This window comes from Erpetoichthys calabaricus, chromosome 16, assembly GCF_900747795.2.
Source record: "Erpetoichthys calabaricus chromosome 16, fErpCal1.3, whole genome shotgun sequence".
Classification (NCBI taxonomy): Eukaryota; Metazoa; Chordata; class Cladistia; order Polypteriformes; family Polypteridae; genus Erpetoichthys; species Erpetoichthys calabaricus.
The window spans coordinates 95,705,770-95,969,081 of record NC_041409.2 but is presented as its reverse complement, the minus strand read 5'-3'; the positions used below and the strand labels follow the sequence as shown (position 1 = coordinate 95,969,081).

Sequence of the window (263,312 nt, the reverse complement as noted above, 5' to 3'; positions counted from 1 at the left end):
TTTTCGCATTCTGATATTATGGGTTAAGGGCTTTGTGATGACACTCAATACCCTGTCAGACATCTAATGGCACTCAGGGTTTGCTACAAATTAAAAGCTTCACGTTTTTAAAGTTGGACCATACTGCTTGTATATGTTCATCTCAGATGATAAAAAGTTATTAGAACCCCTGGTCTTTGTGAAGATCATGTCAGGTCAGGTTGGGAAGCATGCACTGGTACAGCGCGTTGTCACACCCACCACACGACAAGACAGCTCGGGATCCTGGTTGGCAACTTTCCCAAGTAAACACACAGTCAAGTCCCGCTCTCCAGTCTTGGGTATGACGTTAAGCTGCATCCAGCCCTGCAACCGGTCCTCCAACTTGCAGAGAAATCATGGAGGATAATGGCAGGATTGGCACTCCAGCCACTGTAAAAAACAACTTCATGCAGCTCTGAAATGACAGAAGGGATTCCTTTCTGCTCTCCGCGAGAGTAGCTCTGCTGCAGCTGCCCACAGGATGGCTGCTCACATTATGACGGGGATGGGGGAAAGCCCTCGGGAGCCTCAACCCTAGAAGAGTCAAAACCATCTGAGAGCCAAAGGGGTCAGGCCTGTTGGGGATCGGAACTGGTGTGGTGCTGAAGTGTCACCTGCTGTTCCAATTTGAGGCAGCCCATCTGGGTAGGTGCATGGAACGTCTTATCTCTCTTGCATGACGATCATCTTCCTCTCTGCAGCATCTTCCTTTGTGAAGATAATTACGAGAAATGGTAAAGTTTTTATTTATTCATCTTGTTTCAATGTTGTTTGTAGAACTAACTTCATTCTCATAATGGTGACACTTACTTAAGAAATGAAGATCAGAGTGCTAATCAAAGCACAAAGTTTAACTGTTAATATGAACTAACATCCATCCTTCGTCCACACCTGCTTATCCTGAGCAGGGTTGTAGGGAAGCTGGAGTCTATCCCAGCAAGCAAGAACAGTCCCTGGACAGGGCACTAGTCCATCACAGGGTGAACACACAGACACACAAACTAGGCTCGACTTTAGCAACACCAGTCCACCTACCCTGCATGTCTTTAAACTGTGGGAGAAAACTGGAGTATCAGGAGAAAACCCATGTGATACACAGGAAGAACTTCATGCAGGGAGGACCCAGGATGTAAACGTGGTCTCCGTACTCAGAGGCAGCAGAGTTTCTACTGTACCACCCATGGACCATCATGATATACTAAATTTAGACATAATGTGTCTAAATATCAGTGTTAACAATTCTCCACTGAAGACTTTACAGATGAAAACTACTGGATCACTAATATAATTCTAAAATAAACTAAATATGTCAGCATTTTTAAAAAAATGTGAGTAAGTATCTATGAATGTATTCATTGAAACAAATCTACAAAGGAATGAAAATTAGATTAGAATGAAAATTAGTCAGGGCACAACATACGGGTGGCTGCCCCAAATCTTTTTCAATGTCTTTTGACTATTATTGTGACAATGGATGCATCGTCTTAGCTGGTTGAGGAGCAGAGCTACAACAGGATCAGAGATTTATGTATGATGTCACAAGAAGAAGAAGCACCACTGCGCCACCGTGCCACCCACAATGAATTCCAGCTCTTGAAAAGAATGGTTCATTCGGTATTCTGTATGTTCTATCTCATTTTCATCACCTTAAACAAACATCAGCACACTTCACCCCACCAAAAATATGTTTTCCAAAACCGTATAGTATCAAGTATTTTTTTCATCAAGAAAACTTCTTCAGATATATGGATATCACTAGAAGCGGTTAACACTTTGGCTTAGGGCCTGAAAAAAAATGCACCTATCAATCATTTACTGTTACACAATAAAACCTTAACAAAGATGAGTTATGGCCTTAATAACTGTTAAGAAGTATCAGTAAAATGACTGTTCAACTCTGCATCTCTTCCCTTTGAAATGGTCAGTGGTGGTTTAAGTGAGACAGGTATCTCTTGATGTTGTATAGTTCAGTATATGACCTATGAATACTTCAAATTCTCAAGTCATTTTACCAGCATATCAAAGGATCTTAATATTCTGCACTGCACAGAGACGAAAAACCACTTTAATGATGCTTTGTTAGCATTATTATCACCAAGCAAAGCCTTTGTTATAGTCTTGTTGCATAACAGTATGACTAATGGATGCATTTTTCCACTATCTAAACTAAAGTGTTACTCGAGAAGGTTGCATTCAATAATAAAGTTGGGTAAGGACTTACAAAAACTAATACAATAATCAAGGTTTCACTCATTGCAACTAAATCTTAATAGCATCTCCAAAGCCACTGTATATATATATATATATATATATATATATATATATATATATATATATATATATATATATATATATATATATACTATATGTACTCAGGGTTGGTAGCGAGATCCTGCCCCAAGTGGAGGAGTTCAAGTATCTCGGGGTCTTGTTCACGAGTGAGGGAAGAATGGAGCGTGAGATCGACAGGCGGATCGGTGCGGCATTCGCAGTGATGCGGACTCTGCATCGGTCTGTCGTGGTGAAAAAGGAGTTGAGCCGCAAGGTGAAGCTCTCAATTTACCAGTCGATCTATGTTCCTACCCTCACCTATGGTCATGAGCTATGGGTAGTGACCGAAAGAACGAGATCGCGAATACAAGCGGCTGAAATGAGTTTCCTCCGCAGGGTGTCTGGGCTCTCCCTTAAAGATAGGGTGAGAAGCTCAGTCATCCGGGAGGGGCTCAGAGTAGAACCGCTGCTCCTACACATCGAGAGAAGTCAGATGAGGTGGCTCGGGCATCTGATCAGGATGCCTCTTGGACACCTCCCTGGTGAGGTGTTCTGGGCACGTCTAACCGGGAGGAGGCCCCGGGGAAGACCCAGGACACGCTGGAGGGACTATGTCTCTCGGCTGGCCTGGGAACGCCTTGGGATTTTCCCGGAAGAGCTAGAAGAAGTGGCCGGGGAGAGGGAAGTCTGGGCATCTCTGCTCAAGCTGCTGCCCCCGCGACCCGACCTCGGATAAGCGGAAGAGGATGGATGGATGGGTAGGTGGATGTAAGGTGGGGGGGGGGGTGGTATAATAAGGTGAGATTCAGAGGGTGTTGGTCATAAAGTCTTATTTAATTTGTTCTCCTTTTCAAGCCTGCATATGCTGGGCTCATGTCTAAGTGTGAGTTGATGGTGTTTTCCCTTGATAGCCACGATTCAGCCAGCTCCCTGGCACTTTTAGTATTAGCCTTGAATTTTACTTGTACTGTGTCCCAATTAAACATGTCTCCAGTTGAACTTGTGCGTGAGTATATCAGAGACCATTGGTCCTTCCTTCTGAGAGAATTGCAATGCTCTTGTAAGCATGTCGGGAGTGTTTTAAATGTTTGTCCCACGTATACAACTGGGCATACACTGCATATATTTATATATTTATAAATTATAGGCAGCTAGTAAAGCATTTACATTACATTTACTTTTATTTGCTCAGCAGACATGTTTATTCAAAGCAACTTACAAAAGAGGAAGACGTAATTGGGTAAAATCAGTCTGAGGACTGTTTGGGAACAAGCGTTAAAGGACAGGAGGGTCTTCAAACACTTCTTGAACACATTGAGTGAGTCAGAGTTTTGAATGGTGGTGGGCAGCTCGTTCCCCATAATAAATGAGAAAAGAGCTGTTCAAACATGTATCGATTTATTTAATTGACTAATGGACAAAAGAAATGTAAAGAAATCAGTTACAGATGAAGATTGGACTTGTTAGTGCAAACTGAAGTTTGTTACCTGCATATTCAGAGGATGTCACCGCCAGCAGCCCTAAAAGAAAAAGCCAAGCTTTAGATAGAAGTCAACTTTAAGCTCTGTGCATACATTTTCTGCTTCTTCCTGAATATTGTTGTTAAAGGCCAGAGTGACACCAAAGTACAAAATTAGAAGAGGGTGTGAAAATGATGAAAATGACTTCAGGAGGAGTCAGAAGTACTCAGATATTAATAAATGGCATCCTATAGCTGAGAGCTAATTTTCTGTAGATACAGTATGCAGATCTCAGACTGTTTGCCTAACTCTCATTCTGTCCTTTTTATTCACTTGTGAAAATAATCATGACTTCTTTGGATTGCTGTTTGTTCTTAAAGTTTAACATTCTATTTTTATTATATTCCTGTTGATCTTTCTCTCTCTTCTTTAACTTCAGTCTCTCCTGCAGCCGATCTCAGTCACCGTTCAGATCCCCCTTTCCAACCTCACTTTAATGTCAGTATGGAGAGCTCACGTCTGGTCAAGGCAGACCTCTGACAGCACACATGCCATCTAAACTTAAAACTCATCTGGATAAGACCGCTTTTTTTCTTTGAATAGAATTGCTCTGTCTGATTTTAATTTTTGTATTTTTATTTTTGTTTATAATGTATGTTTTATCTATTGTTCGGTGTCCTTGAGTGTTTAGAAAGGCACCTAGGAATAAATAAAATGTATTATTATTATTATTATTAAGGCTGCTCCACTATGGCATATATGTTCAAGTGGCTTGAAAAGATCAAATGTGAAAAAAACAACATAACTTGTGTGGGCTTCAGCTAAAAAAGGCAGACAAACAGGAGCTGAGTGGAGAGCCCAGGCCAAATTGTTTCCATCAAAAGTGTGAAAAAAATGCCAGCCACTTCAGTGCCCGATTGAGGACTTAGATGAGAATCTCTCTCCATTTCGTAGTGTGGCACCTGGCCGGGGTTCATGCCCGGCCGAGGACGCCCAGGAAGACAGGAGGAGGGTTCATTCCTCCTCCTCCACACCGCCAGGGGGCGTCCCTGTGCCTGATGGACCCTGGACCCCAGCACTTCCGCCACACCAGGAAATGCTGGGGGGAAGAAGAGAGGGAACACCCGGAGTGCAACTGGGGAGACAGCCGGCACTTCCGCCACACTGGGGCGTGTCGGGTGGAAGATTGCCGGTGCACAACTGGAGCACATCCAGGTATGAATAAAAGCGGCCGCCTCCCTTCATTCGAGGCTGGAGTCAGGTGGAAGAGGACGAGGGCTGGAAGGAGAGAGAAGGAGGCGGTCTGAAGGAAAGGCGTTGTGGTATTGGCCTAGACTTTGGGGGAGTCTGTGGGTTGTGTGGCACAAGACTTTGTAAATAGTTGTATAATAAACGTGTGTTGGGTGACAAAACGATGTCCGCCTGTCTGTGTCCGGGGTGTTCCCCACAGTACTTTGTGTTAATGTCTTGTAACAGTGGTTTATAATTTTGAGTTCCTCTTCCTTTTCATGCCCTGCGTCTCCCTCACAGCTCCCGTTGTGCTTCATTGCTCTCTACAGATTACGCTGTCAGAAAACGTTCTGTACTTTTTGACTAAGAACAACATTTTTGTTTATGATCTTATTAGGGCATTTGTGACTATTAATGTCCAATTATTCACTGCCAGGATTGTTTTTAAGCATTTTTAATTTAAAAGTTTCAAATAAATGCATGTTTGGTGTATCTTTACCTGATTAAGACTCATTGCAATTCACTTAAATATGGAACTCGGTACGATAGGTGAAATGTTCTAAAGAAAATGACGATTAATTGATGAATTCTCCTTCTTGTGCCATGGAGTTTCCACAGTTAATGTCTAGCAAAATCCACACCAGCCTCTAAAGCTTCTCACTGTGCTTATTTGTGCAGCACATATGTCGGCGCTGCATTGTCCTCACTCAAACTCCTTGCTCCCATATTTTGCTCTCACACACTGACTATTTTTTACATTGCTGCTGTTTCTTAATTTTGTACATAGTATTCATAGATTAACTTATTTTTCAATGAAATGAAAACTTAAAACTGTACTTACAGACAAATCCAGTAAATTTGATAAGTCAGCATCCTATTTTTTTTTTTTCACAAAGCAACATGAAGCACAGCAAAACAAAATAAATAAATAAATAAATAAGATAAGAAACAAAGGACTTTAGCTGCAATTTCCTGGTTTGCAGGAAATGGCCAACTTACAGGCCCCTCTCTGTGTTAAACCAGACTCTTCAGATGTGTCTCGCTTCACAGATGACGTGTGCGTCTCACTGAAGGTGTTAATAGGTGTGTTTTAACTCTCAGTTTCAAGAATGTTCAGATTAACAAATGTCCAAATATAACAGTTTTCCTTATGGACAGCACAGAGCTTGGTTCTGCTGCCACTTAGAGGGTTTGAATCCAGTTCCTGGTCATTATTGATGTGGAGTTTGCACGTTTATTCCCCATGTTATTTATTTATTTTTTCTGTTGATTCTTCTCTCACATTAATTTTGAATTGAATGGAAATGTTAAATTTGCCTAATGTGCAAATGTGCCTGAGTTCCTGCAGCTTTTACAGGTTTCATTCCCTGAGCCTGGCCACATTTGAGAATATTCCGTTATGTTATATTCTGTTAGAGGTCTGAAGGCACATGGTGATTGTTACAAAACAGCTTTGGGACTTTAAAGGTGACACCTGCTCTGTCACCTGTTCAGATGCAGCCATGCTAAACAACCTGTTGCTTGTGCACCTTTTTCTTCCACTCAACTTTCCATGAATATGCTTGGATACAGCACTCTGTGGACAGCCAGCATCTTTAGCAATGAACTTTTGTGGCCTCCCCTCATTGTGGAAGGTGTCAATGACTGTCTTCTGGACAGCTGTCAAGTCAGCAGTCTTCCCCATGATTTTGTGGCCTTCTGTTTCACCACTACCACAGTTCTTGGTCGCCAATGGTAAGGGGCCAGCATATGTGGAGGACTCTTTTCAGACAAGTGTTGAGAAAGGTCTGGATATTCTTAGCGGTGGTAACAATAGTCCTTCATGTCTCTGCTCCATAGAGCTGGATTGACTTAACGTTGGTATTACAGAGCCTAAATATAATTGCGATTGACTTGTCCCTGGGGCCCCAAAGGTTCTTTAATTGAAAGTAAGGGGCAGTACTTGCTTTGCCAGTCCTAAATCTGATCTCAATATCTGGCATCATTGCTTGTCAGTTAGAGTTAGCCAATTGGAGACAGAGGATGGTTCGGGAGCCAGAATGGATGTTGCCATAATGGGCAATTTAGTTGGGACATTGGCAGGGGGGCACTTTTTTTCAAAAGATGCCCAGGGATCTATACTAATAAAAGGCAAAGCCCTCACTCACTCACTCACTCACTCACTCACTCACTCACTCACTGACTGACTCACTCATCACTAAATGTCCAACTTCCTGTGTAGGTGGAAGGCTGAAATTTGGCAGGCTCATTCCTTACAGCTTACTTACAAAAGTTAGGCAGGTTTCATTTCGAAATTCTGCGCGTAACGGTCATAACTGGACCCTCTTTTTTGTCCTTATACTGTAATAGACTGCAGCTCGATGGCCGTGGGAGGCGGAGTTGCGTATCGCGTCATCACGCCTCCCACGTAATCACGTGAACTGACTGTGAATGCAGTACGTAGAAAACAAGGAAGAGCCCCAAAGAGCGCTGAAGAAAACATTCATTACACAATTGAGAAGGCAGCGAAACAATAAGAAGCGAGCGAGTAACGCATACAAGCATATTCATAAGTTCAGCTACTGCGGAAACAAAGCATGGTGTAAACCGTAAGTTTAAATTAAGTTTATAGAAACGCTCCCACTGCCGTTTGCAATACCATATTCGCGACATACAAGTTTAATGAGAAGACACGAGGTATAAACGAGATTTTGGATCACTTTGTAACGGAGTTAAAATTGCTGTAGCAAGAAACTTTTAAGTGCCGGGTCTTAGCTAACATTAAATAAAGCCGTGGACATCGCAACACCACACAAGAGAGCGGCTCACGTGAACTGACTGAATGCAACACGAGTGATCACTTCGATGGATCAAACCTGTTCAAAAAACACATTACACAATTTATAGAAACGCTCCCGCTGCCGTTTGCAATACCATATTCGCGACATACAAGTTTAATGAGAAGACACGAGGTATAAACGAGACTTTGGATCATCTTTTATAACCACAAAGAGAGAGGGCCCTGGTTTTTAGTCTCAGCATCATTTTTTCACCACAGTGTCACCATCACAATGCTGGGGCATCGGGATTCTCACACACACACACACACCTCAGGGTAAGCGCCCCCAGCTGGCTTCTCCAACAGCTTTTACAGCAGCAACCCGTCCTCTTCCTAGATGGTCTTCCATGTAAGTACTTACTGGCTGGGACCAAGCATGGTTAGCTTCAAGTGCATGACCTGTTCTCAAGTGCATCTGGTGTGGCTGCTTGTTGTTTTGTTCTTTTCAAGTCCATTACACAACGAAGCGAAGTCACAGCTTTCCCCTTCCTCTGTTGTCAGCTCTGTTTTAATGCCCATGATACTCATAAGTTTCAGGTTCTTGAAAATGATTGATTTTTGGCACAGCCATTTTGAATATCTGCATGAGGTTCTAAATGTGTGACTTATCAATTATTTTTGTTTATTGTGCCGTGTTTTACAAGGTAAAAAGATTGCATGCAATGCATACATTTATCAAAGAGCCTGAAAGCACCTCCACACCAGGCTCCCAATGTGGCAAGACCTTCTCTGACGCTGAGTCACATCCTTGTTCAACGGAGGTATGAAATGCTAAAAACTGTCAAACCACATTCTAAGTTTGGTGATTATAATATGTATTTACTACAGGGAGATATATTTGTACTTTTTAATTATATTTTGGCTGGTTAAGGTTTATGACTTATCTTACTTTCTATAAACTAACACTGAATTTCCATTTCATCATTTTAAAAATGGATAATTCTTCCATTTAACTTTTTTTTTGTTCCTTATTTTGCCTTATACAATTTCTTGGTCAGCCAGTGTACAGCACCCCTGGACCAATTGCAGGTTAATGGCCTTGCTCAAGGGCCCCAGCAGATGAAGATCTCTTTTAGCAGTAACAGGGATTTGTACCAGCAACCATCCAGATACCGGTGCAGATGGTAATAACAATAAAAGATGTGTGGGGAACAGCCCGGGCACAGACAGGTAGACATGTTGATTTCACCACACACAAGTTTATTATACATTATATACATTGTCCAAGTGCATAAACCAAGTGCCGCAGCACCAATCACCCCTTAAGTCTTTGGCCACACAACAAAATGCCTTCAGTCTCTGGTCCGCCTCCACTCCTCTCCTGTGAGCTTCCTCCTACTTCCACCCGACTCTTGCCAATGACTGGAGGGAGGCGGCCCCTTTAATACACCCCAGATGGACTCCAGGTGCATCCTGAGGGGCTTCTGTAGCCACAATTCTGTGTGGCGGAAGCTCTGGCGGTGTATCTGGAAGTCCTCTGGGTGTCCCCAATCCTCTTCCCCTCAGCACTTCCGGGTGTGGCGGAAGTGCTGAGGTCCAGGGCTCCCAAGGCATCGGGGCACCCCCTGGCGGTGACCAGGGCCCCTACAGGGTTGAGCTTCCAAGCTCTGTACCCGTGGCCCCCAAAGCAACCAGGGCGGGCGCGCCCTCGTGTTCTGGAGGAGGCACAAACCCTTCTCCGGTCCTCCTGGGCATCCCAGCCGGGCATAAACCCCAGCTGGGTACCACAGATGGAACTGGGAAACTTCAGATGATGGTGATAAAGCTGTGAAAATCCAGGTTGGCTCCATGGTCCTAAGCAGTTTAAACTTGTTAATCGAAAATCATAAACCGAGATGAGCTGGGAAAATGAGGACACTCACAGTCAGCAAGAGGTAGGTGCAAGTGCTCCAGTGCTTTAATTCAAAACAAATAGTGTCTACATAAATAAACAATTAAACTCCAGTTTAACTTGAGGACGATAAAAACAACAATATTAAAATTCAGATAAAATCTAGAGAAAAACATATCGGCATCAAGTTTTTCCTCAGCTAGTGAAGCGTGTCCTTCAATCTGCGTCTCCGCAGCTCACCCCAGCGGGTCTTCCAATAGGCAAAGACATTGACAGCTATGACCACCTCGCCTGACTCCTGTACCACCCGTCTCAATTGGCATCCTCTGAGACACTCATAGACAGACCCCCGTCATCCCATACACCAGCTTGGCACTACCTGGATCCCTGGGAGGTTTGTTTCTTTAGCTCCTCACCTCTACACTGTTCAACAGGGACACCGTTCAGGGTGTCATTCACTTTATTCTGTTCGAGGGGGACCTGGTAGCTCTATCTCCTCTCTCACGCTCTCATGCTGCTACTGTCTGGTTTCTTCACGACCGTCTGCCTCTCCAGCGATCCCCCACACTGTCTTTTTTTGGTCCCAGTTGTCCCTCCTGATTTTGCCATGCAGGCCCCCTTTATAACAGTAACTGGGTGCAATTGCTGTCCTCCACCTGCTCCGTGGTGTGAATAAAGCACTTGACAGTCCCGCTCACGCTTTTTCCCCTCATCCACCTGGAGCCTGCACCCTCTGGGACTCCTGTTGATTTAACGTCCATCATGCCAAGGATGTCACTCATCACAAATGCCAGTATAGAAAAAAGGAGAAGGACTACCCAAAAGGAGTAGTTAAACACTGAAGAAACACAAACATGCGAGAAGAGTAAGTAAGTATTAATGGCATATACACAGTAGATGTTTCTGAGGTGAGAAAACATGAAAGAATTCCTCTGGTGCAGATGTCTGTATGAGTCAGGTGTCTTATATTGGATTGTACCCTGTGGTACGCTGTGGCCTCTTCAGATAATGCATGAAGGAAATTTGAAATTGCCCTCCTCACATACTTTAAGAGAATGAAAACATAACTAGTGGTCATTAAACTATACTGCATTAATGCTGAATCTGTAATTTCCATCCTATCAAGATCACATTTGAGATTTTTAGAGATAATTACTAATTTTAGAACACAATTTTTTCACATAGCAAATGCTTGTATAGCAGGCATGTTTGTAAAGACGTGACTGCAAGTGGAAAAATACCAAACATCCTTTAAAATAGCATGTTCTACTTTGACCTTCCTCTTCATTTCTTTCCCCTCAATTTACCCTCCTGCAATATTTTCAACAACAATATTTATTTCTATAGCACATTTTCATACAAACGCTGTAGCTCAATGTGCTTTACAGGAAGAAGAAAGAGAAACAAGACAAAATATAAAAATAAAATTAGGCAATACTAATTAACAGAATAAAAGTAAGGTCCAATGGCCAGGGAGGAAGAAAAAACAAAAAAAGAATTCCAGACGGTTGGAGAAAAAAAACAAGAATCTGCAGGAGTTCTGAGGCCACGAGACCACCCAGCCCGCACTACCTAACATAAATGATCTCAATCAGTCCTCATGGTTTACAGACTTCACAAAGAAGCATTTGATGATGATGGTCATGTGGACCTCTGGCTTTCAATCCATCAATGTAGGGACATCACGGTGCTTTGATCAGGCGGTGGTGACACAGATCACAGAAAACCGGAAAAACAACAGCAGGGAAAGTAGGGGTTAGTATGGATTGTGGATCCATGATAAAAATGATAATTAAATGCATATACAGAATATCAAGATTACACTAAATTTATTTATAATAATTGAAGCTATGAGAAAGCCATGTTAAAATAATGAGTTTTTAGGAGTTGTAAAGTGCTCCACCAGCCTGACAAATTTCTATCGGTCAGCTAATCCAGATTCTAGGTTCATAACAGCAGAAAGCCACCTCACCACTTCTTTTAAGTTTTGCTCTTGGAACTCTAAACAGACACTCATTTGAAGATCTATGGTTACGATTTGGAGTGTAAGGTGACAGACATTCTGAAATATATGAGAGAGCATATTATTTAAGGCTTTTTAAACCATAAGCAGGATTTTAAAGTCACTTCTAAATGTCACAGGTAACCAGTGTGGTGACATCAGAACTAGAGAGATGTGCTGGGATTTTCTTTTCCTAATTAACATTCTAACAGCTGCATTCTGCACCAGTTGCAATCGATTGATATCTCTTTTTGGGTGGTCCTGAGAGGAGTGTGTTACAGTAATCTAGCTAACTAAAAACAAAAGCTTGAACTAATTTGTCAGCATCTTGAAAAGTTATAAGAGGTCTAACCTTTGTTATATTTCTTAAGTGAAAAAATGCTGTCCTAGTAATCTGATTAATATGTGATTTAAAATTTAGGTCCGAGTCAATAGTTACTCCTAAATTCTTGACTTTTAATCCTAATGGATCAAGTTTATTTCTAATACCCTCATTATATCCATTTTTGCCAATCACTAAAACATCTGTTTTCTCTTTATTTAGTTTGAGAAAATTACTACTCATCCATTGAGAAGCACAAGTAAGACATTGGGTCAGTGAATGAAGAGAGTTGGGGTCAGCGCTCCCTCTCCTCTTAGCGATTGTCTCATCCAGTTTTGTTGCCTTCTTCTCACTGTTTTAAGGATGCTCCTTTCTCCACCAATCATCTTTAGCACTTTCTCGTTAGATAATGTATCTAACGATTTTTTCCATTCCTTCACCATAGTCACAACTGAAATGCTTCCAGTCAATGTACAGTATATCCTCTTTCCTCATGATCCATATCTCTTGGCTGTATATAATGCAGCAGTCCAGATTACTGTTTTTATTATGCTTTTCATTAGTGTTCTATAAATTCTGGTAGTAATTTTTGTTTTGCACTAAAGGTAGCCTGGTTCTGGGGCTTTGGATTGTCTGGAGGTATTAGCAGAGAGAAGGATGTTGGTTAAATTGCTGATTATTAAGCATTATATCTTGTATTCTACATGACATCCTGGTCATCCTGTGACATGCCATTAGCGCAAGGCTAATTTTCCCAAAATTATCCAGAGGATGCTACAAGAAGCCTTATTTCAGATGCGGTCATCAGACGAAACAGATTAGATTAGATTAGATTAGAAAAATTTTATTAATCCCATAGGAAAATTCAGATACATATAGCAGCAGAAACATAAAAAAACAAGGATACATACTCATAGGATAGATAATACAGCCAGTCAATCAATCAAATTAATCAATTGAGCACTAAATAAAAATAAATAAAGAAATGTATATTGTGCAGATATTTCAAAATCAACTTAACAAGTACATTAGCAGGAAGCACTGAATTGCCTGACAGCCATTTGCAAAAAAGACCTCCAGTGGCGATGCATTAGCCTGTGGCTAAAGTACTCAAAGAGATCGCCTCCTGGAGGGGATGGAGGGGATTTTTCATGATGACATCCAATTTTGCCACCATCCTCTTTTTCCACAACAGCTTCCAGTGTGTCCAGGGTTTGCCCTGTGATGGAGCAGGCTTTCTTGATAAGTTTGCTCAGGCGTTGCGTATGTTTTGACTTAAATTGCTTCCCCAGAAACACCACCCTGGCTATTATGGCCTGGTAGAACATTTCCAGCAGCTTGCTGCATACATCAAAAGACCTGAGGCTTCTCAGCAGGTCCTTTCTGCTCTGGCCCTTCTTGTACAGCACCACTGTGTTGTTAGACCAGCCCAGTTTGTTGTTAATGCATCTTCCTTGTCTTAACCCTGAATAGTAACTGGTTTCAGAAGCTCATAAACAGGACGGAAATCCAGCACCAGCTCTTTTGTCTTACTGATATGCGAGGTCCCCAAAGTCTCCAGTGGAAACTCTGAAGGACAGTGACTTACTGCAGCTAAATAATCCAACAAAGACGACTGGGGCCAGAAGACATACCCAACTAGCCTCTGCACTACCTTGGCACTCTGATTCAAAGACAGAGGTACTGAAATACTGCTCATAACACTATAATGAAAATATTGTGTCATTCACTAGTCTAATTTCAACATGTTCAATGTGGTTTTGTAGCTGAGCGAGGTGTTTTTAATGGTCATTTCCTGAAAACAGATAGAGTGCAACTGAAATGCTTAAGTTCTAATATTTTGCAGTGTTCACTTCCATTTTATGACAACTGCAGGATGTGGACCTGTGAGTTTTATCTTTTTATTGGTGAGTACAGCTATTGCTTTAAATATTTTAACTGAAACCTTGGTGTACTGGCATCTAGTACTGGTCTTCTGTATTTAGTATTTCATCAAAGGCAAAAAGAAAAAGAATGATAATATGGTATGTATGGGGTATTCTAGCTAACTGGAGTTAGAGACTTGGAGTAAAATCTAAGGGCTGCAGTGGAGCAGAGCCATTTATTGGGCCAGTGGAGAGTCCACAAGAGCAGCTAAAATCTTTAATAAGTGGTAATGACGTCCTAAGACACCACACTTCTTACAGCTACACGACAACAACAGAAATCTAAGTGATAAAAAAGAACAAGGCCGAGAGACCAGACAGATGCTGTTAAAGTTCACTGTGAACAATAGGCAGTAACAGAGAAAATCAAACTCTGGGCAAGTAAGTTTTACTTACACTGTATAGAAACACTATGGAGTGCATTCATTGTTAAATGTATAAGTGATGCCACCATAAAGTGGCAGACTAAAAATCAGACTGTGTTTTCGAGCTTTGATTCAACAGAATATTTCAAATAATAGCACAAATAGAAACAGCATGGACCCAAATGATGGGACCCTAAACCTAATATTTTTCAACACAATCTTTAGAGGCAATCACTGAAAACAAATGATTCCTGGAGCTCTAATGAATGACCAAGTACGGCGGTTCAGAGTAGGAGTTTATGATCTTTCAAAGGTGGATGGGACGGGTGGGTTTTGTTGGTCCGAATGCCCAGTTTTCAACAAAATTGCTCTAATGTTCATGGAGGCGCAAGTTCTGAATATGGTCTGAGTCATTACTGCTGTCTCTTGTAACATAGTAAGAAAATCAGTGTTGGGTTGTTTCCTGCAAAGAGCTAGTGTGACAAATGAAGAGAGCAGTTCAAAAATATTTTACTTAAATTTTTAAATGAATAAAGTATCCTAACCTACCACTAAAAAATGTAGGTAATAATGGATATGCAACTTAATGAGGACGAGCACTCAAACACAAATGTATTGCTGATAAGGCAGGCATCCAGAGCTCTGTAGTAGTCTCATTGTACATAAGAAGCCACTTGGCTATCACTAAACCTCTCGTGGTTTCTCTTTCTTTTATTTATTAAATTCTGGTGCTTATTTTATTGCTTGCATTTTCCCATTTTACTCAAGAAGGAGATGAAAGCCCAACATTCATAATACGTGAAGCATGAAGCACACCTCCCTCTTTGTGCTTCTCTTTATTTTCTCATTCTTCTGTTTCAGATTATACTTTTTGTTTGTTTTTTAGGCCTGATTTTGGTGATGACCTCAGCCCTGGATAGCGGTAAGTGAAAGAGCTCCTCAGTCTTTAATGTCCCTTCCATCTGTCTTTAAATTTGTGGCTTTGTCCTTTTCAGACATTTTAGTCAGCTCTTCAAACTGAAACGTCACGTCGCTCTCCTTATATCCCCTTTCACTAGAGTGAGATCAACTATGAAACTAATAAAGTTTAAGCTTCAGGGACTCTAATCCCGGTGGGGCTCCAGAAGCAAAATTAGTGCACATTGCTTAAAAGTCTTGGTGGTCTACTGTATGAGAGGGGTTTTTTAAAAAATAGCAATATTAATTATATAAATGTAATTCAGTTCAGAAATTGTAATCAAAATCTGAGATGTTCTGGTTATATTTAAAAAAAAAACATTATGAAGGTCTGCCATGGAACAGCTGCAGTGAAGAAGATAACAGTGGTTACCCAGACCCCATTGCTGGTCTATGAAGGGCCCCCCCCCCTTAGAAGTTCAAGCTTCAGGGCCCCAAAATGTAGGTCTGCCAGTGCCTTTCACACTGTTATAATAGTTCGACTAACAATTCCCAAAGGCAGCGCCAGGGAAAGACTCGACCAGGCAGAACCATACAACAACAATACCAACATTTAGTTCTATTGCATAATTTCATATAAGGAATGTAGCTCAAAGTGCTTTGAACGTCAAAGAGAAAGTTACAAGAAAAGAAAAAAAATTAGGTAAGAATAGTAATGAATAAGTAACAGAAAAAAAATCCATATGATTTATAAAACATAGATACATAATTAGTAGGGTAGCATCATTATCTACAATATCATGATAAAAGTCTCTAAAGATGAGTCTGGTGATAAGATCAGACGGCCGGGAGGACAGAAAAAAAAATCAAAAAATAACAAACTCTCATTAAGCTGGAGAAAAAAAACAAAATCTGCAGGGGTCCAATGGGGGCCAAAAGACCACCAGCTCCCACTGGCATTCTGCGTAACATAAATGTGCTTAAGTCGTTCTTTATAGTTATTTTTTAGGCTTCATCTTAGCAGATTTGATGCAGTGGGTCTTGTGACAAGTTCCGGTATCTGCTTTCCTTCAGAAATCACAAGCAACTGATCAGGCGGTGCTGGCATAGAACAGCATATTACTAGGACAGCATTTTTCCATTTAAGGATCATTGAAAAAGTTAGACCTTTTGTAGGACAGCAAGATGCGAAGAAAGGAATTCATGCTTTTGCTTTTAGTCGGTTAGATTACTATAATGTGAATTTCCCCTTGGGATTAATAAAGTATCTATCTATCTATCTATCAGATAGATAGATAGATAGTGTAGTTGGCAGGATCTATCTATCTATCTATCTATCTATCTATCTATCTATCTATCTATCTATCTATCTATCTAATGCACTCCTGACTGGTTTCAGTTCGTTTAGAAGGCAGCATAAAAAATCTTAGCCAGAAAAAGATAATCTGAGCACATCACACCAGATGTAGCATCGTTACTTTGGTTACCCGTCAATTGACTTTAACCCTTAAACTGCCACATACTTGGAGGTTAATGCACCCCTGGACACCAAATACTTTTTTGCTGCACTTTTTAAGTAAACATCACAATTCACCAAGAAAAAGTGAAATTTTAATGGAACACAATATTTTTTCAGCAGCATCACAATTACTGCAACACTAATCATTTTACACACTGCTAATGAACTGTAAAAACTATAAAAAAAAACTACTGGAACAATATATACAAGGTGCAACTGACACCATTGATCAAATTCAGTAAATCATCGAGCCAACTGCGCTTGAACTGGCTGCACATAAGCATGTAAGCGGCTGAATCCCAGGGGCAGTGATGTTGCAGTGCTGCAGGGAGCACCAGTGGTCATGAGCTGGGTGCTCAGCAAATGTACGGCATTGACTGATCAGCTCCAGCGTGCTGGCAAATTGCACTGGGAACCGACTTTAGCCAGTTTTGGGGTTCAATGAATGTACGTCGCCCAATATACTTGGCTGCAGCGTGCTGGTGAATTGCATTGGGAACCAACTACAGCCAGTTCCGCTGGTTTAAAGGTTGGGTTGTGTCGGGGCCACTTTTGTGGAACACCGGAGCTCATCTCGATTGGGCTCTGTGGTCTCCGCTGGAGGAGCTGCATAGAGCTGCACGGCTTAACGAGCCCGTCTGGGCGGGAGTGAAGCCACATCCGGAAGTGCACCTGGAAGTAGGTCAACCAGCACCTGCAGCACTTCTGGGTGGGCTATAAGAGGAGCCTGCAGCCACTACTCAGGGAGCCAGAGTCGGGAGGAGAAGGACGAAGCTGCCTGGGAGGAGAAAGAGTGTGATTTGGGATGACTTTTCTTTGTGTGTTTTGGGGACTGTGTAGGGCCTGTGGGACACAGGGAAGTCGTGTCCCACGGCTGAAGAAAAAAAAAATAATAATAATAATTCATTACATTTATATAGTGCATTTCTCAGTACTCAAACCCACAATCTTCTACAGTCTCCTTACTGCAAAGCAGCAGCACTACCAAATAGTTTGTTTATTTTACCCGTACCTCTGGTGTCAGTCTGTGTCAGGTTGGCACCAATAAAGCACCTTTGCCACGATATATTGTTGAATATTTGTCTGTCCTCGTGTATATTTATATCTATCATTTACAATATATCCGTGTTTGATTTTACATATCTGTTTACTGTTTTCTGGTTATTTCGTCGTGTCGGGAAAAATAAGACAATCTGTGAGGAGTACGGCTTGTTACTAGGTCAAGGAGCCTCAGGTTATCTAAGGAATAGTCTTGGTAGAGTAGTGGTCGGTCTGGGTAAGTGGTCGGCCATTACAAAATGACACCTGGTGTTACAAGTTGCATCCTTTTATTCTGGATGGATGGAAGAGGCGGAGTTTGAGGTGAAGCTGTAGGTCGGGGTGGCAGAAGTGCCAGGCTTGTTCCCGTTACTGTTCCTCCATACTAGAGAGGAAAGTGAAGACCCGGAACAAACATTTCATCGCTTTAGTACCCCACCGGCTAAACAGTCCATGTAAAAGACTGACAAGTCCTGCTGCTTCGACAACACCTACTGGAATACTTGGTCCTAACAGACAGAAACTAATTATATTGGACACATAAATAGAAAACAAGGCCTAGTAAAGAGAAATATCTGTCTTGTTATTGTTGGGAATTATCCCCAGAAATGGAGTAACAATCTGACATCAAGGAACACTTCACAGATGTTCATTTCAGAAGGTCAAAACAGAACTGGTTGTAACAGTGAAACAAAGTCTCTGCAGATGAGATATAGTGCTTAGCACAACAGAAATGTTTAACAAAACTAAAAAAAAAAATTGTACAGTTATTAACTATTTTTTGTTAGCATCATTTCTGAGTGTAATTGTAGTCCCCAAACACATGTCACACTCAGTGACTGAACTTTGCTATCCCAGCAGCTGCAAAATTTTGGAAGGCTTGAAGAAATGCCGCTACAATGTGATGCTGCCGATGGAAACAAGACAAGCCATTCAACCAACAGAGACAGGGGTTCAACTCGCGTATGGTTAGGTCCAGAAAGGCGCAGGTTTATTGTTTTATCTTTATATGCTTGTATTTTTTTGAGTTCTATGCTTGATCTTCTCATCCTTGACTTTATTTTTGTGAGCAAAGATGTGCTTTTAGTTAATTTCACCTCCTTGGTGTTTGTCTGACTGTGAATGGCTGTCACTAACACCTCTTCCGCTCTGAATACTTAACAATTAGAGTCATTTTCTGAAAAGTGGTTGAAGAATTTACTTGACTGCGGTGGGTTGGCACCCTGCCCAGGATTGGTTCCTGCCTTGTGCCCTGTGTTGGCTGGGATTGGCTCCAGCAGACCCCGGTGACCCTGTGTTCGGATTCAGCGGGTTGGACAATGGATGGATGGATGAATTTACTTGATGTGAGAGAGCATGATTGGTTCTTGATTTTGTTTTTTTGTTTTTAGAACTTTTTAATAGTTCTTATTGAAATTGTATATGACTTTTGAATTTTTTGCAAAAGTACTGTGTGTCTGTTTGGCCGGTTGTTCAGTTTTTATCTTAAGACCAACCATTGTTTATGTTTCTGTGTACACTGGTGACACACTGACTCTGGAATGCAGTATTGATGGGAAATTTACTGACTGGACATATCGCTTTTACAGAGGAGATGACAGAAACTGGGGGAGTAAAATTAAAGCAACCAATGAGAACACTTTCACCATCAAATCTGTGACTCAGTCTGACAGTGGAGTGTACCGCTGTGATGTCTACAGAGGCAATCCTATTTATGTCTTACAGTCCAGGAACAATCCTGTCACACTGACTGTCCAGGGTAAGTGTGTGACTACAGGAAGATCAGTAGGCAGCAGTGACCACTTGGTGTGTAGCACAGAAAGGACAACACAGGGGCTTCTCTCTCTAACTAACCCCTTTTAGGCTTTAGAGGAGAGAAGCTAACTTTGATGACCGCTTGAAAGTTGTTTTATCAGTTCATCCAAGCTTTCAGAGTAGAGAACCTCTGCAAACTGACACACATCCTACTCTCCCCTGCATTCTGATCTTTAATTTTGTGTTAGCTGAGAGGATCACAGCAGGTCTAGGGAATCCAATCTTTCACAATCTGAGTTTGTCCCATCCATCCATCCATCCATCCATCTATTATCCAACCTGCTATATCCTAACTACAGGGTCACAGGGGTCTGCTGGAGCCAATCCCAGCCAACACAGGGTGCAAGGCAGGAAGTAAACCCTGGGCAGGGTGCCAGCCCACCGCAGGGCACACACACACACACACACACACACACACAAACCAAGCACACACTAGGGACAATCCACCTAACCTGCATGTCTTTGGACTGTGGGAGGAAACCGGAGTACCCGGAGGAAACCCATGCAGACATGGGGAGAACTTGCAAACTCCACGCAGGGAGGACCCGGAAAGCAAACCCAGGTCTCCTTACTGTGAGGCAGCAGCGCTACCACTGCACCACCGTGCCGCCCTCTTTATTTATTCTGCATTTATATGCTTTTTGTTTTTTTTTTCGCAATCTGTTCCTCTGTTTTGTGGTGTTATTTGGTCAACATCATTGAAAAATTGCAAATTCAAAGAAAACATGAAAATCATTCCCCATAGGAGAATTTTACTGTTCAAAGGTTGATATTAGATGGCTTATGAGACTTAAAGTTTCATTTAAGAATCAACATTGTCACAAATAGTCTTCATAAAATTCCTTAAGAGAAATAGCTTTAGACAAAAGGGACACGAGATACAACTGAGGCAAATTAGATATATTTTGTGAGCTCTCTTTCTAGTCTTACTTTAATCGCTTTCAAGGCTTCTTATTTTGTACTTATTATTGGAGTGATGTCTTTATCTTGGGCGTCTTACAACTTCTGAGATACAATCGAATACATTTATTGTGTTTTTCCAGTTGGAGCAGAGGTAAATAAAGTGACTTGCTTGTGGTCACACAGGTGTCAGTAGTGGGATTTCAGCCCACGACCTCAGGGAATGAAGTTCAAAGTCTTAACCAATGCATCACACTGCCTGCCTTTTCTTCTAAAATGAGTGAATCTAATAGGAGATCAACAATGTAAATTAAAGCAACTACTCACTTGGATGAACAGTCTGTAGGACAGACATCAAAAAAGCTTAGATGTAGTGCTGATCTTCATTGTTCCTATTCGATTCAGAATGATTATTTATGTATTTTGACTCTGCCTGGTGTGGTCAAAAATATTGGGATGCCAACCCAGTCTTCCCCATTTAATAAACTTTCATGAAACAAACAAAAAAAAATTTCCAAAATGCATGCATCTACAAAAGCAACAAAAATGCACAGCAAACAAGCTGGTTCTTTGTCTTTAATCATTTGAGTTCCTTTTGATCCAGTTGTTCTAATACTGACCACCTCCACCCAGTAGCGGGGGTTTTTAAAAGAATTGCCTAGAAGGGGTGGACAATTGCCTTTACTGGCCATTTTCTCAGTATTACTGAGGGAAAAAGAAGTGGAGAAGGATAGCAAGAGTGCCCCCTCTTGGCCCAGGGTGGCAATTCCTGCTTCAGATGCATTCTGAGAGTGATCCATGTAGTTCATTTGACTTCTTGTTGTAGCTGTATGAACATCATCATGTCCAAATGCATTCAAAACAACTGGTAATTGTGAGTCCAGATTATAACATTTTGAAAATTTTACTGATGTCAATGTAATGCTGAAATTATATTATGTCTAATTTATGTCAAAAATAAAAATCCACTACTGACTGTGATTGGCACATAGTCGTACACTGAAGCAATGTAATTCGGTAAGCACCATCATATTCTCAACACAAAACATTCAAAGCTTTTCATGTTTCAATATTAACAAGTTTACTGGAGGTGGGAACCAATATTAAAAATTATGTAATAATATTCATGCTTTTGACATAATTTTGTGTAGCTAATTTGCATTTCTTAAACACAAGTGCACTGAACTCTCGAGCCCAGATCTGTCCAGCAATTGATATGTAGCGTGACAGACACTGCTTTAGTAAACAGTAACAGCTTTAGCTCAAGTTTATCATCTGTCCCTTCTCTCTTTTTGTTTCTACAGAGTTGTTCAGTAAGCCCACCCTGACAGTTGAACCCAGTGCTTCAGTGTGGGAAATGGATAGTGTGAGCTTGAGCTGTCAGTCTGAGAGCAAAGTGACAGGGACACGGCTGACATACAGATTCTACCGAGAAAACAACACTGTGAGTCAAGAAACTTTGGAAAATGTGTTCAGAATTAATGTTGCTTTTAAAGACAATTCTGGGAGTTACTGGTGTGAGGTGGGGTCAGAGGAGAAAAGGACTGAGAAAAAAAGAAGTGACCCAGTGCAAGTGACTGTGAGAGGTGAGTACAGAAGTGTCTTGCATGCCTCTCTCTTTATCAATTTATTCCCTCTGCAATGGCACTGTACATTTGCAAGGAAAAAGTAGGTGAACAAGAACTTGTCTAGGGATGGCTCATAAACACGTAATGTCACCTTCATGTAACTCACCAGTAAGTACAGGACCAAAAGTAGCACTGAGTAAAATAAAAATGATGTCAAGTGAGACCGACAATCCGCTAAGTAAAGTACATCTGTTTACACTTGCATTAACATTCATCATGAACAGTTGGGGTAGCAGACAAGATCTCTGTTCAAGGAGGTCTACACCAGGAATCTTCTTTAATTCTTTACTTCTTTGGTCTGGTTATGGATGTGTTGAGTCAAAAGACCTGTCCCCTTGTGCAGGCTTTTTGTGTTGTGTAGCACCAAAAAAGAAGAAAAAATACTGGAAGTTGGAAGAATGGAGAAGGGCATTGGAAGATAGAAGACTGAAGATAAGTAAGAAGAAGACTAGAATATCTGAGGTGTAATGATGATCAGGATTCAGAACTTAGCTGGCAGGGAAAGATACTGAAAAGAGTGGATCAATTTAAACATCTAGGATCAGTGGTAGCCCAAGACAGAGAATTACATTTAGAGATAACCCAAAGAGTGCAGTGTGGAAGGAACAATTAAAAGAAAGTCCACGAGTATTGTGTAATTGAAGAATTAAGGTGAACGTTAAAGGTAAGCATTTTAATACAGCGATAAGACCAGCAATGATATATGGAGCTGAGATAGATAGATAGATAGATATGTGGGCAGTAAAGGGAGCACAGGAGAAGGAGTTAGATGTTGAAGAAATGAGAATGTTGAGATGGATGTGCTGAATAATCAAAAAGGACAGAAGAAGAAATGAGACAATTAGGGGCACAACAAAAGTGGAAGAGACAGCTGAGAATGTGGATTGAAGTAAAATGGACATAAGATGAGGAGAGACAATGAATTTTTGGACAAAAGAGTGATGGGATTGGAAGTCCAGGGGAAGTGAAAGTGAGGGAGGCCAGAATGGAGGTGGATGGATAAAGTCAAAGAAGATCTGAAGGAAAAGGGCTTGACTGGCGAGGAGGTGCAGGACTGAGCTGTTTGGAGAAGGTTGATCAAGCACAGCAAAACCACATAAAAGTGGAAAGAGATGAAAGGGAAGAAGAAAAACTTTTGGTTTTTTTTGAGTCTTTTGCCACATTTTTTTAGGATAAGATGATACAGAGGTGGCACCATCACGTTAGTCTTATAGGTTCTGTGGAGTATCTTATAGATACTAAGACATTGAACACTGAAATGTTTCTAATTTTGTGTTAGTGCTCATTTTAAAGGTGCTATATGGTATCATGATTAACTAATGGAATTAATGATGGAATGAAGCATGTACCTGAAAGGGAAATTATTCACATGATGAAACAAGTAGCAGAATTTGTGTTTATGTCTGCATGTCAGCCTGTCATTCTGATCTGTTCTTGCCTGCAGAAAACCCAAAGGCAACTCTGACAATAAGGAATGACAGTAAAAATGTGTACATTGGTGATACGGTGACCCTGGACTGCAGCATTGAGGGCAGCTTTACTGACTGGAAATATTTATGGTACAAAAGGAACCTGACAAACTGGGGAAATTGGATTAAAGATGGCACTGGAAACGCTTACACCTTCCAGTCTGCTACCCTCTCTAAAAGTGGAGAATACTGGTGTAGTGCCTACAGAGATGTTCCTCCTCCTCGTCCTCTTAAACTTGGTGGATATGATTCTCCTCGTCGCTCACAGGGCAGCAATGTTGTTACTCTGACTGTTAAAGGTGAGTGTATGACTACAAAAGGGTCAGTAGTGGTCAATCTCTGTCAGGACAGCAAAGGCGGCCCCCATCACTACACAGCTGCTCTTTGTTTTCAGAAGAGAGAACTGCATTTCTTCAAAGATATGGTGGTGTTTTGTATTAATCAGTTTAACACTAGAATCCCTGACGCCTGGGCCACCTTCAGTTCCTTCGTACATCTCCATGAGTATCTTTTGTTTTGCAAATATATGAATCAGCACAAGCAGCCTGCTATCCCACCACCCCCCCGCACCCCCCCCAATCCCCCATCCCCCCACAAGAAGGAGCTGAAGTCAGTTGCAAAATTCTCAGAGCTCAAGTGTGTTTATCTGGGTGTGAGGTGCCTGGAGTTCTATAGGTTAAATAATATATTGTTACTTGGAATACATGCATTTCATGTGTGTTCCGTGTCTAAAATGATCTGTGTAAGTTTAGAATGACAGGAAATGTGAGGCAAGAAATGCTGAACACATACCTAAAACAGAAACCTTTTCCATGTTATACTAATAATGACGTGAAGTGTATAATGTGTGAAGACTTAGTCCGAACATCAAATAAACACATTTATTCAAGAATACAACCAAAGAAAAAAGATCATTCAATTTACATGCATTTCTTCAAAGATATGGTGGTGTTTTTTTATTAATCAGTTTAATCAGATGTCCAAAAGATAGGCATGGGGTCATACCTAGGTTATGAATTGAATCTCCAAGCAAAATGCAAACATACAATAAAAAAATGGTTAAAACAACAATCAAGACACTAGAATCACAACGGGAACCCAGAATGGTGGCTGCTGCAGAGGTACACAAGTACATAATGTTATAGCAATGACACGATTTGAGGTCTCCCTTTTATTTCACATGTTTCTCCTATCATGTGGTTGCTGCTTATGTTGTGAAAACATCCAGATTGGAGAACTAATGGATAAAAAGAAGAGCCAGAAAGGGTCCTACATTGAAATCCTGTCATTTGTCTTCCATATTATCTTCTCCCTCCCCTTTTCCCTTTAGGGGTTGGATCATCTTGTTATTCTCCACAGCTCCATGTTTCTATCTTTTTGTTATTCTCCTTTTTGCAATCCACCCATCTCCTCTTTGGTTTTCCCAGTCGCTTTTTCTCCTTCCCATTTCTATGTTATGGTTATGTACGCTGGCATATAGTTGCATACTCGTTTAGGCCTTTTTTTATTAATGGTTAATTCCCATTATGCTTGTTTAAGGAACCAAATCTGATTTTTGCATTTATTATTACTATTATAAATATTGTTTTCACTTGTTCGAAAATATTTTGTATCATTTTTGTTGCCATTTTGTTTTTCCTGAGTACTGATGTTATTGTGTTACGAACATAATGATGTGACAGTGGTTACCACGGTATGCGATCCCATAGGTTATGTGGTTGACGTCATCAGTACAGTGCACTTCAAGAGTGGTGTTTGGGGGTAGCAAGTGGGGCGACCGGCCCAGGCACCGTGCCTAAGGGGACCCCGCTTTTGAGGTCCGCGTGTCCCGTTCGAGGAGATTTGTCAAGTTATATTCTCCAGTATATATATATATCTCAGATGCTTCTAAGAGGAACCCTTTTAAAATCCGTCTTCAAGGTCAAATTCCGTACATCAGAATCAGAATCAGAATCAGAATCAGAATCAGCTTTATTGGCCAAGTATATGTACACATACAAGGAATTGGACTCCGGTTTTACCTAGTATTGTCCCTGATGCTGTGAGATTGACTTAAGTGTTCATGAGAGTGATGGCCTGAGGAAAGAAACTGTTCACATGTCTGGTAGTTTTGGCGTACAGTGCTCTGTAGCGCCTACCAGAGGGAAGAAGTTGAAAAAGGTTGTAACCAGGGTGTGATGGGTCTGCAATGATGTTTTCTGCCCGTTTCCTGACTCGAGATCTGTATAAGTCTTGAATGGAGGGCAGATCAACACCAATGATTTTTTCTGCAATCCTGACTGTCCGTTGAAGTCTGTTCCTGTCCTGTTTTGTGGCTGAGCCAAACCAGACTGTGATAGATGAACAGAGAACAGACTGGATTACTGCAGAGTAAAATTGGATGAGCAGCTCCTGAGGCAGGTTGAACTTTCTGAGCTGGCGCATCTTTGCAAATATGCCATAGTCCACCTTCATCGCCCGAAAAGGGTCACCAGTATAATCCCTTCCTCCTAAAATAGGTATAGCTCATTAGTTGCTGGGTTCCTGCATATCGAGACTCAGAGTATCCTTGCATTTTGGGTACTTTTCTAGAAGAGGCCCTGCTAATTTCCACATGACACCGCATTGCATTTCGCACTGTCGTTGTATTGTCATGAATTATGAATTGTACTTTTTTATTAGATTATATTGCTATATTTCTGCAGTGGGCTGGCCCCCTGCCCGGGGTTTGTTTCCTGCCTTGCACCCTGCGTTGGCTGGGATTGGCTCCAGCAGACCCTGTGACCCTGTAGTTAGGATATAGCGGGTTGGATAATAGATGGATGGATGTTATATTTTGATAAAGTCCTCGTGTTACATTGCAAAAATTTAGCTAAATACTGTAATGAGAAAATCCAATGTATGTTAACATTATTTTTATTCAATTCACACACAAGTTTATAGAGTCCAGACGTATCGGTAACAGCGTTTGATGTAATCAGCCCCGTGCAGAGGCGTAGGTAGGGTTTTCAGCGCCCGGGGACAACTGAAGATTTTGTGCTCCCTCCTTTTGCATTTAAGAATGGAAAACATTTCATTCTAAAATTTCATAACATCAATTTGGTGCCCCCTGGATGCTGCGCCCGGGGACAGATGTCCCCCCTTGCCCCCCCTAGCTATGCCACTGGCCCCGCGTGGGGTTAGTCAGCCCTAGTTAAGGCCACCTCTGCTGCACTTCGAGCCAGCGAGTCAGATGTGTCACTATCCAAGTTAGCAGATGCTCAAATTAAAACAACCTTTTCACATGTTTTCGTATTATTTTTAAGACTTTCTGGTGCTTGACTTTTAATGTCTATTTCCTTACTTTCCTAACAATCTAATCACCACAGGAATTTGCCCATTTTCCTGAGCGACCTCTTTACTACAAAACATGGTAGAAGAAAAAGGGCAAAAAATTAAACTGAAGTGAATGTGAACTTGACGTATTACTGACTGAGGTAACTTTTTGCAACTTTCGGACCGTGAAGGAAAGAGATAATAAATTGTCCTCCTGGTATCTGCAGCAACCTTTTCCTGTGTTTCATTTCACTTTTTAACAATAAGCTCAACTGAATAGGCTCATTTATGAGAAACATGAAATCAGGGCAAAGACAAAATACTATCTGGCACCATTATGTCTTCTCCTGCTGAGTCACAGACACCCAGAGCCTATTCTGGCAGTACAAGGTGCCAAGCAGTTATCAACACAGGAGTGGCTACTGGTCCATTTGATGGCACACTCACTTTCCCACTAATGTCCACTCATATTCAGCTTGTCAGCTGTCACCAATGTTCCAGACTTGCATGTTTTTGGGATGTAGAAGGAAAACTGAAGCATCCATCGAGAAACGTAGTACTGACATGAGAACTGCATGCAAATTCCACAACAACAAGGTTGCAATTTGAATCGAGACTACTAGAGCTAAGAGGGAGCATCACTAACCACGGTGACAACATGCTGCTCCTTTCCTGGTTCATTTAGTTCAATAAAACTCAAATATACTCAAACGCAGGAAGACAAGCCTGCTGGATGCAACAATTAAATGCTTTTCTATTTTTGTTTAACTGCGATGCTCGCCTGTTGCTAAGCTTTATATTTTGCGGATATTATGAGCTTCAGGGGGAGTCGTGAGAAGCACCTCAGTCTAATATTCTTTTTATCCCCCTCCACCTTCCTGTGTCTTCTACAGACTGGGCAGCCAGACTAAAATGACTGACGATCAGGGTCACCTGCTTCTCCTTATTTTCCTTTCTGTTGTTACACTCACTAATTCTCTTCTTGCCTTCTTTTCAGCTATGAATGTAACTCTGGAACCGTCTCCTAGCAGATCTGTGAAGTTAGGAGACCCCCTTAACCTCACTTGTATATGGAGAAGGAACCAAAGCTCTGACTCAAGACTCACCTTCAGCTTCTTACAAAATAATATGACTGTGGAACACAGCAGGGAGTCTTCAGTGTTGAGCATCACAGGGGTTGAGAAGAGACATGGCGGGAGCTACATGTGTGCTGCAGAATCGCCAGGAGGAGGAAAATCTTACAGCGAAGCCATAGAGATCGAAGTGCAAGGTAGGTCAGAACGTTTATAGAGGGAGAATGTTTAAGCAGCCGCTGTTTCAATATGAAGTGGCACAGTAGCAAAGCTGCATCCCAAATCTAGTATTTTGGGCTTGAACTTGGAGTCAGCATGGTCTAACACTTGTTTTCACTCTACCTCCCCAAAGACATGACAGTTTGGTTAACTGTTGACTCTAAATTAGTCCCAGTCAGAGTGCAAGTATTGTTGAGTGTGCCCTATGATGGATTGATATCTGTCAAGGAGTGTATCCCACCTCACTCTGGCCTTCACAGCCTTGAATAGGATTAGGAGAGTTTAAGAATAACTAACTTACAGGGATAGATCTGCAAGTTATGGACTCACCTAACACTCAGCATGCTATAACTTTCCAAAAATGCTTAATCCGATGCAGGATCACTGGGCTGGGGTTGGCAAGACATCAGACAGATTAGCTACTTTTGGAGACTGCCTCCCCCAAGATGCTAGATGGCAGCTCCCCTGGAGTATAGCGGTACCCTGGGGTATACTATTGTTATCCCACAATTCCCACAGGGCATCCTGGGACTTGGAGTTGTCTATCTCAGCCCTGTTGGGTGCCACCAGGGGGTGCTATGGAAGGACCGGGGGAGTCATGCCTCCCTTATAGCAGCAGAACGAATGTCGAGTCATGAGGATGGAGATCCAGAAGTACTTCCGGGCTGATGAAAAACTTGATCCGGAAGTGCTGGAAAATCACGTAAGAGGAAGAACAGAAGCACTTCTGGGTCAAGGAATATTTACAGGACTGTTGTGAACCCAGCAAGCGAGCCAGAGTTGGGAGGAGTAGGACAGATCTATCTATCTATCTATAAACCATATGCAGTATTTGACAGGCCACAGGATGTTCTGTGGTGAAGAAAGATTCGTGCTTCAGCATTCTGAAGTTTTTTTTGTGATCTCAGATGGTGCATGAAGCTCTTGTAATAAGGAGACAGAAACGTCAACAAGGTTTGGGCTTTCCGGCCCCATATACTGAACAAATTACAAACAATTACATTATTAATTACAAACAAAAAAATACGGTCAAAGTTCTGATGTCTAATCATTACACTTAAATAAGGGGGGAACAGAAACTGGTGACAGGAATGCTGGGAGGAACCGAAGTGTAGTATGGGAGCCGTGACATCATCAAGGGGGGGACCAGAGGGAGGAATGGAATGCGGAAGTGGTAGCGCGTGTTTACGGAGTCCAGGGAGGGTTACGGTGGCGTTGTTTCTGTCTTTCTGTGGGAAGAAGAAAAAGAAAGGTAAGTACCCCGCCTTAATCCCCTGGCATGATGTGTTACGCTGCTCGTCGGGTCTTTCCGCAGCTCCCCATGCGCGCGTGTGTGACACTCTATTTACTTTATTTGAAAATAAAATTCAAGTTACCAAATGGTGTAAAACTTGTTGAGTCTCCTTACTTTTAATTGAAGAGTTGCATTTACTGTAAATAAAACCATACTTTAAATAGGTAAATGTACTTAACCAATGTAAAATATTTTTTTAAATAACATTCACACACCAGCAATTCTTCTCATTATTTCTTTTTTCCCTCTCTGTCTCCAGAGTTCCCTCTCACTATTGTCTTAGTCAGTGTCGGACTCGCTCTGTTTCTTTTACTACTCCTGCTGCTGCTGTTTGTATGTCATAGGACTCGAGGTAAGTGGACTACACAAATCCTCATCTCCCACAGAGGGGCGCTGTTTGGATTGTAGTTTTAATCTTTTTCAGCAATGGAGCATTTTACTGAAGTGCAGAAGTTAGCTTGCAGGGAGAGCAATTGAAAAGAGTGGATAAATTTAAATATCTTGGATCAGTGGCAGTGCAAGATGGAGAATTAGATGTAGAGATAACCCAGAGAGTGCAGTGTGAATGGAACAATTGGAAGAAGGTATCAGGAGTATTGTGTGGACAAAGAGTTAAGTTAAAGGTTAAAGGTAAAGTTTTTAAGACGGTGATAAGACCAGCAATGATGTATGGAGCTGAAACATGGACAGTAAAGGGGGCACAGGAGAAGAAGTTAAATGTGGCAGAAATGAGAATGTTGAGATGGATGTGTGGAGTTATAAAAAAGGGATGAATAAGAAATGAGACAATCAGAGGTACAACAGAAGTGGGAGAGATATCTAAGAAAGTACAGGAAAGTAGCTTGATGTGGTATGGACATGTGATGAGTAGCAACAATAAATATGTGGGCAAAAGAATGATGGGAATGGAAGTCCAAGGGAAGAGAAAGCGAGGGAGGCCAAAGCAGAGGTGGATGGATAAAGTAAAAGAAGATCTGAATGAAAAGGGTTTGACTGGCGAGGAGGTGAAGGACTGAGCTGTATGGAGAAAGTTGATCAAACACATCAACACCACATAGAAGTGGGAAAAGATGAAGATATGAAGAAAAAGAAAAGATATCTAAGAAATAAGGCGAAACAAACAAATGAAAAAGTATTTTGTGTGAGAATAATGTGTTCAGAGAAGTGGAAAGGATTTTTGATAAATACTTTACAAGTATTTCCCTTGCAGGACGAGATGATTACAGATGAACATGAAGGACAAGCAGATAGTAACTGCCTGTAACGTCTCTCACGCTGTATTTGTGACGAATTAGTGTCCATTTATTGTGTTCTTCAGCAGAAAATTGGAGCTCTACTAATGCAGACCTACCAGGAGGAGCCAGCATGTCCATATGGTCCTCCTTTGTTAATGAGTTTTACATTTCTAGAGAACTTGAAGAACCTCTGAAATAGTAGTTTTTTTCTTTTTTGCAATTTTTTAAAAATGGTTTGCATTTTTAACTGCAGATTCAACATTCACTGAGGGTAAGAAGGCCAGGTGAGTGTTGGTACTTACAAAAATTTATTTATGTTGCAATAGACCATCAAATTTGTTTTACCTAACTTAGTATATACAGATGTTTTGTTTTCTTTGAAATTACATCTGAGCAGCCTTACAGATATGAAGGTAATTGTATAGAATACGTACTGTTGTAATGGAAATCAAAATTTAAATAATCCATCAAACCATTCCTAACCCACTTACTAATTTCCACATCATGGTGGAAACCAACTATTGGAGGGGTGCCAGTGCATCACAGGACACACTCATGAGCACAGCCACCCTGGACACCTCACAGTTGCCTGTTAGTCTAACATGCACATCTTTGAATGTTGGAGGAAAACCCATAAAGACACGAGGGACTTGAGCCCAGAATTCTAGAAATGCAAGGTGCCAGTGCTAATCACGACAGTAGAAATAGTACTGAGCATGGGAAAGGTGCTATATAAATAGTCTATTATTATTATTATTATTATTATTATTATTAAAATAGTAAGTGTTACTCAAATGCTTTTCTTAATGTCTTTCTTGAATTTACATACATCGGTCATGGCAGAAATTTAAATTGATTCCTCTCTACATTTGTACTTCAGTATAAAAAAAATCACCTCAAATCAGTTCAGTAATTGTAACCTTCTTTGTGTTTCCATCTACATACATTTAAGTTCCGTATAAGACAACATTTTTATTTCAGTCAGTGGATAATTAGTAAGAGTGGCATGGTGGCACTGCCACCTCACATCACTGGGGTTATGGGTTCAATTTGCATCCTGGTCAGTGAATGTGAACTCAACTCCATATCCATGTCACTTTCTTTCTCAATTGTAAGATGTGGAGTGCAAACTGATTAGCCATGGAGTTTTATGTGAATGTGCCATGTTGTGACCTTATTAAATATGTTTAAGCATATTCAGCTCTTGTTGCTCTTTCTATCAGAAGCCAAGTCAGAAGTTTTCTTACTTTACAGTTTTCTTGCACTTTTTCATTATTCTGGTGTGTATTTAAAAGTGGTCTGTTTGTCATTATCTATCTATCTATCTATCTACTTCTTCTTTCGGCTGCTCCCGTTAGGGTTTGCCACAGCGGATCATCTTCTTCCACATCTTCCTCTCTTCTGCATCTTATTCTGTTACCCCCATCATTTGCATGTCCTCTCTCACCACATCTATAAATCTTCTCTTAGACCTTCCTCTTTTCCACTTACCTGGCAGCTCTATCTTTAGCATCCTTCTCCCAATATACTCAGCATCTCTCCTCTGCACATGTCCAAACCAACGCAATCTCGCCTCTCTGACTTTGTCTCCCAACTATCCAACTTGAGCTGACTCTCTAATGTCCTCATTTCTAAATCTGTCCATCCTCATCACACCCAATGCAAATCTTAGCATTCTGCCACCTCCAGCTCTGTCTCCTGTGCCACCGTCTCCAACCCATATAACATAGCTGGTCCCACTACCGTCCTGTAGACCTTCCCTGTCACTCTTGCTGATACCCGTCTGTCACAAATCACTCCTGACACTCTTCTTCACCCACTCCATCCTGCCTGCACTCTCTTTTTCACCTCTCTTCCTCAATCCCCATTACTCTGCAAATCACGTGGGAGGGAGCAAGCGAGCCAGAGTTGGGAGGAGTAGGACAGATCTATCTATCTATCTATCTATAAACCGTATGCAGTATTTGACAGGCCACAGGATGTTCTGTGTTTTAAAAAAGATTCGTGCTTCAGCATTCTGAAGTTTTTTTTGTGATCTCAGATGGTGCATGAAGCTCTTGTAATAAGGAGACAGAAATGTCAACAAGGTTTGGGGTTTCCGGCCCCGTATACTGTACAGAATTAATTACAAACAAAAAAATATGGTCAAAGTTCTGATGTCTAATCATTACAATCGACCTCCTCGTAGTGTCTGGAGGGAACTTAAATAAGGGGGGACCGGAAACTGGTGACAGGAATGCTGGGAGGAACCGAAGTGTAGTATACAACTCCTGGCAATGCTTGCTTCACTCTGATAATGGTGGAACCCTCTGGTTTTTGGTAGCACTCCACAGTCTATCTATACTGTACCTGTCTGTTCTGGTTTCTGTCTCAAAAACAGCATTAAGTCTCCTGGTCTGTTGCTAATAACATCTAACATTGTCAGCAGGCTGTTTGAAGAGAGTGGCTGTAAATTAAAAAGCAAGCATAGAGCATCTGTCCTGCAATGCTGTTGAGCCATTTTGAGTACTCGCATCTGGCACACCAGGCCCCATGTCTATTAAAGTCAATGTCAAGTCAAAGCAAACTTTATTGTCATCTCAACCATATACAAGTATACAGATAGACGAAATTGCGAAGCTAAGGGTCCACAGTGTAATAAGATGAAGTGCAAATAAAAATTAAATATTAAAATTAAAAATTGAAATTAAAACACAAACAAGACAAGACATTGTGCAAAGACAAGACAAAGAAGTAGCAGCAATATATCACTTCATGTTTAAACTGTATGGCTGGAAATGAAATTTCAAACATTTTTGTACTAAGATTTTAGGAAATGAAAAGTGTAAAATAATTTGTACAATATATTCCTATTCATTTCTGATATGTTTGTTTTTAAATTTTGGAAACTACTTTTAAGCTCTGTATAAATACAGCATTTGTTGTAAGCGGAAACCCCAAATAGGTGTCACTGATCGTTAATTTTTATGCTGTACCAAAAAACCGGAGAAACTCAAAAATAAGAAAAAAGTGAAGTCGTGTGGAGTGCAGCAGTGACCCCTGGTGGTCAGAGGTGCATTACAGCTAAAAGAGAAGACAAGGTGAACAAGCACTTCCTGGCCAGTGTGTATTATAGATGCAGTTTGTCTTCAATCATTATTCCATTTTGAAATTTGTGCTTCTTGTAGGAGAAAAGAAAAGAAAAAGACTGCGATTACCCCCAATCGGGGGGCTGTCCAGATTGATAAGGAAGGTGGGAGAATTCTGTTTAGTTTTTTCATATAATGCTCTCTCTTTGAGTGCGTACACAGATTTGCAAATATAATATACTGGAACAACAGGGAAATTCAAACCCATACTTTAAAAAATACAACTGCACGTATGCAGATAAATAAATTATTGAGTGTTCCACCTTTGTTGCATTTTTGTCCAGTTATTTTATTAAACTGTTAAATGGCATTTGCATGAATTGCTAATACTATTTTCATTGTTTTTTTTTTTATTTAAAGTAAATCAGAATGCTATATTACTTCAAGCTTCATTTTATTAATTATTGAACATGACTGCTTAAATTTTAAACAAGACAAAATGTAACATCTGCATCTATAATATCCTATAGAAGAAAACATGGAAATCACATACTCGGAGTTGGTAGACCTTCCAAAGGAAAAGAAAAAAGGTGAGAGTCCTCACTTGGTCATGTTCTACGTATTCTGCTCTTTTACACCCTCCTCATGACTCTCGTTGTTTTTAGGAGGACCTTCTGTGAACAGCATTGCTGCTACATTGTACTCAGAGGTTAAAATCCACAAAGGTTTGTATATTAATATGGTGTGGTTGCTGGAGGGAGCTGCAGGTACACAAGGAGAAAATGTTCAGGTGCCATCCCATTTAATTATGACAACAGGCCAAACAAAATATGCGCTCAGTTGCGCTAAACAAACAAACGTCAGGGTCCAAGCACGACAAATGTTTTCTCGGCTGGTAAAGCCTATGATAGTCATGGTGGGAAGGACCTCTGTCCTGTGTGGCGTGTTCTCATAGAGGGTAACACTTCTTTCCGGGATATGTAGCGGTGGGACAGGAAGGGGCGGAGTTAGTTGCCATCACTGGGCGTCGACTCACCACTGTGGTGGGAAAAACTGATGGTAAGGATAGCAGCAGCACCCCCTGTCAACCCAGGGTGGACATGCATATCTCAGAAGAGCCTGGAGGATGATCAATGGATGCGCATGTGTGACAACGGCTAATACATTTTTTAGATGTTCAGCAGGATTATAATAAGTGACAATGAAGGATCAGAAACCACAGGACTTTTTGTTAGCTAAGGTCAATTTCATAAAATCTTTTAAGAAACGTAGTGAGCAGCTTTGGGAACATGTCCACTAAACTAACATTGTGATACGACCTTTGCTTGTGGTTAATATGTAATGACATCTACATTTCTAAGGTGTATTTGGAATTGGTAGCAGTTAATCCTGGAAAAAATAATAATTAATGGGCATGGACCAGTTGAACTTAGCACAGTATTTTAGAAAATCATTAATACTATCTTAAGCCAGTATGGACTTCCACTCTCCCCAGCTTCTTGTTTGGGATGAATTTAATGCTTTCTGCATTTGATTGTGATAACGAAATTCCGTCAGAGTGAATGTCTCCAGCATCATGTGATTTATTGTTCAGTAATTTGGTGGATGATGCTAGGAAGATTCTTCATTGAGTCAACATCATTAGTGTGTCATGGAGTGCATCCAGCAGGGGGCTCATGCTCTTCGGGAATATGTTTGTTAGATATTACACATTTTATTTAACCAAAACCTATCTTTTTATATAATATGCTACCATGGCTGTCCGTTTGTCTGTCCAGGATTTTAAATCACCTGTCGCTCGCAAACCGTTTGAACTATTGACCTGAAATTTGGTACACATATACTACGTGACGTCTACTATCCGCTTTCGAGGTGATGATTGACCTCCAAGGTTATTCCTCTTTTTATTTTTATTTTATTTAATTGTAGAATCAACTCTCGGCAGCGGCCAGCAGGACGTATGGGCGCCGGTCTCATTCCTACCACCTTCTCCGTCTCTTCCCCTACCTCTTCATATCTTAAATCATTCTTGAGGCAGATTGACTTAAGTGCGAACTTAAGTGAAAAATTAAGGAAAACGTACTAAGTAATTGCGACACAAACACTGACTTAATCGGATTTAACACAAAAAATTACCGACGAAAGAAGAGAAGGACGGGCCACTAGGGTGGAGAAAAGAAGAGCTGCTCAGGAAGCAGCAAGCGCATCAACCTCTGAGCAAATGAATGATAAACGTACAGAGAAAGAGGATAAAAACTAGGAATGCTCAGGTCAAGTGTATTCACTGCATGTTATCGTGTAGTGCGCCGTTACTGGTGTAGAAATATAATAAAATGCTATATCCTTCTAAAGTGATATGGCACTAATTTCATGATAAAGAAAGGGAATAAAACTTGGATGGAATACACTTAGCTTCTGTTTAATGTCAGCTTACACTGCAGATTAAAGCCCGAAGGAAGCTCTTGACAAACCCCAATACTGTTATGGGGTCCTGAAAATCGGTCTCGTCAACTTCAAAAGTACGGGTTGCATATTCTAGGCACCGGTAGAAACGATGTTGTCCATCGGAAATTGTGAGAGCTTTTATACTTTCTTCAAAGTCAAAGGTTCCTAAAATAAGAGCATGCAATTTCCAAACATGGATGCAATCTTTTTGTTGGCATAGCTTAGATAAAAAATAGCACCCCGTCACTGCAGCAATATACACTGACCACTGAATGGAAGGGTACAACTGTTTACTTGTAATAGACTGTCAGAGTTGCCGCCACTTGTCTCTTCCTGTCTCCCTGTCAGGCTGCATGGTGGTACTGGTTTCTCTTTGTCAGCTGGTTTGTATACTTTGGATACTTCAGCTGTGTCAATTTATGGCCTTAGTTTTTGGTGAAAATTATGTACTGTGGGATAAACGTCTACAGTAACACACTTCAAACCTTTGGCTACAGGGAGTGATTTATAAACTTGCAGCAACCAATTACGCACATCCATTTTTAATGCTTCATATAAAGAATCTAAGGTTCTCACCTGCTTGAAGATGACAACAAGTATTGCTAACTTAGGTTTACCCTCATTGAGATAAAATACTTTGAGACACTGTTGCTGAGGCACATGAAACTTAAAGTGATGCCTTATTCCTTGCATTTCAAAACGTCCTGACACACCTGAATAATAAAAATCGTTATGCCAAAGTCTTGTTAATAGACCACAGTCCCAAATTTAACATTGTTGTATGATCACAGATGATCTTCAGGCTCCTAGACTTGTGTGTTAGTGTCATCTTCTAGCACAGATTTTTGGGCTTCCTAACTGGCAGATTCTAGCAAAACAGGCAGTTGAAAAGCCGAAGAGTGGACCACAAATTAAAAGAAGAGTGGACCAGAAGTTAAAAACAAAGAGGAGTCGATACTGTATTCAACAGGCAACTGTTGAGAGAACATGTTCCTTTAGAATTGCACCTCATGTTTTGAACTTTTACATATCGCTTCCCAGTAAATCATGGTGGAGATGTTAAGACAAGAGAAATTTGGTGCAAAAGGACAATTGGAAGAAGATTCATTCCTAACGGAGTGGTGGCTCTGAAGCTAGGGATCTGCGCCGGTAATCAAAAGGCTGCAGTTCTGAATCCCAGAAACCCCAGAAAAGACTCTACACTGTTGAGGCCTTGAGTAAGGTCTTTAACCTGCAATTGCTCCATCCCGGCATGATGTTAATCTGCATCCAGCTCTGCAAGCAGGTCTTTTGAGGTCCTACAACTTACAGGGAAAAACTGTCAGGATTGGCACTCCAGCCACTGTAAAAAAAACCTCACACTGTTCCAGTGTGGTGCTGAGGTGTCACCTGCTGCACTCGGGTCCCAATCCAGGTGGTGTGGTGGGTGTGACAATGCACTATCAGCGTATGCTCCCAATCTCTCTCTTGTAACATGCACTATAGTATATATAATATTGTAAGGTTTCTAAACTCGTTTGGGACTCCCCCAATGGGAAGACATGCTGAAGAGCATCCCAAAGCTTAATCACCACGTCTATGGAAGACAGTTTATCAGTTGCCGGGTCAATCGTGGTTTCCCAACGCGGAAGCTGCTCGCAGCTAAAGCAGATCTGAATTGATTGCGGTCACAGTATAAGCACTTGCCATCAATGGGTGATGCTAAGAACATTATAAGTGCAGGGAACAGGATGACATGGCCACTAACCTGGCCACAACCCTGCCTGATTGCTGTGTCTGTGTTTAGGAGAGTGGTAGATCCCACTACAATAAATCACCATGCTGTTCCTGTTTCAAGCGGAATAAAGTTGGTTTTACAAAGTACTGAGATTCAGCCTCGAGTTGTGGGGTGCAAGACAGAGACTCACACGTCACAATATAATTTGTACATACAGCCAAAGAGAAGCCATGGAACAATACAGATGTCTTACAGTCTTTCAGTAAGGTCTTTGACTATTGTAGGTCCCTTTTTCGAGTAGTTGGAGGCATTTCTGTTAACCATAGAGGACTTCCATCTGTCTACAGTGGCCCCCAGCTTTTCGAGGCTCCTGAGAGGCCTTAAAACTCCTCATGAAACTTCTTAGTCCTAAAAAATAGTCATCCGCACTTTCCACTGACCAGTGCTCTATATGTATTAGGCCTCCTTCCACCATTTTAGCATACAGTAATCCCTCCTCCATCGCGGGGGTTGCGTTCCAGAGCCACCCGCGAAATAAGAAAATCCGCGAAGTAGAAACCATATGTTTATATGGTTATTTTTATATTGTCATGCTTGGGTCACAGATTTGTGCAGAAACACAGGAGGTTGTAGAGAGACAGGAACGTTATTCAAACACTGCAAACAAACATTTGTCTCTTTTTCAAAAGTTTAAACTGTGCTCCATGACAAGACAGAGATGACAGTTCTGTCTCACAATTAAAAGAATGCAAACATATCTTCCTCTTCAAAGGAGCAAATAAATCAATAGGGCTGTTTGCTTTTAAGTATGCGAAGCACCGGGGCACAAAGCTGTTGAAGGCGGCAGCTCACACCCCCTCCGTCAAGAGCAGAGAGAGAGAGTTAGAGAAACAAAGTCAAAAATCAATACGTGCCCTTTGAGCTTTTAAGTATGCGAAGCACCATGCAGCATACTTAAAAGCTGCACACAGAAGGTAGCAACATGAAGATAATCTTTCAGCATTTTTAGACGAGCGTCCGTATAGTCTAGGTGTGCGAACAGCCCCCCTGCTCACACCCCCTACGTCAGGATCACAGATAGTCAGCGCAAGAGAGAGAGAAAGAAAAGTAAGTTGGGTAGCTTCTCAGCCATCTGCCAATAGCGTCCCTTGTATGAAATCAACTGGGCAAACCAACTGAGGAAGCATGTACCAGAAATTAAAAGACCCATTGTCCTCAGAAATCCGCGAACCAGCAAAAAATCAGCGATATATATTTAAATATGCTTACATATAAAATCCGCGATAGAGTGAAGCCGCGAAAGGTGAAGCGCGATATAGCGAGGGATCACTGTATTCTTCTTTAGCATGCTTCAGCTTCTGTCAAGCTAGAACATTGCACGTGATTAGTAAAGGTCATCTAATCACTAAATGTTCCTCACACAGCCTTCAGCAATCCTGCCAGAAAAATATATTTTCTTTTCAGCAAGTGTGTAGAAAGTGAAGGAATCTGACTACTCTCTGAACTCAGTGCACATATTATGATCAATGTCTTACACACGTCTCCTCAGAAGAGTCGACGATAATACAAAAACAGCAAAACACCCACAGGTTTAGTTTCTATTTCCTATCTTTGGTGTTTCTTATGTCTTGAATGTATTTTGACCACTTGAGTAAACTGAACTAAATAATAGTTCAAATACTCAAACAGAATGAATTCCGAATGTAAGCCATGTTGTTCACAAATGCATTTTCTTTCATACCAAAATAGACTTCAGTCAGTGGTGGCCGACCTTTTGCATTTCTTTTAGAATTTATGTTGCTAACCTGGGAGAGACTTCCATGTAATCTAAAACTGTGAAATCTGGTTCTCAGGGTAAATATCTATTTATGACCGAGGTGCACTCACTGGTGCCCATTAGTTGCTTTTAACTTCTTCCAGAATAATCTACTGCATCATCCGACAAAGATGTTCTTTACTCAAATCTTGCAAAAGAAAAATCAAAGAAGAAGCAAGGTGAGTCATCATCAATTGAACAGTAGATAAGGTTGGTTCAACTTCTCAGAAGAAACACTCACTAATTTCTACATTTGTCACATAGTGCTATAGTTCTAACATGATGGTCTTTTCTCCTGTGAGGATGTAGACATGTAATTCTATTTACATATGAACATAATTATTTTAATTTGTTTGCCTTGGCAGGGAGAATACCTACAGTGTCTGATGCCATGTACTCCAATGTCACATTAAACAGTTCTTCAGGTAAGGCAGCGTTGGCTGGGGTATTGATGGAGAAAATTGGGCAGATTTGAGGATGCAAAGAACAAAATGGTGCAAATGGTTAGCACTCTAACAAGGCATTACTTCAGTATAGTTTGATTATTTATTAATAATTTCACTGGTTTTAACCCATCGCTCAGGTATAGAAAATAGTTTTTTACCACAACTCTGCCATCATTTGACATCAGACTCTCTCTCAGATTTCAAGGACTTTAAACCTCGGTGTGATTCACAGCTACCATCTCTACAGCACATCTCATCTCTGGCACTCCGAACACTTGCTGCCTCTTTCACAGTTACATAAGAAATTTGACAAATGAGAGGAGACCATTTAGTCCATCAAGCTTGTTTATTCGGCCAATAGCTAAACTGTCCCAGTATCTCATCCAGATTCTTCTTGTTAAGGTTCCTGCTTTAACTCCATGTCTCGATAATTTGCTCCAGGATCCCACAACTCTTTGCATAAAGAAGTGCTTCAGTTTTAAATGCACTTCCCCTTAATTTCCACTGATATCCTCGAGAATGTGATTCACCCTTAAGCTGAAAGAATGTTGTTGGATCTACTTTATCGATGTCTTTGTGGATTCTGAAGCCATAGATTAGGTCTCCTCCAATTGTGACTAAAATAGGTTTAATTAATTGTGTCTGTCACACATGTTTTTACGTTTCAAGTGCTGCTATGTCTTTCTTGTACTGCGGTGAACAGAACTGCACACAATCCACCAGATGCGGTCTTCTAGTTCCTTACACTCCACTGCCTTGCAACAATGAGATTGAGTTCTGTGATGGAACACTCAGAATAAGGAAGTTCTTCATCGATGGAGGATGTGACCTTCTTATGTTTGTGGGCAGTACTCTCAGTCAAGCCAAGAACAGACACTGTTTTATTCACAGCAAGATAGAAACTAAGTAATGAAACACACCTCACACTGGATAACCATCCATCCATTATCCAACCCACTATATCCTAACTACAGGGTCACAGGGGTCTGCTGGAGCCAATCCCAGCCAACACAGGGTGCAAGGCAGGAAACAAACCCCAGGCAGGGCACCAGCCTACCGCAGTCACACTGGACACTGTAAACAAAATTTCCCCATTTTGCAGACTGCTCCTTCCACTGGATCCTTTTTTCCCTAACCCTTTCTTAATCTCCTCTGTCAATCACCTAACTTCTTAACCGTAATTCATTTCGAAGAGTGGAGCCACAGTCCCCATTAAATATGTCACCAACAATACCCTTGTGTCAGGTCCCTAATGTAAATTCAATATTTAATTATGTAGCTCATAACAGTGTAAATATCTTCCTTACTTCATTTATTGTAGGAAGGATCTAGGCAGAGGAGAAACTGGGAGACAGCTAGCAGATCATTTGTGGTAGAACTTTGAGCCTTTAAGATGAACGACCTTGCAAAGTCTTGTGTAGAACACTTCACATCCCTCGATCGTAGCCACACTTTTCTCTATTTTTGGTCTTTCACAAGGCTTCAAAGGAAAACAGAAGAAGCTCATCTCATTCTTATCCTGGAATCACATCTTTCTCATGGCATCAATGACAAACTAGCTTGTTAATCTTTTCTTTCATCTTTAATGTTTTTAATCTTTTTCTTCATCTTCTCTAATGGCAGCTTTTTCACATCTTCACTCTGCTTTCGCTCCTATTATCTATTTTGTTCCCTGCTATTTACGTGTGATACCTGCTCTTTCCTCTTCAGTTACACGCCTTATTAAGAGTGTACAGTCAAACTGTTGTGTCTCTTACCTTCTTTTCTTTCCAACACGAAAATAACATTTAACTGTTTCGATACATTCATCATTTATTTACTGTAATTAGCCAGATCACGCTTACATATGCCAGACATTTTCCTCGCTTTTATTTTTTCCTCAAGTTACTTTTGCTAATGAACATTTGTGATTTTGCAGATGCTTCTCAAGCAACGTCTCACACAGCTAACAAGAAATAAGGAGGTAACCGACTTTACTATTTTTTGGATAACATTAAAGAAAAAAACAGATTTCTATTATTAAAATTGGCTCTCAGAAACTGCTAGATAACAATTTTCAGTCCACTGGCACTTCCATCCATTTCCCTCTTTTGGCCACAACTACTGACTGATTTTATTTTCTCTTTTCTTTGTTTCACAGAATGAGCATATCGTGGTTTCTAATGTAACATCTGCGAAACAACAGCCACCACAAGGTCTTCACCTGGCATGCCTCTGCTTGGGCAGCCACACTTGTACTTCTAAATCGGCTTCTTCTGATTTGCACGGAGTAATAATCTGGATGTGTTCTGTGTCTATTCTGGTGAATAGAAATAGTTAATGAAAAGAAGAACACAATGAAAATGTTCAGTGATAATAGATCCATTGAATGCAATGGGGGTGACCAAGGCTTACTCTTTGACTGCAGTGGTTCTTAATTTTGACTGCAGTACATTACGGGGGCCCAGAAAAAGTCCACAGTATGATGGAAAATAATAATAAAATAGCAGCAAAATCACTAAAAATCAAGCTACAACAGGGGTGTCAAAGTTGAGGCCCACAGGCCAGACCCAGCCCTAGGACATTTTTAAAGTAACTTGCTTAATTAATATCCAAAACATGTTACATACGGCCCGCGATGACTGTTAGTTTTCTCAAAGATCCAGTGTGGGACGCGTGTGTATCAATGGCTTTTTGAAAGTCTAAGTAAATTGCTTTGTCAACTGTTGCAGGAGCCCACTCAAAGAAATCTGACAAATTAGTTTGGCAGCATCTTCCTCTCATAAACCCATGCTGGCTGTTGTTTAGTATATTGATTAAATATAGGGACTTATCAAATTTACTTTTTAAGTTAGCTTCCTTAAGTTTGCATGGCACAGAAGTAAGTCTTACTGCTCTGTAATTACCAGGATCCATTTTGTCTACCTTCTTGGAATCTGGAGTAACTTTCCAGTCCTCAGGTAGTTCTCTTTTCTCAAGTTGATGTTCAAATATGCCAAATTCATAGATGATGTCTTTCATTTTTTCAACTTTAACCTGAACCACCATTCTAGCTGTGCCACTGGTTACCACTTCATGCAGTGAACAAAATAGAGAAAATACGGAGTGGCTATCCTTGTATCCCTTTAAGAAAGGACATCAGAATGAGGAATATGGTAGCACTGAGCAATTCAAGGGTTTATAGGTTTATGGATATTACTATCAATATCTGAGGTCATTTAACAGTTTTTTCAATGTATCTTTCATTTTTTTATACTTATTTACTATTTTATTTTGGTCTGTCTGCTTTTCCCTGTATTATTCTTAGTGCTTGGGTCATTGCAGTAAGCATAAAATAGCAGTAAGGCATAATGCATGCAGCAGCAGCGTAGGACATCATAGACACCATTTGGCCCACAAGTCAACCACAATTCACATCATGTTATTCACCTCTCTCTGAATACTTGTGCTTTATCGCAGTAAAAACCATACATTTTTGAAACTAAAGGAAACATAAAATGCAGTCACAACTATAAAGGAATTAATGATAAACATCTAAATACAGTATGTACATATATAGTGCTGTTGTATTACTTTTTGTGTACCTTTTTGTTTGTAGATATTTGCATGAATTTTCCTTGTCACTTTCCCACTACAGCTATAAAAACCGAGTGGTTTGATGGTGTAGTAGCAACAGTGGGTGTCTCATATTCTGAAAGCTGGCTTTCCATAATAAATACTTTTTTTGGTATAACTGTAAATAACTAGTGATGGATGTTCTGATTCACTTTACTGATTTGAGCCTTTTAAACTACCCATTGATTAATTTGATTTGTGTGTGTCATTCACAGTCCTGGGTATATGAGAAGTCCAATGGGGAGGGGTTGTCCCCTCTGATTGTGTCACAAAAATTTTAAATTTAATAACTCATCCATTATTTTCATATATATTTATGTGTGTGTATATAAATACAGTCAAATCTGGATAACTCGATATTTTTGGTGCTCAAATTAATTATTGAATTAACCGGATTATCAATATAGCCGGATACGGCTTTTTAAGTAATTTCTTATCCTACACACTTGGCGCAGTGCTTTTATTAAACTTCTCTCATTACTCTTCAGTATGTTATTTAACATTTTCGCCAATGAGAAATGGTCTGAAAAAGCATGTTCATGAAGCTGAACGGCTGAGAGCAAATAACAGTCCAGTGTATCAGATAACAACCGGCACATCCTCTTGTCACAAATTTACAACACATTGAACTCTTCTTTCTTCCTCCCTTCCAATACTACTACACATACACAACCGATGGATTGCGGCATCATTAAGATTATCAAGCACTTCTACCGAAGGAGGAGGAGGTTAGGAGCACGCACTGATACAGCGTATTGCCGCACCCACCATGTGACAAACCAACTCAGGATCTCAGATTAGGACCCATGCAACGGGAGAAGGCTGGCACTAAAGTGGCTGACAGATCGTGATGAAAACATCTGCTGGATGCTGTGGAACTTCTCCGGGAATCATAGGATGCAGTGAAAGAAAGCACAATCGTCAACTGCTTTCTTGTAGCCAGCCGATTCAAGTTGCGCAGAAACTCCTTCTGAGATGATGGATGACTTCCACAACATCTTTTTGCTGACTTCAGGATCTCTTCAGTGTCCCCCCAGATGCAACACAAAATCACGTGAAGATGGCTCAAGACCTTTGGGGATTTGTTGAGGATTCCTCAGCTGCAAAAGTAAAGCAGTCATTTTTCACGCAATTTTTTGCACCCTGTGAGAGGCCACCCGAACACCATCAGACAAACATCAGTTCCTTGTTTTATTCTCCACAAAAGTTCCACACAACACACAGGGCTCCCACACCAAACACCCCTCACCATGGGCTTCTGAAATGTCCGTGGGCCACCTTTCTTCCACCTGTCACTGGAGCTTCGTCCTGCTCCAGCTCCCGACACTAGGTCCTTGACTGTAGGAAGGCGGCCCCTTTTATATTCACCCGGATGGGCTCTAGGTGCTCATTGATGACCTTCCGGCAGCACTTCCTGGTGTGGCGGAAGTGCTGCAAGAGCATCCGGAAGCACTCAGGGTGTCCCTGGAAGGTTCTTCCTCCACCTGCCCAGGTGTGGCGGAAGTGTAGGTTTCCCGGGCTCCACGACACTCAGAGCGCCCCTTGGCGGCTGCCACAGGCCCCAGTGGGTTTGAGCCTCCTGGCTCCGTCCCCGTGGTCCCCTCCTTATTCAAGGAGGTTGCCCCTTCATGGCCCGGGGGATGTATATACCGCCTCCTGGTCCTTCCAGGCATCCCGGCTTGGTCTGCACCCCAGCCTCCTGCCACAACCCGTAAAATGAATAAATGCAATGTGCCTTTGGGCAGTAGAATATCGAGTTGAGTGAATTTTTCCATTGGGGACGCCTAAATTTTATTTTTTATTAAATTAAGCAGATTATCGAGTTATCTGATATCGAGTAAAAGGAATATTTTTTAATGTGCCACTCTGAATATTTAGTAGGGGTCATGGCATTTTATCTAGTTAACCAGATTATCTGGAGTTGACTGTAATATATTTATTAATATATATACAATTAATTATATAGTTAATATGATAATTCATTTACCATTGTACACAAAGCATGGTACCACATTTAAGATGCATAGATATAATAAGATGTTTCATTACAAAATTAGAAGTAATTGAGAATTGTGCGATTTTTAATAATTTGTTCACATGTCAAATGAACAAGAATTGTTAGACTGGTTCTTGGATACTCGTTTGAGAACCAAATGAGTCGAGACTCATGATTCAAGCAGTTTTTGTGCATGCATTTTAAATATCTACTAGTGTCAGCAAAACTAAAGACGTTGAATTGTAATGTGCAGTTGTATGCACGGTACACACAAAACCGGAAGAGGAGGATGTGGTGGGATTTTTTCACTTTTCCATTTTTCAATTAATTTGATCATCAGCAGCACCCAAAACACCCGGAAGAGGATTTTGCACTGCTGTCAGATGCAGGGACAGTGGTGGGCATTTTTTTCCCATTCCTGTCTGTACTTGCTCTTTATGGAAGAGGTACACCTCAGACGATCATTCACCTTCTGGATTGCGGTGGTAACACTATCTTACATTATCCATTTCTTGGAGAAGCAGTTTACAACGGGGGATCATTCCAGCTTGTCTGCCCTTACATAAACCATTGTTGGCACTTGAGGATCCACACCCATCACATACAGTAAAGATTTTTCAGGACTGTATATATTGTTTTCTATATTTGTTATTACCCTTCTTTGCTGTGTTTGACAATAGTTACATATATATTTGGTGCTTAATATATTTAATGTATTTTGACATTTTTCTGGTGTGTGTTGTTAATATTTGGGTGTTGGGTAGGGGAATACTTTAAGGCCTAGTTGTTGGCCTGATTCCATCCGTCCCTTATTTTAAAAGAGTAGTGGCTTCATCGCTACAAAAATCTGTTTGAACCCCCCCCCCCAGGACTTGGGGTTCACTACATGCTGTCTTCTAGTTAAATTAAACTCAATCTTTGAGATCTCCTCAGAAGCAAAAACCATAATAATGTTTTGTTTTTTTATTAAGGGACAGAATGTAAAATAAAGAACACATAAGCAGAAGCAATGTTAATGTAAGCAAAAAGAATAAAAAATGAAAAAAGGACATAAAACAAAGATTTGAAGGACAGCCAGAAGAGGAACCCTGGCATGACATTTACACCCCCACTGAACAGACCTAGCCCCAAACTCAGATGGCAGGCTTTCAGCCTGTGAATGCCTGAAAATGAGCTGAGCTGGTGTTGCAAACCCAACTGGTCTTTCAGTGTTTCTACAGATCACTCACCGTACTGTAAATTTCAGTAGAAGTACACTATACATCAATGGACACATTCCATTTCACACATTTCCATTTTTTTATAACCCAGGATCACACCCAAACCTGATTACATTCCAAATGTTAATATATAACTCAATATTTTGCTTTGTCTCTTGGCATTCCTATTTTTTCTAAACAAACACCTTTTAGATGCTCACGCTAGAATAATAGACAATGCCTGATAACAAAGAATGGTACAAATTTACTATAGAAATTGATAGATACTTTAGAAACAAAATAGAATGTATCTGGTAGTTGAGTGATGGCAACTGGACTTCTTTCTTGTTAGGTAGATACGTTTCACTGCTCATCCAAGCAGCTTCGTCAGTCTGAGGAATGTTGCTAGAGACTACAATTTATCCTCCAGGTTAGTTTCACTTCACACCTGCTCTGATTAGGCTCGTTGAGTAAAACAAAGGAAGGGGGATGTGTGGGTAGACGTAACAGTCACACCTTTTAACAGCCCCTCCTACCCCCATAGAGTGGGTCGTTAAGAGTGGACCACCTGGTGGAGGTGTGAATTGGGCCTGATTTTCCTGGGGATGGATGAAAGGGCAGCATGATAAATTGAAAACAGGTTATGCCTAAGGCCTCCACCTCTGTTGATTGAGGGGTTGTTGATTTGCACATGCAAAGCTTCCCTCACTCCTCTCTCAAACCACTTGTCTTCTCCATCCAATATCTGGACGTTAATATCCTCAAATGAGTGTCTTTTGTCCTTCAAATGGAGGTACACAGCTGATTCCAGCCCCGAGGTGTTACTCCTTCTGTGCTGGGCCATCCTCCTGTGTAGCAGCTGTTTGGTCTCTCCAATGTACAGTTCAGGACACTCTTCGCTGCATTGAACGGCATATATTACATTGCTCTTCTTCTTTTTTGGTATCCGGTCTTTGGGGTGGACAAGTATTTGTCTCAGTGTGTTAGTGGGTTTGAAGTGGACAGGTATGTGGTGTTTTCCAAAAATCCTTATTAACTTTTCTGACACATCAGCCATGTATGGAATAACCAGGTTCTTCTGTTGGTCCTGGGACTGCGACAGTTCCGTTGTCCTTTTTCTGGAATCCCTTGTGGCCTCTAACAACATTCCTCAGACTGACGAAGCTGCTCGGATGAGCAGTGAAACGTATCTACCTAGCAAGAAAGAAGTCCAGTTGCCATGACTCAATTATCAGATAATTTCACCTGGATGACTGAGAATCTTCACAGACAAAATAGAATATACATACATCATGCCCAGGAACTGAACCCACAACTTCTCCTTTAAATAGAGACAAGAGTTTCTTAATCAGATAAGTGGATTGGTTACATCTCTTGGACTGACACAGACAACCTGACTACAGATCCACATTGTTGGTGAAACTTATCAGAAACTTCAAAAACCATTGTGAAACAGTTATCCTATCAAAAGATCTTGCCTATACATTATTCTCCTCTCTTGATAAATTAATCTTAGCCTGGAGAGGTCTATTCATTTTTTTCTTTGGTAATGACTTTGGCTTGATCTCTGGACTACATTGCTGACCTCCTTATACTTTTCATAAATATACACTCATTCTGAGTCAGTACTTTATCGTTTTAACCTCTTCCGCCCTGGATTTTCTATTTTTATGGTTAGGGTTACCCTAACCCTAACTCCTAAAGAAAGACTGTTGTGCTGAAAAAAAATCAAATTCAGTGCATTGTACCTTTTCACGTTAACTTTTGGGTTTCGTTTTGGACTTGACGACCAATTGGTTTACTCTCATTAATGAACTTTACACATAACTGCTGACACTTGTTTTATCCTGTGGTCCCTTCTGTTGCAATATGGTGACATAAACATGGCAAAAAGATGTGAAGCCTACAAAAAGCTCCACAAAGCAGGCCAGAAATGTAATTAGCCTTTCCAGAAATGAGTCAATCCAAGTTAGCCAGCCCCCAATGTTGTATCTCTGTTACATTGATAACATCTTCATAATCTGGACTGCCAGTGAGAAGGACTGTCTCTATTTTCATAATAAATTTAATTCTTTCCACCCCAACATAAAACTGAAGCTGAATTATTCAAAAACAGAAGTCAGCTTCCTTGACGCCACCCTTCAACTGAAAGATAACACTCTTGTAACTTCTGTTTTTCACAAACTGACAGACAGACGGACCTACCTGAGAAGTGATAGATTCCACCCCAAGCATATAATATTTTTTATCAGAATGCTGCTGCTGGAGTATGTGAATTTCCCCTTGGGATTAATAAAGTATCTATCTATCTATCTATCTATCTATCTATCTATCTATCTATCTATCTATCTATCTATAAGGTGCTCCATTATTTTCAGCCAAGCAACACGTTACAACCATATTTGCTCAGACCTGACAGACCAGGATAAACAACTGCAGGAACTTAGACAAGATTTCATCAGACAAGGTTATACCCCCAAAACAACAGACACTCAAATAAGAAGAGCTAATGCCATACCCAGAAACAACCTTATGGAATATAAAAACAAAGACAACAACAACTGAATTCCCCTTGTTGTCACCTATAACCCACATCTTGAAACACTTAGAAAAATTATAAAAGAACTTCAGCCAATGCTAAGCAATGACCAAACACTGAAAAAATCTCCCCTCCTGGCATACAGTCAACCACCAAACTTGCAGCAACTAATTGTCTGAAACTCCCTAAGTGAACCAACAGAAAATGGCACATCTCTCTGCCTACAGAAAAGATGTAAAACATGTGCTCACATTTATAATACAGACTGTATAGTTATACCACACTGCCGACTAGAACATCACACAAAGGGATCATTTTCCTGCAGATCATCTAATGTGGTCTACCTAATTCTCTGCATAAAATGTCCTGACACTGCACTCTATGTGGGAGAAACTGGACAAACACTCAGCCAGAGAATGACTTTACACAGGTGCCACATTAAACATGGCAACACAGACATTCCTGTAGCAGCCCACTTCCACAGCCATGGACACTGTGAGAGGGACTTTAAAGTCACAGGGCTTATGGACAACTTCAAAACACAGCAAGAGAGACAAAAATGGGATGTTAAACTCATGCTAAAAAGTTAATACATTACAACATAGTTTAAATAGAGACAAGAGTTTAATGGTCAGATATGAGGATTGTTTGCATCTCTCAGACTGACACAGACAACTTCAAAAGACTTTGTTGGACAGTATCTTATCCAAAGATCTTGACTAGACATTGTGCTTCTCTCTTGTTAAATGAATCTTAGCCTGAAGAGGTCTATTAATTTTTTACATTTAAGATGCCTCACTTAAAGATTTATCAATGTTGTTTCTTGTCCTAGTGTGTATATAAACACAGGGAACTCCAGTTTCTGTATTACATTTTTGCCTGAAGAAGGGGCCTGAGTTGCCTCGAAAGCTTGCATATTGTAATCTTTTTAGTTAGCCAATAAAAAGGGTCATTTTGCTTGACTTCTCACTACATTCATAATGGCTAACACAATACAACACCCTAGTACTATAAAAGTAATAGTAGTAGTAGTAGTAGTAGTAGTGGTAGCAGCAGTAGTAGTAGTAGTAGCATTTGTTTATTTCTTTATTTATTATTATTAGTAGTAGTTGCAGTGGTAGTAGTATTTATTATTATTATTATTATTAGTAGTAGTAGTAGTATTTATTATTGGTATTAGTAGTAGCAGTATTAGTAGTAGGAGTACTAGTAGTGGTGGTAGTAGTATTTATTTTTATTATTATTATTATTATTATTTTAATAGTAGTAGCAGTATTTATTAGTAGCAATAGTGGTGGTGGTGGTAATAGTACTGTAGGTTTATTGCTTTTATTATCACTAGTAGTAGTAGTTTCTATTATTGTTATTAGTAGTAGCAGTATTAGTAGTGGTATTATTTTTATTATTACAACAACAACAACTATAATAATAATAATAATAATTCTTCTTCTTATTATTATTATTACTAGTAGTAGTATTTATTATTAGTAGTAGTAGTACCAGGAGTAGCATTTATTGTTGTTCTTCTTCTTCTTTTTATTATTATTATTATTGGTAGTAGTATTAATAGAATTAGTATGTATTATTAGTAGTAGTGGTAGTCATATTATTAAAATTTTTTTTGTTGCAGTGTCACATGTCACTAGTGATACTCTTGGCTTTATCGAGTCACAAAGAGTAACAGCACATTGATATCCTGGACCATTATTATTATTATCATTATTATTATTATTATTACCAATTAGGCCTTCATTTATAAGGGAAACAAATTTAAAAATTATAGTTAAGTTTGTGACATGTGCTTCTTTTGTTGCTTATTATTTAGTAATATATTCAATGTTAAAATTAAAGCTGTTTTAAGAAATACTAATGTAGTGGATTTTGGAGGGTTCTGCGTTGCCCCCAGTTTAGCCCGGGGTGGCTCTACTTGGGGAGCCTTATTTAGTGGCTGCACTGCACTTTATTAAGGATGTGTCTATCGGAGGCATTTTTTGAGACTTGACAGAAATATGCAAAGATGTTCCCAACAGTGGGTTAAGTCAGTGACATTGTGGTTTGGGGTCAGAATTTTTCACGTTGTAGAATGTATTTATTGACCACACATGCAGCACTAATTACCTCTACTAGTCAGAAATTTATTTCCTGAGAGAAACCCCCACAGACATATGCAACTAACCACTGCACCACCATAACACCCTGATAAAGATATCAGAGGCCTGCTGAAAAGCAGTTTATGAAATTACAAACAAAAATAAAACTGGATGAGTCATTCATTTCACGTTCAATGTGGGTTTCTCACTGAGATCAGTGTGCTGTGGTTTGTGGTCATTTTCTGAAAGCTGAAGAACTTTAACTATAATTGATAAGCCTTTCTATTTTTTTTATCTGTAGTGTTCAGTTCTGTTCGAGGATATAAGCAGAACGAACACCTGTGACTTCTACCTTGGCATTTGTAAGTACAGTTATTGGTCTTAAATGTTGAAACTGTAAATTTTATTAACTAAAATTGTCTTCTGATTTTATTATAGGAACTGATTTCATAATAAACATGCAATGTTATCAGTAGAAAAGATAAAAATGAAAATCGATGATCTTTTGTGAGATGTAGGAGATTACAGCAAACAGACCTAAAGAAAAAGTTCAGGGCCTCACTGGCGCAGTGCCATTCTTTGGTCCGATGGAAATTCCTGAAGACCACTCAGACACTTTTAAAACTGGTGCTGATGCTCCAGGACACAGCAGTTCTTACAACAACGTGACAGCAATGGAAATTTAAGTGAGAGAACAATAGTAAAGTCAGACTTGTGCAGGGACAATTCATTGTGAGCAACTTGCAGGAATGCAGAAAATCAAACTTGTGGTTGCTGCTTTTTAGTTAGACTGCCAGCCCAATCACTGCCTGTGTGGAGATTGTATGTTCTCCCAGTTTTGAAGTTATCCCAAGTGGTCTGATTTCTTCCTTCATCACAGAGATGTGTGTTACCTTAGTTGATGACTCCAAATTGACGATTATATGGTCAATTATTTGCTTTACTGCTGTATGTCATAAGGATATACAGCTAGAAATGTCCAAGTGTGAGCTCAAGGATGGTTTGATGCCCATACCAGGGTTTTATTCTGTCCTTCAGTCCAGTGCTGTTGGGATGGCTCCACCATCCTATGAACATATAATGGAAGAAAGGGGTTTCAATAGTCAATGGATGAAATAGCAAAAGACAGGAAAGAAACAAGGTTGGGTTCAAAATGTTCTCTTATGTGCTCGCTCAGTCTTCATTAATTCTTATTACAGTGTCCCAGTTGTCACCTCGTGGACCACAGTAGTAGTTGTGCTTAGCGTCTTATAACTAACAGATGACATGCTTAAATGCTGGACAGACAACTTCATCGAGGGTAAAATGGTGGGAAATCATCTTGATAAACACCCACTATTGACATCAAGAGAGAACGGTGCCATCTTTCACCTTTACACTTGGTGTAGCCGCGTTGTTCTTATATGTGAGTGGATGTGCCTTCTGTTCTCTTTCTCCGATGTAGAACTGTCATCCTCATCTGGGTTCACCTGTGTTATAATACGTCTTTGTTTGAAAACAGCAATATCAGATTGGGGGGAGCGTGAACATGACTGAGAGAATAAAACTGAATAAATAGAAAAAAAACACTAAGCTTTACAAGTACCATAAATTTACGCCGGCTATTACAGACTCAAATCAAATGTATGTTTTTATTGTATAGTAGTAACAATAAGAGCAGCTCATTACTCAAAGTGTTAATTCTGGGAAGCAGCCAGGCTCAAACCTGTGACCTCCCGATTATGAATCAGCAGTTCTTACTGCTGCACCAACCCAAGCGGTCGTGTCAGCATTGTATCCTAACCCGATTTCTTTTTCTTTGGTTATATTCTTGAATAAAAGCGCACTTGTTTTGTTATAAGTATATCTTTTATGAAAGTGTTTATTTGATATGTGGACTTCAGTCTTCCCACATTATACATTTGATGTCAAAATTTTGTTGTTAGTTCTATAATATGAAAAAAGTTTCTGTTTTAGTTATGTGTTCAACATTTCTTGCCTCACATTTCTTGTCATCCTACATTTACATAGATCATTGTGACAAGGAACACACATGAAATGCACGTGTCCCAAATAACGATATATTATTTACCCTATACAACTCTAGACAACTCACACCCAGATTAACAAGACTTGAACTTTTTGCCCGAGTTGAGCTCCATTGGTCCTACTCCGATGGAATAGCAGGCTGCTTGCCGCTTGTGCAGATCAACACATTTACAAAACAAAAGTCATTGATGGAGAGGTGAGAAGGAATTTAAGGTGCCCTAGGATTACGAGTTTTTCTGTAGGTATCAGGGAATCTAGTGTTAACTATTCTTATCCTGCATTCTCAGCGGCTAACGGGGCATTTGTTTCTATGTTCAATTGTAAACCATTTTTTTTAACGAGTGTTTACTTTTTTGTCTAGTTAATTACCTGGTGCCACACTAGTAGCACTGCTGCCTTACAACAAGGAGACTGGCAGTCACATCACAAGTACTCCCTGCATGGAGTTTGCATGATCTCCTAGTGCCCACATGAGTTTCCTTGGGTGCAGTCAGATCAGTTTAATATATGAAAATGTTATTTTAACTAGAAGTCTTGAAGAGGGTGGGCAGGTGATAAAGAAAATAAACATTGTGGCAAATATTGGCATCAATAGCTAAACTTTTAATTGCAAGTGATGAAGAAAGGCAAGTTTAGTATAAGAATGCTAACCACTTTATAAACATCTGTGGCAGGAACTGCTATTTCTGTTACTTCTATGGTTTCACAGACTCAGCTAGTGAGCAGCATGTCACCCAGAACATACAAGCTGATCTCCATCACAAATGACTTTTTAAGTCAATCCAGACTTCAGAAACAGGCCAGTTTTTTCCGGCCATTAACTGGATGTGGCAGACTGAAGTTTAGATTAGCTCTCCCAATGCACAGTAGATTCTGCACAGATCAAAGTCAGAGCCGTGCTTTCTTGTATCCGATTCAGAGAATCAACACTGGATTGTTTTCTATTAAGAACTCCATGAGACAATTTCAAATTATTGGTTGTAAATGGAAAAAAGGATTACTAATACTCAAAACTAGGGGGCACTGCCCCCTGCTCGCTTTGCTCATCAATCCTCGGGTGGGCGCTACATGCTAGCCACTTTGCGGATTTGCCACTCGCGTATGGGGAAGTGGATGTCCAATTTAAACAGATTGTTATTTTCATGGGAATTGTTACATTTTCTTATTTTCATGGGAATTGTTACATATTCATAATAGAACTAACTATTTTACATTACAACGAGTAATTAACCATAGTAAAAAATAGTAAAAGGTAATAAATTGAAAGAAAATTATATTTCATGTTGTGTTAGAGGTATTCGTTGCATTGTATGTTTTCGTTCCGTTTGGCTTTGAAATTAACACACAAAAAATTTTTAAACTTACACTTTTACTGTAAAACTTCAGTAAAAACAATTTTTTGAATGAACTTTTGGTCAATATCGCATTGAATTTTGATTCCGTATTTGAACTTACATCATGACAACACAACATATAACTGCCCGTGAGTTAATATCGTTTCTTTCTCTCTAATAAATAAACCAACATTTTTGAATGTTTGTCCCTGTGATTTGTTAATCGTCATAGCAAAAGCTATTCTAACGGGAAGCTGTAAATGTTTTAATATGAATGGCATATCAAGATTTCTTTTGGTGTTTAATGTTATCCGCGGAAGATGTACTACATTACCTTTCTTGTCACCTGTTAAAATTTTACATGTCAGAATTGTTCGACAGCATAGGCTATTGATACGGATTTAACCAATTTGCCATGAATCCGATTGGCAATTTTCACGCTAATTCGTTTGACTTCATCGTTTCTCGGTGCTAGGATTGCCCATGTAGTCATTTCTTCTGTTGATAACCCTTCGGGATGAAATTCTTCAATAAGATTTGGGCATAATATTCTTCTTTTATTGGGAACTTAAAGTGAGGAAAACATAAAAATTTATAAGAGCTGAGAGCGCAGGAACTGTGTCTGACAAAAGCATTCACACGAATGAGAGGTGAGGGGACCGTGGCCATGGTTGAGAATGGTTAAGAGGAGGGCGGGACTTGAAAAAATCTCTTGGCAAAAGTCTCATCTCAAGATTTTCTTTTCTAATAGAGAGACATAAATGTTCATAACATATAAAGTTCAGTGGGCGTCTGTTGTGACTAAGAGCTTCATTAAACTTAAGAAGACACTTGGCTGTATTTGAACCACTCATGAATTCTTACATTTTTCTGCTACATTTTCTTTCTATTTTTATAGATAGATAGATAGATAGATAGATAGATAGATAGATAGATAGATAGATAGATAGTGTCCTCAGTGTTGGTGTGCCACAGAGGGTTTGTGCTGCATTGTTCATAATGGCACTCAGTTTTGTCTTCACTCTTATTCCACTACTACTTCCGGCGGGTCCAGAGGGCGTTCCATAACTGAGTCTGCCTTTTTAATTAGCTTCTTGATTTGGTGGACCTCTCTTGAAGTGACGTTACCAGCCAAGGACACCACAGCATCGGAGAACCCACTAGTAATCACAGAATTGTTGAACATGTAAAGGATGTCACTGTTGCTCATATAGATGTGAGCAACACTGGAACAGCACAAGGAATGGCCCTGTCTCCTTTTCTTTTCAGTGTGTACAGTGTGAGAATGACACAAATATTAATTTTCACAAATTTTGCTGACTCAGTTTTTATGATGGCAATTTGTATCTACTTCAGAATGTTATGAAGAGTGATTAGATGAATTGCAATTAATTGCAAAGTTCCTCTTTGCCATTAAAATGAACTTAATCCCAAAAAAACATTTCCACTGCATTTCAGCCCTGCCACAAAAGGACCATCATTGTTTTGCACAAAAAGGATTTCACAGACAAGGATACTGCTGCTAGTAAGATTGGATCATCAAGAACTTCAAAGAGAGAGGTTCAATTGTTGTGAAGAAGGCTTCAGGGTGCCCAAGAAAGTTCTGCAAGCACCAGGACCGTCTCCTAATGTTGATTCAGCTGTGGGCACTACCATTCTCAAAACTTTTGGCCACGACTGTACACCTCCTACTATACATATAACACTAGGTCATGTCACCCTCAGAAATTCTCAGATGACAAAGTATAGGAGTCAGGTGGAGAACTTTATTTCTTGGTATAGAAGGAATTGTCAGGAGCTTAACATGAGTCTGTCGAGGAAAAAAAATAAAGAAGGAAACCAAGGAACCATTTATAGACACATTGCAATACATTCTTCCCCTTTCAACTTTCTTTGAAACTGCAGGTTCATTATGCACTTAGCCACTTTGCTTATACAATGTGCGACAGATAGAGGGCCCTGTCGTCCTCTTGAACCCTCAGACTTGACTCCAGACACCAGGTAAAAGTCCAATAATTCGTTTTATTTGGACAATATAGTGCACAAAGCACCCTCCACTCCACAATACTCATACATCAATAATCACTACAATACTCAATAATCACAATCCTCCACTCCCAGACGCGTTGCCACCCTTCCACCCAGCTCAGCTCGCCGCTCTGGTCTCTCACAGTCCTTTATATAGTCCGTGACCCGGAAGTGTTTCTCGCTCTCTGTCCATGTGAATGTGAACACTTCCGGGTCAGATAAAAGCTTCTTTTCTTCAACCCGGAAGTGTGTCATTCGCTCTGTCGCCGTGACTAAGACGCACTTCCGGGTTATAGGTGAAACCAAAGTCTCTGGGCCTTCCTGCAGCATCCCCTGGAGGTTCCCATGGTATCCAGCATGTCGTATTCCTGTCGCTTTGGTCTCTGGTAAGAAAAGTTTCCATCTTTAAAGCTGTTTACTTGAAATCTGCCACATGCCAGGGGCCTCATGCATAACGCTGTGCGTAGAATTTACACTAAAGCATGGCGTACGGACAAAAGCGGAAATGTTCGTACGCACAAAAAAATGCAGATGCATAAATCTGTGCATATGCCAACTTCCACGTTCTTACGCTCCATAAATCCTGGTCAGCATGAAAAGTAACACGTGCACGTGCCTGCTGCCACTCTCAAACTCCTCCGAGAATTACGTCTCTTTGAAAATGTAAATCAATATAAATAGCCCTTAAGGCTCAGCTTTCTGTGAAAAGGCAATGGCAAAAGCAAGGGGGAAAATAGAAGAATTTCAGCGAATACCAAGTGGAGGCAAGGAAAAATGTACTATTTGTTGGCATAAACAGTGGTATAAACAACAAAAGGAAGTTGATCGAGTGACATAGAGTGTTGGACAGTGCCCAAAATAAAAAAGAAGTTGTCAGATATCAAAGTCGCCGTGAAAAGGCGAGTCGTAGCCCACTGTGTGAGTGTCATATGAAAGCTTATTAGGGTACAGAGGAAAGAAAAAAAAAATAGGGACACAGTGGGAAAAAAGCTGGAAGTCTCAACTTTAATATCGAAATTTCCACTTTAAATCACGTAGTTTATTTTGTCATTAAAGTGGAACATCATAAACTTCATCTTAAAATCGTTTAATTTTCTAGTTTCTCAAATCCCATCGTAACTAAAGTAGCACGTTAAATGCTTTGTTTTGTATTTGATCTTCTATGTGCTCTGTGTGTGTGAATCACTACGTGCTTCTTAAACGGGCTTTCTCTTCCTCCGACAGGACACAGAATCCATTACATTTGTTATATTACAGCTCTCTGAATAATTAAAATACTGAGATGTATACTTGATATCATTTTCATGATGACTGGAGTTAAAACATGTTATTAAACATGGGAACACGGTGGCACAGTGATAGTGACGAGCCGGCACCCTGTACAGAGATTGTTTCTGCCTCCCGCAAGATGCTTGCAGCGCCATACGTGACCTTCGATGAAATAATTTATTGCAACAGTACTGTCTCTATTAAACATACTAAACCTCAATTCCTGTCCTCCCTTTTCTTTCTCCAAATACCCAATCGCCACACAATCAGCTCTGTAATAGATGTTAAGCCATCTGTAAGCTTAGAGCGCTGATTCTTCAAAACTTTTAAGGAAAATTGAAATGGACATTCCTCCCGGACAGTCCATGGAACGTTCCCATGTCTGGGAAAATGAGGACGGTTGGGAGCCCTACTTTTTCATATATTTAGACTTTTAAATGTAGTTTTCAATTCTATTATTGTTTGTCTCTGTGGTGAACTGGCACCCAGCCCGGGGTTTGTTTCCTGCCTTGCGCCCTGTGTTGGCTGGGATTGGCTCCAGCTGACCCCCGTGACCCTGTAGTTAGGATATAGCGGGTTGGATAAGACACAAACAAGACTGCAGGTGTTGAAAGAACACAGAATGGCTTGCAATGTGAAATGCTGCTGAAAGATCGAGTTACCAAAAAGAACACATACTGTACCACCATCAGCAGCTATAAGAAGATCATTCACAACCTTCATCAAGGCAGTCTAAGTCCTTTGCTTAGTCCTAAAACCGGACTGATATGGTTCAAAGAGCTGGTGCCTTTCCATATAAGAAATTAACTGTGACACTCCAGTACACTTCCAAAAATGGAAGGCTGGAAAAGTGTCTATGATACGAGAATTCATCTTGATCAAGACCTTGCCTTTTTAACACTGGCGGGACTGCAGCCACATTGTAGTTGGTTGGTACAATCCCATGTTAACAATGTCTACTACATGAGTAAATAAAATCTGCATACAAAAAGATATTGATGGTATATTTTATGGTTGCAGAAGTTTATGATTGGTGGAAAATAAAACTTGTGGAGTCCATCACCATTATTAATAATGTTAGAGAAATATGAAGATTTAGCCTTGGAAATTGCATTTCCTCTGTGAATCCAAGCATTCTTCATAAATGTCTGCATGTACAGAAAGAGCTGTTAGTCTTTTTTTAGAGACATTGTAATTTCCTGCCGTGCACTTTCATGGCACATAGTTCAGGAGTGAACCAGGATGACGAGTGCGTAAAAGAAACAATGTGTGATTTTAAAAGAGAGATCTTGTCACGTTCTCTCTGTTTGCAGGTCTTATCTTTCTTAGCGTACCACTTATTATTTATAAGGCCCTAACTTATCTGAGGGCACAGTTTACAGGTGGGCCAAGTCCTCAGATGTTGATGGATCACTGAAGAAAAATCAGAAACAGCATCAAAAATTTCAACCAGTCATTAAAATGAAAAGAGAAGTATTTTTCTGCTTTCCTCTGCATATAAAAGTCAATTAAAACACTCAAATGATTTTTAAGCCTAATTCTTACACTCAACAAAAATCAGACTAAGTATCTGATTATTGAATATTACGTATCTTAGCACTGTAAATGTTCATTTTAAAGATGGCTGGTTATTGTTATTTAAAAGCTGAGCTAAAAAAATAAATGCAGACTCTCAGTGTGAAATTCTTATTTTAAAAACCATGCACACCTTGTCTGAGAGATTTAATTTTCCTTGTGATGACTTTGTGACTTTTCTGTCTCTTTCAGTCTCTCCAGGGTCTTCTCATTTGACAGTTTCATTCATTGTCAGAGCCGGTCTGTTTCTTTTGATGCTTCTGCCGGTACTTGTTGTATATCAGATGACTGAAGGTGAGTGGACAGCATAGCACATACCCTCACACCCCACTGAGGGGTGCTGTTTGTATAGTAATGTCCCCCATTCTCAGTGAAGCAGCGTTGGACTTGAGTGCAGGAGAGACTGAACACTGGAGCTTAGGGTCTCAATGACAAATATTTTGAGGGGAGAAACACAAGGGGGTCTGGAAAGGGTCTTTTAGTCAGCAGCTTGCACAAGAGGCCCTTGTAGAAAAAGGTAAAGAACAGATAAATATGGGAGATACCAAAGAATAAGATGACAGTAACTGGTTGTGAAGCACCCTACTCTGTATTTCTGTCAATTCAGCTTCAATATGTTCTTCTGCAGTAATTACACACTTCCTGTACGTGCCAATATGTCCATTTGGTTGCTCCTTTGGAAGTGGGTTTTAGTTTTCTTGGATGTCAAAGAACATCTGAAAATTCTGTGGGTTTTGAATTTTTGGTTTTTATTTTTTTAAACTACAGGTTTTCCGTGCTTTGACTGTAAGAAGGCCAGGTGAGTCTTTTATCATCAAATATAAATGTATGTCAATTTGAATAATCAAAGTAATTTTATCTGGCTATGAATGTTTTGTTTCCTTTATAGTGATATTTGGCCAGTTTTCCAAATATGAACACAAATGTATTGAACACGTAATGCTGGATTGGAAATTAAAATTTATTTTAATTTATTTATTTTTAATCTATTTTCTAACTATTTTGCCTATTTTGGAAATATTAAGCACACAATGGAAACCAACCCTGGACAGGATGCCAGGGCACCACAGGGCAAGGTCCTGCATAAACACACACATTCACACTCCCACTTCTACAATATAAATTAATTTAACACACATAATTTTAGAATGTAGTAGAAAAACTGGAGTATCCCAAAGAAAACCAACAAGACAAAAAAGGGCCATGCAAACTCCTTAGGCTCACTGCTTAGGATTTAGCCCAGGAATTTGGACCTGTGAGGCAGCAGCACTAATCACAAAACTATAAATTTCTTAATTACCAAAGCCTACAAAAAAACTTGTTGATCCGTTAACCTTAAATCCCTTCGCACCTCTCCGTCAGCGTCTTTTGTCTTGTAAATGTGTTGATAAGCAGCAAGCAGCCTGCTATCACATCCCCCCACCGCCGCACAGTTTTCTCAGCTCAAGTCTGTGTACCTGAGTGTCAGTTGCTTAGAGTTGTATAGAATGAGAAGTCAAGCAAAATGACACCTTTTATAAATACTATATCGTTATTTGGAACACATGCATTTCATGTGTGTTCTGTGTCTACAACAATCTATGTAAACACATCGTTTAAACAGAACCATGTTTTAGTAATAATTGACAAAAGTGTATAATGTGTGAAGCCTAAAGTCCAAATATCAAATAAACACTTTCACAAAAGGTACAATATAACAGAACAAGTACGCTTCTATTCAAGAATATAACTGCAGAAAGGGTGTGACATTAACACCCCTTTGATATGACCGCTTTGGTGGTGCAACGTTATCAACTGTTGACTGGTAATCAAAACTTCACGGGTTTGACCCCGGATGAGTCCGTTTTGAGAAGTGAGCTGCTCTTATTCTTACTATTTTAGAATAAAAACATACATTTGATTTCAGTCTGTAACAGCTGGTGTAAATTTATGATACTTGTAAAGGTTAGCTTTGTTTTTTATTATTCAGTTTTATTCTCTCAGTCGCGTTCACGATCCCACAACCCCACCCCCCATCTGACACTGCTGTTTTCACATAAAGACTCACTATAACAGAGTTGAACTCAGATGATGATGACGGTTCTACATCGGAGAAAGAATGCACGTCACATTTTTGCCATCGCTGTACTTTGTGTATGTACAAGGGAAACTCTACAGTCTACTTGTGACTTTACGCTGTAGGAAGTAAGTAAATAAAAAAAGGTAAATAAGTAAATAACATTCGATCTGGCAGCTTCCACCTGCAGCTATAGCCTCTTCAGTACATGAACAACTCTCCACGCTAGTGTTTAGATGTGGATGGTGTATTTAATGAAAGCACAGTAACATTTTTTATTGATGTGTCTGATGCATTGGTTTTGGACAATATTTTACTTTTGTGTTCTGGTGTTTGTTGTTATTTGTATATTTAGATTATTCTTGTGGTTTCCCCTTTTTGTGTTAACCCTGAGCTAGTTTATATTAGGCAGTTACTCGCATGTCACTCTACTAGAGTCATGTTGGCTTGTGGACGGTCAGTAAGACCTCAGTAAACACATTTTTAGGGTACTAAGGATCTAATAATGTTTCTGTCAAGTCTCTCTCTATGCCGACCATGGAGTTTACAGCAAATTATTTTTTTTTTTCAGATGGAGGTCTGACAATATTACGATCAGTTCTAGGAAAGAAGGTTAAGACAGAAAAAATCAAAACGTGTTTAATAATAAAATATAATTATTTATTACATAATTTAATTAACTAAAATACCTTCAAGAAATTATTTATTACTTTTTAATAAAAGCATGCAACATTCCATACAATCAAGTCAAACTTAACAAAACTAAATTCAAATCAACTCCCACCCACAAGATAGAGAAGAAGGCCAAAAGCCAGAGTAAAACTTTTGAGAGTAGTAAAGTAGTACTAGAGTGTTGTACCGTGTTAGCCATTATGAATGTAGTGAAAAGTCAAGCAAAATGACACCTTTTATTGGCTAACTAAAAAGATTACAATATGCAAGCTTTCGAGGCAACTCAGGCCCCTTCTTCAGGCAAGATGTAAGTTGCCTCGAAAGCTTGCATATTGTAATCTTTTTAGTTAGCCAATGAGAGTAGTAAAGAGGGAAAGGAGTCTTTTCCCCCAATATAAATGCTTATTCTAAAATATTATTGATGATATCCAGCCAGGTTTTTAAAAAGTTGTGAACAGATCATCTAAATGAGAATTTGATTTTTTCCAGTTTCAAATAGTATATAAAATTAGTTGCCCACTGACTTAATAAAGGTGAGTTAGGATTCTTTCAGTTGAGCAAGATAAGCCTACATGCTAATAGTGAAGTAAAGGCAATTACAGTTTATTTGTCCTTCTACACTTTGAGTCCACCAAACATAGCTATTAATAGATTAGGAGGGATTGTGACACCAAGGCTGTCTGAAAGGCATTTAAAACATTTTATCCAGAAAGATGTTAATTTGGTGCACGGCAAAAACATGTGGTCTAGTGAAGCTAAAGATCGATTGCAACGTTCACTGGTTGGCTTTTGCCCTGGGAACATTTTGGATAATTTTCAACAAGATAGATATTCTCAATAAAATATTTTAAGTTGAATAATTGAATGTTTTGCACATATGGAGCTTGAGTGAAATCTGTGCGTCACTGCCTTTCACTCCGTTTCTGAAATGTTGAGTAAGAGATCCTTTTCCCACAGTACTCTGGGATCTTTAAAAGGAAGGGATATTAAAATGGTTTTATATATTATAGAAATGCTGTCTGAGTCTTCAAGAGTGATCAAAATCTCTTCTGGAATAGAAATAGGTGGGAGGTGAAGAACATTGGACCGATTTTGTTTAGCAAAGTTTCTAATTTGGAGATAGTGGAAAAATTGTGTTGATGGTAAGCTAAATTTAAATTGTAATTGTTCATAGGATGCAAAGACATTATTTATATACAAATCTGTAAATGATTTAATCCCATACATTTTCCATATCTCTCTGGCCATTATAATTTTGTGAATTGTTCAAGTTAGGAATGGATGCAAATACATTTTGGATGAAGTCTCTATCATCCATATTGGGTGCGTAGATATTCATTAAAATCACAATTAAATAAATTACTCATAACCATCACATATCGCCCTTCAGGATCTGATACTCCATCTGATACTACAAATAAAATTTTTCCCAGGTTCAAGTAAAGGTGTGTTCACTATGCACGATACCTCCAAAAGTAGCAAAATACAAAACACAGGTTATCTCTCTTTCACAGTCATCTTCTCACAAGTCCCCTCCTCTTACCACCACACTGCCCACCTCCGGTTGAGTGTTGCTCTCCATCCTCTCAGCTCCTACTCGCCTGGATAAGGGTGTGAGATCCCTTTTATTGAAAACCAGGGAGTACTTCCGGTGCCAGGACTGCTTCCCATTGGAAGCACTTCCAGGTCATACAGAAGTCCAATATAGCAGGAAGTAGTTCTCCCTACAGCACCCTCTTGGGGTACCCCAACGAACCCCAGCAGGGCTGCTAGACTAGACTATACTACATCTCCCAGCATGCCCCGCTGGCTCCCTACTGGGCACCGATATCCAGGGCTGCTGCCATCTAGCATTCTGGAGGAGCAAAAAGGCCACAGTGACATCCTTCGCTTCAGGTAGGTTGTCCATCCACCGACTCTGACCATCTCTTCCAGATCTGATCATCTTCTCCTCCCAGGTCCGGGTGCCTGTCTGACTACTAGTAGCCTCCCGTCCGGATAAGGAACCATCCCCTCTTCTGGCCGGGATGCCCATCCAGCCAATGTGGCATCTACAACATCTTATTATTATGTAGCAACTTCCAATATGTAAATACTACAGCTGATAACAGTTTTATTGATTTCATCATCTCCTAGAGGTAAAGATGCTGACACGTTTTTTTCATCACAAAAAATTCCCTAATAATATCTCACTTTGCTCATTTACTTGCGGTCGGAACATTCTATCTGCTGGCTTCTGTTTGCCTACAGTTTGTCTTGTTTTACATCTATTTGTACTTTCAAGGTCCAGCCAAATACAACACTGCTTATGGTTTAAGTAGCAGCTCTAAATGGTGGTCAATGATTGGTCTATATAACATTCTATCAAAAAAAAGCTTAGATGGTAAAAATAAGATAAAAGTGTCATGTCCAATTTCAGCTTACAGAGCACATGGAGAGCTTAACCCTTCTCTGTCTTCCTCTGTGCTGTAAATGCAGTTTGACGCCAATACTTTTTAAAATTTATGATTTTTGTAGAAAACAACAGAAGGAAGTGTATGTGAATGCCCCCGGAGCTGGAACTGTCCAGATGGAAGCTGTCAATGAAGGAGGTAGAAAAAATGTAATATAATTTATTCTTAATGAGTATCAAATGTCGTCTGGTTTATAAGTTCATAGATCAAGTTCATCAAGTCAATTTAAGAAAGAATAAGTTGGAAACTGAATACTGCAGCACTTGTGCTGCACGTACAATATGGAACAACATAGATGCTTCCAAATTACAAATGAAACCCTAATCGTATTGCATTCACATTTCTTCTCCATGATGACATTAAGGCTTTTTCACTTGTTTTTTAGTAGTCGTTGGCCAAAGAATGTTTCAACTTCATTATCTTTACCTGGGAGGACATTTTCAAGTGTTAATGGTGTTAACCTGGGAAACTTCTGGTTCACTCTGGAGTGGGAGTCTGAGTAAATCTCAGCAGAGTCCTGGGGTTGATATCCCAGCAGTCTTCCAGGCCACAAATGTGAAAGAAACTACCAATTGAGCAGCAAAAAACATGGGGAAGGCACATCAACCCAATGAAACGGTCAGTCAGGCTCTGTGCGCTTCTGTTATATGCTGGGAAAACAAAACCTGGATTATCATAGCGGCCTTTTATCATACAGTGTGTGAAATATAAAAGTATGAGATATGGATTCTTAGCCTGCATGTGTATGTTCTTTGGTGCGTTTGCCTTTTTTTTTCCCCAGAAGATCGCACAACATCTAACAATAATGATCTCTACAAGAATATTGAAAATGAATAAGCAGGGTAAGTCTACTTCAGCCTTACAGCTCATCAGGCTGACTCCCTCAATTTCAAAAGTGTTTTAATCTTTTTTTCTTGTGATGGTTTAATCATTTATTACTTTTTTAAGCATTTTGCTAAAAAGGGAAAACCACTGTTTTCATTCCTTCAAAACAGCAGGACAGACCACCGTCTCCCAACAGTGTTTATGACTGAGACTCACATAAGTGACTTGAATCTCAGTTGGCACTCCTTGATAATATGCTGTGGTTGAGAGTGGAAATGACAGACAGCTTGATGAATATTTGGGGCGCCAACCAGTTCGTCCCGTTTAATACATAAGAAAAATCAAATAAAATTATGTCCGTCTTGGCATTGTTTCCCAGGCTAGTGTACCAAAAGAAAAAAGGAAATTCCGTAATAAGTTTGCAGGGTCAATACTTTCGGGAGTTCAGTATCACTGGTATTCAGTCAGCCAAATGATGCTGCTATCTGAGGACCTGGGGTCCTTATATTTGTCAAACAGGAAGGGCCGGAACTAGGTGCCTGCACTGGGTGGCTTCTCGTTGCTGTTGGGAGAAAAGGAGAGAAGACAGTGAGCGATAGTGCCCCCTCTTGTCTTGTCAGGATATTACATACCTCAATGGAGCCCTGAAGAAGATCTTTGGATGAACTTGCGTGACATATGCATTGCAATGTGAAGACCCCCAGCTTTTAAATGTATGGATAACCCAGAGCTCTACAATTCTAACCAACTTCCTCAGAAAATGTAACGGCGGACAGTTATGTTACAGTTTTCAGTCCACTGCCATCTCCCTTCCCCTACACTTACTTCTCTCGGTCACAACTACTGACTATGTTTTTCTTTTTGTTTCGTTTGACAGAAGTAACAACTGTGGACTGATGCCATCTCAGTGTCTTCTGCTTGTGAAGCCTTTATGTTTAAACTGGCCCTTCTGATTTACATGGAGGAGCAATTTGGATATCTCCATTGTGATGTATAGAAATGCTCATTAAATGAAAAGAAGAATTCAAAGAAAGAATTTTGTAAGATTAAAGCCATTGGGCGCCGTGCAAGTGATAAAGTCTTTCTGTCCAAGACTCTTCAAAATGGTAACAAGTCGAGATCTGGAAGTTCTCAGGCTGCTACTTTTAATCAAACTGCTAGAGGAGCCATTACACCACCACAATTGTCATAGTCAAAAGGGTTTCAGTTCCTTTTATGACTAAATAGGTTCAGTTCTGTTCACCTTATGTTAAATGCTTTTTGCATTATTACCCAATTTTGTTTGACATGAGACCCTCCTTTTCATTGATGTTTCTGCCCCACTTTATCTATGCAAAGCTAAACAATTCAGCTCAATGCAGCTGCCTAGTTTTCTCTTTTCTTTCTCTTATTGCTTTATAAGGCTGTTTATACAGTTCAGTTCCATATTCTCTATCACATTCATATACTCATCTACAAACCACCTTTGCTTTTGTATGACCAAAATAATCAATGAATGTTCTGATTTTTGTGTTTCCCACATTTCTTCTGTGAATACTAAATGTAAGAGCCAGTCTTAGAAAGTTAATGCTTAAAGTTAAATTCTTGTAGTGTTTGCTTGACTCCTATAAAAGAATAGCTATTAGAATATGGTATAGTCTTTTACACCCTATAAGTTAATAAGAGTTAGAACTTTCTTGCTATAATCTGCAATACAGAGTGTTAACTGATTCAGTTGTTGTTTTAGAACAGATCCCAGTGCTAGCAGGGATAAGCATACAATTTTCTGACCGTTTAGAAATGGTTCAGCTGTACAAGAGAACTTTAGGGTTAGGTTTAGGTTAGGTTAGGTTTCTTTATTTAGTCATGTTTACACAGGAAAACATGAAATTTGCCTTCTCAGTTGCATCTAATAACAGGTAACAGACAGAATGAAATAAAACAGACAAATAGAAATAAGAAAGGTTAAGGTAAGGCAGTTAGATAAAACATATTTTCACCAAAAAAAAAAAAAAAAAGGTAACAGGATATATATCAAAACCTTAAACATTATCTCCGATATTTCTTATTGAAAAGTCGTATGGCACTAGGAAGAAAGGAGTTTCTGGAGCGATTTGTGTGGGTTTTCAAAGCAACTATCCTTCCTGATTTACTGAAGTTTAGTTCTACATGTAATGGATGTCTGTCATGAGTTGAGATGATTTCCAGTTTCTTTAGCATTGCCCTCTGACACACACTATTCAAATCATCTACATCAGCCCCAATAACTTTAGCTGCATACTTCGTAATCTGCTGGAGATATAAGCCTTAAACAGAATGTCTTTTTCTTGCAATACCAATCTTTTCTCTATTTTTGTGTGAACTGTTTTACTTTGAATTTTTACTAAAGTTTTTAAAACAAAGGTATTTGTCTGTGGAATCATTTCAATGCATCAGGCTTTTGCCAGAATCCCATTTGCACACTGAAATTTTGGGTAAACACAACTACACAAAACATACTGTAAAAATTAAAAGGATTACTAAAGAAATAAATGAATGAACACAAAACTGGATGCTGCCCATGTCCCGTGTATTTGATATTTTTGAACAAATCTGTGGTCTGCTAGTCCAAGTCCGGCTCAACAAGCAGGCGGCAGTAGATGTGGAGGTTTGAGCTCTCATGTCCTCTCACCTTCTCTTTAAGGAGCCTGTGATTACTTTTTTGCAGGTAATCAGATGATGTGATTGGTTTGCTTCTTAGAGATGTGACTAGGGGCTGATGTGGGGGGGGGGGGGTCCTTCTTCACGTTTGAGAGAGTTTGGTGTGAGGAGCAGGACTGTGCGCCTCTCCTTCTGGTGCCCCCTTACTGTGTGTCAGTGGTATTACTACTGGTGCTTTCAGATTTTGGCAGTTGTGTGTGTTCTTTAGCTTTTTTTCCTATGGATAACTTTTATGTAGAATCACATTCTTGTTTTAAATCCATCCTTAAGTCAAAGAGTGACCTTGGCTAGTTTTAAAACTTTCATTTAATATGCCTATTTCATTTTAATACATTTAATAGTGGACATTATAACAGCAGAGAGACTAGAGTTGCTGCCTTAGACACTATTAACCTGGGTTAATTTTTAGCTTAGTCAATATTTACAAATTATGCTTCACCAAGAAAAAGAAAACCAGGAGCCAAAATTGGCTTATAGGAGGCAAAGTTCCTCCTACTGGCAGCCTACCACTGAGCCACAGAGCTACTCTAATACCCGAAGTCTCAGCCTCTTGCCAAACACTCGTCCACCAGTCCAGAGTGCGGTCAGTCGAGACCTTCCTCCTGTCATATATTGGATTAAATGGAGGAGAGTTTTCCAGCTCTCGCAGTCTACTAAATAGAGCAACACCAATAAGTGTTCTACAGGAGGAGTTAGAGACAGAAACGATAATATCAATAGGATTGTCTTCACTACTGCCTACCTTGGGGCAAAAATAAAGTGTAGCCTTGCTATTTTATTGGATTTTTGCACCCAAGTTTCTGTTTCAGTATTGGATTTATGTTAATTAGAGACATGGGTTTAGTGTTTTTGGAACTCTTTTCTTTAATTATTTTTTTTCACTGTATATATTTTCCACCTAAACCAAGAACTGCACAGGATTGTTGCAAATAAAATCATCTTCTTTATAACTCCTCAGCATCGCTGTCTGTCTTCTGTGTTCACCTATAGTCCTGGTCGGCCCAACTACTAGCAGCACAATTGCTTTCTTCAGGGTCCTGATCTTCGTTGCAAGAGTGTCAGTGTTTGTGATGAACGTTACTTATTTAGTAACATTAAATGTAATAAGAGCTGATTTCTTAAGTCAAGAAGATCGCATGTCTAGAGAGAGTGAGGTTGGGAGCTTGTGCTGATAGCGGGGTGTCACACGATGAACCATCACGATTGGGACCCGAGTGCAGCAGGTGACACCTTAGCACCACAGTAAGACAGTGTGAGGTCTTTTATGGTGTCTGGAGTTGCAATCCTGTCACCATCCCCCAAGTTCTCCCTGTTAGTTGGAGGACCTGCTCACTGGACTGGACGCAGATTAACGTCATGGCCAGGATGAAGAAATTGCAGGTTAAGGGCCTTCCCTTAAGGACCCAATGGAGTCGAGTCACTTCTGGGGTTTATGGGATTGAAACTGGCAACCTTTCGATTGCTGGCGCAGATCTCTAACCTCAGAGCCACCACTTGGTCCATATGTCTAGAAGCAAAAAAATGGGTTGGCTCAGTTGGTTCAGACAATTTGCTTATTTCTGATTCGGCTTCAGTTCCTGCAGGCCCCACTGTAGTACATGCAGGGACAAAATCAGCAGCACCAGTCCAGCCATTGGGTGAGTGGGTAACAGTGGCACCAGGGGTCTAAGAAGTCCTGAGTATTCCTTTTATACTGTTGCCTCTGGTGAGAGAAGTGTCCATCTTTAAAGCTGTTTAAATGTTACTTGAGATCTGTCACGTGCCAGGAGAGGGAACTTCAATAGCATGCAGTCACTGAAGGGCTTTTGACCTCAAGGACATCGTGGCTGCATTTGCTGTAGCCAAAGCCTGCAAAGATACAGTAATATCTTTAGAAGCCATTTTTATGTTTTTAAAAATTTCTATTATGTTCTCTTTTTATTTATTTTTAAATGTTACAATGTGCAGTTTGCATTTATTTTGTATTACCAAATACACCTTATATTTACTTGAATTCTGTTTACTCTACTATGCATTTAGATTTTAACAATTTGCTTTATTCTGTTGTAGCTTTTCCATTTTCTATACAAATGTATTGATTGCTGTGTTTTATTTAATCTATTTTTACCAAATTTAAAATGAAGGATGTATATTTATTAAATCCTCCCTTTTAATTTTCTTAATTTACCCTTAAACCGTGTTTACCATGGGGAGTTGGAGGACCGCATGGAGTTTTTTCACCTGGGGCCCCCAAAAAGTCCCTAGAGTTCCTATGGCACTTTGTCGGACAGTGGTATGCGGACACATTTTGTGATTTTGGGGCGTATGTCATTTTGAAAGATGCAGGAAGGAGGATGGAGTTTTGTCAGAGGGAGGAGGATGTCCTGAAATGGAGAAAACGATTTGAATTATTTTAAAACTAAAAGCTTCAACTATTTAATCATTTGATCAGATTTAGCCACTCTGCTGTTTTGTGTCGTCCAAAGACACAAGTTGATTTACCATAAATTTATGTTGTTTACATCTTAAGTTAACAAAACATTTCAGATTAGTATTATGAATAAGGCCAACAAAAAGTCAAATATAAAAATTTAGAAAAATGTATTTTCTTTATTTATACAAGAAACATGAAAAGTTGTTGTAATCAGAAGTCTGAGAAAAGAGCTGGCAGGAAGTGAGAAAAACTGTTGCAGCAAGCGTTGCTCCTGCTCCTAGCTGAGCTTTTATTTTATAAGTAATAAGTATATTTTTCACATGAGGCCAATTTTAGCACTTAATAAACATCCGCAGTAGAAACGTCTTCCTCTGTCACTTCTGTGGTCAGACATTCAGCGAGTGAGCAGCACGTCAGACAAAATGTAATGCAAGACTGATAATCCACCAAAACAAAGAGCTGACTCTCCTGATTGACTGGTCAGCAGTCCTCACTTCAGGATTGTGCAGATTTTCTCCAACCATTAATGTGATGCAGCAGAATGAATGTCAGATTGGCCGTCTCAGTCCACAGGAGAGCCACAGATTCTGAGAAGGTCTTTGCCAACGCCTTGCTTTCCTGTTGCTGTTGAGAGATTCAGCGCTGGGCTGATTACTTCTAACAAAATCTCTGATGGTCCACGGTGACATGGACAGCAGTTTAAAAAACAAATATCACTTATTTTGATTTAAATATCAAAGATATTCTCACCATTACCTACAGTTATACATAATTGTGTAAACCAGTTTATGAGGAATTCAGAAATCTAGAAAAATATTTGAAATGCCAGCCATGGACCAATGTCAATTTGTTGACTGTAAATTTAACAGAGGATTGGACTCAATAATACAGAAGCAGTTCAGCCACTCATCTCCATTTACATTATTGACTTTAATATATTTTACAACCTCTATACTGTTTGCTTTGTGTTAAAATGTCTTCTCTGGCTTCTCAGTGTGTTTGTACATGAGCTAATCAATTAGCACATTCTGTTCAGATATGTATTTTGTTTATGATGTCCCCCCTTACGTATTGTCATAGCCCTGGCTGTGGACTCTAACTGTCACCTTCACATGATGAATGCTCCAGACATGTTTTTCAGAGTCTTCAGACATCGACTGCCCACAGATTTCTGCTTTCTTGTCTGCTACTCCAGCTTTCTGCCACCATTCCTCCTACTAATATATTTCTAACACTTCAAGTATGTCTTATGTTAAACTCTCTTTCCTTTCTCTTACTGTTATCTAGCAAGTGTTATTGGGTGAGGTTTTTGGATATTTCCTTGTTCTAATTCTGCAACAAATGTATGAATGGTTCTGGTTAGCCCTGATGGAGGAGCAGCTCTATATACAAGTGCAGAGATCATGAAGTATCAGCCAGCATTACAGATCATGAAGAAGCTCTGGTGCACCTTCAACCAAAACTAAACTAACAAACTTTAACTGAAGTCTAAACACAATAGCACTGTATGGGGCTGAAACGTGGCTTGTAAATAAGAATAGCAACCTGAACATCCAAATCTACATTGAAAGGTTCATGATAGCACTATTAAAACTATGATAACTGAACAAAATTATTAATAAAGAAGTGCATACTAAAACAAAGTAGGAGAGTGTAAAAATAACTATAGAGAAAAGGAAAGGCCATGCCTAGTGGAAACCACACACTGATGTAAGAAGACAAGAATTAGATTGGAATCCTTCTTGGAGAAGATAAAGAGGAAGGTCAGAAAAAAACTTAGAAGAAGATGGTGAAGATTAGAGAGCAGAAAGAAATCAGAATATCACAGGAGAGAAGGAATAAATAATCAACAAACAAGAAGAGATGGAGGAAGATTGTAGAGGTCCTGTGTTCCATGAGGAGTGAAGAGGTCAATGAATACAAAGATGAATTCACTTAAATATCTGAAATATGTGAAGAAATCAGAGTCTCAAGATGAAACACCAATAAACAGTGACTTGAGCCAGAAGACATGTTAGACTAACTTCTGTTCCACCGTGGCACCCTGATACAAACATCAGAGGACTGAAATACAGTTCATTAATTACAAATAAAAATAAAAATGGCACATGAGTCACTCACTACACCTTCAATGTGGTTTTCTTACTGAGCGCAGTGCACTGTGGCTGGTCAGCATTTCCTGAAAACTCAAGGAGTGCAACTGAAATGCTGAAGATCTGAGACTTGAGATCAGTGGGGTGCAGTTTGGCTTGAAGATGAAGACCTTTGGCTTTTACCTCCTCATAAGTAAGTACACTTATTGGTTTGAAAAGTTGCATTTACTGATACTGACTCTGTATTTAACAAAAATATATATTTGCTGTAACACCCTGCCAAAATGAAGCATATAATATATTTTTAAGAATATCATCAACATTCATATAATTTAATATGCTACAATAGAATCCAGTGATAAATATATTACAGTATCTTGAACTATACTGACAAACTTTGAAAGTATGTAAATTGTTACCATTTCTGTATACTGCATTATGTTTTCCAAAATATAAAAATACATTTCTTATATTTTAAAATACAAGGAGCAATATCCAGTCTGGTATATTTTAGAGACATTTTACAGTATATTTCTAAGATACTGTATATACTAGTTACAATATTCCGTACAATATAATGTGTCATATACACTGTATGTTTAAATATATTTTGATAAATAGCTGTTTTTTTATATATTGCTAGATTGTTTATAAATATATTAACCTGGCATCAGAAAGATCATCCAGTAGATACGTATAAAGGTCTTCTTATACTGAGATCTGTCCTAAACTAAACTGCACTGTGACAGCACAAAGTCTAAACCCGTTATAAATCTTTAAAAGTCAGTAATAAACTTACAACCTACAATGTTCTGTTATCAGGACAGCACTTGGTTTATAAACTCAAATTAAAAGAAGTGGATTTCCAATAAATTGCATCTAAATTGTATCTTTGGAATTCTTTAACTTTCCTGCTTTTGATATCTTGAGTTATTGTTGTTGTTGAAGCTTTTGATCTTAATGTGCTACATGAGAATCTGCGACATTACACTAATATAAGATTTGCTGAAGAGCTGAGTCTTTAACATTCCAGACCTGTTTTTATCTAAAATTGTTAGCCTAGTAGTAGATTTATTAATCTTCAGTAAGTAATTTTGAAGCTCTTTCCATTGCTGCTACTTAACTAACTACTTAAACAAATGTGTTGATCTCAGAGAGGATATTCTGTAATCCACTGCGGCTCACCCTGCGTCACTTCACTGTGTTAATTGTTCTGATTTTCTGTCTAACTTGAGCACTTAAACTAATCAACAAGGAAGGTGCTTTTTTGAAAATTCAAGCTGACACAACTGGTTCAGCACGAAATCAATCAAAGTTTATACACAGACACAGCTGCCTACTTGGACTGAGTTAGTGAGTTACTGGGAGTTCACTGGCAGGACTGAGTTTAGTTTTTTTGTTTCATGTAAAAGTTCAGCAAAGTAAATTAGTGATGTGTCTGAAACACGGGGCTGGACACTCACTTTAGTGTAAGTCTTACACAATATATTACAAACTTTATATATATATATATATATATGTGTGTGTGTGTGTGCAGTATGTTTATTTATATTTCAGAAGTAATCACAATGATATATATTTGAACTGTATATATTTGACTTTATCTTGAAAGATATGTCCACACATTTTTTCCATACTGCAATATACATAGCAACATGTTATCAATAAAAAAGCAAAAGTAAATGCATGTGCTTATGTGTGAGATGCATTAAAGCAAACAGAGGAGAGACGCACAAAGTTAAAGTTTATGGCCACACTGGCACAGTGCCATTCCAGTTGGTCCAGTGGTGATTGTTAAAAACACTTCACATCTTTTAAACTGGTGCTGATGCCTTTGGAAACTGGAATCTGACAGTAATATGACAGCAGCAACAATCAAGATGACGTAACAGAATGATGCAGAAACAAAATGTTTTTAATTGTTAGATGTATTGGTTGGAGCAGAATGTTGTCACCCCAGAGAGCACTGCTGTGTCCCCTCGACTGGCCTGTCACCAGCTCTGTGGAGTTTGTGGTCACATGACGATTTCCCAGGTCACCTGATTCTTTTCCTCCGTCACAGAGATGTGTGTTAATTCAGTTGATGATCCAAACTCTTCCATTACTGGGAAGGTTAGTTGCTTAATGTGTTGTGTGTATCAAGTAGAACTGAACAAGTGTGAGTTTTGTGATGGCTTGTTGCCACACCATGCCATCATTCTTTCCATGACTCCTGTGCCGTTGACCTCCACCTTCCCAATATGCTATAATGGACTAAAGGGACTCCAGCAATTTCTGAATATAAAGAAAAAGTAGAAAAGAAACAAAATTGAGTATGAAGAGTTTACTTTGTGTGCACTTCAGTCTGTCCTTGCAGTCAACGCTCTGCTCAAAGTAATGGGGTGTTTAGAGGCTCAGAAATAAGAGACGGCCTGATGGCTGAATGGACGAGTTCATCAAGTGTAAAACAAGGAGCAGGTCACCTCACTGAATCCAAACACTGTGTTTTAGCATTTAGGGGAACCTCCTGATGAGCTACTCACCTTTGTAGGCTGCATACATCTTTAAGATAAGCACAAATATAAAAAATGTTTGTAAACTAAATAACAAATACACAGCAATGGCCAACCAGCTACGGACCCCCAAGTTTGTCTCCTCCTCTCCATTGTCAGTGATTAACAGGACATTAGATTGTCTTATCTGTTTATATATTTAAATGACATTCATTTTTAGTTTAGTTTGTGTGTTTCTGTATGTTGAGGTTTATTACAGTTTATTATGATATGAGCCTGTATTTAATGAAATTATTTAATGAAAAAAATAATTAATTTGAAATGCACTTATTATGGTGATCATAGTACTTGTAGTACAATAAAAATTATTATTGAAACAAGAGGCTCAAAATGGCTGGCATGAAAAATGTAAAAAATGACGTTAAATTTTCAGAGGCTTTACTTCTGTTATTATGTAAGATTTTATATTTTCCTTCATTAGTGAAAAGATATTAGTTTAAAAAAAAATCTATGTAATCATTTGTTCAGATTTACCTGTTCTGCTGTTTTATGTTTAATAAACAGAAACTCATTTCTTCTGTTTACAGATTATGATAATAAAACATACCACAAGAATATTTTGAATAAGGTCAACATAAAGTCAAATTTAAGAATTTATTAAAATTATTTTATTAATTTTTTCAGAATTTGATACATTTATACCCCTGTAGTCAGGGCAGTCTAAAACGTAAAAATTTGCTGTAATCAGAAATCTGACAGCGAGAGTTAAAGAGAGTCATAAATATCTCGTTTACATGAGGCTGGTTTTAGTTCTGAAGGAAAAACAGTTTTTTATAAACTGCTGTGGCAGGAACAGCTTCTTTTGTCACTTCTGTGGTCAGACATTCAGCAAGTGAGTAGCACATCAAAAACAACTTTAATGTAAAACTGATAATCCATCAGAACAGACGAGCTGACGTCCATCACAAGCAGCTCTCCTAATTTACTGGGTCAGGAGTGCAGACTTCAGAACTTTGTAGATTTTCTCCAACCATAACGTGATGCAGCAGGCAGAATATTAAACCAGCTGTCCCAGTTCACAGTAGAGTCACAGATTCTCTGTCGGCCTTAGCCGATGCCATGCTGTCCTGTTGCTGTTGAATGAATCAGCGCTGGGCTCATTTCTTCTAAAAGTGTCTCTGTTGGCCCATGAAGATGAGGAGAGCGGTAAAAATGGTGCCACTCATCCACACTTAAATATGTGAGTTATTCTCACCAGTACCTTGAATTGTAGGCAAGTGTGAAAGGCAGTTTAGGAGGAACTTGAAAATACAGAAAAATCTGTTATGTGTATTTTATTGTTCTGTGTATTGTATTGTTCTGTGTATTATACTGTGTTTACTCCTTTTTTGACACCCACTCTACCTGGAAAGGGGTCTCTCTTTGAATGGCTTTTCCTGAGGTTTCTTCCATTTTTCCACCACTAGGGTTTGTTTTTGAGAGTTTTCTTTGTCTTCTTAGAGAGTCAAGGCTGGGTGGCTGTCAAATGGCAGGGCCTGTTAAAGCCCATTGCAGCACTTCTTGTGTGATTTTGGGATATGCAAAAATAAATTGAAATTGAAAAATGATTGTAATGCCAGCCATTGAAGCAACGTGAAATTGTTGACTGGGAACTGAACAACAGATTAGGACTGACAATGTCAAAGTACATGAAATACACAGCTGAGTGGGGGTCTGCTGCACCACCGAGGCTTTATCAAACGTGAGAAGACACCTGCTGTATCTAAACATCTGTGGTTTCTCAGTTTTTTGAACTAAATTCTTTTACTGGTTTCATTCTTCAAATTGTTGAACTCCACCTGATGTGATACTTAGAGAAGAACACAAATCTCTTCTTGTGTCTCTTTATGTTTTCACACATGTCTTTCAGAATCTTTTTTTATTTTTTTCAGGCCTTCCTGTGTTGATGCCCTTAGCCCAGCATGAAGGTACGTGAGAGGAGATTTCTAGTCTATAATCACACTGACCCTCTTGATGTGGTTGTCACACTCATCATTCTTGCTTATTCCCCTCAGATTGGTGTCTTTGTTCTTAACTGACAATTTAATTTGCTCTTTCATTAGGATCAGAGACTTCATTGTGTTGTCTTTATGGCTCCTTTCACACACAGAACTGTAGAAACTCTTCACTTAAGCATCCAAGGAATTTAGTGAGATTTGTTTGTTTGCCATATCTGGTTATCTCCTGGGGTTGGTGCTAATGTTGTGCAGAAGATCTGCAACCACTGATGTTTTATTATTTATTTCACTCTTAAAATTATTTATCCAACATTTACTTTCTCTGGATCGCAAATCTTTAACATAATCTATTTTATTAAAGTGGAGTTTGAGGGCCTCGTCTCTTTAATAAAAGTGAACCTTTGTTGCCATCAGACTCTTCTGTTCATGACATTGATTTGTAGAATGGAATTAATAACAAATTATTGATTGTTGCAGTTAAAGGATGGTGTTCTGTCATGGAGTGGGTAAGCACAACCATCCAGACATTTGCACTGCGGTAACTGGCAGCTGCCAATCTGCGACGTCTGGAGACAGAGGCCCTCAGACGAGGCTCCTTTACACTTTGAGAAATAAGAGAAACTCCTGCACTTCAGTGGGTGGCAGCAGCTTTCTAGTGACATCAGCTGAGCCGTCACTCAGTGCCCACCCTGCCCAGTACTAAGGTGCTGCTGCAGTCCGACTGCCCATAAGTTCTGCCAAGTCAATACTGGTAGAGTCATTTTATTCCAAAGTCTTGATATCACCTTCTGATGATATTGTTAAATTTTATTTATTTTTTTTAAGATCAAATTACAAATCTACTCTTTTGGTGAGTTTTGACTTGATTTGTGTTTCTTTTCTTACACATGTACAGTACGTTATCACACAGTGAGAGGTCACATGTATGTTACTAATCTGCAAAATCCATTAATGATCTCTCCATTACCATTTCAAAAGACATTACAAATATATTTAAATTAAATTTCTGAACAAGAATCTCACATTTCTCATGTCTCTCATATCCAGTTACGAAGTTCTCCTGTGAGAAACCTGAATTTTCAGCTTTGTCTAAATTCACTAAAGCTGACCTGTTCTTGTGCTGATCATCAAAGAATCTTCAGTAGTGTGAAGAAATCGAAAAAAGAAAGTCAGAGCAAGCGTCCCACTGATAATGCTGAGTGACATCGGGGTCACAAAATGACAGTGACAGCGACTGAGGGTTGTTGTTAATTTGAAATGAAGTCAAGAATTGTTATTAAAATAGTTAGGTGACAGCAAAGACTCATTTCAGTCAGAATGGCTGGAAAACTCAATTTTTCAAATGTTTAATTATTAGATGATTATAATGCATATTTAATAATTTACATTTCTCTGTGTATATTGTTGTTTATTCTGATTTTGAATTCAAATGTGTTGTGGTGTTTTCTGTGTTGTGTTCAGCTCTGCAAGTAATTAAATGTAATTAGACATTTTATGATGGGGTGTTTCTGGCTGAGAAGGAGATACCATCACTATGGCGCAGAGCAGGACTGAGTGCTGAAGATCACCTTCAGTAGAGCAGAGATGGTTAGACAATAGAGAGGGTCTTTCCTATTTTTGTCCTCCAAATGTTAGCAGTGATGTGATTGGACTCCTTCACTGAACTTCACAGTACGTTTATTCAAATGGTGAATGTTTTCTAAAGTTGTTCATGACAGCACTCACAGTGAAGGAGTGATGGATTGTTCAGTTATCTCTGTGAGTGAAATAGTCGTCTGTGTTTCTGTCTCCTCCAATCCAGTTTGTCATTCTGATCTTTTTTTCCTCACAGGAAACACAAAGGTGACACTAACAGTGAGGAATGAGGGGACAACAGTGTACATCGGAGACAAAGTGACAATGGAGTGTGGCATTGAGGGCAGCGTGACTAACTGGCCATATCGCTTTTATAAAGTTGTTAACAGACCTGATTATCCAATTAAACAGACCACTAAACGCACTTACATCATCGAGTCTGTGAGTCAGTCTGACAGTGGAGAATACCAATGTGATGTCCACAGTGCTGATTACCGTCAAGTCTTAAGACCGAGCAATCCTGTTACACTGACTGTTCATGGTGAGTGTGTGACTAAGGTGGGTCAGCAGGGCATGGGGGTCTAACACTGTAGAGCACAGCAGAGGGGCTTTCTCTCCACTTGGCCACTCTGTGCCTTTGGATGAGGGGAGTTTGCTGTGCTGAATGTTTGATAGCTTTTATGAATTCATTCCATTTTTAAGAGTAGATATCCACAATACACCTCCTGTGTTCTCTTCATTCAAGAAAAGAAGAACTAGAGACCCTGATATGTCACTAAATTTATCCTAAATGTTTTGGACTTTAGAAATGCTTTTTGACTTTTAGTGTACATTTTCTTGTAGTTTTTGCAGCTTTGGTCTTCTTTTATGTTGTTCTGTTTGGTCAGCTGTGTCATTTAAATCCTGACCTCTCACTTCTGTGAAATTTGGAGAAAACACGAACATCCTGCAGTAAAACAATTAGAAAACTTTTATTTTAGTTATCATCTTTGCTGACTAACAATGTCTCTCATGTCCAGTTAGTTTCTGGTAAAGTCACTTGTGCTGGTCACACTGTCACTGCAGAGATGAAGTGTTTGAGCAGCAGAGAGACCACCGCAGTCATGGAGGTAACAGACTTGAGCAGCTGAACCTCATGTGGTAATAAATCTACTATGGAGGAAGAACAGATGGGACTGCAAACAATGATATCTCCTCTAATTCACTGTCCACTCTGAGATGACCTTTATAAAATATTGAAGTGACTCCTGCTCTAGCAGGTATGGAAAGACATTGACCCAAACACAGTGAAAGTCCATTAAGCTCCATAAGTTTCACTTTAAGTTTTAATTTTCTGCTCCACCATGCAGGGCTCTCCCAAGGTGAATTTGGACTCGGCCCACTTCTTCTTGGCTCTGTCCAGTCTGTATAATTATCTGTCATCTTGTGCCACCGTTGTGACAAGAAGTGGCACGTCTGGGCATTTCTCTCGGTATCTCAATGAGCTGAACTGAGCCACTGCTAGCAGAAACGTCAAGATTCAAATCCTGATCCCTGTTGTCACTCATCAGTCCTGAGTGATGTCTCTGTTTTTATGTTCTGGCTAACAGTTCCTCACAATGTGAGCATTAGAGAAAGAAAGGGTTTGATTTTAATGTTGATAAAACATTTTGAACTAAACTGTGGTGAAGATGGCACATCAACAAGAAAGGAGACTCTCTGCCACAGCAGGCGCAGGCCATTTTCTTGTCTGTCGTCTTTCTTGAATGTTTAGCTGCGTCCAGGTGACTTAGTTTGGCGTGAAGCTCCTGACACTTCGCTGAATTCCAATGTTGAACTGTTTAAGTGTCAACTTCAGATGCGTCTCTTCAGACAGGCGTTTGGGTAGCGCTGCCATCTGTGTGATTTTTGTTTTATATTTAGTTTTGATGTTTCATTTTATTTTTGGTGTATTGTTTTTTGTTTTGTGACTTTGGACTGTGAAAGTTCTCTTTACTTGCTTACTTTACTTTAACTCATGAAGACACATCACTGCAGTAATAGTGCGTAGTTTTGTTCCCTTTTTATCATCTTATTGAAATATTATTCACCACATCTGCTCAATAACTGACACTTTTTATTTTTTTTATCCTGACAATTTCTAGGCCTGCTTCTGTGATTTTGTTGTCGAATTTCTCTCTGGAATTTACAATTCAAAAGGTCCTTAGAAAAGTGAAGCAAACATTCATAGACAGTGACATGTGGTAGATGACTGTGTAACTACTACACAAAGTACACTCTCTGAGCAGATTATTATGAACATCTGAACACCTGCTTATCCATACAATTAACTAATCAGCCAATCATGGGGCAGCAGCACAATACATAAAATCAGGCAGTTAGAGGTCAGGAGCTTCAGTTAATGATAACATCAAACACCAGAATGTGATTTCTGTGATCTGGAGACAGAGGCCTGAGAAGAGGCTCCTTACACTTTGAGAAATAAGAGAAACTCCTGCACTTCAGTGGGTGGCAGCAGCTTTCTAGTGACATCAGCTGAGCGGTCACTCAGTGCCCACCCTGCCCAGCACTAAGGTGCTGCTGCACTCTGCCTGCCCACAAGTTCTGTGAAGCCAATGCTGGTAGAGTCGTTTTCATTCCAAGGTATTGATATCACCTTCTGATGATACTGTTAAGAATTTGTTTCTTTTTAAGATCAAATTACAAATCTACTGTTTTGGTTCCCTTTGACATGATTTGTATTTCTTTTCTTACACATGTACAGTACGTTATCACACAGTGAGAGGTCACATGCATGTTAATAATCTGCAAAATCCATTAAATATCTTTCCATTACTATTTTAAAAGACATTAAAAATAAATTTAAATTAAATTTCCCAACAGGAATTTCACATTTTCTCATGTCTCCCATATCCAGTTACAAAGTTCTGCTATGAGAAACCTGAATTTTCAGCTTTGTCTAAATTCACTAAAGCTGACCTGTTCTTGTGCTGATCATTAAAGAATCTTCAGTAATGTGAAGAAAACAATAAAAGAAAGTCAGAGCAAGCGTCCCACTGATAATGCTGAGTGACATCGGGGTCACAAAATGACAATGACAGCGACTGAGGGTTGTTGTTAATTTGAAATGAAGTCAAGAATTGTTATTAAAATAGTTAGGTGACAGCAAAGACTCACCTCATTCAAAATGGCTGGAAAACTCAATTTTTCAAATGATGTAAATATTAAATGGTTTAAATGCGTATGGGGCGGCACAGTGGCGCAGTGGGTAGCGCTGCTGCCTCGCAGTTGGGAGACCTGGGGACCTGGGTTCGCTTCCCAGGTCCTCCCTGCATGGAGTTTGCATGTTCTCCCCGTGTCTGCGCGGGTTTCCTCCGGGTGCTCTGGTTTCCTCCCACAGTCCAAAGACATGCAGGTTAGGTGGATTGGCGATTCTAAATTGGCCCTAGTGTGTGCTTGGTGTGTGGGTGTGTTTGTGTGTGTCCTGCGGTGGGTTGGCACCCTGTGCCCTGTGTTGGCTGGGATTGGCTCCAGCAGACCCCCGTGACCCTGTGTTCGGATTCAGCAGGTTGGGAAATGGATGGATGGATGTAATGCGTATTTAATAATTTATGTTTCTCTGTGTATATTGTTGTTTATATTGATTTTGAATTCAAATCTGTTGTGTTGTTTGCTGTGTTGTGTTCAACTCTGCAAATAATTGAATGTAATTAGACATTTTATGATGGGGTGTCTCTGGCTGAGAAGGAGATACCATCACTATGGCACAGAGCAGAACTGAGTGCTGAAGATCACCTTCAGTAGAGCAGAGCTGGTCAGACAATAGAGAGGGTCCTGCATATCACAGGTGGGCACCAGTAGGAGGCAGTATGACTTGAATGTGTCTGACATTTCCCAGAAGAGCAGCAGGCAGAGGCCTCAGGATGAAGATAAGAGTGTGGGAGGCTGTGGCCTTGGTGACGTCGTGAAATGCTACCACAGGACACAAGAGGGGAGGTGGGACAGCAGGATATGGAGAGACCTGGTCTTCTAATCAAACCAGGGAGGAGACATCAGGTGGTAACAAGAACTGCACAATAGCAGAAAAGAACATACAACAATAGGTCATGCTGTCAGTCTTGTAGAACAGCCATTGACAGAGTAGAAGCTTTGGAGGCCTAATCCTTTAATGGTAAATGAAGACTGGGGTGTGTGGGGACACCATGAGACTTTATATGGAGTTCTGGCTTGGTGTCTGTAAAGGAAATGAAAGTCTAAGTGTTATCCTCAGTTATGGCCCAAGTGCCTCAGTAGCTACTTGAAAGTAAAGTCAAGAGGATAGTAAGAGGAATACTGAAGTCACCAAAGAAGAAGGAGATGTTAGCGTCTATGGAGAATAATAGAGAGATGAGAGATGATGATGGGAGCATTTTCTTATGTTAGTCACAGGGATAAAATTGGAATATGTAGATCTGGAAAGTCACCAGTTTGTTTGATCGCCATTATTAATTTGTTCTTTGTGGTCTCCATGTGAACATCCCTCTCTTGATATATTAATAAATAATTAATAAAATTGCAGTTCTGATTAACCTTTTCCCTCCTTGAAGTTGGTGTTGCTGTGGACGGCTGTCACAAGAGCCCACTCTGCTGTCCCAGTACTTCATAATCAGGTCTCTATTAAGCATTTCTCTAAGGTGTTTGTATAAATCACTTTGTCTTTTAGTGTGTTGTTCTTTCCTATTTTTGTCCTCCAAATGTTGGCAGTGATGTGATTTGACTCCTTCACTGAACTTCACAGTACGTTAATTCAAATGGTAAATGCTTTCTAAAGTTCTTCATGACTGCACTCACAGTGAAAGGGGCTCAATGATGGAGTGATGGATTGTTCCGTTATCTCTGTGAGTGAAATAGTCGTCTGTGTTTCTGTCTCCTCCAATCCAGTTTGTCAGTCTGATGTTTTTATTCCTCACAGGAAACAGAAAGGTGACACTGACACTGAGGACTGAGAGGACACCTGTGTACATCGGACACAAAGTGACAATGGAGTGCAGTGTTGAGGGCAGCGTCACTGACTGGACATATCGCTTTTACAAAGTTGGTAACGGACATTATGATCGAATTAAACAGACCACTGAACGCACTTACACCATCGAGTCTGTGAGTCAGTCTGACAGTGGAGAATACCAATGTGACGTCTACAGTGCTGATTATCATCAATTCTTAGGACTCAGCAATCATCAAACACTGACTGTTCATGGTAAGTGTGTGACTAAGTTGGGTCAGCAGGGCACGGTGGTCTAACACTGTAGAGCACAGCAGAGGGGCTTTCTCTCTATTTGGCCACTCTGTGCCTTTAGATGAGGAGAGTTTGCTGTGCTGAAAGTTTGATCGATTTTAGGAATTCATTTCATTTTCACAGTACACCTCCTGAAATGGCTCTTCTCTTATTTATTAATTTTATCTGTTACCTCATTCAGTTGAAGAAAAGCTAGAGACCCTGATATGTGACGGGTCACCAGTAGGGGGAGTACTAGCCACCCAACCCGACTCAGACAGACGTAAGAGGCACACTTATAAAAGCACAGGTGATTTTTAATGTTCTTTCCTCTCTTGGGGCAACGCCTTTCCCGTTCCCACAAGTTAAATAGCCCAAAAGCCCAAGTACCACACAATACAATACTTTTTCTCTCTCCTTCTCTTTCTTTTCCTCCTTCACTCTTCCTCTGCAATCTTTGTCTTCCTCCTCCCAACTCTGGCTCCCAAGTAGTATCTGTTGGCTCCTTTTTTTAGGGAGCCAGAAGTGCTCCAGGTGCTCATTGCCCGACTTCTGGCAGCACTTCTGGGAGTGGCGGATCAGCTGCTCTCCAGGTCTCTCCAGCACCCCCTTCCGGCACCCAAGGACCCCGATAGGGCTGTATCAAACTCCAACTCCCATGGAGCCCTGTGGAAGTCCTAGGCATCGCTGCCATCTAGCGCTCCAGGGGAGGTAACGTTCTGGCCACACTTGCTCCTCCATTTCTTCTAGCGTGGGGCATCCTGGCTGGGCAAGGGCCCTGGCCATTTGCTACAGTTCCTAAATTTATTCTAAATGTTTTGCCCTCTAGAAATTCATTCTGACTTTTTGTGTAAATTTTCTTGTAGTTTTTTTCAGCTTTGTTCTTCTTTGTTCTTCTTTTTTGGAGTCACATTTGGTCAGTTGTGTCATTTAAATCCTGACCTCGCACTTCTGTGAAATTTGGATAAAACATAAACATCCTGCAGTTAAATAATCAGAAAGCTTTCATTTTACTTAACATCCTTGCTGTCTAACAACGTCTGTCATGTCCAGTTAGTTTCTGGTAAAGTCACTTGTGCTGGTCACACTGTCACTGCAGAGATGAAGTGTTTGAGCAGCAGAGAGACCACCGCAGTCATGGTGGTAACAGACTTGAGCAGCTGAACCTCATGGCATAATAAATCCAATGTACTGGGTGAACAGAGGGGACTGCAAACAATGATGTCTTCTCTAATTCACTGTCCACTCTGAGATGACCTCTATAAAATATTGATGAAGTAACTCCTGCTCTAGCAGGTATGGAAAAAATAGACCCAAACACAGTGAAAGTCCATTAAGCTCCATAAGTTTCACTTTAACTGCTAATTTTCTGCTCCACCATGCAGGTCTCTCCCAAGGTGAATTTGGACTCGGCCCACTTCTTCTTGGCTCTGTCCACTCTATGAATAATCTGTCATCGTGTGCCACATTTGTGACAAGGAGTGGTACATCTGGTCATTTCTCAGTATCTCAATGAACTGAACTGAGCCACTGCTAGCAGAAACATCAGGATTCAAATCCTGATCCCTGTTGTCACTCATCAGTTCAGAGTGATGTCTCTGTTTTTATGTTCTGGCTAACTGTTCCTCACAATGTGAGCATTAGAGAAAAAAAGGGTTTGATTTTAATGGTGATAAAACATTTTGAACTAAACTGTGGTGAAGATGGCACATCAACATCAAGAAAGGAGACTCTCTGCCACAGCAGGCGTGGGCCATTTTCTTGTCTGTCGTCTTTCCTGAATGTCTAGCTGCGTCCAGTTGATTTAGTTTGGCGTGAAGCTCCTGAGGCTTCGATGAATTCCAATGTTGAACTGTTTAAGTGTCAACTTCAGATGCGTCTCTTCAGACAGGCGTTTGGGTAGTGCTGCCATCTGTGTGTGTTTTTATATTGTCCTTGTTTTGTGTTTAGCTTTGATATTTAGTTTTATTTTATGACTAGCAAAATACCCGCGCTTCGCAGCGGAGAAGTAGTGTGTTAAAGAGGTTATGAAAAAAAAAAGGAAACATTTTAAAAATAACGTAACATGATTGTCAATGTAATTGTGTTGTCATTGTTATGAGTGTTGCTGTGTTTTATATATATAAAATACACACACACACATATAAACATATATATACATATACATATACACATATATATACATATCTACATATATATATATATATATATATATATATATATATATACATATACACATCCACATATCAACATATATATATACACATATATACACACACACACGCTTTATGGGTGATGATTGTTTTACTCTTTTTATCTTTATTTTATTTTATTGTAGAATCAACTCCTATCTGCGCACAGCAGGGCAGCCGTGGGCAGATGCGTATGGTGTATTCACTCCATGTTATCGTGCATTGCGCTGTCAGTGGTATTTTGATAAAAGAATTTGAACAACATATAAGAAGTGTATAAATTATTAAACAGTAAAACATTAACATTTAAGAAGTAAAGTTACATTAAGTACTACTGCAGTGCCTTCGGGTATACAGTAATCCCTCCTCCATCGCGGGGGTTGCGTTCCAGAGCCACCTGCGAAATAAGAAAATCCGCGAAGTAGAAACCATATATTTATATGGTTATTTTTATATTGTCATGCTTGGGTCACAGATTTGCGCAGAAACACAGGAGGTTGTAGAGAGACAGGAACGTTATTCAAACATTGCAAACAAACATTTGTCTCTTTTTCAAAAGTTTAAACTGTGCTCCATGACAAGACAGAGATGACAGTTCAGTCTCACAATTAAAAGAATGCAAACATATCTTCCTCTTCAAAGGAGCAAATAAATCAATAGGGCTGTTTGCTTTTAAGTATGCGAAGCACCGCGGCACAAAGCTGTTGAAGGCAGCAGCTCACACCCCCTCCGTCAGGAGCAGAGAGAGACAGATAAAAAAATCAATACGTGCCCTTTGAGCTTTTAAGTATGCGAAGCACCGTGCAGCATACTTAAAAGCTGCACACAGAAGGTAGCAACGTGAAGATAATCTTTCAACATTTTTAGACGAGCGTCCGTATCGTCTAGGTGTGCGAACAGCCCCCCTGCTCACACCCCCTACGTCAGGATCACAGATAGTCAGCGCAAGAGAGAGAGAAAGAAAAGTAAGCTGGGTAGCTTCTCAGCCATCTGCCAATAGCGTCCCTTGTATGAAATCAACTGGGCAAACCAACTGAGGAAGCATGTACCAGAAATTAAAAGACCCATTGTCCTCAGAAACCCGCGAAGCAGCGAAAAATCCGCGATATATATTTAAATATGCTTACATATAAAATCCGCGATGGAGTGAAGCCGCGAAGGGCGAAGCGCGATATAGCGAGGGATTACTGTACCTCATTTTTTGTTTGCCCATTACATGCTTAAATGTATACATTTTTTGGTGCACCTACCCGAGAACACGCGACATATAACCGAGCGTGGGAGAAGCATGGATTTTAAACACGCGTTGAGTTCATCTGCTGGTCTCCCTCGTGGAATAACTGGTAATGTTTGACTAAAATCTACAGCTAGTAAAACGACATTACCTCCTATTTTTTTTTTTACGATCTCTGAGATCTTGCTTTTTTCGGTTCAAGGCTTCATAAGCTCTTTTATGTTGTATGGTGTACTTATCCCAAACCATCATCTTTGAATGTTGCAAGACTTTCGCCTTGTATGTAGATCGGGGTAATTACATTCATTGCATTCCTAGTCTGAATCACAATCTGATTGTATGGGTGGTTACCTGGCACTGTAGGGTTGCCACCCGTCCTTTAAAATACGGAATCGTGCCGCGTTTGAGAATGAAATTGCGCATCCCGTTTTGAATCAATACTGGACGGGATTTATCCCGTATTTTTTTTATCATTTTTTTTTTAAAGCAGCGTCTCATGCAAATCATCCCACACGCATTTTATGAAGATGCCTCCTTTCCTACTTTTGATTGGGTAATACTTGATGTCATCGTTAGTTTGATTGGTGTTTTTAACTGTCCAGTGAGGAGGGCGTGTCTTTTAAGTAGAGTCTGCAAAGTGTTGGCACTGAGATGTGGCGTCAGCGCCATAGTTGAAGCCCCTAACGTTGCGGTCAGCAAGTCGGCTAACATCCGCCATGTGCCGTCTTTCAGTTGCGAGAAGCAGATCATAGAATGGTTGAAACTGTTGCCCCTAACGTTGCGCCACGGCGTGTGGTTCGTTTATACCTCGTGTCTTCTCATTAAAGTTTTATCTCGCGAATATGTTATTGCAATCCGCAGCGGGAGCGTTTCTATAAACTTAATTTAAACTTACGTTTTACACCGTGCTTTGTTTCCCTTATGAACATGCTTGTATGCTTAACTCGCTCCGTTCTCAATTGTTTAATTAATTTTTTGCTCTTCGCTGTTTGTGGGTCTTCCTCCATTTCCCCCTACTTCGTTCTTTTATCTCGCGAATATGTTATTGCAATCCTTAACGGGAGCGTTTCAATAAACTGATTGAAAATAGTTTTGCATTTACCTTTTTAGTAAAAGGCGAGCTTTTAAGCCTGAGAAATCACCCCGTAAATGCACACGTTTAATTGGACATGTGTTAATATGTATGGTTACACAGTATTAAAAGACAGTGAACAACGTCAGTTACCTTTGTTCCCGCGTTTGATAAAAGGTGAGCTTTTAAGCCTGAGAAATCACCCCGTAAATGCACACGTTTAATTGCACAGTATTAAAAGACAGTCAAAAATTAACGTCATTTACCTTCGTTCCCGCGTGTGACTTGTGCTGTAAATGTCTTCCTTGTTTTTAGTTCACGTGATTACGTAGGAGGCGTGATGACGCGATACGTGACTCCGCCTCCTCCATTACAGTGTATGGACAAAAAATATGTTCCAGTTATGACCATTACGCTTTGAATTTCGAAATTAAACCTGCCTAACTTTTGTAAGTAAGCTGTAAGGAATGAGCCTGCCAAATTTCAGCCTTCCACCTACACGGGAAGTTGGAGAATTAGTGATGAGTGAGTCAGTCAGTCAGTGAGTGAGTGAGTGAGTCAGTCAGTCAGTGAGGGCTTTGCCTTTTATTATTATAGATTTATTGTTCATTGCTTTGTGACTTTAGACTGTGACAGCTTTCTTTACTTGCTTACTTTACTTTAATTCATGAAGACACATAACTGCAGTAATACTGCGTAGTATCATTCCCTTTTTATCATCTTATTGAAATACAGTATTATTCACCACATCTGCTCAATAACTGACACTTTTTATTTTTATTATCTGAGCAGATTATTAGGAATACCTGTACACCTGCTTATCCATACAATTAACTAATCAGCCAATCATGTGGCAGCAGCACAATACATAAAATCAAGCAATTACAGGTCAGCAGCTTCAGTTAATGATAACATCAAAGTCAAAGCGAACTTTATTGTCATCTCAACCATATACACGTATACAGATAGACGAAATTGCGAAGCTCAGGGTCCACAGTGTAACAACATGAAGTACAAATAATAAATTAAAAACAGAATTCAAACTAAAATTTAAATTTAAAATGAAAACACAAACAAGACAAGACATTTTGCAAAGACAAGACAAAGTAGTATCAGCAATATTGACATGTCATAAGCAATATGAACATTGATGCAATGTATGGTATTTACAATCTAAATACAGTACATAAATATAGTGAATAGATATGTAATATAATAAATAAATAATAGATACAGATAATACAGAAATTGTCAGTATATGATAATAGTTGTTTAAGACGTGTGTAAAAAATGACAGGTCAGAATGTTTCACAGCAGACTGATATCAAGAGTGAAAAAATCCTTAAAGGTCAGTACGAGATTTTCAGTTCTTCTCTACCCGCACACTCGTCTTTGCAGGACAGTGGCTTACATGTATAAAAGTTCTGTTTTTAGCGGTGGTTGAGGCCGTGTGGAAGATCCCAGGAGTCAGAATGGTGTTAAGGAGTCTAACAGATTGGGGGTAAAAACTGTCCTGCAGCCTGGCAGATCTGGCTCTGATGCTGCAGTATCTTCTCTTGGATGGCAGAAGTGAGAAAATTCCATGTGAGGGGTGTAAGGGGTCCTGCACAAAGCTGCAGGCCTTGCGGACACTGCGTTTGTAAAATATGTCCTGTAGTGAAGGGAGAGGCACCCCAATAATGTTCTCTGCTGTCTTCACTATCCTTTGCAGGCACTTACGGTTGGATATGTTGCAGTTGCCATACCAGACAGTGATGCAGCTGGTCAGAACAATCTCAATGGTGCCTCTGTAGAACATGGTGAGGATGGAATGGGGAAGACTTGCTCGCTTCAGCCACCTCAGGAAGTGTAGTCTCTCCTGGGCTTTCTTGATTAGTGATGAAGTGTTATGTGTCCACGTAAGTCCCTCAGTTATGTGCACACCGAGGAACTTGGTACTCCTAACAGTCTCCACATCTAAACTGTTCATGCTGAGTGGGATGTGGGCAAGATGTGATTTTCTGAAGTCCATGATTATCTCTTTTGTCTTGTCGACATTGAGAGATATATTGTTGTCTTCACACCATGCAGACAGCTTTTCCACCTCATCTGTGTATGCTGTTTCATCATCCCTGTTTATCAGTCCCAGCACCGTCGTATCATACGCAAACTTGATGATGTGGTTGGTGTTGTGCGTGGCTGTGCAGTCGTGAGTCAGCAAGGTGAACAGCAGTGGACTAAGCACACAGCCCTGTGGCTCTCCAGTGCTCCGTGTAATGATGCTGGAAGTGTTGCAGCTCATCCAAACTGACTGGGGCCTCTCTGTCAAGAAGTCCATGATCCAATTGCAGAGGGTGGTGTTCAGGCCCAACTTGCTCAGTTTTACAACCAACTTTTAAGGGATGATTGTGTTGAAGGCGGAGCTAAAGTCTATGAATAGCATCCTGACATATGTGTCTTTTTTATCCAAATGTGTCAGGGAAAGGTGAAGGGCAGAGCATATGGCATCCTCAGTTGACCTGTTTGAGCGGTATGCAAACTGAAGAGGGTCAAGGGAGGGAGGGAGATTAGTCTTTATGTGTGACATGACTAACCTTTCGAAGCACTTCATGATGATTGGCATGAGTACAACTGGTCGGTAGTCATTCAAGCATGTCACTGATGATTTCTTCGGCACTGGTATGATGGTGGTCGACTTGAAGCATGCTGGGTCTGACGACTGGCTCAGAGATGTGTTGAAGATGTCTGTGAGGACACCAGCCAGTTGACTGGCACATTCTTTGAGCACACGACCAGGTATATTGTCAGGTCCTGCAGCCTTGCATGGATTGACTCTGGATAGAGTCCTCTTCACATCAGTTATGAAGAGACAGAGTGCCTGGTCAGTGGAGGGAGGTGTTGCTTTTCTTGCAGGCTCTTTGTTCTGCACCTCAAACCATGCAAAGAAGTTGTTCAGCTCATCCGGTAGGGAGGCATCACCATCGCTACAGTGGGGGTTGGGCTTCTAGTTTGTAATTATCTGAACTTCCTGCCACATATGATGTGTGCCTCTGGTGCTGCTGAATTGTTTGCTAATCCTCTGCACGTATGCCCACTTAGCTCTCCTTATAGCGCGAGACAGGTTGGCTCTGGCCACCCTGATGGCGGCCTTGTCTCCAGGTCTGAAGGCTGCATTTCTGATCTTGAGCAGCTTGTGCACTTCTCTTGTCATCCAGGGCTTTTGGTTGGCTCTTGTGGCAACATCCTTGGTAACAGTAACATCCTCTATGCATTTGGAGATGTAGCCAGTCACAGAGTATGTGTACTCCTCTAGATTGATGGAGTCACCATCCATAGCAGCCTCCCTGAAAATGTCCCAGTCTGTCAATTCGAAGCAGTCTTGGAGAGCTGAAACAGCACCAACCTGCCACACTCTGATGTTCTTGCGGGCTAGTTTAGTGCGCTTCAGCAGGGACTTGTATTCAGGAACCATAAACACACTGATATGGTCTGAGTAGACAAGGTGTTGGCGGGGTAGGGCCTTGTAGGTGTCAGGAGCGCTCGTGTAAACATTGTCCAGACAGCTTACCCCTCTTGTAGCAAAGTTCACATTCTGGATGAATTTTGGGACAACTGACTTCAAGTTGGCATGATTGAAGTCTCCAGCAATAATGAAAAATGCCTCGGGGTGCATCGTTTGCAGTTTGCTGATGATCTCGTAGAGTTCCACTAGCGCCTGGTTAGCATTTGCGCTAGGTGGGAGGAAGACGGCAACCACCTTACCGATAAAACCTCTATCAGCGGGGAACAGTGTTGCGCGACTGAGGCAGTGTTAGTAAACCACTCTCTGTTCACATAAACACACAGTGCCCCCGCCCCCTCAGGTCTTACCAGAAAAATAGGCGTCTCTGTCCGCTCGGAAGATGGTCAGTCCGTCTAGCTGGATGGCCGAGTCTGCAATGTTTTCCTGGAGCCATGTCTCAGTGAAAATAAAGATGCAACAGTCCCTCATTTCCCACTGCTTGGCCTGCTGCAGTTTTATGTAATCCAGCTTGTTGTCTAGCGATCAGACATTCGCGAGCAGAATGGATGGTATCACAGGTCTGGTGGGGTTAGTTTTTAGCCTTGTGCTAAAACCGCCGCGTTTCCCTCGTTTCTGCTTCCGATTGCTGCGCTTGCATTTGCTCCAGCTCAGCTTCTCAGGCTGTCAAAGTAAGCAAAGGCTGAGGGGCATCTGTCACCTCACTGGATATTTCACCGCAGTTTCTTCGGAAATCAAGCAGGATTTGCTGCTCGTAAATGTATCTCTGCATAACACTATCACTTAAATCTACTTCCTTTCTTATACAAGTTGACAAAGACAAACAAAGATTAACACTAAACAGGAGCTCTGTAAGCTGCAGCCTGAATGGGCGCCGCCATCTTGCTAATAGCCAAATCAAACACCAGAATGCTGAAAAAATGTGATTTCTATGATTTCAACCGTGGTGTGATTGTTGGTGCCAGATGGGCTGGTTTGTGTAATTGTGTGCATGATGATCTCCTGGTATTTTCACGCAGTCTCTAGAATTTATTTAGAATGGTATGATAAAAAAAAAAACAAAAATCATCCGGTGAGTGTCAGCTCTGTGGACAGAAACATCTCGTTGATGAGAGAGATCAGAGGAGAATAGCCAGACAGGTTTGAGCTGGCAGAACAACTGTGGTAGCTGAGATAACCAACCTGTACAACAGTGAAGAAGAAGAAGAGCATCGCACAAGATGTGGAACCTTCAGGTGGAGGGGCTACAACAGCAGAAGACCACCTTAGGTTCTAATTCTGTCAAGCAAGAACACACAGCTGAGGCAGGCCACCGGCTGACCTAAACTGGACAGTTGAAGACTGGAACAACGTAGTCTGGTCTGATGAATCTCAATTTCTACCGAGGCACATAGCTGGTAGGGTCAGAATTGAACACCAACAGCATGAATCCAAACACCCAGCCTGCTTTGTGTCAATAGTCCAGGCTGCTGGTGGTGCTGTAATGGTGTGTGAATTTGTTTCTTGGCACATTTTCAGCTTGTTAATTCCAATCAATCACTGCTTGTACATCCTTTAAGGCCACAATTAACCCATCTTCTAATGGCTACTCCCACCCTGATAATGTGCCACGTCACAAAGCAAAAGTTATCTCAAACTGCATTCTTGAACATGACAATGAGGTGAGTGTTCTTCAGAGGGATTCCCAGTCAACAAATCTGAATCCAGTAGCACACCTTTGTGATGATGTGGAACAGGAGATTCACCACCTGAATGTGCAGCTGACAAATCTGCAGAAACTGCCTGATGCACTCCGGTCAACGTGGACCAGAATCTCAAAGGACTGTTAATGCCATCTTGTGGAATCCAAACTGAGGCTGTTCTGAGAGTCAATGGAGGCCCTGCTGAGTGTTAGGAGAGTGGAGTTTATTCAGTGAGTGTGTGTTGTGTTGTGTGATAAACTGAATTTGAAACTCATCACTGTGTGTATTCCTAATAATATCAGGTTTATATTTATTTTATTCTGTTCTTTGACAGTTTTAACTTCCTGCTGCTCACATCACCCTGACATTGAATTTCTGAGCAGTAAAACACAAGAGCAGTTTATGTCAAGTCTGTCTATGGTGATATACATTTCTTAGAAGAGCAGGCCACTTTCTCTTGTTATCAACTGTTAATTTCAAAGTCAAAGTAAAACATTTGCAGTACGTTTATAAAGAAAGCCAAGTGTACAAGAACACACTCATCAATTCACAACTTTCCTCTTGTCCAACTTCAAGCTGAAAGGACTGGTGGTGCCAGTTGGACAAGACAGCAATCAGCCATTGGTGTGACGTGAGAACATCAGAAAAACACTGAGAGTAGCAGACTGAGCATAAGACACGAATGACGTTCACTCAAATGTGATGAACACGTAAACTCAATGCAGAAGGCACGACAGTTAGGAGCTGAACAAGAAACCAAACCATGTTAGGCAATATCTGCACAACAAGGGGTCAACTGAACTAAATATATTTAACTTTGTAAGAGTGCGCTGAACACAGGGGACCAAAGGCATCTGACACATGAAAGTCACCAACTTTAATTCATAATAAAGTCTTTGATATAACTTGCTCTTTTATTATATAACGTGTTTTTAAAATTGCATTTTTTTATGCACAAAGCGTAGTTTACTGTTGAGCTCAAACACGTACAGCTGCTGATTTTGTCAGATACTAAGAGCCAAACCTTTTGATTTTCTTAGGTATAAACCTGCAGTTTCTATGACTGTTTATTCAATCATCCTGTTTATTGTTTTTCTTCTTTTTTTTCTTCACAGAAGTCTTCAGTAAGCCCACCCTGACAGTCCACCCTGATACCTTATTGTGGGAAAGTGACGCTGTGACCCTGGGGTGTCAGTCTGAGAGTCGAGTGCAGGAGACACGACTGAGATACAAATTCTACAAAGACGAGGAATCTGTGAGTCAAGGAGCTTCAGAGTCAGAGTTCACAATTCCATCAGCTCGACCAGAGAAGTCCGGCAGTTACTGGTGTGAGGTGGAGGCAGAAGGGAAGAAGACTGAGAAGAAAACAAGTGAGCGAGTGCAGGTGACCGTGAGAGGTGAGTACAGGCATCTCCTCCACTATCCGTGTCTCTGTCTCTGTCTTTCTCACTGTTTGTCCTGACTTCTACCATTTCATGTTCTTTCCAATGACATTAAGATAAGAAAAAGAATAAGCCGTTCAGAAAATTCTGTAATTCTACATAGTGGGCTCCAGACATGTAACTTCACCTAACTCAGGGGTATAAACTTCAGATCCTGGAGAGCTGTAATCGCTGCAGGTTTTCATGTCAGCCATTTTCTCCATTGCTATCCAGTTACTGCTGCTAGACTGTGTTTTCTTGGTTTTAACTGACTTGGATTTTAATTAATTAATTAAAAGATTCCTGAGGGTCATCACTACCAGTGTCAATACTTGGTGTAAGACTTTGTAAAGTTGAGTGAATTAAATTTTTATGATGCTTACATATATATGATGATTTATAAAAGAATTGTATGAAACACTTAGTTACTTAATTCATGACAATGGATAAGGAGTAAAGTAGTCAAAAAACAATTAATCGATACAGTTGATTTACTTTGCCTTCAATAACATTATTTAGAAATAAATAACTCTTTCAAAATAAGATAAAAAAAGTAGACCAATTATTCCTAAAAATGCACACACTATTTGTATTTCATATTGTGACAGGATAAATCTTAATGAATATATTGTTGAACTGCTTAATACTAATACTACTGTGACAGTTTTAAGGGTCCCCGTGACCCCTTGAACCCTCAGACCAAATATCAGACACCAGATAAAAGTCCAATAATAATATTTATTATTATAAATAAGTGCACAAAGCACCCTCCTCTGCACAATACTCAATAAATCCGCAAACAATAACCAATAAACAATCCTCCACTCCCAGACGCTTAGCCACCCTGCCTCCCAACTCAGCTCATCATCTGGGATTTCCCATAGTCCTTTTATATTCCCTGACCCGGAAGTGTTTCCAATCCCTCAGTCCATGTGATCTCCTATCACTTCTGGGTCAGATAAAAATCCTCTTCTTCATCCCGGAGGCACGTCATTTCCCTTGTCGCCGTGCCTATGACGTACTTCCAGGTTATAGGGCATGTAGAATTCCCTGAGCCTCCCTACAGCGCCTCCTGGAGGTCCCCATGGTATCCAGCAGGGCTGGTTGTAAAAACTACAAGGTCCATGAGGCCCTGCTGGAATTCGGGGAACCTCTATGCCACAGGGAGAGCTCCATCTGGCGGCCTGGGGGTGTAGGCCAGGATTACAGGCCGGCCATCCCTCACAACTACTGACTGACATCCTGCTGAATGTCTACAGTTTATCTCAGCCTTTGGATATTTCCTGCAATTCTTAAAGTTCTCAATGGTCCAACAAACATGTCCTTCAGCAAGAGAGTTAAATTTATTAAACCACTTATAAACAGTGTGACGAGAAGAAATTCTTCATCATGGAAACATGTTAAATTTCATATAAAATGTGCTTTGCAGCTCTTCTAGAGATTTAGATTTAACAGATGCTTTAACATTAGCAAAAGACAGTGAGGGCAAACATTTAATTAATTAACTTATTCATTCATTTCTGCTTCTCCAGCCCAGAGTTTCAGGGAGTGAACATTAATATTGGGGGGCAGGAAAGAAATTAGCCCTGGAGGGGATGCCAGCCCACTATAACAATGCAGATTGATGTGATACCCTGAAGGAAATTCACACAAACATATAATGGACACTGTGATCGAAAAAGAAAGTCACAAATACAAAATAAAGATTTGGGGACCGTCCCCGTATATTGTCGTGCAGACAATATTGAAAAATGCAGTGATTCAAAGTCTTGAAAGTACAATGAACAACATTACTGAAACAAAATGGTGGTTTTATAGAACAAAAAAACATGTGACAGGAAATGGTTGGCAAAATGGTGATGTGGCAACAGGAACCGGAAGTGACGTTATTTTGAGGAGCCGGAAGTGAGGTGGTTTGTGGGTGCCGGAAGTGACTTCATCAATATTGGCCGGAAGTGACGTCATCACGGCCATTTTGAAAACCCGGAAGTTGCGGGATTAATTTTCTTCTTGTTTCCTGTTGGCAAAAGAGAGTTCAGGTAAGTACCACGTGACATCCCCTTATCTCGCAATGTTTTACTCACCTTTAGGCTCTTTGACTGCCTCCTAATCGTACATGTGTGACATGACCCCCCCTTCAGCCCAGACCCCTCGGGTCGAGCGACCTGCACCGCGAGGTCGTGGACATGAGAGAGAGCATCTGCGTTGGCTTGCAAGGAACCCCTACGATAAATGACACTAAAACGATAAGGTTGTAAATCCAAAAACCACCTAGTGATGCGCGGGTTAGACTCACGATGAAGAGACATCCACTGCAAAGCGGCATGATCCGTCACCAGAGTAAACTCGCGTCCCAGTAGGTAGTATCGTAGAGATGTGATAGCCCACTTGATCGCCAAGGCTTCTCGCTCCACCGCAGCATACTTGGTCTCTCGTTCCAACAATTTCCGGCTGAGGTACATAACGGGGTGTTCAGCACCGTCGACACATTGGCTCAGCACGGCACCCAATCCTGTGGCCGATGCGTCGGTCTGGAGAATAAAAGGAATAGAAAAATCAGGAGATTTCAACACCGGTGCTGACGTAAGGGCCAATTTCAGGTCACTGAATGCTTTGTCCACCGCATCATCCCATACCACTTTTAAAGGCGCTCGTTTCTTCGTTAAATTCGATAAGGGCGCAGCAATTTCAGAGAAGTGCGGTACAAAACGGCGATAGTAACCCGCCAACCCTAAAAATGCTTGAACCTGCCTCTTATTCATCGGACGGGGCCAATTCAAGATGGCATCAATTTTATTACATTGTGGTTTAACAGTACCCCCACCCACTACGTAGCCTAAATATTTGGCTTCCTTCAATCCGAAGAAACATTTCTTCGGGTTAATACGAAGCCCGGCTGATGCTAGTGTGGAGAGGACTGCTTTAACCTGCAATACATGATACTTCCATGTGCCGGAATAAATGACAACGTCATCCAAGTAGGCGGCACTATAGGAATTGTGGGGCCGAAGCAGTGTATCCACCAGACGTTGAAAAGTAGCTGGTGCCCCGTGCAAACCAAAAGGAAGCACCTTATATTGCCAATGTCCACTGGGCGTACTAAAAGCGGTTTTTTGTTTAGCGGAGTCCGTTAAGGGAACTTGCCAATACCCTTTAGTCATGTCAAGAGTAGTTAGGAATCGAGCGTTCCCTAACCGATCAAGTAAATCATCCACTCGCGGCATGGGATACGCATCGAATTTAGAGACCTGATTTAGTCGTCGGAAGTCGTTGCAAAACCTCCACGAGCCATCAGGTTTAGAAACTAGGACAATTGGACTAGACCAAGGGCTATAACTTTCTTCAATAACCCCTAGTTCCAGCATTCGTCTAATTTCCAGCTCTACTTCCGCTTTCTTTGCCTCCGGGAGCCTATAAGTTCTCTTTCTGACAATCACTCCCGGGTCCGTAATGATGTCATGAACAATCAACGCAGTACGTCCGGGTGTCTCGTCCACAACTTTAGGGACAGACAAGATAGCCCGTTCGAGATCTTGTCGTTGTTCAGATTTTAAATCAGAACCAAAATTCAGATGTGCACATGACATGAAAAGAGAACTAGGTTGTCCGGAGGAGGGATCAACGTCCCTGTCCTTCCACGGTTTCAGTAGATTTATATGATACACTCTTTCACTCGGTCGACGATTAGGTTGTTTAACCAAATAGTCGACGAGTCCTTTTCGTTCCTTTATTTCATAAGGACCTTGCCAGTGTGCCAACAATTTTGAATGGGAGGTTGGGACGAGCACCATTACACGATCACCCGGGACAAACTCCCGAATGGTGGTGTTTCTATTATAATAACGAGACTGTGCTGCTTGTGCTTTTTCTAAATTGTCTTTTAGAATAGGTCTAATTTTCTCAAGTCTATCGCGTAATTGCACGATATATTCAAGAATATTTGAAGTAGAGAGGACCTCCTCTTCCCATCCTTCTTTTAACATATCCAAAAGCCCTCGGGGTTGTCTTCCATACAATAACTCAAAAGGAGAGAAACCTGTAGAGGTCTGTGGGACTTCCCGGTATGCAAACAAAACGAGGGGAAGCAACTGATCCCAGTTTCTTCCATCCTCGCTAACTACCTTACGTAACATCTGTTTTAATGTTTGATTAAAACGCTCCACCAACCCGTCAGTTTGGGGATGATAGACTGATGTTTTCAGATGTTTTATACGGAGTAATTTAGCAATTTCCCTGAACGTCTCCGAAGTGAAAGGAGTCCCTTGGTCTGTTAAAACCTCTTTGGGGATCCCAACACGAGCGAATATCCCTACTAACTCCCGTGTGATGGTTTTTGTATTAGCTGAGCGCAAAGGAACAGCTTCTGGAAAGCGAGTGGCATAATCAACTAATACTAAAATATATTTAAATCCTTTTAATGAGGGTTCTAACGGTCCTACGAGGTCTATTCCGACTCTTTCAAATGGGATATCAATAAGGGGAAGGGGAACAAGAGGAGCTCGAGTCCGTCTGGGAATCTGGCGAAGTTGACACTCCGGACAGGAAGCACAAAAACGCCTGACCTCCTCATTAATTCCCGGCCAATAAAATCGGAGCTTTATCCTCTCTAAAGTTTTATCGAAGCCCAAATGGGCTCCCAGAAGGTGAGCATGTGCTAATTCACACACTTTTTGCCGAAAAGTGCGTGGAATTAACAATGTTGCTCACACTTCACCCCCGTGTTCTGCCACTCGGTATAACAAATCATTTTTAATAACAAAAAACGGCGTGGGTGGCATGGGATTCAGAGTTGTATAACCCTCGGTGGACACTATAGCATTCCTAGCAAACTTTAAGGAATCATCGTTCCACTGTTCTCTTTTAAAGGATGAGGGTGTTAGAAGGAATTGGGACGTTAATGCGTGTATTGGGTCTTGTGCGACCTCTATGGGAGGGGCTACTGCCTCCACGTCCTCCACGTTAACTGTATTAGCTCCCGTAGAGGACGATGGGACATCGATTTCTTCGCACTGGGTGCTAGTATCCGCCCGTGCTACTGAGGGACATGACGTGGAGGCAATCGGATCAGTTTGTTCCATCATTAAGCCTAAATATTTCTTTGGTACAGTTACGTTTTTACCGCTAATAATTTCATTCCAGTCCCTACCAAGTATAACTGGAAACGGAGGATCCGGTAACACAGCCATGGCCATACTTGTTAGATTTCCATTTACTGTCACAATACATCTGGCTGTTTTATAATACCGGATATCACCGTGAATACATTTTAGACTGGTTTTTATTTTAGTCCACTGTTGCGGTAAAACGAAACGGGTAGCAACAATAGAAATGTTACTCCCGGAATCAAACATTGCCCTTACCTTTCTGCCATTTATAATAACTGCACCTGTATAGGGGAGAGATAAAGGGTTACTCACGGTGGCACAGTACCTTTCCCCCCTTACCAACGAACAATCCATCGGTTCAAAGGAGCAGCTAGGAGACAGATGTCCAACCTCCCCACACTTGAAACAGCGGGGAAGATTGGCTGGTCTGTCCCTTCTACGGACGGCAGGTTCGGGAGCTTGTCGGGGGGGCTCAGGAGCTGCCCCACGTGCCTGTTGGGTTCGGCGAGAGAACCGTTGTGATCGTCCCGATTTGCAAACCGCCCAATGACACTCCGCGATTTTTATAAGAGAGTCCATGTCCTCGTAAGTGTGTTTCCGGACTTGCTGGGCTATGTGTTCGGGGAGGGCATAAACAAAGGTCTCACACGCTACAATTTCGGCCATCTTATGAGAGTCATTGACGTCGGGCCGTAGCCAACGACAGACCTTTCCCCAGGCTTCAAAGCCCTGGGTTCTCAGTGGCCTCTCAGGGTCAAATCGCCACTCCCTCCACTCTCTTGCCTGCTGCTCCGGAGATACGCCGTAGCGTTTAAAGACCTCTAGTTTGAGAGCGTCATAATCAGCAGCCTGCTCCTCAGTTAAATCATAATAGGCCCTCTGCGCCGTTCCTTTCAGGTAGGGAGCCAGTTGGTACGCCCACTCCGACCTCGGCCATGCATTCCGCTTAGCAGTACGCTCGAAGATCAAAAAATACGTTTTGATATCATCAGATTCAGTAAGAGTAGTCAAAGCAATGGGTGGTGACTGAGCGACCTCCGTCCATATCCTAGCTGCTGAACGAGCCTCGATTCCGCCAACTGAGTCCTGGTCTCCCCCATCTGAATTTTCAGGGTCTGTAAATCTCCCATGATCGTGGAGAGAACGGTATTCAGATCTTGTTCTTCTGACATCTTGAACAATTAAATCCTGCCGACTACGCCAATTGTGATCGAAAAAGAAAGTCACAAATACAAAATAAAGATTTGGGGACCGTCCCCGTATATTGTCGTGCAGACAATATTGAAAAATGCAGTGATTCAAAGTCTTGAAAGTACAATGAACAACATTACTGAAACAAAATGGTGGTTTTATAGAACAAAAAAACATGTGACAGGAAATGGTTGGCAAAATGGTGATGTGGCAACAGGAACCGGAAGTGACGTTATTTTGAGGAGCCGGACGTGAGGTGGTTTGTGGGTGCCGGAAGTGACGTCATCAATATTGGCCGGAAGTGACGTCATCACGGCCATTTTGAAAACCCGGAAGTTGCGGGATTAATTTTCTTCTTGTTTCCTGTTGGCAAAAGAGAGTTCAGGTAAGTACCACGTGACATCCCCTTATCTTGCAATGTTTTACTCACCTTTAGGCTCTTTGACTGCCTCCTAATCGTACATGTGTGACAACACGTAAACTCAGAACAGAAGACATGACAGTTAAGAGCTGAACAAGGGGCCAAGTGGCGGAAGGCGTGTTTTTTGATCTGTACAAATAAATGCAGTTTACATTCTTAATTTTATAAAATAAAATCACATACATGCATTTTTAAATGATACTTGATAAGCTCTCTAATGTGCCAAGCATAGGATACCAAAAGTATGTGATGAAAATTAGCAAATCCACTAAGTTTTTGTTATAAATTGCACTTTCTTCTTATCAAAGTTTTTTTTCTTTCATTGGTTTTACTCGGAGCAGTGAAGCTCAGACACGTACAGAAGGTGATTTTGTTGCGTCAAACATCAACGTTAAAGATGATTTTTTATTTTATTTTTTTAATCGTGTAATTTTCATGATTATTTTAGTTACTTATCCTGTTTATTGTTTTTCTCCTCTCTTAATCTCCACAGAGATTTTCACCAAGCCCACCCTGACAGTCCACCCCAGTACCACATTGTGGCAAGGGGGCAATATGACCCTGAGGTGTCAGTCTGAGAGTCGAGTGCAGGGGACACAACTGAGATACAAATTCTACAAAGACGAGGAATCTGTGAGTCAAGGAGCTTCAGAATCGGAGTTCACAATTCCATCAGCTCGACCAGAGATGTCCGGCAGTTACTGGTGTGAGGTGGAGGCAGAAGGGAAGAAGACTGAGAAGAAAACAAGTGAGCGAGTGCAGGTGACTGTGGGAGGTGAGTGCAGGTGTCTCCTCCACTGTCCAAGTCTCTGTCTTTCTCCCTGTTTGTCCTGACTTCTACCATTTCATGTTCTTTGTCAATGACATTAACATAAGAATAAGAATAACCCATTCAGAATATTCTGTAGTGCTACATGATGGGCTCCAGACATATGATGTGGCCTTCACCTAACTCAGGGGTATCAACCTCAGATCCTGGAGAGCTGTAATGGCTGCAGGTTTTCATGTCAGCCATTTTCTCCATTGCTATCCAGTTACTGCTGCTAGACTGTGTTGTCTTGGTTTTAACTGACTTGCATTTTAATTAATTTACCTCAGGGGCTCTGCAACTTCTTAATGTGAGGATCCAATAAAGGAAATCAGTACTCTACTGGGACCCAAGAAGAGGATTATTATCATAATAACAGTCGAGCCTTAAATAGACAAATAACAGTGGCGTGTCAAGTGTGTTTATTATATAAATGTTATTAAAAGGAAAAAGTGCAAAGAAATGTAGTGTTAATAAAACAAACATTATCACTACCAGTGTCAATGCTTGGTGTAAGACTTTGTAAAGTTGAGTGAATTAAATTTTTATGGTGCGGTGCAAATATGTGATGATTTATAAAAGAATTGTATGAAACACCACAAAACTTATTTACTTAATTCATGACAATGGATAAGGACTAAAGTAGTCAAAAAACAATTAATTGATGCAGTTGATTTACTTTGCCTTCAATAACATTATTTAAAAATAAATAACTCTTTCAAAATGAGTTAAAAAAGTAGACCAATTATTCCTAAAAATGCACACACTATTTGTATTTCATATTGTGACAGGATAAATCTTAATGAATACCTTGTTGAACTGCTTAATACTAATACTACTGACTGACATCCTGCTGAATGTCTACAGTTTGTCTCAGCCTTTGGATATTTCCTGCAATTCTTAAAGTTCTCAGTGGTCCAACAAACATGTCCTTCAGCAAGAGACTGAAGAGATCAAACCACGTATAAACAGTGTGACGAGAAGGAATTCTTCATCATTGAAACATGTTAAATTACATATAAAATGTGCTTTGCAGCTCTTCTGGAGATTTAGATTTAACAGACGCTCTAACAGGGCACATGCGATGAAGCACTCACCAGTTGTTCATGGCCACTGACACTGCTTTTAATACATAACATATATGTACACCCCTATTCACTCACCCATCATAACATCCAAGAAATTGTGCCACACCCGTCGATTTTGTTTCAGCTTATCAAACTAACATCACTAACAATGTCCGCAACACATAGGTTAAGAAACACTGGTCCACAAAGACACAATGCAGCTCCTTCTGGCCTTCTCTATACTTTTATATCAACACCCTCAGAACAAACATCGCATCTGTGGTGCTCGTTCCTGGCATGAAACCATACTGCTGCTCACTAATCATCACCTCACTTCTTAACCGAGCTTCCACTACTCTTTCCTATTACTTCATGCTGTGGGTCATTAATTTTATTGTTCTGAATATACTACAGCTCTGCACATATCCCTTATTCTTAAAGTCAGTACCTGTACACTTCTTATCTACTCCACAGGCATCTTCTCACTTTTCAAGATTCCATTAAACAAAACAAAACTCCACTGCCATCTCTCCTAAACACCTTCATGCTTCCACAGGTATGTCTTTTGGACCAGCGGCCTGTCCTTTCTTCATCCTCTTCATAGCTGTCCTTACTTCTTCTTTGCTAATCTGTTGCACTTCCTTATTTACTATTGCCACATCATCCGACCTTCTCTCTCTCTCATTCTCTTCATTCATCAGCATCTCAAAGTACTCTTACCATCTGCTCAACACACTCTCCTAACTTGTGAGTACATTTCTGTCTTTATTCCGTATCATCCTAGCCTGCTGAACATCTTTCCCAGCTCGGTCCCTCTTTGCAGCCAATCAGAAGAGGTCCTTTTCCCCCTCCTTAGTAGTGTCCAACTTCTGATGAAACTCATCATATGCCTTTTCATTAGCCTTCGCCACCTCTCTCTTCACCTTACACCTTATCTCCTTGTCCTCTTGTCTACTTTCTGCATCTCTCTGACTATCCCACTTCCTAACCTACCTCTTTCTCTGTATAATCTCCTGCACTTCCCCATTCCACCATCAGGTTTCCTTTTCCTCCTTCCTCTGTCCAGATGTCACGCCAAGCACCCTTCTTGCTCTCCCCCTTAATACTTCTGCTGTAGTTTCCCAACTGTCTGGTAACTCTTCACTGCCACCCAGTGCCTGTCTCCTGTCTCTCAGTGCCAGTCTTCCTTTTTCAATTCCACCATTTGATCCTTTGTTCTGCCCTCACTCTCCTCCTCTTCTTGATCTCCAAAGTCATCCAACAGACCACCATCCTATGCTTCCTAACTACACTTTCCCTTGCCACTGCTTTGCAGTCTTCAATCTCCTTCAGATTGACCCTTCTGCATAGGATATAATCTACCTGTATGCATCTACCTGTGTGCATCTTCCATCAATCTTATACGTCACCCTATGTTCCACCCTCTTCTAAAAATAAGTATTTGCCACAGCAATGTCAATCCCTTTCGCAAAATCCACTATCATCTGACCTTCTTCGTTCTTCTCCTTGACATCATACCTACCCATCACCACCACATCCCCTCTGTTCCCTTCACCAACATGTTCATTGAAATCTGCTTCAATCACCCCTCTTTGTCCCTTGTGTACACTGTCCATCACTTCATCCAGATCACTCCAGAAATCTTCATTCTCATCAATTGCACACCAAACTTGCGGTGCAAATGCACTAACAACATTCATCATCACACCTTCAATTTCAGGCTTCATAATCATTCCTCTGTCTGACACTTTTTTCACCTCCAAAACACTTTTGATATACTGTTCCATCAGAATAACCCCTACTCCATTTCTCCTCCCAACCACACCATGATAGAACAATTTTAATCCACCTCTGATCCACTTGGCTTTACTCCCCTTCCATTTAGTCTCGTGCACGCACAATATATCAACCTTCCTTGTCTTCATCATATTAGCTAACTCTCTCCCCTTAGCTGTCAATCTGCCAACATTTAAAGTTCCAACTCTCAGTTTTAATCTCTTTCCCTTCCTCCTCTTCTCCTGCCTCCACACATGTCCCCCCCCCCCCCCCCCCCTTTTTCTCCTTCTTTGGCCAACAGTAGCCCAATTTCCACCAGCATCCTGGTAGTTAACAGTACAGGTGGCAGCCATTGTTAACTCGGGCCACGACCAATCCGGTATGGAAATCTGTATTGTTGTCCTATTGTTTCCGGTATGGAAATCTATATTGATCTGGCAAAAGTTTACACCGGATGCCCTTCCTGACGTAACCCTCCCCATTTATCAAGGCTTGAGACCAGAATAAAGAAACACACTGGTTGGTGCATTCCCTGTGGCTGTGTTATATCGGCATATATCAGCAGTTATTCACCACCCTTAAATCAGTATTGTACTATTATTGCTTGTACAGGATGAATGAAAAGTAGATGAAGAGATGAGAAACCTTGAATTTCTCCATTTATTGTGTATTTGAGAGAATGAAGAGTAGTGTGGCATGAAACGCTTTATCAACCTTACATTTACCAAAGGGGGCAGCCATTGAACGACAATATATCCAGTGAACTGGGTGTTCTTCAATGGTTCTCTTTGTCTCTACTTCTCTCTACTCTTCTTATATTCTAAGAAATAAAAACAATAATAAGACATTTTTATTATCAGCACCTTCCATAATAGTCATGAACACTGTACATACATGTTCAAAGAAAAGCATTAAAAAAACAATATTAATAAAACAATCAAGATTATCAGCAGATTTATAAGACAACCGAAATTACTAAATATATTTATCACTTTGTGGCCTGGAGGGGATGCACCAGCTCCCCAAACCCGACACAGACCGACTCAGACACAAGTTCAAGCACAACACAGGCTTTTATTCTGTTGTGGGAAACTCTTCCCATACATATGCCACTTGCACATAGTCTAAAAGCACCAAACAAAATGAAATAATACACACAACAATTATCTTTCTTCTTCTCTCTGTCTTCCTTCTCTCTGTCTTTTGTCTATCCTCCAACCTCCACTCCTCCTCCAGCAAGCTTTGTCATGCACTTCCCGGTTCTGGCTCCCGGAACAATGGCAGTGGGATTCTTTAATCCTGCAACTGGGAGTCCTTCTGGTTGAGGTGGAAGCCCGACAAAGTATGGATCCACAATCCTTGCAGCACCCACTGACGGCACCCACGTAACCCAACAGGGCTGTGCTGAACTCCAACTCCCATGAAGCTCTTTGGGGGAGGTTTCTAACTGTCTGCCACACAAATAAAAGCTTCTTTAAAAAGATACATCTATAGATTGTTTAGAAAAGCAGAAGTTGAGGAGGACAGTCTAAAAGTTCCATAATCTGAACTAAAAATTTGATCACCCAGTGACTTGCACTTAGTGTGTGAGACAACAAGAAATTCAACATTGGACGGCCTTAGATTGTGACAGGATGTAGTAATTTAAAACACTTGAAAAATATAGATAGAACCTTTGTGATGAAGAGCTTTATATGTTAATATAAGAATCTTATGAGATATCTGATATGTAAGAGATCTGATATTTAACAGGGAGCCAGTGGAGGGAAATGAATCAACTGGTTATAAGTTCCAACAGTTTAGCTTGTGTTAAAATTCTGGCTCCATAATTCTCTACATCTTGTAGTCTATTTAGCACTTTGCTTGAAGCACAAAAGAACAGAGTATTACAATAATCAAGCCGAGAGCACACTGTTCAATAATCTCACCTAAAGGGAGAAGATAAATAACATACGTAATGGGCCAAGTGCTTCAGTGGGGATGTGTGGCTGCCTACTGACATTAGTTGCAGCCTGCCAGTTGGATAAGTCTGACAGCATTCCAGTGCTACTACATCTGTAAGTCCTAAATTAGACTGCAGATGTTGAATAAGCACAGAATGGCTCACAATGTCAAATGCTGCTGAAAGATCAAGTGGTAAAAAACTAAAAACGTACTATTCGTTGGCTTAAGCAGTGATATAAGCAACAAAAGCATGGCGGAGACACTTGAAAGGTTAAGTTCAAAAAGTCGGAAAGTCCACGAAATAAAAAAGAAGTAATCAGATATCACAGTCGACATGAAAATGAGATCTGCAGCCCACTTATTATTATGCTTATTATGTTTCAGACAATATTACAAAAGCTGCTTGCAAAGCAGCAGGTAGAGCACAATTCCTCAAAGTCTGCCTTTGTAAAGCCGGCGTCAGTTCAGCAAACTTCAACTCCAAGATTAGAATTGAAATCAATTTAGAAGCCAGTCATCATAATCCATAAATACGCGCCCTCTTCTAATTATTCCATTTACGATGTCTTCTAACAATGCTAAACCAGCCATGGTAGCTGGAAGAGTTTGGCCATTCCGTGCACCATTATATTGTGACAGAATGACTACAATCAGGTGAATTCAATTTGTAAACAATATTCAATTAATTTCTGTGTATTTGATAAAAAAAGAAAAGCAAACAACAGAAACAGTACCACTGATTTGACGCTGGGTCCCACCACTTTGCTAAACTGAGCAGAAAAGTGCGTACACAAGGTGGGAGGTTGCTGTGAATTCTGTGATGCTTTACGCACAGTTTAATTTTTTTAATTCTCAAAGTGAGCATGAAAATGGGCATATGCAACATTTTTGTGCATACGCACCATTTATACATGAGACCCGTGGTGCCTTTCCAAACAAGACATTAGGTCTGATGTTCCAGCACCTTACTCAAAAATTTAAGGTTGGAAATGCGTCTATAATTAGAGGATTCATCTTGATCAAGTCCTTGCCTTTCTAGCACTTGTGTGACAGAAGCCACTTTGCAGTTGGTTGGTACAATCCCAGATACAAGAGACATGTTAACAATGTCTATTACATGAGTAAATGAAACAGGCCTGCGAATCTTGACTAAGGCAGCAGGCATGGGGTCCAGTAAGAAGATGAAGAGTTTTATTTTTCAACAAGCTCACTGACAAAAAAGAGTCGACCAGAACAAGTGCATCAATATTATGGTCAGGACTGCTCTCAGCTCCAAATCTTACAGATAATGAAGGTATAGTTATGGTGATGGATGGTCCAAGCTCATCATGGATGGATTGACTTTCTAAAGAAAATAATTGTTATTTTTTTTCACAAATAACAAATAAAGAACATAGTGATGGAATATTGCGTTGTTGCAAGAGTTTCTGATTGGTGGAAAATAAAAACACGTAGATTCCCTCACCATTATTAATAATGTTAGAGAAATACACAGTTTTAGCCTCAGAAATGGATTTCCTCTATGAATCCAGGCGTTCTTTATAAATGGCTGCTGTACAGAAAGCTGTCAGTCTTTTTATAGAGACATTCTGATTGCCTGCCATGTGAATTCATGGCGTGTAGTTCAGGGATGAACCAGGGTGACAATGTGTGATTTTTACAGAGCGACCTTCTCAACTTCTCTCTGTTTGTAGGTTGTATCTTACTTAGCATAACACCTGTCATTTGCTAAGGCCGAATTTATCTGAGGGCATAACTTAAAGGTGGGCCAAGTCCTCAGAGGTTTATGGATCACAGAAGAAAAAATCAGACACAGTTATAAAACATTTCAGCCAGTCATTAAAATGAAGAGATAAGGATTATTCCTGCTTTCCTGCGCATATAAAAGTCAATGAAAACGCTCAAATTATTTTTAAACCTAATCCTTACTCTCAACAAAAATCAGACCAAGTATCTGATTATTGAATATTACATATCTCAGCACTGTAAATGTTCATTTTAAACACTGCTGGTTATTGTTATATGTACTGTACATTTATCTGCATGCTACATGTATTTTCAACTGTAATGTATTTAATTTCAAAATCCAAGACAACAAAAGGTGAAATCTGAGTTAAATCAATGCATTTTAAAGCATTGGATATTTAAAAGCTGAGCTAAAGAAATCAATGCAGACTATCATTGTGAATTTCTTATTTTAAAAGCCATGCTCACCTTATCTGGGAGATTTGATTTTTCTCTTGGTGACTTTGTGACATTTCTGTCTCTCCAGAGCCTTCTCCCTTCACAATTCTCTGCAGAATCACAGGCCCTTGCAGAAAAAGTTAAAGAACAGATAATTTAAGGGGATACCAAAGAAGAAGTTGACAGTAACTGCTTGTGAAGCGTCCCACTCCGTATTTCTGTAAGTTCAGCTTCAATGTGTTCTTCAGCAGTAATTACACACTTACTGTTAGTACCACTGTGTCCATTTGGTTGCTCCTTTGCAAGTGGGTTTAAGTTTTCTTGGATGTCAAAGAACATCTGAAAATTCTCTGGGTTTTGAATTTTTGTCTTTTATCTTTTTAAACTGTAGGTTTTCCATGCTTTGACTGTAAGAATGCCAGGTGAGTCTTCCAAGATAAACGTACAATATGTCAATTTGAATAATCAAAGTAATCTTATCTGGCTATGAATGTTTCGTTTCCTTTATAATGATAATCGGCCAGTTTTACAACTATGACCACAATTGTAGTGAACATGTAAGGCTGGGTTAGAAAATAAAATTGGAAAGTTTAAGAACTCATCTATTCACTTTCTAACTATTTTGCTTATTTAGGAAACGAAAGGCACGAGTTGGAAACCAAACCTGCACAGGATGCCAGGGCACCACACGACAGGGTCCTGCACAAACACACATTCACACTCCCACTTGTACAATATAAATTTGCAAATTAACGTAATTTTGGAATGTGGTAGAACAGCTGGAGTATCGCAAAGTAAACCAACAAGACAGGAAAGGACCCTGCAGACTGCTGAGGCTCAAGGGTTGGGATTTATACCCAGGATTTCGGACCTGTGAGGCAGCAGCGCTAATCTCGGCACTATACATTTCTTAAAGACTTCTCTTTCTTTCTTTTTTTTGGATTTTATTGATTTTATTAAAATCAAGTGACATTGCATACAAATAAGTCAAGTTTTACAAAACTAGGTTTGAAACAAATCAACCCCCACCTATGAGAAAGAGAGCTAGGCCAGCAGAGTAAAACATTAATAGTAGGAAAAAGACTGTAAGTAAATAAATAAAAAAATAAATAGTGGAAGAGAATCCACTTCCTCAATTTAAATGCGAATTCTAAAATGTTATTGATTAAATTCTGCCAGATTTTGAAAAAGTTTTGTACAGATCCTTTAAGTGAGAATGTGATTCTTTCCAATTTCAGATAATATATAACATCAGTTACTAAATTGACTGAAAAGAGGAAAGTTAGGATTCTTCCTGTTGAACAAAATGAGTCTACGTGCCAATAGTGTAGTAAAGGCCATCACCGTTTGGTTGTCCTTCTCCACTTTAAGCCCCTGTTAGTGGATTAGGAGGAATTGAGACACCAAGGCTGTCTGAAAGGCATTTAAAGATTTTTGTCCAAAATGATGTTAATTTGGTGCAGGCCCAAAAAGTGTGGCCCAGTGAGGCTGGAACTTGATTGCAATGTTCGCAGGTTGGATCTTACCCTGAAAACATTTTGGACAATTTTAAATAAGACAGATGTGCTCGATAGATGATTTTAAGTTGAATAATTATATGTTTTGTGCATATGGAGCTCAAGTGAATTCTGTGCATTGTTGGCCTTCAACTCCTTTTCTGAGATGTTGATTGAGAGATCCTTTTGCCACTGTACTCTGGGATCTTTGAAAGGGAGGAACTTTAAAATATTTTTGTTAATTACAGAAATGCTGTCTGAGTCCTCAAGACTGATCAATATTTAGAGTAGAGGAATAGAGGCAGGTGGGAGAAGAGGAAAATTGGCTAGGTTTTGTTTAGCAAAGTTTCTAATTTGAAGATAGTGAAAGAAATGTGTTTCTGAAAAGTTACATTTGGAGTGTAATTGCAAAGATGTTGTCTATATAAAGATCTCTAAGTGATTTAATCCTGAATGTTTTCCAGACAATAAAAACTGCGTACGTTTGAGAGGGTGGGAAAAGGTGGTTCTCATGCCACAGATAAAAGCTTCTCTGTCTTAAAGTACTTCCTACATTGGTTCCATATTCTGAGTCAATGAAGGACAATTTGGTTGTTAGTATATTGGCGATAACTTGTATTTACTGAGGTACAAAGCAAGGAATATAAAGAAGTACTGCAGCATTTTATTTCTATTGCAGGCCAAAGCTGTGTATGTTCTTCTATTTGTGTCAATGTCCAGGTTTTTATAGTTTGTATATTTGTCACCCAGTAATGAAATTGAAAGTTAGGTAGAGCCATTCCACCTTCTGCCTTAGGTCTTTGTAGGGTCGCCCTTTGGATACGTGGATGTTTTGAATTCCAAATAAATGAGGTTATGAATGAATCTAACTTCTTAAAAAATGATTTGTAGATGTATGTTGGAATGCTTTGAAGTAGAAAAGAAGCTTAGGAAGGATATTCATCCTGACAGTGTTCATTCTTAATTGTTCTTATATGTGAGTGGACGTTTCTGGCGGGGAGGGCTTCTGTTCTCTTTCTCTGATCTGAGTTCACCTCTGTTATAGCTCATCTTTATTTGAAAACAGCAGTGTCAGATCGGGGCAAGCGTGAACGTGACTGAGAGAATAAAACGGAATAAAAAATGCTAACCTTTCCCAGTACCAAACATTTACACCGGCTGTTACAAACTCAAATCAAATGTATGTTTTTATTGTATAATAGTAACAATAAGAGCAGCTCACTACTCAAAACGTTTATTCTGGGACACGTGAAGACTCGAACTGGCGACTTTTTGAATAGGAGTCAGCCATTCTTACCCCTACTGTATACTACCAAAGAAGTCACGGCAACAAGCCACACTAACCTGATTTCTTTTCCTTCAGTTATAGTCTTATAAAACGCACTTGTTCTGTTATACTTGTACCTTTTGTGAAAGTGCTTATTTGATATTTGGACTTCAGTCTTCACACATTATACACTTCATGTCAAAATTTTGTCATTAGTACTAAAACATGAAAAATGTTTGTCTTTTAGGCATGTGTTCAACATTTCTTGTATTTCCTGTCATCCTACACTTACATAGATCTTTGTAGACACGGAACACACATGCAATGCATGTGTTCCAAATAACAATATCTTTTTTAGCCTATACAACTACAGGTACCTCACTCCCTGATAAACAGACTTGAGCTGGGAGAGGTTTTTGCAGTTTCTGTGGCGGTGGGAGGATGGGATAGCAGGCTGCTTGCTGCTTGGGCTTAGAGACACATTTACAAGACAAAAGACGCTGAATGGAGAGGTGCAAGTGAATTTAAGGTGGGCCGGATTTGTGAGTTTTTTCGTAAGCTTTGGTAATTCTAGTGTTAAATGTAAATGTTTAAAATGACATATTCTCATTTGTAATAGAAATTGGTCACTTGTCTTTCAGTGATCGAGGTCCACAGAAGAATAGATCCCTAGCACAGGAATGAAAACGAAAAAAAAACAAAAAATCATTTTGATAATCAATGACCTTGAAATAATCTGAAACAATGACTTACTTGGTAATGTTTAAAATCTGTCATTTTTAACCTTCTGGGAGTGTCCCCTTAGAGGGCAAGGTCCACTGTCAAAGATTCAAATATGAAAAAATAGGTTCATATTCATGATCAACAAGGCCATAATATACTGTGAATAAAGCTATAAAAAAACATTTTGCATCAATCAAGCTACAGATAAACAGTGTGACCCTTAACACACCCCATATCTTTACAGATGGAAAATGTCTGGAGATATGCAGATACATTTAAAATCTTTAGCACCACATCTTATTGTTAAGTAGCAACTTCATGTATGTAAATTCTACAGATGATAAGTTTTATTGATTTCTTCATCTCCAAGGTAAAGGCGCTGGCACCCGTTTTTAACCACACAGAACATTCCCTTTACATAACTCCCTAATAATATCTCACGTTTCTCATTAACCTGCAGTCACAGCACGCTATCTGCTGGCTCCTGATTGCCTACAGTTTGTCTTGTTTCACATTTATTTGCACTTTCAAGGCTCAGCCAAACACAACACCTCTTGCGGCTGTAAGTATCATCTCTAAATGGTGGCCACTGACTGGTCTATATAGCATTCCACCAAAAAAAACACTCAGATGGTAAAAATAAGATAAAAGTGTCATGTCCAGCTTCAGCTCAATGAGCAGAAGGAAAGTTTAACCCTTCTCTGTCCTCCTCAGTGCTGTAAATGCAGTTTGACTCCAATACTTTTTTAAATTTATGTTTCTTGTAGAAAAGGAGAGAAGGGAATGGGCGTGAATGCCCCCGACGGTGGGACTGTCCAGATGGAAGCTTTCAATGAAGGAGGTAGAAAAAATTTAATATAATTTATTCTTAATGAGTATCAAATGTCGTTTGGTTTATAAGTTCATAGATCAAGCTGATCAAGTCAATTTAAGGAAGAATAAGCTGGAAACTAAATACAGCAGCACTTGTGATGCACATACAATATGGAACAACATTCCAAATTACAAATGAAAGCCTAATCGTATCGCATTCACATTTCTTCTCCATGATGAGATTAAGGCTTTTTCATTTGTGTTTTAAACAAAGCAATGTACTCGTTGGCCAAACACCTTTTTCAATTTTCTCAACTTTACCTGGGAGGACAGTTTCAAACGTTAATGGTGTTAACCTGGGAAACTGCTGGTTCACTCTGGACTGTGAGTCGGAGCAAATCTCAGTAGAGTCCTGGGGTTGATATCCCAGAAGTCTTCCAGGCCACACATGTGAAAGGAAATACCAGCTGTGCAGCAAAAAACATGGGGAAGGCACATCAACCCAATGAAACTGTCAGTCAGGCTCTGTGCGCTTCCATTATATGTTGGGACACTCAACACCTGGATTATCATAGCGTCTTTTATTATACACCCTGTGAAATATTAAAGTATGAGATATGGATTCCTGCGGTGGGCTGGTGCCCTGCCCGGGGTTTGTTTCCTTCCTTGCGCCCTGTGTTGGCTGGGACTGGCTCCAGCAGACCCCCATGACCCTTTAGTTAGGATATAGCGGGTTGAATAATGGATGGATGGAGGAATATGGATTCTTACCATGCATGCGTACGCTCTTTGGTGCTCTTAATTTTTGTTTTTTTATTCTCCAGAAGACTGTACAACATCTAACAATGATGATCTCTATGACAATATTTGAAAATGAACAGTAAATAAGCAGGATAAGTCTACTGCAGCTTTCCAGCTCATCAGGCTGACTCCACCAATTTCAAAAGTGTTATTTTTCTGGAATTGTAATGTTTTTTCTTGTAATCATTTATTACTTTTTAAACATTTTACCAAAAAGCCAAAACACTGTTTTCATTCTTTCAAAAACTGCAGGAGAGACCACCGTCTCCCAAAACTCTGTTTATGACTGAGACTCAAGTAAACCAAATGAATCTCAGTAGGCACTTATGGTTTATATGCTGTGGTCGAGAGTGGAAATGGCAGACAGCTTGATGAATATTTGGGCCACATGCCAGTCCATCCCGTTTAATACATAAGAAAAACAAATTAAATGTATTCCCATCTTTGCATTATTTCCCAGGCTAGTTGTCCAAAAGATAAAGGGAAAAATCGCAATATGTTTGCAGGAGTTAATGTTTTCGCAAGCTCCATATCACAGGTAGTCTGTCAGCCAAATGATGCCACCATCTGAGGACCCGGGGTCCTGATAGTCGCCGAACCGGGCGAAGCCAGGTGACCTCACTGGGTGGCTTCTGGTTGCTGCTGGGAGAATAGGGGGGAACACAGTTAATGACAGCACCCCCCTCATCTTGATGGGTCATTACATACTTCAATGGAGCCCTGGAGGAGGTCCTCGGATGAACTTGCGTGACATATGCATTGCAATGTGAAGCCCCACAGTGTTTAAAAGTATGGATAACCCAGATCTTTACAATTCAAATCAAATTCCACTTCTTCAGAAAATGTAACAACGGACAGTTAAAATTCAGTTTTCATTCCACTGCCATGTCCCTTACCCTACTCTTTCTTCTCTCGGTCACAACTACTGACTGTGTCTTTCTCTGTTTTGTTTGACAGAAGTAACACATTGTGCTTTCTGACATCACAACTGTGGACTGAAGTCATCTCAGTGTCTTCTGCTTGTGAAGCCATTCCTTTATTAGCGAGTTAAGATCCGGAGGTTCCCAGGCTGCTTCTTTTAATGAAACTGTTAGAGGAGCCATTACACCGGTACAATTGTCATAGTCAAACGTGTTTCAGTTCCTTTTAAGACTGAAGATGCTCAGTTCTCTTCACCTTATGTTAAATGCTTTTTACATTTTTACCCAAATGTTATTTATTTGACATGAGACCCTCCTTATTTCTTTGATGTTTCTGCCCCACTTTGTCTATGCAAAGCTAAAGAATTTAGGGCAATGCAGCTGGCCTGTTTTCTCATTCCTTTGTCTTATTGCTTTGCGTGGCTCATTAAACAGTTCAGTTCCATATTCCCCTTTTAAGCCATTGTTAGGTTTGTAGACTCAGGCTTATTGTTGATCCAGTGATGGACATGGAAGATTTGAAAGATAAATTAATAGATGTTTTGCTTGCTTTCTGTACTGCACAATTACCCTTTGTCCCTTGAAATGAGCTAAAAAATCAAATGTATAATTACTATAATGTCAAGTGTTACTTATCAAAAGGCATGTAAATTTAAAATATGAAATTTATTTTTTAGGTTTTATTATTAAGAAAAACTTATTTTATGTAACTTAGCAAATGGTATAAAACTTTAAAACTATACAAACATCACCAAACTCCTTTGCTTATCTGCATCTTCAGTATATCTACATTTACAGTATATTGTAATTATGCTTTCATATTGTATATTTTTCATTGTTTTTTCTCCTATTATTTTATAGGAAAATTATTTTATGTAGGAGCTGCATATTGAATCTTATTGTACCACACAGTGACAATTAAACAAATTCAATTCAATTCAATTCAATGTGCATTTTTCCAATCTGCGTGTTGCACATCACCAGTGACTTCAAGTGTAACACGATTAAGTTTACTCTCTTGACATTTAAAAGATTATTCCTTTTCCTATTCCTGTCATTTAAGGTTTGTCTATTACATTGTACGTTTTAGGGCAGTGATTCTTTATTTTATTATTTAGATAGATAGATAGATAGATAGATAGATAGATAGATAGATAGATAGATAGATAGATAGATAGATAGATAGATAGATAGATAGATAGATAGATACTTTATTAATCCCAATTTAAATCATTTTTAAGAGAAAACAAACTATTCCCATATTTCAATATAGAAAGTGCATCCTGTAAAAGTTTTAAAATACAGCTAAGCAAATATTTACTGTAAGTCAGAATGTTTAATGTGTCATCTTAAAATATAAACGCGATTATAAATGAATCTTTCACAATGTGCTGCAGCAACTTATATTTGTACATAAAAAGTTAAATAAGTGTAATTCAATCGATCCGTCCATTTTCTAAACTAATTATCAAATTCATGGTTGTGGGACAATGACGACTGCCACATTTTAGAAGATCATAATATTCTAATGCCCACTTTACCCAATTAAAGGGTGCATGCTGGGGCAGCTGGAACCAATCCCACCCCCCAGCATGGACAGGACGTTTGTCCATCGTAGAGCTCACTCACGCAGACACCCGCAGTCCTACAATGTAGAATGTATGATGTGAGAGGCTGTTAGACACGCAGGTTAGAAAATGGATGGATTGGCTTCTGTTCATTTCGCCTTTTCTTGTACAAATGTAAGTTTTTTAAGTACGCTGTGAGGTGTGTGTTTTATGCTCTTTTACAATGTGGCACTTGTCACTTTCTCGTTTTTTGTGTCTAGGGTCTTAGATAGGAGGCAGTAGAGAGGGGGGTGAATGGAGGTGGGAGGATGCTGAGGTGTAGGGACAGGACAGGCAAGGGAGGCAATTTGAGTGGACCCTGAAGTGGCTTGGGGCCCCCAAGGGAGTCCGCTAACATGCAATGAGAAATCTACAGGAATTCGCTTTGAAGCATAGCATCTGCACACTACAACAACATGGTTGGAGACCACCCTAATGGCGGTCTTTGAGGCTGTAAGCTTCACTTAGTGCTGACGCAATGTGAGGAGCAGCCGGTTTATGCTCTGCACTCCATGTGCTCACCTGCTCTCTTGTATTAACGGCGACCCTTACAGAAAACTGCACAAGTATTTCAAGTAATTAATAAAATAAAGGTAAGGACTTCCCGTCACATGTAGGTTCTTGTTCTCCATCTTGTTCTCTGGCCGCGGCCTTCAAGTTGTTTTTGCACACATGAGATCACCTTGTAACTTTGAATAAGGTGCACCAGGTCAACGCACATGTCTTCATGTGGAAACGTGGAATGTCAAATTCTGGTGGGTTGCGAACTTACTTCTGTTTATTTTTCCCACAAGTTAGGCAGTAGTGAAGATAATCCTATTGATTTTAACGTTTCTGTTTGCTAAATATGATGTCCTATTTCTAACTTCCCCTGTGAACCAGTTATTGGTGTTGTTCTATTTGGTAGACTGTGAGAGCTAGAAAACTCCTCTATTTAAACTCATAGACGACGGGAGGAAGGTCTCGATTGACCACACTCTGGACTGGCAGACGAGTGTTTGGCAAGAGGCTGAGACCTCGGGTATTAGAGTAGCTCTGTGGCTAAGTGTTAGGCTGCCAGTAGGAGTAACTTTACCTCCTATAAGTCAGTTTTGGCTCCTGGTTTTATATTTCTTGGAGAAGCATAATTTATAAATGTTGTTCAAGGCATTTAAACCTCGGGGTTTACAAGAAGTGTAGCCTTGCTATTTTGTTGGATTTTTCCACCCACGATTCTGTTTCAGTATTGGATTTATGTTTATAGAGACATGGGTTTAGTGTTTTTGGAACTCTTTTCTTTAATTGTTTTTTTTTTCACTGTATATATTTTGCACCTAAACCAAGAACTGCACAGGATTTTTGCAAATAAAATCATCTTCTTTATAACTCCTCAACATCGCTGTCTGTCTTCTGTGTTCACCTGTAGTCCCAGTCGGTCCAAACTACTACCAGCACAATTGCTTTCTACAGAGTCCTGAGCTTTGTTGCAAGAGTGTCAGTGTTTGTGATGAACGTTACTTATTTAGTAATATTAAATGTAATAAGAGCTGATTTCTTAAGTAAAGAAGATCTCATGTCTAGAGAGAGTGAGGTTGGGAGCTTGTGCTGATAGCGGGGTGTCACACGATGAACCACCTGGATTGGGACCCGAGTGCAGCAGGTGACCCCTCAGCACCACATTAAGACAGTGTGAGGTTTTTTATGGTGGATGAAGTGCCAATCCTGCCACCAACCCCAAAGTTCTCCCTGTAAGTTGGAGGACCTGCTCACAGGACTGGATGCAGATTAACGTCACAGCCAGGATGAAGCAACTGCAGGTTGAGCCTTATGGGATTCAAATTGGCAACCTTCTGATTGCTGGCGCAGATCCCTAAACTCAGAGCCACCACTCGGCCCACATGTCTAGAAGCAAAAAAATGGGTTGGCTCAGTTGGTTCAGACAATTCTCTTATTTCTGATTCGGCTTCAGTTTCTGCAGGCCCCACTGTAGTACATGCAGGGCCAAAATCAGCAGCACGAGTCCAACCACAGGGTGAGTGGGTAACAATGAGACGGGTGGTCTAAGAAGTCCTGAGTATTCCTTTCACTGTCGCCTCTGGTGAGAGAAGTGTCCATCTTTACAGCTGTTTAAATGTTACTTGAGATCCATCACGTGCCAGGAGAGGAACTTCAATAGCATGCAGTCACTGAAGGGCTTTTGTCCTTTTAAAGGAGGATGGAGTTTTGTCAGAGGGGGGAGGATGTCCTAAAATCGGACAAAATAATTTTAATTATTTAAAAACTTCAAATATTTAATCATTTGTTCAGATTTAGCCACTCTGCTCTTTTATGTTGTCCAAAGACACAGGTTGATTTGTTATAAATGTATGTTGTTTATATCTTATGTTAATAAAACATTTTAGGTTAGAATTATGAATAAGGTCAACATACAGTCAAATTTAATAATTCAGTAAAATGTATTTTCTTTATTCATACAAGATTTTATTTATTTTCTTTCTTACAGTCAGGCCAATGTAAAACATGAACATTTGTTGTAATTAGAAGTCTGAGAAAAGAGCTGGCAGTAAGTGAGAAAAACTGTTACAGCAAGCGTTGCTCCTACAGTAGCTGAACTTTTATTTTGTAAGTAATAAGTATATTTTTCACATGAGGCCAATTTTAGAACTTAATAAACATCTGCAGTAGGATCGTCTTCCTCTGTCACTTCTGTGGTCAGACATTCAGCGAGTGAGCAGCACGTCAGACAAAATGTAATGCAAGACTGATAATCCACCAAAACACAGAGCTGACTCTCCTGATTTACTGGTCAGCAGTCCTCACTTCAGGAATGTGCAGATTTTCTCCAACCATTAATGTGACACAGCAGAATGAATGTCAGATCGGCTGTCTCAGTCCACAGGAGAGCCACAGATTCTGAGAAGGTCTCAGCCAACACCTTGCTTTCCTGTTGCTGTTGAGAGATTCAGCACTGGGCTGATTACTTCTAACAACATCTCTGATGGTCCATGGAGACATGGAGAGCAGTAAAAAAAACAAATGTCACTTTTTCCGATTAAATATCAAAGATATTCTCACCATTACCTACAATGATACATAATTGTGTAAACCAGATTATGAGAAATTCAAAAATCTAGAAAAATAGTTGTAATGCCACCCATGTGCCAATGTCAATTTGTTGAGTGTAAATTTAACAGAGGATTTGGACTCAATAATATAGAATCAGTTCAGCCGCTCATCTCCATGTCTGTGACTGTCTTTAATTTATTTTACAGCCTCTATACTGTTTACTTAGTGTTAAAATGTCTTCACTGGCATCTCAGTGTGTTCATACATGTTGTATGCACCTCTTCAATTAGCACATTCTGTTCAGATATGTACTTTGTTTATAATGTCCCCCTTACGTATTGTCGTAGTCCTGGCTGGAGATTCTAACTGTCAACTTCACATGATGAATGCTCCAGACATGTTTTTCAGTGTCTTCAGGCATCGGCTGCCCATAGACTTCTGCTTTCTTGTCTGCTGCTTCAGCATTCTGCCACCATTCTTCTTACTAATATATTTCTAACACTTTAAGTATTTCTTATGTTAGACTCTCTTCTCTTCCTCTTACTGTCATCTAGCAAGGGCTATTCGATAAGGTTTTTACATTTTTCCTTGTTTTAAGTCTTCTGAGACATGTTTGAATGGTTCTGGGTAGCCTGTGATGATGTGGGTTCTCGCCCCATGCTCCTATCTCCATTTTGGGAGCTCTTGAACCCAACACCGTTGGTAATGTCACCGAATGAGATGATCAGTGAAGACATCATGAAGCAAAAGGATGGTGCAAAAAAGTGCAAGAGTGCTTTAATTTAAAAACAGTCAAAACAAAGTGTTCAAATAAATAGTGCAGTGCTCCAAACATTATTGAATAAATAATCCATTAAATAGGTAAAAATCCCAGGCATTAAAACAAGGCTAAAATGAGATTAAAATCCTTCTATTGACATTGGAGTCACACCAGCCAAGCTCAGCTTCTTCCCAGTCTTTCCAACTCTTTCAAGGTATGCTCAGCGGGACAGACGTCAGCCACCGCGCTCCTCATACTACCGGCCCCCGTCCTGGCTGCCTCCACTGGCGTCTGCTTGGTTGTCCTCCCGTCTTCCTTCTCTTACTCGAAATCGTCTTTCAGATCTCTAGGGCGGACTTGTCCCCGATTGTACCCACTCTTCTACTAACTCAGTGCGTACAATCCTGTCCCACGAGTGCTGATCTCTCGCTCCATCTGGGATCCCTGACCGCACTGACCTTACTCTTTCTCAGCTGACTGGCTCGTCCACTCTCTTTTCCCCAATTCTCGCTCTCTGCCTCTTCCTTTCTTTTACTGTTCTCTTTTTTTCCTTCCACCTCATGCTTCTCCTATTTATTACGGGGATGAGGCTCAGGGTTGGCGATTAGCAGCTCATGGCTGCGGAAGATTCCTCATCTGCGCACATAAGCAAGGAAACACCCGCCTCACGCAGCATCCAGGAACCTCTCCGGCCACACTCCCACTCCCCCTCTTTAAGCAGCGAGTGCGGCGATTATTTATTTAAAACTGGTCTTTTATTCTGAGCCGTGGACCCGCTATATCACCTAGCCCTGATAGAGGAGCAGCAGCTCTGGATACAAGTGCAGAGATCATGAAGTCTCAGCCAGCATTGCAGATCATAAAGAAGCTCTGGTGCACCTTCAACAAAAACTAAACTAACAAACTTTAACTGAAGTCTAAACACAATAGCACTGTATGGAGCTGAAACTTGGCTTGTAAATAAGAATAACAACCTGAAAATCTAAATCTACATTGAAAGGTTCATGATAGCACTACAGTATTAAAACTATGAAAACTGAACAAAATTATTATTAAAGAAGTGCATACTAAAACAAAGTAGGAGAGTGTAAAAATAATTATGAAATAAAGGAAAACCACACACTGATGTAACAAGACAAGAATTAGATTGGAATCCTTCACGGAGAAGATAAAGAGGAAGGCCAGAAAAAACTTGGAAGAAGATGGCGAAGATGAGAAAGAGGAAATGAAATAAGAATATCACAGGAGAGAAGGAATAAAATCAACAAACAAGATGAGATGGAGGAGGATTGTAGAGGCCCAGTGTTCCATGAGGACTATGAACACACAGATTAATTCACTTAAAACAGACATATTAGAAATACGTAAAGAAATCAGAGTCTCAGGATGAAACACCAATAGACAGTGACTTGAGCCAGAAGACATGTTAGACTAACCTCTGTTCCATCGTGGCACCCTGATAAAGACATCAGAGGACTGAAATACAGTTCATTAATTACAAATAAAAATAAAAATGGCGCATGAGTCACTCACTACACGTTCAATGTGGTTTTCTCACTGAGCGCAGTGCACTGTGGCTGGTCAGCATTTCCTGAAAACTCAAGGAGTGCAACTGAAATGCTGAGGATCTGAGACTTGAGATCAGTGGGGTGCAGTTTGGCTTGAAGATGAAGACCTTTGGCTTTTACCTCCTCATAAGTAAGTACACTTATTGGTTTGAAAAGTTGCATTTACTGATACTGACTCTGTATTTAACATAAATATAACTTTGCTGTAACAACAAGCCTTACAAAATGAAGCATTTGAAAAATATTATTTTCATCAATATCAAAATATTTTACAATAGAATCCATTAATAAATATATTATAGTATCTTGCACTGTACTGACAGACTTTGAAAATATGTAAATTGTTACCATTTTTGTATACTGCATTATGTTTTCCAAAATATAAAAATGCATTTCTTGAGATCTGTCCTAAACTAAACTGCACTGTGACAGCACAAAGTCTAAACCCGTTATAAATCTTTAAAAGTCAGTAATAAACTTACAACCTGCAATGTTCTGTTATCAGGACAGCACTTGGTTTGTCAACTCAAATTAAAAGAAGTGGATTTCCAATAAATTGCATCTAAATTGTATCTTTGGAATTCTTTAACTTTCCTGCTTTTGATATCTTGAGTTATTGTTGTTGTTGAAGCTTTGGATCTTATTGTGCTACATGAGAATCTGCGACATTACACTAATATAAGATTTGCTTAAGAGCCGAGTCTTTAACATTCCAGACCTGTTTTTATCTAAAATTGGTAGCCTAGTAGTAGATTTATTAATCTTCAATAAGTAATTTTGAAGCTCTTTCCATTTCTGCTACTTAACTAACTACTTAAACAAATGTGTTGATCTCAGAGAGGATATTCTGTAATCCACTGCGGCTCACCCTGCGTCACTTCACTGTGTTAATTGTTCTGATTTTCTGTCTAACTTGAGCACTTAAACTAATCAACAAGGAAGGTGCTTTTTGAAAATTCAAGCTGACACAACTGGTTCAGCACGAAATCAATCAAAGTTTATACACAGACACAGCTGCCTACTTGGACTGAGTTAGTGAGTTACTGGGAGTTTACTGGCAGGACTGAGTTTAGTTTTTTTGTTTCATGTAAAAGTTCAGCAAAGTAAATTAGTGATGTGTCTGAAACACGGGGCTGGACACTCACTTTAGTGTAAGTCTTACACAATATATTACAAACTTTATATACTGTATATATATGTGTGAGTGTGTGTGTGCAGTATGTTTATTTATATTTTAGAAGTAATCACAATGATGTATATTTGAACTGTATATATTTTACTTCGTCTTGAAAGATATGTCCACACACTTTTTTCCATACTGCAATATACATAGCAACATGTTATCAATAAAAAAAGCAAAAGTAAATGCATCTGATTATGTGTGAGATGCATTAAAGCAAACAGAGGAGAGACACACAAAGTTAAAGTTTATGGCCACACTGGCACAGTGCCATTCCAGTTGGTCCAGTGGTGATTGTTAAAAACCCTTCACAATACAATACAATACAATACAGTTTATTTTTGTATAGCCCAAAATCACACAGGAAGTGCCGCAATGGGCTTTAACAGGCCCTGCCTCTTGACAGCCCCCCAGCCTTGACTCTCTAAGAAGACAAGGAAAAACTCCCAAAAAAACCTTGTAGGGAAAAAATCTTCACATCTTTTAAACTGGTGCTGATGCCTTTGGAAACTGGAATCTTACAGTAATATGACAGCAGCAACAATCAAGATGAAGTAACAGAATGATGCAGAAACAAAATGTTGTTAATTGTTAGATGTATTGGTTGGAGCAGAATGTTGTCACCCCAGAGAGCACTGCTGTGTCCGCTTGACTGGCCTGTCACCAGCTCTGTGGAGTTTGTGGTCACATGACGATTTCCCAGGTCACCTGATTCAACAAAAATTATTATTGAAACAAGAGGCTCAAAATGACGGGCATGAAAAATGTAAAAAATGACATGCTAAATTTTCAGAGGCTTTACTTCTAAGTGTTATTATGTAAGATTTTATATTTTCCTTTATTAGTTAAAAGATACTTTTTTATTTAAAAAATGTGAAATATTGAACTATGTAATCATTTGTTCAGATTTACCTGTTCTTCTGTTTTATGTTTAATAAACAGAAACTCATTTTTCAAATATTTCTTCTGTTTACAGATTACAATAATAAAACATACCACAAGAATATTTTGAATAAAGTCTACATAAAGTCAAATTTAAGAATTTGAATAAAATTTTTTTTTTTTAAGGATTTGATGCATTTATGCCCTTGCAGTCAGGCCAGTCTAAAACGTGAAAATTTGCTGTAATCAGAAATCAGACAAAAGAGTTGGCAGTTTGTGAAGAAAACGGTTGCAGCCAGACTTGTTCCTGCATTTGCTAAACTTTGATCTGATAAGTCATAAATATCTCATTTACGTGAGGCTGATTTTAGTTGTGAAAGGCAAACAGTTTTTTATAAACTGCTGTGGCAGGAACAGCTACTTCTGTCACTTCTGTGGTGAGACATTCAGCAAGTGAGCAGCACATCAAAAACAACTTTAATGTAAAACTGATAATCCATCAGAACAGACGAGCTGACCTCCATCAAAAGTGGCTCTCCAAATTTACTGGGTCAGCAGCGCAGACATCAGAACTTTGTAGATTTTCTCCAACCATAACGTGATGCAGCAGACAGAATACTAGACCAGCTGTCTCAGTTCACTGTAGAGTCACAGATTCTCTGTCGGCCTTAGCTGATGCCATGCTGTCCTGTTGCTGTTGAGTGAATCAGCGCTGGGCTCATTTCTTCTAAAAGTGTCTCTGCTGGCCCATGAAGATGAGGAGAGCAGTTAAGTGCCACTGATCCACAGTTAAATATGTGAGTTATTCTCAGAAGTACCTTGAATTGTAGGCAAGTGTGAAAGGCAATTTAGGAGGAATTTGAAAATACAGAAAAATCTGTTCTGTGTATTGTATTATTCTGTGTATTGTATTGTTCTGTGTATTGTATTATTCTGTGTATTGTATTGTTCTGTGTATTGTATTGTTCTGTGTATTGTATTGTATTTACTCCTTTTTTGACACCCACTGCATGCCCAGTCTACCTGGAAAGGGGTCTCTCTTTGAATGGCCTTTCCTGAGGTTTCTTCCATTTTTCCCCCACAAGAGTTTATTTTTGGAGTTTTTCTTTGTCTTCTCAGAGATTCAAGGCTGGGGGGCTGTCAAAAGGCAGGGCCTGTTAAAGCCCATTGTGGCACTCCTTGTGTGATTTTGGGATATGCAAAAATAAATTGAAATTGAAATTGAAAAATTATTGTAATGCCAGCCATTGAAGCAACGTGAAATTGTTGACTGGGAACTGAACAACAGATTAGGACTAACAATGTCAAAGTACATGAAATACACAGCTGAGTGGGGGTCTGCTGCACCACTGAGGCTTTATCAAACGTGAGAAGACACCTGCTGTATCTAAACATCTGTGGTTTCTCAGTTTTTTTAACTAAATTCTTTTACTGGTTTCATTCTTCAAATTGTTGAACTCCACCTGATGTGATACTTGGAGAAGAACACAAATCTCTTCTTGTGTCTCTTTATGTTCTCACACACGTCTTTCAGAATCTCTTTTTATTTTTTTCAGGCCTGTCTGTGTTGATGTCCTTAGCCCAGCATGAAGGTACGTGAGAGGAGATTTCTGGTCTATAATCACACTGACCCTCTTGATGTGGTTGTCACACTCATCATTCTTGCTTATTCCCCTCAGATTGGTGTCTTTGTCCTTAACTGACAATTTAATTTGCTCTTTCATCAGAATCAGAAACTTCATTGCATTGTCTTTATGGCTCCTTTCACAAACAGAACTGTAGAAACTCTTCACTTAAGCATCCAAGGAATTTAGTGATATTTGTTTGTTTGCCATATCTGGTTATCTTCTGGCGTTGGTGCCACTCATACTCACAGTCCTGTGTCAGTTGGCGTTGGTGCTAAAGTTGTGCAGAAGACCTGCAAACACCGACGTTTTATTTGTTTATATCACTCTTAAAATGATTTATCCAATATTTACTTTCTCTGATATGCAAATCTTTAACATAATCTACTTTATTAAAGTGGAGTTTATGGGCCTCTTCTCTTTAATAAAAGTGAACCTTTGTTGTCATCAGACTCTTCTGTTCATGACATGGATTTGTAGAATGGAATTAATAACAAATTACTGATTGTTTCAGTTAAAGAATGGTGTTCTGTCATGGAGTGGGTAAGCACAACCATCCAGAGATTTGCACTGCGGTAACTGGCAGCTGCCAACCTGCGACGTCTGGAGACAGAGGCCTGAGAAGAGGCTCCTTTACACTTTGAGAAATAACAGAAACTCCTGCACTTCAGTGGGTGGCAGCAGCTTTCTAGTGACATCAGCTGACCCATCACTCAGTGCCCACCCTGCCCAGCACTAAGGTGCTGCTGCACTCTGCCTGCCCACAAATGCTGCCAAGTCAATACTGGTACAGTCGTTTTCATTCCAAAGTCTTGATATCACCTTCTGATGATACTGTTAAGAATTAGTTTGTTTTTAAGATCAAATTACAAATCTACTGTTTTGGTGCCTTTTGACTTGATTTGTGTTTCTTTTCTTTCACATGTACAGTACGTTATCACACGGTGAGAGGTCACATGTATGTTACTAATCTACAAAATCCATTAAAGATCTCTCCATTATGATTTCAAAAGACGTTTAAAATAAACTGAAATTAAATTTCCCAACAGGAATCGCACATTTCTCATGTCTCTCATATCCAGTTACAAAGTTCTGCTATGAGAAACCTGAATTTTCAACTTTGATTAAATTTAGTAAAGCTGACCTGTTCTTGTGCTGATCATCAAAGAATCTTCAGTAATGTGAAGAAAACGAAAAAAGAAAGTCAATGCAAGCGTCCCTCTGATAATGCTGAGTGACATCGGGGTCACAAAATGACAATGACAGCGACTGAGGGTTGTTGTTAATTTGAAATGAAGTCAAGAATTGTAATTAAAAGAGTTAGGTGACAGCAAAGACTCACTTCAGTCAGAATGGCTGGAAAACTCCATTTTTCAAATGATTTAAATATTAAATGGTTGTAATGTGTATTTAATAATTTACATTTCTCTGTGTATATTGTTGTTTATTCTGATTTTGAATTCAAATGTGTTGTGGTGTTTTCTGTGTTGTGTTCAACTCTGCAAGTAATTAAATGTAATTAGACATTTTATGATAGAGTGTCTCTGGCTGAGAAGGAGATACCATCATTATGTCACAGAGCAGGACTGAGTGCCGCAGATCACCTTCAGTAGGGCAGAGCTGGTCAGACAATAGAGAGGGTCCTGCATATCACAGGTGGGCACCAGTAGGGGGCAGCATGACTTGAATGTGTCTGACATTTCCCAGAAGAGCAGCAGGCAGAAGCCTCAGGATGAAGATAAGAGTGTGGGAGGCTGTGGCCTCAGTGACGTCATGAAATGCTACCACAGGACACAAGAGGGGAGGTGGAACAGCAGGATATGGAGAGACCTGGTCTTCTAATCAAACCAGGGAGGAGACATCAGGTGGTAACAAGAACTGCACAATAGCAGAAAAGAACATACAACAATAGGTCATGCTGTCAGTCTTGTAGAGCAGCCATAGAGAGAGTAGAAGTTCTGGAGGCCTTGTCCTTTAATGGCAAATGAAGACAGGTGTGCGGGGACACCAGGAGACATTATATAGAGTTCTGGCTTGGTGTCTGTGAAGAAAATTAAAGTCTAAGTGTTATGTTATGGCCCAAGTGCCTCAGTAGCTACTTGAAAGTAAAGTCAAGAGGATAGTGAGAGGATAACTGAAGTCACCAAAGACGAAGGAGACGTCAGCGTCTATGGAGAATAAGAGAGAAATGAGAGAAGATGATGGGAGCATTTTCTTATGGTAGGCAGAGGGTTAAAATTGGAATACGTAGATCATGGAAAGGCACCAGTTTGTTCGATTGCCTTTATGAATTTGTTCTTTGTGGTCTCCATGTGAACATCCCTCCCTTGATATATTAATAAATAATTAATAAAAGTGCAGTTCTGATTAACCTTTTTTCTCCATGACGTTGGTCTGGCTGTGGACGGCTGTCACAAGAGCCCACTCTGCTGTCCCAGTACTTCATAATCAGGTCTCTATTAAACATTTCTCTAAAGTGTTTCTATAAATCACTTTGTCTTTTAGTTTCTTGTTCTTTCCTATTTTTGTCCTCCAAATGTTGGCAGTGATGTGATTTGACTCCTCCACTGAACTTCACAGTACGTTTATTCAATTGGTAAATGCTTTCTAAAGTTCTTCATTACAGTACTCTCAGTGAAAGGGGCTCAATGATGGAGTGATGGATTGTTCAGTTATCTCTGTGAGTGAAATAGTCGTCTGTGTTTCTGTCTCCTCCAATCCAGTTTGTCATTCTGATCTTTTTTTTCCTCACAGGAAACAGAAAGGTGACACTGACACTGAGGACTGAGAGGACACCTGTGTACATCGGAGACAAAGTGACAATGGAGTGCAGCATTGAGGGCAGCGTCTCTGACTGTACATATCGCTTTTACAATATTTGTAACGGACATTATGATCAAATTAAAGAGACCACTGAACACACTTACACCATCGAGTCTGTGAGTCAGTCTGACAGTGGAGAATACAGCTGTGACGCATACAGTGCTGATTACCCTCAAGTCTTAGGACCCAGCAATCGTGTTACACTGACAGTTCATGGTGAGTGTGTGACTAAGGTGGGTCAGCTGGGCATGGTGGTCTAACACTGTAGAGCGCAGCAGAGGGGCTTTTACTCCACTTGGCCACTCTGTGCTTTTAGATGAGAGGAGTTTGCTGTGCTGAAAGTTTGATAGTTTTTATGAATTCCTTCCATTTTTAAGAGTAGATATCCACAGTTCACCTCCTGAAATGGCTCTGCCCTTGATTTTTTTTTTTTTTTTGTTAGTTCATTCAGTCCCAGATGAGTTAGAGACCCTGATATGTCACTAAAGTTATTCTAAATGTATTGGCATCCAGAAATGCTTTTTGACTTTTTGTGTAAATTTTTTTGTAGTTTTTGCAGCTTTGTTCTTCTTTTTTGTGTTCCTGTTTGGTCAGTTGTGGCATTTAAATCCTGATCTCGCACCTCTGTGAAATTTGGACAAAACATGAACATCCTGCAGTAAAACAATCAGAATGCTTTCATTTTACTTAACATCCTTGCTGTCTAACAACGTCTGTCATTTCCAGTTAGTTTCTGGTAAAGTCACTTGTGCTGGTCACACCGTCACTGCAGAGATGAAGTGTTTGAGCAGCAGAGAGACCACCGCAGTCATGGAGGTAACAGACTTGAGCAGCTGAACCTCATGTCGTAATAAATCCACTGTGGTGGAAGAACAGATGGGACAGCAAACAATGATGTCTCCTCTAATTCTCTGTCCACTCTGAGGTGACCACTATAAAATATTGATGAAGTGACTCCTGCTCTAGCAGGTATGGAAAAAATGGACCCAAACACAGTGAAAGTCCATTAAGCTCCATAAGTTTCACTTTAACTGTTAATTTTCTGCTCCACCATGCAGTGCTTTCCCAAGGTGCATTTGGACTCGGCCCACTTCTTCTTGGCTCTGTCCAGTCTGTGTAATTATCTGTCATCTTGTGCCACTTTTGTGACAAGCAGTGGCACGTCTGGGCATTTGTCTCATTATCTCAATGAGCTGAACTGAGCCACTGCTAGCAGAAACATCAGGACTCAAATCCTGATCCCTGTTGTCACTCATCAGTCCAGAGTGATGTCTCTGTTTTTATGTTCTGGCTAACAGCTCCTCACAGTGAGAGCATTAGAGAAAGAAAGGGTTTGATTTTTATGGCGATAAAACATTTTGAACTAAACTGTGGTGAAGGTGGCACATCAGCATCAACAAAGGAGACTCTCTGCCATAGCAGGCGCAGGCCATTTTCTTGTCTGTCGTCTTTCCTGAATGTTTAGCTGCGTCCAGGTGACTTAGTTTGGCGTGAAGCTCCTGACCCTTCGCTGAATTCCAATGTTGAACTGTTTAAGTGTCAACTTCAGATGCGTCTCTTCAGACAGGCGTTTGGGTAGCGCTGCCATCTGTGTTTTTTTTTTTTTATATTGTCCTTGTTTTGTAATTTCTTTTGATATTTCAATTTATTTTTGGTTTATTGTTCATTGCCTTGTAACTTTGGACTGTGAAAGTTTTCTTTACTTGCTTACTTTACTATAACTCATGGTCAGCAGCCTCAGTTAATGATAACATCAAACAGCAGAATGTGATTTTAACTGTGATGTGATTGTTGGTCCTAAATGAGCTGGTTTGTGTAATTGTGTGCATGCTGATCTCCTGGGATTTTCACACATAACAGTCTCTAGAATTTATTTAGAATGGTGTGAAACTTCAAAAATCACCCAGTGAGTGTCAGCTCTGTGGACAGAAACATCTCGTTGATGAGAAAGATCAGAGGAGGACAGCCAGACAGGTTTGAGCTGCCAGAACATCTGTGGTAACTGAGATAACCACACTGTACAACAGTGGAGAAGAAGAGGATCACACAACACATTAAACCTTCAGGTGGAGGGGCTACAACAGCAGAGGACCACCTTGGGTTCTAATTCTGTCAAGCAAGAACACACAGTTGAGGTGGAAGTGGTCACCGGCTTATCAAAACTGGACAGCTGAAGACTGGAAAAAACGTAGTCTGGTCTGATGAATCTCAGTTTCTAGTGAAGCACACAGATGGTTGGGTCTGAATTTGACACCAACAGCATGAATCCAAACACCCAGCCTGCCCTTTGTTATCAGTCCAGGCTGCTGGTGGTGCTGTAATGGTGTGCAAAATTTTTTCTTGGCACATTTTCAGCTTGTTAATTTCAATCAATCACTGCTTGTACATCCTTAATGGCCACAATTAACCCATCTTCTAATGGCTACTCCCACCCTGATAACGCATCATGTCACAAAGCAAAAGTCATCTCAAACTGCATTCATGAATGTGACAATGAGATGAGTGTTCTTCATTTGCCTTCCCAGTCACCAAATCTGAATCCAGTAGCACATCTTTGAGATGAGGTGGAACAGGAGATTCACAGCCTGAATGTGCAGCTGACAAATCTGCAGAAACTGCCTCATGCACTCCGGTCAAGGTGGACCAGAATCTCAAAGGACTGTTAATGACATCTTGTGGAATCCAAACTGAGGCTGTTCTGAGAGTCAAAAGAGGCCCTGCTGAGTGTTAGGAGAGTGGAGTTTATTCAGTGACTGTGTGTTGTATTATGGTGATAAACTGAATTTGAAACTCATCACTGTGTGTGTATTCATAATAATATCAGGTTTATATTTATTTTATTCTGTTCTTTGACAGTTTTAACTTCCTGCTGCTCACATCACCCTGACATTGATTTTCTGAGCAGTAAAACACACGAGAGCAGTTTATATCAAGTCTATCTATGGTGATATGAATTTCTTAGAAGAGCAGGCCACTTTCTATTCTTATCAACTGTTAATTTCAAAGTCAAAGTAAACATTTGCAGTACATTTATAAAGAAAGCCAAGTGTACAAGGACACACTCATCAATTCACAACTATCCTCTTGTCCAACTCCGAGCTGAAAGGAATGAAAACTTGTGGTGGTGCCAGTTGGACAAGACAGAAATCAGCCATTGGTGTGACGTGAGAACATCAAAGAAACACTGAGAGTAACAGACTGAGCAGAAGACACAGAATGACGTTCACTCAAATGAGATGAACACGTGAACTCAATGCAGAAGGCACGACAGTTAGGAGCTGAACAAGAAACCAAACCCTGTAAGGCAATATCTGCACAACAAGGTGTCATTTTTACTTGAGGGATTTCAAAATAAACTGAACTAAATATGTTTAACTTTGTAAGAGTGCGCTGAACACAGGGGACCAAAGGCATCTGATGCATGAAAGTCTCCGACTTCATTTCATAATAAAATCTTTGATATAACTTGCTCTTTTATTATATAACACGTTTTTAAAATTGTATTTTTTATTCACAAAGTGTAGTTTACTGTTGAGCTCAAACACGTACAGCTGCTGATTTTGTCAGACACTGCGAGCTCAAACTTTTGATTTTCTGAGGTATAAACCTGCAGTTTCTAGGACTGTTTATTCAATCATCCTGTTTATTGTTTTTCTTCTTTTTTTTCTTCATAGAACTCTTCAGTAAGCCCACCCTGACAGTCCACCCTGATACCTTATTGTGGGAAGGTGACGCTGTGACCCTGAGGTGTCAGTCTGAGAGTCGAGTGCAGGATGCATGGCTGAGATACAAATTCTACAGAGACGAGGAATCTGTGAGTCAAGGAGCTTCAGAGTCGGAGTTCACAATTCCATCAGCTCGTCCAGAGACGTCCGGCAGTTACTGGTGTGAGGTGGAGGCAGAAGGGAAGAAGACTGAGAAGAAAACAAGTGAGCGAGTGCAGGTGACTGTGAGAGGTGAGTGAAGGCATCTCATAACATGTGATGTGTCTGTCATCTCAGAGGTGCTAATAGTCTAATTAAACAAGTGGCACACACTAAATAGTGCAACGACTTGAAGTGACACCTCAGAGGGAAATATTTAGATGGAAGCAGAGTGTCAGATAAGCCATGCAGGATAGGATGAGAAGCACAGACATCTGAGAGAGACTCGGAGTAGAGCTGCTGATCCTCCGTATCGAGAGGAGCCAATTGAGGAGGTTCAGTAATCTGATACGGACGCCTCCCTGGGGAGGTTTAATGGGCATGACCAGCTGGACAGAGACCCCGGGAAGACCCAGGGTTCTAGGATTATATCATCAAGAAGGGCTGGGAACGCCTTGATATCTCACATAAACGTTTCCACAACAAAGATATTCACCATAAGCCTTTATTGAATTACTGTGCCATATCCAGAAGCATTCAGCGACACATAAACATCAGAGCGGGTTACAACCTGCTGTTCAAGTTCACGGTATGGAGGGCTAACATGAAGATGGGGAGCAACCAACTGTCCTGCTCTCCTGCTGTACTTGACAACTAGGACAACTGAGCTGTGGGTAAAAGTGACATGTGAACATGAAGAGAACTGGATGAAGACCTCTGTCTTTGCTGGCCACTACAGTATTATTACATCACTAAGTTAATAAACATTCTGTTATATGAAAATACAACCCTTAACAAAGTGCCACCTGAGGCGATGGCCTCATTACCCACATGTTGGTGTTGCTGTGGCAAATAAGCGTCAGTTTGTTCAAATCCAGCAACTCCAGGCTCATCCCTTCTGATTGAGACAGCAGCATCTTCTACATCTTGTGAAACAACTTACTATTTAGACAAATCGGCAGAATATAAAGTTTAAAATACATTTTAATGAACATCCATTTGAGTTGCAATTTAAAAACTCCAGGGTACTGGTCAACTGTAAAGAAGCCTCTCTGTCTTTTTAAAAGTGAAATTGAAGATTCCTGCAATAAAACTGAAAGACCTGACTAAAGGACTGGTGGCACAATGGCTGGTGCTTCTTCTCCAGAACTCGAAGGGCTCAGGTGTCAGTCCTGATCTCTTCACTGTCTGTGTTGAGTTTTCACCATTAATGTAATTTTTATTTCTTAGTTTTTCCCTAATCCTCTGATTGTTAACAGTGAGTGTGTGACTACAGGAAGGTCAGGAGTGGTCACAGTAATCCTCTCACTTTCTAGAGATTTGGTCAGTTTGCTTGTTGAAAGTCAGTGTACCCTATAATGGACTGGCACCCCCCAGTCCTGAGTATTGAATTAGCCCTGATGGCGCTGAGAGGTTAAAGCTCACCATAACATTAAAACTGGACTAAGAAAATTCAGGGAATTGGTGAATGGAGGAAACAGAGCATCTGTGTGTGTGTGTGCGTGTGTGTGTGTGTGTGTGAATGAATGTCCTGTGATGTACTGGTGTCTTGTACGGGGGTCTGTCCTACCTTGTGAGTGATGTTGCTGTAATGAGGTCCATACACCTAATTGAATGGAATAAAAATGCTGGAGAAATGAATTAATGAATGTTTAATTATTAAATAAATGAGAAAAATTATCAAATGACTAATGTTGTATAAGCCACATATCAAGTGGTCCAGTCATATGTTCTACATTGTGTAAAGCACATCTGTTTTTACTAACATATTATTCAATAACCCTCTTCTCGTGGCCTCGGACCCCCTGCAGATTTTGTTTTTTTCTCCAGCCGTCTGGAGTTTTTTTTTGTTTATTCTGTCCTCCCTGGCCATCGGACCTTACTCTTATTCTGTGTTAATTAATGTTGTCTTATTTTAAATTCTTACTTTGTCTTTTATTTTTCTTTTTTCCATTATGTAAAGCACTTTGAGCTACTTTTTTTGTATGAAAATGTGCTATAGAAATAAATGTTGTTGTTGTTCTTTCAAAAAATGCACTTGTGGACAAAAATAGAACATAAATGTAAATGAGAATTTGAGTTGTGGACTGGATGGCCTAACGCATGCTCACACCAGACTAACACAGCCTGACCTTCTCACTTCTTTTTCTCTGCAGAACACCCAAAGGCCACACTGACACTGATGAGACAGAGAGACATTGTGTACACTGGAGACACGGTGGCCATGGACTGCAGCATTGATGGCAACTTTACTGGCTGGAGGTATCAGTGGTACAAAGTGAATGTGACAAACAGGGGGAGTCCAATTAAAGATGTCACTGGACAAACTTACACCATCCAGTCTGTGACTCAGTCTGTCAGTGGACCATACTGGTGTGAAGCCCACAGAGATGATCCTCCTCATCACTCACGTCCCAGTAATGCTGTTACTCTGACAGTTAAAGGTGTGTGTGTGACTACAGGAAGTGACAAGTGGTCACACTAATCTTCTCACATTCTAGAGATTTGGTCAGTTTGCTTGTTAAATGTCAGTGTACCCTATAATGGACTGGCATCCCCCCCAGTCTTGAGTACTGAATTAGCCCTGATGATGCTGAGAGGCCACAGCCCACCATTACACTAAAAGTGGATTAAGAAAATTCAGGAGGAATGACAATGTGTTGGTGTGTGTGTGTGTGTGTGTGTGTGTGTGTGTGCGTGTGTGTGTGAATGTTTGCCCTGTGATGCACTGGTGTCTTGTACGGGGGTCTGTCCTGCCTCATGAGTGATGTTGCTGTAATGAGGTCCGTACACCTAATTAAATGGAATAAAACAACTGGAAAAATAAACAAATTAATATTTACTGCACATTTAATTAAGAAAATTGAAAAGTAAAAAAAAAAATGCAAAAACATACACATCATGGACACGTAAACTCAGAACAGAAGACATGACAGTTAAGAGCTGAACCAGAGCCAAGTGGTGGAAGGCGTGTTTTTTGATCTGTACAAATGAATGCAGTTTACATTCTTAATTTTTTAAAATAAAATCAAATACATGCATTTTTAAATGTTACTTGATAAGCTCTCTAATGTGCCAAGCATAGGATACCTAAAGTATGTGATTAAAATCACCAAATCCACTAAGTTTTTGTTATAAATTGCACTTTCTTCTAATCAAACATATTTTGGTTTTTTTTTCTTTTATTCGTTTTACTCTGAGCAGAGAAGCTCAGACACGTACAGACGGTGATTTGTTTTGTGTCAGACAGTAATAGTAAAAGTTCAGATTTTGTAACTTTTTTCAACTTGTAATTTTCATGCTTACTTTATTTACTGATCCTGTTTACTGGTTTTCTTCTCTTTTTGTCTTCACAGAGCTCTTCAGTAAGCCCAGCCTAAATGTTGACCCCAAAACCTCAATGTGGGAAGGTGACGCTGTGACCCTGAGGTGTCAGTCTGAGAGTCGAGTGCAGGAGACACGACTGAGATACAAATTCTACAGAGACGAGGAATCTGTGAGTCAAGGAGCTTCACAGTCGGAGTTCACAATTCCATTAGCTCGACCAGAGACGTCCGGCAGTTACTGGTGTGAGGTGGAGGCAGAAGGGAAGAAGACTGAGAAGAAAACAAGTAAACGAGTGCAGGTGACCGTGAGAGGTGAGTGCAGGCGTCTCCTAACATGTGATGTGTCCGTCATCTCAGTGGTGCTAATAGTCTAATTAAACAAGTGGCACACACTAAATAGTGCAACGACTTGAAGTGACACCTCAGAGGGAAATATTTAGATGGAAGCAGAGTGTCAGATAAGCCATGCAGGACAGGATGAGAAGCACAGACATTTGGGAGAGACTCGGAGTAGAGCTGCTGATCCTCCACATTGAGAGGAGCCAATTAAGGAGGTTCAGTAATTTGATACGGACGCCTCCCTGGGGAGGTTTAATGGGCATGACCAGCTGGACGGAGACCCCAGGAAGACCCAGGGTTCTAGTATTATATCTTCCACAAGGTCTGGAACACCTTGGGATCCCACACTAATGAGCTGGCAAGTGTGGCGGAGGAAAATAACGTTTGTGTCTCACTGCTAAGATTTTGGCAATAGCGACCTGGCTTAGGATAACAGGTGGAAAATGAATGAATGAATGAAAAAGAGTGCTACAGTTTGTGATGCACCATCTATGGGAATGTCAGATACATCACAACCAGAAAGACACCCAGACAGACACACAGATGCTGTTTCTTTTATTAAGGTGGATTTTTACATCATCCCAGAAAGCGACAGAATTCTATATCAATACTTTTAATCTCTCTGAACAGGAACTCTTACAATCCCTGGCCTAACAGTAATTCAGCCCCTCTGCTATGACACACGTATTTGGCTCAGGTGCATCGCGTTCTCTTGACAACATGTGACTGACACCTTAATAACATTCCTTAAATTGAGAAGAGTTTACAAAATGACATAATCAGTGTATGCAGAGTAGGAAAAGTGAAAATCACAAAGACAAACGCCAACACCACACACTGATATTTAACTCTGACAGACGCCCACGCAATTTTCATTCTCAAAACATGTGGTGTGGCGAGAAATTTGAAACTTTTAAAATGAAAATATTTCTCACAGTTTTCAAAGTAAGCAAATGAATCACCACTGAATGTGCATGTCAGGTTTAAAGTTTATACTTTCCTCTTTTTATATTCTTCTTTTTTGTGTGGTGTGATTATAAACGGTTCCACAACAAAGATATTCACCATAAGCCTTTATTGAATTACTGCGCCGTATCCAGAAGCATTCAGCGACACATAAACATCATAGCGGGTTACAACCTGCTGTTCAAGTTCAGGGTATGGAGGGCTAACATGAAGATGGGGAGCAACCAACTGTCCTGCTCTCCTGCTGTACTTGACAACTAGGACAACTGAGCTATGGGTAAAAGTGACATGTGAACATGAAGATAACCGGATGAAGACCTCTGTCTTTGCTGGCCACTAAAGTATTATTACATCACTAAGTTAATAAACATTCTGTTATATGAAAATGCAACCCTTAACAAAGTGCCACCTGAAGTGATGGCCTCGTTACCCACATGTGGTGTTGCTGTGGCAAATAAATGTCAGTGTGTTCAAATCCAGCAGCTCCAGGCTCATCCATTCTGATCGAGACAACAGCATCTTCTACATCTTGTGAATCAGCTTACTATTTAGACAAACCAGCAGAATATCAAGTTTAAAACACATTTTAATGAACATCCATTTGAGTTGTAATTTAAAAACTCCAGGGTACTGGTCAACTGTAAAGAAGTCTCTCTGTCTTTCAAAAGTGAAATTGCAATAAAACTGAAAGACCTGACTAAAGGACTGGTGGTTCTCGTGGGGCTCAGGTGTCAGTCCTGATCTCTTCACTGTCTGTGTGGAGTTTTCACCATTAATGTAATTTTTATTTCTTAGTTTTTCCCTAATCCTCTGATTGTTAACAGTGAGTATGTGACTACAGGAGGCGTCACAAGTGGTCACAGTAATCCTCTCACATTCTAGAGATTTGGTCAGTTTGCTTGTTGAATGTCAGTGTACCCTATAATGGACTGGCATCCCCCCAATTCCTGAGTAGTGAATTAGCCCTGATGGCGCTGAGAGGCCACAGCTCACCATTACACTAAAACTGGATTAAGAAAATTCAGGAGGAATGACAATGTGTGTGTGTGTGCGTGGTTGTGTTGGTATGTGTGTGTTGGCGTGTGTGTGTGTGTGTGAATGTATGCCCTGTGATGCACTGGTGTCTTATACGGGGGTCCGTCCTGCCTCGTGAGTGATGTTGCTGTAATGAGGTCCGTACACCTAATTGAGTGGAATAAAAGAGCTGGAAAAATAAATGAGTGAATGTTTATTGCACATTTAATTAAGAAAATTGAAAAATGAAAACAAAATGCAAAAACATACATACATTCAGAAATGATAAAATCTGCTAATGTGGAAAGTGATAAAATGTGGATTGCGCTACAATGGAAATATGAATATTCTTTAGAATATCTGCCGTGTATTTATTTTTATCCTTTTCTTGAATTTAGTCACTTTTTAAATTCCTATTTTTTATCACTCTAACTCTGATTCTCTCAACATAACATCTCACAAGTGGAGCTCATTTAATGGGTCAGTGGCGACATGTGAGGTAGAGAGGAACACGTCATCTTCAGACATTACTAATGTGAGGTTTTCAGTGTTAAAGAAAAATGTTTTCAGCACATTAGCAAAGAAAGTGAGAGGGCACACATTTCATTCTTTCATTCATGGAGTGAACATTAATATTGGGGGGAAGGACAGAAATCAGCCCTGGAGGGGACACCAGCCCACCATAACAATGCAGATTGATGTGATACCCTGAAGGAAATCCACACAAATACATAATGGACACGTAAACTCAGAACAGAAGACATGACAGTTAAGAGCTGAACAAGGGGCCAAGTGACGGAAGGCGTGTTTTTTGATCTGTACAAATGAATTCAGTTTACATTCTATACATTTTATAAAATAAAATCACATACATGTATTTTTAAATGATGCTTGATAAGCTCTCTAATGTGCCAAGCATAGGATACCAAAAGTATGTGATGAAAATCAGCAAATCCACTAAGTTTTTGTTATAAATTGTACTTTCTTCTTATCAAACATGTTTTGTTTTTTTTTTACTTTAATTCGTTTTACTCGGGTCAGTGAAGCTCAGACACGTACAGAAAGTGATTTTGTTGCGTCAAACATCAACATTAAAGATAATTTTTAATTTATTTTTTAATTGTGTAATTTTCATGATTATTTTAGTTACTTATCCTGTTTATTGTTTTTCTCCTCTCTTAACCTCCACAGAGATTTTCACCAAGCCCACCCTGACAGTCCACCCCAGTACCACATTGTGGCAAGGGGACAATGTGACCCTGAGGTGTCAGTCTGAGAGTCGATTGCAGGGGACACAACTGAGGTACAAATTCTACAGAGACAAGGAATCTGTGAGTCAAGGAGCTTCAGAGTCGGAGTTTACAATTCCATCAGCTCGACCAGAGAATTCCGGCAGTTACTGGTGTGAGGTGGAGGCAGAAGGGAAGAAGACTGAGAAGAAAACAAGTGAGCGAGTGCAGGTGACCGTGAGAGGTGAGTGCAGGGGTCTCCTCCACTATCCAAGTCTCTGTCTCTGTCTTTCTCACTGTTTGTCCTGACTTCTACCATTTCATGATCTTTTTCAATGGCATTAACATAAGAAAAAGTATAAGCCATTCAGAATATTCTGTAATGCTACATGGTGGGCTCCAGACATGTGATGTGACCTTCACCTAACTCAGGGATATCGACCTCAGATCCTGGAGAGCTGTAATGGCTGCAGGTTTTCATGTCAGCCATTTTCTCCATTGCTATCCAGTTACTGCTGCTAGACTGTGTTGTCTTGGTTTTAACTGACTTGCATTTTAATTAATTTATCTCAGGAGTTCTGCAACTTCTTAATGTGAGGACCCAATAAAGGAAATCGGTACTCTACTGGGACCCAAGAAGAGGATTATTATCATAATAACAGTCGAGCCTTAAATAGACAAATAACAGTGGTGTGTCAAGTGTGTTTATTATATAAATGTTATTAAAAGGAAAAAGTGCAAAGAAATGTATTGTTAATAAAACAAACATTATTAATCAAAACAGGGAAAAGATTCCTGAGGGTCATCACTACCAGTGTCAATGCTTGGTGTAAGACTTTGTAAAGTTGTATGAATTAAATTTTTAGGGTGTGGTGCAAATATATGATGATTTATAAAAGAATTGTTTGAAACACCACGTAACTTAGTTACTTAATTCATGACAATGGATAAGGACTAAAGTCGTTAAAAAACAATTAATCAATACAGTTGATTTACTTTGCCTTCAATAATATTATTTAGAAATAAATAACTCTTTCGAAATGAGTTAAAAAAGTAGACCAATTATTCCTAAAAATGCCCCCAATATTTGTATTTCATATTGTGACAGGATAAATCTTAATGAATACCTTGTTGAACTGCTTAATATTAATACTACTGACTGACATCCTGCTGAATGTCTACAGGTTGTCTCAGCCTTTGGATATTTCCTGCAACTCTTAAAGTTCTCAATGGTCCAAGAAACATGTTCTTCAGCAAGAGACTGAAATTTATCAAACCACTTATAAACAGTGTGACGAGAAGGAATTCTTTATCATTGAAACGTTAAATTTCATATAAAATGTGCTTTGCAGCTCCTCTAGAGATTTAGATTTAACGGACTCTAACAGGGCACATGCGATGAAGCACTCACCAGTTGTTCATGGCCACTGACACTGCTTTTAGTACACCACATATATGTACACCCCTATTCACTCACCCTTCATAACATCCAAGAAATTGTGATACACCCATCGATTTTGCTTCAGCTTTTCAAACTAACATCACTAACAATGTCCGCAACACATAGTTTAAGAAACACTGGTCCACAAAGACACAATGCAGCTCCTTCTGGCCTTCTCTATACTTTTATATCAACACCCTCAGAACAAACTTCGCATCTGTGGTGCTCTTTCTTGGCATGAAACCATACTGCTGCTCACTAATCATCACCTCACTTCTTAACCGAGCTTCCACTACTCTTTCCTATTACTTCATGCTGTGGCTCATTCATTTTATTGTTCTGAAGATACTACAGCTCTGCAGATATCCCCTATTCTTAAAGTCAGTACCGGTACACTTCTTATCCACTCCTTAGGCATCTTCTCACTTCTCAAGATTCCATTAAACAAAACAAAACTCCAGTGCCGTCTTTCTTAAACACCTCCATGCTTCGATAGGTATGTCATTTGGACCAGCGGCCTTTCCATTCTTCATTCTCTTCATTTATGTCCTTATTTCTTCATTGCTAATCCGTTGCACTTCCTTATTCACTATCACCACATCATCTGACCTACTCTCTCTCTCATTCTCTTCATTCATCAGCCTCTCAAAGTTCTCTTACCATCTGCTCAACACACTTTCCTAACTTGTGAGTACATTTCTGTCTTTATCCCTTATCACCCTAGCCTGCTGAACATCTTTCCTAGCTCGGACCCTCTCTGTAGTCAATAAGAAGAGGTCCGTTTCCCCCTCCTTAGAAGTGTCCATCGTCTGATGAAACTCATCATATGCTTTTCCATTAGCCTTCGCCACCTCCATCGTCACCTTACACCTTAACTCCTTGTCCTCTTGTCTACTTTCTGCATCTCTCTGACTATCCCACTTCTTCACCTACCTCCTCCTCTGTATATTCTCCTGCACTTCCCCATTCCACCATCAGGTTTCCTTTTCCTCCTTCCTCTGTCCAAATGTCATGCCAAGCACCATTTTGCTCTCACCCTTACTATATCTGCTGTAGTTTCCCAACTGTCTGGTAAGTCTTCACTGCCACCCAGTGCCTGTCTTATCTCCTCCCTAAACTCAACCTTACAGTGTTTCTTTTTCAATTCCACCATTTGATCCATGGCTCTACCCTTACTCTCCTCTTCTTTTTTATCTCCAAAGTCATCCAACAGACCACCATCGTATGCTGCCTAACTACACTTTCCCTTGCCACCGCTTTTTAGTCTTCAATCCCCTTCAGATTGACCCTTCTGCATAGGATAATAATCTACCTGTGTGCATCTACCTGTGTGCATCTTTCATCAATCTTGTACGTGCAACTTATGTTCCTCCCTCTTCTTAAAATAAGTATTTACCACAGCCATGTCCATCCCTGTCACAAAATGCACTATCATCTGACCTTCTTCGTTCTTCTCCTTGACATCATACCTATCCATCACCACCACACCCCCTCTGTTCTCTTCACCATCATGTTCATTGAAATTTGCTTCAATCACCCCTCTTTGTCCCTTGGGTATACTGTCCATCACTTCATCCAGATCACTCCAGAAATCTTCATTCTCATCAATCGCACACCCAACTTGCGTTGCAAATGCACTGACAACATTCATCATCACACCTTCAATTTCTGGCTTCATAATTTTAATATGCAAATCCATATAAATATCACCTTTTGTCTAGTGTTTGGTAAAAGACAATGACAAAAGCACATGAAAAAAGAAGAAATTCAGCAAATGCATAGTGGAGGGAAGGAAAAACGTACTATTCATTGGCTTAAGCAGTGATATAAGCAACAAAAGCATGCCGGAGACACTGGGAAGGTTAAGTTCAGAATGTTGGACAATCCACAAAATAAAAAAGAAGTAATCAGATATCACAGTCGACGTGAAAATGCGAGTTGCAGCCTGCTGTCAGCTTTTATGTTTCAAACAATATTACAAAAGCTGCTTGCAAAGCAGCACATAGAGCACAATTCCTCAAAGTCTGCCTTTGTAAAGCCGGCATCAGTTCAGCAAACTTCAACTCCAAAATTGTAATCGAAATCAATTTAGAAGCCAGTCATCATAATCCATAAATACGCGCCCTCTTCTAACTCTTCCATTTGCGATGTCTTCTAGCAATGGTAAAACTGCCATGGTAGCTGGAATAGTTTGGCCATTTCATGCACCATTATATTGTGACACAATGATTACAATCAAGTGAATTAAATTTGTAAACGATATGCAATTAATTTCTGTGTATTTCATAAAAAAGAAAGGCAGACCACAGAAACACTAGCACTGATTTGACGCTGGGTGCCGCCACTTTCGTAAACCGAGCAGAAAAGTGCGTACACAAGGTGGGAAGCTGCCGTGAATTGTGCATGGCTTTATGCCAAGTTTAATTTTTTTAATTCTCAAAGTGAGCATGAAAACGGGCATATGTAACATTTTTGTACATACGCACCATTTATACATGAGACCCCTGGTGCCTTTCCAAACAAGACATTAGGTCTGACATTTCAGCACCTTATTCAAAAATTTAATGTTGGAAATGTGTCTATAATTGGAGGATTCATCTTGATCAAGTCCTTACAATCTCAGATACAAGAGACATTTTAGCAATGTCTACTACACGAGTAAATAGAACAGGCCTACGAATCTTGACTAAGGCAGCAGGCGTGGGGTTCAGTAAGAAGATGAAGGTTTTTTTTTCAACAGGCTCACTGACAAAAAAAGAGTCGACCAGAACAAGTGCACCGATATTGTGGTCAGGACTGCTCTCAGCTCCAAATCTTACAGATAATGAAGGTTTAGTAATGGTGATGGTTGGTCCAAGATCTTGATGGATGGATTGACTTTCTAAAGAAAATACTTGTTATTTTTTCACAAATAACAGATGAAGAAGATATTGATGGAATATTTTCATGGTTGCAAGAGTTTCTGACTGGTGGAAAATAAAACACGTGGATTCCCTCACCATTATTAATAATGTTAGAGAATACACAGTTTTAGCCTTGGAAATGTCTTTCCTCTATGAATCCAGGATTTCTTTATAAATGTTTGCATATACAGAAAGAGCTGTCAGTCTTTTTATAGAGATATTCTGATTGACTGCCATGCGCTTTCATGGCGTGCAGTTCAGGGATGAACCAGGGTGACGAGTGTGTAAAAGAAACAATGTGATTTTAACAGAGCGACCTTCTCAACTTCTCTCTGTTTGCAGGTCATATCTCACTTAGCATAACCCTTGTCATTTACTAAGGCCGAATTTATATGAGGGCACAACTTACAGGTGGGCCAAGTCCTCAGAGGTTTATGGATCACAGAAGAAAAATCTGACACAGTATAAAAAATTTCAGCCAGTCATTAAAATGAAGAGATACACTCAAATTATTTTTAAACCTAATTCTTAAATCAGACCAAGTATCTGATTATTGACTATTACGTATCTCAGCACTGTGAATGTTCATTTTAAAGACTGCTGGTTATTGTTACTGTACATTTATCTGCATGCCACATGTATTTTCAAATTTAATGTATTTAATTTCAAAATACAAGACATCAAGAGGTGAAATGAGAGTTGTAAATGGAATACCTTTTTAAAGCATTGGATATTTAAAAGCTGAGCTAAATAAATCAATGCAGACTATCATTGTAAAATTATTATTTTAAAAACCATGCACACCATGTCTGGAAGATTTGCTTCTTCTCTTGGTGACTTTGTGACTTTTCTCTCTTTTTCTGTCTCTCCAGAGTCTTTTCCATTGATGTTTTCATTCATTCTCAGAGCCGGTCTGTTTCTTTTGATGCTTCTGCCGGTACTTGTCGTATATCAGATGACTGAAGGTGAGTGGACAGCACATACCCTCACACCCCACTGGGGGGCGCTGTTTGTTTAGTAGTGTCCCCCCGTTCTCACTGAAGCAGCACTGGACTTGAGTGCTGAAGAGACTGAAACACCGGAGCTCAGGGTCTCAATGAAAAATATTTTGTGGGGTGAAATTCAAGGGAGTCTGGAAAGTGGAAGGGTCTTTTAGTCAGCAGCATGCACAAGAGGCCCTTGCAAAAAAAGGTACAGAACAGATAATTTAAGGGGATACCAAAGAAGAAGTTGACAGTAACTGCTTGTGAAGCGTCCCACTCTGTATTTCTGTAAGTTCAGCTTCAATGTGTTCTTCAGCAGTAATTACACGCTTACTGTTAGTACCGCTGTGTCCATTTGGTTGCTCCTTTGCAAGTTGGTTTAAGTTTTCTTGGATGTCAAAGAACATCTGAAAATTCACTGGGTTTTGAATTTTTGTTTTTTATCTTTTTAAACTGCAGGTTTTCCATGCTTTGACTGCAAGAAGGCCAGGTGAGTCTTCCAAGATAAACATATATAAATTTAAATAATCAAAGTACCATAGATACTAGCGTATAAGTCGAAAAATTTATGCCTTAAAATTCTTTCAAAAACACAGAGTCGACTTATCCACGGGGCTACACTAATTTCATTAAATAATTGTTTAAACTGTGAAATACCGTACTTGAATTTGAGCATTAGCTTTTGAAGGTTTTGGACAACAAACATACCATTAGCTGCCAGTAGATGGCGGTAACCGGCAACATACACTCAACATTCATTTGGCGCAACGTTTTGCAGCTCTTTATTAAATTTACATTGAATTGTTTCTGGAAGAAGCTTGAAGACCCCACATGCTCTGCATTATTAGCCTACGTATATTTAATTGCAGTTTATTAGTAAAATATATCAATATATTAAGTTAAACTTCTTACCGGTACAATAATGAATTCTGAAAAGAAGACAAGAGCATCGTATCCTGCATCGTTCAAACTGAAAGTTATTCAGCGTGTTGAAGAAACCAATAATTTTGTGACTGGCAGAGAGTTTTGCGTTAGCGAAAAACTTGTAAGAGATTGGATAAAAAATAAGTCTTCTCTACAAGCAATGCCAAAGTCTAAGAAAGCATTGAGTTTTGGACTTTCGCCTTTCAGTGGACTGGAAAAGGATTTGAATGACTGGGTAGTGGAATGCAAGCAAAATGGATACATTGTGACTCGTTCGAGCATTCAGTTACAGGCACTTCAATTGGCAAAAGAAGGAAAGTATTTAACGATCAATGGTAAGCCTTTGTTGAAATTTCAAGCATCGGCTGGCTGGTGTACGTGGTTTATGAACAGATATGGGCTGTGCCTTCGTCAGCGAACAAAAATTGCGCAGAAGCTGCCGAAAGATCTAGAAGAAAAGGTCAGTTCCTTTCATAAATTTATTATCAAGCAAAGACAAAGGCATGACTTTGATCTCAGTAACATTGGTAACATGGATGAAACGCCAATGACATTTGATATGCTGGGGAATCGAACTGTAGCAGGTATTGGTGAGAAGACCGTACTTATTAAGTCAACGGGCCATGAAAAAACCCATTTCACCGTTGTCCTCTCTTGCTTGGCAGATGGTACAAAGCTACGCCCAACGATAATATTCAAGAGGAAGTCGTTCCCAAAGAACATAAAATTTCCTGCAGGCATTACTGTTCCTGTACACCCCAAAGGCTGGATGGATGAGGCTGGAACAAAATTGTGGCTTCAAGATGTGTGGGCTAGGCGATCAGGAGCAGGGCAAAGTAAACGCCCGTCACTTTTGGTGTGGGACATGTTCCGCGCTCATACATCAGAGGATATGAAGGATGAAGCCAGGAAAATGGCTACTACGTTAGCTGTTATTCCTGGCGGATTGACATCGATGCTCCAGCCATTAGATGTTTGTTTGAACAAGCCATTCAAGGACAGAGTACGCAGCATGTGGCAGCAGTGGATGTGTTCTGGAGAAGTAAAATTAACAAAAGGATGGAATTTGAAGAAACCAGACATTGATTTGGTAGCTAAATGGGTAAAGGAAGCTTGGGACTCAATTCCACCAGAAATGATCAAAAAATTGTTCTTGAAATATGGCATCAGTAATGCTATGGATGGATCAGAAGATTATGCCATCTATGAAGACAAGAATCAGCAGCAGATGATTCAACAGATGGCGACAGCGAAGAGGACGATGTTTATGCTGACGACGTCACAGAAGAACACTTTCACGTTTTATTCGGACATTCTGATGACGATGAATCAGACTTTGAAGGATTTGAAGAAGACACTTAGGGCCACTTTATTATATGTGAGGGACTTGAATATGAATTTATTTGAAATATTCTAACTGTAAGTAAATAAATAAAAATGTTTTTGGAGTTTTAATTTTGGCTTTCTAAAATTCTTCAAAGATTAAAATGTTGAAAGTCTGGGCCCAGGTACATTGGGTATAATTATGAAATTCAAAGAATTTGATAGGCTGTCAAGTTTTACCCTCGACTTATACGCGGGTCATAACAAATTTCATAATTTTCGGCTTAAACAATACACTCAACTTATCTGCAAGGTCGACTAATAGGCGAGTATCTACGGTAATCTTATTTGGCTATGAATGTTTTGTTTCCTTTATAGTGATAATCGACCAGTTTTACAAATGTGAACACAATTGTAGTGAACATGTAAGTCTGGGTTGGAAAATAAAATTAGAAAGTTTAAGAACTCATCCAATCCCCTTCCAACTATTTTGCCTATTTAGGAAATGATAGGCACGAGATGGAAACCAAACCTGGATAGGACGCCAGGGCAGCACACGACAGGGTCCTGCACAAATACACACATTCACACTCCCACGTGTACAATATAAATTTGCCAATTAACGTAACACACACAATTTTGGAATGTGGTAGAAAAACTGGAGTATCGCAAAGTAAACCAACAAGACAGTAAGATAGATAGATAGATAGATAGATAGATAGATAGATAGATAGATAGATAGATAGATAGATAGATAGATACTTTATTAATCCCAATGGGAAATTCACATTCTTCAGCAGCAGCATACTGATACAATAAATAATATTAAATTAAAGAATGATAATAATGCAGATGAAAAACAGACAATAACTATGTATAATGTTAAATGTTAACGTTTACCCCCCCAGGTGGAATTAAAGAGTCGCATAGTTTGGGGGAGGAACGATCTCCTCAATCTGTCAGTGGAGCAGAACAGTGACAGCAGTCTGTCGCTGAAGCTGCTCTTCTGTCTGGAGATGATACTATTAAGTGGATGCAGTGGGTTCTCCATAATTGATAGGAGCCTGCTGAGCGCCCTTCGCTCTGCCACAGATGTTAAACTGTCCAGCTCCATGCCAACAATACAGCTTGCCTTCCTCACCAGTTTGTCCAGGCGTAAAGGACCCTGCAGACTGCTGAGGCTCAAGGGTTGAGATTTAAACCCAGGATTTCGGACCTGTGAGGCAGCAGCGCTAATCTCGGCACTACAGTATACATTTCTCAAAGAGTTTTTTTTTGGATTTTATTGATTTTATTAAAATCAAATGACATTCCATACAAATAAGTCAAGTTTTACAAAACTTGGTTTGAAACAAATCAACCCCAACCCATGAGAAAGAGCTGGCCAACAGAGTAAAACATTAATAGTAGGAAAAAGACTGTAAGTAAATAAATAAAAAATAAATAGCGGAAGAGAATCCACTTCCTCAATTTAAATGCTTATTCTAAAATGTTATTGATTAAATTCTGCCAGGTTTTAAAAGAGTTTTGTACAGATCCTTTAAGTGAGAATTGGATTTTTCCAATTTTAGATAATATATAACACCATTTACTCAAATGACTGAAAAGAGGAGAGTTAGGATTCTTCCAGTTGAACAAAATGAGTCTACGTGCCAATAGTGTAGTAAAGGCAATCAGAGTTTGGTTGTCCATCTCCACTACAAGCCCCTCTGTGAGCCCACCAAACAAAACTGTTAATGGATTAGGAGGGATTGAGACACCAAGACTGTCTGAAAGACATTTCAAGATTTTTGTCCAAAATTATGTTAATTTGTTGCAGGCCCAAAAAATGTGGTCCAGTGAGGCTGGAACTTGATTGCAACGTTCACAGGTTGGATCCTGCCCTGGAAACATTCTGGACAATTTTAAATGAGACAGATGTGCTCGACAGATGATTTTAAGTTGAATAATTGTATGCTTTGTGCATATGGAGCTCGAGTGAATTCTGTGCATTGCTGGCCTTCAACTGCTTTTCTGAGATGTTGATTGAGAGATCCTTTTGCCGCTGTACTCTGGGATCTTTGAAAGAGAGGAACTTTAAAATATTTTTATATATTACAGAAATGCTGTCTGAGTCCTCAAGATGGATCAATATTTAGAATAGAGGAATAGAGGTAGGTGGGAGAAGAGGAAAATTGGCCAGGTTTTGTTTAGCAAAGTTTCTAATTTGAAGATAGTGAAAGAAATGTGTTTCTGTAAAGTTAAATTTGGAGTGTAATTGCGAAGACATTGTCTATGTACAGATCTCTAAATGATTTAATCCCGAATGTTTTCCAGACATTCAAAACTGTGTACGTTTGAGAGGGTGGAGAAAGGTGGTTCTCATGCAGAGGTGCCACAGTTAAAAGCTTCTCTGTCTTGAAGTACTTCCTACATTGGTTCCATATTCTGAATGACTTGTATTTACTGAGGTACAAAGCAAGGAATATAAAGAAGTACTGCAGGATTTTATTTCTATTGTGGGCCAAAACTGTGTAAGTTCATCTATTTGTGTCAATGCCCAGGTTTTTATAGTTTGCATATTTGCCACCCAGTAATAAAACTGAAAGTTAGGTAGAGCCATGTCACCTTCTGCCTTAGGTCTTTGTAGGGTTGCCCTTTGGATATGTGGATGTTTTCAATTCCAAATAAATGAGGTTATGATTGAATCTAACTTCTTAACAAATGATTTATTGATGTATATTGGAATGCTTTGAAATAGAAAAGAAGGTTAGGAAGGATATTCATCCTGACAGTGTTCATTCTTCCAGCTAAAGTGAGATGAAGGGTAGACCATCTATGCAAGTCTTGCTTAATTTCTTCCATGAAGACATCAACATTTTGTTGATATAGAGCTTTATGTCTACTTGTGATGTTTACCCCTAGGTATTTAAACTGATCTGCGATGATAAAGGGGAATGTGTCCAATTTAATATTGTGTGCTGCACCCTTTCGATGCAGGACAAGGTCCAGCATCATCCTGCCAGTCAGTCTGCCCCACACCTGTCCGGCTTACAGAGCTCGCCAACGTATTGTGCAAACTCCTGTTTGGGATTATGTTTTGTGATGGTCTTTACATAAAAAACATTTATATGTTACTTATATTAAAGCCAGATAGAATGTTATTTACCTTGATTTATTTAAAGTCACAAGTAGACTGCAGAGATTCCTCTGTTTGATCGACAAGGGTATGCTTACAAATTACACGTGTAATGCCATGAAAAATGCCTGCTGACACTTCAGTATGCAAGCAATGGTACGAGAATGCAGTTAGACTTCTTTTTTGGGCACATACACCGCCCACATCTACTATAAACACTAGCGTGGAGAGTCGCTGGCGTACTGAAGAGTCTGTAACTGCAGATGGTGCAGCTGTGTTGTTCTTATATGCGAGTGGATGTTTCTTGCGGGATGGGCTTCTGTTCTCTTTCTCTGATCTGAGTTCACCTCTGTTATAGCTCGTCTTTTTTTGAAAATAGCAGTGTCAGATCGGGGAGAGTGTGAATGTGCCTAAGAGAATAAAACGAAATAAAAAATGCTAACCTTTACCAGTACCAAACATTTACACTAGCTGTTACAGACTCAAATCAAATGTATGTTTTTATTGTATAATAGTAACAATAAGAGCAGCTCACTACTCAAAACATTTTTTCTGGGACATGTGAAGACTTGAACCGGCGACTTTTTGAAAGGAGTCAGCCGTTCTTACTGCTATACTACCAAAGAAGTCACGACAACAAGCCATACTAACCCGATTTCTTTATCTTTGGTTATAGTCTTATAAAGCGCAATTGTTCTGTTATACTTGTACCTTTTGTGAAAGTGCTTATTTGATATTTGGACTTCAGTCTTCACACATTATACACTTCATGTCAAAATTTGTCGTAAGTACTAAAACATGAAAAATGTTTGTCTTTTAGGCATATGTTCAACATTTCTTGCATTTCCTGTCATCCTAAACTTACATAGATCAATGCAGACACAAAACACATGAAATGCATGTGTTCCAAATAACAATATAATTTTTAGCCTATACAGCTCTAGGTACCTCACTCCCTGATAAACAGACTTGAGCTGGGAGAGGTGTTTGCAGTTTCTGTAGCGCTGTGAGGATGGGATAGCAGGCTGCTTGCTGCTTGGGCTTAGCGACACATTTACAAGACAAAAGACGCTGAATGGAGAGGTGCAAGGGAATTTAAGGTGGGCCGGATTTATGAGTTTTTTTGTAAACTTTGGTAATTCTAGTGTTAAATGTAAATGATTAAAATAACATATTTTCAGTTGTAATAGAAATTGGTCGCTTGTCTTTCAGTGATCGAGGTCCACAGTAGGATAGATGTCAAGGACAGGAATGAAAATTAAAGTAAACAAAAAAATCATTTTGATAATCAATAACCTTGAAATAATCTAAAGCAATTAGAGGGCAAGGTCCACAGTCAAAGATTCAAATATGAAAAAATAGGTTCATATTCATGATCAACAAGGCCATAATATACTATGAAAAAAGCTATGAAAAAAACATCAAGCTACGGATAAATAGTGTGACCCTTAACACACCCCACATCTTTACACATGGATAATGTCTGGAGACATGCAGATAGATTTAAAATCTTTGGCACCACATCTCATCGTTACGTAGCAACTTCCTATATGTAAATTCTACAGATGATACGTTTTATTGATTTCTTCATCTACAAGGTAAAGGTGTTGGCACCTTTTTAAACCACACAGAACATTCCCTTTACATAACTCCCTAATAATATCTCACGTTTCTCATTTACCTGCAGTCACAGCACGCTATCTGCTGGCTCCTGATTGCCTACAGTTTGTCTTGTTTTACATTTATTTGCACTTTCGAGGTTCAGCCAAACACAACACCTATTGTGGTTGCAAGTATCATCTCTAAATGGTGGCCATTGACTGGTCTATATAGCATTCCACCAAAAAAACACTTTGATGGTAAAAATAAGATAAAAGTGTCATGTCCAGCTTCAGCTCATTGAACAGATGGAAAGTTTAACCCTTCTCTGTCCTCCTCAGTGCTGTAAATGCAGTTTGACTCCAATACATTTTTAAATTTATGTTTCTTGTAGAAAAGAACAGAAGGGATTGTATGGGAAAGCCCCCGGCGGTGGGACTGTCCAGATGGAAGCTTTCAATGAAGAAGGTAGAAAAAATGTAATATAATTTATTCTTAATGAGTATCAAATGTCATCTGCTTTATAAGTTCATAGATCAAGCTGATCAAGTCAATTTAAGGAAGAATAAGCTGGAAACTGAATACTGCAGCACTTGTGATGCACATACAATATGGAACAACATTCGAAATTACAAATGAAAGCCTATTCGTATCGCATTCACATTTCTTCTCCATGATGAGATTAAGGCTTTTTCATTTGTGTGTTAAACAAAGCAATGTACTTGTTGGCCAAACACCTTTTTCAATTTCCTCATCTTTACCTGGGAGGACAGTTGCAAACGTTAATGGTGTTAACCTGGGAAACTGCTGGTTCACTCTGGACTGTGAGTCGGAGCAAATCTCAGTAGAGTCCTGGGGTTGAGAACTCAGAAGTCTTCCAGGCCACAAATGTGAAAGGAAATACCAGCTGAGCAGCAAAAAACATGGGGAAGGCACGTCAACCCAATGAAACTGTCAGTCAGGCTCTGTGTGCTTCCATTATATGTTGGGACACTCAACACCTGGATTATCATAGCGGCCTTTAATCATACACTCTGTGAAATATAAAAGTATGAGATATGGATTCTTAGCATGCATGCATACGCTCTTTGGTGCTCTTAACTCTTGTCTTTTTATTCCCCAGAAGATTGTACAACGTCTAACAATGATGATCTCTACAACAATATTTGAAAATGAACAGTAGATAAGCAGGATAAGTCTACTGCAGCTTTACAGCTCATCAGGCTGACTCCACCAATTTCAAAAGTGTTATATTTCTGGAATTGTAATCTTTTTTCTTGTAATCATTTCTTATTTTTTAAACATTTTACTAAAAAGCCAAAACACTGTTTTCATTTTTTCAAAAACAGCAGGAGAGACCACCATCTCACAAAACTCTGTTTATGGCTGAGACTCAAGTAAGCCACATGAATGTCAGTAGGCACTCCTGGTTTATATGCTGTGGCCGACTGTGGAAATGACAAACTGCTTGATGAATATATTGGGGCGCCAACTGGTCCGTCCCGCTTACTACATAAGAAAAATAAATTAAAGTTATTCCCATCTTTGCATTGTTTCCCAGACCACTGAGCCAAAAGAAAAAGGGAATATCACATTAAGTTTGAGGAGTTAATGTTTTCGGGAGCTCCGTATCACAGGTAGTCTGTCAGCCAAATAATGCCGCCATCCAAGTACCCAGGGTCCTGATAGTCTCTGAATCGGAAGGGGCGAAACCTGGTGACCTCACTTGGTGGCTTCTGGTTGCTGCTGGGAGAATAGGAGAGAACACAGTTAGTGACAGCACCCCCCTCATCTCGATGGGTCACTACATATCTCAATGGAGCCCTGGAGAGGTCCTCAATGAACTTGCATGATGTAAGCATTACAATATGAAGACCCCCAGTGTTTAAAAGTATGGATAACCCAGAGCTTTACAATTCAAATCAAATTACACTTCCTCAGAAAATGTAACAGCGGACACTTAAAGTTCAGTTTTCAATCCACTGCCATGTCCATTTCCCTACACTTTCTTCTCTCGGTCACAACTACTGACTGTGTCTTTCTCTGTTTTGTTTGACAGAAGTAACAAATTGTGCTTTCTGACATCACAGCTGTGGACTGAAGCCATCTCAGTGTCTTCTGCTTGTGAAGCCTTTCCTTTATTTTTAAATTGGCCCTTCTGATCTGCATGGAGGAGCAAATTGGATGTGAGGTGTCTCAATTCTGGTGAACAGAAGTGATCAGTAAATGAAAAGAGGAATTCAAGGAAAGAATTTTATTAGAATAAAGCCATTGGGTGCCGTGCAAATGATTAAGTCTCTCTGCCCAAGTCTCTTCAAAATGGTATCAAGTCGAGATCTGGAGGTTTCCAGTCTTCTACTTTTAACCAAACTGCTATAGGAGCCATTACACCAGCACATTTGTCATAGTCAAAAGTGTTTCAGTTCCTTTTAATACTAAAGAGGCTCAGTTCTCTTCAGCTTATGTTAAACAATTTTTACAAATGTTATTTATTTGACATGAGACCCTCCTTATTTCATTGACATTTCTGCCCTACTTTGTCTATGCACAGCTAAACAATTCAGGTCAAAGCAGCCTCCCCGTTTTCTCTTTTCTTTCTCTTATTGCTTTGTATGGCTGATTAAACAGTTCAGTTCCATATTCTGTGTCACATTCATCTACTTATCTACAAACCACCTTTACTTGTGTATGACCAACATAATGAATGAATGTTCTGATTCCTGTGTTTGCCGCATTCCTCCTTCTGTGAATACTAAAACATACTGCAAACATTAAAAGGATAACTAAACAAATAATTCAGTCAACACAAAACTGAATGCTGCCCAGGTCCTGTTTATTTGATATTTTTGAACAAATCTGTCGTCTGCTAGTCCAAGTCCGGCTCAACCTTCTCTTTAAGGAGCCTTTGCTTACTTTTATGTAGGCAATCAAATGATGTCTCAATGCATGCTCAATAATCCAGGTAAGGAAATTCTAGAAAGTTGATTCAGTTCATCTGAACATACTGTAGTTCTTTTCCAGGGAGATACGTTACATAACTCATCCAAGTGACTTCCTCAGTCTCAGTTGACTGCAACTTTCTCCAACCTTAAAAACAGTTCCTTTGCATAATGACCGAAACTAGCACCATTGACTAACAATGGGCCGTGTGATCAATGATATGCACATTGTCCATTGATCAATGGCCATGAGTACTATTCACAGAGAGTTGGGGAATGGCTGCAATCACAGCATTGTAAGATGGTGAAAGATGTACCTTAGGCCCCCTCCTTGGTTCAGAGATGGTCGTTCCTTTTTCATGTAAATGGCCTCAAATGATGTGATTGGTTTGCTCCCTGGAGGTGTGGCAAGGGGCTGATGTGGGTGGGGTTTCTTCTTTACGTTGGAGAGAGTTTGGTGTGCAGAACAGGACTGTGCGCCTCTCCTTCTGGTGCCCCCTTACCATACATCAGTGCTGGCACTTAACTGGTTCTTTCAGATTTTGGCAGTTGTGTGTGTTCTTTAGCTTTTTTTTCAATGGATAACATTTATGTAGAATCACATTCTTGTTTTAAATCCATCCTTAAGTCACAGAGTGACCTTGGTAGATTTAAAGGTTTAATTTAATTGGCCTATTTCATTTTAATGCATTTAATATTGGACATTATAACAACACAATGACTAGAGTTGCTGCCTTATACTTTAGGACCCTGGGTTCATTTTTATCTTAATCACCTTGGACCATGTGAGTTTCTCAGGGTAGTACAATATTCCCCCAACTTTACAAATATTTTCTGCTAGCAGCTGTCAATTGCCCAGTATGATCACTGATGTGTGTGTAAAATGTGCCCTCTGATGTGCTGGCATTCTGTCCAAGACTGGTTTCTGCCTTGTAGCCAGTGCTGCTCACGTAGACTTCAACTCCACAAGACCATAATGTACAATGGGAGAAGTGGGCTGCAAATGCGTAGACGGATTTCAGCTCTGAGTTTGATTCTGAATCATTTCTCTTAGTAAGGCGGTTAACCCTGATGCCTCACAAATCTACTAAGTTAGGTTTGGCTCCTGCCTGCTGTCTGTATGATTTTAATTTTTCTTCCTTTTCAGGTTTTCCTTCTGTCTGTCACAGTGAGTCCTGTCATGAACTGCCACGACTTCCAGGGTTGGTTCTCCCCTTTTAGCCATTGTTGGTGTTGTAGATTCAGGCTTACTACTGATCCAGTGATGGACATGGAAGACTTATTAAAAGATAAATGAGTACTGTACATTGTTTTCCTTGCTTTCTGTACTGCCCAATTACCCTTTGTCCCTTGAAATGTGCTAACAAATAAACTGTATAATTACTATAATTTCAAGTGTTACTTATCAAAATGCATTTAAATTTAAAATAGGAAATTTATTTTTTAGATTTTATTATTAAGAATAACTTATGTTATTATGTAACTTAGCAAATGGCATAAAACTTTAAATATGTACAAACATCACCAAACTCCTTGGCCTATGTGCATCTGCACTGTATCTACATGTACAGTATATTGTACTTATGCTTTCATATTGTATATTTTTGAATTATTTTATAGGAAAATTATTTTATGGAGGAGCTGCATATTGAATCTTATTGTACCATACAATGACAATTAAACAAATTCAATTCAATTCAATTCAATGTGCATTTTTCCAATCTGCGTTTTGCACATCGCCAGTGATTTCAAGTGTAACACGATTACGTTTACTCCCTTGATATTTAAAGCATTATTCTTTTTCCTATTCCTATCATTTAAAGTTTGTTGATTACATTGTATGTTTTAGGGCAGTGATTCTTTTTTTACTATTTCAATCATTTATAATAAAAAACAAACTATTCCCGTAGTTTCAATAAAGAAAGTGCATCCTGTAAAATTTTTAAAATACAGCTAAGCAAATACTTACTGTAAGTCAGAATGTTTAATGTGTCATCTTAAAATATAAACGCGATTATAAATGAGTCTTTCACAACGTGCTGCAGCAGCTTACATTTGTACAAGAAACTTAAATAAGTGTAATTCAATCGATCCGTCCATTTTATATCCTAATTATCGAATTCATGGTTGTGGGACAATAACGACTGTCACAGTTTAAAAGATCATAATATTTTAATGCAATCTTTACCCAATTAAAGGTGATTGCTGGGGCAGCTGGAACCAATCCCACCCCCCAGCATGGACAGGGCGTTTGTCCATCGTAGAGCCCACTCACGCAGACACCCGCAGTCCTACAATGTAGAATGTATGATGTGAGAGGCTGTTAGACACGCAGGTTAGAAAATGGATGGATTGGCTTCTGTTCATTTCGCCTTTTCTTGTACAAATATAAGTTTTTAAGTACGCTGTGAGGTGTGTGTTTTATGATCTTTTACAATGTGGCACTTGTCACTTTCTTGTTTTTATGTCTAGGGTCTTAGATAGGAGGCAGTAGGGTGGGGGGTGAATGGAGGTGGGAGGATGCTGAGGTGTAGGGACAGGACAGGCAAGGGGGGCAATTTGAGTGGACCCTGAAGTGGCTTTGGGCCCCCAAGGGAGTCCGCTAACATGCAATGAGAAATCTACAGGAATTCCCTTTGAAGCATAGCATCTGCACACTGCAACAACATGGTTGGAGACCACCCTAATGGCGGTCTTTGAGGCTGTAAGCTTCACTTAGTGCTGATGCAATGCGAGGAGCTGCCGGTTTATGCTCTGCACTCCATGTGCTCACCCGCTGTCTTGTATTAACGGCGACCCTTACAGAAAACTGCACAAGTATTTCAAGTAATTAATAAAATAAAGGTAAGGACTTCCCGTCACATGTAGGTTCTTGTTCTTCATCTTGTTCTCTGGCCGTGGCCTTCAAGTTGTTTTTGCACACATGAGATCACCTTGTAACTTTGAATAAGGTGCACCAGGTCAACGCACATGTCTTCATGTGGAAAAGCGGAATGTCAAATTCTGGTGGGTTGCGAACTTACTTCTGTTTATTTTTCCCACAAGGTAAACAGTAGTGAAGACAATCCTATTGATTTTAATGTTTCTTTTTGCTAAACATGATGTCGTCTTTCTAACTCCCCCTGTGAACCAGTTATTGGTGTTGTTCTATTTGGTAGAAGGCGAGAGCTGGAAAACTCTCCTCTATTTAAAATCATAGATGACGGGAGGAAGGTCTCGACTGACCGCTCTCTGGACTGGCGGATGAGTGTTTGGCAAGAGGCTGAGACCTCGGGTATTAGAGTAGCTTTGTGGCTCAGTGGTAGGCTGCCAGTAAGAGTAACTTTACCTCCTATAAGTCAGTTTTGGCTCCTGGTTTTATATTTCTTGGAGAAGCATAATTTATAAATGTTGTTCAAGGCATTTAAACCTCGGGGTTTACAAGAAGTGTAGCCTTGCTATTTTGTTGGATTTTTCCACCCACGATTCTGTTTGAGTATTGGATTTATGTTTATTAGAGACATGGGTTTAGTGTTTTTGGAACTCTTTTCTTTAATTGTTTTTTTTCACTGTATATATTTTGCACCTAAACCAAGAACTGCACAGGACTGTTGCAAATAAAATCATCTTCTTTATAACTCCTCAACATCGCTGTCTGTCTTCTGTGTTCATCTATAGTCCCGGTCAGTCCAAACTACTAGCGGCCCTTTATAAAGGGTCCTGATCTTCGTTGAAACAGTGTCAGTGGTTGTGATGAACGTTACTTATTTAGTAACATTAAATGTAATAAGAGCTGATTTCTTAAGTCAAGAAGATCACATGTCTAGAGAGAGTGAGGTTGGGAGCTTGTGCTGATAGCGGGGTGTCACACGATGAACCACCTGGATTGGGACCCGAGTGCAGCAGGTGACACCTCAGCACGACATTAAGACAGTGTGAGGTTTTTTTATGGTGGATGAAGTGCCAATCCTACCACCAACCCCCAAGTTCTCCCTGTAAGTTGGAGGACCTGCTCACTGGACTGGATGCAGATTAACATCACTGCCAGGATGAAGCAACTGCAGGTTGAGCCTTGCTCAGGGGCCTAAGGGAGTCGAGTCACTTCTGGGTTTTATGGGGTTCAAATTGGCAACCTTCTGATTGCTGGCGCAGATCCCTAACCTCAGAGCCACCACTCGGCCCACATGTCTGGAAGCAGAAAATTGGGTTGGCTCAGTTGGTTCAGACAATTCTCTTATTTCTAATTCGGCTTCAGTTTCTGCAGGCCCCACTGTAGTACATGCAGGGCCAAAATCAGCAGCACGAGTCCAACCACTGGGTGAGTGGGTAACAATGAGGCGGGTGGTCTAAGAAGTCCTGAGTATTCCTTTCACTGTCGCCTCTGGTGAGAGAAGTGTCCATCTTCACAGCTGTTTAAATGTTACTTGAGATCCGTCACGTCCCAGGAGAGGAACTTCAATAGCATGCAGTCACTGAAGGGCTTTTGTCCTTTTAAAGGAGGATGGAGTTTTGTCAGAGTGTGGAGGATGTCTTAAAATGGGACAAAATGATTTTAATTATTTAAAAAGTAAAAATTCAACTATTTAATCATTTGTTCAGATTTAGCCACTCTGCTCTTTTATGTTGTCCAAAGACAAAGGCTGATTTGTTATAAATGTATGTTGTTTATATCTTATGTTAATAAAACATTTTAGGTTAGAATTATGAATAAGGTCGACATACAGTCAAATTTAATAATTCAGTAAAATGTATTTTCTTTATTCATACAAGATTTTATTTATTCTCTTTCTTACAGTCAGGCCAATGTAAAACATGAACATTTGTTGTAATTAGAAGTCTGAGAAAAGAGCTGGCAGTAAGTGAGAAAAACTGTTACAGCAAGCGTTGCTCCTACAGTAGCTGAACTTTTATTTTGTAAGTAATAAGTATATTTTTCACATGAGGCCAATTTTAGAACTTAATAAACATCTGCAGTAGGAATGTCTTCCTCTGTCACTTCTGTGGTCAGACATTCAGCGAGTGAGCAGCACGTCAGACAACATGTAATGCAAGACTGATAATCCACCAAAACACAGAGCTGACTCTCCTGATTTACTGGTCAGCAGTCCTCACTTCAGGAATGTGCAGATTTTCTCCAACCATTAATGTGACGCAGCAGAATGAATGTCAGATCGGCTGTCTCAGTCCACAGGAGAGCCACAGATTCTGAGAAGGTCTCAGCCAACGCTTTGCTTTCCTGTTGCTGTTGAGAGATTCAGCACTGGGCTGATTACTTCTAACAACATCTCTGATGGTCCATGGAGACATGGAGAGCAGTAAAAAAAAATTAAATTTAAATTTTATTTAACTATCAAAGATATTCTCACCATTACCTATAATTATACATAATTGTGTAACCAAGATTATGAGGAATTCGAAAATCTAGAAAAACAGTTGTAATGCCACCCATGGGGCAATGTCAATTTGTTGAGTGTGAATTTAACAGAGGATTTGGACTCAATAATATAGAATCAGTTCAGCCGCTCATCTCCATGTCTGTGACTGACTTTAATTTATTTTACAGCCTCTATACTGTTTAGTGTTAAAATGTCTTCACAGGCATCTCAGTGTGTTCATACATGTTGTATGCACCTCATCAATTAGCACATTCTGTTCAGATATGTACTTTGTTTATAATGTCCCCCTTACGTATTGTCGTGGTCCTGGATGTAGATTCTAACTGTCACCTTCACATGATGAATGCTCCAGACATGTTTTTCAGTGTCTTCACACATCGGCTGCCCACAGACTTCTGCTTTCTTGTCTGCTACTTCAGCTTTCTGTCACCATTCTTCTTACTAATATATTTCTAACACTTTAAGTATTTCTTATGTTTGACTCTCTTCTCTTCCTCTTACTGTCATCTAGCAAGGGCTTCTGGGTAAGGGTTTTACATTTTTCCTTGTTTTAAGTCTTCTCATAAATGTTTGAATGGTTCTGGGTAGCCTGTGACGATGTGGGTTCTCGCCCCATGCTCCTATCTCTGTTTTGAGAGCTCTTGAACCCAACACCGTTGGTAATGTCACCAAATGAGCTGATCAGTGAAGACATCATGAAGCAAAAGGGATGGTGCAAAAAAGTGCAAGAGTGCTTTAATTTAAAAACAGTCAAAACAAAGTGTTCAAATAAATAGTGCAGTGCTCCAAACGTTATTGAATAAATAATCCATTAAATAGGTAAAAATCCCAGGTGTTAAAACAAGGCTAAAATGAGATTAAAATCCTTCTAATGACATTGGGGTCACACCAGCCAAGCTCAGCTTCTTCCCAGTCTCTCCAGCTCTTTCAAGATATGCTCAGTGGGACAGACGTCAGCCACCACGCTCCTCATACTATCGGCCCCCGTCCTGGCTGCTTCCACCGGCGTCTGCTTGGTTGTCCTCCCATCTTCCTTCTTGCACTTGAAATCGTCCCTCGGATCTCTAGGGCGGACTTGTCCCTGATCGTACCCACTCTTCTATTAAATCAGTGCGTACAATCCTGTCACACAAGTGCGATCTCTCGCTCCATCTGGGATCCCAGACCGCGCTGACCTTACTCTTTCTCAGCTGACTGGCTCGTCCACTCTCTTTTCCCCAATTCTCACTCTCTGCCTCTTCCTTTCTTTTACTGTTCTCTTTTTTTCCTTCCGCCTCACGCTTCTCCTATTTATTACGGGGATGTGGCTCAGGGTTGGCGATTAGCAGCTCACGGCTTCAATTATGGATGTGGACGATTCCTCATCTGTGCACATAAGCAAGGAAACGCCCGCATCACGCAGCATCCAGGAACCTCTCCGGCCACACTCCCACACCCCCTCTTTAAGCCGCGAGTGCGGTGATTATTTATTTAAAATCTGGGCTTTTATTCTGAGCTGTGGACCCGCTATATCACATAGTCCTGATGGAGGAGCAGTTCTGGATACAAGTGCAGAGATCATGAAGTCTCAGCCACCATTGCCGATCATAAAGAAGCTCTGGTGCACCTTCAACAAAAACTAAACTAACAAACTTTAACTGAAGTCTAAACACAATAGCACTGTATGGGGCTGAAACTTGGAAACAACATACTGATGTAACAAGACAAGAATAAGATTGGAATCCATCATGGAGAAGATAAAGAGGAAGACCAGAAAAAACTTAGAAGAAGATGGTGAAGATGAGAGAGAAGAAAGAAATCAGAATATCACAGGAGAGAAGGAATAAATAATGAACAGACAAGATGAAATGGAGGAAGATTGTAGAGGCCCAGTGTTCCATGAGAACTATGAACACAAAGATTAATTCACTTAAAAAAGACATATTAGAAATATTTGAAGAAATCAGAGTCTCAACGTGAAACACCAATAGACAGTGACTTGAGCCAGAAGACATGTTAGACTAACCTCTGTTCCACCGTGGCACCCTGATACAAACATCAGAGGACTGAAATACAGTTCATTAATTACAAATAAAAATAAAAATGGCACATGAGTCACTCACTACACGTTCAATGTGGTTTTCTCACTGAGCGCAGTGCACTGTGGCTGGTCAGCATTTCCTGAAAACTCAAGGAGTGCAACTGAAATGCTGAAGATCTGAGACTTGAGATCAGTGGGGTGCAGTTTGGTTTGAGGATGAAGACCTTTGGCTTTTACCTCCTCATAAGTAAGTACACTTATTGGTTTGAAAAGTTGCATTTACTGATACTGACTCTGTATTTAACATAAATATATATTTGCTGTAACAACAAACCTTACAAAATGAAGTATTTGCAAAATATTATTTTCATCAATATCAAAATATTTTAACATGTTACAATAGAATCCAGTGATAAATATATTAGTATCTTGCACTATACTGACAGACTTTGAAAATATGTAAATTGTTACCATTTCTGTATACTGCATTATGTTTTCCAAAATATAAAAATACATTTGTTATATTGTATTTTAAAATACAAGGAACAATATGCAGTCTGGTATATTGTAGAGAAATTTTACAGTATTTTTCTAAGATACGTATATACCAGTTACAATATTCTATACAATATCATGTTTCGTATACACTGTATGTTTAAATATAATTTGATAAATAGTTGTTTTTTTATATATTGCCAGATTGTTTATAAATATATTAACCTGGCATCAGAAAGATCATCCAGTAGATACGTATAAAGTGCTTCTTATACTGAGATCTGTCCTAAACTAAACTGCACTGTGACAGCACAAAGTCTAAACCCGTTATAAATCTTTAAAAGTCAGTAATAAACTTACAACCTGCAATGTTCTGTTATCAGGACAGCACTTGCTTTGTCAACTCAAATTAAAAGAAGTGTTTTTCCAATAAATTGCATCAAAATTGTATCTTTGGAATTCTTTAACTTTCCTGCTTTTGATATCTTGAGTTATTGTTGTTGTTGAAGCTTTGGATCTTATTGTGCTACATGAGAATCTGCGACATTACACTAATATAAGATTTGCTGAAGAGCCGAGTCTTTAATATTCCAGACCTGTTTTTATCTTAAATTGTTAGCCTGGTTGTAGATTTATTAATCTTCAGTAAGTAATTTTGAAGCTCTTTCCATTTCTGCTACTTAACTAACTACTTAAACAAATGTGTTGATCTCATACAGGATATTCTGTAATCCACTGCGGCTCACCCTGCGTCACTTCACTGTGTTAATTGTTCTGATTTTCTGTCTAACTTGAGCACTTAAACTAATCAACAAGGAAGGTGCTTTTTGAAAATTCAAGCTGACACAACTGGTTCAGCACGAAATCAATCAAAGTTTATACACAGACACAGCTGCCTACTTGGACTGAGTTTAGTGAGTTACTGGGAGTTCACTGGCAGGACTGAGTTTAGTTTTTTTTGTTTCATGTAAAAGTTCAGCAAAGTAAATTAGTGATGTGTCTGAAACACGGGGCTGGACACTCACTTTAGTGTAAGTCTTACACAATATATTACAAACTTTATACAGTATATATATATATATGTGTGTGTGTGTGTGTGCAGTATGTTTATTTATATTTCAGAAGTAATCACAATGATATACATTTGAACTGTATATATTTGACTTTATCTTTAAAGATATGTCCACACATTTTTTCCATACTGCAATATATACAGTACAGTGCATCCGGAAAGTATTCACAGCTCTTCATCACTTTTTCCACATTTTGTTATGTTACAGCCTTATTCCAAAATGGATTAAATTCATTTTTTTCCTCAGAATTCTACACACAACACCCCATAATTACAACGTGAAAAAAGTTTACTTGAGGTTTTTGCAAATTTATTAAAAATAAATATAAATATAAATATAACAACATGTTATCAATAAAAAAAGCAAAAGTGTGATTATGTGTGAGTTGCATTAAAGCAAACAGAGGAGAGACACACAGAGTTAAAGTTCATGGCCACGCTGGCACAGTGCCATTCCAGTTGTTCCAGTGGTGATTGTTAAAAACACTTCACATCTTTTAAACTGGTGCTGATGCCTTTGGAAACTGGAATCTGACAGTAATATGACAGCAGCAACAATCAAGATGAAGTAACAGAATGATGCAGAAACAAAATGTTTTTAATTATTAGATGTATTGGTTGGAGCAGAATGTTGTCACCCCAGAGAGCACTGCTGTGTCCCCTCGACTGGCCTGTCACCAGCTCTATGGAGGTTGTGGTCACATGACGATTTCCCAGGTTACCTGATTCTTTTCCTCCGTCACAGAGATGTGTGTTAATTCAGTTGATGATCCAAACTTGTCCGTTACTGGGTAGGTTACTTGCTTAATGTGTTGTGTGTATCAAGTAGAACTGAACAAGTGTGAGTTTTGTGATGGCTTGTTACCACACCATGCCATCATTCTTTCTATGATTCCTGTGCAGTTGACTTCCACCTTCCCAATATGATATAATGGACTAAAGGGACTCCAGAATATAAAGAAAAAGTAGGAAAGAAACAAAATTGAGTATGAAGAGTTTACTTTGTGTGCACTTCAGTCTGTCCTTGCAGTCAATGCTCTGCCCAAAGTAATGGGGTGTTTAGTGGCTCAGAAATAAGAAATGGCCTGATGGCTGAATGGACGAGTTCATCAAGTGTAAAACAAGGAGCAGGTCACCTCACTGAATCCTAACTCTGTGTTTTAGCATATTTAAATGACATTCATTTTTAGTTTAGTTTGTGTGTTTTGTGACGATGCAGACTCAACTCCATGCTCCCATCCAGCTTCTGGGAGTTCTTGAACCCAAGCCCGTCGGTAATGTCACCGATGAGCTAGGCAGTGAAGACATCAACAATGAAGCAATGGATGGTGAAAAAGTGCAGAGTGCTTTTATTTAAAATCAGCAAACAAAAACAGTTATGTCGCAACAAAAAGTGCGTTGCTCCACAGTTCCAATAAATGATCCATAAAAACGGTGAAAAGTGGGGATAAAAAGCAATAAATAAATCCATTAAAAATAAGAAGTTAAAATGCAGTCTCTCTCCTCACTATCTCAGCACACCTCCATCTCTCATTTTCCCCGGTTCACCCATTGCTCGCGTAGCCGGCGGAGACCCAGCAGCTAGGAGCTCCTTTCAGCCGACCTCCATCTTAGCTGCCTCCAGGCATCACGGCCAGACCATCCGAGATCGGCTCTCCTCGCTTACTTCCTTTGCACTTATGTGGTTGCACCTTGGAAGCCTAGGGAGTGTTCCTGCCTTGCTCGCCACGCTCCACCTAATTGTTTAGTGCGGCGAACCAGCCCTTAGAACACCACAGCTAACGCTCCTTCACGGGGCCCCAGCTCATGCTGTCTGTTCCTTCCAGGTGGCCAAATCCACCTGCTAAGACTGCCTTTTACGTCTTATAACCTCTTTTGATCTCTTACTTTTCCTTCATATCTCTCTCTCTCTCTCTTTTGATTTCTTCTTTCCTTTTTCCTTCTCTTTCCCCTTGTACTGGCCTGTATAAATAAACATCTCCGTGGGTGCAGCACTTTAATCACAAGCCACAAGGAGCCAATGAAGCAATTGAGAACCACCACACCCGCAAGTGCAGGTGCGTCTCGCCCCAACTACCTCATTAACTCAATCGCGCCCATGGAGACTGACACGGCTTTATGGATTTAAAAACCTGGCCATATACCACATGTTTATGCATGTTGACGTTTATTACAGTTTATTATGATATGAGCCTGCATTTAATTAAATTATTTAATGAAAAAACTAAATTAATTTGAAATACACTTATTATGGTGATTATAGTACTTGTAGTACAATAAAAATTATTATTGAAACAAGAGGCTCAAAATGGCTGGCATGAAAAATGTAAAAAATGACATGCTAAATTTTCAGAGGCTTTACTTCTAACTGTTATCATGTAAGATTTTATATTTTCCTTTATTAGTGAAAAGATATTAGTTTATTTAAAAAAAGTGAAATATTGAACCATGTTGTAGCGGTCAGGAGCCGCTAAGATTCACACCGCCAAAGAAGACGGTGATTTATTTATTTTAAAAGCAGAGATCCCAGGAACGTCCCCAGCCTTGGATCGACCCACACACTCTCACCACAGAGACAAATAAACACACTGGGAATGACAAACAATTATAAATATAATGACATGAATTGAGTAATAAAACAGTAATACCACCCCTGACCCCTTCGGCGATATTACACATACACAAAATAAACACAAACACCACACAGCCAAGTCCATTTATAAGAAACAGGTTGAAAGATGAATAGTGACCAAGTTAAGTCCAGTGATTCTGTAAGTTGCAATGGAGAAGGGAAAATACAGTCCTACCGGTATTTACTGATGAGGTTGATGGTTGATGGTTGATTCGGGAGCGCTCCACTTCCGAAAAATCCAGTAATCCAATACAGCTCTCAGTGAACAAGTAGACAGACAATCCAGACCCCAACAACGAATACAGTCCAAGACAAAAATGATCACAGTTCAAATAACAGCAGGAGAGACGACAAATAACCGCAACAATACAAACCAAAAACAAAACTTTTTTCTCCTCTTTGCCCTCTGCCCTCCTTTTATCTGCCTGTGGCTACCTTTGACCCCAGCAGCCCCAGCAGGGACTGCTGGGAGATGCAGTTCTTAAGTAGCACTGCTACAATCCCCACCCCCAGGCCGTGGTGTACGGCTGAACCAAGGCTTGAGATTGGAGATGTTTACCGTGTCTATTTTTTTAGTCCCTGGCAATCCCCACTCTATTGCGTAGGTCACAGGTCCCTTCTTTTGGACAACCGTAGCCGGGCCGAACAACTTAGGAGCCAGTTTCGCAGTAAATTTCTCAGAGGCTTTGGAGAGGGGATGAGTCCTGATCCAGACTTTCTCCCCAACCGAGAATTGCACAAGCTTATGTCTCTGGTTGTACGATTGAGATTGTCTGGACTGGGACCTCACCATCCTCTCCTTTACCTGTTGTGTGATGTGTTGGATACTTTGCAAGTGATTGTGTAGTGATGTGTCTGGTTTAGGTGGGTTGAGTTCAATAATCCTTTCCAGAGGACCGTTTATCTGTCTGCCTAAAGCTAACAATGCAGGGGTTTCACCTGTAACCTCGTGCACCACCGTGTTCAATGCGAACCGCAGCTCAGGCAGCCACTTTGTCCAATCCTGATGGTGGTCTCCGACAAAGGATGCTATCATGGTCTTCAGTGTCCGATTCACCCGCTCAGTGCGATTTGATTGGGGATGGTATGCTGTAGTTTTCAGGTGAACCACCCCCCATTGTTTCCACAACTCTTCGGCCTCTGAGCCGGTAAATTGCGGGCCCCGATCTGTGATGATGTTCTTCGGCACCCCCCATCGGGTAAATATCTCATCCTTCAGGGTGGAACATATCTTCTTGGCGGTGGCATTAGCCAAAGGGAATAGCTCCACCCAGCGAGTAAAATAGTCCACAACCACCATCAGGTAGGTCTTCCGGTCCTTGCTAGCAGGAAATGGTCCCATTAGGTCCACGCCTAGGCTTTCCCCCGGGGTAGTGACGGTTACTGGCTGAAGCTGTCCCGAGGGGAGACCAGGTGGGGTTTTGTATTGCTGACAGGTGGTACAAGTCTGGACATGGGACCAGACGTCTTTGCGTACAGTCGGCCACCATGCCACCTCCAAGATTTTAAACAGTGTCTTAGTACGTCCAAGGTGACCACCGATCGGGCTATCATGATAATACTGTAGGAACTTGGGCACATATGTCTCGGGCACTACCAACTGATAATGGTAACCCCGATCTTTTGTTGGAATGCAGCGATAGAGTGCCCCTTGAAGTTCCCTATAATGTATGCGGTCAGGCCTCCCCCCCGAGCCCTCTCTCAACCCCTGACATACAGGACTGGCTGCTTGAGATTGAACGATTTCCTGCATGTTCAGGGGAAGATCAGGCCAAGGGTTAGAGACCGATACCACACATACCACTGGCGCGGGCTCGTGAACCCGTGATAAGGCATCGGGCACAACGTTAGCACAACCCTTCCGATAGCACACCCTGAACGTGAACTGTTGGAGGCGCAATACCTACCTTGTTAGCCTAGACGTGGTCTTCGGGCAATTGAATGCCCAGGTCAGAGCCCTATGGTCAGTGTAGACTTCAAACGATGTTCCCTCCAGGAAGTGCCGCCACTTTTCCATGGCCCACACGACAGCGAGGCATTCCTTCTCGGTGGTGGAATAATTATACTCGGCGCCCTTTAGTGACCGAGAAACATAGGCCACCACTCTTTCCTCTCCTTGGCTAGTTTGGCATAGAATGGCGCCGAGCCCGAGGTCACTTGCGTCAGTGTGGACCTGAAAGGTTAATGACGGATCAGGCTGTGCCAGGACTGGTGGCGATATCAGGGCCTGTTTGAGTCTTTCAAAAGAGTCCTGGCACGTTGGTGACCACTCCCAGGGGGATCCCTTCCTCAGCAACTGGAACAAAGGGGCAGCGATGTCGGCAAACCCATGCACAAATTTGTGGAACCACCCAGCCATCCCCAGGAAGCGCTGGAGACTTTTTACCTCCTGGGGCGCTGGGTAGTCCAAGATGGACTTAATTTTCTTCGGGTCCACTCGGACCCCGTCTGCTGACACCACATGGCCGAGGAAGTTCAGATGGTCTTGCTGAAATCTACATTTCTTGATGTTGAGGGTGAGATGAGCCTTATGCAGTTTCTGGAAGATGTGGTCGAGGTCCTTAAGATGTTGTTGGACAGATGGGGAGAATACAATGATGTCATCAATATAAACAAAACAGGTCTTCCCAATGAGTCCCCGGAGTACCTGCTCCATTAGCCGTTGGAATGACGCCCCAGCGTTTTTCAGTCCAAAGGGCATCACCCGAAACTGGAACAACCTCTCCGGGGTGATGACGGCCGTCTTTTCCATGCTACTCTTCCCCATCCTCACCTGCCAATACCCTGACTTCAAATCAAGGGAGCTGAACACTGCTGCCCCATGCAAAGACTCCAAGATGTCATGAATGAGTGGCATGGGGTAAGCGTCATCCAAGGTCTTCTTGTTCAGCTCCCGATAGTCCACACAGAATCGGTAGGTCCCATCGGCCTTCTGAACGAGTACCGTGGGGCTAGCCCATGGCGAGGTGGAAGGCTCGATGACCCCCTCTGCCAACATCTGGCCAACCCACTCCTTGATTATTCCTCTTTTCAGAGGCGACACTCTGTAGGCTCTGTGCCGAACAGGGACAGGGTCGACTGTGTGAATGTGATGACACACCACCTCAGTCCGACCCAATTTGTCCGTCCACACCGAGTGCCACCTCCTAAGCAGTGGCTGAACGAGCTCCGGCTGTTCAAGAATAGCCTTCTCTACTGGGCTGGGCTCATCCACCAACTGCGCGAGATAATAACACAAGTTAGGCCAAACCAGATTGCTTTGAGCCTTCGTCCCAAACCGATGGACTTCACCCCCCGGCAACTCATACTCCAGCCGCGACAGATGGATAGTCAGACCTACCGACACAAGAGAGTCCATTCCCAGCAATAAGGGCATTGACAGGTGGTCATCTTCCAGGATGTAAACCTCTGTCTCCCAGTGTGTCTCATGTAAGCAGAGCCTCATAGGAACCCTGCCCCTGGCCCCGTGCGCCCTTCCATCCGCAAGAAAGAATTTTACTTTTGCACTCCGGCTCGCCAAAAATCTGTAGCGGTCAGGAGCCGCTAAGATTCACACCGCCAAAGAAGACGGTGATTTATTTATTTTAAAAGCAGAGATCCCAGGAACGTCCCCAGCCTTGGATCGACCCACACACTCTCACCACAGAGACAAATAAACACACTGGGAATGACAAAAATTATAAATATAATGACATGAATTGAGTAATAAAACAGTAATACCACCCCTGACCCCTTCGGCGATATTACACATACACAAAATAAACACAAACACCACATAGCCAAGTCCATATATAAGAAACAGGTTGAAAGATGAATAGTGACCAAGTTAAGTCCAGCGATTCTGTAAGTTGCAATGGAGAAGGGAAAATACAGTCCTACTGGTATTTACTGATGAGGTTGATGGTTGATGGTTGATTCGGGAGCGCTCCACTTCCGAAAAATCCAGTAATCCAATACAGCTCTCAGTGAACAAGTAGACAGACAATCCAGACCCCAACAATGAATACAGTCCAAGACAAAAATGATCACAGTTCAAATAACAGCAGGAGAGACGACAAATAACCGCAACAATACAAACCAAAAACAAAACTTTTTTCTCCTCTTTGCCCTCTGCCCTCCTTTTATCTGCCTGTGGCTACCTTTGACCCCAGCAGCCCCAGCAGGGACTGCTGGGAGATGCAGTTCTTAAGTAGCACTGCTACAATGTAATCATTTGTTCAGATTTACCTGTTCTGCTGTTTTATGTGTAATAAACAGAAACTCGTTTTTCAAATATTTCTTCTGTTTACAGATTACGATAATAAAATATACCACAAGAATATTTTGAATTAGAGGTCAACATAAAGTCAAATTTAAGAATTTCGTAAAATTATTTTATTTATTGTCTCAGGATTTGATACATTTATGCCCTTGCCCTTGGTGTGATTGGGAGGAACGGCCTCCCTGATCTAAACTCGAGTGGTGTTCAGTTGTTGGACTTCTGTGCTGGTCATGGATTGTCCATAACAAACACCATGTTCGAGCATAAGGGTGTCCATAAGTGCACTTGGAGCCAAGATGCCCGAGGTCACAGCTCAATGATCGACTTTGTAATCGTGTCATCTGATCTGCGACCTTATGTCTTGGACACTCGGGTAAAGAGAGAGGCTGAGCTGTCAACTGATCACCACCTGGTGGTAAGTTGGATCAGATGGCAGGAGAGGCTGCTGGACAGACCAGGCAGACCCAAACGTATACTGAGGGTCTGCTGTGAATGTCTGGCAGAGGAACCAGTCAGAAAGATCTTTAACTGCCACCTCCGGCAGAGCTTCAATCTCATTCCGAGGGAGGCAAAGGCCATTGAGTCTGAATGGGCCATGTTCCGAGCCTCCATTGTCGAAGCAGTAGAACGTAGCTGTGGCCGCAAGGTTGTCGGTGCCTATCGTGGCGGCATTCCATGAACCGGGTGGTGGACACTTAAGGTTCGAGGGGCCGTCAAGTTGAAGAAAGAGTCCTATCGGGTCTGGTTGACAAGTAGGACTCCAGAGGCAGCTGAGGGGTACCGGTGGGCCAAGCGTCTGGCGGCATCGGTTGTTGCAAAGGCAAAAACTCAGGCATAGGAGGAGTTTGGGGAAGCCATGGAAAACAACTTTCAGTCGGCACTGAGAAGGTTCTTGTAAACCGTCAAGCGCCTCAGGATGGGAAAGCGGTGCTCCACCAACACTGTCTACAGTGGAGATGGGGCCCTGCTGACTTCAACTGTAGACGTTATTGACCGGTGGAAGGAATACTTCGAGGATCTTCTCAATCCCACCAACATGTCTTCCTTAGAGGAAGCAGAGCTGGAGGACTCCAGGGGGGGCCCGTCCATATCAGGGGCCGAGGTCACCAAGGTAGTTAAAAAGCTCCAAGGTGGTGGGGCCCCGGGGGTGGTGTCCACCCTGGGTTCTTTAAGGCTCTGGATGTTGTGGGGCTGTCCTGGTTGACATGTTTCTGCAGCATCACATGGACATCAGGGGCAGTGCCTCTGGATTGGCAAACTGGGGTGGTGGTCCCCCTTTTTAAGAAGGGTTACCGGAAGATGTGCTCCAAATATAGGGGCATCACACTCCTCAGCCTCCACTGTAAGGTCTATTCAGGGGTGCTAGTGGTCGAATCTCGGATTCAAGAGGAACAATGCGGATTCCATCCCGGCAGTGGAACACTGGACTAGCTCTACACCCTGGCCAAGATCCTGGAGGGGGCATGGGAGTTTGCCCAACCACTCCACATGTGTTTTGTGGATTTGGAGAAGGCATTCGACCGTGTCTCTCGAAGCATCCTGTGGGGTGTGCTCCAAGAGTACGGGGTACAAGGCTTGTTGTTACGAGCCATTCAGTCCCTATACAGGAGGAGCAGGAGCTTGGTCTGCATTGCTGGTAATAAGTCGAACTTGTTTCCTGTTGAGGTTGGACTCTGCCAGGGCTGCCCTTTGTCACCGATTCTGTTCATAAGTTTTATGGACAGAATTTCTAGGCGCAGCCAAGGAGTGGAGGGGTCTTGTTCGGTGACCTCAGAATCTCGTCTCTGCTATTTGTGGATGACGTGGTTCTGTTGGCTTCATCGGACAGTGACCTCCAGCTCTCACTGGAGCGGTTCACAGCCGAGTGCGAAGCAGCGGGGATGAGAGTCAGCACCTCTAAATCCGAGGCCATGGTTCTCAGCCGGAAAAGGGTGGAATGTTCTCTCCGGGTTGGGAGCACATTACTGCCTCAAGTGGAGGAGTTCAAGTATCTCAGGGTTTTGTTCACGAATGAGGGAAGAATGGAGCGGGAGGTTGATAGATGGATCGGTGTGGCATCCACAGTAATGTGGGCTCTGCAACAGTCCGTCATGGTGAAGAGAGAGCTGAGCCAAAAGGCAAGGCTGTTGATTTACCAGTCGATCTACGTTCCTACAGTCACTTATGGCCACGAGCTTTGGGTAGTGACCGAAAGGGCAAGATCGCAGATACAAGCGGCCGAAATTAGTTTTCTCCGCAGTGTGGCTGGACTTTCCCTTAGAGAAAGGGTGAGGAGTTCAGTTATCTGGAAGAGACTCGGAGTAGAGTTGCTGCTCCTCCGCATTGAGAGGAGTCAGTTGAGGTGGTTTGACCAGATGCCCCCCAGGACGTCTCCCTAGGGGGGTGTTCCAGCATGTCCCACTGGGAGAAGGCCACGGGGCAGACCCAGAACATGCTGGAGGGATTATATCTCCTGGCTGGCATGGGAACGTCTCGGTGTCCCCCCAGAGGAGCTGGAGAAAGTGGCCGGGGAGAGGGAGGTCTTGGCTTCCCTGCTTAGGCTTCTGCTTTGCAACCTGACTTAAAACGGATAAGCAGTGGACAATTGATGGATGGATGGATTGATGCCCTTGCAGTAAGGCCAGTCTAAAATGTGAAAATTTGCTGTATTCAGAAATCTGACAAAAGAGTTGGCAGTTTGTGAAGAAAACAGTTGCAGCGAGACTTGTTCCTGCATTTGCTAAACTTTGATCTGATAAGTCATAAATATCTCATTTACCTGACGCTGATTTTAGTTGTGAAAGGCAAACAGTTTTTTATAAACTGCTGTGGCAGGAACAGCTTCTTCTGTCACTTCTGTGGTCAGACATTCAGCAAGTGAGCAGCACATCAAAAACAACTTTAATGTAAAACTGATAATCCATTAGAACAGACGAGCCGACTGACCTCCATCAAAATCGGCTCTCCTAATTTATTGGGTCAGGAGTGCAGACATCAGAACTTTGTAGATTTTCTCCAACCATAACGTGATGCAGCAGACAGAATATTAGACCAGCTGTCTCAGTTCACTGTAGAGTCACAGATTCTCTGTCGGCGTTAGCCGATGCCATGCTGTCCTGTTGCTGTTGAGTGAATCAGCACTGGGCTCATTTCTTCTGAAAGTGTCTCTGTTGGCCCATGAAGATCAGGAGAGCAGTTAAAATGGTGTCACTTATCCACACTTAAATATGTGAGTTATTCCCACCAGTACCTTGAATTGTAGGCAAGTGTGAAAGGCAGTTTAGGAGGAATTTGAAAATACAGAAAAATCTGTTCTATGTATTTTATTGTTCTGTGTATTGTATTATTCTGTGTATTGTATTGTTCTGTGTATTGTATTACTATGTGTATTGTATTGTTCTGTGTATTGTATTATTATGTATATTGTATTGTTCTGTGTATTGTATTATTCTGTGTATTGTATTATTCTGTGTATTGTATTGTTCTGTGTATCGTAGGATTATGTGTATTTTATTATTCTGTGTATTGTATTGTTATGTGTATTGTATTGTTCTATGTATTTTATTATATTGTTCTGTGTATTGTATTGTTCTGTGTATTTTATTGTTCTGTGTATTTTATGATATTGTTCTGTGTATTGTATTGTATTTACTCCTTTTTTGACACCCACTGCATGCCCAATCTACCTGGAAAGGGGTCTCTCTTTGAACGGCCTTTCCTGAGGTTTCTTCCATTTTTCCCCCACAAGGGTTTTTGAGAGTTTTTCTTTGTCTTCTTAGAGAGTCAAGGCTGGGGGGCTGTCAAAAGGCAGAGCCTGTTAAAGCCCATTGCAGCACTCCTTGTGTGATTTTGGGATATGCAAAAATAAATTGAAATTGAAATTGAAAAATTATTGTAATGCCAGCCATTGAAGCAACGTGAAATTGTTGACTGGGAACTGAACAACAGATTAGGACTAACAATGTCAAAGTACATGAAATACACAGCTGAGTGGGGGTCTGCTGCACCACTGAGGCTTTATCAAATGTGAGAAGACACCTGCTGTATCTACACCTTCTGTGGTTTCTCAGTTTTCTTAACTAAATTCTTTTACTGGTTTCATTCTTCAAATTGTCGAACTCCACCTGATGTGATACTTGGAGAAGAACACAAATCTGTTCATGTTTCTCTTTATGTTCTCACACACGTCTTTCAGAATCTCTTTTTATTTTTTCCAGGCCTTCCTGTGTTGATGTCCTTAGCCCAGCATGAAGGTACGTGAGAGGAGATTTCTAGTCTATAATCACACTACCCTCTTGATGTGGTTGTCACACTCATCATTCTTACTTATTCCCCTCAGATTGGTGTCTTTGTCCTTAGCTGACAATTTAATTTGCTCTTTCATCAGAATCAGAGACTTCATTGTGTTGTCTTTATGGCTCCTTTCACACACAGAACTGTAGAAACTCTTCACTTAAGCATCCAAGGAATTTAGTGAGATTTGTTTGTTTGCCATATCTGATTATCTCCTGGCGTTGGTGCCATTCATAGTCACAGCCCTGTGTCAGATGGCGTTGGTGCTAAAGTTGTGCAAAAGATCTGCAACCACTGATGTTTTATTGTTTATATCACTCTTAAAATGATTTATCCAACATTTACTTTCTCTGATACGCAAATCTTTAACATAATCTACTTTATTAAAGTGGAGTTTATGGGCCTCATCTCTTTAATAAAAGAGAACCTTTGTTGTCATCAGACTCTTCTGTTCATGACATTGATTTATAGAATGGAATTAATAACAAATTACTGATTGTTTCAGTTTTAGGATGGTGTTCTGTCATGGAGTGGGTAAGTACAACCATCCAGACATTTGCACTGCGGTAACTGGCAGCTGCCAACCTGCGACGTCTGGAGACAGAGGCCCTCAGAAGAGGCTCCTCAACACTTTGAGAAATAACAGAAACTCCTGCACTTCAGTGGGTGGCAGCAGCTTTCTAGTGACATCAGCTGACCCATCACTCAGTGCCCACCCTGCCCAGCACTAAGGTGCTGCTGCACTCTGCCTGCCCACAAATGCTGCCAAATCAGTGCTGGTAGAGTCGTTTTCATTCCAAAGTCTTGATATCACCTTCTGATGATATTGTTAAATTTTATTTATTTTTTTAAGATCAAATTGACAATCTACTCTTTTGGTGCCTTTTGACTTGATTTGTGTTTCTTTACTTTCACATGTACAGTACGTTATCACACGGTGAGAGGTCACATGTATGTTATTAATCTGCAAAATCCATTAATGATCTTTCCATTACCATTTCAAAAGATATTACAAAATATTTAAATTAAATTTCCCAACAGGAATCTCACATTTCTCATGTCTCTCATATCCAGTTACAAAGTTCTGTTATGAGAAACCTGAGTTTTCAACTTTGTCTAAATTCAGTAAAGCTGACCTGTTCTTGTGCTGATCATCAAAGAATCTTCAGTAGTGCGAAGAAAACGAAAAAAGAAAGTCAGAGCAAGCGTCCCACTGATAATGCTGAGTGACATCGGGGTCACAAAATGACAATGACAGTGACTGAGGGTTGTTGTTAATTTGAAATGAAGTCAAGAATTGTTATTAAAATTGTTAGGTGACAGCAAAGACTCACTTCAGTCAGAATGGATGGAAAAGTCAAATTTTCAAATGTTTAATTATTAGATGGTTGTAATGTGTATTTAATAATTTACATTTCTCTGTGTATATTGTTGTTTATACTGATTTTGAATTCAAATCTGTTGTGGTGTTTTTTGTGTTGTGTTCAGCTCTGCAAGTAATTAAATATAATTAGACATTTTATGATGGGGTGTTTCTGGCTGGGAAGGAGATACCATCACTATGTCACAGAGCAGGACTGAGTGCCACAGATCACCTTCAGTAGGGCAGAGATGGTCAGACAATAGAGAGGGTCCTGCATATCACAGGTGGGCACCACGAAGGGGCAGTATGACTTGAATGTGTCTGAGATTTCTCAGAAGAGCAGCAGGCAGAGGCCTCAGGATGAAGATAAGAGTGTGTGAGGCTGTGACCTCGATGACGTCATGAAATGCTACCAGAGGACACAAGAGGGGAGGTGGGACAGCAGGATATGGAGAGACCTGGTCATCTAATCAAACCAGGGAGGAGACATCAGGTGGTAACAACAACTGCACAATACCAGAAAAGAACATACAACAATAGGTCATGCTGTCAGTCTTGTAGAGCAGCCATAGAGAGAGTAGCAGCTGTGGAGTCCTCATCCTTTAATGGCAAATGAAGACTGAGGTGTGTGGGGACACCAGGAGACATTATATGGAGTTCTGGCTTAGTGTCTGTGAAGCAAATGAAAGTCAAAGGGTTATCCTCAGTTATGGCCCAAGTGCCTGAGTAACTACTTGAAAGTAAAGTAAAGAGGATAGTGACAGAAATACTGAAGTCACCAAAGAACAAGGAGACATCAGCATCTATGGAGAATAAGAGAGAAATGAGAGAAGGTGAGGGGAGCATTCTCTTATGGAAGTCACAGGGTTAAAATTGGAATTCGTAGATCTGGAAAGGCACCAGTTTGTTTGATTGCCTTTATAAATTTGTTCTTTGTGGTCTCCATGTGAACAACCCTCCCTTGATATAATAATAAATAATTAATAAAAGTGCAGCTCTGATTAACCTTTTCTCTCCATGATATTGGTCTGGCTGTGGACGGCTGTCACAAGAGCCCACTCTGCTGTCCCAGTACTTCATAATCAGGTCTCTATTCAGCATTTCTCTAAGGTGTTTGTATAAATCACTTTGTCTTTTAGTGTGTTGTTCTTTACTATTTTTGTCCTCCAAATGTTGACAGTGATGTGATTGGACTTCTTTACTAAACTTTACACTACGTTTATTCAAATGGTAAATGCTTTCTAAAGTTCTTCATGTCAGTACTCACAGTGAAAGGGGCTCAGTGATGGAGTGATGGATTGTTCAGTTATCTCTGTGAGTGAAATAGTCGTCTGTGTTTCTGTCTCCTCCAATCCAGTTTGTCATTCTGATCTTTTTTTTCCTAACAGGAAACAGAAATGTGACACTGACACTGAGGACTGAGAGGACACCTGTGTACATCGGACACAAAGTGACAATGGAGTGCAGCGTTGAGGGCAGCGTCACTAACTGGACATATCGCTTTTACAAAGTTGGTAACAGACCCAATGATCAAATTAAACAGACCACTGAACACACTTACACCATCGAGTCTGTGAGTCAGACTGACAGTGGAGAATACCAATGTGACGTCTACAGTGCTGATTACCATCAAGTCTTAGGATTCAGCAATCATCAAACACTGACTGTTCATGGTGAGTGTGTGACTAAGGTGGGTCAGCTGGGCATGGTGGTCTAACACTGTAGAGCACAGCAGAGGGGCTTTCACTCCACTTGGCCACTCTGTGCTTTTAGATGAGAGGAGTTTGCTGTGCTGAAAGTTTGATCGCTTTTATGAATTCTTTCCATTTTTAAGAGTAGATATCCACAGTTCATCTCCTGAAATGGCTGTGCTCTTGATTTTTTTTTTTTTTTTGTTAGCTCATTCAGTCCCAGATGAGTTAAAGACCCTGATATGTCACTAAAGTTATTCTAAATGTTTTGGGCTTTAGTAATGCATTTTCAGTTTTGTGTAAATTTTCTTGTAGTTTTGCAGCTTTGGTCTTCTTTTTTGTGGTCTTGTTTGGTCAGTTTGTGTCATTTAAATCCTAACCTCGCACTTCTGTGAAATTTGGACAAAACATGAACATCCTGTAGTAAAACAATCAGAAAGCTTTCATTTTAGTTAACATCTTTGTTGACTAACAACGTCTGTCATGTCCAGTTAGTTTCTGGTAAAGTAACTTGTGCTGGTCACACTGTCACTGCAGAGATGAAGTGTCTGATCAGCAGAGAGACCACCGCAGTCATGGAGGTAACAGACTTGAGCAGCTGAACCTCATGTAGTAATAAATCTACTGTGGTGGAAGAGCAGATGGGATTGCAAACAGTAATGTCTCCTCTAATTCTCTGTCCACTCTGAGATGACCTCTTTAAAATATTGATGAAGTGACTCCTGCTCTAGCAGGTATGGAAAGACATTGACCCAAACACAGTGAAAGTCCATTAAGCTCCATGTTTTACCTGAACTGTTAATTTTCTGCTCCACCATGCAGGGCTCTCCCAAGGTGCATTTGGACTCGGCTCACTTCTTCTTGGCTCAGTCCAGTCTGTGTAATTATCTGTCATCGGGTGCCACCATTGTGACAAGGTCTGGCATGTCTGGTCATTTGTCTCATTATCTCAATGAGCTGAACTGAGCCACTGCTAGCAGAAACATCAGGATTCAAATCCTGATCCCTGTTGTCACTCATCAGTCCAGAGTGATGTCTCTGTTTTTATGCTCTTGCTAACAGCTCCTCAAAATGTGAGCATTTGAGAATAAAAAGTTTGATTTTAATGTTGATGAGACATTTTGAACTAAACTGTGGTGAAGGTGCCACATCAGCATCAAGAAAGGAGACTCTCTGCCACAGTCAGCGTAGGCCATTTTCTTGTCTGTCGTCTTTCTTGAATGTTTAGCTGTGTCCAGGTGACTTAGTTTGGCGTGAAGCTCCTGACCCTTCGATGAATTCCAATGTTGAACTGTTTAAGTGTCAACTTCAGATGCGTCTCTTCAGTCACGGGTTTGGGTAGCGCTACCATCCGTGTGATTTTTTATTTTGTATTTTGTTTTGATATTTAATTGTATTTTATGGTTTATTGTTTATTGTTTATTGTGACTTTGGACTGTGAAAGTTCTCTTTACTTGGTTACTTTACTTTAACTCATGAAGACACATCACTGCAGTAATAGTGTGTAGTTTTGTTCCCTTTTTATCATCTTATTGAAATATTATTCACCACATCTGTTCAATAACTAACACTTTTTATTTTTCTTATCCTGGCAATTTCTAGGCCTGCTTCTGTGATTTTGTTGTTGAATTTCTCTCTCGAATTTACAATTCAAAAGGTCCTTAGAAAGTGAAGCAAACATTCATAGACAGTGACGTGTGGCAGATGACTGTGTAACCACTACACAAAGTACACTCACTAAGAAAATTATTATGAACATCTGAACACCTGCTTATCCATACAATTAACTAATCCACCAATCATGGGGCAGCAGCACAATGCATAAAATCAGGCAGTTACAGGTCAGGAGCTTCAGTTAATGATAACATCAAACACCAGAATGTGATTTCTGTGATTTGGAGACAGATGCCCTCAGAAGAGGCTCCTTACACTTTGAGAAATAAGAGAAACTCCTGCACTTCAGTGGGTGGCAGCAGCTTTCTAGTGACATCAGCTGAGCCGTCACTCAGCACCCACCCTGCCCAGCACTAAGGTGCTGCTGCACTCCGCCTGCCCACAAGTTCTGCCAAGTCAATACTGGTAGAGTCGTTTTCATTCCAAAGTCTTGATATCACCTTCTGATGATATTGTTAAATTTTATTTATTTTTTTAAGATCAAATTACAAATCTACTCTTTTGGTGCCTTTTGACTTGATTTGTGTTTCTTTACTTTCACATGTACAGTACGTTATCACACAGTGAGAGGCCACATGTATGTTACTAATCTGCAAAATCCATTAATAATCTTTCCATTACTATTTCAAAAGACATTACAAATATATTTAAATTAAATTTCCCAATAGGAATCTCACATTTCTCATGTCTCTCATATCCAGTTACAAAGTTCTGTTATGAGAAACCTGAACTTTCAACTTTGACTAAATTCACTAAAGCTGACCTGTTCTTGTGCTGATCATCAAAGAATCTTCAGTAGTGCGAAGAAAACGAAAAAAGAAAGTCAGAGCAAGCGTCCCACTGATAATGCTGAGTGACATCGGGGTCACAAAATGACAATGACAGCAACTGAGGGTTGTTGTTAATCTAAAATGAAGTCAAGAATTGTTATTAAAATAGTTAGGTGACAGCAAAGACTCACTTCAGTCAGAGTGGCCGGAAAACTCCATTTTTTAAATGTTTAATTATTAGATGGTTGTAATGCGTATTTAATAATTTACTTTTCTCTGTGTATATTGTTGTTTATACTGATTTTGAATTCAAATCTGTTGTGGTGTTTTCTGTGTTGTGTTCAGCTCTGTAAGTAATTAAATATAATTAGACATTTTATGATGTGGTGTTTCTGGCTGAGAAGGAGATACCATCACTATGGCACAGAGCAGGACTGAGTGCTGCTGATAACCTTCAGTAGGGCAGAGCTGCACAGGCAATAGAGAGGGTCCTGCACATCATAGGTGGGCATCTCTAGGGGGCAGCATGACTTGAATGTGTCTGACATTTCCCAGAAGAGCAGCAGGCAGAGGCCTCAGGATGAAGATAAGAGTGTGGGAGGCTGTGGCCTTGGTGACGTCATGAAATGCTACCACAGTACACAAGAGGGGAGGTGGGCTAGCAGGATATGGAGAGACCTGGTCTTCTAATCAAACCAGGGAGAAGACGTCAGGTGGTAACAACAACTGCACAATACCAGAATAGAACATACTGTACAACAATAGGTCACGCTGTCAGTCTTGTAGAGCAGCCATAGAGAGAGTAGAAGTTCTGGAGGCCTCATCCTTTAATGGCAAATGAAGACTGAGGTGTGTAGGGACACAAGGAGACATTATATGGAGTTCTGGCTTGGTGTCTGTGAAGCAAATGAAAGTCAAAGTGTTATCCTCAGTTATGGCCCAAGTGCCTCAGTAGCTACTGAAAGTAAAGTAAAGAGGATAGTGAGAGAAATACTGAAGTCACCAAAGAACAAGGAGACATCAGCGTCTATGGAGAATAAGAGAGAAATGAGAGAAGGTGATGGGAGCATTCTCTTATGGAAGTCACAGGGTTAAAATTGGAATTCGTAGATCTGGAAAGTCACCAGTTTGTTTGATTGCCTTTATAAATTTGTTCTTTGTGGTCTCCATGTGAGCAACCCTCCCTTGATATAATAATAAGTAATTAATAAAAGTGCAGGTCTGATTAACCTTTTCTCTCCATGACGTTGGTCTGGCTGTGGACGGCTGTCACAAGAGCCCACTCTGCTGTCCCAGTACTTCATAATCAGGTCTCTATTCAGCATTTCTCTAAGGTGTTTGTATAAATCACTTTGTCTTTTAGTGTGTTGTTCTTTCCTATTTTTGTCCTCCAAATGTTGACAGTGATGTGATTGGACTTCTTTACTAAACTTTACACTACGTTTATTCAAATGGTAAATGCTTTCTAAAGTTCTTCATGTCAGTACTCACAGTGAAAGGGGCTCAATGATGGAGTGATGGATTGTTCAGTTATCTCTGTGAGTGAAATAGTCGTCTGTGTTTCTGTCTCCTCCAATCCAGTTTGTCATTCTGATCTTTTTTTTCCTAACAGGAAACAGAAATGTGACACTGACACTGAGGACTGAGAGGACACCTGTGTACATCGGAGACAAAGTGACAATGGAGTGCAGCATTGAGGGCAACGTCTCTGACTGGACATATCGCTTTTACAAAGTTGGTAACAGACCCAATGATCAAATTAAACAGACCACTGAACACACTTACACCATCGAGTCTGTGAGTCAGACTGACAGTGGAGAATACCAATGTGACGTCTACAGTGCTGATTATCATCAATTCTTAGGATTCAGCAATCATCAAACACTGACTGTTCATGGTGAGTGTGTGACTAAGGTGGGTCAGCTGGGCATGGTGGTCTAACACTGTAGAGCACAGCAGAGGGGCTTTTACTCCACTTGGCCACTCTGTGCTTTTAGATGAGAGGAGTTTGCTGTGCTGAAAGTTTGATAGCTTTTATGAATTCTTTCCATTTTTAAGAGTAGATATCCACAGTTCACCTCCTGAAATTGCTCTCCCCTTGATTTTTTTTTTTTTGTTGTTAGCTCATTCAGTCCCAGATGAGTTAGAGACCCTGATATGTCACTAAAGTTATTCTAAATGTTTTGGGCTTTAGTAATGCATTTTCAGTTTTGTGTAAATTTTCTTGTAGTTTTGCAGCTTTGGTCTTCTTTTTTGTGGTCTTGTTTGGTCAGTTTGTGTCATTTAAATCCTAACCTCGCACTTCTGTGAAATTTGGACAAAACATGAACATCCTGCAGTAAAACAATCAGAAAGCTTTCATTTTAGTTAACATCTTTGTTGACTAACAACGTCTGTCATGTCCAGTTAGTTTCTGGTAAAGTCACTTGTGCTGGTCACACTGTCACTGCAGAGATGAAGTGTCTGATCAGCAGAGAGACCACCGCAGTCATGGAGGTAACAGACTTGAGCAGCTGAACCTCATGTAGTAATAAATCTACTGTGGTGGAAGAGCAGATGGGATTGCAAACAGTAATGTCTCCTCTAATTCTCTGTCCACTCTGAGATGACCTCTTTAAAATATTGATGAAGTGACTCCTGCTCTAGCAGGTATGGAAAGACATTGACCCAAACACAGTGAAAGTCCATTAAGCTCCATGTTTTACCTGAACTGTTAATTTTCTGCTCCACCATGCAGGGCTCTCCCAAGGTGCATTTGGACTCGGCTCACTTCTTATTGGCTCAGTCCAGTCTGTGTAATTATCTGTCATCGGGTGCCACCATTGTGACAAGGTCTGGCATGTCTGGTCATTTGTCTCATTATCTCAATGAGCTGAACTGAGCCACTGCTAGCAGAAACATCAGGATTCAAATCCTGATCCCTGTTGTCACTCATCAGTCCAGAGTGATGTCTCTGTTTTTATGCTCTTGCTAACAGCTCCTCAAAATGTGAGCATTTGAGAATAAAAAGTTTGATTTTAATGTTGATGAGACATTTTGAACTAAACTGTGGTGAAGGTGCCACATCAGCATCAAGAAAGGAGACTCTCTGCCACAGTCAGCGTAGGCCATTTTCTTGTCTGTCGTCTTTCTTGAATGTTTAGCTGCGTCCAGGTGACTTAGTTTGGCGTGAAGCTCCTGACCCTTCGATGAATTCCAATGTTGAACTGTTTAAGTGTCAACTTCAGATGCGTCTCTTCAGTCACGGGTTTGGGTAGCGCTGCCATCTATGTGATTTTTTATTTTGTATTTTGTTTTGATATTTAATTGTATTTTATGGTTTATTGTTTATTGTTTATTGTGACTTTGGACTGTGAAAGTTCTCTTTACTTGGTTACTTTACTTTAACTCATGAAGACACATCACTGCAGTAATAGTGTGTAGTTTTGTTCCCTTTTTATCATCTTATTGAAATATTATTCACCACATCTGTTCAATAACTGACACTTTTTATTTTTCTTATCCTGGCAATTTCTAGGCCTGCTTCTGTGATTTTGTTGTTGAATTTCTCTCTCGAATTTACAATTCAAAAGGTCCTTAGAAAGTGAAGCAAACATTCATAGACAGTGACGTGTGGCAGATGACTGTGTAACCACTACACAAAGTACACTCTCTGAGCAGATTATTATGAACATCTGAACACCCGCTTATCCATACAATTAACTAATCCACCAATCATGGGGCAGCAGCACAATGCATAAAATCAGGCAGTTACAGGTCAGGAGCTTCAGTTAATGATAACATCAAACACCAGAATGTGATTTCTGTGATTTGGAGACAGAGGCCCTCAGAAGAGGCTCCTTACACTTTGAGAAATAAGAGAAACTCCTGCACTTCAGTGGGTGGCAGCAGCTTTCTAGTGACATCAGCTGAGCGGTCACTCAGTGCCCACCCTGCCCAGCACTAAGGTGCTGCTGCACTCCGCCTGCCCACAAGTTCTGCCAAGTCAGTACTGGTAGAGTCGTTTTCATTCCAAAGTCTTGATATCACCTTCTGATGATATTGTTAAATTTTATTTATTTTTTTAAGATCAAATTGACAATCTACTGTTTTGGTGCCTTTTGACTTGATTTGTGTTTCTTTTCTTTCACATGTACAGTACGTTATCACACAGTGAGAGGCCACATGTATGTTACTAATCTGCAAAATCCATTAATAATCTTTCCATTACTATTTCAAAAGACATTACAAATATATTTAAATTAAATTTCCCAATAGGAATCTCACATTTCTCATGTCTCTCATATCCAGTTACAAAGTTCTGTTATGAGAAACCTGAACTTTCAACTTTGACTAAATTCACTAAAGCTGACCTGTTCTTGTGCTGATCATCAAAGAATCTTCAGTAGTGCGAAGAAAACGAAAAAAGAAAGTCAGAGCAAGCGTCCCACTGATAATGCTGAGTGAGATCGGGGTCACAAAATGACAATGACAGCAACTGAGGGTTGTTGTTAATCTAAAATGAAGTCAAGAATTGTTATTAAAATAGTTAGGTGACAGCAAAGACTCACTTCAGTCAGAGTGGTCGGAAAACTCCATTTTTTAAATGTTTAATTATTAGATGGTTGTAATGCGTATTTAATAATTTACTTTTCTCTGTGTATATTGTTGTTTATACTGATTTTGAATTCAAATCTGTTGTGGTGTTTTCTGTGTTGTGTTCAGCTCTGTAAGTAATTAAATATAATTAGACATTTTATGATGTGGTGTTTCTGGCTGAGAAGGAGATACCATCACTATGGCACAGAGCAGGACTGAGTGCTGCTGATAACCTTCAGTAGGGCAGAGCTGCACAGGCAATAGAGAGGGTCCTGCACATCATAGGTGGGCATCTCTAGGGGGCAGCATGACTTGAATGTGTCTGACATTTCCCAGAAGAGCAGCAGGCAGAGGCCTCAGGATGAAGATAAGAGTGTGGGAGGCTGTGGCCTTGGTGACGTCATGAAATGCTACCACAGTACACAAGAGGGGAGGTGGGCTAGCAGGATATGGAGAGACCTGGTCTTCTAATCAAACCAGGGAGAAGACGTCAGGTGGTAACAACAACTGCACAATACCAGAATAGAACATACTGTACAACAATAGGTCACGCTGTCAGTCTTGTAGAGCAGCCATAGAGAGAGTAGAAGTTCTGGAGGCCTCATCCTTTAATGGCAAATGAAGACTGAGGTGTGTAGGGACACAAGGAGACATTATATGGAGTTCTGGCTTGGTGTCTGTGAAGCAAATGAAAGTCAAAGTGTTATCCTCAGTTATGGCCCAAGTGCCTCAGTAGCTACTGAAAGTAAAGTAAAGAGGATAGTGAGAGAAATACTGAAGTCACCAAAGAACAAGGAGACATCAGCGTCTATGGAGAATAAGAGAGAAATGAGAGAAGGTGATGGGAGCATTCTCTTATGGAAGTCACAGGGTTAAAATTGGAATTCGTAGATCTGGAAAGTCACCAGTTTGTTTGATTGCCTTTATAAATTTGTTCTTTGTGGTCTCCATGTGAGCAACCCTCCCTTGATATAATAATAAGTAATTAATAAAAGTGCAGGTCTGATTAACCTTTTCTCTCCATGACGTTGGTCTGGCTGTGGACGGCTGTCACAAGAGCCCACTCTGCTGTCCCAGTACTTCATAATCAGGTCTCTATTCAGCATTTCTCTAAGGTGTTTGTATAAATCACTTTGTCTTTTAGTTTCTTGTTCTTTCCTATTTTTGTCCTCCAAATGTTGACAGTGATGTGATTGGACTTCTTTACTAAACTTTACACTACATTTATTCAAATGGTAAATGCTTTCTAAAGTTCTTCATGTCAGTACTCACAGTGAAAGGGGCTCAATGATGGAGTGATGGATTGTTCAGTTATCTCTGTGAGTGAAATAGTCATCTGTGTTTCTGTCTCCTCCAATCCAGTTTGTCATTCTGATCTTTTTTTTCCTAACAGGAAACAGAAATGTGACACTGACACTGAGGACTGAGAGGACACCTGTGTACATCGGAGACAAAGTGACAATGGAGTGCAGCATTGAGGGCAACGTCTCTGACTGGACATATCGCTTTTACAAAGTTGGTAACAGACCCAATGATCAAATTAAACAGACCACTGAACACACTTACACCATCGAGTCTGTGAGTCAGACTGACAGTGGAGAATACCAATGTGACGTCTACAGTGCTGATTATCATCAAGTCTTAGGATTCAGCAATCATCAAACACTGACTGTTCATGGTGAGTGTGTGACTAAGGTGGGTCAGCTGGGCATGGTGGTCTAACACTGTAGAGCACAGCAGAGGGGCTTTCACTCCACTTGGCCACTCTGTGCTTTTAGATGAGAGGAGTTTGCTGTGCTGAAAGTTTGATCGCTTTTATGAATTCTTTCCATTTTTAAGAGTAGATATCCACAGTTCATCTCCTGAAATGGCTGTGCTCTTGATTTTTTTTTTTTTTTGTTAGCTCATTCAGTCCCAGATGAGTTAAAGACCCTGATATGTCACTAAAGTTATTCTAAATGTTTTGGGCTTTAGTAATGCATTTTCAGTTTTGTGTAAATTTTCTTGTAGTTTTGCAGCTTTGGTCTTCTTTTTTGTGGTCTTGTTTGGTCAGTTTGTGTCATTTAAATCCTAACCTCGCACTTCTGTGAAATTTGGACAAAACATGAACATCCTGCAGTAAAACAATCAGAAAGCTTTCATTTTAGTTAACATCTTTGTTGACTAACAACGTCTGTCATGTCCAGTTAGTTTCTGGTAAAGTAACTTGTGCTGGTCACACTGTCACTGCAGAGATGAAGTGTCTGATCAGCAGAGAGACCACCGCAGTCATGGAGGTAACAGACTTGAGCAGCTGAACCTCATGTAGTAATAAATCTACTGTGGTGGAAGAGCAGATGGGATTGCAAACAGTAATGTCTCCTCTAATTCTCTGTCCACTCTGAGATGACCTCTTTAAAATATTGATGAAGTGACTCCTGCTCTAGCAGGTATGGAAAGACATTGACCCAAACACAGTGAAAGTCCATTAAGCTCCATGTTTTACCTGAACTGTTAATTTTCTGCTCCACCATGCAGGGCTCTCCCAAAAGTTTAATCACTGATTAAACTTTTCCCTCCTTAAAGTTGGTGTGGCTGTGGATGGCTGTCACAAGAGCCCACTCTGCTGTCCCAGTACTTCATAATCAGGTCTCTATGAAGCATTTCTCTAAGGTGTTTGTATAAATCACTTTGTCTTTTAGTGTGTTGTTCTTTCCTATTTTTGTCCTCCAAATGTTGGCAGTGATGTTATTGGACTCCTTCACTGAACTTCACAGTACGTTTATTCAAATGGTAAATGTTTTCTAAAGTTCTTCCTGACAGCACTCACAGTGAAAGGGGCTCAATGATGGAGTGATGGATTGTTCAGTTATCTCTGTCAGTGAAATAGGCGTCTGTGTTTCTGCCTCCTCCAATCCAGTTTGTCATTCTGATCTTTTTTTCCTCACAGGAAACAGAAATGTGACACTGACTCTGAGGACTGAGAGGACACCTGTGTACATGGGAGACAAAGTGACAATGGAGTGCAGTGTTGAGGGCAGCGTCACTAACTGGACATATCGCTTTTACAAAGTTGGTAACAGACCAATTAAACAGACCACTGAACACACTTACACCATTGAGTCTGTGAGTCAGTCTGACAGTGGAGAATACCAATGTGATGTCTACAGAGCTGATTACCCTCAAGTCTTAGGATTCAGCAATACTGTTACACTGACAGTTCATGGTGAGTGTGTGACTAAGGTGGGTCAGCAGGGCACATGGGTCTATGTCTGTAGAACGCAGCAGAGGGGCTTTCTCTCTACTTGGCCACTCTGTGCCATTAGATGAGAGGAGTTTGCTGTGCTGAAAGTTTGATCGGTTTTATGAAATCATTCCATTTTTAAGAGTAGATATCCACAGTTCATCTCCTGAAATGGCTCTTCTCTTATTTATTAATTTTTTCTGTTAGCTCATTCAGTTAAAGAAAAGCTAGAGACCCTAATATGTCACGTGACACCAGTAGGGGAGTACTAGCCACCCAACCCGACTCAGACAGACGTAAGAGGCACACTTATAAAAGCACAGGTGATTTTTAATGTTCTTTTCTCTCTTGTGGGCAACGCCTTCCCCGTTCCCACAAGTTAAACAGCCCAAAAGCCCAAGCACCACACAATACAATACTTTTTCTCTCTCCCTCTCTTTCTTTTCCTCCTTCACTCTTCCTCGACAATCTTTGTCTTCCTCCTCCCAACTCTGGCTCCCAAGTAGTATCTGTTGGCTTCTTTTTTTAGGGACCCAGAAGTGCTCCCGGTGCTCATTGCCCGACTTCCGGCAGCACTTCCAGGAGTGGCAGATCAGCTGCTCTCCAGGGCTCAGCAGCCGCTGCAGCACCCCCTGGTGGCACCCACGGGCCCCGATAGGGCTGTATCAAACTCCAACTCCCATGGAGCCCTTTGGGAGTCCTAGGCATCGCTGCAACCCAATGGGGCTGCCATCTAGCGCTCCAGGGGAGGTAATGATATGGCCACGCTTGCTCCCCCAGTCCTTCTAGTGTGGGGGTGTCCCAGCTGGGTAAGGGCCCCGACCATCTGCTACAGTCGCTAAATTTATTCTAAATGTATTGGCATCCAGAAATGCTTTTTGACTTTTTGTGTAATTTTTCGTGTAGTTTTTGCAGCTTTGGTCTTCTTTTTTGTGGTCCTGTTTGGTCAGTTGTGGCATTTAAATCCTGATCTTGCCCCTCTGTGAAATTTGGACAAAACATGAACATCTTGCAGTAAAACAATCAGAAAGCTTTCATTTTACTTAACATCCTTGCTGTCTAACAACATCTGTCATGTCCAGTTAGTTTCTGGTAAAGTCACTTGTGCTGGTCACACTGTCACTGCAGAGATGAAGTGTTTGAGCAGCAGAGAGACCACCACAGTCATGGAGGTAACAGACTTGAGCAGTTGAACCTCTTGTCGTAATAAATCTACTGTGGTAGAATAACAGATGGGACAGCAAACAATGATGTCTCCTCTAATTCTCTGTCCACTCTGAGGTGACCACTATAAAATATTGATGAAGTGACTCCTGCTCTAGCAGGTATGGAAAAAATGGACCTAAACACAGTGAAAGTCCATAAAGCTCCATAAGTTTCACTTTAACTGTTAATTTTCTGCTCCACCATGCAGGGCTTTCCCAAGGTGCATTTGGACTCGGCCCACTTCTTCTTGGCTCTGTCCAGTCTGTGTAATTATCTGTCATCTTGTGCTACTTTTGTGACAAGCAGTTGCACGTCTGGGCATTTGTCTCATTAACTCAATGAGCTGAACTGAGCCACTGCTAGCAGAAACGTCAGGACTCAAATCCTGATCCCAGTTGTCACTCATCAGTCCAGAGTGATGTCTCTGTTTTTATGTTCTGGCTAACAGCTCCTCACAGTTTGAGCATTAGAGAAAGAAAGGGTTTGATTTTAATGGTGATAAAACATTTTGAACTAAACTGTGGTGAAGGTGGCACATCAGCATCAACAAAGGAGACTCTCTGCCACAGCAGGCGCAGGCCATTTTCTTGTCTGTCGTCTTTCCTGAATGTTTAGCTGCGTCCAGGTGACTTAGTTTGGCGTGAAGCTCCTAACCCTTCGCTGAATTCCAATGTTGAACTATTTAAGTGTCAACTTCAGATGCGTCTCTTCAGACAGGCGTTTGGGTAGCGCTGCCATCTGTGTTTTTTTTTATATTGTCCTTGTTTTGTAATTTCTTTTGATATTTCAATTTATTTTTGGTTTATTGTTCATTGCCTTGTAACTTTGGACTGTGAAAGTTTTCTTTACTTGCTTACTTTACTATAACTCATGGTCAGCAGCCTCAGTTAATGACAACATCAAACAGCAGAATGTGATTTTAACTGTGATGTGATTGTTGGTGCCAGATGAGCTGATTTATGTAATTGTGTGCATGCTGATCTCCTGGGATTTTCACACATAACAGTCTCTAGAATTTATTTAGAATGGTGTGAAAATTCAAAAATCACCCAGTGAGTGTAAACTCTGTGGACAGAAACATCTCGTTGATGAGAAAGATCAGAGGAGAACAGCCGGACAGGTTTGAGATCTCACTACAGCTGTGGTAACTGAGATAACCAGCCTGTACAACAGTGGAGAAGAAGAGGATCACACAACACATTAAACCTTCAGGTGGAGGGGCTACAACAGCAGAAGACCACCTTGGGTTCTAATTCTGTCAAGCAAGAACACACAGCTGAGGGGCAAGTGGTCACCGGCTTATCAAAACTGGACAGCTGAAGACTGGAAAAAACGTAGTCTTGTCTGATGAATCTCAGTTTCTAGTGAAGCACACAGATGGTTGGGTCTGAATTTGACACCAACAGCATGAATCCAAACACCCAGCCTGCCCTTTGTTATCAGTCCAGGCTGCTGGTGGTGCTGTAATGGTGTGCAAAATTTTTTCTTGGCACATTTTCAGCTTGTTAATTTCAATCAATCACTGCTTGTACATCCTTAATGGCCACAATTAACCCATCTTCTAATGGCTACTCCCACCCTGATAATGCACCACGTCACAATGCAAAAGTCATCTCAAACTTCATTGCTGAATGTGACAATGAGATGAGTGTTCTTCATTTGCCTTCCCAGTCACCAAATCTGAATCCAGTAGCACACCTTTGTGATGAGGTGGAACAAGAGATTCACAGCCTGAATGTGCAACTGACAAATCTGCAGAAACTGCCTGATGCACTCCGGTCAACGTGGACCAGAATCTCAAAGGACTGTTAATGACATCTTGTGGAATCCAAACTGAGGCTGTTCTGAGAGTCAATGGAGGCCGTGCTGAGTGTTAGGAGAGTGGAGTTTATTCAGTGAGTGTGTGTTGTGTTATGGTGATAAACTGAATTTGAAACTCATCAGTGTGTGTATTCCTAATAATATCAGGTTTATATTTATTTTATTCTGTTCTTTGACAGTTTTAACTTCCTGCTGCTCACATCACCCTGACATTGAATTTCTGAGCAGTAAAACACTCGAGAGCAGTTTATATCAAGTCTGTCTATGGTGATATACATTTCTTAGAAGAGCAGGCCACTTTCTCTTGTTATCAACTGTTAATTTCAAAGTCAAAGTAAACATTTGCAGTACATATATAAAGAAAGCCAAGTGTATAAGAACACACTCATCAATTCACAACTATCCTCTTGTCCAACTCTGAGCTGAAAGGAATGAAAACTTGTGGTGGTGCCAGTTGGACAAGACAGAAATCAGCCGTTGGTGTGACGTGAGAACATCAGAGAAACACTGAGAGTAACAGACTGAGAAGAAGACACAGAATGACGTTCACTCAAATGAGATGAACACGTGAACTCAATGCAGAAGGCACGACAGTTAGGAGCTGAACAAGAAACCAAACCCTGTAAGGCAATATCTGCACAACAAGGTGTCATTTTTACTTGGTGGATTTCAAAATAAACTGAACTAAATATGTTTAACTTTGTAAGAATGCGCTGAACACAGGGGACCAAAGGCATCTGACGCATGAAAGTCACCGACTTCATTTCATAATAAAATCTTTGTTGTAACTTGCTCTTTTATTATATAACACAAGTTTTTCAAATTGTATTTTTTATTCACAAAGCGTAGTTTACTGTTGAGCTCAAACACGTACAGCTGCTGATTTTGTCAGACACTAAGAGCTCAAACTTTTGATTTTCTGAGGTATAAACCTGCAGTTTCTAGGACTGTTTATTCAATCATCCTGTTTATTGTTTTTCTTCTTTTTTTTCTTCACAGAACTCTTCAGTAAGCCCACCCTGACAGTCCACCCCAGTACCACATTGTGGGAAGGTGACGCTGTGACCCTGAGGTGTCAGTCTGAGAGTCGAGTGCAGGATGCATGGCTGAGATACAAATTCTACAAAGACGAGGAATCTGTGAGTCAAGGAGCTTCAGAGTCGGAGTTCACAATTCCATCAGCTCGTCCAGAGAAGTCCGGCAGTTACTGGTGTGAGGTGGAGGCAGAAGGGAAGAAGACTGAGAAGAAAACAAGTGAGCGAGTGCAGGTGACCGTGAGAGGTGAGTGCAGGCATCTCCTAACTTGTGATGTGTCCGTCATCTCAGAGGTGCTAATAGTCTAATTAAACAAGTGGCACACACTAAATAGTGCAACGACTTGAAGTGATACATCAGAGGGAAATATTTAGATGGAAGCAGAGTGTTAGGTAAGCCATGCAGGATAAGATGAGAAGCACAGACATCTGGGAGAGACTCGGAGTAGAGCTGCTGATCCTCCGCATCGAGAGGAGCCAATTGAGGAGGTTCAGTAATCTGATACGGACACCTCCCTGGGGAGGTTTAATGGGTATGACCAGCTGGACGGAGACCCCAGGAAGACCCAGGGTTCTAGGATTATATCTTCCACAAGGTCTGGAACACCTTGGGATCCCACACTAATGAGCTGGCAAGTGTGGCGGAGGAAAATTACGTTTGTGTCTCACTGCTAAGATTTTGGCAATAGCGACCTGGCTTCGGATAACAGGTGGAAAATGAATGAATGAATGAATGAAAAAGAGTGCTACAGTTTGTGATGCACCATCTATGGGAATGTCAGATACATCACAACCAGAAAGACACCCAGACAGACACACAGATGCTGTTTCTTTTATTAAGGTGGATTTTTACACCATCCCAGAAAGCGACAGAATTCTATATCAATACTTTTAATCTCTCTGAACAGGAACTCTTACAATCCTTGGCCTAACAGTAATTCAGCCCCTCTGCTATGACACACGTATTTGGCTCAGGTGCATCGCGTTCTCTTGAGAACATGTGACTGACACCTTAATAACATTCCTTAAATTGAGAAGAGTTTACAAAATGACATAATCAGTGTATGCAGAGTAGGAAAAGTGAAAATCACAAAGACAAACGCCAACACCACACACTGATATTTAACTCTGACAGAAGCCCACGCAATTTTAATTCTCAAAACATGTGGTGTGGCGAGAAATTTGAAACTTTTAAAATGAAAATGTTTCTCACAGTTTTCAAAGTAAGCAAATGAATCACCACTGAATGTGCATGTCAGGTTTAAAGTTTATACTTTCATCGTTTTGTATTCTTCTATTTTGTGTGGTGTGATTATAAACAGTTCCACAACAAAGATATTCACCATAAGCCTTTATTGAATTACTGTGCCGTATCCAGAAGCATTCAGCGACACATAAACATCATAGCGGGTTACAACCTGCTGTTCAAGTTCAGGGTATGGAGGGCTAACGTGAAGATGGCGAGCAACCAACTGTCCTGCTCTCCTGCTGTACTTGACAACTAGGACAACTGAGCTGTGTGTAAAAGTGACATGTGAACATGAAGAGAACTGGATGAAGACCTCTGTCTTTGCTGGCCACTACAGTATTATTACATCACTAAGTTAATAAACATTCTGTTATATGAAAATACAACCCTTAACAAAGTGTCACCTGAGGTGATGGCCTCATTACCCACATGTGGTGTTGCTGTGGCAAATAAACGTCAATGTGCTCAAATCCAGCAGCACCAGGATCATCCCTTCTGATTGAGACAGCAGCATCGTCTACATCTTGTGAATCAGCTTACTATTTAGACAAATCAGCAGAATATCAAGTTTAAAACACATTTTAATGAACATCCATTTGAGTTGCAATTTAAAAACTCCAGGGTACTGGTCAGTTGTAAAGAAGCCTCTCTCTCTTTCAAAAGTGAAATTGCAATAAAACTGAAAGACCTGACTAAAGGCCTGGTGGCACAATGGCTGGTGCTTCTTCTCCAGAACTCGAGGGGCTCAGGTGTCAGTCCTGATCTCTTCACTGTCTGTGTGGAGTTTTCACCATTAATGTCATTTTTGTGCTTAGTTTTTCCCTAATCCTCTGATTGTTAACAGTGAGTGTGTGACTACAGGAAGGTCAGGAGTGGTCACAGTAATCCTCTCATATTCTAGAGATTTGGTCAGTTTGCTTGTTGAAAGTCATTGTACCCTATAATGGACTGAGTCCTGAGTAGTGAATTAGCCCTGATGGCGCTGAGAGGCTAAAGCTCACCATAACATTAAAACTGGACTAAGAAAATTCAGGGAATTGGTGAATGGAGGAAACAGAGCCTCTGTGTGTGTGTGTGTGTGTGTGTGTGTGTGTGTGTGCGTGGCTGTGTTGGTATGTGTGTGTGTGCGTGTGTATGAATGTTTGCCCTTGTGATGCACTGGTGTCTTGTACGGGGGTCCATCCTGCCTCGTGAGTGACGTTGCTGTAATGAGGTCCGTACACCTAATTGAGTGGAATAAAACAACTGGAAAAAAAAATGAGAGAATGTTGACTGCACATTTAATTAAGAAAATTGAAAAATGAAAAGAAAATGCAAAAACATACATACAATCAGAAATGATAAAAACTGCTAATGTAGAAAGTGATAAAATGTGGATTGCGCTACAATGGAAATATGAATTGTAAATTAATCAATCTGTGTATTCTTTAGAATATCTGGCTTGTTTTTATTTTTAACCTTTTCTTGAATTTAGTCACTTTTTAAATTCCTATTTTTTATCACTCTAACTCTGATTCTCTCAACATAACATCTCACAAGTGGAGCTCATTTAATGGGTCAGTGGTGACATGTGAGGTAGAGAGGAACACGTCATCTTCAGACATTACTAATGTGAGGTTTTCAGCGTTAAAGAAAAATGTTTTCAGCACATTAGCAAAGAAAGTGAGAGGGCACACATTTCATTCTTTCATTCATTTCTTCTTCTCCAGCCCAGAACTTCAGGGAGTGAACATTAATATTGGGGGGCAGGACAGAAATCAGCCCTGGAGGGGACGCCAGCCCACCATAACAATGCAGATTGATGTGATACCCTGAAGGAAATCCACACAAACACATAATGGACACGTAAATTCAGAACAGAAGACATGACAGTTAAGAGCTGAACAAGGAGCCAAGTGACGGAAGGCGTGTTTTTTGATCTGTACAAATGAATGCAGTTTACATTCTTAATTTTATAAAATAAAATCAAATGCATGCTTTTTTAAATGTTACTTGATAAGCACTCTGATGTGCCAAGCATAGAATACCAAAAGAATGTGATTAAAATCAGCAAATCCACTAAGTTTTTGTTATAAATTGTACTTTCTTCTTATCAAACATGTTTTGTTTTTTTTACTTTAAATCGTTTTACTTGGAGCAGTGAAGCTCAGACACGTACAGAAGGTGATTTTGTTATGTCAAACATCAACATTAAAGATGATTTTTAATTTATTTTTTAATTGTGTAATTTTCATGATTATTTTAGTTACTTATCCTGTTTATTGTTTTTCTCCTCTCTTAATCTCCACAGAGCTGTTCACCAAGCCCACCCTGACAGTCCACCCCAGTACCACATTGTGGCAAGGGGACAATGTGACCCTGAGGTGTCAGTCTGAGAGTCGATTGCAGGGGACACAACTGAGGTACAAATTCTACAGAGACGAGGAGTCTGTGAATCAAGCAGCTTCAGAGTCGGAGTTCACAATTCCATCAGCTCTACCAGAGACGTCCGGCAGTTACTGGTGTGAGGTGGAGGCAGAAGGGAAGAAGACTGAGAAGAAAACAAGTGAGCGAGTGCAGGTGACAGTGAGAGGTGAGTGCAGGCGTCTCCTCCACTATCCAAGTCTCTGTCTCTGTCTTTCTCACTGTTTGTCCTGACTTCTACCATTTCATGTTCTTTTTTAATGACATTAACATAAGAAAAAGAATAAACTGTTCAGAATATTCTGTAATGCTACATGGTGGGCTCCAGACATGTGATGTGACCTTCACCTAACTCAGGGGTATCAACCTCAGATCTTGGAGAGCTGTAATGGCTGCAGGTTTTCATGTCAGCCATTTTCTCCATTGCTATCCAGTTACTGCTGCTAGACTGTGTTGTCTTGGTTTTAACTGACTTGCATTTTAATTAATTTATCTCAGGAGTTCTGCAACTTCTTAATGTGAGGACCCAATAAAGGAAATCAGTACCCTACTGGGACCCAAGAAGAGGATTATTATCATAATAACAGTTGAGCCTTAAATAGACAAATAACAGTGGTGTGTCAAGTGTGTTTATTATATAAATGTTATTAAAAGGAAAAAGTGCAAAGAAATGTAGTGTTAATAAAACAAACATTATTAATCAAAACAGGGAAAAGATTCCTGAGGGTCATCACTACCAGTGTCAATATTTGGTGTAAGAGTTGAGTGAATTCAATTTTTATGGTGCGGTACAAATATATGAGGATTTATAAAAGAATTGTTTGAATGACTATGTAACTTACTTGATTCATGGCACTGCATAATGAACAAAGTAGTCAAAAAACAATTCATTGATGCAGTTGATTTACTTTGCCTTCAATAACATTATTTCGAAATAAATATCTCTTTCAAAACGAGTTAAAAAAGTAGACCAATTATTCCTAAAAATGCCCACAATATTTGTATTTCATATTGTGACAGGATAAATCTTAATGAATACCTTGTTGAACTGCTTAATATTAATACTACTGACTGACATCCTGCTGAATGTCTACAGGTTGTCTCAGCCTTTGGATATTTCCTGCAACTCTTAAAGTTCTCAATGGTCCAAGAAACATGTTCTTCAGCAAGAGACTGAAACTTATCAAACCACTTATAAGCAGTGTGACGAGAAGGAATTCTATATCATTGAAACGTTAAATTTCATATAAAATGTGCTTTGCAGCTCCTCTAGAGATTTAGATTTAACGGACTCTAACAGGGCACATGCGATGAAGCACTCACAAGTTGTTCATGGCCACTGACACTGCTTTTAGTACACCACATATATGTACACCCCTATTCACTCACCCTTCATAACATCCAAGAAATTGTGCTACACCCATCGATTTTGTTTCAGCTTTTCAAACTAACATCACTAACAATGTCTGCAACACATAGTTTAAGAAACACTGGTCCACAAAGACACAATGCAGCTCCTTCTGGCCTTCTCTATACTTTTATATCAACACCCTCAGAACAAACTTCGCATCTGTGGTGCTCTTTCTTGGCATGAAACCATACTGCTGCTCACTAATCATCACCTCACTTCTTAACCGAGCTTCCACTACTCTTTCCTATTACTTCATGCTGTGGCTCATTCATTTTATTGTTCTGAAGATACTACAGCTCTGCACATATCTCCTATTCTTAAAGTCAGTACCGGTACACTTCTTATCCACTCCTCAGTCATCTTCTCACTTTTCAAGATTCCATTAAACAAAACAAAACTCCAGTGCCATCTCTCCTAAACACCTCAATGCTTCCACAGGTATGTCATTTGGACCAGCGGCCTTTCCATTCTTCATTGTCTTCATTTATGTCCTTACTTCTTCATTGCTAATCCATTGCACTTCCTTATTCACTATCACCACATCATCTGACCATCTCTCTCTCTCATTCTCATCATTCATCAGCCTCTCAAAGTACTCTTACCATCTGCTCAACACACTCTCCTAACTTGTGAGTACGTTTCTGTCTTTATCTCTTATCACCCTAGCCTGCTGAACATCTTTCCCAGTTTGGTCCCTCTCTGTAGCCAATCAGAAGAGGTCCTTTTCCCCCTCCTTAGTAGTGTCCAACGTCTGATGAAACTCATCATATGCCTTTCCATTAGCCTTCGCCACCTCTCTCTTCACCTTACACCTTAACTCCTTGTCCTCCTATCTACTTTCTACATCTCTCTGACTATCCCACTTCTTCACCTACCTCCTCCTCTGTATATTCTCCTGCACTTCCCTATTCCACCATTAGGTTTTCTTTTCCTCCTTCCTCTGTCCAAATGTCATGCCCAGCACCCTTCTTGCCGTCCCCCTTAATACTTCTGCTGTAGTTTCCCAACTGTCTGGTAGCTCTTCACTGCCACCCAGTGCCTGTCTTATCTCCTCCCTAATCTCAACCTTACAGTCTTTCTTTTTCAATCCCACCATTTGATCCATGGCTCTAACCTTACTCTCCTCTTCTTCTTGATCTCCAAAGTCATCCAACAGACCACCATCGTATGCTGCCTAACTATACTTTCCCTTGCCACCGCTTTGAAGTCTTCAATCTCCTTCAGATTGACCCTTCTGCATAGGATATAATCTACCTGTGTGCATCTACCTGTGTCCATCTTTCATCAATCTTGTACGTCACCCTATGTTCCTCCCTCTTTTTAAAATACAGAATTTACCACAGCCATGTCCATCCCTTTCACAAAATCTACTATCATCTGACCTTCTTCGTTCTTCTCCTTGACATCATACCTACACATTACCACCACATCCCCTCTGTTCTCTTCACCAACATGTTCATTGAAATCTGCTTCAATCACCACTCTGTGTCCCTTGGGTATAATGTCCATCACTTCTTCCAGCTCACTCCAGAAATCTTCATTCTCATGCATCGCACACCCAACTTGCAGTGCAAATGCACTAACAACATTCATCATCACACCTTCAATTCTGGCTTCATAATTTCAATATGCAAATCAATATAAATATCATCTTCTGTTTAGTGTTTGGTAAAAGACAATGACAAAAGCACATGAACAAAAGAAGAAATTCAGCAAATGCATAGTGGAGGGAAGGAAAAACGTACTATTCTTTGTCTTAAGCAGTGATATAAGCAACAGAAGCATGGTTGAGACACTGGGAAGGTTAAGATCAGAATCTCGGACAGTCCACAAAATAAAAAAGAAGTAATCAGATATCACAGTCGATACGAAAATGCGAGTTGCAGCCTGCTGTCTGCTTATTATGTTTCAGACAATATTACAAAAGCTGCTTGCAAAGCAGCAGGTAGAGCACAATTCCTCAAAGTCTACCTTTGTAAAGCCGGCGTCAGTTCAGCAAACTTTAACTCCAAAATTGTAATCGAAATCAATTTAGAAGCCAGTCATCATAATCCATAAATACGCGCCCTCTTCTAACTCTTCCATTTGCGATGTCTTCTAGCAATGGTGAAACTGCCATGGTAGCTGGAATAGTTTGGCCATTCCGTGCACCATTATATTGTGACACAATAATTACAATCAAGTGAATTAAATTTGTAAACGATATGCAATTAATTTCTGTGTATTTCATAAAAAAGAAAAGCAGACCACAGAAACACTAGCACTAATTTGACGCTGGGTGCCGCCACTTTGCTAAACCGAGCAGAAACGTGCGTACACAAGGTGGAAGGCTGCCTTGAATTGTGTGTGGCTTTACGCCAAGTTTATTTTTTTTTAATTCTCAAAATGAGCATGAAAACGGGCATATGCAACATTTTTGTACATACGCACCATTTATACATGAGACCCCTGGTGCCTTTCCAAACAAGACATTAGGTCTGACGTTCCAGCACCTTATTCAAAAATGTAATGTTGGAAATGTGTCTATAATTAGAGGATTCATCTTGATCAAGTCCTTACAATCCCAGATACAAGAGACATTTTAGCAATGTCTACTACACGAGTAAATAGAACAGGCCTACGAATCTTGACTAAGGCAGCAGGCGTGGGGTCCAGTAAGAAGATGAAGGGTTTTTTTCAACAGGCTCACTGACAAAAAAAGAGTCGACCAGAACAAGTGCACTGATATTGTGGTCAGGACTGCTCTCAGCTCCAAATCTTACAGATGATGAAGGTTTAGTTATGGTGATGGATGGTCCAAGATCTTGATGGATGGATTGACTTTCTAAAGAAAATATTTGTTATTTTTTGACAAATAACAGATGAAGAAGATATTGATGGAATATTTTCATGGTTGCAAGAGTTTCTGACTGGTGGAAAATAAAACACGTGGATTCCCTCACTATTATTAATAATGTTAGAGAAATAGCCTTGGAAATGTCTTTCCTCTATGAATCCAGGATTTCTTTATAAATGTCTGCATGTACAGAAAGAGCTGTCAGTCTTTTTATAGAGACATTCTGATTGACTGCCATGCGCTTTCATGGCGTGTAGTTCAGGGATGAACCAGGGTGACGAGTGTGTAAAGGAAACAATGTGATTTTAACAGAGCGACCTTCTCAACTTCTCTCTGTTTGCAGGTCGTATCTTACTTAGCATAACCCTTGTCATTTACTAAGGCCGAATTTATATGAGGGCACAACTTACAGGTGGGCCAAGTCCTCAGAGGTTTATGGATCACAGAAGAAAAATCTGACACAGTATAAAAAATTTCAGCCAGTCATTAAAATGAAGAGATACACTCAAATTATTTTTAAACCTAATTCTTAAATCAGACCAAGTATCTGATTATTGACTATTACATATCTCAGCACTGTAAATGTTCATTTTAAAGACTGCTGGTTATTGTTACTGTACATTTATCTGCATGCCACATGTATTTTCAAATTTAATGTATTTAATTTGAAAATACAAGACATCAAGAGGTGAAATGAGAGTTGTAAATGGAATACCTTTTTAAAGCATTGGATATTTAAAAGCTGAGCTAAATAAATCAATGCAGACTATCATTGTAAAATTCTTATTTTAAAAAACATGCACACCATGTCTGGAAGATTTGCTTCTTCTCTTGGTGACTTTGTGACTTTTCTCTCTTTTTCTGTCTCTCCAGAGTCTTTTCCATTGATGTTTTCATTCATTCTCAGAGCCGGTCTGTTTCTTTTGATGCTTCTGCCGGTACTTGTCGTATATCAGATGACTGAAGGTGAGTGGACAGCACATACCCTCACACCCCACTGGGGGGCGCTGTTTGTTTAGTAGTGTCCCCCCGTTCTCACTGAAGCAGCACTGGACTTGAGTGCTGAAGAGACTGAAACACTGGAGCTCAGGGTCTCAATGAAAAATATTTTGTGGGGTGAAATTCAAGGGGGTCTGGAAAGTGAAAGGGTCTTTTAGTCAGCAGCATGCACAAGAGGCCCTTGCAAAAAAAGGTAAAGAACAGATAATTAAAGGAGATACCAAAGAAGAAGTTGACAGTAACTGCTTGTGAAGCGTCCCACTGTGCATTTCTGTAAGTTCAGCTTCAATGTGTTCTTCAGCAGTAATTACACACTTACTGTTAGTACCGCTGTGTCCATTTGGTTGCTCCTTTGCAAGTTGGTTTAAGTTTTCTTGGATGTCAAAGAACATCTGAAAATTCACTGGGTTTTGAATATTTGTTTTTTATCTTTTTAAACTGCAGGTTTTCCATGCTTTAACTGTAAGAAGGCCAGGTGAGTCTTCCAAGATAAACGTATATCAATTTGAATAATCAAAGTACCGTAGATACTCGCGTATAAGTCGAAAAATTTATGCCTTAAAATTCTTTCAAAAACACAGAGTCGACTTATCCACGGGGCTACACTAATTTCATTAAATAATTGTTTAAACTGTGAAATACCGTACTTGAATTTGAGCATTAGCTTTTGCAGGTTTTGGACAACAAACATACCATTAGCTGCCAGTAGATGGCGGTAACCGGCAACATACACTCAACATTCATTTGGCGCAACGTTTTGCAGCTCTTTATTAAATTTGCATTGAATTGTTTCTGGAAGAAGCTTGAAGACCCCACATGCTCTGCATTATTAGCCTACGTATATTTAATTGCAGTTTATTAGTAAAATATATCAATATATTAAGTTAAACTTCTTACCGGTACAATCATGAATTCTGAAAAGAAGACAAGAGCATCGTATACCGCATCGTTCAAACTGAAAGTTATTCAGCGTGTTGAAGAAACCAATAATTGTGTGACTGGCAGAGAGTTTTGCGTTAGCGAAAAACTTGTAAGAGATTGGATAAAAAATAAGTCTTCTCTACAAGCAATGCCAAAGTCTAAGAAAGCATTGAGTTTTGGACTTTCACCTTTCAGTGGACTGGAAAAGGATTTGAATGACTGGGTAGTGGAATGCAAGCAAAATGGATACATTGTGACTCGTTCGAGGATTCAGTTACAGGCACTTCAATTGGCAAAAGAAGGAAAGTATTTAACGATCGATGGTAAGCCTTTGTTGAAATTTCAAGCATCGGCTGGCTGGTGTACGTGGTTTATGAACAGATATGGGCTGTGCCTTCTTCAGCGAACAAAAATTGCGCAGAAGCTGCCGAAAGATCTAGAAGAAAAGGTCAGTTCCTTTCATAAATTTATTATCAAGCAAAGACAAAGGCATGACTTTGATCTCAGTAACATTGGTAACATGGATGAAATGCCAATGACATTTGATATGCTGGGGAATCGAACTGTAGCAGGTATTGGTGAGAAGACCGTACTTATTAAGTCAACGGGCCATGAAAAAACCCATTTCACCGTTGTCCTCTCTTGCTTGGCAGATGGTACAAAGCTACGCCCAACGATAATATTCAAGAGGAAGTCGTTCCCAAAGAACATAAAATTTCCTGCAGGCATTACTGTTCCTGTACACCCCAAAGGCTGGATGGATGAGGCTGGAACGAAATTGTGGCTTCAAGATGTGTGGGCTAGGCGATCAGGAGCAGGGCAAAGTAAACGCCCGTCACTTTTGGTGTGGGACATGTTCCGCGCTCATACATCAGAGGATATGAAAGATGAAGCCAGGAAAATGGCTACTACGTTAGCTGTTATTCCCGGCGGATTGACATCGATGCTCCAGCCATTAGATGTTTGTTTGAACAAGCCATTCAAGGACAGAGTACGCAGCATGTGGCAGCAGTGGATGTGTTCTGGAGAAGTAAAATTAACAAACGGAGGGAATTTGAAGAAACCAGACATTGATTTGGTAGCTAAATGGGTAAAGGAAGCTTGGGACTCAATTCCACCAGAAATGATCAAAAAATTGTTCTTGAAATACGGCATCAGTAATGCTATGGATGGATCAGAAGATTATGCCATCTATGAAGACAAAGAATCAGCAGCAGATGATACAACAGATGGCGACAGCGAAGAGGACGATGTTTATGCCGACGACGTCACAGAAGAAGACTTTCACGTTTTATTCGGACATTCTGATGACGATGAATCAGACTTTGAAGGATTTGAAGAAGACACTTAGGGCCACTTTATTATATGTGAGGGACTTGAATACGAATTTATTTGAAATATTCTAACTCTAAGTAAATAAATAAAAATGTTTTTGGAGTTTTAATTTTGGCTTTCTAAAATTCTTCAAAGATTAAAATGTTGAAAGTCTGGGCCCAGGTACATTGGGTATAATTATGAAATTCAAAGAATTTGATAGGCTGTCAAGTTTTACCCTCGACTTATACGCGGGTCATAACAAATTTCATAATTTTCGGCTTAAACAATACACTCAACTTATCTGCGAGGTCGACTAATATAGGCGAGTATCTACGGTAATCTTATTTGGCTATGAATGTTTTGTTTCCTTTATAGTGATAATCGACCAGTTTTACAAATGTGAACACAATTGTAGTGAACATGTAAGTCTGGGTTGGAAAATAAAATTAGAAAGTTTAAGAACTCATCCAATCCCCTTCCAACTATTTTGCCTATTTAGGAAATGATAGGCACGAGATGGAAACCAAACCTGGATAGGACGCCAGGGCACCACGCAACAGGGTCCTGCACAAACATACACATTCACACTCCCATGTGTACAATATAAATTTGCCAATTAACGTAACACACACAATTTTGGAATGTGGTAGAAAAACTGGAGTATCGCAAAGTAAACCAACAAGACAGTAAGATAGATAGATAGATAGATAGATAGATAGATAGATAGATAGATAGATAGATAGATAGATAGATAGATAGATAGATAGATAGATAGATAGATAGATAGATAGATACTTTATTAATCCCAATGGGAAATTCACATTCTTCAGCAGCAGCATACTGATACAATAAATAATATTAAATTAAAGAATGATAATAATGCAAGTGAAAAACAGACAATAACTATGTATAATGTTAAATGTTAACGTTTACCCCCCCGGGTGGAATTAAAGAGTCGCATAGTTTGGGGGAGGAACGATCTCCTCAATCTGTCAGTGGAGCAGAACAGTGACAGCAGTCTGTCGCTGAAGCTGCTCTTCTGTCTGGAGATGATACTATTTAGTGGATGCAGTGGGTTCTCCATAATTGATAGGAGCCTGCTGAGTGCCCTTCGCTCTGCCACAGATGTTAAACTGTCCAGCTCCATGCCAACAATAGAGCCTGCCTTCTCACCAGTTTGTCCAGGCGTAAAGGACTCTGCAGACTGCTGAGGCTCAAGGGTTGGGATTTAAACCCAGGATTCCGGACCTGTGAGGCAGCAGCGCTAATCTCGGCACTACAGTATACATTTCTCAAAGAGTTTTTTTTTTGGATTTTATTGATTTTATTAAAATCAAATGACATTCCATACAAATAAGTCAAGTTTTACAAAACTTGGTTTGAAACAAATCAACCCCAACCCATGAGAAAGAGCTGGGCCAACAGAGTAAAACATTAATAGTAGGAAAAAGACTGTAAGTAAATAAATAAAAAATAAATAGCGGAAGAGAATCCACTTCCTCAATTTAAATGCTTATTCTAAAATGTTATTGATTAAATTCTGCCAGGTTTTAAAAAAGTTTTGTACAGATCCTTTAAGTGAGAATTGGATTTTTCCAATTTTAGATAATATATAACACTAGCAAAATACCCGCGCTTCGCAGCGGAGAAGTAGTGTGTTCAAGTGGTTATGTAAACATATATACTTATATACATATCTACATATACACATATCAACATATATACATATATATATATATATATACATATAGACATCCACATATATATATATACATATATCAACATATATATACACATACATATACACACATACATACATACACACATATATATATATATAAATATATATATATATATACACATACAGACACATATATATATATACATACTAGCAAAATACCCGCGTTTCGCAGCGGAGAAGTAGTGTGTTAAAGAGGTAATGAAAAAAAAAAAGGAAACATTTTAAAAATAACGTAACATGATTGTCAATGTAATTGTGTTGTCATTGTTATGAGTGTTGCTGTCTTTTATATTTATAATATACACACACACACACATAAACATATATATACATATACATATATATATATACATATCTACATATACACATATCTACATATACATACGTATATACACATATACACATCCACATAAACATATATATACATATACAAATTTACATATCGACATATATATATATATAGACATACATATATACATACATACATTTACATATATATATATATATATATATATATATATATATATATATATATATATATATATATATATACACATACATATCTACATATATATATATATATATATATATATATATATATATATATATACTGTATATATACATATCTACTTATTGGCTCCTGTATTTAGGATATAGCAGGTTGGATAATGGACGGATGGACATTTGTATGCATAGCCCCATTTGCCCGTTTTTGTTTTTTTTCTTTCTTCAGTAATATTTCAGCAAACCCGGAGCTTGTCAGTTCAAATCGTGGTACTGACACCACTGTGTGACCCTGAGGAAGTCACTTCACCTGCCTGTGCTGCAAAAAACAAAAGTAATGTAACAAATTGTACCTCAGATGTTGTAAGTTGGTGGAATAAAGGCATAAGTAAAATAGATAAATATGTATTATACACATAGGAACTGTTCATTTATTTTCAGTTAAGTCATCTGCAGCAAACTTTTATAAATGAGGGTTTCTGATTTTTAGATAGTGCAAACTGTTTCTTCTTCATTGACGTTTTCTCTTGGAGAGCTTTTTTCATTTCATTGAAAATGAAAGCAGCAGCTGCCAAAATATGTAGCTTTCTTATTAATTTTTCAACATTGTGTAAAATAAATGTATAAAGTAACATAAAAGGTTTAAATACTGGTTATCTTTTACACTAAAATATTACTAAAGAGATACAAAAAAAGTAAAATGGATATGTTCTTTTTCTTTAAGGAGATTAAATATTACTGAAGAAAGAAAAAAAAAAATTAAACAGCCAAATGGGGCTATGCATACGAACTTAAAAGGTTTAAATAAAACAGAAATATATATTTTATTTTTACTTGCTTAACTTGTGGAGGGTGTATCCTGTAGCAAAGCCCTAACTTTTTTTCGTGAAAGCCCGTTTCAGTAAATAAGTGTTAAAAACAGGTGTAAAGATATTGACAATAAGCTACGCAAACCCAGGAAGACATGGAATCGTTTAAATCAAGTATCATTACATCTTCCTTTCTTAAAGAGAAGTAAGGCAGTACTTATAAGCTTACATATTTATATATAGACATACATATATATATATATATATATATATATATATATATATATATATATATATATATATATATGTATATCCGAAGCCGTGCAAGCACACTCTTGAGAATGCAACGTATAGTTGTACAGAAGAAAAGCAATCTTGCCTCAAATGAATGGCAACCTTTTGTAGGTCTATGAAGTTAATTTAAACTTTAGGTTTACACGGTGCTTTCTTTCCGAAGTACCTGCACTCATGAATATGTCTGTATGTGTCAGTCGGTCAAATCCACGTGCTTCGCACCGGCGAAGTACCGCTTTTAAATTTTTATTAAGAAGAAAATAAAACGTTTTTAAATTGAGGGAAAGTATACTAATAACAGTTTGTTAAGGATCAGTTTTTTTGTGAAGCTGCCTTTACTCGAGTGATCACTTTGACCTGACTTGGTGGCCAAGTATAAGCGTTACCTGGTAGCTAACCACCCATACAATCAGATTGTGAATCAGACTACGAATGCCGTGAATGTAATTACACACTCACTGCACTTGCTTTCGGTAATCGAACCTCGGACATCAGCGCTAGAGGGGCTTAGCAGCGGTGAAGTATTGCTTTTAAATTTTAATTAAGAACAAAAGAAAACCTCAGAGGTTCGATTCCCGAAAGGGAGTGAAGTGAGTGTCCGGTTACCTAGCAGGTAACACTTATGGTTGGACAGCAAGTGACGTAACATCAGCCACGGTGCCTTCAGTTGTGAGAAGCAGATCATAGAATGATTGAAAATAGTTTTGCATTTACCTTTTTAGTAAAAAGCGAGCTTTTAAGCCTGAGAAATCACCCCGTAAATGCAAACGTTTAATTGCACATGTGTTAATATGTATGGTTACACAATATTAACAGACAGTGAAGAACGTGATTTACCTTTGTTCCCGCGTTTGATAAAAGGCGAGCTTTTAAGCCTGAGAAATCACCCCGTAAATGCACACGTTTAATTGCACATGTTAATATGTATGCTTACACAGTATTAAAAGACACTCAAAAATTAACGTCATTTACCATCAGCCACGGTGCCTTCAGTTGTGAGAAGCAGATCATAGAATGATTGAAAATAGTTTTGCATTTACCTTTTTAGTAAAAGGCGAGCTTTTAAACCTGAGAAATCACCCCGTAAATGCACACGTTTAATTGCACATGTGTTAATATGTATGCTTACACAGTATTAAAAGACAGTCAAAAATTAACGTCATTTACCTTCGTTCCCGCGTTTGACTCGTGCTGTAAATCTCTTCCTTGTTTTTAGTTCACGTGATTACGTAGGAGGCGTGATGACGCGATATGTGACTCCGCCTCCTCCATTACAGTATATGGACAAAAAATATGTTCCAGTTATGACCATTACGCGTAGAATTTCGAAATGAAACCTGCCTAACTTTTGTAAGTAAGCTGTAAGGAATGAGCCTGCCAAATTTCAGCCTTCCACCTACACGGGAAGTTCGAGAATTAGTGATGAGTGAGTCAGTCAGTCAGTCAATCAGTCAGTCAGTGAGTCAGTGAGGGCTTTGCCTTTTATTAATATGTATAGATTTAAACTTACGTTTTACACCGTGCTTTGTTTCCCTTATGAACATGCTTGTATGCTTCACTCGCTGGCTTCTTATTGTTTCGCTCCCTTCTCAATTGTTTAATGAATTTTTTGTTCTTCGCTGTTTGCGGCTCTTCCTTCATTTCTCCCTACTGCGTTCTTTTATCTCGCGAATATGTTATTGCAGTCCGCAACGGGAGCGTTTCAATAAACTTAATTTAAACTTACGTTTTACACCGTGCTTTGTTTCCCTTATGAAGATGCTTGTATGCTTCACTCGCTCCCTTCTCAATTGTTTAATTAATTTTTTGTTCTTCGCTGTTTGCGGCTCTTCCTTCATTTCTCCCTACTGAGTTCACAGTCTTTTCACGTGATTACGTGGGAGGCGTGATGATGTGACACTCAACTCCGCCTCCCACGGCCATCAAGCTGCCGTCCATTACAGTATATTGTCAAAAATGAGGTTCCAGTTATGACCATTACGCATTGAATTTCGAAATGAAACCTGCCTAACTTTTGTAAGTAAGCTGTAAGGAATGAGCCTGCCAAATTTTAGCCTTCCACCTACACGGGAAGATGTACAATTAGTGATGAGTGAGTCAGTCAGTCAGTCAGTCAGTCAGTGAGTCAGTGAGGGCTTTGCCTTTTATTAATTAATATAGATCAGTTACTCAAATGACTGAAAAGAGGAGAGTTAGGATTCTTCCAGCTGAACAAAATGAGTCTACGTGCCAATAGTGTAGTAAAGACAATCAGAGTTTGGTTGTCCATCTCCACTACAAGCCCCTCTGTGAGCCCACCAAACAAAACTGTTAATGTATTAGGAGGGATTGAGACACCAAGGTTGTCTGAAAGACATTTCAAGATTTTTGTCCAAAATTATGTTAATTTGTTGCAGGCCCAAAAAATGTGGTCCAGTGAGGCTGGAACTTGATTGCAATGTTCACAGGTTGGATCCTGCCCTGGAAACATTCTGGACAATTTTAAATGAGACAGATGTGCTCGACAGATGATTTTAAGTTGAATAATTGTATGCTTTGTGCATATGGAGCGCGAGTGAATTCTGTGCATTGCTGGCCTTCAACTGCTTTTCTGAGATGTTGATTGAGAGATCCTTTTACTCTGGGATCTTTGAAAGAGAGGAACTTTAAAATATTTTTATATATTACAGAAATGCTGTCTGAGTCCTCAAGATGGATCAATATTTAGAATAGAGGAATAGAGGTAGGTGGGAGAAGAGGAAAATTGGCCAGGTTTTGTTTAGCAAAGTTTCTAATTTGAAGATAGTGAAAGAAATGTGTTTCTGTAAAGTTAAATTTGGAGTGTAATTGCGAAGACATTGTCTATGTACAGATCTCCAAATGATTTAATCCCGAATGTTTTCCAGACATTCAAAACTGTGTACGTTTGAGAGGGTGGAGAAAGGTGGTTCTCATGCAGAGGTGCCACAGTTAAAAGCTTCTCTGTCTTGAAGTACTTCCTACATTGGTTCCATATTCTGAATGACTTGTATTTACTGAGGTACAAAGCAAGGAATATAAAGAAGTACTGCAGGATTTTATTTCTATTGTGGGCCAAAACTGTGTAAGTTCATCTATTTGTGTCAATGCCCAGGTTTTTATAGTTTGCATATTTGCCACCCAGTAATAAAACTGAAAGTTAGGTAGAGCCATGTCACCTTCTGCCTTAGGTCTTTGTAGGGTTGCCCTTTGGATATGTGGATGTTTTCAATTCCAAATAAATGAGGTTATGATTGAATCTAACTTCTTAACAAATGATTTATTGATGTATATGCTTTGAAATAGAAAAGAAGCTTAGGAAGGATATTCATCCTGACAGCGTTCATTCTTCCAGCTAAACTGAGATGAAGGGTAGACCATCTATGCAAGTCTTGCTTAATTTCTTCCATGCAGACATCAACATTTTGTTGATATAGAGCTTTATGTCTACTTGTGATGTTTACTCCTAGGTATTTAAACTGATCTGCGATGATAAAGGGGAATGTGTCCAATTTAATATTGTGTGCTGCACCCTTTCAATGCAGGACAAGGTCCAGCGTCATCCAGCCAGTCAGTCTGCCCCACACCTGTCCGGCTTACAGAGCTCGCCAACGTATTGTGCAAACTCCTGTTTGGGATTATGTTTTGTGATGGTCTTTACATAAAAAACATTTATATGTTACTTATATTAAAGCCAGATAGAATGTTATTTACCTTGATTTATTTAAAGTCACAAATAGACTGCAGAGATTTCTATGTTTGATCGACAAGGGTATGCTCATAAATTACACATGTAATGCCATGAAAAATGCCTGCTGACACTTCAGTATGCGAGCAATGGTACGAGAATGCAGTTAGACTTCTTTTTTGGGCACATACACCGCCCACATCTACTATAAACACTAGCGTGGAGAGTCGCTGGCGTACTGAAGAGTCTGTAACTGCAGATGGTGCAGCTGTGTTGTTCTTATATGTGAGTGGATGTTTCTTGCGGGATGGGCTTCTGTTCTCTTTCTCTGATCTGAGTTCACCTCTGTTATAGCTCGTCTTTATTTGAAAACAGCAGTGTCAGATCGGGGCGAGCATGAATGTGACTAAGAGAATAAAATGAAATAAAAAATGCTAACCTTTACCAGTACCAAACATTTACACTAGCTGTTACAGACTCAAATCAAATGTATGTTTTTATTGTATAATAGTAACAATAAGAGCAGCTCACTACTCAAAACATTTTTTCTGGGACATGTGAAGACTTGAACCGGCGACTTTTTGAAAGGAGTCAGCCGTTCTTACTGCTATACTACCAAAGAAGTCACGACAACAAGCCACACTAACCCGATTTCTTTATCTTTGGTTATAGTCTTATAAAGTGCACTTGTTCTGTTATACTTGTACCTTTTGTGAAAGTGCTTATTTGATATTTGGACTTCAGTCTTCACACATTATACACTTCATGTCAAAATTTGTCGTAAGTACTAAAACATGAAAAATGTTTGTCTTTTAGGCATATGTTCAACATTTCTTGCATTTCCTGTCATCCTACGCTTACATAGATCAATGCAGACACAAAACACATGAAATGCATGTGTTCCAAATAACAATATAATTTTTAGCCTATACAGCTCTAGGTACCTCACTCCCTGATAAACAGACTTGAGCTGGGAGAGGTTTTTGCAGTTTCTGTAGCGGTGTGAGGATGGGATAGCAGGCTGCTTGCTGCTTGGGCTTAGCGACACATTTACAAGACAAAAGACGCTGAATGGAGAGGTGCAAGGGAATTTAAGGTGGGCCGGATTTATGAGTTTTTTTGTAAGCTTTGGTAATTCTAGTGTTAAATGTAAATGATTAAAATAACATATTTTCAGTTGTAATAGAAATTGGTCGCTTGTCTTTCAGTGATCGAGGTCCACAGTAGGATAGATGTCAAGGACAGGAATGAAAATTAAAGTAAACAAAAAAATCATTTTGATAATCAATAACCTTGAAATAATCTAAAATAATTAGAGGGCAAGGTCCACAGTCAAAGATTCAAATATGAAAAAATACTTCATATTCATGATCAACAAGGCCATAATATACTATGAAAAAAGCTATGAAAAAAACATCAAGCTGCGGATAAATAGTGTGACCCTTAACACACCCCACATCTTTACACATGGATAATGTCTGGAGACATGCAGATAGATTTAAAATCTTTGGCACCACATCTCATCGTTACGTAGCAACTTCCTATATGTAAATTCTACAGATGATACGTTTTATTGATTTCTTCATCTCCAAGGTAAAGGTGCTGGCACCTTTTTAAACCACACAGAACATTCCCTTTACATAACTCCCTAATAATATCTCACGTTTCTCATTTACCTGCAGTCACAGCACGCTATCTGCTGGCTCCTGATTGCCTACAGTTTGTCTTGTTTTACATTTATTTGCACTTTCGAGGTTCAGCCAAACACAACACCTCTTGTGGTTGCAAGTATCATCTCTAAATGGTGGCCACTGACTGGTCTATATAGCATTCCACCAAAAAAACACTTTGATGGTAAAAATAAGATAAAAGTGTCATGTCCAGCTTCAGCTCATTGAGCAGATGGAAAGTTTAACCCTTCTCTGTCCTCCTCAGTGCTGTAAATGCAGTTTGACTCCAATACTTTTTTAAATTTATGTTTCTTGTAGAAAAGAACAGAAGGGATTGTATGGGAAAGCCCACGGCGGTGGGACTGTCCAGATGGAAGCTTTCAATGAAGAAGGTAGAAAAAATGTAATATAATTTATTCTTAATGAGTATCAAATGTCATCTGCTTTATAAGTTCATAGATCAAGCTGATCAAGTCAATTTAAGGAAGAATAAGCTGGAAACTGAATACTGCAGCACTTGTGATGCACATACAATATGGAACAACATTCGAAATTACAAATGAAAGCCTAATCGTATCGCATTCACATTTCTTCTCCATGATGAGATTAAGGCTTTTTCATTTGTGTGTTAAACAAAGCAATGTACTTGTTGGCCAAACACCTTTTTCAATTTCCTCATCTTTACCTGGGAGGACAGTTTCAAACGTTAATGGTGTTAACCTGAGAAACTGCTGGTTCACTCTGGACTGTGAGTCGGAGCAAATCTCAGTAGAGTCCTGGGGTTGAGAACTCAGAAGTCTTCCAGGCCACAAATGTGAAAGGAAATACCAGTTGAGCAGCAAAAAACATGGGGAAGGCACGTCAACCCAATGAAACTGTCAGTCAGGCTCTGTGCGCTTCCATTATATGTTGGGACACTCAACACCTGGATTATCATAGCGGCCTTTAATCATACACTCTGTGAAATATTAAAGTATGAGATATGGATTCTTAGCATGCATGCATACGCTCTTTGGTGCTCTTAACTCTTGTCTTTTTATTCCCCAGAAGATTGTACAACGTCTAACAATGATGATCTCTACAACAATATTTGAAAATGAACAGTAAATAAGCAGGTAAGTCTACTGCAGCTTTACAGCTCATCAGGCTGACTCCACCAATTTCAAAAGTGTTATATTTCTGGAATTGTAATCTTTTTTCTTGTAATCATTTATTACTTTTTAAACATTTTACTAAAAAGCCAAAACACTGTTTTCATTTTTTCAAAAACAGCAGGAGAGATCACCATCTCACAAAACTCTGTTTATGACTGAGACTCAAGTAAGCCACATGAATGTCAGTAGGCACTCCTGGTTTATATTCTGTGGCCGACTGTGGAAATGAAAAAACTGCTTGATGAATATATTGGGGCGCCAACTGGTCCGTCCCGCTTACTACATAAGAAAAATAAATTAAAGTTACTCCCATCTTTGCATTGTTTCCCAGACCACTGAGCCAAAAGAAAAAGGGAATATCACATTAAGTTTGAGGAGTTAATGTTTTCGGGAGCTCCGTATCACAGGTAGTCCGTCAGTCAAATGATGTCGCCATCCAAGTACCCAGGGTCCTGGTAGTCGCTGAATCGGAAGGGGCGAAACCTGGTGACCTCACTTGGTGGCTTCTGGTTGCTGCTGGGAGAATAGGAGAGAACACAGTTAGTGACAGCACCCCCCTCATCTCGATGGGTCACTACATATCTCAATGGAGCCCTGGAGAGGTACTCAATGAACTTGCATGATGTAAGCATTACAATGTGAAGACCCGCAGTGTTTAAAAGTATGGATAACCCAGAGCTTTACAATTCAAATCAAATTCCACTTCCTCAGAAAATGTAACAGCGGACAGTTAAAGTTCAGTTTTCAATCCACTGCCATGTCCATTTCCGTACACTTTCTTCTCTCGGTCATAACTACTGACTGTGTCTTTCTCTGTTTTGTTTGACAGAAGTAACAAATTGTGCTTTCTGACATCACAGCTGTGGACTGAAGCCATCTCAGTGTCTTCTGCTTGTGAAGCCATTCCTTTATTTTTAAATTGGCCCTTCTGATCTGCATGGAGGAGCAAATTGGATGTGCAGTGTCTCAATTCTGGTGAACAGAAGTGATCAGTGAATTAAAAGAGGAATTCAAGGAAAGAATTTTATTAGAATAAAGCCATTGGGTGCCTTGCAAATGATTAAGTCTCTCTGCCCGAGTCTCTTCAAAATGGTATCAAGTCGAGATCTGGAGGTTTCCAGTCTTCTACTTTTAACCAAACTGCTAGAGGAGCCATTACACGGGCGCAATTGTCATAGTGAAAAGTGTTTCAGTTCTTTTTAATACTAAGGAGGCTCAGTTCTCTTCACCTTATGTTAAACGCTTTTTACAAATGTTATTTATTTGACATGAGACCCTCCTTATTTCATTGACATTTCTGCCCTACTTTGTCTATGCACAGCTAAACAATTCAGGTCAAAGCAGCCTCCCCGTTTTCTCTTTTCTTTCTCTTATTGCTTTGTATGGCTGATTAAACAGTTCAGTTCCATATTCTGTGTCACATTCATCTACTTATCTACAAACCACCTTTACTTGTGTATGACCAACATAATGAATGAATGTTCTGATTCCTGTGTTTGTCGCATTCCTCCTTCTGTGAATACTAAAACATACTGCAAATATTAAAAGGATAACTAAACAAATAATTCAGTCAACACAAAACTGGATGCTGCCCAGGTCCTGTTTATTTGATATTTTTTAACAAATCTGTCGTCTGCTAGTCCAAGTCCAGCTCAACAAGCAGGCGGCAGTAGATGTGGAGGTTTGTGCTCTCATGTCCTCTCACCTTCTCTTTAAGGAGCCTTTGCTTACTTTTATGTAGGCAATCAAGTGATGTCTCGATGCATGCTCAATAGTCCAGGTAAGGAAATTCTAGAAAATTGATTCAGTTCATCTGGACAGGGAGATACGTTACATCACTCATCCAAGTGACTTCCTAAGTCTCAGTTGACTGCAGGTTTGTTCAACCTTTGCATAATAATAATAATAATAATAATTCTTTGCATTTATATAGCGCTTTTGACCGAAACTAGCACCATTGACTAACAATGGGCCGTGTGATCAATGATATGCACATTGTCCATTGATCAATGGCCATGAGTACCATTCACAGAGAGTTGGGGAATGGCTGCAATCACAGCATTGTAAGATGGTGAAAGATGTACCTTAGGCCCCCTCCTCGGTTCAGAGATGGTCGTTCCTTTTTCATGTAAATGGTCTCAAATGATGTGATTGGTTTGCTCCCTGGAGGTGTGGCTAGGGGCTGATGTGGGTGGGGTTTCTTCTTCATGTTGGAGAGAGTTTGGTGTGCGGAACAGGACTGTGCGCCTCTCCTTCTGGTGCCCCCTTACTGTACATCAGTGCTGGCACTTAACTGGTTCTTTCAGATTTTGGCAGCTGTGTGTGTTCTTTAGCTTTTTTTCCAATGGATAATTTTTATGTAGAATCACATTCTTGTTTTAAATCCATCCTTAAGTCACAGAGTGACCTTGGCTAGTTTTAAAGGTTTAATTTAATTGGCGTATTTCATTTTAATGCATTTAATATTGGACCTTATAACAACACAATGACTAGAGTTGCTGCCTTATACTTTAGAACCCTGGGTTCATTTTTATCTTAATCACCTTGGACCATGTGAGTTTCTCAGGGTAGTACAATATTCCCCCAACTTTACAAATATTTTCTGCTAGCAGCTGTCAATTGCCCAGTATGATCACTGATGTGTGTGTAAAATGTGCCCTCTGATGTGCTGGCATTCTGTCCAAGACTGGTTTCTGCCTTGTAGCCAGTGCCGCTGACATAGACTTCAACTCCACAAGACCATAATGTACAATGGGAGAAGTGGGCTGCAAATGCGTAGACGGATTTCAGCTCTGAGTCTGATTCTGAATCATTTCTCTTAGTAAGGCGGTTAACCCTGATGCCTCACAAATCTACTAAGTTAGGTTTGGCTCCTGCCTGCTGTCTGTATGATTTTAATTTTTCTTCCTTTTCAGGTTTTCCTTCTGTCTGTCACAGTGAGTCCTGTCATGAACTGCCACGACTTCCAGGGTTGGTTCTCCCCTTTTAGCCATTGTTGGTGTTGTAGATTCAGGCTTACTGCTGATCCAGTGATGGACATGGAAGACTTAAAATATAAATGAATACTGTACATTGTTTTGCTTGCTTTCTGTACTGCCCAATTACCCTTTGTCCCTTGAAATGTGCTAACAAATAAACTGTATAATTACTATAATTTCAAGTGTTACTTATCAAAATGCATTTAAATTTAAAATAGGAAATTTATTTTTTAGATTTTATTATTAAGAATAACTTATGTTTTTATGTAACTTAGCAAATGGCATAAAACTTTGAATATGTACAAACATCACCAAAGTCCTTGGCCTATGTGCATCTGCACTATATCTACATGTACAGTATATTGTACTTATGCTTTCATATTATATCTTTTTTAATTATTTTATAGGAAAAGTATTTTATGGAGGAGCTGCATATTGAATCTTATTGTACCATACAATGACAATTAAACAAATTCAATTCAATTCAATTCAATGTGCATTTTTCCAATCTGCGTTTAGCACATCGCCAGTGATTTCAAGTGTAACACGATTACATTTACTCCCTTGATATTTAAAGCATTATTCCTTTTCCTATTCCTATCATTTAAAGTTTGTCTATTACATTGTATGTTTTAGGGCAGTGATTCTTTTTTTTACTATTTCAATCATTTTTAAGAAAAAACAAACTATTCCCGTATTTCAATATAGAAAGTGCATCCTGTAAAAGTTTTAAAATACAGCTAAGCAAATACTTACTGTAAGTCAGAATGTTTAATGTGTCATCTTAAAATATAAACGTGATTATAAATGAGTCTTTCACAACGTGCTGCAGCAACTTACATTTGTACAAGAGAAACTTAAATAAGTGTAATTCAATCGATCCGTCCATTTTATATCTTAATTATCAAATTCATGGTTATGGGACAATAACTACTGTCACAGTTTAAAAGAACATAATATTCTAATGCCCACTTTACCCAATTAAGGGTGCATGCTGGGGCAGCTGGAACCAATCCCACCCCCCAGCATGGACAGGACGTTTGTCCATCGTAGAGCCCACTCACACAGACACCCGCAGTCCTACAATGTAGAATGTATGATGTGAGAGGCTGTTAGACACGCAGGTTAGAAAATGGATGGATTGGCTTCTGTTCAGTTCGCCTTTTCTTGTACAAATGTAAGTTTTTTAAGTACGCTGTGAGGTGTGTGTTTTATGATCTTTTACAATGTGGCACTTGTCACTTTCTTGTTTTTATGTCTGGGGTCTTAGATAGGAGGCAGTAGAGAGGGGGGTGAATGGAGGTGGGAGGATGCTGAGGTGTAGGGACAGGACAGGCAAGGGAGGCAATTTGAGTGGACCCTGAAGTGGCTTTGGGCCCCCAAGGGAGTCCACTAACATGCAATGAGAAATCTACAGGAATTCCCTTTGAAGCATAGCATCTGCACACTACAACAACATGGTTGGAGACCACCCTAATGGTGGTCTTTGAGGCTGTAAGCTTCACTTAGCGCTGATGCAATGCGAGGAGCTGCAGGTTTATGCTCTGCACTCCATGTGCTCACCTGCTGTCTTGTATTAACGACGACCCTTACAGAAAACCGCACAAGTATTTCAAGTAATTAATAAAATAAAGGTAAGGACTTCCCGTCACATGTAGGTTCTTGTTTTTCATCTTGTTCTCTGGCCGCAGCCTTCAAGTTGTTTTTGCACACATGAGATCACCTTGTAACTTTGAATAAGGTGCACCAGGTCGACGCACATGTCTTCATGTGGAAAAGCGGAATGTCAAATTCTGGTGAGTTGCAAACTTACTTCTGTTTATTATTCCCACAAGGTAGGCAGTAGTGAAGACAATCCTATTGATTTTAATGTTTCTTTTTGCTAAACATGATGTCCTCTTTCTAACTCCCCCTGTGAACCAGTTATTGGTGTTGTTCTATTTGGTAAAAGGTGAGAGCTGGAAAACTCTCCTCTATTTAAACCCATAGATGATGGGAGGAAGGTCTCGATTGACCGCACTCTGGACTGGCGGACGAGTGTTTGGCAAGAGGCTGAGACCTCAGTATTAGAGTAGCTCTGTGGCTCAGTGTTAGGCTGCCAGTAAGAGTAACTTTACTTCCTATAAGTCAGTTTTGGCTCCTGGATTTATATTTCTTAGAGAAGCATAATTTATAAATGTTGTTCAAGGCATTTAAACCTCGGGGTTTACATGAAGTGTAGCCTTGCTATTTTGTTGGATTTTTCCACCCACGTTTCTGTTTCAGTATTGGATTTATGATTATTAGAGACATGGGTTTAGTGTTTTTGGAACTCTTTTCTTTAATTGCTTTTTTTCACTGTATATATTTTGCTCCTAAACCAAGAACTGCACAGGACTGTTGCAAATAAAATCATCTTCTTTATAACTCCTCAACATCGCTGTCTGTCTTCTGTGTTCATCTATAGTCCCAGTCGGTCCAAACTACTAGCAGCACAATTGCTTTCTACAGGGTCCTGATCTTTGTTGCAAGAGTGTCAGTGTTTGTGATGAACGTTACTTATTTAGTAACATTAAATGTAATAAGAGCTGATTTCATAAGTCAAGAAGATCTCATGTCTAGAGAAAGTGAGGTTGGGAGCTTGTGCTGATAGCGGGGTGTCACACGATGAACCACCTGGATTGGGACCCGAGTGCAGCAGGTGACCCCTCAGCACGACATTAACACAGTGTGAGGTTTTTTATAGTGGATGAAGTGCCAATCCTTCCGCCAACCCCAAAGTTCTCCGTGTAAGTTGGAGGACCTGCTCACTGGACTGGATACAGATTAACGTCATACCCAGGATGAAGCAACTGCAGGTTGAGCCTTGCTCAGGGGCCCAAGGGAGTCAAGTCACTTCTGGAGTTTATGGGATTCAAATTGGCATCCTTCCGATTGCTGGCGCAGATCCCTAACCTCAGAGCCACCACTCGGCCCACATGTCTAGAAGCAATAAAATGGGTTGGCTCAGTTGGTTCAGACAACTCTCTTATTTCTGATTCGGCTTCAGTTTCTGCAGGCCCCACTGTAGTACATGCAGGGCCAAAATCAGCAGCACGAGTCCAACCACAGGGTGAGTGGGTAACAGTGAGACGGGTGGTCTAAGAAGTCCTGAGTATTCCTTTCACTGTTGCCTCTTGTGAGAGAAGTGTCCATCTTTACAGCTGTTTAAATGTTACTTGAGATCCGTCACGTGCCAGGAGAGGAACTTCAATAGCATGCAATCACTGAAGGGCTTTTGTCCTTTTAAAGGAGGATGGAGTTTTGTCAGAGGGAGGAAGATGTCCTAAAATGGACAAAATGATTTTATTTATTTAAAAAGTTAGAACTTCAACTATTTAATCATTTGTTCAGATTTAGCCACTCTGCTCTTTTATGTTGTCCAAAGACACAGGTTGATTTGTTATAAATGTATGTTGTTTATATCTTATGTTAATTAAACATTTTAGGTTAGAATTATGATTAAGGTCAACATACAGTCAAATTTAATAATTCAGTAAAATGTATTTTCTTTATTCATACAAGATTTTATTTATTCTCTTTCTTACAGTCAGGCCAATGTAAAACATGAACATTTGTTGTAATTAGAAGTCTGAGAAAAGAGCTGGCAGTAAGTGAGAAAAACTGTTACAGCAAGCGTTGCTCCTACAGTAGCTGAACTTTTATTTTGTAAGTTATAAGTATATTTTTCACATGAGGCCAATTTTAGAACTTAATAAACATCCGCAGTAGGATCGTCTTCCTCTGTCACTTCTGTGGTCAGACATTCAGCGAGTGAGCAGCACGTCAGACAAAATGTAATGCAAGACTGATAATCCACCAAAACACAGAGCTGACTCTCCTGATTTACTGGTCAGCAGTCCTCACTTCAGGAATGTGCAGATTTTCTCCAACCATTAATGTGACGCAGCAGAATGAATGTCAGATCGGCTGTCTCAGTCACAGGTCTCTGCCAACGCCTTGCTTTCTTGTTGCTGTTGAGAGATTCAGCGCTGGGCTGATTACTTCTAACAACATCTCTGATGGTCCATGGAGACATGGAGAGCAGTAATAAAAACAAATGTCATTTATTATGATTAAATATCAAAGATGTTCTCACCATTACCTACAATTATACATAAGTGTGTAAACCAGAATATGAGGAATTCGAAAATCTAGAAAAATAGTTGTAATGCCTCCCATGAGCCAATGTCAATTTGTTGAGTGTGAATTTAACAGAGGATTTGGACTCAATAATATAGAATCTGTTCAGCCACTCATCTCCATGTCTGTCACTGAGTTTAATTTATTTTACAGCCTCTATACTGTTTACTTAGTGTTAAAATGTCTTCTCTGGCTTCTCAGTGTGTTCATACATGTTGTATGCACCTCATCAATTAGCACATTCTGTTCAGATATGTACTTTGTTTATAATGTCCCCCATACGTATTGTCGTGGTCCTGGCTGGAGATTCTAACTGTCACCTTCACATGATGAATGCTCCAGACATGTTTTTCAGTGTCTTCACATATCGGCTGCCCACAGACTTCTGCTTTCTTGTCTGCTACTCCAACTTTCTGCCACCACTCTTCCTATTAATATATTTCTAACACTTTAAATATTTCTTATGTTAGACTCTCTTCTCTTCCTCTTACTGTTATCTAGCAAGGGCTATTCGGTAAGGTTTTTACATTTTTCCTTGTTTTAAGTCTTCTCAGAAATGTTTGAATGGTTCTGGGTAGCCTTTGACGATGTGGGTTCTCGCCCCATGCTCCTATCTCCATTTTGGGAGCTCTTGAACCCAACACTGTTGGTAATGTCACCGTATGAGCTGATCAGTGAAGACATCATGAAGCAAAAGGATGGTGCAAAAAAGTGCAAGAGTGCTTTAATTTAAAAACAGTCAAAACAAAGTGTTCAAATAAATAGTGCAGTGCTCCAAACATTATTGAATAAATAATCCATTAAATAGGTAAAAATCCCAGGTGTTAAAACAAGGCTAAAATGAGATTAAAATCCTTCTATTGACATTCAAGTCACACCAGCCAAGCTCAGCTTCTTCTCAGTCTCTCCAGCTCTTTCAAGGTATGCTCAGCGGGACAGACGTCAGCCACTGCGCTCCTCATACTACCGACCCCCGTCTTGGCTGCTTCCACCGGCGTCTGCCTGACTGCTCGGGGTCGATTGTCCTCCCGTCTTCCTTCTCGCACTTGAAATCGTCCCTCAGATCTCTAGGGTGGACTTGTCCCCGATTGTACCCACTCTTCTATTAACTCAGTGCGTACAATCCTGTCCCACGAACGCTGATCTCTCGCTCCATCTGGGATCCCTGACCGTGCTGACCTTACTCTTTCTCAGCTGACTGGCTTGTCCACTCTCTTTTCCCCAATTCTCGCTCTCTGCCTCTTCCTTTCTTTTTCTGTTCTCTTTTTTTTCCTTCCACCTCACGCTTCTCCTATTTATTACGGGGATGTTGCTCAGGGGTGGCGATTAGCAGCTCATGGCTGCGGACGATTCCTCATCTGTGCACATAAGCAAGGATACGCCCGCCTCACGCAGCATCCAGGAACCGCTCTGGCCACACTCCCACTCCCCCTCTTTAAGCCGTGAGTGCGGCGATTATTTATTTAAAATCTGGTGTTTTATTCTGAGCTGTGGACCCGCTATATCACATAGCCCTGATGGAGCAGCAGCTCTGGATACAAGTGCAGAGATCATGTAGTCTCAGCCAGCATTGCAGATCATAAAGAAGCTCTGGTTCACCTTCAACAAAAACTAAACTAACAAACTTTAACTTAAGTCTAAACACAATAGCACAGTATGGAGCTGAAACGTGGCTTGTAAATAAGAATAACAACCTGAAAATCCAAATCTACATTGAAAGGTTCATGATAGCACTACAGTATTAAAACTATGAAAACTGATCAAAATTATTATTAAAGAAGTGCATACTAAAACAAAGTAGGAGAATGTAAAAATAATTATGAAATAAAGGAAAGGCCATTCCTAGTGGAAACCACACACTGATGTAACAAGACAAGAATTAGATTGGAATCCTTCATGGAGAAGATAAAGAGGAAGGACAGAAAAATCTTGGAAGAAGATGGTGAAGATGAGAAAGAGGAAAGAAATCAGAATATCACTGGAGAGAGGGAATAAATAATCAACAGACAAGATGAAATGGAGGAAGATTGTAGAGGCCCAGTGTTCCATGAGGACTATTAACACACAGATTAATTCACTTAAAACGGACATATTAGAAATACGTTAAGAAATCAGAGTCTCAAGATGAAACACCAATAGACAGTGACTTGAGCCAGAAGACATGTTAGACTAACCTCTGTTCCACCGTGGCACCCTGATACAAACATCAGAGGACTGAAATACAGTTCATTAATTACAAATAAAAAATAAAAATGGCACATGAGTCACTCACTACACGTTCAATGTGGTTTTCTCACTGAGCGCAGTGCAACTGAAATGCTGAAGATCTGAGACTTGAGATCAGTGGGGTGCAGTTTGGCTTGAGGATGAAGACCTTTGGCTTTTACCTCCTCATAAGTAAGTACACTTATTGGTTTGAAAAGTTACATTTACTGATACTGAGTCTGTATTTAACATAAATATATATTTGCTGTAACACCCTGTCGTCAAAATGAAGCATTTGCAAAATATTATTTTCATAAATATCAATATATTTTAACATGTTACAATAGAATCCAGTGATAAATATATTAAAGTATCTTGCACTATACTGACAGACTTTGAAAATATGTAAATTGTTACCATATTTACATATACTACATTATGTTTTCCAAAATATAAAAATACATTTAAAATACAGGGAGCAATATCCAGTCTGGTATATTTTAGAGAAATTTTACAGTATATTTCTAAGATACTGTATATACTAGTTACAATATTCTGCATAATATGTTTCATATACACTGTATGTTTAAATATATTTTGAAAAATGGTTGTTTTTTTATATATTGCCAGATTGTTTATAAATATATTAACCTGGCATCAGAAAGATCATCCAGTAGATACGTATAAAGTGCTTCTTATACTGAGATCTGTCCTAAACTAACTGCACTGTGACAGCACAAAGTCTAAACCCGTTATAAATCTTTAAAAGTCAGTAATAAAACTTACAACCTACAATGTTCTGTTATCAGGACAGCACTTGGTTTGTAAACTCAATTAAAAGAAGTGGATTTCCAATAAATTGCATCTAAATTGTATCTTTGGAATTCTTTAACTTTCCTGCTTTTGATATCTTGAGTTATTGTTGTTGTTGAAGCTTTGGATCTTATTGTGCTACATGAGAATCTGCGACATTACACTAATATAAGATTTGCTTAAGAGCCGAGTCTTTAACATTCCAGACCTGTTTTTATCTAAAATTGTTAGTCTAGTAGTAGATTTATTAATCTTCAATAAGTAATTTTGAAGCTCTTTCCATTTCTGCTACTTAACTAACTACTTAAACAAATGTGTTGATCTCAGAGAGGATATTCTGTAATCCACTGCGGCTCACCCTGCGTCACTTCACTGTGTTAATTGTTCTGATTTTCTGTCTAACTTGAGCACTTAAACTAATCAACAAGGAAGGTGCTTTTTGGAAATTCAAGCTGACACAACTGGTTCAGCATGAAATCAATCAAAGTTTATACACAGACACAGCTGCCTACTTGGACTGAGTTTAGTGAGTTACTGGGAGTTCACTGGCAGGACTGAGTTTAGTTTTTTTGTTTCATGTAAAAGTTCAGCAAAGTAAATTAGTGATGTGTCTGAAACACGGGGCTGGACACTCACTTTAGTGTAAGTCTTACACAATATATTACAAACTTTATATATATATGTGTGTGTGTGTGTGTGTGTGTGTGCAGTATGTTTATTTATATTTTAGAAGTAATCACAATGATGTATATTTGAACTGTATATATTTTACTTCGTCTTGAAAGATATGTCCACACATTTTTTCCATACTACAATATATATAACAACATGTTATCAATAAAAAAGCAAAAGTAAATGCATGTGATTATGTGTGAGATGCATTAAAGCAAACAGAGGAGAGACACACAAAGTTAAAGTTTATGGCCACACTGGCACAGTGCCATTCCAGTTGGTCCAGTGGTGATTGTTAAAAACACTTCACATCTTTAAAACTGGTGCTGATGCCTTTGGAAACTGGAATCTGACAGTAATATGACAGCAGCAACAATCAAGATGAAGTAACAGAATGATGCAGAAACAAAATGTTGTTAATTGTTAGATGTATTGGTTGGAACAGAATGTTGTCACCCCAGAGAGCACTGCTGTGTCCCCTCGACTGGCCTGTCACCAGCTCTGTGGAGTTTGTGGTCACATGACGATTTCCCAGGTTACCTGATTCAACAAAAATTATTATTGAAACAAGAGGCTCAAAATGGTGGGCATGAAAAATGTAAAAAATGACATGCTAAATTTTCAGAGGCTTTACTTCCAACTGTTATTATGTAAGATTTTATATTTTCCTTTATTAGTTAAAAGATACTTGTTTATTTAAAAAATGTGAAATATTGAACTATGTAATTATTTCTTCAGATTTACCTGTTCTTCTGTTTTATGTTTAATAAACAGAAACTCATTTTTCAAATATTTCTTCTGTTTACAGATTATAATAATAAAACATACCTCAGGAATATTTTGAATAAAGTCAACATAAAGTTAAATTTAAGAATTTGAATTAAAATTTTTTTTTTAAGGATTTGATACATTTATGCCCTTGCAGTCAGGCCAGTGTAAAACGTGAAAATTTGCTGTAATCAGAAATCAGACAAAAGAGTTAGCAGTTTGTGAAGAAAACGGTTGCAGCGAGAGTTGTTCCTGCATTTGCTAAACTTTGATCTGATAAGTCATAAATATCTCATTTACATGAGGCTGATTTTAGTTGTGAAAGGCAAACAGTTTTTTATAAACTGCTGTGGCAGGAACAGCTTCTTCTGTCACTTCTGTGGTCAGACATTCAGCAAGTGAGCAGCACATCAAAAACAACTTTAATGTAAAACTGATAATCCATCAGAACGGGCCGACTGACCTCCATCAAAATCGGCTCTCCTAATTTACTGGGTCAGGAGTGCAGACTTCAGAACTTTGTAGATTTTCTTCAACCATAACGTGATGCAGCAGACAGAATATTAGACCAGCTGTCTCATTTCACTGTAGAGTCACAGATTCTCTGTCGGCCTTAGCTGATGCCATGCTGTCCTGTTGCTGTTGAGTGAATCAGCGCTGGGCTCATTTCTTCTGAAAGTGTCTCTGTTGGCCCATGAAGATGAGGAGAGCACTTAAGTGTCACTTATCCACACTTAAATATGTGAGTTATTCTCAGAAGTACCTTGAATTGTAGGCAAGTGTGAAAGGCAATTTAGGAGGAATTTGAAAATACAGAAAAATCTGTTCTGTGTATTGTATTATTCTGTGTATTGTATTGTTCTGTGTATTTTATTATGTTGTTCGGTGTATTGTATTATTCTGTGTATTGTATTATTCTGTGTATTGTATTGTTCTGTGTATTTTATTGTTATGTGTATTGTATTGTTCTGTGTATTGTATTGTATTTACTCCTTTTTTGACACCCACTGCACGCCCAATCTACCTGGAAAGGGGTCTCTCTTTGAATGGCCTTTCCTGAGGTTTCTTCCATTTTTCCCCCACAAGGGTTTATTTTTGAGAGTTTTCTTTGTCTTCTTAGAGAGGCAAGGCTGGGGGGCTGTCAAAAGGCAGAGCCTGTTAAAGCCCATTGCAGCACTCCTTGTGTGATTTTGGGATATGCAAAAATAAGTTGAAATTGAAATTGAAAAATTATTGTAATGCCAGCCATTGAAGCAACGTGAAATTGTTGACTGGGAACTGAACAACAGATTAGGACTAACAATGTCAAAGTACATGAATTACACAGCTGACTGGGGGTCTGCTGCACCACTGAGGCTTTATCAAACGTGAGAAGACACCTGCTGTATCTAAACCTCCAGTGGTTTCTCAGTTCTTTTAACTAAATTCTTTTACTGGTTTCATTCTTCAAATTGTTGAACTCCACCTGATGTGATACTTGGAGAAGGACACAAATCTCTTCATATGTGTCTTTATGTTCTCACACACGTCTTTCAGAATCTCTTTATTTTTTTCAGGCCTTCCTGTGTTGATGTCCTTAGCCCAGCATGAAGGTACGTGAGAGGAGATTTCTAGTCTGTAATCACACTGACCCTCTTGATGTGGTTGTCACACTCAACATTCTTGCTTATTCCCCTCAGATTGGTGCCTTTGTTCTTAACTGACAATTTAATTTGCTCTTTCATCAGAATCAGAAACTTCATTGCGTTGTCTTTATGGCTCCTTTCACACACAGAACTGTAGAAACTCTTCACTTAAGCATCCAAGGAATTGAATGAGATTTGTTTGTTTGCTATGTCTGGTTGTCTCCTGGGGTTGGTGCCATTCACACTCACAGTCCTGTGTTAGTTGGCGTTGGTGCTAAAGTTGTGCAGAAGATCTGCAACCACAGATGTTTTATTGTTTATATCACTCTTAAAATGATTTATCCAACATTTACTTTCTCTGATACGCAAATCTTTAACATAATCTACTTTATTAAAGTGCAGTTTATGGGCCTCATCTCTTTAATAAAAGTGAACCTTTGTTGCCATCAGACTCTTCTGTTCATGACATTGATTTGTAGAATGGAATTAATAACAAATTACTGATTGTTTCAGTTAAAGAATGGTGTTCTGTCATGGAGTGGGTAAGCACAACCATCCAGACATTTGCACTGCGATAACTGGCAGCTGCCAACCTGCGACGTCTGGAGACAGAGGCCCTCAGAAGAGGCTCCTCAACACTTTGAGAAATAACAGAAAATCCTGCACTTCAGTGGGTGGCAGCAGCTTTCTAGTGACATCAGCTGAGCCGTCACTCAGTGCCCACCCTGCCCAGCACTAAGGTGCTGCTGCACTCTGCCTGCCCACAAATGCTGCCAAGTCAATGCTGGTAGAGTCGTTTTCATTCCAAAGTCTTGATATCACCTTCTGATTATATTGTTAAATTTTATTTACTTTTTTTAAGATCAAATTACAAATCTACTGTTTTGGTGCCTTTTGACTTGATTTGTGTTTCTTTTCTTTCACATGTACAGTACGTTATCACACAGTGAGAGGTCATATGTATGTTAATAATCTGCAAAATCCATTAAAGATCTCTCCATTATGACTTCAAAAGACATTAAAAATATATTTAAATTAAATTTCCAAAAAGAAATCGCACATTTCTCATGTCTCCCATATCCAGTTACAAAGTTCTGCTATGAGAAACCTGAATTTTCAACTTTGTCTAAATTCACTAAAGCTGACCTGTTCTTGTGCTGATCATCAAAGAATCTTCAGTAATGTGAAGAAAACGAAAAAAGAAAGTCAGAGCAAGCGTCCCACTGATAATGCTGAGTGACATCGGGGTCACAAAATGACAATGACAGTGACTGAGGGTTGTTGTTAATTTGAAATGAAGTCAAGAATTGTTATTAAAATAGTTAGGTGACAGCAAAGACTCACCTCATTCAAAATGGCTGGAAAACTCAATTTTTCAAATGATTTAAATATTAGATGGTTGTAATGCGTATTTAATAATTTACGTTTCTCTGTGTATATTGTTGTTTATTCTGATTTTGAATTCAAATGTGTTGTGGTGTTTTCTGTGTTGTGTTCAGCTCTGCAAGTAATTAAATATAATTAGACATGTTTATGATGGATTGTCTCTGGCTGAGAAGGAGATACCATCACTATGGCACAGAGCAGGACTGAGTGCCGCAGATCACCTTCAGTAGGGCAGAGCTGGTCAGACAATAGAGAGGGTCCTGCACATCATAGGTGGGCACCACTAGGGGGCAGCATGACTTGAATGTGTCTGACATTTCCCAGAAGAGCAACAGGCAGACACCTCAGGATGAAGATAAGAGTGTGGGAGGCTGTGGCCTTGGTGATGTTATGAAATGCTACAACAGGACACAACAGGGGAGGTGGGACAGCAGGATATGGAGAGACCTGGTCTTCTAATCAAACCAGGGAGGAGACGTCAGGTGGTAACAACAACTGCACAATACCAGAAAATAATATACAACAATAGGTCATGCTGTCAGAGTTGTAGATCAGCCATAGAGAGAGTACAGGCTCTGGAGGCCTCGTCCTTCAATGGCAAATGAAGACTGAGGTGTGCGGGGACACCAGGAGACATTATATGGAGTTCTGGCTTGGTGTCTGTGAAGCAAATGAAAGTCTAAGTGTTATCCTCAGTTATGGCCCAAGTGCCTCAGTAGCTGCTTGAAAGTAAAGTAAAGAGGATAGTGACAGAAATACTGAAGTCACCAAAGACGAAGGAGACGTCAGCGTCTATGGAGAATAAGAGAGAAATGAGAGAAGATGATAGGAGCATTTTCTTATGGTAGGCAGAGGGTTAAAATTGGAATATGTACATCTGGAAAGTCACCAGTTTGTTCGATTGCCTTTATAAATTTGTTCTTTGTGGTCTTCATGTGAACATCCCTCTCTTGATATATTAATATATAATTAATAAAAGTGCAGCTCTGATTAACCTTTTTTCTCCATGACGTTGGTCTGGCTGTGGACGGCTGTCACAAGAGCCCACTCTGCTGTCCCAGTACTTCATAATCAGGTCTCTATTAAGCATTTCTCTAAGGTGTTTGTATAAATCACTTTGTCTTTTAGTGTGTTGTTCTTTACTATTTTTGTCCTCCAAATGTTGGCAGTGATGTGATTGGACTCCTCCACTGAACTTCACAGTACCTTACTCCTTTCTATGTTAACTAATGTTGTCTTATTTTAATTTCTTATTTTGTCTTTTATTTTTCTTCTCTTCATTATGTAAAGCACTTTGAGCTACTTTTTGTATGAAAATGTGCTATATAAATAAATGTTGTTGTTGTTGTTGTTTATTCAATTGGTAAATGCTTTCTAAAGTTCTTCATGACAACACTCACAGTGAAAGGGGCTCAATGATGGAGTGATGGATTGTTCAGTTATCTCTGTGAGTGAAATAGTCGTCTGTGTTTCTGTCTCCTCCAATCCAGTTTGTCATTCTGATCTTTTTATTCCTCACAGGAAACAGAAATGTGACACTGACAGTGAGGACTGAGAGGACACCTGTGTACGTCGGAGACAAAGTGACAATGGAGTGCAGTGTTGAGGGCAGTGTCACTGACTGGACATATCGCTTTTACAAAGTTGGTAACGGACATAATGAACAAATTAAACAGACCACTGAACACACTTACACCATCAAGTCTGTGAGTCAGTCTGACAGTGGAGAATACCAATGTGAGGTCTACAGTGCTGATAACCCTCAAGTCTTAGGACTCAGCAATCGTGTTACACTGACTGTTCATGGTGAGTGTGTGACTAAGGTGGGTCAGCAGGGCACGGTGGTCTAACACTGTAGAGCACAGCAGAGGGGCTTTCTCTCCACTTGTCCACTCTGTGCTTTTAGATGAGAGGAGTTTGCTGTGCTGAAAGTTTGATAGCTTTTAGGAATTCATTCCATTTTTAAGAGTAGATATTCACAGTTCACCTCCTGAAATGGCTCTTCTCTTATTTATTAATTTTTTCTGTTACCTCATTCAGTTAAAGAAAAGCTAGAGACCCTGATATGTCATGTGACACCAGTAGGGGTGTACTAGCCACCCAACCCGACTCAGACAGACGTAAGAGGCACACTTATAAAAGCACAGGTGATTTTTAATGTTCTTTTCTCTCTTGTGGGCAACGCCTTCCCCGTTTCCACAAGTTAAACAGCCCATAATCCCAAGCACCACACAATACAATACTTTTTCTCTCTCCTTCTCTTTCCTTTCCTCCTCCACTCTTCCTCAGCAATCTGTGTCTCCATCCTCCCAACGCTGGCTCCCAAGTAGTATCTGTTGGCTTCTTTTTTTAGGGACCCAGAAGTGCTCCCGGTGCTCATTGCCCTAATTCCGGCAGCACTTTCAGGAGTGGCAGATCAGCTGCTCTCCAGGGCTCAGCAGCCGCTGCAGCACCCCCTGGCGGCACCCATGGACCCCGATAGGGCTGTATCAAACTCCAACTCCCATGGAGCCCTGTGGGAGTCCTAGGCATTGTTGCAACCCAGGGGGGCTGCCATCTAGCGCTCCAGGGGAGGTAATGATCTGGCCACACTTGCTCCCCCGGTCCTTCTAGCGTGGGGGTGTCCCAGCTGGGTAAGGGCCCCGGCCATCTGCTACAGTCGCTAAATTTATTCTAAATGTATTGGCATCCAGAAATGCTTTCTGAGTTTTTGTGTAATTTTTCTTGTAGTTTTTGCAGCTTTGGTCTTCTTTTTTGTGGTCCTGTTTGGTCAGTTGTGGCATTTAAATCCTGACCTCGCACCTCTGTGAAATTTGGTCAAAACATGAACATCCTGCAGTAAAACAATCAGAAAGCTTTCATTTCAGTTAACATCCTTGCTGTCTAACAACGTCTGTCATGTCCAGTTAGTTTCTGGTAAAGTCACTTGTGCTGGTCACACTGTCACTGCAGAGATGAAGTGTTTGAGCAGCAGAGAGACCACCGCAGTCATGGAGGTAACAGACTTGAGCAGCTGAACCTCTTGTCGTAATAAATCTACTGTGGTGGAAGAGCAGATGGGACAGCAAACAGTGATGTCTCCTCTAATTCTCTGTCCACTCTGAGATGACCACTATAAAATATTGATGAAGTGACTCCTGCTCTAGCAGGTATGGAAAAAATGGACCTAAACACAGTGAAAGTCCATTAAGCTCCATAAGTTTCACTTTAACTGTTAATTTTCTGCTCCACCATGCAGTTCTTTCCCAAGGTGCATTTGGACTCGGCCCACTTCTTCTTGGCTCTGTCCAGTCTGTGTAATTATCTGTCATCTTGTGCCACTTTTGTGGCAAGCAGTGGCACATCTGGGCATTTGTCTCATTATCTCCATGAGCTGAACTGAGCCACTGGTAGCAGAAACATCAGGATTGAAATCCTGATCCCTGTTGTCCCTCATCAGTCCAGAGTGATGTCTCTGTTTTTATGTTCTGGCTAACAGCTCCTCACAGTGTGAGCATTAGAGAAAGAAAGGGTTTGATTTTAATGGTGATATAACATTTTGAACTAAACTGTGGTGAAGGTGGCACATCAGCATTAACAAAGGAGACTCTCTGCCACAGCAGGCCATTTTCTTGTCTGTCGTCTTTCTTGAATGTTTAGCTGCATCCAGGTGACTTAGTTTGGCGTGAAGCTCCTGACACTTCGCTGAATTCCAATGTTGAACTATTTAAGTGTCAACTTCAGATACGTCTCTTCAGACAGGCGTTTGGGTAGCGCTGCTATCTGTGTTTTTTTTTTTATATTGTCCTTGTTTTGTAATTTCTTTTGATATTTCAATTTAGTTTTGGTTTATTGTTCATTGCCTTGTAACTTTGGACTGTGAAAGTTTTCTTTACTTGCTTACTTTACTATAACTCATGGTCAGCAGCCTCAGTTAATGATAACATCAAACACCAGAATGTGATTTTAACTGTGATGTGATTGTTGGTGTCAGATGGGCTGATTTGTGTAATTGTGTGCATGCTGATCTCCTGGGATTTTCACACATAACAGTCTCTAGAGTTTATTTAGAATGGTGTGAAAATTCAAAAATCACCCAGTGAGTGTCAGCTCTGTGGACAGAAACATCTTGTTGATGAGAAAGATCAGAGGAGAACAGCCAGACAGGTTTGAGCTGCCAGAACATCTGTGGTAACTGAGATAACCAGCCTGTACAACAGTGGAGAAGAAGAGGATCACACAACACATTAAACCTTCAGGTGGAGGGCCTACAACAGCAGAAGACCACCTTGGGTTCTAATTCTGTCAAGCAAGAACACACAGCTGAGGGGGAAGTGGTCACCGGCCGACCTAAACTGGACAGTTGAAGACTGGAAAAAACGTTGTCTGGTCTGAAGAATCTCAGTTTGTAGTGAAGCACACAGATGGTTGGGTCTGAATTTGACACCAACAGCATGAATCCAAACACCCAGCCTGCCCTTTGTTATCAGTCCAGGCTGCTGGTGGTGCTGTAATGGTGTGCAAAATTTTTTCTTGGCACATTTTCAGCTTGTTAATTCCAATTAATCAACGCTTGTACACCCTTAATGGCCACAATTGGCCCATCTTCTAATGGCTACTCCCACCCTGATAACGCACCACGTCACAAAGCAAAAGTCGTCTTAAACTTCATTCCTGAATGTGACAATGAGATGAGTGTTCTTCAGTGGCCTTCCCAGTCACCAAATCTGAATCCAGTAGCACACCTTTGTGATGAGGTGGAACAGGAGATTCACAGCCTGAATGTGCAGCTGACAAATCTGCAGAAACTGCCTCATGCACTCCGGTCAAGGTGGACCAGAATCTCAAAGGACTGTTAATGACATCTTGTGGAATCCAAACTGAGGCTGTTCTGAGAGTCAATGGAGGTCCTGCTGAGTGTTAGGAGAGTGGAGTTTATTCAGTGAGTGTGTGTTGTGTTGTGTGATAAACTGAATTTGAAACTCATCACTGTGTGTGTATTACTAATAATATGAGGTTTATATTTATTTTATTCTGTTCTTTGACAGTTTTAACTTCCTGCTGCTCACATCACCCTGACATTGAATTTCTGAGCAGTAAAACACACGAGAGCAGTTTATGTTAAGTCTGTCTATGGTGATATGAATTTCTTAGAAGAGCAGGCCACTTTCTATTCTTATCAACTGTTAATTTCAAAGTCAAAGTAAAACATTTACAGTACGTTTATAATGAAAGCCAAGTGTACAAGAACACACTCATCAATTCACAACTATCCTCTTGTCCAACTCCGAGCTGAAAGGAATGAAAACTTGTGGTGGTGCCAGTTGGACAAGACAGAAATCAGCCATTGGTGTGACGTGAGAACATCAGAGAAACACTGAGAGTAACAGACTGAGAAGAAGACACAGAATGACGTTCACTCAAATGAGATGAACACGTGAACTCAATGCAGAAGGCACGACAGTTAGGAGCTGAACAAGAAACCAAACCCTGTAAGGCAATATCTGTACAACAAGGTGTCATTTTTACTTGGTGGATTTAAAAATAAACTGAACTAAATATGTTTAACTTTGTAAGAGTGTGCTGAACACAGGGGACCAAAGGCATCTGACACATGAAAGTCACCGACTTCATTTCATAATAAAATCTTTGATATAACTTGCTCTTTTATTATATAACACGTTTTTAAAATTGTATTTTTTATTCACAAAGCGTAGTTTACTGTTGAGCTCAAACACGTACAGCTGCTGATTTTGTCAGACACTAAGAGCCCAAACTTTTGATTTTCTTAGGTATAAACCTGCAGTTTCTATGACTGTTTATTCAATCATCCTGTTTATTGTTTTTCTTCTTTTTTTTCTTCACAGAAGTCTTCAGTAAGCCCACCCTGACAGTCCACCCTGATACCTTATTGTGGGATGGTGACGCTGTGACCCTGAGGTGTCAGTCTGAGAGTCGAGTGCAGGATGCATGGCTGAGATACAAATTCTACAAAGATGAGGAATCTGTGAGTCAAGGAGCTTCAGAGTCAGAGTTCACAATTCCATCAGCTCGACCAGAGAAGTCCGGTAGTTACTGGTGTGAGGTGGAGGCAGAAGGGAAGAAGCCTGAGAAGAAAACAAGTGAGCGAGTGCAGGTGACCGTGAGAGGTGAGGGCAGGCGTCTCCTAACATGTGATGTCTGTCATCTCAGAGGTGCTAATAGTCTAATTAAACAAGTGGCACACACTAAATAGTGCAACGACTTGAAGTGATACCTCAGAGGGAAATATTTAGATGGAAGCAGAGTGTCAGATAAGCTATGCAGGATAGGATGAGAAGCACAGATATCTGGGAGAGACTCGGAGTAGAGCTGCTGATCCTCCGCATCGAGAGGAGCCAATTGAGCAGGTTTGGTAATCTGATGTGGACATCTCCCTGGGGAAGTTTAAAGGGCATGACCAGCTGGACAGAGACCCCGGGAAGGCCCAGGGTTCTAAGATTATATCACAAAGAAGGGCTGGGAATGCCTTGATATCACACATAAACGGTTCCACAACAAAGATATTCACCATAAGCCTTTATTGAATTACTGCGCCGTATTCAGAAGCATTCAGCGACACATAAACATCATAGTGGGTTACAACCTGCTGTTCATGTTCAGTGTATGGAGGGCTAACGTGAAGATGGTGAGCAACCAACTGTCCTGCTCTCCTGCTGTACTTGACAACTAGGACAACTGAGCTGTGGGTAAAAGTGACATGTGAACATGAAGAGAACTGGATGAAGACCTCTGTCTTTGCTGTCCACTAAAGTATTATTACATCACTAAGTTAATAAACATTCTGTTATATGAAAATACAACCCTTAACAAAGTGCCACCTGAGGTGATGGCCTCGTTACCCACATGTGGTGTTGCTGTGGCAAATAAACGTCAATGTGTTCAAATCCAGCAGCTCCAGGCTCATCCCTTCTGATCGAGACAGCAGCATCTTCAACATCTTGTGAAACAACTTACTATTTAGACAAATCGGCAGAATATTAAGTTTAAAATACATTTTAATGAACATCCATTTGAGTTGCAATTTAAAAACTCCAGGGTACTGGTCAACTGTAAAGAAGCCTCCCTGTCTTTCAAAAGTGAAATTGCAATAAATCTGAAAGACCTGACTAAAGGACTGGTGGCACAATGGCTGGTGCTTCTTCTCCAGAACTCGAGGGGCTCAGGTGTCAGTCCTGATCTGTTCACTGTCTGTGTTGAGTTTTCACCATTAATGTAATTTTTATTTCTTAGTTTTTCCCTAATCCTCTGATTGTTAACAGTGAGTGTGTGACTACAGGAAGGTCAGGAGTGGTCACAGTAATCCTCTCACTTTCTAGAGATTTGGTCAGTTTGCTTGTTGAAAGTCAGTGTACCCTATAATGGACTGGCACCCCCCAGTCCTGAGTAGTGAATTAGCCCTGATGGCGCTGAGAGGCTAAATCTCACCATAACATTAAACAGAGCCTCTGTGTGTGTGTGTGCGTGTGTGTGTGCGTGTGTGTGTGTGTGTGTGAATGAATGTCCTGTGATGTACTGGTGTCTTGTACGGGGGTCTGTCCTGCCTCGTGAGTGATGTTGCTGTAATGAGGTCCGTACCTACGCCTAATTGAATGGAATAAAAATGCTGGAGAAATTAATTAATGAATGTTTAATTATTAAATAAATGAGAAAAATTATCAAATGACTAATGTTGTATAAGCCACATATCAAGTGGTCCAGTCATATGTTCTACACTGTGTAAAGCACATCTGTTTTTACTAACATATTATTCAATAACCCTCTTCTCGTGGCCTCGGACCCCCTGCAGATTTTATTTTTTTCTCCAGCCGTCTGGAGTTTTTTTTTATTTATTCTGTCCTCCCTGGCCATCGGACCTTACTCTTATTCTGTGTTAATTAATGTTGTCTTATTTTAAATTCTTACTTTGTCTTTTATTTTTATTTTTTTCATTATGTAAAGCACTTTGAGCTACTTTTTTTGTATGAAAATGTGCTATAGAAATAAATGTTGTTGTTGTTCTTTCAAAAAATGCACTTGTGGACAAAAATAGAACATAAATGTAAACGAGAATTTGAGTTGTGGACTGGATGGCCTGACGTGTGCTCACACCAGACTAACACAGCCTGACCTTCTCACTTCTTTTTCTCTGCAGAACACCCAAAGGCCACACTGACACTGATGAGACAGAGAGACATTGTGTACACTGGAGACACGGTGGCCATGGACTGCAGAATTGATGGCAACTTTACTGGCTGGAGGTATCAGTGGTACAAAGGGAATGTGACAAACAGGGGGAGTCCAATTAAAGATGTCACTGGACAAACTTACACCATCCAGTCTGTGACTCAGTCTGTCAGTGGACCATACTGGTGTGAAGCCCACAGAGATAAACCTCCTCATCACTCACGTCCCAGTAATGCTGTTACTCTGACAGTTAAAGGTGAGTGTGTGACTACAGGAAGGTCACAAGTGGTCACACTAATCCTCTCACATTCTAAAGATTTGGTCAGTTTGCTTGTTGAACGTCAGCGTACCCTATAATGGACTGGCATCCCCCCCAGTCTTGAGTACTGAATTAGCCCTGATGGTGCTGAGAGGCCACAACTCACCATTACACTAAAACTGGATTAAGAAAATTCAGGAGGAATGACAATGTGTTGGTGTGTGTGTGTGTGTGTGTGTGAGTGTGTGTGTGTGTGTTTGTGCGTGTGTGTGCGTGTGTGTGTGTATTTGTGCGTGTGTGTGCGCGTGTGTGAGTGTGTGTGTATGTGAATGTTTGCCCTGTGATGCACTGGTGTCTTGTACGGGGTCCGTCCTGCCTCGTGAGTGATGTTGCTGTAATGAGGTCTGTACACCTAATTGAGTGGAATAAAACAGCTGGAAAAATAAATGAGTGAATGTTTACTGCACATTTAATTAAGAAAATTAAAAGTAAAAAAAAATGCAAAAACATACACATAATCAGAAATGATAAAAAGTGCTTTTGGAGAAAGTAATAAAAAGTGGATTGCATTACACTGGAAATATGTACAGTACAATACAGAAGGTGATTTGTTTGGTGTCAGACAGTAATAGTAAAAGTTCAGATTTTCTAACTTTTTTCAACTTGTAATTTTCATGCTTACTTTATTTACTGATCCTGTTTATTGTTTTTCTCCTCTCTTAATCTCCACAGAACTCTTCAGTAAGCCCACCCTGACAGTCCAACCCAGTACCACATTGTGGCAAGGGGACAATGTGACCCTGAGGTGTCAGTCTGAGAGTCGAGTGCAGGAGACACAACTGAGATACAAATTCTACAGAGATGAGGAGTCTGTGAGTCAAAGAGCTTCACAGTCGGAGTTCACAATTCCATCAGCTCGTCCAGAGACGTCCGGCAGTTACTGGTGTGAGGTGGAGGCAGAAGGGAAGAAGATTGGGAAGAAAACAAGTAAGCGAGTGCAGGTGACTGTGAGAGGTGAGTGCAGGCGTCTCCTAACATGTGATGTGTCTGTCATCTCGGAGGTGCTAATAGTCTAATTAAACAAGTGGCACACACTAAATAGTGCAATGACTTGAAGTGATACCTGAGAGGGAAATATTTAGATGGAAGCAGAGTGTCAGATAAGCCATGCAGGACAGGATGAGAAGCACAGACATCTGGGAGAGACTCGGAGTAGAGCTGCTAATCCTCCGCATCGAGAGGAGCCAATTGAGGAGGTTCAGTAATCTGATACGGACCCCTCCCTGGGGAGGTTTAATGGGCATGGACGGAGACCCCAGGAAGACCCAGGGTTCTAGGATTATATCTTCCACAAGGTCTGGAACGCCTTGGGATCCCACACTAATGAGCTGGCAAGTGTGGCGGAGGAAAATAACGTTTGTGTCTCACTGCTAAGATTTTGGCAATAGCGACCTGGCTTAGGATAACAGGTGGAAAATGAATGAATGAAAAAGAGTGCTACATTTTGTGATGCACCATATATGGCAATGTCAGATACATCACAACCAGAAAGACACCCAGACAGACACACAGATGCTGTTTCTTTTATCAAGGTGGATTTTTACATTATCCCAGAAAGCGACAGAATTCTATATCAATACTTTTAATCTCTCTGAACAGGAACTCTTACAATCCCTGGCCTAACAGTAATTCAGCCCCTCTGCTATGACACACGTATTTGGCTCAGGTGCATCGCGTTCTCTTGAGAACATGTGACTGACACCTTAATAATATTCCTTAAATTGAGAAGAGTTTACAAAATGACATAATCAGTGTATGCAGAGTAGGAAAAGTGAAAATCACAAAGACAAACGCCAACACCACACACTGATATTTAACTCTGACAGACGCCCACGCAATTTTAATTCTCAAAACATGCGGTGTGGCAAGAAATTTGAAACTTTTAAAATGAAAATATTTCTCATAGTTTTCAAAGTAAGCAAATGAATCACCACTGAATGTGCATGTCAGGTTTAAAGTTTCTACTTTCATCTTTTTGTATTCTTCTTTTTTGTGTGGTGTGATTATAAACGGTTCCACAACAAAGATATTCACCATAAGCCTTTATTGAATTACTGTGCCATATCCAGAAGCATTCAGCGACACATAAACATCATAGCGGGTTACAACCTGCTGTTCATGTTCAGGGTATGGAGGGCTAACGTGAAGATGGCGAGCAACCAACTGTCCTGCTCTCCTGCTGTACTTGACAGCTAGGACAACTGAGCTGTGGGTAAAAGTGACATGTGAACATGAAGAGAACTGGATGAAGACCTCTGTCTTTGCTGTCCACTAAAGTATTATTACATCACTAAGTTAATAAACATTCTGTTATATGAAAATGCAACCCTTAACAAAGTGTCACCGTTTTTAAAAGCCCTTTTCTTCTGGTTCAAAAGGCCCTTGATGTCACTTGTAATCCATGGCTTGTTGTTAGCATTGCAGCGTACAGTTCTTACTGGAACTACAATGTCCATACAGAAGTTGATGTAGTCAGTAGTGCAGTCAACAACTTCCTCAATGTTCTCATTATGAGATCCCTGCAGGATATCCCAGTGTGTAGTTCCAAAAAGTTCTCTCAGAGTATTCTCAGCCTCCGGGGTCCACTTCCTGAATGATCGTGTGGTTACAGGTAGCCATAAGCCTTTATTGAATTACTTTGCCATATTCAGAAGCATTCAGCAACACATAAACAACATAGCGGGTTACAACCTGCTGTTCAAGTTCACGGTATGGAGGGCTAACATGAAGATGGCGAGTAACTAACTGTCCTGCTCTCCTGCTGTACTTGACAACTAGGACAACTGAGCTGTGGGTAAAAGTGACATGTTAACATGAAGAGAACTGGATGAAGACCTCTATCTTTGCTGGCCACTACAGTATTATTACATCACTAAGTTAATAAACATTCTGTTATATGAAAATACAACCCTTAACAAAGTGCCACCTGAGGTGATGGCGTCATTACCCACATGTGGTGTTGCTGTGGCAAATAAACGTCAGTGTGTTCAAATCTAGCAGCTCCAGGCTCATCCCTTCTGATCGAGACAGCAGCATTTTCTACATCTTGTGAATCAGCTTACCATTTAGACAAATCAGCAGAATATCAAGTTTAAAACACATTTTAATGAACATCCATTTGAGTTGCAATTTAAAAACTCCAGGGTACTGGTCAACTGTAAAGAAGCCTCACTGTCTTTCAAAAGTGAAATTGCAATAAAACTGAAAGACCTGACTAAACGACTGGTGGCACAATGGCTGGTGCTTCTTCTCCAGAAATCGAGGGGCTCAGGTGTCAGTCCTGATCTTTTCACTGTCTGTGTGGAGTTTTCACCGTTAATGTAATTTTTATTTCTTAGTTTTTCCCTAATCCTCTGATTGTTAACAGTGAGTGTGTGACTACAGGAAGGTCAGGAGTGGTCACAGTAATCCTCACACATTCTAGAGATTTGGTCAGTTTGCTTGTTGAATGTCAGTGTACCCTATAATGGACTGGCACCCCCCAGTCCTGAGTAGTGAATTAGCCCTGATGGTGCTGAGAGGCTAAATCTCACCATAACATTAAACAGAGCCTCTGTGTGTGTGTGTGTGTGTGTGTGTGTGTGTGTGTGTGTGTGTGTGTGTGTGTGCGTGTGTGTGTGTGTGTGTGCATGTGTGTGTGTGTGTGTGTGTGTGTGTGTGTGTGTGTGTGTGTGAATGTATGCCCTGTGATGCACTGGTGTCTTGTACGGGGGTCCGTCCTGCCTCGTGAGTGATGTTGCTGTAATGAGGTCCGTACACCTAATTGAGTGGAATAAAACAACTGGAAAAATAAATAAGTGAATGTTGACTGCACATTTAATTAAGAAAATTGAAAAATCAAAAGAAAATTCAAAAACATACACATAATCAGAAATGATAAAATCTGCTAATGTAGAAAGTGATAAAATGTGGATTGCGCTACAATGGAAATATGAATTGTAAATTAATCAATCTGTGTATTCTTTAGAATATCTGGTGTGTTTTTATTTTTTATCCTTTTCTTGAATTTAGTCACTTTTTAAATTCCTGTTTTTTATCACTCTAACTCTGATTCTCTCAACATAACATCTCACAAGTGCAGCTCATTTAATGGGTCAGTGGTGACATGTGAGGTAGAGAGGAACGCGTCATCTTCAGACATTACTAATGTGAGGTTTTCAGTGTTAAAGAAAAATGTTTTCAGCACATTAGCAAAGAAAGTGAGAGGACACACATTTCATTCTTTCATTCATTTCTGCTTCTCCAGCCCAGAACTTCAGGGAGTGAACATTAATATCGGGGGGCAGGACAGAAATCAGCCCTGGAGGGGACACCAGCCCACCATAACAATGCAGATTGATGTGATACCCTGAAGGAAATCCACAGAAACACATAATGGACACGTAAACTCAGAACAGAAGACATGACAGTTAAGAGCTGAACAAGGGGCCAAGTGACGGAAAGCGTGTTTTTTGATCTGTACAAATGAATGCAGTTTACATTCTTAATTTTATAAAATAAAATCACATACATGCATTTTTAAATGTTACTTGATAAGCACTCTAATGTGCCAAGCATAGGATACCAAAAGTATGAGATTAAAATCACCAAATCCACTAATTTTTTGTTATAAATTGCACTTTCTTCTTATCAAACATGGTTTTTTTTTTTTTACTTTAATTCATTTTACTCAGAGCAGAGAAGCTCAGACACGTACAGAAGGTGATTTTGTTGCATCAAAAATCAACATTAAAGATGATTTTTAATTTATTTTTTAATTGTGTAATTTTCATGATTACTTTAGTTACTTATCCTGTTTATTGTTTTTCTCCTCTCTTAATCTCCACAGAGCTGTTCACCAAGCCCACCCTGACAGTCCACCCCAGTACCACATTGTGGCAAGGGGACAATGTGACCCTGAGGTGTCAGTCTGAGAGTCGACTGCAGGGGACACAACTGAGATACAAATTCTACAAAGACGAGGAATTTGTGAGTCAAGCAGCTTCAGAGTCGGAGTTCACAATTCCATCAGCTCGACCAGAGAAGTCCGGCAGTTACTGGTGTGAGGTGGAGGCAGAAGGGAAGAAGACTGGGAAGAAAACAAGTGAGCGAGTGCAGGTGACCGTGAGAGGTGAGTGCAGGCGTCTCCTCAACTAGCCAAGTCTCTGTCTCTGTCTTTCTCACTGTTTGTCCTGACTTCTACCATTTCATGTTCTTTCCAATGACATTTAACATTAGAAAAAGCATAAACTGTTCAGAATATTCTGCAGTGCTACATGGTGGGCTCCAGAAATGTAATGTGATCTTCACCTAACTCAGGGGTATCAACCTCAGATCCTGGAGAGCTGTAATGGCTGCAGGTTTTCATTTTAGCCATTTTCTCAATTGCTATTCAGTTACTGCTGCCAATGGACCAGACTGTGTTGTCTTGGTTTTAATTGACTTGCATTTTAATAAATTTACCTCAGGAGTTCTTCAGCTCCTTAATGTGAGGACCCAATAAAGGAAATCAGTACCCTACTGGGACCCAAGAAGATGATTATTATCATAATAACAGTCGAGCCTTAAACAGACAAATAACAGTGGCGTGTCAAGTGTGTTTATTACATGAATATTATTAGAAGGAAAACGTGCAAATAAATGTATTGTTAATAAAACAAACATTATTAATCAAAACAGGGAAAAGATTCCAGAGGGTCATCACTACCAGTGTCAATACTTGGTGTAAGACTTTGTAAAGTTGAGTGAATTAAATTTTTAGGGTGTGGTGCAAATATATGAGGGTTTATAAAAGAATTGTTTGAATGACCATGATTACTTGATTCATGGCACTGCACAATGAACAAAGTAGTCAAAAAACAATTAATCGATGCAGTTGATTTACTTTGCCTTCAATAACATTATTTAGAAATAAACAACTCTTTTGAAATGTGCTCCACCCTTAATATATTTACATCTAAATGGCTTTGCAAAAATACCCCACTTTTCATTTAACAATTCAATAAGCTGAGTTAAAAAAGTAGACCAATTATTCCTAAAAAATGCATGCACTAGTCGTATTTTATATGGTGATCAGATAAATCTTGAAGAATACCATGATGAACTGTGTTGTTTGAAATATTTAATACTACTGACTGACATCCTGCTGAATGTCTACAGTTTGTCTCAGCCTTTGGGTATTTCCGGCCATTCTTAAAATTCTCAATGGTCCAACAAACATGTCCTTCAGCAAAAGACTGAAATTTATCAAACCACTTATAAACAGTGCGACAAGAAGGAGTTCTTCATCATTGAAACATGTTAAATTTCACATAAAGTGTTCTTTGCAGCTCTTCTAGAAATTTAGATTTAACAGATGCTCTAACAGGGAACATGCGATGAAGCTCTCACCAGTTGTTCATGGCCACGGACACTGCTTTTACTACACCCCATATATGTACACACCTACACACTCGCCCTTCATAACACCCAGAAAATCGTCACGTTCTTGAGCCGCACCTGTTAATTTTGTGAATGCTGGAGACACCGTGGCCATGGACTGCAGCACTGAAGGCAACTTTACTGGTTGGAGGTATCAGTGGTACAGAGGGAATGAGACATACTGGGGGAATCCAATTAAAGATTTCACTGGACCCACTTACACCATCCAGTCTGTGACTCTGTCTGACAGTGGAGCATACTGGTGTAACACCTGCAGAGATGATCCTCCTCATCGCTCACAGCGCAGTGAGCTGTTACTCAGACTGTTAAAGGTGCGTGTGTGAATTTCCCATTGGGATTAATAAAGTATCTATCTATCTATCTATCTATCTATCTATCTATCTATCTATCTATCTATCTATCTATCTATCTATCTATCTATCTATCTATCTATCTATCTATCTATCTATCTATCTATCTATCTATCTATCTATCTACAGGAAGGTTAGGAGTGGTCAGTGGTCATTCTTCAATGGGGTCTCCACATATGTAGGTGCTCTTTGCTTCAAGGAAAGAGACATGGAGCTCTTTGAAGGTGTGGCAGTTTTTCTTGTCTTAACTCATTTGAAATTTGACAGCACACTACCTCTGAACACAAATGAAAAGTGACGCACACAGTCCACATCTTCTCTTCTCTTTAGTGTTCAGTTATATTGCGCTACTGAGTTGCTCTGTTTAACCTTTTTAAATTAATCTCTCATTTTGTGAAGCTCTGCTTGAGGGAATATAAACTTCAATGAAAATGACAAATACAGATTTCCTTGGCAGATAAAACAGTTTGCAATGAAGAGTAATATAAATAAATCGGTGGATGTCTTTTCTACACTATGATATAGGCATATGACCGATTAAAGCACAGATCCATCCGTTTACATTTATTTCAAAGATCATAAAATCAGTGAGCTTTGAAAATATTACATGCACAATGACTGACACCCTTGTTGTGTATTAAAGTAGTTCACCGGGGGCACGATCACTCATACCCACTGATATTGAGCCAGTTAAGAGTCACTCGAACTTGCACATTTTTGGAATATGTGGGGAAAGCCAAAATATCCATAGAAAACTCACCCAGACATGAGGATAACACGAGGATATTCAACAAAAAAAGTCAAGCCCACTCCACTGGAGCTGAAATGCTAACCATAGTGACACCACACTATGTATTTAAAGAAGAAGCCATCTTGCTAAGACAAGCCTATTGAGTGCAACAGGTGAAATTTTTGGTGTTTTGTTGATTCCCTGAGTTCAAATTAGTTATAGGATAAGAAGTGAGAAGCTCCTCAGTCGATCGTTCTGTCTTTGTGTCTTCACACCACCTGCTCCTTTACAGACTGAACAGCCAGACTTAAATGACCCGAGACAAACACCAGCTGGTTTCCTCTTTCCTCTCCTTCACACACGCTTATATTTTTGATGCTCTTTTTTCAGCTATGGCTCTGAATTTGGTAACATCTCATAACAGGTCTATGAAGGTGGGAGGCTTTGTTCACTTAACTTGCACATTTACTGGTTTATGGTGACATTGTTGCCATTGGTACAGAGTACATTGAAATTCCTACTTTCATATGCTAATCAACATGCAAAATGTCGCCAATCTCTGGCATCATGGTTAGTGAATATAACTAAATTACTAAATTATGTCTTGTTTACCAGAAAAATAATCTCAGAGCACATTTGTCATTTCAAGATATTGTGATAAAAACTTTGTGGGTATGAACCGCTTAGCCATACTGCCTTGCAGCTCCAGGGGCATTGGTTCAGTTCTTAGCCTGATCATCCTCTGTGTATAATTTCCATGTTTTGTCTCCGCCCATAAAGGGTCCCTAAGCGATCTCCAAGTATCTCTAACTTATTTACATATTAGGGCATTGGGCAATTTTGGCTTGCATGAAAAAGGAACCAAAGCTCTGTCTCAACACTTGCCTTCATCTTCTTATGAAATAATGTGACTGGGAAGACAGCTGTGACTCTCCAGCGTTTAGCATCTAGCGGCATCATACTGGCAGCTACATGTACGCTGTAGAATTGCCAGAAGGGGGACATTTTTGAGTGTTTCAGCCACAACCATTGTTAACAGGTGGATCAAATCAAGCACATAGCAATACGATCTTCATTGACAAACATTGGGTTGTATTGAAGAGCTCAATGCCTTTAAATATGGCACTGCAATCAGTTGCCTCATTTGCCACAAGTCAGCATGTGAAATTTCTGCAATGCTAGATCTGCTCCGGGCAACTGTAAGTGCCATTATTGTGAACTGAAAGCTTCGAAGAGCAACAACAGTTCAGCCGCAAAGTGGTAGACCGCATCACAGAGTAGGGCTGACAAGTGCAGAAGTACATGGCATTTACAAATCATCTCTCCTTTGCTGTATCACTCACAACAGAGCTCCAAACTGCTTGCAGAAGCAACATCAAAAGGCAATAATTGTGTGTTGAGAGCTTCAGGAAATGGGTTTCCATGTCTGAGTAGCTGCATACAAGCTTAAAATCACTATACACAATGACAGGCATTCTTGATCAGTGAAAACATGTTCTCTGAATTGATGAACCACGCTTCACTATCTGAAAGTCTGATGGACAAATCTCGGTTTGGTGGTGCCAGCAGAACACTACCTCCTGGACTGCATAGTGCCTACTGTAACACATAGATAATGCTAGTTTTTGAGCCCGGGCTCCTTGATTCCAGTGAAGGGTAATGTAGCATTCAAAAGCATTTTAGACAATTGTTGGCTTCCTACTTTGTGGCAACAGTTTGAGGAAGGCATTTTTTGTTCCAGGATGACTGAGCCCTGTACACAAAGTCAGGTCCATAAAGGTTATTGGAGGAACTCAAGTGACCTGCACAGAACCCTGACCTTAAACCTACTAAACACCTTTGGATAAACTGTAATGCCAATTGTAACCAAGGTCTTCTCGACCAACATCAGCACCTAACCTCACAAATACTCTGGCTAAATGGACACCAGTTTGCACAGACACACTCCATAATATGTATGGGGAGCTTTCCCAGAAGAGTGCAGGCTGTTATAGCTGCATTAGAGTGGTAACACCATATTAATGCCCTTGGCTTTGGACTGGGTTCTCCAACAAGCTCATATACAGTAGATGTGACAGTTAAGTGTCCACAGATGTTTGGCCATAAAGTGTAGCAATGAAATAGAGACTAAAGTGCAAGGTAAGGTGAACCATTCACCACTTTAGATTTCTACCAGAAGATATTGATTACAACCTGCCTGAAGAAGGGACCTCAGTTGTCTCGAAAACCTGCACATTGTAATTGGTTCAATTAGCCAATAAAAGGGGTTGTCTTGCTTGGCTTCTCATTGCTAGCAGAAGAACTGAAATAAAGCTTGATTTCTGGCAAGTTTTAGTAACTCTGAAATATTTCATAATTAACCAGGCATGTTTAGCTGCTTATCTTCATTTTGTTGGAATCTCTAATCTATTTTTGTTCCTATTTTGGGTTGTAAAGGGGTCCATGAAGGTTCTTTTTATGTTGGTGGACAAGTTAACACTTTAAAAAACATCTACTTGTCACTCATAACTCAAGCACACAGATCAAATCACGTAATATGGCCAAAGCCAGTGACCTCAGCTTCAAAACAGTGCAAGCATGAATAGCTTTACAGGCACCAAAGGCCTATTGCTGCCCCTGGGAACTTCCTCCCTACCTGGGGTCCACAGAGATGCCAGTATTCTACAGTTGTCTTATTGTTACCCATGAAAGGATTGCACAAATCAAACAGATCAATAGAGACCTGTTTCAAAACCCTAGCAGGTTTTGCTTAAATTTCATTACCACTGCAATGGCTGCACATTTCTAACAGAATGAGTACGGCTCGCACCTAAACCAGCATCAGAAGACACACTACAAAAAGGCCAGATTGCTACCTTTGAAAGAGCTAAACAAATTACGAATCACTCGAACATGCACACTGGGGCAGATTATTTCAATAAACAAGGCAAGTTTCAGTAAGGAAATATTGCTACTTTCATTTAATCATTACTTAACGCAGTGGTAGTGCTGCTGCTTTGCAGTAAGGAGATTGTGGGTTCGCTTCCCGGGTCCTCCCTGTGTGGCGAGTGCTTTGAGTAGTGAGAAAAGCACTATATAAATGAAAAATGTAAATAATTAAGTTTATTTGCAGAGAATCCTGTCATTAAATGGCAGAAGTCAAAAGTAGAAGAAAAGACACAATCTGAATGATTCAAATCAGTGTCTGAAACAGCAAGCTATGCCTCAGTATGACCAGGAGAGATAGGGAGAGATGTTCATGTATCTTAAACTGTGCATTCTCCTTAATTCAACCAAATTAAAAAGATGCGCCTTAATGAAGCAGGCTTGGTCCTCTTGCACATTTTCATTTCATAGCTAGTGCTGCACGTTCTTCCTTGGAGAGCATGTTGTTTCCAGTGCATCTTCATAATTTACCTTTGCACAGCACTCATGGTGTTTTCATATTAAAAACCTGCATCATTCTTCCATAAGCAGGCACATTTTCTGTCTCACTTGCGTCTCCCTCCACAGCTGAACGTTTTATACCGTGGCTTGGTGGCTTTTGTTAGTAACTGAGACTAGCCAAAAATGGATGACTGAGAATTTACCCTTGGTCTCACTCTTCTGTAAACATAGGTTACTTTAAGGTAATTATGAGGTACAAATTAAATGACCCCAAAGTCCCCCAAACCTCCATTTCACATTTTCTTACATGCATATACACAATGGTTAATTTATCTGAACTTAAACACAATAGGTAACACTTCCTAATGTTTTCTGCATACTTATATATTTGTCCCAGAGTTCTGTGTATTAGCATGCCTATTTACCTCACAGAACTCAATGCTGTGTTAACATACATTTTTATTCCTCTCAATCTGTTTAACTGATGGTTCAAAAGAATAGCAGATCTAGTGGATCCCTTTTCTAAAGTTCTCTCATACTTGTCATCATTTACCTGTGTCTGACAAACTGTAACCCCCATACCTCCTGTGGACCACCAGGCGGGCGCACTGCCGCTTAAACCAGACACAGAGAGGCGTAGAACACAAGTTCAAGGCACACATTTTTTATTTTTATTTTTCATCCTGTGGGAAACGCCTACACCTGTTTCCCACCACTACAACACTGTCACAGCACAACACAACACAATACTCTTCTTCTCTTTCTCTTTATTTTCTCCTCCACTCCTCCTGGCAAGCTTTGTCTCCCTCCTCCCGACTCTGCCTCTCGGAGTAATTTATAAGGCACCCGGGTGCAACACCCCCTGGCAGCGCCCATGGATCCCAACAGGGCTGTATCAAACTCCAACTCCCATGGCCTTCCGAGGCACCACTGCAATTCTGGATGGAAGTATTGTTGACCATTCTTCCATACAAAATCTCTCCAGTTCAGTTAAATTTGATGGCTGCCGAGCATGGACAGCCTGCTTCAAATCATCCCATAGATTTTCGATGATATTCAAGTCAGGGGACTGTGACAGCCTTTCCAGAACATTGTACTTCTCCCTCTACATGAATACCTTTGTACATTTCGAACTGTGTTTTGGGTCATTGTCATTGTAACTTCAACTTTGTGACTGATGCTTGAACATTATCCTGAAGAATTTGTTGATATTGGGTTGAATTCATCAGACCCTCAACTTTAACAAGGGCCCCAGTCCCTGAACTAGCCACACAGCCCCACTGCATGATTGAGCCTCCACCAAATTTGACAGTAGGTAGCAGGTGTTTTTCTTGGAATGAGGTGTTCTTCTACCATGCAAAGTGCTTTTTGTTATGACCAAATAACTCAATTTTTGTTTCATCAGTCCAAAGCACTTTGTTCCAAAATGAATCTGGCTTGTCTAAATGAGCATTTGCATACAACAAGCGACTCTGTTTGTGGCGTGAGTGCAGAAAGGGCTTCTTTCTCATCACCCTGCCATACAGATGTTCTTTGTGTAAATTGTGCTGAATTGTAGAACGATGTACAGATACACCATCTGCAGCAAGATGTTCTTGCAGGTCTTTGGAGGTGATCTGTGGGTTGTCTGTCACCATTCTCACAATCCTGCCTGTTCATATGCCGCTCCTGTATTTTTCTTGGCCTGCCAGACCTGCTGGGTTTAACAGCAACTGTGCCTGTGGCCTTCCATTTCCTGATTCCATTCCTTACAGTTGAAACTGACAGTTTAAACCTCTGAGATAGTTTTTTGTAGCCTTCCCCTAAACCAGGAGACTGAACAATCTTTGTTTTCAGATCTTTTGAGAGTTGCTTTGAGGATCCCATGCTGTCACTCTTCAGAGGAGAGTCAAAGGGAAGGAAGCACAACTTGCAATTGACCACCTTAAATACCTTTATATCTCATGATAGGACACACCTGTCTATGAAGTTCAAGGCTTAACGAGCTCATCACACCAACCAATCAGCATTGAGCAGTGACAGGCATTCAAATCAGCAACATTACAACATTTTTGCACAGCCAGTTTTTCACATTTGATTTAATTTCATACAACTAAATACTGCTTCACTAAAAATCTTTGTTCGGAAAACACAGCAGTACTCAGATGTTCCTAGGAAATGAAAGACACACCACTGTTATCTTTTTTGTTGAAAGGAGAGTAAACTATTATGCAGGTTGAAAGGGGTTCCCATACTTTTTCATACGACTGTACATGAATGCAAGACTGTCAATGTGAGATGAATATTTGATTACTGTATATAAAATACAAAGTATGTTCACACGGTGACCTTGTGATTTTTCTGTCTCTCCAGTGTCCCATTTCCCTATTATTTTAGGCAGTGTTGGATCCTCTCTGTTTCTTTTGATGCTTCTGCTCTTCGTATATCACAAGACTCGAGGTGAGTGGACAGTACATTACCCTCAGGCCCCACTGAGGGGTGCTGTTTGCGTTGTTGTGTCCCTTTTTCTCAGTAAGTTAACACTGAACTTGTGTGCAAGAGACACTAAGACATTGGAGGGCTGAGTTTCAATAAACTATTCTGAGGGTCAGGTAGGTGGAAGGGTCTTTTAGTCAGGAGTTCCTAGTAGGAAGATATAAGGAAGAGGTGATTGTAGGAGATACTAAAGGACAGGTAGGCAGAATCTGGATGTAACGTTTCCCAATCCATATTTATGCAGGCTTTACCTCAACTGATCTCCATGTTTATTGTGTTCTTCACCAGTAAAGTGCATACTTAGCAGTAAAACCAGTGTGTCCATTTGGTTGGTCCTTTGTGAAGGAGGTTTTAGATTTCTTGGATGTTACAGCACACCTCAAAATCCTCTTGTCTTTTGTTCAAACTGCAGGTTTGCCATGCTTTGAGAGTAAGAAGGCCAGGTGAGTCTTTCATCTTCAAGGTCACTTGGGATCACTGAGTTAATGTCATCTGACTACAGATGTTCCGTATTCTATTTCTGTGTTTCTCTTTCTTTTGGACACTCCAGTTTTTCTACTACATTCCAAAGTTGTGCATATTTAGTTAATGGCAGCTTTACATTTTTTAAAGTGACTGACAACGTGAGCATCTGTGTTCAATTCAGTTTGATTTTTCATAGCAATCAACAAATAATACAAAAATAAAGGGTGGAGGCAGTAAGTAAAGATCAGAGAATTTGGTGTGCCAACCAGGCCACCCCGTTTTGTACAATCGTCCAAAAGACAGAACAATAATGAGCATGTGGTCGCTCAACTGAATACAGGTGTACTAAGTGCCTTTTTAGGCTCAATGGCTTTTCTAAATAATCAGCTTTCTCCAGCAGGTCTGCTTCGGGAAGCTCGTGCATGTGGAACGAAGTTCCATTATCTGAGACCCCATCCTCCATGAGCTCTCACCTTTATACTGTCCCGACCTTAAGGGGCAGGGCTTGCTTGAGCAAATTCTCTCAGACAGGGAAAAGATAAGAGAAGATACGGTTAGCTTTGGCACCCCCTGTTGTCCCAGCAGGTTATTGCATGCCTTGCTTGAGCCTGGTAGGCGATTGTCAGGTGCCCATGTGTGACAATATGATACAAAATTTAAAAAAACAAGAGATTAAGCTATGATTAAATCCTAACAGACAATAATTAAAAGAATTATTACACAAATTCTTGAGCAGTATAGTGGCGTAATATTTAGTGCTGCAACTTCATATACACCTAGGCCACTATCACACCAAACATAAACTGTTTAAGCTACGTCAAATTCAGTCATATTCTATATTGTGCATGCGTGTCCGAGGATCACCTTCCAGGAAAGTAAGCAATACCACCCTGGGGCAAATGGGGGCTGAGCTAACATTGTTGCCTCTTTTGTCACCCAAAGTAACAAGGAGACACCCACTGAGACACCCTTATGGCCGGAGGACTACGAAAGAGCAGACACCCCAATGAATGGTGTCTCATATAGGAACCTAAACTGCGAGCAGTACAGAGATACCAAAGATGGTCTGCTGTACTGAGCTGATTTTCATTGAAGAAGTCAAGAAGACTCCTCTGTATTTTACTTCCATTATCTGTGTACACCATTGAGCGTTCTTTTTGTTTGAGATTATTTACATTTGGATTAAAAAAGGTGACTCAAATGGCACTTCCTCGATGTATCTTGTGTCCTTACAATTGTCCACACCTAATTTTTAGTTATTTTATAAGGATAAATATCAATGCATTCCTAGAAATAAACATTTGATAAGGCGCTCAGAACTCCGTGTATATGATGGTTAGTAAATGAGCTTCTGTTTGTTACTTTCTAATTAGATTTGATAGTATAAGTCTGCTACCTAACTAATTCCTGAATAAAACCACTTTGGAGATTTACTCACAATTGTCCTCCACTATCTGCTGGTGTCCGTTTGCTACCAAAATGCATGCAGCTTATCTTGTTTTACATTTGAATGCATTGGCTTTTGCAGAATTTCTAACTTTACTTTGCAGAGTGTTAGGAAATGAGAACCATGAGAGATCTGAATATTTTAAACTTTGAAGAAGCCTATTGAGGTCTGTGTGAAAACAACAAGCTCGTTTGGTCACAGACATTAACACCAAACAGGAGTCATTGATTGGGCTGTTTAGAATTCTGGTGAAATAAAAGAGGCTAAAAATAAGAAGAAGAGTCATTTGCAATTTTGGTAGATGACAAACATAACCTTCTCTTGTCCTCTGTGTGTTCTAAAATTCAGTCTGACTTTATTTCTATTTATGTTTCTTGTAGGAGAAAAGATAAAAGAATGGATGTGAATACCCCAGGCGGAGGGGCTGTCCAGATGGAGGCATTAAATGATGAGGGTGAAAAATAAATTTAATTTATTCTTCTGATATTTTTCACTAAATACAGGCTCAGAGTGTTTAGGCAGATTTGCAAGTAATGAAGGACAACATTTGTAGACATTGTCACACATATAACATTTTCTTGCTTAATTCACTCCAGGAGGCCCCAGTGCTCTCTGGTAGAACTGGCTTAAGGGGTCATTTCACTGCAACCCCAGGCCTTGCACACTCCGATATACACACAGGTCCAATTTGGAATGTCCATTCAGCCTTATCTGCACTTATTTGCGGATGAAATAATAAAAATAAACTACTTGAAAGGAAAACTGTGAGAATGTATAAATTCTACATGGACAACACTGGATTGAAAGCACTATGCTGGCATTAACATTAACCACTATGCCACTTTGTCACTCAATAAGTGCATGTATCAGCTAAATAAACAATTACACAAGAGTCAATATACTTGGATAAAATGTAAGCAAAGCCAAGTTCAAGCTAACAAAAGTTAACCACATTCTTGAAAAAACTTCTAGGGTTCCATTTACATTTTATAATATCGTGGTAAACACTTTACTTTTCAGATTAAACCTAAACCTTAGATTCTTTGCTATGTGGGCAGATATAAAGCAAACTTTAGTATTATATAGCACCTTCACCTTTATGTTCATGGGACATACTGTATGTTTATTAATTTTTGATTGATATAAAGATTTTTTTTTCTGACAGCTGGTTCATTTTTTTCTGGATCCCTTATGTCTTGAGGTTTATTAGTTTACCTTCATTGTATTATCACATAATCAGTAATATTCATTAATTTATTATTAACCAATTGTTTGTTGATGATCACCACTATTTTGAGCTTGGGTCTTCAAGACATGATTTTCGGTGACTAGGGATATTTTCTGGAAGTTGTGCTATCTTGACGTCTTTATTAGTGATGGTATTTAAAACCCCTCGGTCCGGCCTTTGTCCTATGAAATCACAGAGTCACTTTTCACCGTGCTTTCTAATTATTAAATGGTACTAGAATGAAATACTTTTTCTGAAGAGAATCTGATAGATAGATAGATACTTTATTAATGCAAGGGGAAATTCACAAATTTAACGACTATTATAGTGAGAAGTCAAGCAAAATGGCACCTTTATTGGCTAACTAAAAGATTACAATATGCAGCTTTCGAGGCAACTCAGGCCCCTTCTTCAGGCAAGATTACAATATGAGTTGCCTCGAAGCTGGCATATTGAAATCTTTTTAATTAGCCAATAAAAGGTGGCATTTTGCTTGACTTCTCACTACATATATAATGGCTAACACAGTACAACACTCTAGTACTAAGACTATTATAGAATAGCCAGTGTTTTATCCCTGGCTCAGATGTTGTCAAATATTATTTTGTTTATTAATTGTTTGTCTTTCTTTTAAATAATTTTTTATTTTGAGAATTATTATGCTATAGGTTGAGCATCCCTACTCCAAATGCTCAAAAATCTAAAACTTTTTGAGCGCTCATTTGACACCACAAATGGATAATTCCACCCTAGAGGTCTCATTTACAAAACTTTCCATGGATTTGAGTATGAAAATATGTGTATGCCAAAAATAAAAAATCAGATTTATAAAATCTGATATACGGTAATTTCTATACAATTAAGCCTTTAGAAATAACAATCATCTTGTAAATGTGTGTATGTGAATGCACCTTGAACTCCACTTGGCTGCCACCCTAAAACAGCACTATATATGGACTATGCTAATCAGTCTCATACATATGCACTAGAGATGCTGCAGACCTTCATTGGCTGATACACTGAGACAGCGCCACCCACCTGTGAGGAGTCTATGGTGCACTAAGCAACAGAGCACACAAGAGATTACTAAACATCTGTGATTACATTATGAAAACAAGAAACTGCTGCAAATTGCCTTTTTATGTTAGGAGAGATATGTTACATTTTATGTGTGTACACCCACACCATACAAAAGCATAATGTAGTGCCAGTTAAAGGCTTCTAGCACAGCGAGCAAGATGGAGTGAAGCTTAACTGAGATACTGCTGACCTGTTGGCCAGTTCACTGAAAAACTAATGAAAAATCAAAAACGTTCTTTAGAGCAAATACACAGCATTGGCCCTCTTAAAAGGGAGTTCAAAGAGAGTCTGTGCATCATATTCATCAACTTTTGAGGTTTTAATCAGTTAGTCACATCAACACATATCATAAAAACAGTTCAATGATATGAATTATCTGCATTATTCGTCATATAGCAGGTCACGGGTGTCCCTAAGATATCTCATTATGTATACAGTAATCCCTCGCTATATCGCGCTTCGCCTTTCGCGGGCTTCACTCCATCGCGGATTTTATATGTAAGCATATTTAAATATATATCGCGGATTTTTCACTGCTTCGCGGGTTTCTGCGGACAATGGGTCTTTTAATTTCTGGTACATGCTTCCTCAGTTGGTTTGCCCAGTTGATTTCATACAAGGGACGCTATTGGCAGATGGCTGAGAAGCTACCCGGCTTACTTTTCTGTCTCTCTTGCACTGAGTTTCTCTGATCCTGACGTAGGGGGATTGAGCAGGGGGGCTGTTCGCACACCTAGACGATAAGGACGCTCGTCTAAAAATGCTGAAAGATTATCTTCACGTTGCTATCTTTTGTGCAGCTGCTTCCTGAGAAGGACATGCTGCACGGTGCTTCGCATACTTAAAAGCTCGAAGGGCACGTATTGATTTTGATTGAAAAACAAAACTCTGTCTCTCTCTATCTCTCTCTCCCTGCTCCTGACGGGAGGGAGTGTGAGCTGCCGCCTCAACAGCTTTGTGCCGCGGTGCTTCCCATACTTAAAAGCAAACAGCCCTATTGATTTTGTTTGCTTTCCTGTCTTTCTGACAGACTCTGCTCCTGACGCGCACTCCTTTAAAGAGGAAAATATGTTTGCATTTCTTTTAATTGTGAGATGGAAGTTGTCATCTCTGTCTTGTCATGGAGCACAGTTTAAACTTTTGAAAAAGAGACAATGTTTGTTTGCAGTGTTTGAATAACGTTGCCTGTCTCTCTACAACCTCCTGTGTTTCTGCGCAAATCTGTGACCCAAGCATGACAATATAAAAAATAACCATATAAACATTATGGTTTCTACTTCGCGGATTTTCTATTTCTATACAAGTATTCCAAAATCCAAAAATATCTGAAATCCAAAAATCCTTTTCAATCCCAGCATTTCAGATGTATACATGTCTTATGTTCTGTGTAGTTTGTATATTGAACCCTAAAGGACCCACTGCTTTCTTGAATTTGATTATAGATTTCAGAATGCTATGTTACATTAAATCAGAATGTATTTTACCGCGACACACTTTGTTTTATTATGTAAAGAATGTGAATGTTAATATTTTAAGTAAAACAAAATGTAACTTTCTACACCTGTGACATTGTACAGGATCAAAACCAGAAGTTTTTTACTCTGAGCTGGTGAACATTGCCAAAACTAAGAAAAAAGGTAAGTGTGTTAACTTTGTCATTTTTTACAAAGTATGCTGATTTTCACCCGCCTCACGGCTCTCTGTGCTTTTCAGGAATGCCCCCTGTGAACAGCAGCTCTGCTGGAGTGTATTCTGAGGTTAAAGTTCATCAAGGTGCATTTGTTCTTTATCACTCACCTAGTTGCTACACATTGTACATACTGAAAAGTTTATCTTTACTGCAGTAATCCATTTGTATTCAAACTCTTCTTATATCCTAATGTGAACAAAACTAATTAAACATTATAATGAAGACAAGAAACACAAGATGAAGGGTTTGGGTCCAGGACATTGGCCCTGTTCATTGGTGATTATAAATTAAGGACAGAAAAGCTGACATAATGGTCAGGACTGATGTGATCTGCGAGTAACTGTTAGAAACATGACATCATACATAAATAAATAATCCTCATAAAAAACTGTCTTCCAGGTGGAGGTTAAAAAGTCAATAAATATTCCATTAAAATGAGGTTAAAATCCCAAGGAGAAATCCATCTTCTAAAAAACAACCAAAGTGAGCCTCTGGTGCCACCTTCTGTACTGACGTCTTCTCTGCTTACCCATCTCAGATCTTCTCAGCATGAGGAGATGTCCTCTGACAGGCGTAGTTAAGTTTTTACTGACGTGTGCCCCACTGCTTCCCTTGGCATGTGCAGATCATGAGCCCTGCTCCCATAGTCATTTGTGGGACCTCTCGGAGCATCTGCTCACCCCTGGCCCCTGCATTGCTCACAGGGAGCGCTCCTACCCATCAGGCACCCATATGCACGATCTTCTTGGGGACATTTCAGTTCCAACTGCCTGCCCTCCCACTACGCCACCAGCTCCGCCATGATCCTGCCTCTGCTCTCTTTTTATTCTCTCTTCACTTTAACCCTCTGTTCAGGCCCTTGTGGTGTGTTGTAGAGGTGGAGATTCTGGGATGGACTGAAAAGTAGAGAAGTCCATGACATTTACAGAAACAAGAGTGTCCACTAAGACATCAACAGGAAATTCATTAATTCAAATAGTCTGCCACGGTGTATTTAAAGGAGTTGTTCTGGACGGGTCAGTTAGTGTGAAAAGGTATTTGGCTTCTTCCTCGTGTTTGCTAAAGTGAAGAGTATTAACTTTGCCATTTGTCATGTCCTCTGGCTCAGACATCCAAAATTTGTGTTACTTTGGCTGTGACCTGAAACCTTTGGTGAAATGCTTGTTCTTACCACAATTGTGGAAAATAAGTCCACGTGCAGGACATCGTCCTGGGTGAAGGAATGACCCTCCACAGTTAAAACATGCAGGCTGGCATGTGATTGCTTTTCATTAGCACTACTCTTGCTCCACCACGCTGCCTTCAACTGTTAGTTAACTTATAGTTTTCCATGAAACACGACATACCATAAATTATGAGAGTTTCCCAGTTTCAGTGTAGAAATACATAAAATTGCAAAAGCCTTCAAAATGTCCTGGAGTACCAGATATTTCTGCAAGTAACTAAATCATGAGAGCCTCAAATGTCTAACCATATCCTTTTCTGGAAGTTATTTCTCAGAGTTATATACTGTATATGTAAAGTGTAAATAAATTGAAGATATTTTGAAATCGGTGAACTATTTTTGGTTCAGATAATGGAGGATATTTCTGAGAGCAGATTACATCAGACACAGTCACGCACCTCTTGCTTTACAGCTCATATTGGTAATCAGAGGCTTAGTTTGAGGGCAGTGAAGCTGTGGTGATGCAGTAGGGAGTTTGGCGCCACCTTGTGGAAAGTCAGGTTTCTGCAGCTTTGTAAAACAGAAGATATGCAGTAGCATGCATGCTTGCATCTTAGTATTTGGCTTTGGTTTCTAAAACTTCCCATCTATGGTATTGTTGATGTATTTAGTGTATATTTGTGATTCAAGTACACTGTGCAAAATAAAAATTAAAATACACAAGCAGAACATATCCGACATTTTACCATGTTGTTCTCCGTGTTTCTTTCTCCTTTTCAGACCAAAACACAAAAATGTCCTCACTGTGGTCACAGTCATTTTTGATCCTTTTGGAATTCCCTCCTCTTACCTTCTAAGAGACCTTTAAGCATTAAAGCTATCAAGCTCGATTCACCCCAGTATGTGTAACTGAACAAAATCCAGTAAATTATTGGAATGGCTGACTTAAGGATTTTCCAGCCCCCGTGTGTGAAAAAGACTACCAAGTTGAGCATTCAGACCCCTTTGTTTTCTGCAAAATTTACTGAGCGGTAGATTTAACTTTTAATTGATAGATTTGCCATTTTTTTAGATTTGTCAATTTACACTCAATGACTTATAATAACAAAGTGAGCACATGTTTTCAGAAAGGTTTGCAAATTTATTAAAAATGAAAACTGAAATCTCTTATGCCTAGAAGTATTCAGACCCTTTGCTGTGGCACTCCAGATTGGGCCTCCTGTTTGCTTCAGGTCTCCTTGACATGTGTCGAGAACTTGATTGGAGTCTACCTGTGGCAAACTGAATTGATTGGACATCGTTTAGAAAGACACGTGTATGTGTGTATAGAACACGGGTGTTGAACTCCAGGCCTGGAGGGCCGCAGTGGCTGCAGGTTTTTATTCTAACCCTTTTCCTATAAGTGACCAGGTTTCAATGCTAATTAACTTTGTTTCCCTTCATTTGAATAGCCCTGTTGTTAAGGATTCGGTCATCTGAATTGATTAATTTCTTCATTAAATAAAGTGAAATGAACCGCCAAATGACCAGCTAAATTGGGGCTTCAACTCCAAAAAGTTTCTTAATGAGAAGCCAATTCTTGCTGGTAATTAAACCCGTTATTTAATTCCACAGCTCGTTTCTCCTCTCATTCTGCCACAGCAGACATTTCCAAAACTGTTGGCTTTCTGTTTTATTTCTACTAAGAACATCGTCAAAATGTTTTGGTGACCTGAGAGATCAGCCTTACTGAGACCTTCACCTTTCTTTATTTATTTGATATTGTGTGATGGGCACAGGTGAGCTGGTCATGCGGCGGCTTGTTTTGTGTCTCATTATTGTTTGGCTGCTAATTAAGGAAAAAGAAACAATTAAGGGGCCTGAGTCAAGTTAATTAAAACTAAGGCAAAAGAAGTTAATTAATCGTGAGACCTTCTATACCTGGGGTGTCAAACTCCAGTCCTAGAGGGCTGCAGGTCCAGATATAGAAGGTCTCACGATTCACAGTTCATTTCAGGGCAAAAACCAAGTCAATGAAGTCTAAGGAGCTCTCTGTAGCCCACATCCTTCAGTGAATTTCAGCAGGTTTAACTCGTTCTGCCCAATGAAATCTCACTACGGCGCTTTGTTCAACAAGGGTGCAATCCCGTAGTGGAGTGTCCATGTTCATTTGACCTTGGCTTCAACTAGTCTAACAGTAGAGTGCACTGCTGTGTGCGTTCAAATTACCCATAAGCCATTGCAAATGTGTTGCATTGCATCCGCACCGTTCTATTGCTGTTACCTCGTAACTTTCAAATTGTCTTTATTTTTTTTTTGATGAGAAACAAGGTGAGCCAACTTCAGTTTATCATCTCATCAGGCTGATTCTATTTCACGGTAATCCAGACACCTAATTCAATAGTTGTAACAAAGTGTTGCCTTTACTGGAATTTTGCTCCTTAATCTTATGATGATTTGATCATTTATTATTTTTAAGCCTTTTCCTAAGTTTTGCAGATGACCGTGGTAATTTCCTAATATGTGTATCTTGGTAGGTAAAATGCTGTCAAATTCACCACAAGTTGTGTACTCGGAAGTGAATTTCAAGAATTCTTCAGGTGAGAAAGTGCAGCCTGGGGTACCGACAAAGGGGTGGTGAAGACACAAAGAATAAGAATGGGACAATTGGCCTACATCCTCGCCGGACACCACTTCAGTGTGTCCATCATTTGCCCTCTATTATTAATAAGCCAGATCACGTTTTGCAATCACAGATATTTTTCACAGTTTTCTTTTCCTTAATTATCAGTTGATGATGAACATATCTGATTTTTCAGGTGCTCCCCCAGCTGTTTCTTCCTTTTCTCTTCATGAATAAATTCTCACATGAAACAAGAAGGTAATTGACTTTGATATTTGATTAACACCATTAACACAGACCACTGTTTCCCAGCTGCCTGTTTGTTCTTGAACCTCTTCTTATAATAAGCAAAGTCAGTCGTAGGAATCCCTCCTGGTTCATATATACTGTATATATACAGTGCCCTCCGTAATGTTTGTGACCAAGACACGTTTTTTATTTTTCCTATATTTTCCCCTCTGCTCCACAGTTTAAAATTACAAATCAAACTATTCAATTGTGATTAAAGTGCACATTTCATATTTTCATTTAAGGGGATCTACATACATTTCGTTCACACACTTTTCCAACACAATCCCCCCATTTCAGGGCACCATAATGTTTGGACGCAGCAATAGCAGATCTTTAAAGCCATCTTATTTAGTTCTTTGTCACGTATCTCTTGAATGCAATAACTGCCTGAAGTCTGTGATTCACAGACATCAGGAGGTGCTAAGGAACTTCTCAGGTGATGCTCTGCCAAGCCCCAAAGGAAGCCATCTTCAGCTCCTCCTAGTTTCGGGTGCTTGTCCAATTACGTTTTCTCTTCAGTATATGGAAGGCCCACTCAGTTGGATTTAAATCAGGTGACTGGCTTGGCCATTCAAGAATTTTCCTTTTACAGCTTTGATAACTCCTGTGTTGTCTCAGCAGTATGTTTGGGATAATTATCTTGGTGCAAGATGAAGTTGTGTCCAATGAGTTTGGAGTCTTTAACTGGAAATTGAGCAGATCAGATGTTTCTACACACCTCAGAATTCATTGTGCCACTGCCATCAGTAATTCTATCATCAATGAAGAGAAGTGCGCCAGGACCTCTAGCAGCCATATTTGCCCAAGCCATAATACACCCAACACAGTGTTTAACAGGTGAGGTGGTCTGCTTTAGATCTTGGGTAGTTCTTTCTCATCTCCACACTTTTCTCTTGGCATCACTCTGATGAGGGTCATCTTTGTCTCGTCTATCCACAAGACCTTTTTCCCAGAATTCTGCAGGCTCTTTTAAGTCCTTTTCACAAACTATAATCTGGCCACCCTGTTTTTGTGGTTTGCATCTTCCTGTGTGGCCTTTGTATTTCTGTTCATGAAGTCTCCTGCTGATAGTCATCTCTGACACACACACATCGGCATCTTGAAGACTGTCTCTGATCTGCCAGACAGACATTTGGGGCTTTTTCTGTACCATAGTGAAGATTCTTCTGTCATAAGCAGTGGTGATCTTCCTTGGCCTACCAGTCCCTTTGTGATTACTGAGCTCACCAATGCATTCTTGATATTCCAGACAGTTGATTTTGGTCGGTTTTTTCCATGTCTCCAATGGTTTGATTCTTGCTTTTCAGCCTCATAATGGCTTCATTGACTTTCATTGACACAGCTCTTGTCCTCATGTTCAACAACACCGACTACAGACTGCAAAGGGTAGAAGCAAGCTGTATTTTATGAAGTATCTTATGAAGCAATGAAACCCACCTGATGAATCACAAACACCAATTGTCCCAAACATTATGGTGCCCTGAATTAGGGAGACCATGTAAAAAAAATGTGTGACCGAAGTGTGTGTAAATCCCCTTAAGTTCAAGTCTGCAATGTGCACTTTAATCACCTCTGAATTGTTTGATTTATTATTTTAAACTGCTGAGCTGAGTGGTAAATCAATGAAAAATGTTTCTTTGTCCCAAACATTATGGATGGCACTGTAGCTGTGATAATGCAAAGTGTGAATAAAACTGAGCTCTTCAATGACAGTAAAATGAGCTCTAACTTCATCAGAAAACATAAAAGCTCTGACATCCTCCTGCTGGTGCCACACTCCCCCAGTCACACTTTCTTCTTTCTGTCCCTCAGTGTATTTTTTTTCTCCTTATCTCTCTTTTTCATTTAACAGAAGTAACACAAGGAGGCCTCTGGTGTCACATCAGTGAGCCATCAGACACCTCATGGTCTTCAGTGGGCTCGCTTCTGCTTTTTAAAGTGGCCTCTTCTCACCCGCATTGAAGACGAACTGCCATCCCTTCCTGCATTGGTTCCTCACGCTCTCTGGCTTACTGTGGACCCTGTGATGTGCAAAGAAAGTTAAAAAAAATTAATATGAGTTTGTGATTTTATACTTTTTACAAATATTTGTTATGCTTTTAGCTTTACAGTTAATCATTTTGAGCTTCTCATTAACCTTGTATACCATGAAATATGCTTATAAACAGTATATATAACATAAAATAATTGGATCTGTTGCCTTTAAAAATGCATATTAATTTAAATGATGTACTTAATTTTTATGATTACAAATAATTGTTTTTATGTTTTCATTTTAACGACTGCCAAACAGAGCTTGTTGTGGAGAATCACTTTTAAATATTTCACAAATAAAATTTCTCTCGTCTGTATTGTGTTTGAATCTTCTGTTCTGACCCCACTCCCCATTCCTTTGTACTGTTACTCAGCTCCCATCACTTCATGTATAGTAAAGAATTTAATGGATTTGTATTTTTATTTTGATGGTGTGTTTTGCACTTTTGTTTCTGTTACAGGGTGTGTTCTGATGTTACTTCATGGAAGGTTACTTTATAAAATAAAAATAGACTTTCATTGATGATCTTTAATAAAACCTTTCAATGGACTGGTGCCCTGTACAGGGATTGTCTCTGCTTTGTAACCAGTACTCACTAGGATTATTAGTCAGTCAGTCAGTCATTTTCCAACCTGCTATATCTTAACACAGGGTCAGGGGGGTCTGCTGGAGCCTGTCCCAGCCAGCACAGGGCGCAAGGCAGGAAACAAACCCCGGGCTGGGCGCCAGCCCACCGCAGAGGATTATTATTATTATTTATTTTTTTTTTTGTGATTTTTAATCTTTTAATCGCCATATATATTTTCTTCTGTTAGGAATGTGTCAGTTTTCAAATACTCCTACTTCCTCTCTTTTTTTTTTATTTGGGGTCAGAGCGCAGGGTCACCGATTTGTACTGAGTCTCTGGAGCAATTGCAGGTTAAAGTGTCTTTGTACAATTAAACGTTACAAGAAAAGTCCAACTTCCGACAGTGAATGAGCCTGCCTTTCGAGCAGAGTTCAGTCAGGAAGAATAAAATTTATTAAAGAAACAGTTTTCAACTTTA

At 40.1% G+C, this 263,312-nt stretch overlaps 2 protein-coding genes and 3 long non-coding RNA genes across 5 annotated transcripts; all 5 read left to right on the top strand.

The window, feature by feature from the left end:
- Positions 1-14,489: 14,489 nt before the first annotated feature.
- LOC127525835 (Fc receptor-like protein 5) lies at positions 14,490-28,367 on the top strand. Its single transcript, XM_051919756.1, has 7 exons — positions 14,490-14,571; positions 15,132-15,167; positions 19,177-19,458; positions 21,719-22,000; positions 23,487-23,810; positions 27,803-28,075; positions 28,231-28,367. Exons 1-7 carry the CDS (start codon positions 14,490-14,492, stop codon positions 28,365-28,367), a joined length of 1,416 nt encoding a protein of 471 aa, XP_051775716.1.
- Positions 28,368-29,652: 1,285 nt separating this feature from the next.
- LOC127526055 (uncharacterized) lies at positions 29,653-33,854 on the top strand. Its single transcript, XR_007933680.1, has 3 exons — positions 29,653-29,743; positions 30,880-30,910; positions 33,794-33,854. It is a non-coding gene; the product is annotated as an uncharacterized LOC127526055 (long non-coding RNA).
- A 368-nt stretch (positions 33,855-34,222) lies between these two features.
- On the top strand, positions 34,223-44,900 carry LOC114667037 (uncharacterized). The gene is made up of 6 exons (XR_007933678.1): positions 34,223-34,284; positions 34,360-34,419; positions 39,777-39,851; positions 40,038-40,097; positions 42,037-42,081; positions 42,259-44,900. It is a non-coding gene; the product is annotated as an uncharacterized LOC114667037 (long non-coding RNA).
- A 28,153-nt stretch (positions 44,901-73,053) lies between these two features.
- LOC114642591 (Fc receptor-like protein 5) lies at positions 73,054-256,977 on the top strand. Its single transcript, XM_051919755.1, has 15 exons — positions 73,054-73,154; positions 77,385-77,420; positions 129,296-129,580; positions 178,210-178,494; positions 186,928-187,212; positions 192,784-193,065; positions 196,358-196,469; positions 234,378-234,547; positions 241,751-242,032; positions 250,141-250,227; positions 250,676-250,706; positions 252,556-252,629; positions 256,061-256,120; positions 256,197-256,256; positions 256,799-256,977. Exons 1-15 carry the CDS (start codon positions 73,124-73,126, stop codon positions 256,975-256,977), a joined length of 2,259 nt encoding a protein of 752 aa, XP_051775715.1. The 5' UTR covers positions 73,054-73,123.
- Positions 256,978-259,717: 2,740 nt separating this feature from the next.
- LOC114667043 (uncharacterized) lies at positions 259,718-262,639 on the top strand. The gene is made up of 3 exons (XR_007933679.1): positions 259,718-259,917; positions 260,137-260,198; positions 262,084-262,639. It is a non-coding gene; the product is annotated as an uncharacterized LOC114667043 (long non-coding RNA).
- Positions 262,640-263,312: the final 673 nt, after the last annotated feature.

Bases quoted from the DNA above. Each gene is read 5' to 3' on its own strand.
- LOC127525835 (XM_051919756.1), top strand. From the start codon at position 14,490: ATGATTCCTGGAGCTCTAATGAATGACCAAGTACGGCGGTTCAGAGTA. The intron at 19,459-21,718 runs GTAAGTGTGTGA...TTGTTTCTACAG, and splicing joins TGTCACACTGACTGTCCAGG to AGTTGTTCAGTAAGCCCACC. The intron at 22,001-23,486 runs GTGAGTACAGAA...TCTTGCCTGCAG, and splicing joins AGTGCAAGTGACTGTGAGAG to AAAACCCAAAGGCAACTCTG.
- LOC114642591 (XM_051919755.1), top strand. From the start codon at position 73,124: ATGAAGACCTTTGGCTTTTACCTCCTCATAA. The intron at 77,421-129,295 runs GTACGTGAGAGG...TTTTCCTCACAG, and splicing joins GCCCTTAGCCCAGCATGAAG to GAAACAGAAAGGTGACACTG. The intron at 193,066-196,357 runs GTGAGTGCAGGC...TAATCTCCACAG, and splicing joins AGTGCAGGTGACCGTGAGAG to AGCTGTTCACCAAGCCCACC.